The sequence below is a fragment of the Betta splendens genome, chromosome 21 (assembly GCF_900634795.4).
Source record: "Betta splendens chromosome 21, fBetSpl5.4, whole genome shotgun sequence".
NCBI lineage: Eukaryota > Metazoa > Chordata > Actinopteri > Anabantiformes > Osphronemidae > Betta > Betta splendens.
The window spans coordinates 10,036,542-10,314,660 of NC_040899.1; the positions used below are offsets into that span (position 1 = coordinate 10,036,542).

General features: G+C 45.9%; 20 protein-coding genes and 1 long non-coding RNA gene across 45 annotated transcripts; 10 read left to right on the forward strand and 11 right to left on the reverse strand.

Moving 5' to 3' along the window:
• The first annotated feature begins 4,906 nt into the window (after window positions 1–4,906).
• Window positions 4,907–11,897, forward strand: nme9 (NME/NM23 family member 9). Of its 2 annotated transcripts, XM_029136721.3 has the most exons (17): window positions 4,907–5,099; window positions 5,177–5,234; window positions 5,449–5,552; window positions 5,638–5,709; window positions 6,368–6,484; window positions 7,386–7,467; window positions 7,604–7,686; window positions 7,785–7,877; window positions 7,973–8,127; window positions 8,439–8,635; window positions 8,870–9,014; window positions 9,095–9,202; window positions 9,324–9,475; window positions 9,557–9,701; window positions 10,534–10,796; window positions 10,949–11,035; window positions 11,691–11,897. In XM_029136721.3, the coding sequence occupies exons 1-17, from the start codon at window positions 5,067–5,069 to the stop codon at window positions 11,759–11,761; spliced, it is 1,965 nt and encodes a 654-aa protein (XP_028992554.1). In that variant the 5' UTR covers window positions 4,907–5,066; the 3' UTR covers window positions 11,762–11,897. The 2 variants fall into 2 exon arrangements, with proteins under 2 accessions (XP_028992554.1, XP_055360943.1); XM_055504968.1 differs by lacking the exon at window positions 4,907–5,099 and having other exon boundaries at window positions 5,185–5,234; window positions 5,449–5,526.
• Window positions 11,898–12,412: 515 nt separating this feature from the next.
• Window positions 12,413–19,241, reverse strand: smarcal1 (SWI/SNF related, matrix associated, actin dependent regulator of chromatin, subfamily a-like 1). 2 transcript variants are annotated; one of them, XM_029136720.3, is made up of 17 exons: window positions 18,366–19,241; window positions 17,925–18,249; window positions 17,584–17,634; window positions 17,216–17,476; window positions 17,054–17,104; window positions 16,782–16,965; window positions 16,467–16,617; window positions 15,651–15,812; window positions 15,460–15,525; window positions 14,833–14,973; window positions 14,501–14,719; window positions 14,077–14,147; window positions 13,868–13,970; window positions 13,498–13,680; window positions 13,121–13,221; window positions 12,861–12,957; window positions 12,413–12,778 (listed from the first exon to the last, which is right to left on the reverse strand). In XM_029136720.3, the coding sequence occupies exons 1-17, from the start codon at window positions 18,687–18,689 to the stop codon at window positions 12,599–12,601; spliced, it is 2,670 nt and encodes an 889-aa protein (XP_028992553.1). In that variant the 5' UTR covers window positions 18,690–19,241; the 3' UTR covers window positions 12,413–12,598. The 2 variants fall into 2 exon arrangements, with proteins under 2 accessions (XP_028992553.1, XP_028992552.1); XM_029136719.3 differs by having other exon boundaries at window positions 17,925–18,276; window positions 18,366–19,235.
• A 599-nt stretch (window positions 19,242–19,840) lies between these two features.
• On the forward strand, window positions 19,841–27,454 carry marchf4b (membrane associated ring-CH-type finger 4b). 2 transcript variants are annotated; one of them, XM_029136722.3, is made up of 5 exons: window positions 19,841–20,491; window positions 20,869–21,594; window positions 25,195–25,350; window positions 25,444–25,636; window positions 26,874–27,454. In XM_029136722.3, the coding sequence occupies exons 2-5, from the start codon at window positions 21,178–21,180 to the stop codon at window positions 27,281–27,283; spliced, it is 1,176 nt and encodes a 391-aa protein (XP_028992555.1). In that variant the 5' UTR covers window positions 19,841–20,491; window positions 20,869–21,177; the 3' UTR covers window positions 27,284–27,454. The 2 variants fall into 2 exon arrangements, with proteins under 2 accessions (XP_028992555.1, XP_028992556.1); XM_029136723.3 differs by having other exon boundaries at window positions 21,016–21,594.
• Window positions 27,455–32,495: 5,041 nt separating this feature from the next.
• LOC114847453 (collagen alpha-2(VI) chain-like) lies at window positions 32,496–41,301 on the forward strand. Of its 2 annotated transcripts, none has more exons than XM_029137220.3 (28): window positions 32,496–32,793; window positions 33,537–33,698; window positions 33,798–34,408; window positions 34,506–34,526; window positions 34,612–34,677; window positions 34,780–34,833; window positions 34,967–35,011; window positions 35,101–35,127; window positions 35,209–35,235; window positions 35,341–35,385; window positions 35,476–35,529; window positions 35,831–35,893; window positions 36,685–36,747; window positions 36,822–36,875; window positions 36,971–37,006; window positions 37,091–37,153; window positions 37,531–37,593; window positions 37,885–37,947; window positions 38,047–38,109; window positions 38,195–38,245; window positions 38,322–38,420; window positions 38,878–38,940; window positions 39,132–39,167; window positions 39,242–39,287; window positions 39,378–39,530; window positions 39,864–40,319; window positions 40,403–40,441; window positions 40,530–41,301. In XM_029137220.3, the coding sequence occupies exons 2-28, from the start codon at window positions 33,548–33,550 to the stop codon at window positions 41,129–41,131; spliced, it is 3,114 nt and encodes a 1,037-aa protein (XP_028993053.1). In that variant the 5' UTR covers window positions 32,496–32,793; window positions 33,537–33,547; the 3' UTR covers window positions 41,132–41,301. The 2 variants fall into 2 exon arrangements, with proteins under 2 accessions (XP_028993053.1, XP_028993052.1); XM_029137219.3 differs by having other exon boundaries at window positions 32,497–32,793; window positions 33,537–33,707.
• On the reverse strand, window positions 41,232–47,358 carry xrcc5 (X-ray repair complementing defective repair in Chinese hamster cells 5). Its single transcript, XM_029137221.3, has 21 exons — window positions 47,205–47,358; window positions 46,774–46,887; window positions 46,477–46,660; window positions 46,199–46,247; window positions 45,962–46,084; window positions 45,567–45,746; window positions 45,367–45,481; window positions 44,833–44,971; window positions 44,613–44,725; window positions 44,469–44,531; window positions 44,242–44,379; window positions 44,069–44,156; window positions 43,679–43,809; window positions 43,335–43,531; window positions 42,987–43,077; window positions 42,750–42,819; window positions 42,510–42,619; window positions 42,165–42,261; window positions 41,924–41,991; window positions 41,771–41,845; window positions 41,232–41,642 (listed from the first exon to the last, which is right to left on the reverse strand). The coding sequence occupies exons 1-21, from the start codon at window positions 47,217–47,219 to the stop codon at window positions 41,628–41,630; spliced, it is 2,175 nt and encodes a 724-aa protein (XP_028993054.1). The 5' UTR covers window positions 47,220–47,358; the 3' UTR covers window positions 41,232–41,627.
• A 337-nt stretch (window positions 47,359–47,695) lies between these two features.
• tmem169b (transmembrane protein 169b) lies at window positions 47,696–51,564 on the reverse strand. 2 transcript variants are annotated; one of them, XM_029137022.3, is made up of 4 exons: window positions 51,443–51,564; window positions 50,898–51,113; window positions 49,977–50,363; window positions 47,696–49,847 (listed from the first exon to the last, which is right to left on the reverse strand). In XM_029137022.3, exons 3-4 carry the CDS (start codon window positions 50,242–50,244, stop codon window positions 49,210–49,212), a joined length of 906 nt encoding a protein of 301 aa, XP_028992855.1. In that variant the 5' UTR covers window positions 50,245–50,363; window positions 50,898–51,113; window positions 51,443–51,564; the 3' UTR covers window positions 47,696–49,209. The 2 variants fall into 2 exon arrangements, with proteins under 2 accessions (XP_028992855.1, XP_028992857.1); XM_029137024.3 differs by lacking the exon at window positions 51,443–51,564 and having other exon boundaries at window positions 47,696–49,844; window positions 50,898–51,040.
• LOC114847377 (uncharacterized) lies at window positions 51,479–54,876 on the forward strand. 3 transcript variants are annotated; one of them, XM_029137018.3, is made up of 14 exons: window positions 51,479–51,576; window positions 51,780–51,836; window positions 51,989–52,115; window positions 52,217–52,306; window positions 52,390–52,577; window positions 52,659–52,695; window positions 52,783–52,894; window positions 53,063–53,177; window positions 53,265–53,326; window positions 53,601–53,806; window positions 53,908–54,031; window positions 54,133–54,174; window positions 54,256–54,283; window positions 54,355–54,876. In XM_029137018.3, the coding sequence occupies exons 1-14, from the start codon at window positions 51,483–51,485 to the stop codon at window positions 54,483–54,485; spliced, it is 1,413 nt and encodes a 470-aa protein (XP_028992851.1). In that variant the 5' UTR covers window positions 51,479–51,482; the 3' UTR covers window positions 54,486–54,876. The 3 variants fall into 3 exon arrangements, with proteins under 3 accessions (XP_028992851.1, XP_028992854.1, XP_028992853.1); XM_029137021.3 differs by having other exon boundaries at window positions 53,265–53,320; XM_029137020.3 differs by having other exon boundaries at window positions 52,662–52,695.
• A 229-nt stretch (window positions 54,877–55,105) lies between these two features.
• pfkla (phosphofructokinase, liver a) lies at window positions 55,106–61,166 on the reverse strand. Its single transcript, XM_029137016.3, has 22 exons — window positions 60,887–61,166; window positions 60,138–60,211; window positions 59,939–60,016; window positions 59,668–59,857; window positions 59,414–59,579; window positions 59,116–59,160; window positions 58,927–59,035; window positions 58,692–58,787; window positions 58,469–58,561; window positions 57,946–58,071; window positions 57,684–57,748; window positions 57,481–57,544; window positions 57,261–57,407; window positions 57,100–57,170; window positions 56,899–56,986; window positions 56,670–56,822; window positions 56,088–56,252; window positions 55,944–56,005; window positions 55,709–55,820; window positions 55,530–55,629; window positions 55,336–55,441; window positions 55,106–55,253 (listed from the first exon to the last, which is right to left on the reverse strand). Exons 1-22 carry the CDS (start codon window positions 60,969–60,971, stop codon window positions 55,106–55,108), a joined length of 2,343 nt encoding a protein of 780 aa, XP_028992849.1. The 5' UTR covers window positions 60,972–61,166.
• Window positions 61,167–62,174: 1,008 nt separating this feature from the next.
• On the reverse strand, window positions 62,175–82,702 carry si:ch211-45c16.2 (mitogen-activated protein kinase kinase kinase 13). 5 transcript variants are annotated; one of them, XM_029136661.3, is made up of 15 exons: window positions 82,560–82,702; window positions 76,974–77,052; window positions 69,619–70,328; window positions 68,940–69,123; window positions 68,660–68,851; window positions 67,835–67,993; window positions 67,560–67,718; window positions 67,367–67,475; window positions 67,166–67,275; window positions 66,889–67,005; window positions 66,371–66,514; window positions 65,543–66,278; window positions 65,392–65,462; window positions 64,956–65,247; window positions 62,175–64,868 (listed from the first exon to the last, which is right to left on the reverse strand). In XM_029136661.3, exons 3-15 carry the CDS (start codon window positions 70,253–70,255, stop codon window positions 64,767–64,769), a joined length of 3,012 nt encoding a protein of 1,003 aa, XP_028992494.1. In that variant the 5' UTR covers window positions 70,256–70,328; window positions 76,974–77,052; window positions 82,560–82,702; the 3' UTR covers window positions 62,175–64,766. The 5 variants fall into 5 exon arrangements, with proteins under 5 accessions (XP_028992494.1, XP_055360936.1, XP_028992496.1 ...); XM_055504961.1 differs by lacking the exon at window positions 82,560–82,702 and adding an exon at window positions 82,296–82,479; XM_029136663.3 differs by lacking the exons at window positions 76,974–77,052; window positions 82,560–82,702 and adding an exon at window positions 76,319–76,465.
• Window positions 82,703–83,984: 1,282 nt separating this feature from the next.
• On the reverse strand, window positions 83,985–96,474 carry trpm2 (transient receptor potential cation channel, subfamily M, member 2). 3 transcript variants are annotated; one of them, XM_029137634.3, is made up of 34 exons: window positions 95,953–96,474; window positions 94,830–94,930; window positions 94,234–94,307; window positions 93,867–94,047; window positions 92,309–92,489; window positions 92,060–92,226; window positions 91,794–91,974; window positions 91,611–91,672; window positions 91,337–91,537; window positions 91,078–91,180; window positions 90,415–90,536; window positions 89,864–90,235; window positions 89,671–89,781; window positions 89,459–89,588; window positions 89,241–89,386; window positions 89,049–89,161; window positions 88,791–88,889; window positions 88,466–88,691; window positions 88,267–88,385; window positions 88,045–88,177; window positions 87,525–87,696; window positions 87,266–87,446; window positions 86,998–87,179; window positions 86,764–86,896; window positions 86,351–86,438; window positions 86,099–86,183; window positions 85,861–86,015; window positions 85,714–85,778; window positions 85,539–85,568; window positions 85,365–85,451; window positions 85,213–85,291; window positions 85,025–85,126; window positions 84,778–84,894; window positions 83,985–84,702 (listed from the first exon to the last, which is right to left on the reverse strand). In XM_029137634.3, exons 2-34 carry the CDS (start codon window positions 94,926–94,928, stop codon window positions 84,586–84,588), a joined length of 4,413 nt encoding a protein of 1,470 aa, XP_028993467.1. In that variant the 5' UTR covers window positions 94,929–94,930; window positions 95,953–96,474; the 3' UTR covers window positions 83,985–84,585. The 3 variants fall into 3 exon arrangements, with proteins under 3 accessions (XP_028993467.1, XP_040924746.1, XP_055360978.1); XM_041068812.2 differs by having other exon boundaries at window positions 94,830–96,474; XM_055505003.1 differs by lacking the exons at window positions 83,985–84,702; window positions 84,778–84,894; window positions 85,025–85,126; ... (4 more) ...; window positions 85,861–86,015; window positions 86,099–86,183 and having other exon boundaries at window positions 86,735–86,896; window positions 94,830–96,474.
• A 134-nt stretch (window positions 96,475–96,608) lies between these two features.
• LOC114847048 (hyccin 2-like) lies at window positions 96,609–125,667 on the reverse strand. 4 transcript variants are annotated; one of them, XM_029136339.3, is made up of 13 exons: window positions 125,529–125,667; window positions 115,109–115,193; window positions 112,731–112,804; window positions 111,566–111,667; window positions 110,212–110,391; window positions 108,764–108,844; window positions 107,060–107,175; window positions 105,643–105,738; window positions 104,865–104,981; window positions 103,327–103,414; window positions 103,067–103,223; window positions 102,304–102,477; window positions 96,609–100,419 (listed from the first exon to the last, which is right to left on the reverse strand). In XM_029136339.3, the coding sequence occupies exons 3-13, from the start codon at window positions 112,779–112,781 to the stop codon at window positions 99,761–99,763; spliced, it is 1,821 nt and encodes a 606-aa protein (XP_028992172.1). In that variant the 5' UTR covers window positions 112,782–112,804; window positions 115,109–115,193; window positions 125,529–125,667; the 3' UTR covers window positions 96,609–99,760. The 4 variants fall into 4 exon arrangements, with proteins under 4 accessions (XP_028992172.1, XP_028992174.1, XP_028992173.1 ...); XM_029136341.3 differs by lacking the exon at window positions 102,304–102,477 and adding an exon at window positions 102,835–102,861; XM_029136340.3 differs by having other exon boundaries at window positions 115,096–115,193.
• Window positions 125,668–125,739: 72 nt separating this feature from the next.
• Window positions 125,740–130,740, forward strand: LOC114847049 (CASP8 and FADD-like apoptosis regulator). Of its 2 annotated transcripts, none has more exons than XM_055505004.1 (10): window positions 125,740–125,872; window positions 126,806–127,150; window positions 127,230–127,335; window positions 127,466–127,601; window positions 127,886–127,917; window positions 128,006–128,075; window positions 128,267–128,307; window positions 128,384–128,462; window positions 128,814–129,318; window positions 129,418–130,740. In XM_055505004.1, the coding sequence occupies exons 2-10, from the start codon at window positions 126,855–126,857 to the stop codon at window positions 129,542–129,544; spliced, it is 1,392 nt and encodes a 463-aa protein (XP_055360979.1). In that variant the 5' UTR covers window positions 125,740–125,872; window positions 126,806–126,854; the 3' UTR covers window positions 129,545–130,740. The 2 variants fall into 2 exon arrangements, with proteins under 2 accessions (XP_055360979.1, XP_028992177.1); XM_029136344.3 differs by lacking the exon at window positions 125,740–125,872 and adding an exon at window positions 126,315–126,507.
• Window positions 130,741–131,358: 618 nt separating this feature from the next.
• Window positions 131,359–180,257, forward strand: dip2a (disco-interacting protein 2 homolog A). 5 transcript variants are annotated; one of them, XM_029136331.3, is made up of 39 exons: window positions 131,359–131,943; window positions 159,282–159,353; window positions 161,433–161,552; window positions 161,641–161,760; window positions 163,450–163,725; window positions 165,018–165,155; window positions 166,045–166,086; window positions 167,710–167,829; window positions 168,497–168,694; window positions 168,796–168,887; window positions 169,088–169,198; window positions 170,078–170,201; window positions 170,284–170,393; window positions 170,485–170,587; window positions 170,989–171,053; window positions 171,353–171,446; window positions 171,537–171,656; window positions 171,821–171,935; window positions 172,427–172,566; window positions 172,707–172,843; window positions 172,951–173,031; window positions 173,300–173,427; window positions 173,520–173,634; window positions 173,739–174,041; window positions 174,171–174,251; window positions 174,330–174,447; window positions 174,539–174,660; window positions 174,765–174,876; window positions 174,976–175,085; window positions 175,221–175,351; window positions 175,446–175,614; window positions 175,762–175,932; window positions 176,298–176,327; window positions 177,215–177,276; window positions 177,376–177,433; window positions 177,570–177,644; window positions 177,731–177,905; window positions 178,130–178,253; window positions 178,333–180,257. In XM_029136331.3, the coding sequence occupies exons 1-39, from the start codon at window positions 131,820–131,822 to the stop codon at window positions 178,583–178,585; spliced, it is 4,839 nt and encodes a 1,612-aa protein (XP_028992164.1). In that variant the 5' UTR covers window positions 131,359–131,819; the 3' UTR covers window positions 178,586–180,257. The 5 variants fall into 5 exon arrangements, with proteins under 5 accessions (XP_028992164.1, XP_028992165.1, XP_028992167.1 ...); XM_029136332.3 differs by lacking the exon at window positions 176,298–176,327 and having other exon boundaries at window positions 131,360–131,943; XM_029136334.3 differs by lacking the exon at window positions 166,045–166,086 and having other exon boundaries at window positions 131,360–131,943.
• Window positions 180,258–180,343: 86 nt separating this feature from the next.
• Window positions 180,344–197,057, reverse strand: si:dkeyp-118h9.7 (sacsin). The gene is given in 9 exon segments (XM_029136330.3): window positions 180,344–191,781; window positions 192,089–192,177; window positions 192,423–193,245; window positions 193,248–193,850; window positions 193,942–194,088; window positions 195,375–195,486; window positions 195,864–195,951; window positions 196,666–196,709; window positions 196,959–197,057. Coding segments are annotated over 8 exon segments (12,795 nt in total). The 5' UTR covers window positions 196,695–196,709; window positions 196,959–197,057; the 3' UTR covers window positions 180,344–180,877.
• Window positions 197,058–197,242: 185 nt separating this feature from the next.
• Window positions 197,243–198,965, forward strand: LOC114847052 (zinc finger protein 774). Of its 3 annotated transcripts, none has more exons than XM_029136347.3 (2): window positions 197,243–197,379; window positions 197,537–198,965. In XM_029136347.3, the coding sequence occupies exon 2, from the start codon at window positions 197,583–197,585 to the stop codon at window positions 198,648–198,650; it is 1,068 nt and encodes a 355-aa protein (XP_028992180.1). In that variant the 5' UTR covers window positions 197,243–197,379; window positions 197,537–197,582; the 3' UTR covers window positions 198,651–198,965. The 3 variants fall into 3 exon arrangements, with proteins under 3 accessions (XP_028992180.1, XP_028992182.1, XP_028992181.1); XM_029136349.3 differs by having other exon boundaries at window positions 197,252–197,342; XM_029136348.3 differs by having other exon boundaries at window positions 197,274–197,422.
• On the reverse strand, window positions 198,790–201,938 carry prmt2 (protein arginine methyltransferase 2). Its single transcript, XM_029136345.3, has 9 exons — window positions 201,699–201,938; window positions 201,446–201,619; window positions 200,945–201,106; window positions 200,403–200,567; window positions 200,136–200,311; window positions 199,827–199,956; window positions 199,611–199,747; window positions 199,351–199,525; window positions 198,790–199,220 (listed from the first exon to the last, which is right to left on the reverse strand). Exons 1-9 carry the CDS (start codon window positions 201,783–201,785, stop codon window positions 199,188–199,190), a joined length of 1,239 nt encoding a protein of 412 aa, XP_028992178.1. The 5' UTR covers window positions 201,786–201,938; the 3' UTR covers window positions 198,790–199,187.
• Window positions 201,939–202,001: 63 nt separating this feature from the next.
• On the reverse strand, window positions 202,002–205,225 carry ercc1 (excision repair cross-complementation group 1). Its single transcript, XM_029136346.3, has 9 exons — window positions 205,026–205,225; window positions 204,392–204,829; window positions 204,179–204,282; window positions 203,927–204,026; window positions 203,572–203,648; window positions 202,888–202,987; window positions 202,704–202,775; window positions 202,483–202,551; window positions 202,002–202,407 (listed from the first exon to the last, which is right to left on the reverse strand). The coding sequence occupies exons 1-9, from the start codon at window positions 205,083–205,085 to the stop codon at window positions 202,345–202,347; spliced, it is 1,083 nt and encodes a 360-aa protein (XP_028992179.1). The 5' UTR covers window positions 205,086–205,225; the 3' UTR covers window positions 202,002–202,344.
• A 443-nt stretch (window positions 205,226–205,668) lies between these two features.
• sona (SON DNA and RNA binding protein a) lies at window positions 205,669–214,342 on the forward strand. Of its 2 annotated transcripts, none has more exons than XM_029136801.2 (10): window positions 205,669–205,827; window positions 207,280–207,375; window positions 207,730–207,937; window positions 208,133–208,209; window positions 208,302–210,125; window positions 210,231–210,747; window positions 210,924–211,453; window positions 211,565–212,043; window positions 212,143–212,234; window positions 212,347–214,342. In XM_029136801.2, the coding sequence occupies exons 2-9, from the start codon at window positions 207,348–207,350 to the stop codon at window positions 212,215–212,217; spliced, it is 3,738 nt and encodes a 1,245-aa protein (XP_028992634.1). In that variant the 5' UTR covers window positions 205,669–205,827; window positions 207,280–207,347; the 3' UTR covers window positions 212,218–212,234; window positions 212,347–214,342. The 2 variants fall into 2 exon arrangements, with proteins under 2 accessions (XP_028992634.1, XP_028992636.1); XM_029136803.1 differs by having other exon boundaries at window positions 205,672–205,827; window positions 207,287–207,375.
• A 9,948-nt stretch (window positions 214,343–224,290) lies between these two features.
• On the forward strand, window positions 224,291–238,942 carry LOC114847168 (neuroligin-4, X-linked-like). Its single transcript, XM_029136633.2, has 9 exons — window positions 224,291–224,744; window positions 226,105–227,167; window positions 227,668–227,820; window positions 230,288–230,473; window positions 230,934–231,384; window positions 231,474–231,687; window positions 231,994–232,118; window positions 234,836–235,445; window positions 236,040–238,942. Exons 2-9 carry the CDS (start codon window positions 226,684–226,686, stop codon window positions 236,445–236,447), a joined length of 2,631 nt encoding a protein of 876 aa, XP_028992466.1. The 5' UTR covers window positions 224,291–224,744; window positions 226,105–226,683; the 3' UTR covers window positions 236,448–238,942.
• An 18,634-nt stretch (window positions 238,943–257,576) lies between these two features.
• Window positions 257,577–260,466, reverse strand: LOC114847585 (uncharacterized). Its single transcript, XR_003784231.3, has 3 exons — window positions 260,305–260,466; window positions 259,764–259,859; window positions 257,577–259,617 (listed from the first exon to the last, which is right to left on the reverse strand). It is a non-coding gene; the product is annotated as an uncharacterized LOC114847585 (long non-coding RNA).
• A 286-nt stretch (window positions 260,467–260,752) lies between these two features.
• LOC114847584 (matrix-remodeling-associated protein 5-like) lies at window positions 260,753–275,186 on the forward strand. Its single transcript, XM_029137497.3, has 12 exons — window positions 260,753–260,890; window positions 261,500–261,728; window positions 261,827–261,956; window positions 263,158–263,399; window positions 263,938–264,089; window positions 264,750–267,964; window positions 268,697–268,838; window positions 269,420–269,555; window positions 269,771–270,913; window positions 271,022–271,229; window positions 271,811–272,032; window positions 272,151–275,186. The coding sequence occupies exons 2-12, from the start codon at window positions 261,541–261,543 to the stop codon at window positions 274,260–274,262; spliced, it is 7,890 nt and encodes a 2,629-aa protein (XP_028993330.1). The 5' UTR covers window positions 260,753–260,890; window positions 261,500–261,540; the 3' UTR covers window positions 274,263–275,186.
• Window positions 275,187–278,119: the final 2,933 nt, after the last annotated feature.

Consider the following 278,119-nt stretch of genomic DNA (forward strand, 5'->3'; position numbering starts at 1 on the left):
AGCGGTGGCGGCCTATCCTCCAGTGTGAGTCGGGCACATCCTCCTTACTGCATTCAGCCCCTGAATAATGCATGCTCGCTCGCTCGCTCACTCGCTCGCCCGCCGCGTGCATCAGCAGTGGATGCAGGAGTCTCGCTGGTGTTTCTTCTCCTCACAGCCAGATTGCGGGCACCCCATCTGTACCCATCAACGCTAGGAAAGCAGCCGGAGGAGCAGTAGCGGCGCTAAAAACCAAAAAAAAAAAAAAAAAAAAAAAGCTGCGGCCCCACACGGAGAGCGAACGCTGCCTTCCGTGCCGTTCTGCTGTTTGGATGCATTTTCTTAGCACTGCATGTCAAGGCAGGATAGAGATATTCCCCTGTACAACGCTGCCTCACTCTCCTCCTGGCATGAGCATCCGGCAGATGCCGAAGTTCACAGCTCCACCGCCACCGTTAGGGGTCACGTGAGGCACCGTCCTGGAGGAAAGCCCCGCGTGCGTCTCCAGCTGCTCCAGCAAATCACCGCGAAGCGAACGAGGAGCGGCGCTGAGACGATGTGGAGGGGCTGTCGTGTTTGTACTGGTCCATGACTCATAGTGGCTTCAGTAGATTACCTCTGTAGAGCACCACTTCAGTGAGAGGCCTAAAGCGTGTGATGATACAACAAATACAATCTTAACTTCAGAATAAACATTATTGCCATACACTGAGTTCTCGCAGGCAAAGGGGAATGAAATCAGCAGGAAACTGGCAAGAGAATTGCTTCTGAGAGAACGGCAAGCTTCACTGGAAGCAGTCTATTATCTTAAATCATTTGGGAGACTATATGAAACAAGACCTTTAAACCACAACACAACCCTCTGAAGACTGTCTACACGCTAATCATCTGGCTTTTCAATTAGCACCTATCTGACGCTACAACGATAACACAGAACCAATTATACGCTGCGCTGCAGATAACTGGTAATCCACTTAATGGGCCTGATTTGACTTCCTCCTTCCTACCTTCCTTCCACCACCGGTGCCCAGGAGCATTTCGCTCGCCGTCCAGAACAAGGTGTCACTTTGAATTATCAGCATTGGAGGCACGTGTGAGATAGCGGACCCGGCCAATCTTCTGGAGGTCCTGATAACGTGCACGGGGGGTGACAATGAACGCTCCGGAGGTGAGATGAGAAAAGCTAAGTTGGCTTGAACACAGTTTAGTTTTCTTACATAATTTTAATTGGACTTAGCCTCAATAACAAATTAGTCCGACTATTTAAAACTGTAAATTATTCAATTTGCTGTTAAACCGAGAAAAGCAGTAAAACGTTGTCCGTCAATCACGCAGATTTAATTGTTCAACTGTAAAACACTTTGCATTTTAAAATGTACTCCAAAATTATAAGTTTGAAACATTGGTGACATTGATGAGAAAAAAATACCCTTTCGGATTCCTTAGTGAGCTGCAAAGGCAGGAAATTAGGCTTTTTAGAAGCACCTGAGCTGAATAAGTGCACGGTGTGACTGCAGCTATTAACATGGAGCTGTTTTAGCTCTGACAGATCACAGAGCTCCACAGTAAATGTGCCACGAAGTCAAGGTCCAGTCCAGCAGCATGACTGAGAGCGAAAAGAACAGGAAAATTAGCCACCCCATTAAAAACAGGAACAAGGTTCAAGCCACAGTCCGGACCAGTCATTCACAAGTTTTTTCCTTGAGCAAACTATGAATGCAATTATCGTTATCTGCATCCAGGTAGAAGTATTAAAAACACGGCCACTGTGATTTTCTTACATTGTGCACCTGATATGAAGCCCCACATCCCATGCATCATCATACATTGCACAAATCAATCAGGATTTGCATCAAAATGATATTTCAGTGGCCTCCATTCAGTCGCATGGCACAGCATGTCCTCGCTGTTTAAGAAAGCAAACAAAAGCCATTTTCGCTTTGGGCTGATTTTTACAAATGGGTGGAAAAAAGAGACGGTAGATGCATTTATCAAATATGGCAATTTGCTTAATGGACTCTGACAAAGCCATTGGCGGTCTTTATTTAGATGCAGATGACTTCCTCCATACTGGCTTCCTCTGTCACTCTTACAGCTGCCTGTCAGGGGAAGGAGACGAAAGCTCCCTCCACTTTCTACCCACTGACAGTCAATCAGCGCTGCTGTCTGTCTGTGTGTGAGACTCTGACTGCCTGTCGACCAGCCCTCTCAACCCTCCTTGACTCATGCTATTTCCCCTTCACTCCGTATAAACTCACCGTTAATGCAGCAAAGAAGGGAGCAAACTGTCTACGGCTCTCATCGCACGTACAGTAAGAACGACGGGGCAAGAAAAATACAAACCGCTTGAAACCGTGTCCATGTTTCATCGCATCCAGCATCCATCGCTCAAAAGCATAGCTGCTACTGCTAAACACAGCCTGGTGGAATGGCGTCTCTAATTCCTTCAGTTTGACACTACTTCACACTACGCACTGTGACTTTTGAGAAAAATACCAGCCAAAATTGAGCCATTTTGTATTCAACTGCTGCGATGCTCAAAGGAAGCGTTTCAGGGCAGGAAGAGCTGATAAGCATTCAACCAGCAAGCTGAGAGCACAGGGCTTCCCTCCCATTAAATAAACCCATGGAGCCGAGTGTGTGAAGGGTGATTCAATGTTGAGGCAACAGTGCCCTCTGGACTAAAACAAGCATCAGTCATAATTGTGTCTTCATACACAGCTTTGTTGTTGGACACACATAAATATGCTATAAATGTGAAAATAAATGTTTATTTATTCAAATGGGAATGTTAGCATTTTAGCAAAAAAACAAAAACGAAATCGCTACGACGTAATCTACATCATATCAGACATATCAGAAACATTTCACGTGATGATGTCATCATGTGGGTGAAGTAAATGAGTAAGTCAGACAGTCAACAAGGAAATTATTTATCAGCGGCGTCGTGTCATGCTGGTTAGTCAGCTGTTTATATGACAAACAATGAGCGGTGAATGCAATTACATCTAACTCTATAGAGGCACAACGTTACAGAGCAAGTGGGATTTGTCCAACATTTGTTTCTGAATAATTACACCACCGTCCTTTGAGCCTCAGATTTGAGGCAGAGGCAGCAGGATGGGATGTTTTCTAACAAATGGAGTCCTCCATATGATGCGTGTGCTTTAGATACGATAATGGATAATGATGTTCCTCACTGTCTAGTCTGTTCTTCCTGTGGAGAGATTAGCAGCAGCCCACCAGGGAAGATGATAAGTGGTTTTCCTCAAATCCACGTAGAGACTGATGAGAGACCAGGAAATGACCAGTACTGTACCATGGAAACCTCTAATATTAGTATGCTAGCTAATTTAAAGCAAAGACCCTCAGACCCTGAAATAAACGCCCTGTGGCAGAGGTCCTCGTTCCCCTTTCTCTGGCTTCCGTCAAGGGTCAGTAGCGAAGTACTCTTTGATTTGCACAGCTTTCATGTTAGCGAAACCTTTTGTTTAGATGCAAAGCTGAAGTGGACAAGTGTACAATAGCAGTAATGACACGGGCAAAGGAAATGAATCAGTCCTTTTAAATTCAATTTGTTTCTCAGTTCTGTTAACGCATTTAGACTCAGTATTCACAATTTAATATTCAAACCATAAATAAAAGCACCAAGGACGCAATTTCTTACCGTCTGCCGAGTCGCAGACGTTCTGTAGTCTAGACAGAGAACGCACTGAGGTTTGAACATCCTTTAAACACCACTCGCTACTGACTTCACTGTTTGACTCAGCTTAACGCTTTGAACCGGCGCGAGGGACAAATACTCCCTCCGAGCATCCCCGCGGGACGGGAAAATAAGATTTCGCTGAACAGTCAACTGCGAGCAGGCGTCCGCGCTCGTTAACCAATCACATTTGACGACACAAAGGCCAGTGTCGGAATTGGACACAGGGGACGAGAACATCAAATCAGTGTTTCTCATTGACTTGATAGCGCGAAAGCAATCACGTTGCTGCGCCTCGCTGATGGAAAGTTGCACACAAACACAGTGCATGAACCTTATTTCTGTGGGGAACGGCTCTGTCAGGGCCCAGTCACGGCGGCCTTGATGGAGGAGAGGTGACTGTGGTTCCCATCTGGTTGCATGAGGAGCTCGGAGCGAGACACATGGTTACTAATATAAACATGTCATGCGGTGCGTGCGGCGTGATGGAAGGAGCAGCTGCAGGGACCTTGAAGGACCCTGACGTTTCTTTATGGGTCTCTCATTTCAAGAAATCCTCGCCGACTGTCACACTGCACTGTGATTTGTCCTTTTACAAAATTGCTCTAATTGCGGCATGTTTTTCAAGGCCCACTTTGTGCGGGAGAGGGCTGCGAAGCTGAACCACTTAAGCGCAGCAGTTCATTGATATTCATGCGCGAAGAACACGCCGAAGTGTCCTGATCTCTTCAGAGGACCTATTTCACCATTAAAGTAAAGGGTACAGTTGAAGTGAAGCCTCTTTGAGGCGTCAGCAATAAGATTAATACAGTGGTGAGTTTCCAACACCAAAGGCAAGACTAGAAATAGCGTTGCATAGAGTATAATAACGTTTTCATGCAACTAAGGCAAAGGTGAATGATGGTGCATGGCAGCTTTTCAAACTCAATTCATACATCATCATCTGTGGTATCAGTCAAATAGATGTGACTAAATAAAAATCTACTAAATCAGTCGACTTTACTGTTATACAGGAAACTGACAGGACACTTCTGCAAGTGAGGCTCCCATTCATTACACACAGTAACAATATGAGGTTAATGGTACAGTAACATACTGTGCTGTACCATTAACCTCATATTAAACACGGGAGACGCGACCTGGCTTCAATTAACAGCGCAGTTAGCGCAGTGAGGTACGGTGTCTTATTGTGCTCTCGCGCCATCCCCGCTGCGACGGCTCCGGAAGGCGGAAGATGACGTTGCTTAGCAACCAAGGTCCTAAACAAGCGCGAGCTCCGGAGCGATATTAGCCACTAGCAAATTAGCATCTAAACCACTAATAATTACGCTTACCATAGCGTTTGATAATTTTTATTTTATTTTTCCGTTCACACACTAATGCAATGGCAGGCAAGAAGAAAGAAGCGAGTCTGCAGGTCAGAGCAATGGTTCTGTAACGTTCCTTACCTTTGTACAGTTAAACGCGTTCATTAACTTGGTTCTAATCGCTCAGGCGTCTGTCACAAATCAAGAGCAGTGGGAGGAGATGCTTGCAACCAAAGGTTTAGCAGGTACAAAATCGCACGCAGAATCAGTTCCTTTGTGTTTTACTAACAGTGAAGTATTAATATTGTCTGTGCGTCAGTCACTCGCTGTGTGTTGCTGCCCTCTGGTGTTCACTGGTGTAACTGCAGCTTGCCTACACGTCCACATCTGCCATTCTTATAATTCTCTCTCTGCTCCTCACGGGTTTAACATTGGCGTCCGTGGCGTCTCTTCTCCTAGTTGTGGATGTCTACCAGCAGTGGTGCGGACCCTGTCGAGCTGTGGTCAGTCTGCTGAGGAAAATAAAGAACGAACTGGGTGATGACCTGCTCCATTTTGCCACCGTGAGCCACAAGCATATAGGTCCCAACTACATTAGTGAGGAAGCAGGTGAAGGCGCTCGGCCTAATGGTTGTGTGTGTGGTGCAGGCTGAGGCAGACAGCATTGATGCCCTGGAGAGGTACAGAGGCAAATGCGAACCCACCTTCCTGTTCTATGGGGTGAGTGTTGTGTTTGTGGTCATGACTTATATCAGTATATACACTATGAACCATAAAGCCTTTTCTACCCTTTACTTCTCCCTTCTAGTGACTTCAGTATGATTACAGATACAGTAGATTAAGACTCAGGTACCGATTAAAAAAGTTACTGGTACTTAAAAGAAGGTTAGGTGGATCAAATGAATTCAAGAATAAAAAGGAGCCAACAGCCACATATTATTAGTATTATTACAGGCTTTAACATATTTTACTATTTGAAATATATAGAGCTGTGTCTCTTAAAGTATTATTATGATTGATGTTTGGTCACTTTTGCCACTGTACTTGCTTTTCAGTACCAGTAGGAGGCAGTAAATATATAATTACCTGACTCATAATATAGCAAGTTGTAAAGGGATAGTCTAATTTGCATTTGCATCTGTTTTTATTGTTTGTTTGTGTTTTTCATCCTGACCTTATATTGCTCACCAGCACTAATGATGATGCAAGCAGGAAAGAGCTGTGACCCCATTGCATATTTGTGTTGTTATGGGAACTACAGTACGCGCGGTCATATGCCTGTACTCATATATTATTGTTGTGGTTGACTCTTAAAGCCATTGCATCTTTGAGGACAGTTGACATGTGCCTCTGTGTGCTTCATACTCTTTTTTAACAGGGCGGTGAACTGGTGGCTGTTCTGAGAGGTGCCAACGCGCCTCTGCTTCAGAGGATGATTGTAGAAGAACTGGCCAAGGAAAAGTTGGTTCTGGAGCAAGGTGGTGAGCGCAGAGCGGTGAGACGTGCAGTTATCACTTTGTCCTTTAACACGCGTTGTAAATCAATTTTAGATAGTGCAGCTCCCCTAACATAGAGGCTTGATCCAGAGTCTAGGAAACAACCCTGGATAAATGATAGCATTCGTAACTGCAAACAGGAATGTAGAAGGGCAGAACGCAAATGGAAGAAACTTGAACTTAGTATTTGTCTGAGCTTATCTGCACCAACCGTCTGAATCCCAGTTTCCTACTTGAAACCACTGATAGGCTATGTCACACTTTGTTGATAAAGTGGAGCAAATTAGATCCAGTGATAATCAACTTCCTACATTCTTGAAGGTTGTCTGTCCATATCTTAATTGCCTGAGCCATTTCACCTTGACAAAAGTATCTGATATCATTTCCCCTACTAAAGTATCATCAAACCCCCTTGACATTATTTCAACTAGGTTGTTTGTGTTTGTCCAATAGAAGGTCTTGGGTCTCTATTAATAACTTCTTGTTGTTTCTTTCCCTTATTGAATATGGTGTGCCCCAAGGGTCAGTCCTTGGTCCAATTCTATTCTCTTTATACATGCTACATTGGAACAGGTTATCCACAGACATAATGTTTCATTTCACTGTTACTGTATGCTGATGACACACAGTTGTATATCCCTGTTACACCCACAGTTCTCTTCAAGATTGTATATTAGATATAAAACACTGAATGTCCCCGAACTTTTTGCAGTTAAACTTAAAGACTCAAAGAGAGATTTTTCATGTAATTTGAATTCTACTGTTGTGGTACCAAATGTTTCCTCCTGATTCATACCTCACCTTATGTTACCATGAAGACAAATATGTATAAGTATGTGTATGTTTAAGTATCAACTTTCTACAGCCATGGTTAGAGATCGAGTGTTTTTGTTTTGACAGATTAAAGACGATGGTCTAATAGATGATGAGAAGAAAGAGGACGAGACGCCACGGCAGTCAGAGAATGATATACGCATAATTGGTACTGTGTAAACAAGATGTCCATTTTATTGTTATTGGCCTTAATTTTCTTATTGTCATTAACATTGTTTCCCAGCAGTTCTTTCTCATTTTGCATTACTCCGATCACGGCGCTCACACATCTGTCTCCCCTGTAGTTCCTGCTAGTAAATCGTACACGGTTGCCGTTATCAAACCAGATGCTGTTGCTCACGGCAAGGCAAATGAGATCATTATGAAGGTACACGGAGGCTAATGCCGCACGGATTCTGTGAAAAACCTGATTGTCCCGAGCCTTACAGCTCACATTAATTCACTGCGTGTTCTCCCCCTGGCTAGATCCAAGACGCCGGGTTTGAGATCCTGGCCCACGAGGAACGAACACTGACGGAGGTTGAGGCTCGAGATTTTTACCAGCACAAAGCAACAGAGGTGGGTTTTTGTAAGAACAATGATTATAAATTGAATGCAATGATACAATGCTGTATCCTCCCTTGGTTCCTCATACTCTTGGTGGTTGTTTGCAGACTGGCTTCGAGGACTTAGTGCAGTTCATGTCCAGCGGTCCCTCCCATATTCTGATACTTTCCCAAATCGAGGGCTCGTCCAACGTTGTGCCTGCATGGCGTGAGTTCATTGGCCCAGCAGACGTAGAGGAAGCCAAGAGTCAGAAGCCCGAAAGGTGAGTTACTAAAAGTTATACTCGCTTGGAAATAAGCATTGAAATAAAAACATCAACACCAATCGCACACACAGAACTGTTCACTGATCATTATTAGATGTAAGAATAAAGATTTCTTTATAGTACAGATATTCAGTCCTGTATCTGCCTTTGATTGCAACAATGTGAAACAATCTAAGCCCAACGTCTAAAAAAGAAAATGAGCAGCACATTCTCGCCCGCTCCATCAGACACACCCAAACATTTTGCTTCAGCACCAGCAGAGCAACCATCTGCTCTCCTCTCCTTCCTCCCCCCCCGGCTTCCTGCAGCTTGCGGGCACAATACGGCACACAGACACCGTTCAATGCAGTGCACGGTAGCGAGGACAGCAACCGCGCCAGCAGGGAGCTCGCCTTCTTCTTCCCCAACTTTACCACGGCCTCGGCAACCGAGCAGGATGGGGAGGAAGAGCGTGTGGAGAGGACACTGGCTCTCATCCGGCCCGACGTTGCCAGGGAGAACAGAGGTGTGTTTGTGCCAAATGCGCAAGCATGTGCACACGTTCTGCGAGCCCATATGCAGAAAAGGTGGCTAACGTTAACACACAGGGGCATGAAAGGTGCTCAATAAGATGAACCCAGCTGAACTGCTGATGAGGCTATTGCAGAATATTTTATTAATCCCCCTAATTGAAATTAATAGTATCAACCGTTATGTTGTTAGCAGTAATACAACACGTGTCATTTCTGTGGTTTCGCAGAGGAGATATTGGCGGAAATCCACAAGTCAGGCTTCACAGTGGCCATGCAAAGAGAGGTGATGTTGACAGAGGAGCAGGTCACACAGTTTTACTCCCAACATCTTGACAAGGACTACTTCCCTGCTCTGCTCCGCAGCATGACCAGGTTATACTCTAGAAACGTCTGAGGCATAGTGTGGTATTGCATAAGCGTGTATATATTAATACTACTGCTACTATGTACAGTGGGCCAGTGCTTGCGTTGGCTCTAGCCCGCACAGGAGCTGTCCATCACTGGAGGAGCCTCCTTGGTCCTCCTGACATTAAAACAGCCAAAGAGGAGAGTCCTGACTGGTGAGTGATGCACTGACGCCAGCAATCACCCACAGTAATCAAAAGGCACATGCCAATTAGGTGATCGTACTCCACCTGTTAGATATTCATATTCTAACAATGTGTGCAATGCTGACTTCAGTCTAAGAGCCCAGTTTGCTGTGGAGAACGAGCCCATCAACCAGCTACACGGCAGCGCGAGCCCCGAGGAGGCCGAGCGAGAGATCAGCTTCTTCTTCCCTCCGCAGCGGACGCTGGCGGTGATCAAACCCGATGCCATGGAGGCGCACAGAGGTCCGCCGAGGAACAGCGCCGAAATGTCCACCTTTGTTTCTGCAGATGTTTACATGTGTGCGCATCTGTTCCCTCGAGCAGAAAGCATTTTGGAGGAGATCCACGCCAGGGGTTTCTCTGTGGCGCAGCTGAAGGAGACGGCGCTGTCCAGAGAGATGGCGGAGGAGTTTTACAAGGAGCACCGGGAGAAGCCTTTCTTCAGCCAGCTGGTGGAATTCATGAGCAGGTCAGTGTGAACATCTGAACAGGATGAAGTGATGACTGCAGACCTGCCCTGATTCCAGTCGCTGCTGCAAGTTTAAACAGCGGTTTAGCAGTTATCTTAGCAGGTTAGACTCAAGACAGCCTCGGGCAAATTGCTAGGAAGTCCATTTCAATTTAATTCTTTGTTCCGCTAGAACAAAGAATCAAATCTAGGTTTTAGAGTTGTCTTCCGCTCCGATTAGCCACTCGCTCGGTTCTTACATAACCGCTCGGACAACGAAAGTTCTCCAACCAAAGCAAACCAGTGATTCTCCAAATCCCAATCTGACCATACATTTTATCAAGTTTGTTTTTTAACACTTTATTTTATGCAGTAAAATCTATTTTATTGGCAACTCTCCAAATTAATGTTTAAAGCTTATTACTACCCCCCCCCCCCCCCCCCCCCCCCCCCCGTAGAGCTGCAAAACGCTAAGAAAGGTCTACAGTAGGTCTTAGGCTGCGTTTGACGGCACTGACAATGAAAAGGGAAAGTTAATCTACCGTGTGTCAGCAGCATTGTTCATGCTAGGCAAATACAATACAGCTGCTTCTATAGTATATGCATGTCAAGCCTGGTAATGGAAATATGCTACCATTCAGTGGTTTTGCTAATATAATTGGAGGATTTTCAAAAATGTAAAACTTGAACGTGCATCACTGAGCACAAGAATAATATTCGCTGCTAAAGGGCTTCTTCATGCCAACATATATATCCCATAGTTGTATTCCTGATGTGATCAGCGTGACAATATAAAATCTACCTTTCTACAAAACAACACATTTTTGACTTGTGAAACATGTGAACATTTCAGGGGGCCGTGTCTGATGCTCATCCTGACTAAGGACAATGCAGTGGAGGAGTGGAGGGCCCTCATGGGCCCCACAGACCCTGACCAGGCTAAAGCCGCATCGCCAAACTCTCTCAGGGCCCGCTTTGCCTCCGACATCCTCCACAACTCAGTCCACGGCTCCTCCAATGAGCAGCACGCAGAAGCAAAGATCCGTTTTATTTTCGGTGATATCAGCTCAGACGCTGAGATCCCCGATGATGGAGGCAGTGACAGAACCGCTTCAGGTGATAAATCAATGCGCATGAAAATCATTTCCATCTGTCACTTCATCTGCTTTTACTAATGTTTATGTTTTGCTGTAGAAATGGTAATTAATAATAATTATGCGCATACTCTACGTTTGAGCTAGAAATAAAATCTTCATTTTCACCCACAGAGCGAGTCAGTTCTGGAGATGAAAACACAGATTTGTCCAAATCTCCAGTTGAAGAAATGTCTGACAACCATCACCAGCAACATGAAGGTATGAAATGAGTCATACAGAGTATGAGTGTATACTGTGCAAATACTGTTCCCCTACAATCCACTGAACCATAGGACGTACATAATCTTTTACCTTAGCATTATAATCTTATCTAATGACCTTTCTATTGTTTACATTCAGTATCAACCTGTAGGTTGATATCACACCTGAAGTGTTGCTATTGCTTTTTTATGTGAAATGCCTGAAAGCCCACTGCTTTCATTATCGTGAGGCTACATTTCGTTTGGAGAGAACATGCACGTTGAGGCAGATCATTGCTTCGCAGGCGTCGCCTTTCAGGGGATCTGTCTTCTGAAATGGGACAGAGCAATCGCTGCATTACGTCGGGGGGATTGGGAGTAACTAATGAGAACATAGGTCTTGTAATAGTGACAGATCTGACGGCTTACCATGAGCAAGAGCAGGCATGAGGCGGAACAGATGCCACTTATCTTCATAATGTCACAAACAACAACTGGAAGTGGAAGATGTAATCTGCTCCTATAATCTTTGACTAGAGTGCAGTGAATCTTCACCAGCTGCACTGACGCAGCGCAATGCAAACACAGGACACTAGATAATAAATGTTTAGCACCTATTTTTTCTCATCAAACATTTACATCAACTTGATAGAATCATTATGCTTATTTTGCAGATGCTTCACATGATTCTAACTGTGGCAGCCCACAGACAGGAGAGAGTGATGACCCAGATCCCTGCAGCTGAATCAGTAGATCAGTGTTTTCTAAAAATATTTGCTTATTTAGCAACATTATGGAATCATTTTTGCTGTATCCTTCAGCTGAGCCAAAATTGTTCAACTGATTTCATCCAAGCAGTTTACATAAATGTAAAGACTTTTCACTATGAGAAAGTGGTTTCTTTTTGCTCCCTTTGTTCCACAGACTTTACACAACCACTATATAAATTTGCACTTAAAGGTGGTAGTTTGACACCACCTATCACTCAGCTATGCTAAAAGAGTAATTATAGATGAGCACTGACAGTATTTAATAGTCTAAAGGTTGCCTTGGCTCACAGCAGCAGCTGGAGGGTACATGACTAAGAGCAGGATCATACAATCACACAAAGCAGCAGTTCACAGTAAGCGATGCTGAGTTCAGAGAACAGCGCGTCACTGTGCCTACAGGAAACTGTCAATATCAGTGGAACTGCTACTGTGCAGTGACAGTGATTGAGCTTAAGCATTTGTGGATGCGTTCCTTGTAGTATACCAAAGACATGTTAACAAATGGAGATGATCTAAATTAGAAGCAGCTCTTGCATGAGAAGGATTTGTTTAATTAAAATAAACTAAACTAAAACTGGTCTAGTCACCACAGTAACTAAAGATTAAGGACACTCAATACCCAATAGAACCTTTTAATATATTTATTTATTCTCGCCTGTAAAATAAGGTATATTTTACATGTTTGCATTTAACATTTTCTAAATAAATGTTTAGTCATGATGGTTGACTAAGAACAGAGATTTGTTGCAATAAGCAAGACAAAATAAATGTTGAATACAATAATTTGTGCAGTAAAAGTACAGAACTGCAAGTTATCGGCCAAAATAGTCATTTCTGCTGGGGCACTCCTTATTGGAGTGCTGAGCAGAAATGTCTTGAGGTGGCGTGTCCTCCCACTCGTTGGCAGCCTCCAGTAAAACGGCTTCATCAATGTCATCGTCTGCATTGAAAGATCTCTGGAACATCTCCATGATGCTTTTCTGCTGAGGATCCTGAACAAATCCAAATAATCAGACTGGATCTACATGCTATGGGCAACACTACACATTATTCATTTACTGTATGTACATGTACCTTAGAGTGGAAACTTGCGTTCTGTGCATTGTCTGAGAGGTTTGACTCAGACAGACCCACTTGTTCCAAAACATTCATTTTTTCCTGGATCATTGGCCTGGATCAGTACATGAATATGTAAATACAGTATACTAGATATGATAAGAGATATTCTACATCAACCAAACCCTGTACAACAAGATAAATATGGGAAGATGTGCTTTTAATAGCTATGATGAGCTCTTATTGTTTCATACAGTACTTCTCTTTGATTGGCATACCACAGGTGATCATCAGCGGTTCCCTTGGCAACCAGGTAGTGAATGTTCACATTGCGGGTTTGTCCAATACGGTGAACTCGATCCTCTGCCTGAATAAGAACCTGTAGAACAAAAAGAAATTATTCTCGTTTAACAAAATGCAGAAAAGGGTTAGGTTTAGATCTACATCTGTAGTTTCTCACTAAATGTTTCCTGTATTCATTCTATTGAGATCCTGCTGCATTCAGGTGCAGGCGGTTCAAATAACACTGGGTAGTCCAGGGTTTATCTCCTTTACGTCTATCATAAACCTACAATCAAAACTATAATAAACTGGGCTACTAATAAATATTGAACTAAAACGTGGAATTCTGTCATGGCATCATCTCATGACTCACCCCAGGGTTCCAGAAAAGCTCAGCAAAGATCACCAGATCCGCAGAGTGCAGGGTCAGACCCATGTTAGCAGCAGTGATGGACAGTACCGCCACACAGGCCTTGGTTGAGAACTGAAACCTCTCACAAAGCTGCTGTCGCTCAGCTGAGGGAGTGGCCCCATCGATACGAATGAAACTGACACTCTGTAGAGAAATAAAAAGCACAGATGATAACTCATTTCAGTGCTCAGATCTGCCCCACACTTGTTCCCTGCAGCTACCAGTGGAATAGAATTGAACTCCTGCAAGTTTCCTTTTACAGTATGTCACTGTCGTACTCTTTTGCATTTGCAGCCTTTTGTACAGCGCAGCACCTGCATATCTTACTCACCTTCTTCCTCAGTTCAGAGGTGATATGATCTAGGACTAACTTATGGTGAGCAAACACTAGAAACTTCTCCCTCCCTGCCTCCAGCATGTCTGTGATGTATTCCCTGTAAGAAAGAATCAGATCTATTTTTTATATTTGAATCTCAGTCATCATCATATTTATGCTACTTCATCTCACTGATAACCAGCATTATAAATGTCCGTACTTACATAATGGCTTGTAGTTTGGCTTCAGCAGTGTAGTTATAAAACACGAGGAGGGCTTCCTTCTCTTCTACTTTCTGAAAGAGAGATGAGGAACAATACATGATACGAAGTGACATCAGATTCTGTAGATTTTATAGGAGTGGCATTACTCTAAGGAGCAATGGGTGCAATTAGCCACAGTGAAGATCAGCAGCTGACTCCTACCAGAAGGCTCACTGAAATAATATACTGTGGGTTGCTTTTAAAGCACTTGAGTAAAAGAAAAACCAAAAAAACAGCGGACTTCTTTAAACTTAACTAGGGTTCAAGCTTTGACTCAAATATTACTGCAACTATCAATCATTTGTAATACCTTTTTAATTAAATCTATTTTGATCAATTATTTAACATTTCTCGTTTCGTGACTGTGGGGTAATTTCTGGCTTACGTTGCGGTGTCCTTTGGCCAAATCCTTGGCAGCAGCCGACAGAGCAGCTTTGGTTCGAGTGTTGATTCCATCTATGGTGATGGTGACAACCTTGCGCTGTTTATCAGGAAGCTGGGAGAGGACATCTGACTTGAGGCGGCGCAGCATTAGACACTCCTCCAGTAACAGCTTCAACTCCCCAAGATTAGAAGAGCCCGAGTAGTCCCAGCCCCAGACATTCTGTGAGTGGATTACAATGAGAACAACGCGAGCATTAGATAACAAAAAAGCAAAGTGAGGGAGCCACTTGAACGTCACAGCTGAACAGACAAGGATCTTCAGACACAAGTCACCTGTTTGGCATCGCAGTAGCGCATCGCAAAGTCGTGGAGGCGAGGGAAGAGTGTAGGTCTCACAGCCAAAATCTGGGTGTAGAGCTCAGCGGGTCGGGACATGGCAGGGGTACCAGATAGAAGAATCACTCTCTTTGCTGCCTGGGGGTGAACAAAGGGTTTCTTTCATGTGTATAAAAAATGTTTAATTCAATGTTTTATAATTTCTGTTTAATTACTCGCATAACTGCACATCTATGCACGTATTAGTTAGCATTAGATTAAAAAAAAAAAAACATTATTGTCTAATGGAATAGATCCCAGCTCCCCATCTGGCTTGAGGTCTACCTGACTGCTAAGTTTATGTAAATCTGTTCCTAAGGTTTTTATGATTTATGAGTCATTTTGCCTGAAAACTCTGAAACATCATAAAATCCAATTTCTGAAGTAGATTTTCACAAAACACATTTTTTCTTCCAGTGAAAACAGCTTTGAACAGCTTCTTGTAGGTATTGTTTGAATATTTTGTGACTTCCTGCTGAGAGCCAAGCAACAACACACAACATGTAAACATTATTACTTTTGGCATAGACAAGAAAAATGAGTAGTCTAATAAGTATTTAGATAAGTGAGGGAGAAGAAAAGCACCTTCAACAGAGGCAGCGCTGCTTTACAACGAGCAGTCTTGATGTTCTTCAGAAAGTGAGACTCATCCTGCATAGAAGAAGACGCTTTACAACATCTCTGCCTTTAAAAGGGCTAAAAGGATTGCTCAATTTTACGTTTCATAAATAAAACAATGATTCATAAATAAAACAATGATTAACCACGAAACTGACCATGATGAGGACCCCGAAGGTGTTTCCTTGCTGCTGCTTGTCCATCCTACTCAGCAGGTCATAGCTGATGATGTTGACCGAACCAGAACACAGATTGTCTTTAGCCTTAACGACCACGTTGATGCTGTCAGGCCTGAGGGAAGGGAGCCAGCGTCTAAAGGCCTGTAGGCACAGAGACTTAATCACTTAATGACACTGTATTTAACACACTTGTCAAAAACATCTTGTTAATCACTGCCATTAATAATTCATTTAACGTGTACTAATGTTTCCATTTGTGGTGTAAACATGTCCACGGTCAAAGCCCTCACATGCTCTCCGGTCATCTGTCAACCTGGCTTAAACCCTCTTTGTTGGAACTTCCATGGTCTGAATGTGATTTGGTCAAATGCACAGTGATGAACAGCCCAGTCAGACAGAATAAGCGTCCTTTAATGGGACAACATGCTGTGACTAAACTGTGCTCTGTGATTACATCTCCTGATTACAGCTGTATTTGATCCATGGTGTCTATTTAGAGAGCCTCTCATGCCTTTTCAATACACAGAAGGCCCAGTCAGGCTCGTCTAAAAAGGTTCTGCCTGTTAATGCTGCCGCGTAGAATAAATGGCATGAAGCTCAACACACACACACAAACTTTGTGGGTAATGTGTACCTCTGTACCGTCTGCTATACAAAACTAACAAAAAACTATATGCTATTGCTATATTCTAACATGTAGGGCAGATCTTCTGTCAAGAGTTCTCTTAAGCTCTTATGAGGCTGCTGGCTGACTTAGTGCACATGATATAATGCTATTAAAAAGAATGTTTTTACCTCAGCCCAGGTGAAGCGCACAGAGGAAGGAGCCACCACCAGTAAAGGCCACTCATTCCTGTAGTATGCTGCTATGCAGATGGCCTGTACGGTTTTCCCCAGGCCCATGTCATCAGCCAGGAGGAGGCGGCCTTGTTTAGACAATGCAAAACTACAGAGACAGAAAAAAGTGGCAGTCTATATGTTTGACTTTTTATAATAATCTATTAATTTGGCTAAGAGTAAGCAAATTTTAGATGATTAGCAATTTTAATATAGCGAATGATTGTTTAAGTTTTCCACAAAGGGCACTAATGGCTGTCAAGAGGCACCTACTTGACCCCCTCCTTCTGAAAGGGCATGAGGCTGCGGGTGAGAGAGGGGTCGATGCTGGAAAGGTCTGCCTCAGGGACCTCTAAAGACCTGGCTTCAGTCCCATCAAACCTGGCAGAGAAAGCCTGGATTACTGCCCTGGGCAGAGGCTCCACCTCTACTGCTGCTATCCCACCGAGTAGATCCACTGGGTATGGAACACAACACGGTCAGACAAGATGGCAAGTGTAACAGAGACAAACTCAAAAATCAACCAGCTAAATGAAATAACTGACTGAGACTCTTGTAGTCCTCAAGGGAAAAGCTCCACTTTCTTGTTCTAATATCTGAAAGACAAACAAAATATGACACATATATATTACTGCATCGGATGCCATACCACACAAATACAACATAATTGCACAAAGGTGATATGAATCAGAAGAAGTCACTGTTACCATAGTTTTTTGTTGGCATTTGCTTGAATGCGGCGATGACATCGACATGATAACCAATGTCCACCTCAAACCTATTTGGAGACACCAGGATGCACTGGCCCTGCAGGTTGGCCCCAGGATTCTGCCAGCCGTTACACAGCTTCAGCAGAGCTGCAAGAGCCACACCGTCCTGAGCTCGACTGGAGGCCGATGCATTGTCTACTGCTTCCATGCCCTCCAGAGGCCTCAAAGACACAGACGCGATGGAGGCGGCCTGCACCACTGCAGCACAGGGTCAAGACAACAGGTGATGCCGAAGCATCCCAGGTGACCAACACTGTTATGCCTCCATATTTAGGAGGACATAAGAGAATTTGGTGTTTACATACTTAGCTCCTGATAGTCCATCAAGCTAAAGTTCCACATCTTTGTAGCAGGGTCTATAATGGAGTACAAAAATGATAATTAACCCCACAGTAGATAAACTGAGATGAAAAAAAACAGGAACTTACTAACTACTGACAATTTTTGGTGCATTTGGTGTGACTCTGAAAATGCTTAAAATCACGTTGAGGTTGAATTTATAATTATAAACATTTTAATAAAAGGTCTCCCATTTTAATTTATTTCTTCTTGTATTTCAATGCGTCTACTGGTGTTACTTGAAAATATGTTGTGGATGAAAGGGGGTCAGCTGCAACACACTGAAGCTAAACTGAGAAACGCTCACCATAGTTTTTGGAGGGAATCGATTTGAAAACAGCAATAAGCTCTGCATGGTAGCCCACTTCCACTCTGAAGCGGTCGTCCGTGTGGGGGACGCATCTTCCTCTGACTGAGACAGCAGGCTTTTTTGCAGGTGCTGCATTTGAATCAGAGGCGCTGGGGAGCCGCTGTGATGCTACAGAACTATGGGTGTGTTTATTCGTCGTTGGCTTGTAAAATGATCCGACGCCAGAGCTGCTGGGGACTGGGCTTGTCTTGGGCAGGGATGGGTTCCCACCAAAGCTTCCTCCACCTGAGGGGACAGGGCTGTGTGTGTGCTGGCCTTTACCCTGAGGGAGTGGTTGGATTACTTGTATCTAGAAAAATTATAATACAAAATATTGCAAACGCTTCAAGTAACGTTCGCCCCAACAGTACTATTTAAAAAGATATCCATCAATCTCACCTGTCTGGAAGCAGAACTACACTGTTTGCTCTGACCGACTTGGTTGCAGGAGAGCTGCTGATGCTTTATTCCATGGTTTTGCTTCAGGAAACTCTGTGTGTTTTTGATGAAGGGTGGAGCAGACTGCTGCGGTGCAAACACGGAGATGGAGGTGCCTCCAGCATGTGCAACTGTAGCAACGCCCCGTTTATGTGGCTGTAGCTCCGCAGAGGTAGCGTTGCTGTTGCTGGCAGTCTGTCCTAGTCTTTGAGCTCTCCTCTCTAAAGCTTTCCGACGATTCTCCTCGATCTTCCGCTGTTGCTCCTCAGTCAGCTGATTAGGCATGGCCCACTTTGCTGGACGTTACCAGCTAAAGCTAACTAGCACGAGCCAACACTACCATCAGTCAGACTTTGAGCTAGCCAGTATTCGCGGTTTCCTGTAAACACGTGAGGTACGAAGACCCATTAGAAGGTTTAAAACGAGCACGACGTCGAACCTTTGAGGACTAACTAACGTATTGCACTGTGGCTTTCACTGTAATTGGGACCAGCTAACGTTAGCCTGTGCGTCCACAGTAAAACTTAACAGCATCATTTTTTTGCAGCTTAAGCGCAGTGGTGAACAAGAGCGTGCATCAAGTTAAAGAAGACGGTAAAAGTGTGAAAAAAAATACGAACAACGAAAGAAAAAACGTCAAATTAACTTCAACTTGCTGGCGTTGGACATATCTGCCGCACAGGAAGTGACGTAGGAAAACAAGCTGGCACGTGGAGGTGGCGCATACGGGTCTTCGTCTTTGTCTTTTATATCTTCTTCATTCTGTCAAGTGCTTTTAAAGTCTCAAGCTTATATTAAACTTAAACAATACTTTTTATTAGTTACATGTGCGTCATATACATACATCAGTAAAATAAGTTTTTTTAAAGCTTCTTCTCTTCCTCTCCTATTTCTTCTTCTTCTGCTTTTTCTTCTTCCTCTTCGGTTTTAATGGTGAATGACAATAAGTCAAAAACGCAGCATCGCCCCTTATTGGATCGTCGAGCAGTAGTAGAAAAACATCTTTTTTCTGGTGTTAAGATTCTTTCTGATTCATTTATACTTTGAATACATTATGCACATTTTTGAATAAAACAATCCGTTTATTGCTCCAATTACCAGTTAGCAGGATTTAAGGTAATTTTCATTTACCTATAGTATAGCATTTGAAGTACTTGTTAATTCATTCTGAACAATTAATAAAATAAATTTGAATGATTTATTACTAGATTCCTTTATGTACAGAATCTCTTTACACTGTGATATTGCTTCGTTCCCTTTAGGAGATTGTGGACATGTTTCTTTCATTTGGAGACCAGACAATTAATCAAGTCATCTGCCGAGTTAGTTCCAGGCTGGTTGCTTTGAGTTAATGAGGTTCTGTGGTGGCTTCCTAATTTGAGTCTGGTCTGCGATCTCTCCTTCTCCTTCCGTCGGCTGATCATTTTAAACCTATTTATATTTGTGTTGCGCAAAATGACCCTGTTTAGCTGAGTAGCTGCAAATTATTTGTTTGCCTCGTGTAGCCTGATAATTAAATGGTTTAATTATCGATAATTGGCGTACAGCCTCCAACTTAATTTCCTGTCAGCTCGTCCAATGAGGAGCAGGGAAGAGCTCCTCCTTTGTAAAAAAAAATACTAGAAAGAAAGAAAACCCACGCGATCACTTTTAACTTAATGCCTCTTCGTACGTTGATGGATGTCGGACTTAAAACGAGCAATTAACCATTTTGCTTTGCATTCGTCTCAGTCTACACTTGTAGTAAACTGGTTGGCTGCTTGCATCACTGTGCGGTGGTGACGTGTGGCGTCTGGGAGCTGTCCCAGGAATCATGGAGCTGAAGCTGCAGCACCAGTTCAGCAGCCAATGATCACAGGAGAATCTGGGGCTTCGGATCCTTTCACCCAGAGCAGGACGGTCCGATAATCGTGTTGGATTTTACCGGAATGATGTAAACCCCTCAGTTTGTTCCTCGGATATGGAAATGCGATCATTTGGGATGTAGGATTGAAGCAGACTTGGCAGCGACCTGCAGTCTGGTTGTATATCTGTGAGGTAAAAAAAAAGAAACTGTGAATCGGATGGAAATCGGTGAAGCTGCCCAGGTAAGACAGATTTCGCCGTCGTTTGACTAATTTGACTTGATTTGCTTTACAATTTTCAATAAACCTGTACAACAACCGGAGCGCGGCTGATTTTAAACGCGGGTTTCCTTGTTGCTGGAATATTTTAATGTTAAGATTTAGCGCCGGCGATTTGTTTTGTAGTGCATTTCAGTCCATTGGCCAAAGGCGGACTTGGTGTTTGGTTTGTGCCCTCATCGTGAATCTGGAAAGAGAAGCCTGTCTGGATAGTTTATGTTGCACGGAGCAGACAGTCTATTAGGACCACGAAGCGACACTGGGCACTGAGTGCAGGGGCCATCGCCTTATTACTTGAATGCATGTTCATATCAATCTAACATTTGACTTTCCTCTTTTAGATGTTCAATTTATTGAACTTGATGGCTTTAGACACTTGTTTGCGTCCATGGGATTTATTTGCCTTTTGGATTTACATCCTCGTGGGAACCCAATAAAGACGTCCAGTTTGAATAGAAGGAAACTATAAGGGTGCTTTAAACCAACAGACGCTGTAGAGGACACCACTGCATCCAGCATCCCGCCTCACGACATATGAAGAACCGTTGCTGATGACGGGGACACGCACAGTACACGCTGTTTTCCTCCAGCGCCTCAACGCGGTGCTGTGAGTTCGTGGCCGGAGCGCGCCCGATGCTGCGCCGCCAGAAATGCTGAAGAGCCGCTGCTGCGTCCTGCTCGGCGACCTGAGGGTGCTCCTGCTCGGGCCACCGGCACCGGCCACCCCGCTGCCCCAGCTGACCCCCATGAGCGGCCCGGCCAGCGAAAGCCACGAGGCAGGCGCGACTGTCCACGACAACAACAACACGCTGACGCGGAGCCACCAGCGCGCCGGGGACCGGAGCGGCCCGCCGGCGGCGGGGGCCGCGGGGACGCCGGGGCCCGGGACGGGGACGGGGACCGGCTGGGTGGACGCCGCGGAGCTGTCGGCGGCGCTGCGCGGCTGCAGCAGCTCCTCCGATGACTGCTCCAAGAGCAAGCTGGAGGAGAGGTTCTCCCTCACCAGCTACACGGAGAGCGGCTTCAGGACGCCGGTGTGCAGGATCTGCTTCCAAGGACCAGAGCATGTGAGTCAATGAAAGATACATATGTTTGGATATTAAGAGTGAAACAGAAGAGAAATCCTGGTATTGATTAGAATCAATAATCCCACCAGCTTGTCCCCACAGAGAGCACAGGGTTAATTGAGGACCTGGCCATTGTTGCCCACTAGTGTCTAGAGCCCAGAGCTGGAGCTGAACCATCCTCCATCCCTGCAGCTCCAGAACACAGCTATGACTGGTAGGGAGGCAATGAAAGCAGCTTCCCCCACGGTTGACAACTGCGATGCAGTAACAAGTCATTAAAGAAAAACACCCAGAATTCATCCCGAGACGCTAGATGCTTGAAAAAGAATCAAATAATGCATTTCACCCCACTGGAAACAGGGTAAAAATAACAGGTGGGAAGCCTTGAAGTTAATCACTGTGCGCCTCTGCCTGTGGGGCCACATTGATGATAATGTCACGCTACATCAATCAGACCAAGAAAAATGTGGCAGAAAACGGCCGAAGTGTGCCGCAATAAATAATATTAAATTATAACAGAGAGGGAGACACTTAGCCATTTGCCGACACATTAGTTGCACTGTTTGACAGAGCCACTGAGACCACGCTGACGAATATGTCACACCTCGCTTGTAATGGAGGTGGGGAAGGTATGAAAAAAACGCTGGGGCAACATAAGTGATGTGTGAAGCATAACTTTCTGTCCCACAGGCCTCGCGCGCGTTCTGATCCCGCTACACAAAAGCAGCAGCTTTACTGTATCACTTCCTGGCCATCGCACCGCGTGCGGCCTCTAATCTTCGCGTAACGCGCAGCCACTAATTACTCCAACGGCGATTTGGTGATTTGGACTTTCCACGCTATCGTCCAGCTCATCTCATTTCCCGGAGACTCTGCGCTTGATCCCACGCCGCCCTGTCGTCATGCGACGTCTTGTCCATCGCTTCCTTCCCCGTCCCGTCACCTCCACCGTCGGTCGGGGCCAAGTCCAGATACGGATCTGCCCAGGTGTAAATGGGTCCGAGGAGAATGCGGCTGGCTTTGAACAGAGGCGAGCGGGCGGCCCGTGTGTCACTGCGTGATGCGCGCGGCGGCCGCATCACTTATCCTCTGTTCTCCCGTAGCCTCGAGGACGTCACATACACCAGTGCATGCAGGATCTGATTTGACAATCCACCTCCGAAACACTTCCGTCCCCAAGGCTGAGATGCTCAAGACAGAGTAAAGAAGGAGCGGGAGATATAGCTTTTCCTCAAGTGTCCCACTAGGAAGCGGCCTTGAGTGTCTGACAAAGGCAACATTTTGAAAAATGGCTGCAGTCTGACTTCATATGACACGGAACAATGTAATAGGTCTGTGCAGCCTAATTCATGTTGAGGTCCCTTAGTGATTTATAACCAGAGGGCTGCTGTTCACTTGGACTTTTATACCTCCGGTTCCTTTTGTGCAGCTCAATTAATGTATTTTAATCAGGCAATATGTTCCGATAAGGTACAGGTTAGAGGGAGGCATTAATCCAGCCTGCTGGTGCTTAGCGCTCGATTTTGACCTTGACACTTGAAAGTCATGTAGAGTAGTAATATTAAAAGGGACGGCTAATTAGAAAGACACCAAGAAGCCTCATTAAATATTTGTGGGTGTGGAGAATCCAAGGTGCCACAGTGTGAGCGTGTGCTTCATGGCCACTGCTTGTTGTGGATGTGACCACACAGGCCCTGTCGCGTTCGGAGGCTTTGCTGAAGCCTATAGACGGGAGCATAAAGCTAAAATATGAACCTCCTCCTGCTTTTATGCAGTCGCTTCATAAGGCTCATTAACTGTCACCGGAGGCCTGATGGCTTCTGTAAACTAAGCGTAAGTGAGACGTCGCCCAGCATATGCTTTACGAGCCGCCGTTCCAGGTAAATAGATTTGAAATCATACGACGTTCGATTTCATTTCTCACAGATTTCGCTTGTTTTCCCTTTCACTTGTTGAATATTTGGAAGCGCGTTTCCTCTTAAAGAAATGCCTGTGGCCTGGATGTAATTGGCTATTGTAAAACTGCTTTCATTTGGTCTGTGGGAGTTATTATGTGTTATTCTGTGGGAGCCCATTATACCAAAATGTCCCTTTTGTCTGGAGTTAATGGAGTTCCCTCGCATTGATTCCATACCCTTAAGAAACACAAAAACTCGTCACTAATTGGGTTTCATGTCGTTATGTATGTTGGGAGAAGATGCAGTTTTGGGAGGAGCACATACGGTTCGCAGCCAAAGCTAGATTTTGTATTTTTAACACATTGTTTTACTAGTAATCAATAAACAAAAGGACATTTAGTATCACTTCATGTTTGCGTGGGCTTTAATGCCACATTTGTTACTGGTGCTTCTTGCTCGCTCTCCAGCCTCAGTTGTACTGGAGTGATCCAGGCCCCGGTTCTTGGCTGCAATCGGGCCAGTCACAGTGAGCGGTCCGAGTCCCACTGGACACGGCAGAAGTGTTCTGGTGCCGCTGCCAACACACTCCCACCCCGGCCATCTGTGGACGGGCCTTTTCTTCTCCATCCATCTCCCTCCTCCCCGGCCGTCAGCGCCGTCGATGACGCGGCGGCGGCGAGTCGTTTGAAAACCCACCGAGTTCTGCGTCTCACCAGTCCCCGTTCCGCGTTCACGGGAGACGAGGACGGCGAGCGCTGAATACCAACTACGCTGTATCTGGGCTTCGGATCGGGGCGCCTCCGCTTAGAGAGGCGGGGAACTTTCTTACCACTCAAACACTTGGCTAATTTATTTTTGTTCAGTCCCACTGGGGGGTGTGAGCTTCTTAAGGTGCAGGTCAGAGCCTGAAAAGGATCGCAGGATTACATCTTTTGGGTCGTCATCTATATCCACTATGACAAGACTACTGATATATTTTCAGGAGCTCAGGGCCCAGGGTGAATTTGGTCCTAAGGCTGAATGCAGCTCAAGAATAATAGTTATCATTGTGGCCGAGCTGCTAAGTGAAATCTTTACCTCATCATACCTGGTGAATTTGCATTTTAGCTTATGAATTTCATAGCCTTCAGTAGAAATGAAATCAGGTGAAAACAGAGGGGAGAATGCTTAATAAGCAGCATACGTTCCAGTAATGTGTGTGTGTGTGTGTGTGTGTGTGTGTGTGTGTGTGTGTGTGTGTGTGTGTGTGTGTGTGTGTGTGTGTCTGCGGGAACTGTTTACCTCCAGTGCAGGATTGCTGGGCTTTGACTAATCCTCCACTTCTCAGTAGTACAAGTAATCAAGCATGTTTTCTTTCTAAATGTGCAAGGCGGCGCTTTGGTTCCACACCTGAACTCAAAGCTCAAAGATAATCAATAAGCCTGGACAAAGAAATGTGAATGTACAGACTATATACGTGGGATAATGTGCAGTATGTGAAAGGGCTGCGTGCAGGGAGAGAGGTGCCAGCGGGGGAAAGGATCCTCCTCCAAGGCTCTCGTCTTGTATTTTTTAAGCGTTTTAGCAATTTTCTGTTTTTGTACTTTGCATTTCATAAAACTCTGAAAATGTGCCTCGGGTCACACCCGTACAGCTCTTTATTTCGCTGCATTCTTTCAGTAAACTGCACAGATCCACTGGAAGCCTGTTGTCCTTCCTGCAGGGGGAGCTCCTGAGCCCGTGCCGGTGCAGTGGCTCGGTCCGCTGCACCCACCAGCCCTGCCTAATCAAGTGGATCAGCGAGAGAGGCTGCTGGGCGTGCGAGCTCTGCTACTACAAATATCAGGTCATCGCCATCAGCACCAAGAACCCGCTACAGGTGAGACGCAGGTATCGCTGCAGCGTCAGCGTCAGCGCCGGCTCATTTGACTGACTTCTGGATAGTGAGTGTTTGGAATCACTTCTTTTGCAGTGGCAGGCCATCTCCCTGACCGTGATAGAGAAGGTGCAGATCGCGGCGGCCATCTTGGGCTCCCTCTTCCTGATGGCCAGCATCTCCTGGCTGGTGTGGTCGTCGTTCAGCCCGTCGGCCCGCTGGCAGCGCCAGGATCTGCTCTTCCAGATCTGCTACGGCATGTACGGCTTCATGGACGTCGTCTGCATCGGTGAGCTGCTGCAGGACACCTAGTGCCGACTTTTTAATTGTGCTCCCTCCTTCCAGGGGAGGAAGGTTCTTATTACGGTGTGTGGCCTGCTCCTATTATTCCAGGTGCATTATGCATTCAGCAGGCAGCAGCAAACATAATGTCACAGCCGTGTAAATACCCACCGGCGGTGAGGATGCTACAGTCGACGCTATTGACATTCAGTGCAGTTCATCTAAAGTACAGTATATAGTCAACAACTTTAAATCAATGGATGTATGTATCATATACACAGCTTTACTAATATCTTTGTAATGCTACTACATTAAACCTACCCAGATGTTCAATCAAGACATAGTTTAAAGTCTATTAAAGGCTCGTAACTGCCACCTGAATTAGCTGTGTGTGTCCAAATTGAAATGTGAAGCATCCACTCACTCCTCCCCCACCCCCCCCCCCCCACCCCGACGGCCCTCGTGCTTCGGGCGGCCGGGTGACGGCATCGACGCGTTGGGAAACAGGGAACTGCCTCGGCAGCAAACAGCGATATAAGAGGAAGGGGAGATTGATTGTCTCCGGTTTGGTGGCGAGGATTGACTGCGGAGGGAGTCATTAACTCTGCACTTCTCAGAGATTATCCTGTCACCTGGCCGACTTTAAAAGAGCAGAGAGCCCTCGTCCACCGAGTGGGAAAAGACACAGCGCTGAGAGGAGGGACGGGGGGGTTGTTAGTGAACGCGTCCAGGCCACACAAAGGGCGACATCACTGTGGTTATTGCATTATGCTTCAGTGATTATAAATAAAGTGCTAATATAAATATGTTACCAATCACGCTACTGTATTTCATGAGCCAGTGAAGCAAATTAATATCTCTTGTTTCAGATTAAAATTCTAGACGTACTCCGTTCACGGAACTGGGATCAATAAGAAATTTTCAACTGTGATAAGATGTTATCGAACCCCCGAGACCAGATGCACAGAACAGATTGCTTTTACTAACTTACATCTGAAAAGCGGGCGAGCGGTGCTGTGTCACAAGTTGTGCCGCGTCCACGGTTCTTCTAAGAAATAAAGATCTTATCTCAGGGTTATGGAGCAATACTTTAAAGACGAGTTGTTTTGTTCTCCTGCTCCCACGTCTAATACTTTGCTTCAGCGCCGTGGATCTGCCCCCGCAGACATCTATATCGCGACGTGGTGCCATTAAACCCGCGGCCGGACGGTGACACTGTCTAATTGACGCTCTGATCTCCACAGCGCTAATTGTCCACGAGGGACCCTCCGTGTTCCGCATCTTCCACCGCTGGCAGGCCGTGAACCAGCAGTGGAAGGTCCTGAACTATGACAAGTCCATGGACAGCGAGGACCTGAAGGACGCCGCCGCGGACAGGACTCAGGCTCAGCCCGGCCAGGGCTTCCAGACTGGGCTGGGCGCGTCCGCGTCCACGTCCTCGCTGATGGCGGTGGCCTCCACGGCCGCCGGCTCCGCCTCCGTCGCCGCGGCGACGCCCGCCGGCGGGCCGGAGCCCAACGGGGCCGCGGCGGCGCCCGACCAGCACTGTCCCTACAGCATCCTCCACCTCCTCAGCCACCTGAGGCAGCCGGAGCCCCGCGGGCCGGCCGGCAGCGGCACGCGGGAGCTGGTCATGAGAGTCACCACGGTCTGAGGAGTGTGTTTGAGGCCTTATCCCGCGCGGAGCGACGAATGAACCCGCGGACCGTCGGGGGAAGAGACGGTCTGATGCAACTGCACTGGACTCAGACAATGTCCTTGTTTGTTTGGAAATACGTCCTTGATGTCCTTACATGGATTGAATAAAAGTCAAAGTTGTTTGTTTGTTCTGTTGTTTGTTTGGAGATTTGTTGCCTGCGTCCGCTCTTGATGCTCGCTGAGGTCATGTGATGTGATGTGATGTGATGTGGATGGGGAGTCTAGGACCTGATGCCAGGAACAATATGGAGCATTAACATTTTTATAAATCTCACTTTAATTTAAATAGGTTTAATGCACTCATACAAAAATTCAGGTCTTTTAAGGTGTCATTTTATGACATATCTGAATACATGAAGAGTAAAGCAGTTATTAAAAAGCATTTGCTCTTTCTGGAGCAACCTTTGTCTGAAGCCCCCCCCCCCCCAATATTTTTAACAATGCATCTGAACAAAGAGAACGCTGTAGTAAAACACTCATCTGCTGTAGTTTGCTTAAATGCGTCCGCTCGTGTCTCCACCCATGAAGACGCGTCTCTGCTCCAAAGCGTTGGGGAGCCGCTCACACTCAATTAGGCCCGTATCTATGTTCACAATTGGCTCCCAAAGCCAGTGATTTCCCATCTCCTGCCTCTCAGATGCAGACATGTGCTTTCATATTTCTTCACAGAGGTCTTGGACCAGGGAGGGGAGAGACCCGGGTTCAGAACAGGCTCGCGGTCGAGCTTGGGTTTGTTAATGCTCCCCATTTCCCCATAATTTGAACAGACTGTGACTGCGATGCTCCTCGATGGAGACGGCGCGTTATTATTTGGCTGCAGTCTCCTAAAACCATTCTGACGCTAACATTATCCATTACGAGCAAAAAAGCCAAAGTTGATCTTAGCGCGACACCGTTTCTAAAAGCTCTGCCTCCGAAGTCGTTGAGCTAATGAACTCCACAATAAAATGCATCATTAGTTTAAATGAACACTATGATTTGCTTCTTTCTATTTCCCCAGACTTTGCAGTGCGACGGTGCCTAGAAGTGACCTTGTTGTATCAATATGACACAGACAAACGTGTCATTGCTGAATGGGAGGATAAAGTAGAGCACACGTAATCACGCAGCTGCCAACAGGCATCATACGACACATCACCTTCTTTGTATCTGCTTAGAATTCATCTCCCTTCCCCCGAATGTGCTGTTTACTTCCCTGCTACACTGAGTTATAATCAAATGGCAGAAGTACAGTATCTGCGGAGGTATACTCTGATTTTCTGCTGAATTATTTAAGCCATGAACCGCTGATATCAATGGGTGGGAGCTGCTCTATAGCAGCTGCTCGCAAAGATCCGGGAGGTTGCGGAGAGTTCACCAGGAATCTGCCTTTTCGGTCCTGTTCGCGCCTTGTCTCGTCGGATTCTCACGCTCACGAGTGGAGCTCTGATGGAAGTCAACAAGAGAAAAAACAAACCAGATGTAAAAACAATGTATCACCCGAGAGTTTGTTTTTTCAAGAATAGTACTCTGTGAATGTCTTCATATGGAACTGTTGCCTTTCGCACATTATGAGACGCGCGTCTCCTAAACATCCTGCATCCTGTTCCCACACAGTCTAACAGCACCAGCAACGCCTGCATACGTGCAATAGTCACTCAAGATCAATTTTTAAAATGTGTTTTGGACCCATCTCAACTAACTGTTCACATTTAGTCCCTGAATAACCTCCACGCTAATCTCCCGCCTCAAATAATTGTGTTTTTAGCATAAAACGAGTCAAAATTGAATCCAAAGCAGGGCGGCTATGGGAGATTTTGGAATCATAACAGATGTAACATCTTTCACAAAAACCCATCAATCTGTCCAATTTTAAAGCTTTTAACATTCCTAACATTTCAGCTTAATCAAATAATTGAGGCACTTTGCGCGGAGCATGTGTGAAATTCACATGAGCGAGTGATTTCCGGCGCCTCGGCTTTCTCCTGCTCGGTATACAGCGTAATAAAGCCATTGTACGTATTGCTTTCATCTGCAGAAAATTGACCCAAAAAGGATTTCTGCCGACTGTATAGAACACTGAACCTTTGAAACGGAGTAAATTGCACACAGCTAATGTGCTATTCAAGCAGGTCATCCGAAGTCATCTGACTCACACTGTCAGAAGGCGATGCGCAATCACTCCCTGCAACTTCTGCTACCTCTGAAAATGAAAAGGAGCGTTTTGAAGAGCTGCTCTTTTTTTTGTGGAGGTGAGATGAAATGACAGGTTTTATACGGCACCGAGGGTCAGTGACAATGGCCGCAGCTATTACAGGACAGGCTTCAACACTTATGGTCGGATCCGGCCTCTTTTCAATGCAGAGATGCGCTGCTGTTCTGGTTCTGATCTGCCCACAGTGATTGCATGATGCTGCGTTCAAGGACTGGGTCGGTCAACGCAGACGGACGCGCCAGCTTCGCTCAGCTAATCAGCGCGTGCTTGTGCTGTGAGGAGACGTCTACAAACACAGGAGGCCCAGAAGCTGCAAATTCACACCCAGGGACGTGGTGTTAGATGACAAGGACGAACCACGGAGCCACCGCCAGCGCTTCATCTTCAGGGGCACTCGCTCCAATCATTGCTCTATGTGTAATCGTTCATTACGTTAGAATGGATTTTTAACAAGCGTCAAAAAATTGGAAAAGGCTGTGAAGACATTCTGTTCCTCAGCTGTCAGGAGTGATCATCAGCAATAGAAAGGATTCTCCCTGACGTGTTCATGCAGCTTGTGTTCTCCCCCTGGTGGCTCATACGCGTACTGGGAACTTGGTCGATTTCTGTGCATTACACGCAGTAGATGGAAACTATTCATAAGAGGACGCAGGATCACCGACAGTCATTGACATTATATAAAAACACAAAGCAACTTCAAATATGTGCAGAACCCTATAACGCAGAAAAATAATACTTGTTTTAACTCACCTTGACAGCTTTTAGCAAGTTTTATTAGTGTCAATAATGTGAAAGTGAAGTGCATTTATATTAAACCCCACTAAAGAAAACATCCATAATATCAGACCTTGGCAGAGATAAAAGAATAAACCACTGAATTTATTGCTATTATTTAAACCTGTATTAGTGGTTTTGTGGTTCTTTTACTTGCAAAACACTCAAGGGTCATAAATACTTAATGTAGCTGATATTTGATACTTGCTCCCATGATGCACAGCTTATCTACCTGTAAATGTTGCTCCGCATGCAGCAGGCATTTAAAAGTGAGAGGAGAAAGACTCTCAGGCTGCTGCTTCCCTCCTAATCGCTCACTTGCTCACTCAGCATCTCTTTAGAAAGCGCACCACACACACACACACACACACACACACACACACACACACACACACACACACACACACACACACACACACACACACACTTAGGTGCTCGATAATCAGCTGCAACACTCCGCGAGCAGGTCACTGGCAGTATCACTGCATTTCTCTAATTGAACCCCTGATGAGAGACTTACTGAGCTCAGAGCTTTGAAGGTCGATACGCACACAGCCGTGTATGCGCAAGATCATCACACAGTGTCTATTGCAGATGTCAGGGTGTGTGTGTGTGTGTGTGTGTGTGTGTGTGTGTGTGTGTGTGCCTGCGACCTGATTAAAAGCCATCCCTCAAACTAGGACACACGCCACTACGTGTCCAATCCCAAAAGTGCAGTTTTTCTATGTTTTCTGTTGAACATGACTTCCTTGTTTTGTCTTGGAGCCATTTTAAATATCATTTCTACAGCGTGTAGATTTTTTTTGCCTCTGTTAAATCAAAGTGCTGTACGGTTATTCCAGACTGCACTGCTTGTTTTTTTACACCCTTTTAATTAACATTCCAAATTTTTTTTTCCATTAGTGTTTCATTTTATTTGTTGAGATCTGTTTTTTCATGTAGGAGCAGCTGTATCATCACAGACATGTGTGTCATACGTTAAGAATTAGCAAAACAAACAGTTTCTGTTAGGTTCAGTTTTCTCATCGTTTATCTACTATCCTTAAACGCTCTCAGTGACTCAATGACTCACAACATGCAATAACCACTGTTGATTGTGACACAGCGAGCTGCAGTTTATATTCTTCATTTGTTTATTTTTTGGAAATAACTAATTAAAGGCTCCAGCCCCCCCGCGACCCCACATACGAGATTAGGTGGTAGAAGATGGATGGATGGATGGACTATATTTAAAATTGTATAGAATTTTTTTTATGTCACAAGGAAACAAAGACGAAGTCAGACCACATTTAATTCCTTGGTTGTCCTGAGCAAACTTGGCCATTAAAGCTGATGCTGATTCTAATTCTAATTTTCTCGTCTCCAAGCTTGTGGCTACCCAACACTTCATACTGTATTTTTAAAAAGCTTCACTGTTTCAGTCTTAACTTAAACAAAACTCGAGGAAACTGCAACTACACGATCATAGACGGTGGTCCCACCAATGACTGTGTTCCTCAAATGAATGAATAATTACAGCAGCAATCTGTGTCTGCACATCCCCGCTCTTAATGCCTCCCACTGGGAAAGCAGAGCTGATTCATCTCTATGGCGAGAGTCCTTGATCGGCTCCACAGCCAGGATGCACCTCTCATAAAGTTTTCACCAGAGCATATCTCACAGCGCTGCGAGCTTATAAATACTAAAGTTAAATGAAGCATGAAGTTCCATTCATCAGAGCCACTGAGTGACCTCGGCTCCGTTACTGCAGAGAGGACACATCTTCGTCCTTGGTTCATTAAAAAAATGAATAAAATCGCAGAGGCATGAAAAGACGGGCAGGTCTGTAATAATCCATCTGCATAGTCTGAAAAGAAGAAGTCCTTCGAAAGACGATGGGGAATGATTTTATGTCTTACGGCAGTTGGAACTGAGCTCATTCAGTGTCATCATACAAGCCACATACGGTATATAGGCTAATAAACAGTCAGACGAGCAAAGAAGTGCTAGAAAATCATTAAAGACGTAGTCATGTTTGACTTTAACAAATAAAATCATCCCATTGAATAATGGCTGTATGGAGTGCACTTTGTTGGACGGCCCGAGCGGTTAAATTCCAGCAGGTCATCTCTCATGGACTGGTGGGATAAACACAGCGGCCGTCTCTCCATGTAAGGCCGTGGGAGTGGAGTCTGAGAAGCTGTGACCCTCAGATTCATTCAGAATCAACACAACCAGCAAAAACACCTCGTGCGCCAAAATTGCTTCTTTGTCCTGGACTCGGTTCTGAAGCCAGCTGCTGCTCGACGCTCACATCAATAGCGTCTGACGACTGTACGAGTGCGCGCGCGCGCCTGCCCGAGCTCGCGCGTCAGCAGAGGCTGAGTGCGGGCGGCTCCTCCAGACCAGAACCGGACCCGAGTCCGCAGATATGGGAACCTTCCGGCTGAGATGAGTATCTGCTCCTCGCGGTCTCTGGAAGTTGCGTAACTTTTCCCGACAGTCTCCAGTTTCTCGCGGTGAGTTCACAGTTTTTCTAACTTTTACACAGGACTTACTGTCGCGTTTTTGTGGCGACACTGTTAGAATAAACGTCAAACCATTTATCACCTGTTTGTGTTTTATTTTTTTTACTTCATAGCGTAGAACTAAGTAATTAAAACTTATTAATGGAGGATAATGGAGGACGCAGCACCATCGTGATATCAAGAATTACTTTATGTACTTGAACAATGGATTTCAGCAAGTTTAAATAACCTTATTTTGCGTCTTGGATTGAATTTTCATCCATATTTTTTATGTGCTGCTCTCTTAATGTCAAATCAATAATCAATCAAGCACTGCTTCTCAAAAGCTTGTTTCTAGTCTGTTACTGTAATGACCTGCTTTCACGAGGCGCCGTTCTCCCTCTGTTTTATCAGCTCAACTATTCCCCCATGTTATTTCACGAGATCTGAGCCAGCGTCTCTGAGTTTGGAGGTCTTGGCTTTAAATAGTTGGTAGATTCACTAAGCAGGTGGAATGCAACAAGCCCATCTGACTTTCCAGCAGCAGTTTAAATATTGTGCTTCCTCTACACAATATTTACTGACACTGTTTAGAACGACGATAAACACAAGCTCCGTGGAGACGCCTCCTGTGAAGTCTCAGCGTCTGACAGCTATTTCCTGCATTTGAAGGCGTTTGGAGTTTAAAAAAAAAAAACAGCGCAAACCTTCAACGACTGTCACGTTCGTCGCTCCCTGTCTGGTCTTTCTTGCAGGTTTCAGGAAAATGGTTACGTTTTCAGGGTTGGTCTTTTTGTGCTTGCTCCGAGCTGCGGTCCCTCAGGACCCTCGTGGACCCAGGCCCGTACCCCGGCCCGGCGACAGCCCGCAGCCGACCGTGCCTCCACTCGAACCCGAGCCCACGCCGAGACCTGAAGGTTGTGAGAGTGAGTTCCACAAATGCTCAGCCCAGTAAAATGTCAGCATTAAATATCATAATGTATAGTATTTGCTCAGAGCTACACGTCTGCCTGCAGCTGGGACCGTTGACTGTCCCATCAAGCTCTTCTTCACCATTGACACCTCCGAGACCATCGCCTTGCAGGAGTCCCCGCCCGGCGCCCTGGTGGAGGACGTGAAGGAGTTCACCAAGATGTTCGTGGAGAGGCTTGCTGATGAGGAGTACATGGGCCGCATCCAGATCGTCTGGTCCATAGGAGGCCTCCACTTCTCCCAGACTCAGGTGGTCTTTAGCCAGTTCACCACCAAGGAGAACTTCATCAGGAGCCTCCGTGGGATCCGATATCTGGGGAAAGGCACCTACATCGACTGCGCCCTCAAAAACATGACACACCAGCTGACCCGTCGCTTCACAGGGACGAAGGCCGTGCTCTTCTCTGTGGTCATAACTGACGGACATGTGACGGGGAATCCATGCGGGGGGATCAAGGCGACGGCGGAGAGGGCCCGGGAGCAAGGCATCCATGTTTTCTCCGTGGCAGCGTCCAGAAACATTGATGAGTTAGGAATGAGGGAGATCGCCAACTCTCCCTATGAGCTGTACCGCGACGACTACATGGCCGTGGAGATCGTCGATGGGCGACCGAAGATGAAGACTGAGTCGATCGATCGCATCATAAAAGCCATGGTGATCTGAAATTTAGCCAATGCTGGTCGTTGGATTAAGGTTAAATTATAAATTTACTTACTGTGAAATTTATACTGACATTGTGTTGTCCTTCCAGAAATATCAAGCCTATTTACAGGTAAGAAAGATTTGGTGTGTGCTATTAAAATGCATAAAACACTGCTCCTTTATAAATTGTAATGTGGTTTCATTCAACCGTTTAGTGTTACTCACACAAATGCCTTGAAATGCCTGGAATCCGAGGGCCGAAAGGATTTCGAGGCCCAAAAGTGAGTAATGAAATGCCACAATTGAGTGATCTGCGTTTTAGCTTGTACCAAAACCGATTTTGTTAAAATGTCCAAATGTAAGATGTCTTCTACATCTAACAGGGTATAAAAGGAGAAAGTGGGCCACTTGGACAAAAAGGTGAAAGGGGTGCACAGGTAGGTAAATATTCAGATTATAGGAAATGAGCAAAGCAGCTCCATAGTCAGTTCGGTGTCATTATTAAACACTGCTCCTGCATATTAACTTCACTGATTCACTTCACTGATACTTCACTGATTTATGTCTCAGGGAGATCCTGGCATCGAAGGTCCAATTGGACGACCTGGTTCAAAGGTTCGTTTAAGCTGCTTGACTGATGCATTCATGTAATTGCTCTTTAAAAGCAGGTCATCTCAATAACACGTGCTTGTGTTCCGATGCAGGGAGAAATCGGCCTAAAAGGTGAAAAGGTGAGAAATAAATCTTAATATTTCTGTCCTTCGGTTAATGCATCGTATTGAATGATTAATGGATGTGTTTTACCCCCACAGGGGGAAATCGGAGAAATTGGAGCAAAGGTTAATAAAGACCTCAAAGCTATGCTTACACACATTTAGATCCGACCTCATCCAACATTGTTAACATTTATACATTTGTGTGTTCACTGGCGTCTGGATGTTCAGGGAGGGGCAGGAGGAGCTGGCAGGAACGGAACCGACGGACAAAAGGTGAGTAATAACTAAACAAAGCCACATGTACAGTATAAGTGACCTCACATGTTCAGTTCATTGATACATACGTGTCTGTGTCACATTTAGGGTAAACTGGGCCGAATAGGAACTCCTGGTTGCAAAGGTGAAGCAGGTGACCAGGTCAGTATTTACTGAGCTGTAGTGAACTGCTCCTCGTACTGCTTTGTAATAGTGTAACCTTAGTGTCAGCACTTCATATTTTCACATGTGTAACATTTGAGTTAAGAATAGTTCAGAATAACCTTGGTTCCTACCTGCCCTGATTCACACAGGGGACGTATTGAGTGTAACGTCTGGTGAGTAGCACTGTATCAATGTACTGTAGGGTTGCAGGCGGAACACCAATAACATGTCTAATTATTGTGCAGTAGGTGAAAAATGTGGTGGGTTCAGCATGATTCATTTGGATTTTCCCTTAAAGGGACCACATGGCTACCAAGGAGAAGTCGGGGACTCGGGGCCACCAGGTGAAAAAGGCACAAAGGTCTGTACTAGCATCAAAACTAGCATCACTAAATGAGGAAATGAAAAAAAAACAAATGAATTAGGTGGATTTCTAAATTAAAACGAACTTTTCCAGCTCTGTGCACCTGTGGGAGTTGGGCTGTTATGGTAGCTTTTACTCAAGTTGCTCAATTTCTAAACAGGAAACCCCCCCTGTGTTCAAACGGAGGACTGTCCATGCGTTGTTCCTGAACGTTACACCCTGATTTCCATCTAAGTAAACTCATTTCATTTGGCTGCAAGGAAAACTCCTCTCAGGCCATTTGGCGGTTTATTTGTTGACCTTTCTTAATTCATCTTCAAGTGGGAGACACAGATGTCACGAATTCCCACATTTCTCCCCTGGAATTACAAATTGGCATGTAAACACATATGTTTTTCTCACTCAGCCGTCGGAGATTACAAGCAGAATGATGTGATATGAATGGGGTCCAAAGCAGCTGAGGCGGTAAAAAAAATGGCTTAGATGAATGTGGAGCTCAGCTTGACGTTTTCAAGCTGAGCTGACAAGCTGTCAGACGTTTTAAAGCAGCCACAGGAGATAAACCATGGATTTTTCATAAGGCTCCTCCGACTTTCTAGCTCTTGGCCTCACACCCACATGTGCATTACAGCCTGGGAGACTTCCCACATTGATTAACATATATATTGTGACAATGCTCATAGTTCAAAGTTAAACTTTTAAATATACTATAAAACTATGTATTTTAACAATAATGTGGACATTTCATGTGTTGTTTACTGTATTCAGTAACTTGGCTTGTTACTTAGGGTGACCCTGGCCTCCCTGGGAAACCAGGCCGACCAGGTTCTGGGGGTGATCCAGGATCAAAGGTAATTGAAAAAGAGCAGAATGGCAATTTTCTTTTATAAAAACAGAATCATTGACTAGAATCCCCAATCCATAGGGCGAAAGAGGACATCCTGGAAATCCAGGTCTCCCAGGAGTTAAAGGACTTGTGGTACAGAACCAAATGAATTTTTTATTATTATAAGTTTAACAAAAAAAACTAATAATATTTTTACAAAGATGACTGAATCAGAACTTTTCATTCAGGGGCCTAATGGTTTACCTGGACCCAAAGGCTGGGAGGTAATGTACTTATTTTCTGTAACATTTTAATTTGCAAGAATTACTACAGTTGGCTTTTAATTATGTTTAAATAACTGTTAACAGGGAAGGAGAGGGAACCCTGGAAGAAAGGGAACGCCAGGGCGTGATGGGGTAAAAGGAGATAAGGTATGTTTAAGTAATTGAAGTGCAGACATACATAACACAGCATCCCTTCATATTGTAGTGTAGCTTAGGGGGAAAGATCTATTACGAAAACATGGAAGCTGAGTAACAATCCTCTTCATTTACTCCTGTTGATCTTAGTCCCCTGAGTTTTAAATCTCTCAGCTGTTTTCTACTTTTACCAGTAAAAGTACACCTGCCTCCTATAAGTGGCCTCCATGCTGCTGTGGAAGATCCCCTAAGCAGATTATGTCAGGAAAATTGGACCCACATTTAAGTGAAATAAAGAATTCCGGTCTCTCAGTTACTGTTGTGTTTTGTACACATTGGTTGATGATTAATGGTCTGGTGCAAATCCTGACACATCCATTTATTTTAAGGGAGAACGAGGGCCACAGGGAGGTAGAGGTCGGCCCGGAGAAGACGGACTCAAGGGCGCCAAGGTGAGGAGATCATACCGTGGGTGGATTTTAGCAGCAGGATGACTCAGCAGCTTCTTAGGAACTCAGAAAGACTTCCTTAAGCCTCCAGTAGTTACTGTTCGCCTTCATGTACTGCGATCCTGCCAAAAAAAGCCAGAGAAGAGTGTTCTGTCACAAAAACACATTTCCAAGGAAGTGTTCTGTAAAAGAGTAACAATGTGTGTAGTAGTTCTGAGTACCAATGTGTGTAGTGATATGTGGGCTGTATAAAAAGTGGTATTCAGTGAAACCTTTCTATTAACCTCTCTCCAGGGAGACCAGGGGCTGCCAGGACCAAGGGGTCAGCCAGGACAGTCAGGGGACCCAGGAGTAAATGTGTGTGTTTTCTTTAAAAGATTTTTTTTGCCCTGTGATGGAGCATTAGCATAAAACTACAGCGTGAAATAAACTCTAGGCAACGTTGTCTAAATGCAGGGCACCAAGGGAAATCCTGGAGAACCTGGACCGAGGGGAAACTCTGGATCCGTCGGACCAAAGGTGGGCAAAAATATGAGCTTGTATTGTCTAGACATTGTGTTACTGTATGTAAAAAAGCAGAATTTGATCATCATTTACTCTGAAGGGAGACATTGGAAGACAAGGATTCAGCTATCCAGGACCGAGGGGGCCCACGGTACTGTCCTCAGTTTACTTTATGAAGCTTCTGCATTATTTAATGCACAGCTGAGTCTAAAGTAACTCTGCTCCAGGGAGACAGAGGTGATCCAGGCAGAAGAGGACCAAGGGGAGGCCGAGGGGAATGTGGGGCCAAAGGAGATCCTGGAGAAAAGGGTCAACCAGGAGGACCAGTAAGAATAATCTAACCAATTCCTGTTCCAACTGGGTGCGTCCAAGGTGCTCAGGATGACAACCACGTATCTTATTTTGACTAAGGTCGAGATCTTAAGATATTGAGTTAGACCAGGCTTCAGTGAAAAAAATGTTTTTGATTAATTTGGGATAAGTAACCTTTTATGAGCACATGACTTTATCTTAGGCTAGTTAGGTAATAACATATGTGGAAATGCGCCATAGAGATAAATATGACTTTAGTCTGTGAGGGTTCAGCTGATGAAGAAATGCTGTGAAGCCTCAAGTTATTTCTCCTGGCACATTTTTTGTATTCTATTCATTTAAGAGATTCCATCAGTTCTGAGATATCTGGTGACACCAGGTGGACTTAGCAGAAAGTCACTGCAACACAACCCACAAATAAATGCAGTATTATACAGTTATTATAGAATTTCTTCACACTGGATTCTTTAGGGGAAACCAGGCGAGCCAGGTCGACCAGGAGAGCGAGGACCTCAAGGAGAACCTGGAAGTGATGTGAGTAACAGCACAGCCACTCAATAATAAAAATTCAATAATGACATGACCATGCATAACATCTGAGATGCCTTTGTGTGTGTGTGTGTGTGTGTGTGTGTGTGTGTGTGTGTGTGTGTGTGTGTGTGTGTGTGTGTGTGTGTGTGTGTGTGTGTGTGTGTGTGTGTGTGTGTGTGTGTGTGTGTGTGCAGGGAAAGCAAGGACCCGTGGGCGATCCTGGACTCACTGTGAGTAAACATTACAGTTTCCATCTGTATTTTCTTGGCTGTATAGTTTCCAACATCTCTACCTGTCACTGCAGGACTGTGATGTCATGACTTATATCAGGGAGACCTGTGGTTGTTGTGGTAAGCAAATATCACCACCGTCCTACAGACGTACTGCAGCTTAATAGCCTGGTTCTTCTTGCTAACTGTGTTCTTGTCTTCGGTTCTCAGACTGCGAGAAGCTCTGTGGAGCTCTGGATATTGTATTTGTGATTGATAGCTCAGAGAGTGTCGGCCTGACAAACTTCACCCTCGAAAAGAATTTTGTTGTCAACACCATCAACAGACTGGGATCTATGGCCAGCGACCCTGCATCGACAACTGGTACAGCGACACAGACGCACCTGTAAATCCTCACAGAACAGTTTGACGTAATAAGACGACTTCACCATGAAAGATGGACCAAAGTTTGAATCACTGAACAAAGCTAGAGCAAAAAATATCTGAAGAACCACCATATTTGGGCCTGTGCTCTACATTAACACTGACTGTACAACAATGACTAAGTGTTGCTCATTGTGCTGAAGTGTAAACACTTTCAATTTAGTCAAACAGAACATTGGATGAGTGCATGGAATTTAGTTGGGAACTGAAAAATTGGTATGTCAGAAAACTGTGCTTATTCGTTTTGAAGCTTAATGACTCCCACTGTTCCAGGCACCAGAGTTGGAGTCGTGCAGTACAGTCACAACGGGACCTTTGAGGCCATACGTCTCGACGACCCCAACATCAATTCCATGTCCGCCTTTAAAACGGCGGTGAAGAACCTGCAGTGGATCGCCGGGGGCACCTACACGCCATCGGCCCTCAAGTTCGCCTACGACAACCTCATCAGGGACAGCAAGCGAGCCAGAGCGAGGGTGTCCGTGGTGGTGATCACCGACGGCCGCTTCGACCCCCGCGACAACGAGGATCTCCTCCAGTACATGTGTGAGGACGACAGCGTGGTGGTGAACGCCATCGGGGTCGGCGACATGTTTAAAAAGGAGCAGGATGACGAGATTCTGGGCTCGATAGCGTGCGGCAAGAAGGAACGTGTCACTGAGATGAGGCGATACGCTGACTTGGTTGCTGAGGATTTCATGGAGACATTGGAGACCGTGCTTTGTCCAGGTAAGACTGTGTGAACAGCAGGGGGCCATGACTGGTCCCTTTGAGCATCTGTCTAACATATGCCTCCTTGATGTCCCTTACAGAACCAGTGATTGTCTGCCCCGACCTTCCCTGTAAGAGTGGTAGGTGTTAATCCTGGCTACATTACCAGGGATGTTTTAATGATGTGCAGCTCAGAGTGTAATGATTCTAATTATTTTTTGACTACAGAGCCAGACGTAGCTCCGTGTGCCAACAGACCAGTGGAGTTGGTTTTTCTACTCGATGGCTCAGAGCGCATGGGAATGAAGAACTTCCAGCACGCCCTGGAACTTGTGCAGAAGGTGGCAGACCGACTGGTACTGGCTCAGAGCAGGACAGATTCAATGCGAGCCCGCGTGGCACTGCTAGAGTTCGGGAAGGAGAGCGAGAACCGCGTGGCCTTCCCTCTGACGCACGACCCCGCTGTTATTGCTGACGGTATCGAGCGCTTGACTTATCTGGATTCTTCCTCCAGCGTGGGGCCTGCCATCCTCCACGGCATAGACAACATCCTGAGTAAAGGAAACGTTCGGCAAACCAGGCGCAATGCAGAGATTTCGTTTGTCTTCATCACGGACGGCATCACTGACACTGAGAACCTGGACGAGGCGGTTAGCGCCATGCGTGGAGCACAGGCGGTCTCCACAGTCATCGCCCCAGGAAGTGATGTTGACCAAGAAGTGTTAATAATGCTGGCCATGGGTGACCAGGAAGCCATTTTTAAAGGAAAAGACCTCTCTGATCTGACCCGGTCCAGTTTATTTGAACGTTTCATCAAGTGGGTATGTTAGAGAAACCCTGTGTGAAGATGAATGTGTTCTGGTGCTAACATTAGCATTTTAATACAGGTTTATTATGACCTACTGCACTTTGCAAAACATGTCACTGCACTCCTTTACTATGAGGCTTTAATGACTTAAGATAATAAACATGCACTTTGAGAATTTACAGATAAAAGCAACGCCGTGTCCACGTTTTTCAGCACAGAATAATTCAGATATTTCAACAACATTACAGTGAATAACTACAGAATTCAAACATGGTAGTTGTACAATTCATTATTAATAACACACACATAAAGGCTTTACCATCATATGTGAAAATTAATGATTAGTACATTCCCATGGGTAAAAAGTTCAAATCTTGCTCTGTGTATAGTTTCTGTGTATGGTCAGTATAAGGCGTCTCCAAGTGGGAGTAAAAACAAAGGACAGTTGATTTGGTCTGGGTGGGATGAATGGTAGCATTCCTCTCGTGTCTCTGCACTTCCAGTTAGGACGCTCCCTTTCACATCATGTCCAGCTTCACAGGAAAAGAGAGGAAAAGTAGAAGGATAAGGCCGTCATTAGACACATCCTGTAAATTCACAAGAAATGGCTTCACGGACTCTGTGGACACAAGATATTTAGTTAACACACACGAACACATACCAAGTCGTCAACATCTCCTGTGTCTTCAGCTGGTGGTGCGGCCTCCTCTTCTTTCTTCTCCTCGCCAACCAGAAACTGAAAATTAAACAGCATTTAGTCATTAATAATCATCTTTTTGCCTCACACGACTTAAGAGCATTTTCTCTGACTCACCTCATTGGCTTCACTTTTGGATACGGTACTTCCTTCAACCTCATCCTTGCTGATCAAAGTAACAGCATCTGTTAATCAAAGGCAACACTTGAGCACTTAAACACTTTCAGGAATCAATCTTCTTGCACGTTTGTGTTATTTACTTGCACTCAAGAAAAGGTATATGAACATTTGAACTCATCTCAGGGGAGGAATGGTTTGAGAGAAATCCTGCAGCTCCAATTAAAGAAGCTTATCATACCTTGAACAAGCAGGTCCCAGAAGACCTCTAGGCCTCTGTTTGGGATGCTCCTTTTCAGGGATTGGAGGTAGCTATTGAAGAGTTCAGCGTTCCCCAGCTGAATTAAAAAAGATATGAAACACCTTCAAATCCATTTGTGTGTATCCTAAAAGCTAATGTCTACATGCAAAGACTTCAGCATGAGTCCAAAGGCATTGTGAAAAATGAAACAGACCTATCTTTGACTTCAGTTGACTCCATACCAAAACTATGCACTGATATCTTAAAATAATATCTCAGGCTGTTAAAACAGAAACCCCCACAGCAGGAGGCATGTTACAGCTGGGAAAGTGAACGTCTGTTTACCTTAACGGACTGCTCTCTAAATGCCTGGATACAGGTGATGCTTTTCATGTAGTAGTGTGTGTTCTTGTTGCTAAGCAACTGCTCTATCCTGTGAGTCAGTTGCTGGCAGACTGGGGAGGACACAGGGGTCACAACCAGAGATAAACACAATTACAAGCGCTGAACGTGAGGTATGAGATTTTATACAGAAAGCAGAAAATGTTGATCAGCCAGAAAAAAAAAAAACAGACAGAGCCTCACCCTCTCCAAATGAAAGATTCTTCTGCTTGATCAGAGCATGGAAGTCTCGGGCTGGATCCACGCTTCCCACCTGATGAAGTGTGGATAAGTTTATTATTAGTGACAGCCCAAGTGAAACAAATAAATATTACCGACTTAAGCATGTCTTTCTGAGCAGGCGGTAAAATTATTTATTTGGAATAGCTGCTTTCAATATAAAGTGGTTCTCTCTCCTCTGTGTCATCCAAGTCCTCTCACCGAAGTAACAGTGCCTTCAGCAATGTCAGCCAGGTTATAGTCCTCCTCCTCTTCGTCTCTTTTTGCCTTCTGGGCATCTGCTGCCTCAGAGCTATGAATCACAAAAGGATCAGTACAAACACTGAAAACTATTTCTACAAACTGTTATTTTTGTAACAAGTAAAACGTTAGTAAAGCACGGAAAATGAAAAGCTTAAAAATAAACTTTTTTGATGCGTACAATTCATTAAAGTACAAATACTCCTTTACAGATTTTGTAGGTGATACCAGAAAATCAGAAACAAATCAGTTCACACTATGAGCCACAGTCGTATCATCATAATCTTTAAAAACAACTGACTCACTTACTCTTTGCCAAAAATCTGAGCGCTGGTCTTGAGTTTCTTCTTCTTCTCCACTTCTGTGAGAGGAAACTTCCTTTTTATCTCTGCAAGTGGGACTTTGCATCTCTCATTGATGACCTCAGGACGCTCAAGAGCAGCCTTGAGCCATGGCTCCATAGGAGGAAGTGGCATGTCAGGGTTTAAAGCCCGATGATGCAGGCACTGAAAGAAAGTTTGGGTCAAGGACAAGAGACAGAAAGCAACTGTCTGGCAGAAAGGAAGAATTCTACCTGGTGGAGTTCTAAAGATACAGAGCAGTGTTTTTAATCTGAAGTTACTGATGCAACTGAAAAAACTGTATTGCAGTACCTGGAAGTGCCTTTGGAAGGCAGGGTTTGGAATGTGGTGGACCTTCAACATGTCCTTTTGTTCTCCATTCTCATCTTTCTCTACCAACATCATAGAGTCAATGAGAGAGTCTACAGCCGACAGCTGTGCATCTAAAGAAACCATAAGACACACAATCTATTCAATTCACAGCTTATTCAAGTTTTGGCACAAGTGTAAACAGGATCTTGGGGCAAACTGATGTCATGCCCAGTAAACATCACATTCTGTAGCAAGTACAAGTACTGTTATATTACTTTATAGATGTATTTGCACTTCATAATAATTCATTCTTCATTCAATTTCAGATTGAAAAGTACTTAAGTAGGGTAAGAAACAAGTGTTACAGAAAACTCAATATGCAGACAGTACCTGACGAAGTGAATTTTTTGTTGTCGAGAGAAGGAAACGTAAAATGTCTGAGGTCTTCTGTGAAGGGCAGTTGGACGTACATCAAACACTGTGGAGGGCAGACAGGCTCTTAGCCACATGCGCTTAAATGAATGAATAATAATAACAGTGTATTTCACAGTATGCACTCCCACCTCATAGTGCTGTTTGATGCAAGGGAACGCTGCTCCTACTTGAGGGTTGCTGCGCCGATCATAGGCATACCGTACAATGGCAACCATTTGGAGTTCATCTAGTGCCCGGATAAGGGCTGACAGTGCTACTCCTGCATGCTGCTCAGACAGAGCGTAGAAAAAGACAGGAGCGTGTCATGATCAAAGCATGCAATCACCAGCAATGAACTCATTTGCTTTTATTTCACCTCATCACCACTGGGAGCAAACATCTTGATAACCTGATTTCCCATGAACAGATGACGCTGTATCTACAAGCAGACGGTAAAAATAAGGTAAAAATGGTTTTACATTTACATATTTAGCTAAACACTTATTATATAGTACTGTACCATGTGTTGCTTAGTAAAGCCTAGTACAGCAAAGCACTTCCCATCATGCTTGTATTTCATCTGATCTTGATCAACTTTTGAGAAAGGAACAATGTCACTTCCATACCGAAAACCTGCGAACACAGTTCAAAGTCAAACTTAAAAGATGAATTAATTATGTGCTGTGTGCTTTCATTGCTTCAAGTCGAAAGAGATGCAATCAATACAAATGCATCCTCACCTTGAATCGTGTCATCTTTCGGCACTTCTGTCTCATTGTCATCATCCAGACAGTAGACAGTCTCTCTCTTAATGTCTTCTTTCTCATTTGTTTGAGCATCGACTGAAATCCATGTTTTTTTAAGCTTCTCTTCTGTCACCTGGTGGATATTGGAGGATAGTATAAACATGGTCAAGCTGAATGAGAACGCATCTAACCCAATCGAGAGCAAACCAGGCTTAGCTCAATTGTTTTGTCCAGTAGAACCTTGCTGCGTTTATCATTTGAACAGCACTGACACAAGACGAAAATTTACCCTATGTTTGGAACAGCACTACTATGCAGCTACCCACTAGTCCAAATGTTTAATATGGTATAACTTCTATACCATAATATTAAATGTCAGTATTAAAAGTTAGAGCAAAGCTATTATGAATAAATTATGAACCATCCAAAACAAAATAAATAAATAATCTATTTCAAATGAGAAATAGTTTAATAATACATATTAATCAAGTGGTATACATTACAATTGGTTCATATTAATCAACTTACTGCTTTAAACCCAACAATACGAATAGGCAGTGAGCTGCCAATGGTCAGCTGACAGGGCCATGCCATGGGTCTCCTTTCAATACGCTTGAACATATGCAGCTGTTCAAGTGCACACCTACAATAGTGGTGGAAAAAAGCATGTTTCAGACAAAAAACAGTGGGAAAGAGAAAAAAGTTCAGTGTTAATTAAGAGCACTGACATGAAGGAATAAACCTGGTCAAGGCCGTCCTCCTCGTCCAGACTTAGCATGATGTGTTTGACGATGTCCAGACCACTCTGCTGTTCACTGGACAGACCTTTGCCTGTGGAGGGGTGAGCAGGGCCTCTTCTGTCTACATCTCCTCCACTCACCACACCATCTTCAGTGTTAAAAGGTAAACTGGAAGCATGAATAAATCAATATATCAAGTGATGTTATGAAATGAGGTTGAAACTAATTTAGCTTAAAAAAAACCCAACAACATTAATTTCATTAACTGTACAAAGTATAAAATGAAGGGAGAATGAAGAATAAAATGAATGACATTTAATTATTTCAACTATTATATAAGCTATTAGCTTTAATAATACAACTTGTTAGTGTTTGAAACTTACAAAAACTGCAGTGTGATGCCAGCTTGTTTCAGATTTTCAATAATAACATCCAGGTCATCTGCACTGGCCTGGGTGTTGAGATCAGTCAACATGGCAATGTTGAGGCGATCATACTTTTTCCCTCTGATAATAAATACCCAAAAGAGTTTCAGTCACATCACTATGTAAACACCCAGTAACCCAATCACCATATTATACGGTCATATAAAGACATTAGAGATAAGGGAAACATTTTACTTGGTTTCTGTTTTAAGGATGTCCATGCAGACAACAAGAGCATCCAGCCCTGTTGAACAGTCGTTAAGGAGCAAAGCCTTTGTTGCACGTCACCTTGGAACGTGTGTGTGTGCATGCAAACAGAATCTGACAAATTCATTTACAAAAACAAAACCCTCATATTATACGTATCATGGATTTGAACATTGCACCTTCTAACTATAATTATAATGACAATAATGCTGAAATTCTATTCTAAAGTAAGAAGTCAGTTATTGATTAGTTAATAAAAAGGATACAATCAGCTTGTTGGTTCTCTGGCTGAACCTGGTGCTCAATCTCCTCTAGAAGCTCAAAATCGGGTACTGTAAGGTGACGATGGACAGTGATGTTCTGGTACTGGCCGTCTCGGTCCAGGGGGTTTTTGGTGGCATCTGTTCCGAACAGAACTAAAGCCAGTTCATCCTTTGTCTCAGCAAAAACCTGGAAAAAGCATAAATGACTAGACCAGTGAAAGCTGCAAATAACAGAGGATTTTTTTTCTCCATGCTTTAAGGAGTAGCTAAGAGCGTTCTCGATCAAAACTAGACTGGTACCTGGCGCTGGACAAACTTCTGAATGACCTTTTTGGCTAGTTCAAACGGAGGTTCTTCACCCGGAGCATTGTTGGACATGGAGAACCCCACGTCCATGCACAGCACCGACGCTGACTGTAGACAACAAACATATCAGGCGGCTTTTATTTGGTGTATTGTTACAGTTGACTCACAAAGAGGTGTTTATATTTCTATGACAAATAGCGATATTAAATTTGCAAAGAACTTTATTCAATGGGAGCGTGACAGCGTTTATTTCTGTCCGTACATGTCCCGACATGTCGCTTCCTTGTCTGAGATTTTCATTCAAATACAAAAAAACGGCTTCTGACGCCTGCAAACGGCGCAATATAAGAGAATTGTAAACAACTTCACCGTTTACGCATCAATTGTCTAAAATTTCAATGGGAAATGAAAGGAGGCAAACTTACTTTAGCCCAAGCCATCTCCCTCCCTTTTAGACTGTGTGCCGCTGTTATGACTCCGGAGAGAAACTGAACGGCTCCACCTTTGGTTCCTGTTTACAATGAGAACTGTTCCGCAGTAATTTTAACGTTTTTTACGATTTTACATTCATTTATATGTAAAGTTGCTCACTGATATACCGGTTTGTTAAAGGACGAGTTTAAGCAGTGAGTTGTAATAACGTTTTCTTTAGCGCCAACGTAGAATCCCTGCTGTGAATTGTCATAATAAAATGTAGGTCAAACGCCCTCCAGCGTTTCAAGTGGCACCGAGCAGAATGAATTTATATCTACCTTATTTCATTTTTCTGTATTCATGATTTGAGATAAAATATAATATCTACTAAATAACAAGAGTTACTTAGAATGCATTTGTATTAGAAAATATAACAATAAATATAGGAGGTAGTCAAAATTAATAAAAATGTCAAAATTGTAACACAACTACAATGCAATGATTTAACTATTTATGTATATTTATTTAGTTTTAATTTTGCATTTGCATAACATGTCATAATACTTCAATTCACCACCATCCATGTCTTCACATGTATGAAAATAATATGTAAGCACTAATCTCAGCCAAGGTTTTTCATAAGTAATTATATCAGTAATAATAATTTATATTTAAACCAAACCCAGTAGGTATTTATTTGATAGTCACATAAAAATAGTTGTTCAATAAATTCATTTCAAAGCACCAGAGTATAAAACACCTAGCTACAAAAACAATTGTGTACAAGAAAAAAAATATTTAAAATAAATAAAAATTAGGAACTGGCTGTATTGAAGATGCAGCGGATGATGTATTGTTGGATAGAAAATCACAGTGAACTTAAATGTTCTGTGGACTAATACACTACAGACAAACCATGTAGTTTATAATCACAAACATTTGATACCTTCAACAATGTGACAGTGAAAAGACGTGTTTGATTGGCCAGGTAGTCATCACTATGGCTTCTATTCACAGCTGACTTCTCCTTTCAGGTCCTTGATAGTAAAAACAGACTGGTCAGTTTGTGTTGCTCCTTCACACTGTCAAGTCAAAGTACAGAGCCCAAAGCGGACCTAACACTTTAGTTACACTTAGCCTAGAGGCCCAGAACAAGCAAGAACTCGCATGCAGGGATAATTCCTGTTCTCAAGCTGCTAAGAAATATGTTTATATTAGCAAAACCTCATGTGGGTAATGGATAATATAAAAGCATAGAGATGGAACCATTTTTCTCACAAATCCATTAAGAGATTAACAAAAAATGTTCTGCTGTAAAATACTAAAACAATTTGTAAATGTGTGATCAATTTAGAATGGTTTATATCAGATCTGAAGAAAAATGGGCAGAGTAGGTAATTAATCACATTTTGGAGCAGTTTCCAGCTTTTCTCACTTCAAATGCATCCTATTGATGAGACCTTCACATAAAAGACAGTGCCAGCCTTATGTTACACGTTGTTGAGCAATACTCATACATTTCTCACAGATATTTACAGATGAAGTGGTCAACTCACAGACTTCCAGTAATACAGTATGTGCATCAGTGTCTACAACCTGTAGGAAGGTGAAAGGTCAGAGCATTGTCGTGTAATTACAGGTGGCCATGGTGATCTGTGCCGACCATAACAATCAGTTAGAAAAGAATGGACAATTAGCCACAACCATGCACAGTGTGAAAATCACTTACACTTAGTAATAGTTCAGCACCAGCAGAGAGTTTAGGCAGTGTTTGATAGGTACCATAGGCAGAGAGGTATAACGAGGCTGCTTCCAAATACCTTTCTGTTAAATTCAACATGTGCTTTGTGTTATCTGGACTGTTCAAACCCGGTGTCCTTCATCACCTGTGATCCGAGAAATATTGTTGTAAAATCACTATTTTAAACCCAGGTAATTCTGCCCCATCTGCTGAAACTGAGCAAAGCACTTGTAAGTGTGATGCCATTGTCAGTATGGGCCTCAGCAGTCTCTGGTTCACACCGATGACGTCTGAGCGAATTCACTGGGGGCCTTGCTCTGCAGGGTGCCAGACACAGTGTCCGAGTCAAGCAGCTCTACTATACTGTAGGGTGAGCAGTCCTCCAGGCCCAGCTTCCCGCAGGCCCAGCCACAGAAGCCTTTCTCCAGGTCACGCACTGACTGCCACCACTCACCGAAGGCCCAGGACACCTGCACCACAGCGGAGTACAGCGCCAGAGACAGCGCCATGGGCATGATGAGCACGGGGTAGAAGATGATGAGGAAGGGGCATATGGTGATCTTGTGCCAGAAAGTCCGCTCCTCGTTGTACACCAGGAAGACGTTGTACCAGGTGAGCGTGCCGTAGTAGAAGGAGGTGATGAAGGAGAGGAGGAAGACCACGGGAGCACAGGAAATGCTCCAGAGGACAACATGGGGCCCCTGGCAGACCCCCAAGCTGCAGGTTCGTTTAGAGCCGTCGCCCGCCTCACACTCTGCATCAAGACGTTCTTTGGACTTGGCCAGTTCCCTGATCTCCTTCTCCGTCAGCGTGACGTGTATGTCCACCACCTGGCCTTTCTTCTTGCCCCGAGTGATGGTGCCTGTCAAGGTAACATAGCGGCTGTCTGGCGGAAGGTTCCAACCTCCTCCTGCTTAAAGATAACGTGACGTAAGCCAAGAGCCAATTCCGAAAGTATGCATGCGTTTTGTATTTGGTGAACATAAAAATACAAGGATAATAACTTTTATAGCGTGTTCTCAAAGTATCACAACCCTCTCACCTTCCCCTGTAGGTGTGCAGAGGAATTTGGCTCCCTCCTCGGAGCTCCTCTCGGTTCCCTCCTCTACGCTTTGGTCCTCTCCAGGCGCCCTGTCCGTGTCAGAGCGGTAGATGATAATGGACTCTGGGCGCTGGTCTCTCTTCCTCCTCCTCTTCCTCCTCATCGAGGGTCCAACGTCTCCGTCATCAACATGGTTCCCTGATGTGTCTGACCTTAGGGAAATCATCTGGGGGCTGCCTTCGCTTTGAGACTCTTCCACCTGTGCCATGGTCTCACCTGATCCAACAGACTCTATGTCACTAGGCAACTTTTGTGTCTATAGACGAGTATTACTTATGAAAACTATGTAATCTCATTTCCTCAGATGATGAAGATGTTGAAAAAAACCTAAATGATAAAATCACAAACACATAGAGATTGTCATTACAAAGCACATTTGTTTTTGCACACTCAGTAATTTAATTCTCTACATGTTCCTGTCCTATATTCTGCAGAGTTGGCTGTTGTGGACTATAAATACCAAATGTCAAACTTTTGATCAAATGGCACAGACGCATCTGAGCAGACAGGGAGCAAAGCGCTGCGCTGATGGCAAACAAAGCATATGACAGATTTCTTCAAAGAGGGGGGGTTGTCCCTCTTTTGCGTGACAGCGCACGCATGGAATATTCCACACTCAGTGGATCAGCTTTATCCTGTCCGTGATGATCCTGGCCAGATATATTCACGGAAAAAAAATCAAAGCCACCTTCTGCTGTTTGAAGAAAGGAAGCATAGTTTGATCGAGGGGGTGAAATCAACAAAGCAACCCATTCTTCACCCAGCTGATCCACTCCCATTTAAATCCCACCCATGTCCGCTCTTTTGTCCGCAGACGCCAGCCGGTCAGCGACACATGTCGGAATAAAAATGTGACCTTACCTTCAAGCAGCGCGGGCTGAAAAACAATTGCGTGTAAGGATATATTACAGAATGAGTCACATTGCAGGAGTCCACACATCTAGCCGCTGTGGTTTTGCTGATACAGATGCGCTGCGCAAGATGAGTTCCAGAATAGCACTAAACCCGCCCCTGTCAACGGTGGTACGCCAATCCTCATCCTCCGTCATCCCACGTCCGGAGAGGCGATCACACTGGCTGCAGAATAAAACGCGCGCCCAGTAGTGCAATCATTTTGCAATTGGTCACTAATAATTTAATAATTAACACAACTATAGTCACTGATAAGTGTCTAAATATGAAATGAGTGGTAGCCACCTACTAATCGCAAATGACGTAAAGCTAACGGTAATATTTTATACTTGAGCACTAACTGAAACTGCTAATGAAAACTGCTAACTATTACTAAGATATATATTTATATATAATACTTAATATTAGAATATTTAATAACAACTAGAGGTAAATTATTTTAATCACAATCAGAAAAGCTTTCCAAATGTTGTGTGTGTTTTTTTCATACTCACGTGCATCTGTTCGTCCTAACGTCTCAGCAGTGCAGCTAGCATGGCGAACAGTTTGAGCTACAGAACGAACTCTGGCATTAAAACTAATGAAACACTTTCACTCACTAATATCGACACGGCTCTCTTTCAGCTCGGTGAGTTCTGTTTTGAATTTATTGAAGTTTAACAGTCGTTATTGTGTTTATACTATGTTTGCTTGACTAGTCTAAGATTTCAATTAAGGTTTAGCATGAGGCTAATTCAGACAGGACTTTACATAATTTTTTATCTTAGTTTATATTTTGGATATAAGCTTAACTAATTAAAAATAATAAAACATGTTATTCATATATTGTAGCTTTTCAATTTCGGGAGCTTTCTCAGAAGAAGAATGAACTCAACCAACAAATTAAAGGTATAACGTTAGCTACATATAAATGAATCTTTTGTTGTTTGACAGTGTAGCCAGACAATGAACATGAAATGGTTCTTTATTTACATGATGGACACCTTACTGTATTATTTACAAGTGTAATGTTGTATCACAATAAATGTGCTTGCCGTCAGTTTGCAGAGCTGACGTTATTGAGAGGACGTCTTATATTAAATCAGTCAAAAGCAAAATATCACAACTGGAGGAGGAAACCAGGGTGAAACAGAGCACTGTGGCTCACAACAAAGCCAATGCAAAAAGGTGCGAGTGACCGGCCAAACCCTGACTTTACTGCTGTAAAGTCATGATATAGTGAATGTTAATATATCGCCCCTTCTTCTCATTGTGCATTTCCACTGTAGCATGAGGGCGACTAACAGCCTGCTCCTTCAGTATGAGCAGACGCTGAAAGCAGAGCTGGAGAGCAGGAAGGACAGCTACAGCAACGACACGTGGGTGCACATAGTTCTGCAGATTACCAAGTGCGGTGTAATTAAAACAAAGCTGAATTGTTTGTGATTTCTAATCTAACAAGGGAAGTCTATGAAGAAAAACTTACAAGCTACAGAAAGATATTCCAGTCACATCAGGAATATTACCACCGAAACCCTCTGGCTCAAGAGCTCCTCGTGCTGCAGGCTGAAAACGAGGCTATCGAGTGTAGGATCAAGAGCTATGATGAGCAAATAATTCATAAACAGAAGAAGCTGGACTATTCTACTGGTAATCATCTTTTTATATCACTACTTTGTCTATTGAAGCTAACCTCGTTACACATCTAAATTATGCTTTTGTTTCGCCCAGCAGCCAATTCTTCACCCGCTGAGGAACTACGAGACAAGTATCATGCAGTGATTCTGATGCTTTAAATAGAAAGACAAATGGCCACTTGCTCATGCTTTCTGGTTAATTAACATTTTCTTTGTAGTGTTTCTGATCAGCAGCCCATAGTCGAACCAGAGAAGGAATTCGATCATCAGACAGAGGAGGACAGTGATTCCTGCGTTGGTATATCCTGCCTTCATCTCAACCAGACTAAGGTGCTTGTATAAATACAAGCAAATTTTTAACATGCATCGAGTCTAGCAAGTGTGAAATACTTACTTTTCATGATGTAGCTGTGTTTCTCACAATGCTTGTGTAAAGTGAAATTAGAATTGAAGGTCCTTTTAAAATCTGCCAAACTGTTGCCTAACAATATGTTGCAGAATGATGAAGTGTCTGCAGAGATAAATGCTCAAGCCATTCATGAGGAAATCAAGGATTCCAGCCATTACACAGTAGGAGCAAGCAACGAGCTGTGTTCATATAAAGAGTTTGATGGTAAATAGAGAATACAAACACCTTTAAAAGGCAAAATGTCATGTTTGGTATCTCTTCTTTATGAACACAACATATTTTTTTTATCAGAACCCATACAGCCACATGAGACCCACACCAGCGAGCAGGACAAGGAAGGGGACCAGGTCATGGTAATATTTGGTATATTAGAAATAGGTCTATACCAGGTAGGGAGCTGTTGAAGATCTATAATGAGTATAAAGGTTGGCTGTAGTATAATTCTTACTACTAATATATACTATAAACTAGTACACATGTATAACACTTTTTAATACAGTACTATAAATGACATTGTATTGTCTCTACAAATGCCTACATCCTATGGATCCAATATCTGAACTGAATCACATGACCGTTTATTGTGTGTACAGAGTTTCTCATTATTTATGTGTTCCTGCTGCACAGGAACGGCAAACCACAGTGTCTGAGATTGATGATAAAGTGGATCACGATGTAGAGGGTAGTGTGTCTGTAGATGAAGATCCAGCACCAAGTAAAGGTTACTGTGATGGACTCACTGCTTTCCCTCATTCATCTCCTCAAGAAACTAGTCGGTCTTCCTCCCCAGCGAAAAAGACAGCTGTCTCTTCAACTAAGACATTAGGTTTTAAGTAAGGCTTTGTCAAGTTGTTCTACCTTTGGAGTCACTTTTAAGACCACAACTCATGGCTACAGTATATCTTTTTTGTTTTGTTGTGTGTATTTATTTCAGCTTTAGCTCCACCAGCTTGTCACAGCAAGGGCCAGCTTCTGCCTTCCCATTCACTCTGAACTCTGTCCCCAGCACCCCAGCATTCTCTGGATTTGGATTTGACATAGGTTCACCACAGGATGAGGTAAGGAACCAGAAAAACAAGCTGGTTATTGATAGAAATGCATTTTATATATTATATATATAATATAATATTATATGTATATTTGGTTCTCTTTTTTGTAGGACTCCTCGTTTGCCTTCACCAGTTCTTTCTTCAGTGAGAAGGTACTGTTCTGTGCTGTCATGTTACTCTATTTCATAAAGTGCTACTAGAACAAAGTAAACAAACCATGTTCACATTTGCAGAAAACCTCGGAATCAAAGTCGTTAAGCTGTAAGTATCCAGTCAGTATCTGTTTCTGTGACGTGCTTCCTACTCTGAACGTGTGTATTGTTCTTTGGCAGGCTCCCAGTTTCTCTTTGACCAGCCAGAACAAAATGATGACTTCCAATTTCCATTTACTTCCAAGAGCCATCTGGGAACCAAAAAAGATAAATCCAATGACGATGAGTTCCCATTTTCATTCAACTTCTGAGGGTTAAAAGAGAAGTTTGTTGTCATTTCTATTCTAAGGTCCTAGTTTATATTGTTATTGTAGTTCTGAAGCAGTAGACAGTGGAAAAAAATACTAAATTGTGGTTTTATGGTTTAGTTTAATTACAGAACTTTGTCAGTAGTGTAATATTTATTTGACTTATATTTTACTTTATTAAATATTCACAATACACAGAACATATTTTGAATATTAGAATAGTGGAATATTAAAATACTGCACAACATAAGATTGTTCTTTACAGGTTTCATGTTTATGTTTAATGTTTCTACAATGTAATATAATGCTGTTCAGTAATTGACTGTAGTTCAGTATATTTAATAATACATTCATACAGTTTGGCTTAATCATACACCTGGATATCTTTATGGCAGTGATGTAAGTAAGGACTGAGCTGTTTTGGCACAAGGAACAGGAACACGTCCTATATTCAAGACCTCTTTCAGTAAAAGAACACTCAAAAGTATGTTTTACATACTTAAATATACTGTAGATTCTGACACAGTTCAAGACTTTCTTTACATTGTATCAGATCTCTATACACATTGTTAAGTAGAAACACAGCTGGACCAATATGTGTTAAAAAAGCGGTGGAGTGGAGCTCAGTATCCACAGTCGATGCTGATGGAGCGCTTGGTCACATGTTCAATCTCCCCTGGGACATATTCACAGAAGCTTGTCTGGTAGCGGGCCAACATTTTTAGCATCGGGCGCATATTAAACCACCACTGAACTTTGGGCATCCGGTGCCTAAAACACAGAGGCAAACAGTAAGTCACATCGTTCATTCATCATTGTCACTGTCAGGCAACAAAACTGTGGCTTTGCTTACTCAAAATCGGTCACGCCCTTCAGTTCAGTGACAGGGGTGAAGGCGATGACCTTCCTGTTGAGGCCCAGCACGCATGCTGTTTCTGGAGAGTTGGCAAACACGCGGCCTGGTAGGAAACAAAGAGTGTCACCATCACTGTGGCTTAAATGTGGGCTTCAATCTTTTTATGTGAATATGCAGGACAGTAACTTCACCTTGTCTGAAGTTCTCACTGAGTTTCTCTGTAATCCACTGAACAGCTTTCACACCCAACTTGGTGGCAAAGTTTCTGTCAAAAGGAGAAGGCACTCCTCCCTAGAGAGCAAACACAAACTGAGTATAAATATGATGGAAGACTCACATTTTGCTGTGTGTATTGCTATTGGATCCATACCTGCTGAAGGTGCCCCAACACATTAACTCTACAGTCGAAGATGCCCTTCCCTTCGGATGAATACAGGTTATAAATGAAATCTGTGGTGTAGTTTTCATGGCACTTTTCATTCCTGTTAAACCAGAGAAACCATCAACAACGAAAAAAGATGCATTTAGTTTAATTTCATTTGTACTTCAGGACAGTTACTCACCAATGACAAGTTTCACATATGAACTTAATGAGTGTTACATACCTGAGTATTAGACCCCGCTGGATGTCTTTTTTCATTTTTTCAGATAAATGCTCCACATTGGTCTATTTTAGCATCAGACACAGAAATAAGTGACCAATGAAGACAGAATAAAAGGAAAAAATATCTTTTCTCTTTTGTGCTTACGGTCAAGTCATGGATATTGAAGGGGTCTTCGTAGATGTAGGCTGCGTCTGCACCCACAGCTATACCGGTGGAGGTTGCCAGATATCCACAGTATCCACCCATAGTCTCCACCACAAACACTCGTCTCTTGGTCCCAGTGGCAGACTGCTTGATCTTGTCGCAGCTCTGACCAGGAAATGGCAAATGTCAAGGTTAATGTTAGAATAAAGGTGGGCAGCTGAAGGCACAGACTTGGTGTAGATGTGTCTGTCTAAATTTTAAATCTCATTAAGCACCTAGAAAAAGAAATGAAAGAAGACATGAAAGGAGAAGCTTGAAAAGACTTGTGTGTTTCTCACAGAAATAATTCTTGGGACCTGTGCTTTTCTCTGTCCTGGCGCTGATTGTCGTAGTCGCCCACCTCCCAAACTAACTTGCCCTAAATAAATGGTCATGGCTGTCTGAAAACCTATGACGTGCTCCAAGTCTGGCTCAGTAAGACTGCAGCTCATTTTAGATATTTTGTACTTGGCCCAGTCCCTGCCCCACTTCAATTTAAAACATCAAACACACACTGTCAATGCGCCTCCTGCGTAGCATTACCTCCATGGCAGCATTGACAGCCGTGTCTGCTCCCAGGCTGAAATCAGTTCCAGGCACATTGTTGCTGATGGTGGCAGGAATCACAAGCATAGGAATACAGAGCTCATCGTAGCGACTCCGGGCTTCGAACAGTTGCAGCACACCTTCATAGCCCTGAAAGTCACCAACAGAGATGCACTGCAAATCACAGTATTACTGAGAATTATTACACACATGATCAATACTCTACCTCAAAACCTCCAATGACAAGCAGAGCTGAGATGCTGAACTTGGTGATGGTATCCACAATCTTCTCCATAAACTTCTCTGGAAGGGTTCTGAATTAGGATTAGGAAATGAGCGTCACTCTCTTATAATTATTATGGAAGTTCAATCATAAACAGAGCGGGTTAATTAATATCTAATGCGCTTATTTTATCCAGCTTCTCACCGCTTTGTGCCCAGCAGTGACCCTCCTTGACCCGTCCACCCGGCCACATCATGCCAGCTCATTTCCAAAACCTGTTAACCGCATGGAGTCCTTACACAACAGTTTTCCCCTCAGTTCCATAAAGGGGGAATAACACAGCAGGAAAGGTGAGAACTACTTACGTCTCCGTTGGCCAGGCCCTGAAACCCATCGTGGACAGCGTACACCTTGTGACCATGCGCGAGCGCTAATCTGACGGCTGACCTCACAGCTGCATTCATCCCTGCAGCTGGAGCGCCCACGTTCAGAACAGCCAGGGAGAAATTGCTCTGAGAGAGAGGGATATTTTTTATTAAAAGCATTTTTGCATAACTCATGTTTGCTCACATGTATGGGACCTACTTCAGACTGTGCAGGTTTCTGGAAGCCAAGAAGCTTGTAGATGTTCCAGTTGTTCTCAAAACTCCTGTAGGAAGTAATTTTTAACTTTGTGTTATTTCTTTTTTCCATAGCTATCCAAGTTAAGTTATGGGAATGATGATGATGGAGTAATTCTGAATCTACATCTACAACCTTCCTAAACACAAATAAATCTCAGCTCATACCCTCCACGCAGCTTCACAGCTTCATCAAACCTCTTCTCGTTCATGGCCGTCTGCACCAACTTAGTCTAGAACGATAGTAAACGTTAGTGAACACATAACCTCAGATTTCTGTCTCAAAACATCTGCACTGTTTAACAGCGGTAAAATGGCCTCTTAGCTGCCTGGCCCATCGACAAGGATGTTCACTAATATCCACTGTCCCCGTCAGTCATCGACTAATATAAAAATAGAACCAATTATGGCAGAGAGGGGGGAGACTCACCATTTCCACACACTCCATTAGCGGCAGACGAACAGGGTGATTACCCGACAGGCCGATGACGCACGCTGGGGTGTCGGGAGATGCCTCCAGCAGGGCGATCACTGCCTCCACACCTATCTTAGTGCTCTGAAACACAAAGAGTGTGCAATCAGAGCATGATAAAGATTTGAATCTGGTTAGTGTGACACATACAGTCTATCAATAGACTCACATCTGGATTGTGCAACATCCAGATGTGAACACCTGCTGAGCTTGTTACATTTGGGGATATTTTTTTCAGTATTACAACATAAGTAGAACTGCAGCTTACTGCAAGAGACGGAATTGCATAAAAACTGTAGTTAAGTGTGTGAAAGGACAGATTCACTAGTCTGAGGCTGACTACAGCACAAACATCCAGTAGATGGATTACTACCATGATCTACTATAAAGCTTAAACTGTTGACCGCATCATTTTAGAAAATATTTTGTTAATGTGTCATGAACAGTTACTAGAAAAGCTGTTACCATTGTAACCACTCACCAGTATCCTGTCGAACGCAGAAGGAGTTCCTCCGCGCTGTACGTGGCCAAGCACGGTCACTCTGGTGTCGTAACCCAAGCGCTTCACGACGAGCTACACGCACACATGGCAGCGCGTCAGTGCACAGCGTCATGGGATTAGCACTAAGCATATTTGTAATAACATGAAATAAACAGAAAAGAGAGTCATCAACCATCCGGTGCCTGTAAATCCCTGAACTCACGTCTTTAATGTAGGTCGAGGTGATGGGTTTGCCATTCATGTCGATGGCTCCTTCTGCAACGATTATTATGTTGAGTCTGGACCCTTTCACGCGGGTCTGGAGGTTAGATTTGCACAAGTTACTTCTCTAGCTCGGAAATGGATCAAAGTGCAGTGTCTTTATTTCTCCCACATTACCCTTAACTAGTGAATGTATCTTTACTTCACTACTTTATACAAAGCTTTTAATGTCTTACGGCCTCAAGACGACTACACATGAGGTCCTCCCACCCTTCCTGTGGAGGAGCCTCTGGAATAAAGAGCCAGTCTGCCCCAGACGCCAGAGCGGACACCAGGGCCAAATATCTGGGATAATAACACCGAATTTTATCGTTTTAAAACGGAGTGGCAGCTTTTTCATTTTAATAGGTTAAAGCGTTACTCACCCACAGTGGCGACCCATGACCTCTAAAACAAACGTGCGCTGGTGGCTGTAGGATGGACATAACATAACATAAGCTATTATAGAAACAATCATGAAGAGTCTGACGGTAGCACACAGCAGTATATTACTGCTATAAATAATGTGTATCTGTTTTCTCCATCACAGAACCAGGCCGCCCCTTATATCATTATATCTCCCACTCATCACTGAACAAATGAATGTTCCTTTCATCCGTGACGTGTGCTAATCACTTTGATGAAGCAACAGCTGCCACTGTTTCACATCACACAGGATCTGACCTCTGCGCAGTGGTCATGATGGCATCAATTATCTCCATGATGCGGTGCAGAGCGGAGTCGGCCCCGATGGTCATGTCGGTGCCACAGAAGTCATTGTCTATGGAGCCCACCAGACCCACGATGTTGAGGTGATCGTGCTGCTTGGCCAGAGTGTCCGTGATCCTCCCTGAAGTGGCACCAACGGACGCAGAGGCCTGATGTTGCATTCTATCTTATTCCACAAATCAAAAGCAGGCAGGATATTCCGGTTTTACCTTTCTGCACCAGCTCCGCCAGCAGGCCGCTCCACTCGCTGCGGAAGATGTTGGCTCCGGTGAGGCTGCCGTCGCCGCCGCACACGCACAGGTTGGTGATGCCTTTCTTCACCAGGTTGAAGGCGGCGGCGAGCCTGCCGTCGCGGGATCGGAAGGTTTTGCACCGGGCGCTTCCAATCACGGTCCCACCCTGCAACACAGACATGATACGACATTCCCCCATCGCAGGCAGGGCTCTGTAGGTCCATTAATAAGCCTCATCTTGACCTACCAGTTGGATGATGTTGGTCACACTGTGCCAGTGAGCTAGTTTGATGTTGTCTCCTCCGTCCACCAGGCCCTGATATCCCTAAAAATCATCATCATACATCAAATGATTCAAGCACACTGTGGGCTGACCCCGGTCCTGCAGTAATAACAGCATCATTTGATGAAATTTCATTACAGATATTATGAAACAGACTGTTTACCTCGTAAATAAGGTAGACCTTGGCGCCCACATAAATGCCCATTCGGGTGACGGCTCGGACAGCGGCGTTCATGCCTGGGTCAGAAAGGGATGAACGAATAACTCGAACTATCTGCTCACATGTTTATTTAGTGTTTAGTAAAATACAGAAGAATTAACATCAAAATACACAAATACAGCTGAAGTACTCAATGTGGCACATCTCTGCATCAGGTGTATTGGTTTAAACATTACTCAAACTGACCAAGATGCACCGATGGATCTAGCTTTCCCAATAAAACTCAATATTAATTATAATGTGTATTTTTGCCTAATATGTGCATTTAAAATAGATCATTAATTAATTGTATTGTGGTTTTATTATTATTACATTATCGCCAGCATCAGCACGGCAGCAGCTTGTCATTAGGTTTTATAATCACAGTAAGCAGTTAATTACAATGTCCTTGATACATGTAGTGAAGACTTTGTTTAAGTACATACAGTACAAGTCCTACCTAAAGGTGTCCACTCATTACTACGTTGTCAGTAACCAGTAGTGCAGGTACTGATTGAGAGCACCCCAAACATGACCTTTGCCCCATTTATAGATTAAGGTTCAGTCTCTGTTACTGTCCAGCCATGCTTCTGATTCAATGCACTAAACTTTCTATAAACAAGGAGATGTTACTTGCTTGTTCCGTGCAAGTCTCTACGTGCAGCTAAAGGGAAGCAGCTGTTTTAATAGCATTCCGCCAGGTTTCTGATCACCTTGTGCATCGCCACCGCTGGTCAGCACCGCTATGGCCCGACCCGCTCCCGTCATCTTCAGCTTCTCCAGGTCCATCGAGGACATGTTGAACTTCTCGGGTCGAAACTGTCGCGAAAAACAGAAACGGGCCAAACAAATGTGGATCCTGCAGCGAGTCCCTGCAAACGCCCCTCAAGACGTCGCTTCCTTGTTTGGACGAGGTTAACCGTGAAGGAGAAACCTTTCACCGCCGTTGGACTCCGCCCTGTACAGAGGAGCGCTCCGTGGCCGCGTGCGTTCAATTCAAGCACCCGCGCGCTCCGGTGACGGCGTCAACCGCCCGTGGTCGGTTCGTGTGGCATAAACACCGCCCACTCGCCGAATCCCATGTCTTGAAACGGACACAAAGAGCAACAACACGTACTGCACGAACTCTTTTCCTCGGGTCGCGGAGAAATCTGTATCTGCAGGTATGATTGAGCTGACCATAGCCCCGCCCACCGCTTACAGGAGGACTGAACGACGTTCATTAATAATGAAGTTACAGTAACAACGCAGTACTAGTGCAAGGGCGTTCTAACATAACTTACAATTTGAATACGCGCTGTATACAGAAACATCGTATAAATGAATTTCGGTCAAGTATAATTTTTAATACTTGTAAAACAATGAAGTGAAAGGAATAGAGAAGGTTTCTGGCTTCGAATCATGAACGCTCTTTTCCGTGTCTATTCTTCTCACTTCCCGTCATTCCGGTGCAAGTTAATCTTGGTTTCCTGAATTCGAACATTCAAGGCTTTTTAGATGCAGGAAAAAGAATGTAGGAGTCCAATCAGGCTTTTCTGCATTTCAGTGTCATCACTGGTTTGTACCTCGCAGTGAATGGTTCGTTGGAGGAAAGTTACCTGGTCCTGTACGTTCTATGACTACACAAAAATATATGTTTATAATTCATAAAACTGTTTAACTCAATCCTAATCTACTGCATTATAATCCATTAATGCATTAAAATAAGACAACTAATGAAACAGCAACAACAAAGACCACAGTGATTTGGGTACAGTACATCAGCATTTATTCCATGCAGCTGTTTGCTCTGATTTTATTCTCCCAGACACCCATTGCACTGTACACTGGATAATACAGGAAACGGACAGGATTGGTTGATCATAATGGCGTCGAAGAAGAGAGAGAGAGTTGGAAACGGCAAAGAAAAAGATGCGCGACACACGGGATGAGGCAACATCATGTCCACGGTTAGAGACAGTTTTACAGAAATTCTGATGTAAGTACAAGTGCTTTATTTAAAAAAAAAAACGAGGGGAAGAGATCACTGCAGAAGAATTCGGCATCACACATTTACCCTGCTGTGACAGACTTTTGGTTCCAACAGAGGTGACTCCTCCTAAACTAATGTATGCTGAAATACAAAAAAATGGATTTAGGAACGAGTGAAGCTGCTAATTACTGATATAAATTCTTCTAAACAAATACTTCATCCACAATGATAATAAATGGTCCTCAGCACGGTCAATGATATGACAATGCCTTTGTTCTCACATACAAATACTGTCCCCTCCTCACGCACCAATTCATTGTGCTTCCTTTAAATAACACTTCTCAGGAAAACATATAGTAGGTGGTGACATTTCTAAAGCTGCCTGAAATTAAAAAGAAACCTTTCCAGTCATTCATAATAAATTAACTCAATAATCATGTAGGCCAGCTACAAAGAAAAAAAAAAAAGAATCAAGAATAAATCAAAACTTCAAAAGAATCACACTTCACAGGATTTATGCCAGAAAGACAACAACAGCTTTATGGGAGTACCAGTCGTTAGGTTACTCTAGGTTATGTCGCACACACGTAAACATAGTGAAGAAGGTTGAAGGACGCTCGAGGAGAGGCAGCACCCGACGTCAGCACCAGGCGTGAGCCTCTCTAAAGCTTTTCAAGCAAATAGTCACTTATCCATCAGTACAGTTTGTGTAACACTCTGTGCTACGCAGTTTGTGTGACTCACACCTTCCTGTAGTGGTTCAATACTGGTGTGATACGGATTAAAGAGCTCCCTGTTCCTATTCCTATAACAGGTCGTCTGTTCAGAGGGAGGAAAAAAATAAAAACTAAACCACGTTACATTTACAGATGTTCATATACACAAGAGAAACTAACACTGAGATGAGGTTGTTGAAGCGAGAGCTGTTCCAGTGCTCTGTGGCCTCGACTCTGGCTTATATTCCTCGCGTTAAATCACAGCCACCTTCATACAGTCGGTCTGACATCTTGACATCATTATCGTTAAATTCAACCCCGGCTGTCCGTAAAATCAACAGGTTGAACGACAAACACTCAACCGGGAGACAGCGCTAGAACTCCTGCAGATGCAGTATCCCTTTTCAAAAGCAACCAGACCCCCCCCCCCCCCAAAAAAAACGGCTTCCTGCCTCCTGCATTGTGGGATCTGGACGATATAATGAGGAATGTCAGAGCCAGGACCTTCACACAGCACGAGGGGAAAGTCCCTGTAACTGTCCCCATCTGTGCATATCGCTCCTGCTCCTGAATCAGCAAAAGTAAAACCTGAGCACCGAGCCCGAAAAAGGCGAGTTCACAGAAAACGGGACAGTTCAAAAATATCGCACCTACGATGAGCTGTTCAACACCGGCTCTCCTGCTGCCACCGGTCCCTGTGTGGCGTCTAGCCGGCTAGACGCCCCGCACCCTGAGGAAGCAACCTCCGCTTCAGGCCAAGCTGCGTTATTGCTGTGCGATGCCCTACAGCACGGAGAGCGATTCATTTGGGGGTTTTTATGACCCTGCTAGAAAATGGTTCATGGGGGAACGAGCTCACGTCAAGAAACGGGATACTGCACCTGCTACGAAAAAACGCTCGACACGTTATTGTCCGCTACAGCAATAAAGGGTTGAACATCAAGGCTATGCGTAAGACATTTAATGATCCTGCATGGGCCATAATATGTGCCACTCTAAGAACATTCCTACATATTATATAGAATTGGTTCAGTCCAGTTTCTCAAAGTCCTCAAACGATCCTGAGATGAGTCTGAAACTGTATTATCTAATGGAAAGGGGTTTCGCACTCACACACTCACACACTCAGCTTCTGGACACGATATCTGATTGACGATGACGAGAGGACGATTCTCTGCGGTTGCGTTTTTTTGTGTTTTCCTGTCTCCATCTCCGCTCGCTGGTCATGCAGCCTCCCGGCAGCTTCTGCATTCTGGGAGCTGCGCGGGCGTGAGTGGACGGTTCCGAGCGGCAGAGGCGCAGGAGCGAGGGGCCCGGGGAACCCGGCCAGGTGGTGCGGGGCGGTGCAGGCGAGGGCGTGGTTCATGCTGGTGCTCACACCGGTTCCGTGAGCTGGGGCTCCGCACCGTAAACTCATGATAGAGAAGCCGGGGCCGAGGATCTGCAAGAGCGCAACGCTGGGAGCAGCCGAAGCCAGGTCAAAAGACTGACGTGGCGCGACCTCCCACAGCTGCCGCTCAACCCCCTCCGACATGCTCCTCGTCACCATCATCTTCATCCAAACTCAGTCTGACTCACAGTTTGTTTTTTTTTGAATATTCTCCTCTGTTCAGATCAGCAAGCACAGAGGTCCTGAATTTTCCTTCAAAAGTCAGCAAAAAATAAATTATGAATGTTACACTATCTACTGTACATCATTCAAAAGGGGAATCCCTGCCATGGGTTGCCCAGATGCTGTGCTCAAGATGAGGGGCAATGGAGGTCGTGTAGTGAAGGTGCAGCTGGGAGGTTCTGGGAGGAATTGCATGGGGCTTTGCTATAAGGGAGCTTTGTTCACAACGTCGTCCGCTTATTGCTGTATTTTTCTGCAGGGCCTCCAGGCGACAACAGAACCGAGCCCCGGGCTCACCATGAGGAAGGAGCTCCGACTTTGTTGTTTCTAATTGTGGCATCGGAGCACTCCGCCTCCGACGAATCACAGTCAGAGTCTCCAAACTGTAACGGATTCTTAGAGGGGAATACGACAGGAATATTAGCGAAGATCTAGGATTTAAAAAAAAAAAAAAAAAAAAAATTCACATCCGCAGCACTCACCTCATAGCTGTGTTCGTCAGAGCACAGTTTTCCCAAAGAGATCTGGGTCTTGACCCGGCGCACGGCGCACTCCTTGTCGGAGAGGCCGTCCGACTGGGTGGAGATGTCGATGGGGATGTCCGGCGTGTGCGACAGCAGCTCGTCCAGGTGCTCCTCCTGGCTGGTGCTCAGCCTCTCCAGGGGGCCGCTGTGCGAGTGGTCGCTGGTGTTCCCCTCCTCGCCGTCCGACGCGGACAGGTTCTCCGAGCTGAAGGTGGAGTAGGACTGGAAGCTGCTCATGCAGCGGTGGGGCCTGTGGGGCGGGGGGCGGAGGTCATACCGTATTCAGCAGCTCATCTATCGGACTAGTTAAGTAATGCAAATAAAAACTGCTATGATAATGTGATGTAATAATAAGTTATAACATGATTAAAGTCAAGTTGGAACTGTATTTTACCTCTGTCTCCTTGGAAACTCCACTTCACTGTCCACCTCCCCCTCCTCCTCCTCAGATGACTCATCGGCACCCTGCAGGAGAAACAATCACAGTAGCAGTCGCGTTGCAAAGTTCGTGGACACAAAGGCGGCTCACAGATGGGCGTCCTTGCCTTTCTGAGCGGCCTGAGGGTACGGGGCAGGGCTGTGGGCAGGGCGGGGGGGTGCTCGGACGCCCCCTGGTCCTGCTTCCCGTCCTTCCTGGGGCTCTCTCCGTCGGAGGCCGCGTCTTTGCCGGGCGCCCGTCCCGACGCCGGGCTCCCGTGTTGGGAACCGAGCAGCGGGTACTTGGGGAGCTCCAGGTGGGCGGCGGCGGGCGGGGCCCCCTGGCACTGCAGGCACCCGGGGAAGGGGTGGGCCTGACAGCAGGGGCACAGGGAGCCGGCGCCGGCTGCCGGGGCGGGGGCCCGCTGCCGCGTGTCTGCGTCCACGGCGGCGGAGATGAGGTCGGGGCTGGAGCCCGAGACGCGGCGCTGCAGGTGGTCCGTCTGAGGGCTCCGCAGAGCAGCCGCGGGCCCGAAGTAGCGCAGGTTGTTGGCACAGTTCACCACAGCCTCCTCGCGGCCCTTCAGCGGGAGGAGGGGGCCCTCGGTCGGCAGCTGGTGGTGGCGGTGGAGGTGGAGGTGGGGCGAGTGGAGAGCGCGCGTGTCGTCTGGGGGCGCGGCGAGGGGCTTCAGCGCCCCTGGGAACTCGCTGTGGCTGCCTTTGCTGTTGGTGCGGCGGTGCCGGGGCTTGCTGCGGTAGCGCGCCTTGCCGGGAGGCGTGGACACCTTGGGGCTGGCGGACAGCGGGGAGGGGGAGGGGAGGGGGTCCACGCTGGGGATGCCGTCGGACCGAAGCAGGTCTGGCCTGTAAGAGATGACAGCAGCGTCAGCACGGAGCATTTAGCGGGACTGAAACCCGGCTGTCGCCCCTGGTTCTGGTGAACGTGCAGCTCGGACCTTTTGGTCGGGGGCGTCCCTGCTTTGTGGGAAATGCTGCCTTTCTTCTTGATGAGCTTCTCCACAGCGTTCGCCCTGACGATGGGTCGAACCAGATGCCGCTTGTAGGTTCCTGGATATTTCTTCTCCACTGCCTGCTCTCTCCTGAAGGAACGGCAAAATAAACGTGGACCTGTGAGACTCTTTTACGGTAATGTCTTTATTTTCTGTTTCTCCGGGGGAGCGCAAAAGATTCAACACAATTATCCAGAAAAGAATCCGAGCAAAAACATGAAACACAAAAGAAATGGCAACGAATAACAATAACTTTGCAGCTCTGAATCATGACTAAAGAAAACAAAACAGCTCAGGCTACAGCAGCAAAGTCTGAAAAAATACATTCCAAGGAACAGACCAGATTTTGTTTAGCATTTAGATTTGTTTGACAATCTAAAAATGTGTTACTGGAGTAAATGACTGAATGGAGACCAAATAATGAGGAAAGCAGGAAGCGCGTGATAAAAGCTTTGTTCACGTACTTCATTAGCTCCTTCTCGCGGACCTCTAACTGCAGCATGATGGCACTGAGCTCCATGTAGAGGTTGTTGGCTCGCTCCAGCTTCCTCTCATAGTGCTCCCGGATGTCTAATGCATGCCTGGAGACAGGAAGGGCAGATAAAAATAGAAAGCAGGGCGAACCGTGGATTATTGGTCTCCGCAGATGAGCTCAAGGATCGGATCCCATTTCCATAACGTGTTTAAACCCCCCGTGCTGGAATCGACGGCGTCTGCCTCCAGCGCTCACGTCATGCGCACCTGAGTTCATCCCGCCTGCGTCGAATGAGCTCCTCGTCCAGCCTGTGGATGCAGGTGCCCTCACTCTTGATCTTCTCAAAGTGCTTCTTCACCTCCTCCCTCCACTCTCCCTGCAGCGCGATTAAACACACCGCCGTCAACGCCGCGGCTGAGAAGACGCCTCCAGTACATGAATGCAAACGGCACAAAAGGCCGGAGCACCTGAGACTTGAAGTAGGTCTCCTGAGGCGTTCCTAGGACATCGGCCGACGCGATGTCGAGGTGCAGGAGGATCTGACGAAACGAGGGCCGATTCCTCGGCTTCCCCTGCCTGAAGTGGCACGTAGGCGAATCAGAGTGTGCACGTTTCCAGGCATCAGCATAGCAGTTGAATTATTAAAGCGTCCACACTCACCAAGTCTGCTTCATGAGGATTTTAAAGCCATCTGGGCAGGTGGAGGGGACAGGAAGGTGGAGACTGTTGCTGCCCACTCCCCAAATAATAGCTGAGGAGTCCACGTCTTTGTAGGGGATCTCTCCTGTCAGCAGTTCCCATAAGACAACTCCAAATGACCTGCGGCACACGAAGATGCACAACTCGAACTACAGACATCACTAGAGGCACTGAATCAGGCAAAATAACTTAATACATCTATGTCAAATTATGCACAGCAGAATGGATTCACTCACCAGATGTCCACCTTCTCAGACACAGGCTCGTTTCTTATCACCTCCGGGGCCATCCAGGCCACCGTACCTGCAAATGACATCTTGGTACTTTTGTCGCTGAGCTCTTTGGATGTTCCAAAGTCAGAGATTTTCACAGTGTCGTTATGGGTGACCAGAACACTGAAACACAAACAAGCAGAAAACGCTGTTAATATTAACAATAATACATTTTATCAATGCAGTAAAAAGCAGGGGAGAAGATACAGTACACTCCTGTTTATTCTATTTCTGTTCTATGTGTGGAGGCCATGCAGTATCATACTTGAATGCAGATCATGTGGGTCACATGTGTGACATTTCGCTGGCTTTAATGGGCTGGGTCTGTGTTTTTTGCTGCGACTAAAATAAATTCCCAAACACTGATAGTCTACGCTGTAACAGCAGAGCACTCCCACATCTGAATCCTCTCATTAGCGGAACGAGACTGACCTTTGCAGCAAATCTGACCAACTATCATTCCGCTGATTAACACGGCGCTCGGCGAAGCTGCAGCACCGTGATATCGATCAGAGGAACAGAGCTGCAGCGTTCACGGGACGAGCAGGATGAGACCGAATGCTTGGTTTTGCTCTTCCTCGAAGTCGGCCGGCCGTGAACAACTCTGAAAATCGCAATTCGAGCAGCTATCGCATTATTCAAAGCTGAGAAAATGAGCCGTTGTTCCTGCTACAGGCAAAGATGTTTTCTTGAGCTTCACTAATCTGATTTAGGATTGCGGCCGCAGTCTATGCTTGTTGTGTGAAAGTGCATGAGGGTAAAAGCACCGGGCAGGTCGGGGAGACTCACTTAGGAGACTTGAGATCCCTGTGGATGATTTTGTGCAGGTGCAGGTAGTTCATGCCACTGGCGATGCCCGAGGCCCAGTCCACCAGCAGCCTGGGGGTCACCTTCCTCCCTGCCCGCAGCACCTCGTACAGCTGGCCCTGAGCACAGTACTCCATGATGATGCAGTAGCATGGGGCCTGCGTGCACACGCCCCTTAGGTCGGAAGAAGAGGCGGACGAGGTGAAAACAGGGCGAAAGCGGCATCGGCCGAGCGACATGGCCGAGTGTGCTGCCGACTCACTTGAAGCTGATGATGTTGGGATGCTTGAGCTTCCTCAGGTGCTTTATGTCCGTCTCCTTCTGCTCGCGCACCTTCTTGATCGCCACCTCCTCGGAGCGGAACTTGCCCAAGAACACGGCCCCCTGTGCGCCGCTGCCGAGCCACTGCAGCTCGGAAATCTCCTCGAACGGAACCTCCCACATGTCTGAGAACAAGTCAGGCACACGAAAACGTGTGTCATTATCACGGGAGCATTCTAAAATGTGTGTTGTTGAGCTAACGTTGGAGCTTCTGAAGGGCTTCCATCTGTCCCATCGCTCTTCACGCCACCGTCTGTAAATACGAAGCTGCAGCCTGAGGTCAGTTTATCTGAGCATGCGGCTTCAAACCTCACGCCACCTGTGGACATTAGCCAGCTCTGTCTGACCTTGAGTCAGATCCTGTAGCCTGCGTGTCCAGGCGGTGCATTCAGGCCTGCAGCAAGGTGAGTCTACCTTTACCATGACCCCAATAGAAACAGACAGCCGTGCAGCTTCACCACCACAGCGGAGAAGGAAGCCGAGGGCAACTATTGAGTTACGGACTTCATTAGGAGAAACTGGAGGAAATCTGAGGTTTGTTTCTCAGAAGTCTTAAAGAGACAAGGACATTTAGTTTCCTACATTGATACCGTGCGGTAAGACAAAACCCAGCAGCTCACCTTGCTGTTGTAGCTTGTATTCTGTAGAGTAGGTCTTCCCTATAATGTTCCAGACAGGTCGGAGACAGCCGAACAGCCCCTCTAGGAAGCCCCCCGAGCCCGGCCCGGCTCTCTGGAAGTGCAGTTTGATGTCGTCGGGGTGATGCGGGTGTCCGTGTGGCCCGTCCCCACCGTGGTCCGCGGGACAGTCCCCCTCTCCCATCTGTTCCTCCACCCCGCTGCCGCACCCGCCATGCTCGCAGGACGCCGGGTCGCCGGCGTCCTCGTGCTCCTGCTCCTGCAGCTGGAGCACGCTGTTGTCGAAGTTCCCGCCCTCGCTCCGCGTTGAGTCCACGCTCAGCGCCGCGTTCGGGGAGCTCACGCAGCCCAGCACGGACTCCTCGTCCTGGCCGGGCAGCTGCAGCGTCTGCAGGGGGACCGGCAGGTGCGTCGGCAGCGCCAGGTCCGTGATGATCTGAGGAGGCACATTAGCCGGAGGAGGAGGAGGGGGAGGAGGCTGGGCGTTCGGCGAGGTGGATTTCTTCATGGCGTCTCCGACCACGGTGAGCTTGAGCTCCTCCTTCAGCTTGCCCACCAGCAGACTGGGGCAGGAAGTCCACGAGAGCACCTCGGGGGAGCTGCCCATAGTGTCATGCATGTGCACGGGCGGCCGAGCGGTGATGAGCGGGACGCGTCCTAACAATCTGGTTGGTCTGAATGCTGAATATCACCTGCAAAAAGAGAGAGAGAGAGATGGATTAGCTTCATTACAGAAGTCAGGCCACACAGAGTAACATGCACATAAAAATAAAAAAAGTCATCGATAGATGGATCGATGCAGGAAACGCTGACAAACCACAGAGAATTACAGCCATGACCTCCACAAAAACATACAGTCCTTCCATTGATCCTGGACTGAAGAGCTTCCATTAAAAAAAAATTATTTAATGTACAGAATGCTACTGTAACACCACGGAGGGCAAGGTCCCACACCCACACACACAAACAGGGCTTTAACCCCAGACTCTGTATTGCAGGGATTAAAGTTTTTGTGTTATTAGGGCTGCTGAGAGGGAAACATCTGGCATGCACAAACCATTCTCACTGTTTAACCGCTGCCAACAAGGACACACACACACACACACACACACACACACACACACACACACACACACACACACACACACACACACACACACACACACACACACACACACACACACACACACACACACACACACACACACACACACACACACACACACACACAGAGCAAACAGAGGCCGTGTTCCTCAATCACCGGGACAGAAAATATTCCATCTCAATCCGCTCACTCTAGAAGGGATGACTCTAAAGGCAAAGGTCACGGAGGAACAGGAGCAGGTGGCACGGGTGCAAACTTATATCACAGCTTATGTAATTCAGTCATATCTGTATTGACATGTACAGTATATTGTGAAACCTACTGAAAAGTCTTAAGAATCTTTTCTGTACAACGCTGTTAAGAGTGTGTGTGCGTGTGTATATTTGTAAAATTGGTCCGGTTATTTATTCTTGCCTCAGCAGATTTCACATTAACACAACAGTAGTTTTTTTGAAGTGTTTCCAATGTGGATGAGCTCACATTTGCTGCAGCTGGGACGGCGTACAGTATGTGGGGATATGTCCCAGTAAACTACAGTGGATGTTTGTCATATTAGGGACACATGCTGGCCTCCAGTTGTTAGCGCTGGGATGTCAGGGAGTCTTTTTCAGCTCTTCCACTAGGAGCTGCCAACGTCGGAAGTGCTCCAATCCTGCACATGGGAGGGGGTTTAATTTGTTGCAAGTGTGGCCCTCACTGTTTTCAGACAAACAGATGGCCATTTATCCACAGTCTGACGGTGCTCCCTTACCGCCGCTGGCAGCGAATCAATCGCAGTTTAAATGACACTTGAGTTTTTGCCCCTTTTCAAACCCAGGAGGACGCGACCCCAGCACTCCAGTCAAGGTCGAGCGGAGGCGAGAGAGAACACACGCGGCCCACGGGGAGCGGGAAGCGACGCGAGGGCGAGCGGCGCACACCGGGAACAGCGGATCAAAGTCCGGGAGGTGAGGGACAGAGCGGCCGGACTCTGGTTCACGTGGAGGTCCGATCGAAGCGACGCGTTTACGCTCAGGTCTCAGGTCAAAGTGCAACAAAGCCCGAATCCCTCTGACAAAGAGAACGCTGCTGCTGGATGTAAAACTACAACTCCTTCAGACCCAAAAATGCTCCGTTTCTTTTTTAAATCTTAATTAAATAACAGAAAACACAATCTTCAGACTAGAGTTCATCCATCCGTGTTGCATCCATGTTCCTGCGGATGCATCTACCGGGGGAAACCCGAGCGCTGTGAGAGCGCGGCGGCTGCCAGAGGCTCATCTATAATGCAGGCCTGTCTCTAAGCAGGTTGCTGAGAGTGCAGGGGAAGGAGAGAACGCTCTCTCGGGTGTCCAGTAAATCCGTCCCTTCCACAGCCGAGACAATCGAGCTGCGCGAGCAGAGGCCCGCGCTGTAATTCCACCCCGCGGACGCTTCTCGGAGCCGGGCTCCTGACGTGGGACCGCGGGTCGGCCGGACAGGAACATGCAGGACGCTGCCTGGTACCCTCTGAATCCAACCAACCAACCAAGATGCTCTAATTATATTATAGTGCGAGGCTTCTCCAGTTATATATATATTTTTTTATTTGATCATTCGATTGATCTTAGAAGCATCAATTCACCCCAATTTGCTTTCTGGATCTTTACAGCCATTATATGGAAAGAGTCTATACTTGACACCAAGAAGAGAAAACAAACTAATCAGACTCTGCCATTAATCTTAAATGCAAGATCACTATGGGCATAGAATCCCATGAATAATGCCTGTACCTAATCAAGAAGGGCTGGAGGTTTCATTTACATGGTCATTTATTTACAGGACTTTCCGAAAGTGACCGTGACTGAGCAAAAGCTGACCGCTCCTCTTACGTTCAAGAGCACGCGTTTGTGTCCTTTGTGAAGCTGTGTTTGCTTTATAGGAGACACAGCTTCACAAAAGGACACAATGTGCGTATATACGTGGGAGAATGGGTGAAATGAAGAAAGGAGGAGGAGAATGAGAGAGAAATGATCAGTGGCTGATCCTTTAATCCCTCTACAGCGCTCCAGAGACGGGCTCATGCAAACACACAGTTTATCCAGCCCTCCCCCCTCATACATGGATCTGTCACTTCTCCCCTTTAGAAGAAGTCCTGCAATCAGTGATCAGTAGTAGAAGGCTTCATGGTGCGAACCCCAGTTTTCACACTCAAAGCTGCAGAGATGTAGATGTTACTCTACCAGTCTGTACAGTGTGTGTGTGTGTAAATGTCAGCTGGTGATGCAGCGAGATCAGGTTCACACACACACACACACACACACACACACACACACACACACACACACACACACACACACACACACACACACACACACACACACACACACACACACACACACACACACACACACACACACACACACACACACACACACACACACACACACGTCCGGGGCGTGTCTGGCAGGATCCAATAATCCCACCAGTCCCAGCGATCTGAGTGGGGTGGGGGGTGGAGGCCGGGCAGCAGTGTTTGTTCTACGCCGATTGTGCTCCAACACTTTCACCGGTCGACAAACAGACCTTTAACACTTACAAGCGCGCATGACGCGTTCGCTCAGCCTCACAGCAGCGGCATCTGTGTCTCCATCATTCCGCTCCTCATTAAGGGGAGTCCTGCTGGGCCCCACCGGGGGATCCTCCCTTTAGGTGACAGCTGCAACGCCAACAAAGAGCCAATTTAGCCCCTGGCCCACCTCATCGTTCTCACGTTACCATGTCAACGCAGCATCCAGCCTGACCTTCTGCTACTAGTCACACTCGCTCTCCTTCAAGCCCGAGGCCCGGTGGACGGGGAAAGGAAAATGAACATGTAGTGAGAGTGGTGCTCCTCCACTGAGCAGGGAGGTTCAGTGTAAAATCTAAACAGGCTGGACAAACACAGCCTCTTATAATCAGGTGTGATGATAAGAGTGGTTATCATCTGTTATCAACTGTGGTCTGAACTAGACATGTGATCGTCCGGTACTCTGGGTCAAAGTTGAACACCTGCATATCTGTAGGTGTAGCCCGTTTCCCTTCGTCAATGCACACTACGTACGATCACAGCAGCTGGTCACCGTTCGAGTAAACAGACTGAAAACGTAACCGCACACCAGGTTTCGTTCCCCACTTTGCCACGTGGACCTGATTATTGACCAGCGCGTCCGTCAAAAGCAGAGACCTCGGGAATGTGACTTTGCCAGCTGAGCCACCCGGTCTTGATTTGATTGTCAGGATATACGGGCCGCGATGTCTAAATCAGCTTTCCCCTCGCTACCAGAGTCCTGCCAGAGGGGATTGGACAGCCTGGTGTAGGTGGTTCAAAGTACTAATCTGCCGGTGCAGCGGCGGAAGAGAAAATAAATGAATTCTGGCACGGCGTCCGGGCATCTGCTGTCACGCTGCTGGTGTTTTGATATAATCCATCGTCCCTCATGTTCCGGTTCACTCTGGTGACTCACCTGGGCTTATTTAGTGGACGCACGGGAAAGCAGGCCACAGAACATTAATTCCTGCGCTCCCAGCGCCGGGCCGGGTCGGGCCGCTAGGAACCAGGTCAAAGCTGCAGCTGAAGCCGCGGGGAAAGTGCCAGGTGGGATCAGGGGGAATGGGTGCAGTTTGTTGTAGTGGAGAGTTCACAGGAGGAGGAGGAGGAGGAGGCAGAGAATGAGGAGGATGAGACGTCTTCTCATCTTCTGATGTGCAAAAGCTGAATCTGTGAATGTGTGCTCCTAAGCTTTTCCAATGACGAATCAAATTCATACCCTCCACGCTCATGACAACCAGAAGTGGAGAAAACAACTAAGTGAGGAAAAGCTAGTGCGCCATCGACACGTCACACACCGGCCTCGTTCTCCAGCACTCTGTGAATGTGAATGTGCAGCCAGCCTCTAAAAGTCTGCAACAATCTCAGATTGTCTCCTTGAAAAGACTCATGAAGCTTTAAAAAAAAAAAAAAGTCTCTTCACTGAAGCTGTTTCTTTGTTCCCAATGATGTCGACCGATACAGCTTTGCAGAGCTCTATTTACGAGGACTAACCAGATCCATCCAGATAGATGATGAATGCAAACAGACACAGAGGGACGGTGGGGCCAGTGAGACAGAGCTAAATAGTAGCTCAGGAGAAAAGCACAGGAAGAAAAGGAGATTAGGGAGGCAGAGGACGGACACAGAGGGCTGTGAATAGAGAGATATGACGGCAAATTTGTCACACACAGAAAGGGGAGAGCGAGAGAGAGAGTGGTATTCTGCGGCTGCCGCTGGGCCCGCTTACAGCACGACACTGTACCCACCGACGCTCCAATGAGAGAGACTCCCAGAGCGACAACAAAGGACACAAGAGGCGCCGGCTCCATGTGAACTGGGCCTGTCTGCCCTGCACGGCCAGGAGACAGCAGCAGTACACACACACACACACACACACACACACACACACACACACACACACACACACACACACACACACACACACACACACACACACACACACACACACACACACGAGGAGCAGCTGCTGCCACAACAATCCCCCTTGTCCTCCTTTAACGGAGACAGCCTCCCAGGCCCGACAACAACGATGGCCAAGGAGAGACACCGATTTACAAACACGGACAACTGACACTGCAACAGCGTTTGTTTAATATCTGCAATATGAAGATGTAGGCGTGAGCAAAGAAAAAAAAAATAATGGAGCATGTGAGTCTAAAGAGGGTGTTGTTCCTGTGTGTGTTATTTCTCCTGTACCACAGCACAAAGCGGAATCAATACACATTAGTGCTTCTATTAGCAGCTGAGTTCATCTCATCCCCGCCTGCTCTTAAAATAACCGCAACACGCAGCTCATGGGCATCTGCATATTAAAGCAGCTGAAGTCAGCCGCTCCAAGGCCAATCTGAACGGCAGAGTCGGCTCGGACGCGAATTAGCAGCCATTATTGTGCACGCTGTGGAAAAAAGGACGGCTGGACACAGCTCCCTCCTCCTCCTCCTCCTCCTCCTCCTCCTCCTCCTCCAGCTACTCATCCTGCAGTTACATAAACGCGCTTAGCGGCGGACAGAGGTGGGCGCACGGGGCTTTGGTGCTGCCGCGTAAACAGAGAAAAGGATGATGATGCAAAGTGAGAGAGAGAGCGAAAACAGAACATGAGCCAAGCATCGGGAAGGAGTCGTTGCTACGAGGCTGCAGAGGCAAAGTGAATGTGACTCCGTGGCCCCTGCACAACGCACGCGCGCCCCAGAAAGCTCGTCATCGCCGGCCGCCAGGGTCACGACGCCTCGGCGGCCGTGCCCGTTTTATCTGTAAGACATTAAGTCGTGGAGGCTGGATTGACGCTGGTCGATGCCTTCACCCGCGTCTCCACCTGCCCTTCAGGGGGCACAGAGAGGCGCTGCATCAAAAAGCACCAGCAGCATCACAGCGCAGCTTAAAATAGACCGCGCACGCACCGGCGCTCCGTCACGGGGCGAACGCAGGCGGACGGGCCGCGTACGAGACCGGCGACACCAGCGGGTCCGAAACCACGCCGCTTCCAAACACACAGCACCAGCAGGTTACTCACGGCGCGCGGGGCTCACATTCATGGTCGTCTCTCGGCTCCGAGGCAAAGACGGGCAGCGGAACGAGCCAGCGGACGCGTGGACGGAAGGAGGCGGCGGCCAGAGACGGAGCCGACATTCCCCCCCGACTCCCGCTGCACCTCCGCTGTGAGTGGGTGGGCGACGGCGTCACCGTGCTGCTGCAAACCCGCTCGCGTCACGCTTTTCATGAATGGAGCTGTCTGACGCAGAGGCGACGCGGCCCGGAGAGCAGCGGACGGGAGGGGCGGAGCTCTGAGGGGAGGAGCCAGGGGAGATGAAGAGGAGGAGGAGGAGGAGGAGGGGTGGGGGTTGTATTTCAGAGCAGCACCAGCTGGGAACAGCAGGTTGGGCTGCGGCGCCGGCGCTGTAAGTAGGACAGAGCGCACGCCAGAAAATCCCTTTGTAACAAATCAGTTTTCCCCATAATCTAACATGAACCCAGTCGCCACAATGACTTCCACCCTGAGGAGGGGGAGGAAGGAGACGTCCTTCCCTCTGAAGCCCCAACGCGCGCAGCGGGAAGATGGATGGAGTGACGATCTGTCTGCATGCGTGAGCATCTGCTCGTTACATTACTTATAGATCCTGGAATAAAATTAAGTAAAATACAAACTCTCTGTCCTTTCAGCTGATTTCGCGTCCGTGTACTGACCTGTCAGGTGCCTTCTGAGCATCTCAGACGTCCTCAGACTCGGATCTGGACCCAGGTGTGCCTCTGTTTTGCTTTTTACCTGCACACACACACACACACACACACACACGTAAAATGACATCAATATACGAAGATGATTCATTACCAGGCAAGGCAGTGACAACGTGGAATAATCAAAATGCTGTGGAAGACAAGGGGAGGCAACACAGACTGGGGGAGGTGGTGGTGTGTATCTGATGGGGGGGGGGGGGGGGGGGGGGGGGGGGGGGGGGGGGGGGCTATAAAGGCTTAGGGGAACAGATGCTCCACCCCAGTCTCTCATTTCAGACCTCTAGGGAACATCATGGGTGGGGGTGTGAGTCCCAGCATGGTGGTGGTGGCCGTGGAGCGAGGGGGTGGGGATATTGGAGCGGCTTCATTCAATCCCCATCCCCAAGCCGCGCCCCAGCAGGCGGCGCCGGCAGAGGGCGGGGCCCGGCATCCGGGGGCGGGGCCGCGGCGTCCCAACACGCCGACTATAAATGGCGTGAAATGACAGCGAGATGAGTGGTGGTGCAGATGGCCGAGGGCGCCTCAGTGGGAGCGGCCGCTGCGTCAAACCTGCACCTTCGTGACGCGAAGCCCATCAACACCACAGCCCCGAGATGGAACAAGTGTGGAAGCACCAGACGGAGACGTCAGATACCCACGGAAGCTTGGGATTCACGTGTGTGACCCGTCAGCTCAGTGCTGCTACCTCCAATACCTCCAAACAAGTGTTCTTAAACTCCCTGAGGTGCATATTAACATATGCTAACTAATATATGAAAGGATAATAATATTAAAGTGGCCACTGAGTGCCTTCAAACTGCAGCACTTCTACTGTGTCTGTATATTTGCCTGTTTGTGAAATGCAGCGTTTGCACAGTTGGAGGTTTAATATTGATATTAATTTGATGGCGCAGATGTTGCATTGGTTTTGTACAGTCGTTACACAGAGATTGTGATAATCCCCGAATGATTAACTCTTTATCTGAGTGTCTAGTTTTAGGAAATCCGATCACGCTTTAAGTCATCTCCATGTAGAAACACACAGAACTCTAACGTCTAACTACTGTACAGCGTTTAATTTAAATGCCGCCGTCTCGTCTATTTCATTGGGATTCCTCCCTGCGCTGCTCCAAATCCTGCTGGGGAGAGTTAAATTCATTTAACTTTAATTAAAAGTGTCGGATATCCTGGAGGAGCAGCGAGCCAAGCGGCTGAAATCTGAGCATATTTGTTTGTACTTTAATCACTGCTTTCTCAGGTAGCGACTGCCTGCAGAATATCTGGCAACAAAAAAAAGGAGAAGAACTTCTTCTCTCCATGAAATACAAACAGTTATTTAGCGTTCATGAGAAAGCAAAACAGAGAGCACTCACATTCACAGATGATCAACTGCCACATGTATTTTATCCTTGGAAACGGCTTCCAGCGAAGATGGAACCAAACAAATAAATCTAACAAATCTTAATTCAGTGTCACGGAGATCGAGACGAATGCATCCCAATCTACAGTGCACTAGTGCAGTGCAGCAGAGCTTTAAATTGAACCACAGGTTAAAAAACTCAATCAACCCGAGATTAGAAACTGTAATTCTCTCTCGATCGCGCGAGTGGTCGATAAACCTCAGAACCTTTGTCTCAACACCTTCAAATCGGAGACATGAAAGGAGTCCGACCTCGTGAAGACTTGTTCCAGCTGTGGCCAGAGCCTCCTGCTGCGTCCCCATCGCCGGCTCACAGACCCGCAGCCTCGTCCGCGCCGTAAAGCACACGGCCTCCGCTCTGTTATACACACTCATTACTATTTCACCAGCAGCGGAACAGCAGCACTGACAGCTCCTGTGTCCCCGGCATTAATAAGAGAAGGCGCACACGCAGGCTTCACAGCGGTTTACCTTTCCAGTCTGCTATCGCACGCTCGGCTACGATGACTGACAAATACACAGGACCTCCACAGCGCTCAGGCCGCCTGTACGCGCACAAACTGCACACTGTCGAGTCAGCACAGGTCAAATTTAATTTTTATAATCCCATCCTGTGATTAAAGATGTTTTTTTCAATTTAAATTTAAGCTGAAAGCTTGTTGTAGGAAAGGTTATGCAATTATTTAGACACATTAAACACTATTGAAGTGTTTGATCAGCCATTTCAATGAAAACAAAGAAATAAATGAAAAAAATGAAGTATACCAATACACTTTCCTAAATGTTTAGTAGTAAACAAATAACCAAGCAGCCAGCAGCTTCCAACACAATCAATGGGGTGAGCTTGGAAACGGCAATCAAAGCAGTTAGAGTCAGTGAAAGCCTCTCTCAGCCGCTGTGATTGGCTCTTTGTTGACACGGCAACAAAATGTCTCGTTGAAATACTTCTAGAAAGATGTCACTGTGAAACACAGACAAATCAGGCGAGAGTGTGATCTTCACGTTTACTTTCATCCTATGATCCCATTATCTGTTGAGTTCAGTAAGCGTGCATTCTACAGGTATTTATCATTAACGGAACTGAAATCAATCAAAAATAGGAGAGTATGAATCAAAATCACATCAGAAGGTCAGCGCTGCTATCAGGCCCCCGAGTGCCAGCGAACCAGCCCGGGCGGCGGACGGCTGTGTCCTGCACACGGCGACAGCCGCTGACCCTCCGCGACACAGATGATGCCTGTGAGATTAACGCGCTGAGCCCACCAACGGGCCGCGGCCCGACCAATCAGCGCCGAGGGCCCGTTACGCAACAGCGAGTGTCCCGGCCCGGCCGGCGGAGGATCCCGGCCGCACCCACGCCCCCCCCCATAATAAGTAGCTCGACTGCAGGAGTAAACAGACGCAAAGCAGCAGCCAGCACCCCCCAACCCACCACCACCACCAACACCATGCACCTGGTAATCCGGAGCGCGATTTATGGGATTGCGTGCGGAGCTAGAACACCAAACACAGCAGCCCGGCTGAGATAACATTATGGAGGCTCTGCAGATTTCCTGCCTATAATTATTTGCTTTAAGAGACTTAGAGAAGTGGGAGCAAATAAGCACGTGCTTGGATGACATGATCCACAAAAAAACGGGCGTGTGGTCCTGCTGCTGCTGTGGGAGGTCACAGTCACACAGAGGCTGCAGAGGCTGATGTCCCAGCATGCTCTGCAACCCAAAGAACATCCCTCTGGGGACCATCGCACAAGCTCAGGTTTGCAAATTCGTTTCATCTCAAACGCACAGAGGAGGAGGTCGGTGTCCGTCCTCGCCACTGGGCCGCGCTTCCACGGACGCTCTCATCAGGGCTCCGCGCGCGCGCTGCAGCTTGTATGAGCCGCGCATGTGCTCCGGCTCCGGCTCCTCCACTCGTGTGTGCTAATACGCTCCCCATGAGATGCTGCGGGCCGCGGTAATTATAGAAACTCAGCTGGCAGACGCGTCACGAGCGAGAGGGGGGATACGTTCAGAGCCACGTGCGGCGGCGCGAACGCGAGCACTCTGCATTGTGATCCGTGTTTTTTTTTTTTTTTCCCGCGGCGTCCAAATGAGACGGACGTGGGCTTAAAGCCAGCAGCAAAATGCCTAGTAAAGCCTGTGTAATATTAGCAACAAATCCTTAGGGCTCGACAATGCGGAATTAATCTAACCCCCTCGCGGTCGGTGACGGCTGTAATGCCCCTGCCCAAACTAAAACGAGATGGGGGGGGGGGCTTAACCCACTTTTGGACAGAATCTCAATCCTCAAACCGGCGGAACAGCTGAGTGTCCAACGAGTCCCAGTCGAGCAGAGTTGTCATTTTAAGCTACAGATACAGAGATGTCAGTGAGACAGGAGGGGGGGAGGGGGGAGGAGGATCCACAGAGGGAGAAAGGTGTGCGGCTCCGTCCACTCAACCCGCCTTCAGCGGCGGAGGCCGCACGTGACGCGAGCACAGCACCAAAACCTACTTCTGTCAGCCGTCGGCGAGCACATTAACAGCACACGCTTCTGCCTCGCATGACGGGGTTAAAAAAAAAAACAAAACAAAACAAAACAAAAACAAGAACATGCAACCGGCCTGTTCTGTGAACATGCGAGTCTCCAGAGCCGGGATTAGTGAGAGCAGACCAGATGCAGGACCACTACACATGTCGCTTACATAAATAGAGTTTCCCGTCTCCAGGGCAGCATCAGGACCACCCCATCACCACCACCATCACCCTGCATCCGCTACAATAGCAGAAATATGCTGTTATTTATTCTAATATATTACGTATGGAACTCAGTATCAATAAACAGCGATGCTGCTGTTGAGCATATCAGTCAGTGAGATTCTAGGACTCGTAATGTACCAGGAAATGTCAAGAAGGCTGTAGCTCGTCACGCCTCCTCCAATGAGTCCTGTTGAACAGAAAAACAACCTGCTCGCAGCCTGGGTTCAGCGTCAGCGGCTCCTTTTTATTTGAAGTCTCCTCAGGACATTAAATATATGTTTTAAGAAACCCACATGCTGGTGTTTGCTGTAAACCTGCCGTGGTGCGTCTTTGTGCCACACGCCTGAGAGGTGGACCTGAACGCAGCATCCACAGTGTGTGTGTGTGTGTGTGGGGGGGGGGGGGGGGGTGCTCATCACCTCTGAACCTGAGCAACAGTCTAACACTAAAACGGTCCCAGCTGATTTATTGTCACTGTGGTGGATGTACTTTGGGACGGAGGTGTGGCCCAGCAGCTGAGCTCACGCTTTACCGACACGCCTCACTGGGTTTTGCCTTTATTCCCATTTTAGACCTCGGACTTCAGCTCGTCCCTAAAGCACGGACAACGTTTGTGCTCGAGACGCTGCGCGGCGAATCGGCGTTTTACTTTCGCCGCAGATGTCTTGTGCAAGCTGGAGGGCAAAGTTCATACGGTGATGCAAACCAGCAGACAGGCGAACAGCTGACGCTCAGATTATCACATGTGGAGGTAAAGCTGAAAACAACAACACGGAACGGGTTTAAAATACATGAATGAACCTATAACATGGATTCAAAGATCACAAACTAGAGCAGACTTCTGAATCGGTTTGAACCCAAGTTCTGTATCACATGACATCAAAATCACAGAATATTAAATATTATTCCTACTCAGGCGGCAAAAAGAAATATTTTTCCATCCGATCCGAAATAGTAAATTACTAAACAAGAAGTGGATTCTTACAGTGGGTGAAAAACAAACATTTCCTCGCCCAGCACTGTAATTAGCCTCCTCTCCTGGGAGCAGCCTGTAATTTCCTCCTCCTCCTGCCTCAAAACACTCCAGTCCGTCCCGAGCTCGGGATTCAACAACCCCGTCCGCTAACTTACGTAATGAACACCGGCCTTACGTTACGCCGGGCGCACTTCATCCAACAGCGGCTCCCGCTCGGTTCGCCTCGATTCACGCCTGGGAACTCACTGAGGAGCGGTGCGAACCCTCGGCATCCAGCGACCGTCGAGCTCGAGCTGACTCCGTGGACCGCGGCACACTGACAGCTTAGCGAGTCCCCGCGTGTCGCCCCGTGCGCGCGCGCACGGGCTTCGGTGTCGCCGCGATCGCTCCGTGATTTGGTCTAAATCTCGGGTTCTTACCGTGTTTGTCGGCGGAATTCCCCCTCTGGCTCCTGGCCGCCGTCTCCCCGTTCATCTATTTACCGTCCGATGTAGTGCCGTGGTCTTGTGAGCGTCGACGTCACTTCCGGACGCTCGGCTCCGTTCACCTGTAAACGCTTCAAAGATCGTCTAATGAACAGCTGCATCATCCAGAAGCATTGTGACCAGCAAAAACTTCGATCTTTTACACATATAATGGTGAATTATATACATGTGCCTGAAGTCAGTCAATTTAAATTTTTGGTATTTAGAAAAACTGGAAAAATACTTTTTATTTTACTATCAGTATTTTGGAATTTCTTTTTTTGATTGACGGAACTATGATAAAACAACATGACTAATAAAAGCTTATTTATTAAATCCAAAGCCTTTGTGGTTTTGGCTCCGGTAAATTGCTGGCTCACTTTTCCCGACCACATGCCAAGAAACAACTTGCAGTATACAACACATTACATCAATAGTACAGAATAGCTGTACTTTTACTGCACTAAACGGCAGCTTGTAGTGTAAATGCTTAAGTACCGTAATATTATTCTGAAAACAACTTTGAAAACACTATTATTGACGCTTGGATCTTTGCAGTGCTACCTTAATCTCAATAATGATGCTAACGCATTTACACAGTTATTTTTTGTATAATTACTAAAATGATAGATGTGTGTGTTCTTGTTACTAAAACTCATATAACTCATACCTCTTTCTTGAAAATGTATGTAAAGAATACGATGCTGGGGCTGTTTCCATTGAGTGCACAGTGCTACAGCCGCACTTTGCGTCATCGTGAAATTACATCAGAGTGGGAGCTCTTGCTTTTTCTCTTCTCTATGACGTTGTGGACAAAAATAGTTCCTAGGTCTTTTCTTTCGCGTAGCACGACCGGGGACGTAAAGATGACAAATAATGGAGTCAGGAGGTCAGAATAAAGTAAAAATAAATGCGAGTAGCACTGCGTAAAGTTTAATCCCTACAATTAAGACCTCCAGTCGAGGGACAAGTAGGAGCTTTGTCATCAGTTCATTAATTTATTAAGATAAATTGCATAAAGAGATACAGTCGATGCTCCGTGACGTATTTACATTTACAGGAAACAAACGTTTTTTGGCAGGGAAACAACTGATTTGTCTGAAGAAGCTAAAGCATCAGGGGAATGAGGAGGATGCGAAACCGATACTGCAGCGTCTGGCCACTTGTGCCGGAGCCAATGAGCGTCTCCTCGCAGGCTGCGCCGAAACTACGGCCAAGCTGCAGCTGCGCGCGGGGAACAGCGGCACCGTAGAGATGAACGGGCTGGAATCAGTCCTGAGTTTGACGGCTTCTGCAGAACAACACTTGAAACACGGGGACGCTGAGCAGGTAGAGTAGTGGAAAAGTATTTGTACAGAAAGGAGCAAAAATGCAAACAGACACCATTAACAGCCCTTTATTCGACAGTTCACTTAGGTAAAAATATATTAGCAGCAAAATATGTCACAAAGCGTCAGTTTGTTATGATATACTGAACCTTATTGCAGCTGCAGCTTGGGCATTTTCTTCTGTAACAATGTACGTTGAAAGATAATGACTTCTACCTTATTATACGGTATAATCAGTTTTGTACTGTATATCACTTATTCTGGCACACGTTCTATCTAAACACTATTTGTTCTGAAAAAAACCCATAATAATAATAATATATACCCGTACGTTTACTGTATTCAATATGATTAGTGTCTAGCTGGCAAGTATGTGGAGGTGAGTGTGTACATTTATAGACAGCACATACACACTGTTCTCCTGAAACTAAACTGTCGTGGTGCAGACGTATCACGAATGTGTGCGTGTACAACACAGTGATCAGGCTAAATAGTCAGTCAACAGCAAACATGGCATCTGGTCTTTGGGTTTAGTGCATGCTTTCAGTGCCGCGGAGCTGACCCGTGTCCACGTGTACCGAAGGCCTTGTAGAGCAGGCAGGACGGACCCTGAGGGGAGCAGGCCCATTGACGGGTCCAGCGCCATGTGAAGATCAGAACTTCCTGTTGTGCAGCTCGGCCACCTGCCGCAGAGACTCTGTTTGGTTCGGGCCGAGTCGTGTTCTGCTGCTCACCTCCAGCCACTGCAGACAGCCATGGCTGCTCAGCACCTATTACCAAGGAGACGATGGCGTCACACATTCTGATCCTTCTTGGAACGACGGCATATAATCAAGTAAACTCACTGTACTGTTGAGCTCCACCATCAGCTGGAGCTGCTTTTCCAGGTGAATGTTTAGGACAGTGGTTTCCACCCAGGCGTTGTCTGTGTTCCTGCAGTCATCCACATAACCCTCAAACACCTGCGGTGGAGACAAACTGTGCATCAGTGTGATAGCAAAGAAAAGCACGTTATTATCCACGCACTCATTTAAATCCCGGGCCTCGTTGTCAGATCCTTCTCCATCAGACCGACACGCTGAACCATCTTACCTTCGGACCCTCTGAAAGCTTAGCCTTTATTGTGTCGTACAGCGTCTTTCCCACGGTTGTCAGAAGCGTCACAGGCAGCTGATCCACAGATTGAACGGGTCCCTGGGGATTTTGAATGACAAGAGAACTGTGTTACAGTGAACAGCTCTACCTGTAAAAAAAACAGTGGAATGAACGTCTGGACTCACCCCAGGTAAAGCCAAGGTTCCCTCACTCTTGTCCCAAACCGCCAAGAACTCCAGAACCGACTTTACACTGTCTCTCCACCTAAAGGTCAAAGTCACCATCCATCTGGAGTCGAATAACTTTTGGAAAAGCTTTGTCAGAATCGGTGACCTACCGTGTTATCACTAGGTCTAAATTCAAGTTTGGGCCCAAGTTGCTGAGTGCACCTTGTCCCCTGATGCCGGTCCTCCCTCCTGGGTTCCTAATGAAATGAGATATCAGACATCCAACCATGCTTGTAGGTTACTGTTCTCGTCATCCGCCTTGTGCGTCCTATCTTGTATCGTACCTGTAATTATCCAAGGCCTCTGATTCTGACCTGCAGAGAGCAAGAAGATATGGAATATAAGGAGGTGTCCTGGAGATGGTGGATCCTGGGTTACGTAAGACCAGTGACAGTGTGCATCTGGATCAGTTGAATAAACGTTTAAGTACAAATTTATCCACTTAGAGTTTAAACCTACCCGTCCGCTTCATCCCCACACTCTTCGGAATTATAATATATGGGCATATATGAGCTAAACTGGACCTGAAAACCAAAACAGGAGAATTAATGTTTTATTGGAAACATGGGGAATGACTAAAGAAGAGCAGACAGTGATGTGGAATACCTCCCATGGCACCTTCTCCTCGGGCACAGGGAAGCGCTCCAGCTTGCTGTTTGGATAATACAGCTGACGGGCATTCACGTGGCACCCGTCCTCTTTCTCTGATGCGTTTCTCAAGGTGTCAGAGTCCTCTGTGGTGGTTGCAGCTGCAGGAGGGACTGCAAACGAACGACTGAGTCAGTAAAAGGTCTAAAAAGCCTATAAGTGGACCATAGGAAGCACAAGGGAGCGGGTTGCTGACTCAGTGATGGTGGTTCTTTGGTTGCACCACCCTTAGACTTCAGGCGGTCCATGATCCAGTGCAGGGCTTTGCTTGATTGAACGACCTGATGAGACGAGAGGAGAAAAGTGGCCGTTATGGGGAATTTGGATTTGACTGAGGAGACAAATGTCGGTTAAAAAACATCAGGAAGTGTGTGATCTCCTGTGCATCGAGCCCTGTGTTACAGACACAGGTGCAACATTAGTGATGACTACAGAAGCAGGTCACAACCTGTTCCTCCAGTCGGGCCAGTCTTTTCAGCAAGGCGGCAGAGACCGTCTCGTCTTCTCTCTCCAGACGATCGGTTATGGAGGCGACCCTGAGTTCAATCAAAAGCACAGCATGTGGTTCGTTTGGTCACAGATACCACATCCAAGTATATTGATAGTATAATAACACCCCTTTATGCAAATAGGATTTATTTAACACACACTGATATAGGCAAAATTCATGTTGTTATTCATGGCAATTTAAAAAATCATTTACTATTGAAAAAAGCCTTTAAACCTGATTTTTATCCTCAGCTGAGCCACTTGGGGGCAGTGCAGCCCCTTACTGGCCACTTAATTATTCGCCTGAACAGTGTATTTCAGTCCAACTCTGTCCTGTTCTGACCTTATAATAAGTAACTTGGGGGGTTTTACTTTTGAGCTGTGTCCAGTATATGACGCTCCATGTTCTGGTTCTGCTCCATCTGTAAGGACACCAGGTATCGGTCCTTCATCAAGGCCTCCCAGGACAACAGCTCCTCCTCCTCCACCTGAGGAAGCTCGTTTTCTGCAAAACAATGTCACATGCTTATCACCGCTAGCTTGATATTATAGTCTCAAACTGTATGCGATAAAGGATCTGCCTTCAGCCAGCCACACATTACTTACTGAACTCTTTGGAAACGATGGTCGACCCACAGAAGATTATCTTCTTGATGAAAAGATAAATATGGATGAAGATGCTGAAAGGAGGCGGGAGAGCAGGACGGCTGTAAAACTCCTTGATTAGCTCGTATCTTTGAAACTTCCATATCCTGTCGGTGTTGTCCTGCACTTCCTGGAAGGTGAAGCTGTGGAAGAACAGCAACGGACAACGTGAGGATAAAGACAACATCATATTTTCAAGTGGCTTATTTAACTTCTGAGGAGGACTCACTTGAAAATAGCTATGAGCAGGTTGAGCAGCAGTATGTTGGCAAAGAGCAGGTAAACACAAATCATGATGATGGTGAGCCATTCGGGGAAGACTGGGATCTGGTTTTCATCCAGCATTGGACACTTGGGCTTCAGAGGATCGGAGCCATTCAAGCTGCAGGTGCTTATGTCAAAGGCAGTTTCTGCAGAGGCCAGAAACGCAGTTTACTCGCCGGTGAATTATTCTGGCATTTAAACACTGTATACGTGACAACACTCACTGTCAATATCTGTGGGGAAGTTCCCAAATATGATGAGATACGGCTGGTAAACGGCTCCGCGGATGATCCACTCCAGCCGACTCTCGTTCTGGATGAGGATGCCCTGTTTGGCCACACCGTACGCCACCACCCAGATGCTCAGCAGGAACATGAAGAAGAACAGATCCATCACCTGCAGGATGCGCACACTGGTCATATGCGTGTGTGTGTGTGTGTGTGTGTGTACTTGTTTTTCCTGCAACGTGGGGACTACAAATCATATTTTTGCCATCAAGATGAGGACATTTGACCGGTCCCCACAAAGTTTGAAGGCTTTTTTTATGGTCAAGATGTGATTTTAGGGCTGAGGGTAGAATTGAGTTTTGGTTCGGATTAGAACAAAGGTCAGGGGCTAGGGATGCATTAATCTCAATGGCATGTGGATATAAAAAAACGCACTTGTGTGTGTGTGTGTGTGCAACCAACAGCAGGCTGAAGCCGTGTGTAGTCTGTCATCATGTCATTTCTTGGACTTTCTCACCATTCTCTTCACTATGATAATTTTGGGCCCCAGGGTTCGGCTGATGGTGAAGATGGCCATGAGACGGAGGCAGAAGACGACAAAGTCGACGCAGAGCAGGATTTTGCCCGCGTAGAACAGCTTAGGTATCAGCCTGTATAAATAGCAGAGCAAAGTGGCGGCGTATTGATGACCCAGCAGACATAGAGGCCCCAGCGCTTGTCTGGGAGGAAGGAAACTTACCTAAACACAAGGCCAATAATAAAGAGGATGATGGACAGAACATCCAATGTGTTCCACAGATCGTTGATGTACATCTTGGCCTTTTTTCTAAACCCAAAGCCATCAGGATCGTGAAAGAGCTGAGATGAAAAAGACAGATGATCATTGAAGCATCACATGTGATGTCAGACACCTGCGCCTCTGGGCCGTCGACTCCCACCTGTCGCACTTCCTCAAACACCAGCGACAGCAGCCAGATGTAGAGCAGAATCTCCCCCGGAGACGGCACGTCCTGGAAGTCGATCATCACCACCACGGCGAACAGCCCGAGGAAGGCGAAGTAGGACACTATGTTCAGGTAGAACTTGACCTGCGGAGAGCTGTACAGGTAGACCAGCTTCTTCCACCCGCTCAGAGGCTGCACAGGCTTCTTCTGGGGCACATAGCTATGGTCAGAGACGGCTAGAGGTGACGGAGCTGCGATCTCTTATACAAAGTAAGTGATCACACAGGAAGGCTGAGTGGTCAGCTCTGTGGGGACTTACAGGCTATGAAGATTTCTTCGAAATAGGCTTCCTGTCACAGTCTCTACCTTCTTTATCTCTTCCTTCCTCTCCTTTTCTTTCTGGATGACTTCATCTCGTCTGAGGTGAACAGTTACACACATCCAACAATGTAGGTTTCAAAGATAAAGATAGAAAAAGATAAAGATTGTTGGAATTCATATAATTATTGTGATTATAGTAACATCACTGAGACATCCACCCATGATTGATTGATCATGTTCTAGGAATAAGCCTGACCTGTATGCTAGAAAGGCAGTGTAGATGAGCGGGAAGAAGGCAATGCAGGTCAACACTCTCCACACTGGGTTGTCCACTGACAGCTCACCACACCATATCTGAGTCAGAAGAGCCTGGAGGACACATTCAACCCGGCTCAGACTGCATCGGGTCAAACTTACTGATGGAGCCTGAGGACACTCTTAGTTCTACCTGAACGCCCGACTGAGCCACAAAGGTCTCGTCGTCGGCCTCCAGCGCCAGCCTCAGGCAGGTGGTCCTCCCCCAGAAGGGCGACGCCCGGACCAGCAGCTTCCGGGTCCGCTCCTCGTCACTGTTGTGGCACTCGATGAACACGCCTCGGGGACACACAGACTTAAAGCGAAAAACCTGAGGAAAATCTCACTGTTCACCAATCAGGCCTCTCGTACCGATGGCACGCTGCTCGTAGTCACTGGCGAGCTTCCTCATCTCCTCCGCCTCGTCCGCATCACTTCCCTCGTCCGCCATCTTTTTTAGGATCTTGCTGGCGGCGAGGGCTGCAGTTGTGCCGTCTCGACACTGTGCAGACACAGACCGCAGCAAACAGGTGCTGGGACACATTCACGCCAACCATATACTGTAAACCACATGTATTCACCACCTGCTCCCAGAAGATGTGAGCCAGCTCCCTGCTGTTCTGAACCACAGCCCACAGGAAGAGGTCTCTGCCTGGGTCCATGGGTGCCTCTGCTTCGCCGCGCTGGGACGGACCCTGCAGGGTCCAAATGAAGGAGTGTGTAGCATTAAATGAATGATGATACATCCAGGTTTGACTGGTGGATGGACATACTCACAGACACAGAGGAGTCGTCCATAGTCATGTTGTAGTGGTAGGTGGTGGGTGAGGACGGGTACAGGGGCTGGGTGAAGTCGCCCAGCAGGTGGCGCACCTCCTCCGACACGTGGCTCATGGAGATCATGGCCTGCTCCAGTTGAGCTGCAGGTCTGATTAGGAACTTGTCCTTGGTGCTGCGGTGAGAACCGTGGACCCGCTTGGCCAGTTTGTGAAGGAATAAGCAGCTGGGCAGCTGTTTGTACAGTTCACACAGCATCTGCTCATCCTGCAGAAACTCCCTCAGACTCACACCGTTCTCCAGCAGCAGACTCACAAACTCAGGCTTGTCACCAACCAGGGCTGAGAACATGGCCCAGTGAAGGTCACTGGACTAGAGGACAATGAAACCAGACACCATCAGTGTTCCAGCATTTGAACTGAACCTATTCTTCCACAAAACGTGATTCTAATGCATCTGTTGGTTGTTTGATCATTTGGACAAACTTCTATTTGAATCTGAGTAAAATGCAATGTGAACGTTTTTTGCCTCCACACTCAATACAAACCCACCTTCCATTGACTCTCCTCAGTGAAGATCTCAGTCTCTGCTATGTCCACTCGGTTCCAGGCTATAGCCAGCTCCAGCTGCCTCTTCCAGTGCTCAGCTCCCAGACACTCGCTGGACCTTGAAGCTGATTGATCCATCCATCCATCCATCCATCCATCCATCCATCCATCCATCCATCCATCCATCCATCCATCCATCCATCCATCCATTCATCCATTCATCCATTCATCCATCCATGGTAACCATGTTACAAGCAATTATGTTAATTGCTAATATTCATAAATCAGCTGATATATTTTCTTTCTATTGGACCATAACACACTGTCTGCTGCAGTGTCTCTCAAACACAAAAGCCCTTCTACACATTTCCGGCCAATGGTTCTTTCCAGCTGAGTGGGCAAAACTACTGGACAGAAATGTGTTTGAATAATGAAAGTGGTGTACAGTGATGGAAACAAATGGAAAGGAGGATTAGCTGGAAACATAGATCATCATTATTGAAGTGTTACTGTAAATGAATAACAGCCATCAGACTAAGGATGTAAAAGCATCAGGGTTATCTACAGTAAATGGATCAACATTACAGGATAAGAGCTGGCTCACCACTTAGCCTGTCTGAGTGGAGGATATTTACCCTAAGTTCTTGCTGGGAGTCGACCTCGTACCTTTCAGAAGTGCCTGTAGGATCGCTACATCCACGTCCCCGCTACTGTCCTCACCTACATTGAATACTGTCAGCAGGTGTGGCATCCTGATGATGTCCTGAATCTGGATAAAAGAAACAGGGAAGGAAGGTTTCACATCACGCTTTGTATTTCACTGCCAAACCTAATTTATTCCCACTGTAATCAGCGCTTATTCTGTCATGAAAAATGCATTTGGGGAATTGGTCTGTAATTAATACGACTGTGTATATTTACATACCATCTTTGTCCATTTCAGGATGTTGATGTGGGAAAACATGTCATACTCTTGGCCAAAGAACTTTTTCATCACTTGCCGGACGAGGGAGATTGTGACCCGCGCCACTGGCAGATCGGCCACTTGGGCAATCACGTCTGCAATTCTCCCGGAACCGTCCAAGACCACGCACGGTGTGCCGTTCAGCATGGCATTATAGATGGTCTGAGAGTAGAGAGGGAGAACGCGGTCAAGGCAGACGCACAAAGAAACCAGAGGCTTTAGGATCATGACTCACACTCAGACTGCCTGGTCCACCATTCAATAGCACGCACACCACAGGGATGGTCACTCCGCTCCCTGAAGAGCAGACAGTAAAAAATCAATACTAAAAGCCTGTTGGGTTTGATAAACATTATATATACATTTTTCTGAAATGGCCCGATGCATTTTAAATTACTGCATCAGCTCATTTTGCCACCTGTGTTTCCAACACGCTCTTTGGAAATGTATTTCTCCAGGCGGCTTCTGAGTTCAATCTCCACACCGTAGCGGCCATTTGTCCCGTCGTCCACCAGCAGAAAATGAGTGTGGTTGTTGTCGAGGCAGGAGAGTCGGCCCTGGCTGCTCATGTCCGCTGAATAGTGGGCTGGGAAACAGCCCTGCAGAGGGGAAGGAGGAAGACAAATGCAGTCAAAAGGAGACTCTTTGATATGTAGAGTAGATGATGAATCTTTTTTGCTGTACCTCCTCAGACACTAAAGGCTTCCTGTTGTGAATTATTCCCCATGTGGCCATTCCGATAGCCACGATCTGACCCTGCACAGAGCTGCTGCTCAGGGCATAGTCCCTCACAGCCTTCCCCACGTGCTTCATCACACCTGTGTTGGTGCCACCTGTGATGATCCAGGCACCTGCAGATAACAGAACAGGATGTGTTTGGAAACTACCTAATCCTAAGCAGACCTTTCATGTTTTGACCAGGTGAGTGCTGACCGGTTGTCTGGGCTACTTTGATGAGTCCCCTGTGGAACATGTTCTTGAGACGAGTCCTAAGATAGAAGTTCTTGGCTCCTCCGGTTACAGAGATGAGCAGGTTGGGAGGAGAAAGATTCCACTGCTCTATCAGTAGTTGGTACAGGACTCCAGGATTGGTGTCTGCAGACACGCGAGCATACTGAGAATAGACAAACACAGGTGTCAAAGGTCAGCTGTGTATATTTTCACATTGACACACTGAACTACTGTAGATAAAGCATTTATGCAGGTATTTGCTTAGTTGAAAAGTTGTCGTATTATTTAGTCATCATTAACCAATCAGAAGCAGAAAAAAAATTGCTATTAAAGTCAATAACTTGGATTTGGTGCTTTTATTTTGAAATGATTTGGAGGATAGGCATACAATTAATTACTATACTCTAAAGAAGCCTTAATAACTAGTTGTAACCAACCAGTTAAAATCATAAATCTTGTTATGGAACCTAATACCTAAACCTAAATTGAATCGGTGCATTTATATTAATTAACAAGTCATATAAAATAACCAGAAGTCAGAAGTAGAAATACTTCTTTTAAAGCTTTAGGTTTTGATTGGTTCTTTTATTTTGAAAGGATCTGAAATAAATGTGTGGGTAACTGCTGAACTGTAAAATAGTCTCAATAACTATAGATAACCCTTTGAAAGTAGAAAAATGCTATACAGTATAATCTAAAGACTTGGATCTTGGAAGTGCTTTTAATTTGAAAGGATTGTGTAGGGCTAGGGTAATTTACGATTACTTTGATAATCGATTAATCATCTACTCTACACTGTCTTTTTGACTAAGACTTATTGACTCATTGGTGCTTTTATTTTAGGGATTTAGAGGATGTTTGTGCATATTACTAAACAATCAAACAGTGTATTGAATCAGTAATATGCATAGAGCTGCTGTAGAACATAGCAGTATTTTCTTCAAATAGGCAGGAAGAAATTTAAAATTAGAGTCTATGGGGGAAATTCTGGAACTCTCTGTGCTTTAAGGCAGACGCAGACTAAAGTGTAGGTCTGATGGCTTAGCCAAGGACATTATTAGAAAGAAGACACGTATGACTACAACTGAGTGAAAAATAGGTTCATAATATGAAATTTGTGGCTGTGGTGATGAGCTTTTCTCAGAATAGATAGACTTTCTGTCAAAACACTAATGTAATCAACCCAAAAACACCCAATACGTAAACTGTTATCAATCAGAAATCAGAACATATGAACTAAACAAAGGATTTACAGTTGAATGTCTGAAGATTGATTTGTAGTTTAAATAGTGTTTGTAGCTTAAAGTATGCTGAAGTTGTTAAAGCTGAAAGAAAAGAAAGCTGAAGAGAATTTGAAATTGTTTCTCCATCCATATATATATATTTATTTAGAAACTCTGGGTCTTTTATTTACTTTTACTTAGTTGTTTTAGGGGTTTTATTTGATTGCATTTGTCCTGCTGCTCCTTTGTCACCTCCTCATACACAGCTGTCACTCACACTGTACACAGCATCTTTTTAATGCAGTGAAGCATCTCACCTTGCCCGTCCTTTGTCCCAAACCACTGAAGTGGATGTCTCCAAAAGCATCAGTGGGCAGTTCACAGATGTGCCTGTGTTTGTCCCATGTCTCCCCGATGTAGTCCTCTGGTTTGATGGCTTCTTCCACATGGTCTTTTCTTAAATAACCGCACTTACACACGTCCCCGCCAGTGGAGACACTTGATACAATCAGAGAGACGGACACGAACACAAACAAGGCTTAGAAAAGTACAAAAGTTTAAGACAACTCATACATTGAATGCAACTGTCATTTATAGGCAGTGGATCAGCACCATAATATCTGTTTAACAACTGCAAAGTCACTGCAGAGACTGTAACAATCAACGCACAGCAGCTCGTCCTACCTGACATCTTTGTCATAGAAGCAGCATTGCTTTTTGCAGATGTTGTTCTTTATCCACTCAGAGAAGGCTCCGCGCTGAAAATTGGGGGAAAGAAAACAGTGCTTAGAGGGTCTAGTGAGGATGCTCGTCAGACTTTGGATTAGACTCGGCTCAATGTGAACCTCCTCCATGCTGAAGGCGCTGCGGGGCAGCTGGGATGCTCGGGGCGTCTGGCTCCGGCTGGAGACTGAGAGCAGGACGGGATAGAGCCGCCTCTGCAGTCTCTCACCGGTGACGCCCCGCAGAGCTGCATCGGTGACGTCACAGCACAGTTAACGCTGCGTGCTAATACGTTTAACTTTACATGCCTGTGTATGAAATTTAATTATGCTTCATTCAGACTAAAATAAGACTGGAAAATTTTGTTACTGATAAAAAAAACAAGTCCAATTTCATTTTGGGCTCTTTATTTGCCGGCTTTTATTTTGAAAGATTCAAATTATACTTGAATTAAGGGCCTTTTCACCTCTTCTTCTCCTCAATATACACATACATTATGACAGAATTTAAAAATTCATTTGAGCATTTGTTATTTAGGTCAAGCGTGACAGACTCACCTTTTTAAAGTGATTAAAAATGTGTGTGAGGTCCAGTTTGTTCTCCTCCAGCTGCCCCGTTATTTGGTTCGGGTGAACCATGTTAGACTTAGGGAGCATGTCTGAGAAACAAAGAGGAACATTCATATTCACTGTGAGCCAGCACTTTTATTTCTTGGGAAACCGTGGGCATAGTCCGTGGCTATGGACCTGCACATATCAGTATCAATCGATTTTCTGCCAGATGTATTTCTGCTAAAATGCAACCAGATCTGTGTTACAGCAGCTCTGCTGAGCAGCTCTTCAGTTGAAAAAGTACACATACAGTCCACACTAACCCACAGAATGAGTCACTTCCATCAGTGGAAACAAATCCTCCAGGACCTCTCTGGACAAAGTTAGATTGGCCCATTAATGTCTCCACTCTCTCTGAATCACATTAATCTTCTCCACTTAAAATATTAAACACCCACCAACGAAGTGGGTCGTGTAACCGTTAGGGCCCGAGTCACACACTGCATAAACCCCAGGAGGCGGAGAGGAGTTCTGTGTTTTCTGGAGACGGATCATGGGGAGATTAGCTGCAGGTCTGTCAGTGGGCGGAGTCTGAGGCACAGGTGGAACTACAGGAAAGAGGCAGAACTAAAGAAGTGGGAGGGGCCGTGCTGGAGCCACATGAACGGCAAGTGGAACAGGTGAAAATTCAGTTTTAGTAACCAAGGTTTTAGACAGTTAGTGTTGACAACTACTGTAATCGAGTCGGTTCCTCGTCAAAAAAGAGCCATTATCAAACTCACCTGAGCCCCACAATCGCTCGCCAAGCTGTGTACATCAACTACACAAAGCTGCACAAACACATGCTTCTACTCCAAACAAGCTTCTACATTTTTATCATCACACAAAGAAATTTAGGAAATATATAAAACTGTTTGAGGGAAGACAACAGCCTTCTGTTCCTGTCTATCACAATGCAGTGTGTGAGGAATACCTTCACATAATGCAAACACCAAAGAAAACGAAAATAATAAGAGAAATAATAACTGTACAACTACTACTACTACTACTACTACTACTACTACTAATAATAATAATAATAATAATAATAATAGTAGTAGTAGATGTGATTAATGATAGTCAACTTTACCCTTGTGCTGTCTTCAGCTCGGTCTTCGCTCTGAATTAATGGCAGCAACAAGTGCTGTGACAGACGTCTCAACCTGTTGCCAGGTGACACCTCAGAGCATTAAACTAAGGATCTTATTACCAAACTGAACTGGTCGACTCATGTTGTAACGCACATGATTAGTTTTAACTGCGTCCAATCATTCCATATTTGAGATACTGATTTTATTATTAACTCAGTAGAAAGAACCACAAGGAGTTTATTTATACTAATGAATGAAGTGGCAGTAGTAACTGAAATCTGTTGAAGTCAGTTTATGTTGTTCTCATTCAACCTTGACACGGAAAATAATACTTAATGAATATATTATTTAATCTGCTTTTTCAACTTTTAGTCCAATTGTTTTACCACAATAAAGGAAGAATCTTGCAATCTTTTAACAATTAATATAGAAGTATTGTGTAAAAGCTGTAAAAACAGCCTGTAAGTCTTTATAAAATTATTTATTAGTATATGTCAACATAAACTACTGTCATTTTGGAAATGAAGTGTACTGTGTTATACTGTATAAACAAAGCTACTTTGGCTTTAAATGACGTGAGCTCATTCATAAACTTGGAGCAGCATGAAGATGCTCACGCTGATCCACTTCCACACAAAGCAGAGCCACACCCCGATCCCTTACGGCACAATATTTATTCAACAATATACAGATTAATTTCTCTCTACACATCAGACTGCTCTTAGGTTTTTATATTCATCTTGCTCTCACCTTTGTACATCTATTTACAAGATTTAAAATAAGTCTCTCCGTTTATACAACATCAATAGTACAGTGTTATCACATCTTACAGCAGCTTCCCTTGAAGCACGTAGATTAGATTCACCACTGATCATCTGCTTTTATTTCACACACCGGCCGATGTCTCGGAGCCACAGAGCAGCGGACTGAGACGGGTCCCTCTGTGGCGACAGCACGGACGCTTCTCAGTTCACCCACAGGAGGGCGGTCCGTGGCTCTGCAGCACCACGGCCCGGTGTAGAAACAGATCCGCTGAATGGGGGACACCGGTGACGCCCTGCACCTCAGTCATCAGCCTAAATGCATGAACCCCGTCCCGTGAGACAATGTACACAAGAAAGAGGGGAAGAAATGTTGCATAGAATCAATTCTGACCTCGAGAACTGAAATTTTGGTGCTGCCATTTTTAAAATGTGGCTTTTTGATAAACTCCCGGGACCCATCTAGGCCCCATAACTACTTCTTTTGGTTTTAAACAGAAAAAAATAACAGCTGTACCCTTAGATTTAACAAAAATAGCATTGTGTTGTGTGACATCACATAGAAGTACTACTTTAAAGAGACTAAACCCTGCATTGAGTGTACACACATTTGCACATCTATAATATATGATCTCAATAACTATCTTGAGGAGGGAGGTGGGTGGATTAAAGTGCATTATACTGTATGAAAACGAAGCCCAGTTATCACACGCAGGGCGAGAAATGAACTGTGTCCAAGTACAAATCACAACCGGAGAGTTTCACCACATAAGAGGTTTGCCTTGAATGTATGTGGACTTTGAGGATGTCTGCGCTTATAAGTCGGCGATGGAAAACGCACGCGCTTATTTTCCACCCTCATCACATGCAAATAACAGCAGACAGTGAGCGATTACTCCGAGTCAACATACAGGACCAACATGGCCGCTGGTAATCTCAGTCAGGAGCACGCGCATTAATGACACGGACACGTCACTGGTTGTAAAACAGCAAAAAGGTGCGACTCAACTCACGGCATAATACAGCGAATGGGAACCCGGCTCAGTGAGAGCCACGAAACACAAGGACAGACAGGGTGAGGCCGCGCTCCGGCCCGGGCGGAGCCGAGACGCCCTCGTTTTGGCCCGAAATGGCTAAGGCTGAGTGACCCAGGACCCGGCCTGGACCGGGAGCAGCAGCGTGAGGGTTTCCAGCACAGCGGGAGCGTGGACGCTGCAGACCGAGCTGACTTTTTCCACACGCTGCATCGTTCAACCGCATTCTTGGACAAGCGAGCAGGACACGGGGGAACACAAAAGCTGACACCTACAGCACATCTACAGACCCACAATACACTGCTTTTACAGCAAACGGCAAAGCGGTGATGATTGAAAGTACAGTGAATCAGCAGGATGTTAAAAATAACACAAAAAGGTGATCTAAGGGCACGTTGAGCCACGTTTCATTGTCCCTCCACTTTAAATAAGACAAGTAAACATGAAAGAAGAGGCCTCTGACTTAAGACAACAACTTTTTTTAAGGAGAGGATGTGTATTGGCACATCTGGCAAAGACGAGGACAGACTTGGGTTTGGCTCGCTGGCCGACGGCACCGCGCATGCAGACAGGCGTCCCGTCCTCACACCGCTCAGCCTGCGGAGGAGCTCCAGGAGAAGGATGGTGGTTCAATGGCAGAGAAGGTCCCACTCCATGCATGAGGATTCAAAAAAATTGCACTTTAAAAATCAGGACGTAGAAAACGTAAGCAGGACATTTGTGGGGAGGAAAAATATGAAGGTAAATCTCAGCATGGTTGTTTGATACAGTATATGATGAAAACACGAAGACCGTTCTTGTTTTGAGACTGGATGTCGTGCGTGACGTGACTGAAGGGAAATGCAAGGCCCAGATATTCAGCCACAAATCCACACAGGAACACAGATGGGCTTTACAGTGTGGTCACGTGTTCATGGTCTCTACTCAACAAAACCCCCCAAACCAAAGTTCTCCTGCTTCAAACCTGTCGGGGAAAACTGGTGTCTGAGTGGCAGGTGAACACACAATGAGGTAGAACAAAATGTTTTGTGAGCACAAACCGAGACATCATATCATTGTGGCGACGGCGGCTGCAGTGACCACTAGGAGCCACCAGAGGGCAGTAATTCGCCAGCCACGTGCGCCCACACACGCCTCAGCACTAACTTGAAGATGGAAGGACCCGTGAAATGGTTTGAACCAGATTAAAAATCCAGCATAAAACACAGTCATTGACGTTCAGCAATTTGTGGACGTAGAACATTTCAATCCAGATCTTTCTGCTTCAGATTTTGAATGCACTAAGACACTGTTTTGCTCCTTTAGCTGCATAGCAGTGATTTGTCCAGTTAAAAGCTTGGGTCAACACAGACCAATCTTATACTACGGTTTGGTTTTTATAACTTTGATCCTACAGGACAAATTATATTATTATCATCATCATTATTAATTAAAATAAAAAGGTCAAAAGTTGAAAACTAAAATCTGTGATACCAACGTTGAAAACTACATTCTTTGGATTGTACATGAACATGTAAAAAAAAAAAATGTTCATAGAACATGCCCAATTAAAAGTCAACTAAAAAGGAAGATAATCAGCAAGAATGATTGCACAAGAGCCCGGGAATGAAAAGGGAAGGAAAGTCGAGAAGGAGCCACTCTCCTTCACATGAGCCATGGCGTTATTGCTGATTTATGTTAAACTCTGAATTGTCCCATCTTTGCAGCGGCGTGGTGTTTCCGCCTTCTGAGGAGAGGTTTTGCAGGTGCAGCAGAGGTCCGTCGGGGGCGCCCTGCTTCCTTGTGACGCTCTTAGTTAATCTACCCCAGAGGGATGATCTACTCAGGTGATTGTACGTTTAATGGATGTCAAAAGGATGAGGACACTATTCTTGAGATCTGTGGTCCTACACATACACGCACACACACCGACACAGACAGGTGGACTAAAGTCACCATAGTGGGGCTGCAGAGAGTTGCAGCACGAGGATGAGGAAAGCATCGTGTGTGTTTACGATGCCCTGCTTTGCATGTTAGACCTGTGATATGATTTGCATGTTGAAGCTGGGGGAGCGAGACTGCTTGGTGAGGGGAGCTCCGGGAGACAGGAGGTCCTGAGCATCCTCTGGCCTGTTCAGGTGCTCCTCCTGTAGGCTAATGGCTGAGTGGCGATGGGAGCCCCCAGCAGGAGGCCCTCCTTTGTCTGAGCATCCCACCGCCTCCTGTCGCTGGTTCCCACCTCCGTTCAGGCTGAAATTCATGCAGTCAAAGGACTTGCTGGAGGAGGTGCTGCCAGTCCTCACCAGTGTGGGCCCCACGGGGAAGCTCAGGTGCTTCTTTATGGGGCTCAGCTGGATGGCATCTAAGGTGATGCTGGCTGGAGGCGACGGCTGCCTCTGGTGATGCCTCCTCACGGCAGCCTGGTGATCTGCAGACAACTCCGCCTGCTTCTCCGCCTCCCTCTCTCGTTCTTTCTCCTTCTCCCGCTCTCGCTCCTTGTCCCGGGACAGGCGGGCCGCGATGGCTTTCTTGATGCTGCTGTTGCTGCTGTTGAGGCTGCTCTCCCTCGGCCTGACGCCGACACCGGCCTTGGTGCCGCTGGGCTGACTGCTGTTGGACGCCCCAGAAGAGAAGCCCTCGTCTGGGTCGTTGATGTTGAAGGAGTCCTCCCCTCCGCTCATACCGTCAGCATCTGTGCAGGAGCATTAACGGACATACACGAAAAGAAAACATGACAGACAAGCAGAAGAGTGAGAGAAGTCAGACAATGAATCAGCTGAAGTAACTCAAGAATTTGCTGATACTTCATGTTAACAGTGATGTCAAGAGTCCTGTGACAAAACTTGAGAAATATGAATAATATACATTGTAATATATGCAATGAATGTAAATAATGAATAACTTAATATCTTGTCCTCCACACACACACACACACACACACACACACACACACACACACACACACACACACACACACAGTTCCATTAGCTCAGCCATCAAACAGAACCGGTCAATACAGGTCACTGTGACCTTGACCTCTGACCATCTGATGTAACTCAGATCAACAAAAACGTGACTAGCTGTCTGTAAGTTCAATAACCTGCCTGATAAATGACCAGAGCTTGTTCAAAAGTCTAAATTATATCCTATACTATATGGTTAAACACAGTATGTATTAAAATGAACATGCTGATCATTGGTTCGACATGAAGACATCTGAGCGATGAAACGTTTTCAGTCCATTTATGATCTTAGTGATTGGAGGCTGAAAGAGAAAAAGGGCAATAAAGCATAATGAGGAGCAAAAAGCACGTTATTGACATACTGTGTGCAGGAAACAGCCTATTTAAAGAATAGACAGAGGATCAGTTGTCTGTCGCCGTCATGCATCGCTGGGACAAGCAAAACTGACAGCAGGGACCCACAGGCAGTACCAGAAAGGAAACGACGAGACCGAGAAGAAAAAGGTCTGGACTGACATGCACATAACACGGGGACAGACACATGCTCTCCCACCTCAACCCCCTTCTCTCCTACACACCAGCCCACCGGTCACGTATTTGACCGGTGGAGATGAGTCTGCCAATCAGTGAGGAGCACTGATGCAAGTCCACAGACCTCATCAGATCCATAGCAGGCTCGGTCCACACACCGACCCAGGTCCAAATGAAGATTAACTTATTACACTTAGACCGTGTACCGTTCTTTTACCTCAGACAGATGATCTTCAGTCTTTAAAAAGAGATGAAGACAAACATGGAAATGGACACACATTCAACGAAACAAAATGGGTCAGTGGGCACAGTAGGCGCTACGCAGCGGAACCGCTTGCTTTTCGGAACCGTTTCTAAATCCTGCCTGTTCACTTGGCATCATCATTCAAAATGTTGTTGAGTTTCATGTTTCCGAGTTTCGGCAGACGTTATTGAAGCTTGCTGCAGCATGCGCATGCACGATGGAGAGCTCGTTCCCACTCACTGAGCCCAGGACAAACGTGGCAGTGCACTAACCTACTGTACCACGCAGTAATGCTGGGGGACTGGCTCTTCCTGGGAATAGGCAGCAGATGATGCTGTTGGCCTGAGAGAGCCAAATTCAGGGTGTTAGCAAATCCGTGGCAGGTTTGTAAATTGCCATTTTGATTTTTCTTTAAAAAAAAGGAAAAAAATCACTGGAAAGAGCCAAGAAAGCCCAAGCTGCAGGCTGGGCACTGAACATGCTCAGTGAGTGACAAGGACAGCAGTCTAAAGCAGACTGGAGGCTTGATGAGGGGAAAGAGAGGCAACATGACTGGCCCATGCAAAATGGCCACTGGCTGCACTTCCTGTAAACCCATTGGTGACTCTTCTGCAGCTGGATCAGATGGGGAAATAGCAGAGGTCCGCTAGGGGTTGTCGGCCGAGGGGCTCAAACTGGATGAGTTAGTACACTACCGGGGAGGTGAAGAAGCCAAGCAGCAGTATTAACCCCCTCGAACTAAGATGGGGCAGGAGGAGGTAGGATGGGAGGATACAGCCTGAAGAGGTGCTTCCTCCCAGGACCCTTCCTGCCCTGGGTGTCCGCCCCTGTCCCCTACCCTCAAGTGTGATGGGGGGAATGATGCTGCTGCTGCTGCTGTGCTGGCTGTGAGCGTGCTCCCCTCTCTCCTCTGTGGCTGCCGTGTGGTGACGGTGGTGGCGGCGCTGCTGGGCGAGGCTAGGAGGACTGACGGCGACGCTCAACTCTGCGTCAGTTGAGTAGTCAAAACAATCTGGGAGTCAACAACACAGATGGGGAGACGTGGTTCTTTATCATGGGCACGGCAGGCCTGACAGCGGCGCGTCAGTTCATGTGTAGATGACAAAACAGAGTCAAGCGAAAAGAAAGAAAACAGCCCCTAGATTGACCATTTTGTCACGTGGTTCTCTGGAGCCGTAATTTTAAGTGGGGACACAAAGCACAACACGCACTTGAAAGACAACACGAGCAAAAGAGCAGTGAGTGGCACAAGCTCAGCACATACGATCACAGTCACAGACATGAAACACCATTGTGGATGATGCCAATGGTGTGACTGGGTTACACTTCTCACTGCTAAGAACAAACACCACAGAGATCATTTTCTCACCAAACAGTTCCCTCTTGTGGCTTTTCACTGATCAAAGAAAGTAACAGCTTGTGAGGCTAAGTGAACACTAGGAGACTCAACACTGTTCTTTCTTGCACAATCTACCCTGAGGTGCTTAAAAAACAAGAATGACATAAGAAACTGCGATGGATATACTGTGTTGTCACATTTACTGAAATCAAGAACGAGGCAAGAAGGCATTTTCCCTGCCGCTCCGCGGTCTCAGTCTCACCCTCTCTCTTCCAGCGGTGGCGCCGTATGGAGGCGGTGGTGATGGCCGAGATGGAGATGCGACTGATGGTGGGCGTCACCTCCACCTGGAGCACCTTGCGCCCCCGCGGTTCGTCGGGAGCGCTCTCTGGCAGCGAGTTCTTCATGGCGTTGCCCAGCTGGAAGAGGCCCAGACACGTCAGTGTGATCTTGGCGGACTAGACCTGTAGGATGTAATTAGAGCTGGTCCAGGTGACACCTCAGTGCTGCTGCCAGGCTTACCAGGAGAGGCTGGGAGTAGAGCTCCAGCTGCGCTCTGTACAAGATGTCCTCCAGAGCTTCCCGCCCCATCTCCCACTCGCCATTGTATCTAAAGACCCCAAAACCAAACACACACACGCATGTTAGTGACGCCTTATTTGAGTAGACAGGAGGGTCTGACAAGGTGCTTTGATGTCTGAATCACATCCCTCTGAACTATTATTAGATATTTAGTATGGCCTGTGGCTACAACAAGGAGGAGAAGAAGTTTGCCACATACTGTATCCACTCACTGGATTTAACTTCTGTCACCAGCCATTTTTGAACAGAAGAATGTGGAATGAATACATGAAATATGCGGCATCTAATGCAGGTGAAATATATGTTTATATTCCTAAAGAAAATCCACTTAATCGCTGCTGCATATTCAGAGCCTGTTTAATGAATCGTGATGTTATTTAATCCACAATTAAACAGAAACAACCGTTTTAATTTATGTATAAATCCAGGAAACTGTAATAAGCAAGAGAATATAAAAATGCTGATATGAATCTTAACCAAATACAAAAACAAAAATCATAATAATGGGCTAAGGCATCAGTGTCAGCACTGTGCATCAGTATCAATAGACAAATAAGAAAATTGAACATATATATGAACATGTTTTTTTCATTCCTTAGTTCAGAGATGATTTTTTCATAAAACAGTGATGCTTCATCCCCATTTTCAGTCAAGAGTGATGAGAGTAGCTCCACTGATGAAAAATGAATGCATCCCACCCCTGAACTCTCTTTGATCTGGCCCTGCAGATGCAGCAGCGGCTCGACCAGGGAATAATGTGAGGCTCCCTTTAGGCTTCGATGAATGGGCAGGTAAAACGGACCCTCTGATGTTGTAAATGCTTAAAACACATTCAAATCCTCATCTCAGCTCGCTGCAGCATTAGTGGACATATTAACCTAAATCCCAGACCGTCTGCGGCAAGTTCCAAGGTCCCTCTTTATGTGTGGATTCATGTTTATCTGCCCTTCACATGCGCCTGCTTGGGCCAAGGGTGAATATGAGAGCTCCAGCTGGCACTGAGGCGACCTATGGAAGGGATTACTAAAAAGACTATTATACTTTTTTTCCCCAAGCAGCACAGGCCGCTCCAATCTCCTGATTGCTGCTGTGTACCCACATGGGGTCGATAAGGCAGTGATTTCAGACACCGGCGTATCAGGGGAACCATCTCTGAGGACGAGCTGTCATCAGAGCTGTAATCTGCTTTGCAATGACTGTCCTCATAGAGGATGGAATCACCTGCCTCCACAATGTACCGCTGATGTAATTGCTTTATATCATGGAAAGCTTGTGTCCTGGCTAAAACACAGCTGGAATAGAATAGAGAACGACCTTACTCCTGAGGCACACGACAAAAATGAAAACAGTTTCCTATTTAGAAACGGGTCGCGTATTGTTAAAGTGAAGCACAAATGTGAGATCGCCTTCCTCCCGATGGCAATATGCCACTATGTCATCAGTAAAGGGTTTATATTTCTCTCAGTGAAGATACATACATAGCATGATAAACAGCCGTCAGCATCTGCACCATGAATTCGGGGTCTAGCAGCACACGGTTGCATGGCTCCCTCCAAAGCTTCTGCTGCTGCCGGGGGAAGCCGCATACACACAGCCTGAATTGGAAACACAAATGCACACACAGTGACATCAGAAGGATAAAGGCATTTTACTGTTTCCATGACCTGTGACCTCTGTAAGAAGTAGCAGAGGCCAGATGTGAGATGGACTAAACAAAGAGGAAACTCACATTTCAAACAAGGGGAGCCAAATAATTTAGCAACATCATAGAAGTCACAGAAGGTTGTTTGCATGACGCCAAACAAAGCTACTGTGCAGCTAAACCCCCCAAAATCAGAAATCTTCACGCCACAGTTTGCCGTCTGTCTAGACACAGCCTGCTTTAGGCATCGTCTGTGTGCTCGCTCTCAGTGGGGACGTCTTCATATCCTGAATCGTCTGCTCACTGCCATGAAACAATCTCTGGGCAGCGACTCTTTCAGACTCTCATATTGTGAATTTTACATTGATCTTTCTCTTAACTTGAGGGCATCTTGGAGTTTAAGGTATCCAGGAGTGATGCTGTTATTCGGCCAATCAGACATTTGAGCTTCAGCTAATTAGTACGTATCAAATCCTCCTGCTAAGAGGAAAGTCACTATCAAGGTCAGTGAATGTCTACAGGCTAAAGGAGGAAATTCATTTATATATCAAGAGAACAATGATATGAATAATGAAGGGAGAGGAGGACAAACTGGGAGAACAGCAGGTGCTCACCGCGAGCTCATTCTGCAGACGGACTGGTAGGAGGAAAGGGGCATGTAGACCACAGCCGAGTTGTAGCAGAGCATGAGGAAACACAGCACCTCAAACCTGCAGGAACAAAAGACAGAAAGCAGCACAATGACACAGATTCCTGCAGGCTCTAATTAACTGAGCCAGCTGCTTAAATCAATTTGACCTCAACTTACACATTTACATCCACACCCACATTTTCTTTGTCACACCTTAACTGGAGACAATGACACGGGGCTGTTCAGGCAATTCATCAAATGTGAGAGCTGGTAATACAGTAGTCAGTCTACCCTAAGCAGCTACAGCGCTGCATCAACTTTGGGTCTAAATTATGATTTAACTCTAACACTTAATGAAATGCAAGAAATACAGGAGGAGGTTTATTTGTGTTAGGCTACATTAAATATTACATCTGAGAAACTACAAGTAATTGAGAAAGCTCAAAGGTGCCTGCGGGAGAAAAAAAATATTGTGAACGTAATAATACAATAAGGGCACAAATTAAGTATATAATTACATAATTAAAAAAACTACAAACAAACAAAAAAGGACCTAGGAGATTGTTTAAGTTGTGCTTATTGGTGCACACAGAGCTATTCTTGCTGTGACTTGGTTGGAAGATTTAGTTTAGACTCCAAAGGGATGAGGCTAAAGGCTGCAGCCTGGCTTTTATTTGAGCTGCAAAGGTTAATGTGGGGAGTTAAACACTGATTGTCCTCATGTTGACCAACACACGTGTGTTGATGGAGGTTAACCACAGGGACCTCGAGGGTATGAGGCAGGCAGCAAACAAGTGGCCTGGCTGCGTATCATCAGTCAGTGTGAGCCAGCAGCTTTCTTCTCCTGAGCATTATTTGACTAAACACAACGCACATAACTGGGTCTGGCCTGTCTGATATTCACTCAATACATGTACGATGCTGATGGTGCATTGTGCTGTAACTGAGGGGACATTCTGCTGTGGACGACACAGGACGATCAGCTGTATCTTTGTTTTTATCAGCTGACTCAGTCCAGATGTGCGGCTGCTGCAAACAAAAACACACGCTCAACGTGCTCAGCAACCCAAAAAAAATAAAATAAAATAAACGCCTTGTGGCAGAAGTCCAGCACTCTTCATTACGATGCTAAGATTATCAATCACTCACAGTAGCAGAGAAAGTGCGGGAGCCAAAAAAGCTTTCAGGCCTGCTGAGTCTGGCCAGACGTTGAAGATATTTTTCATCTTGCAATGAAGTAGGGTCAAATGAAATCATTCTTAAAAATAAGAGAATAATGACATGATCGGGGCACAGTGTGATTTTCTGGTAAGCCTCTAAACGGCTGCAATCTCTGCTGTGACATTTACACGGTGTCTCACGTGACACGTGACTGACGGCGGCCTGAGTCACGGTCGTACCTGTTCTGGGCCGTGAAGGTCTCCCTCTGAGGGTGGAGGCCACTGTACACCACTCTGATCAGATCATGTTGACAGAGAGCCCCCTCGGTCAACGCCATGGAGCCCAGGCTGGAAGGCTGCACACAGGGAGAGGACACGCTTTACCAGCGGGCCAGCGCAGCGACAGCGGGGACGCCTGTCAACCTGTTGACTGACAAATGACGCTCGGAAAACTTTTAGTGTTCACATTTTATGACATTTAATTACTAGTTATGAAAGATGTCACCTTTGGCACTTGACATGTTCCTTTCATCTGATTCTAAATCTAAAAGATAAATTGCTGATATCATTTATCTACGTATTGCGCTTATCTCTACATAAATACACATTTCTAATTGAATCTACCTAAGGTTTTGTGTTTTTTGTGGAGGTGACACCTCATGACAACTCTGGCAACTCACTCACGACGTGTATGTCATGTGACGAGTCATTCGGACTCCGCTACACTAAACCCGTGACAATGCAATGACGTGTGTACAAGCATGAGTGGGTTTCCACTTCTGCTAAATAGCTATGATGAGAAAACCCGCATCCTGTCAGTGTGTCTGTCACCTGGCCCTCAGAGTGGTTAACATGAGAGCTTTCAGTAGCAGGACCTCTGCTACAAATAGCTGTCACGAGGTTTCCTCAGCAGTGCTTCACTTGACTTCTGGAAACCTACTGACTGATTTCTTCCACGTGAATTTCATTTAGTCTGACTTTCAGGCTTAATGGGGAGATTCCTGGAAGATCAGGTGGAAGATATTTAATCTTAAATCCTCTCTTTCCTTCATGAAGGACTGACACAAGGCCACTTTATCCTAAGCAGAGCAGAAGTGTCCTTGAACTGATATTCTGTTGGGAATATTGTAGGTGACTGAGCAGAGATAGCCGACGGATTCATTCAAGAAGAGATACTGGACAGTATGCTAATGCTGAAGGCCTGGGGATAAAGTCCACGTGATGTGCAGAGCAACACACACACATACAAAACGTCCTCTGCCCCTGCCTCCATGCTTGCTTCATTCTCTCCGCACCAAGTGAAGAGCCTCTGAAGCTTGTAATTACAGCGATAAATCGCCCCCAGCGCACGGCACACACTGTAGTCTCATCAACACATCGACTCACTCACTGAGAGCCACGTACAGTAGGAAACTATGCTGTGCTCAACGAGACACAGTGCTTCCTTCTGCCCTTAGCAAATACTGTAGTCCAAGGTCAGCATGTCTTGTTAAAGGCCTGGCTAATGAATTCCAACTCCACACAATTATCAATAGTGTGCTCTGTTTTAGCGGTCAGGTCAGGAGCTGAAGGGGGGGGGGGTGTTACACACACAGACGCACAGCATGTCAGCAAGCACAGCTAGAATGGAGTCAGTAGCAAAGTCAGGAATTACCTGTTCTCTTCAAACACAGAAGACACCAGTAAGCTGTTCATAGAAAAACCGATGTCGCAGTTAAGCTACACGTATTATGAAACCTCCACACAAACACATAAGCGCCAAGGGTAATGAAAATGGATCACAGCCTTGGACACCGAAGGGGATTCGTCTTCCTAACAGCAACTCAAATAAGTCTCGCCATGACTCCCCCACTCAGAGAATGAAGCAGAGGAACAGCCGAGGACAAGGACACAGCAAAAGAGGTAGAACACAACCAGATAGAAGAGTCATGCATCCTACTGTACCTCGTGGTATATTGATGGTTTGGACAGAGATGGGATTGTGAAGGAAAGGAGTTTGCTGTTGCCGTCTTTGTCCACGATCTCCTGCAAAACCAAGAGGAGGGAGGTCATTTTAACATTGTCTTACACAAAACATGTGTTTGTGTTAGTTAGTGAACGTCATATTTCAAATTCGGACGTCTACCCAGTTCTGCTGATCTCAGTGGTCTGAGTGGGAACATTTCGCGGCGGACAATTAAACAGCCGCTGTACGCTGCCGTCCCGCTCGCTGTCGGGCGCGTTATTGACCAACTGATTAAATGTCACTGCCACAGGCCTCGTCACTCAATTCCAATTTCACACTGCGATGCATGTAGCACAAAGGCGAACGCAGTCTGGAAAATGATGCCCCTTTAAAAAAAGAGATGCCTTAGAGATTATCTACACCAGTCACACTTAAGATTCGAAATGATAATCAGATGCGTTGCTGAGTAAAGCACCTGCTTCTCCTGCTTTGCGCCGTAAACCAATTATTTGCAGCGGAGCAGGATTCAAGTTATGTTAAGAGCCATCAAAGCAATTATATAAAGAGAAGTTAAGTGATGTGGGTTGTATAGATTATTGTATCTACTCCTCACTTTTACTTATATTTCACACATTGATCATTAGCATTTATGGCAGAAGTGAAAGAGCAAATCAAAGTGTTTTTTAATCAAAGTTGCCTCCATTTGCTGCTGTAGGATAGTACTGACAAACAACAAATGCAAATAACATCAGCTCATACATTTATTCATTTATCCAACAATCCACAATCTAGGTTTTGGATGCGGCACCAAAAAGGCTTTTTACCCCTTTTATCTCCCCTTCCTTTTCATTCAGGCCTTGCACTGCCTTTCACTGGTTAGAGTATCTCTGAATATCTGATGGGGCTGTTGAGAGCCATTTATCAGAGCTCCTTCAGCGGTGACCATAGGCAAGACATAGCGTGTATGTGCGTGTGTGTGTGTGTGTGTGTGTGTGTGAATTGGTAAAGACACTGGCATAAATTATGCACGGACCTACCTTTACACACGCCAGAGGACATGCAGCTCTTTCTATCAATACCTCCAGCTCTTAGAATATTTCCCTGAGGGTGTTTTCTGGTGATGTAATCTGTGCCAGGTCTACCCATTAGGCACGCAGAGAGTGAACAAGCAGTCTTACTGCTGTGATTTTTTTGATGTATTCGCTCGAAAACATAACCAGTGAGTCAGTCCATGCAAAGATTTAGTCATAACTACTGTAGAAATGCATGAGAGAGACTCAGACAGCGGGTTTGGTTTAATTTGCATTTGCTTTTCATCTCTCCGCTTACAGTAAAACATAGATGCATGAATAACTAGTAAATCTCTCAGCCAGGTCTGTATCTTATGTACATATAGCCATTTTGTCCCTCCCTCCATCCCTCACCACCTCCACCCCTCTACACCCACCAGGTTATAGATGCCCAGGAGGAGGGCCTCGATGCAGCCATTGCTCTGACGATCCCTGCTGGCCGTGATGCGCAGATATACCCACACCAGCTCGGGCAGGAACTGCAGGGTGAAGCGTCGCAGCAGGTCTTCGGAGCTCCGGTACAGCTCGAACAGCTGGTGGCACACAGGCTCCAGCAGCTGGATTTGCAGGAGAGGGGGGGGGGAATGCAAATTAGCACAGCGGTGACATCGTGCTACAAATGAACCGAGCGGTTCTAATGAGATTTTACAGTACTCAAAGCTTGATGTGGAAATGATGAGTCCGAAGCAGTTTATCTACATCATTAAATACCAGCGTCTATACTATTAATGAACATGTAAAAAGTGATCTGGCTTTTGTCAAACTCATTGAATTACAATAAATATATACCTGTAGTGAAGTGCACAATTAGGTAGAAGATGATATATAATATAATGTAATAATGCTAAATGCACAACTCTGAATCCACCAAACAAACAGCCTTTCCACTATTAGTAACAGTGTAACAGCCTGTTGTCAAAACGTGAATGGATGCCACCCTGCTATACCCAGGAAGGATGGACAGATGGAGGGAAGTGTTTGCTGCCCGTCAGGGGTGGGGAGGTGCGTGGGAGCAGAGGGGATAAATCACTACAATGAAAGTCTGGTCAGATGCAGTCCCAGGGGACCCGGCTGAGCCCATGCATTTACACAGGGGTCAGGCGCGAGTGCCCGTGCAACATTACCGCGTCACTTTGTGCTGTATTGGGACCGACCCTTGCATACGAGGCAGCTAATTAACAAACTTGGCAAGGCATCGGGTCTTCATGCAGCAGTCAAGTACGCTTATCGCCTCACACGCACGCACTCCCCTCATCCCTGGTTCGTCCAGTCATTAATGGGATTTCGCTTCCAGATTGACAACACTAATGGAATTTCTATCCCTGGCCTGGCACCCACATTCAACCATGAAATAGCAGAGAACAGAGAGCTGGAGACACCAGCTGCATCATTAGGATGAAATTAAGGTCCTGTGTCATTAGATCCTGTAAACAGAACTAAAGCTTCAGACCTGGTGGGAATTCCCTGCACGCCCCTGCCTCTTATATTAACATGGGTTTGAGACCTACGTTGCGCATACACAATCCTGCAGGGAGCTAGTCCGGTGTGGGCAGCAGATGTCCTAGTCTCTCAGGGTGTGTTTGTGTGTAGGGGGGCACTGTGTACCATCCTGCAGGCAGCGTCGCTGACACTGCTACATGTCAGAGCTGTGTGTCCCACATTAAGGACGTAAAACAAGTTACGCATTTCCTTGAGCAATGATCACGTATGCGCGTGGCCTCTGTGTTTCACCTCATTGTTGGGGTCTTGGATGACTCTGTAGAGTGCTGGCACCAGGGACTTCTTTAGATGAAGGCTGCTGGCGTAGCTGGAGATGTGGGTTTCTGGTAACGACTGGAACAAGCAAAACAAAGGTTTGCTGAGCAATAGCTTCCATTTGTTAATTTCTTCACCAAGCTAGAATCACTAGACCTATGTATTATTTTCATTCAAGATAGCAGCGAAGTGTAGGAAAATGCAGGGATTCTCATGTCCTCATGTAGGATATACAGTAATGCTTGTTTATCATTCTATTACATAACTAATGGAGAAAAGATGCTGTGGTCTTAAGTGAGAAGACAGCAACAGAGGTCAACTTCAGTAAAACCTGTTGTTCAGTGTTACAACTTCATAAACTGCTGCTACCCTGTCGGTGATGCAAACGTCGAGAGATTATTTTTACAACCCTGTTCTCTTCTGCATCGTAGCCACACCGCGCAGGCCGGATCTGGCACAGAACGCTGTGCAACCGCTGAATGGATAAGTACATACAGTAATATGCATGGAAGGGAGTCAACGTTGATACGCTGATAAAAACCTAAAATGACAGAGTAGCTGCTTGAAGTCGTTGGACATAACAAGTGATGACAGGATCCCAAAAGCTGTGTGTTGGTCTGCAGATAACAGAAGGCAGAGACAGCCTCGCAGCAGGCATCGGTATGGCCCATTTTGAGGACAGAACACAATGTGCCATGTCTGCACCACTCAAGCCATAAGTCAAACCAATCTACTTCTCTCACTATTCATCATACGCCCTCTTTTGTCTCTTTCAAACAGTGGTGCTCTGCCACACCCCCACCCGATGCACTAAGTGCTAATTCCTTCTCTTCGGCTTATCTTCTGCTTGCACTCCCTACATCTCACACAGATCATTTCAGGACAGAACAGATTCAACATACATTCATTTTACAGGCCTGCAGCTTTGTGTCTTCATACAAAGCTGAGACGCTAGAGGCTTTGAGGTCACCGATTTAACTTTCATTAATCTGTAGAGACTTTACTGCAGATTCACAATCAATGTTACTGTAATGGAAAAAGACTAACCAACACAGTTAGGATAGAATTACCATGTTTAAGTTTCAGTTATGAATAAGGAAAACTAATTCAGTTTTAGTTAAGCAGAGAACATTTCCTTTACCTTGAATTCTGAGAGCCATTCTTCGACAACACCGCGCTCTGAACCCAGCATCTTCCTCGGCGACCACCCCTCAGCTGCATGGTGGTCAGAGACAGAGACAGAGAGAGAGAGAGAGTCAGCGGCAGAGATGTAGAGCAGCGATTGTGAAAGAGAAGGAGGCATGAAACATGGGGGCAAAGGGGAGACGAGACAAGTGAGCGGTTAAGGAAAGGAGCAAGAACAGTCCGTGCTTATTCAACAATCTGTGCTTGTCAAGACATGGTGACGAGCAACTTCAGTGGTTTTTTAAGAGTGTCCTGAACTGGGAGACATGCAACGAGGTAAAAAAATAGTACAAAAGCTGTATATAAAGAGATATTAGATAAGCATTCACAAAAGCACATTCTGGTATGAGGCTGCGAGCACACTGGCGTCAATGGTGCTGTTCTGTTCTCTGGGCCCAGCTGCTAAAAATAACTACAGCTTAGTAACAAATAACGAGCCTTTACATCAAAACTCATGCAAAAAATGTTCTCAATTATTTATCCTTTGGAGGTTCGCCATACAGCAGGTCACCATGAGTGAGCGTGCGTGTGTGTGTGTGTGTGTGTGTGTGTGTGTGTGTGTGTGAGGGGTGACTGAATGAGAGGTGGAGCAGTCTGGATACAGACTGTGTGGTGTTGTAACGGACCCTGTGCACCGAGCTGCCAAAATGACAGACAAACAAAGCTCACGTAGCGACCGATGTAGCTTGCCACCCAACACCCGCCATCAACCATTGTCTGTGAGCGGCAATTAGTGACCCTCATGGAAAACCATAAGACCAGAATAAAGATGCGGTGATCTACACATCGTAGTGCTGAGCAAAGCACAAATGGAAATTATGAAAGTGAACATAAATATAAATGTCAAAATAAAAGCCCCTAAGCTTAAACTTACAGCCTCTCATAAATGCAGTCCCTCTGTGACAGTGTGGTGACTCACTCCTTGTAAGACTGGACTATTTCTGACAAGAGCCAACTATCACAGCAACCACTGTCAACATGTTTCAGGCCTCCTTGTGTCATTGCGTGCGACCTTGTCGTTTGAAAGACGCCATGTTATTGGTTTCTGGTGTGTCCTCGGAGTCGCACGTCACATCTGCAAAGCAGAAGCAGCAGGGAGCTTTTGGCCTTAGAAAACCAGTTTCTTTATGAGCTTGTTGTGGTTTGACTTGATAGGATTAGGAGTAACTCAATGTATTCAAAGTAATCCCACGTAACAACCACTGTGGGTTCTCCATCAGCGACGATATTCGTCTGCATCCTTAAATACTGACAAACACTTGGGTTTTTATTACACATGGTGGATGTGTCTAATGTTCAGTTGGTTTAAAGTGAGCAACTACAAGACAGATCCCACACTGTGATACAAGTAGGTCATAATAGTTACAGATGACAACACATTCATTCATTCATTCCAAGCATATCATGTTCTTGATGACTAATACACACCCTGGACACATGGTTTCACATTTTATCACATCTTATGCATTGCAGTACCTGCCTCGTGTTACTTTCCTTTATACAAAGATAAGATCCCACGAGACAGAACAGTGACTCAACACTCAACTAGTGATATGCATTTTGTCATACAGTACACACTGCTTTGATGATTTTAAGACAACTGTCCTTCTTAAAAAGCCCCAAATCAAACAAACTGCCTCCAATCCTACAGTAAAGCTCACTCCTACAGTTAGCTTTAATCGTGACATAAACCCGTTTAATTATATTTGGCATGACCATATGATTAAAACCCAGGATCAAACTCTAATGCTGCTCTGCATTTGCCGGTTTTCCGTGGTTTATAAAAAACAATGCCCCACACGAAGGAAAGAAATAACCTAACCTGCCATTTTGTTACTGAAATGAGAAATAGACTTTTAATTTTGCACAATTTGTTGGATATGACAGGACGTATGGTGACTGCAGATTACAATCTGAACTCCACATCTTTCTGTGTGTGCATGCTCCTCCGGTCTGTGTGAAGCGAGAGGCTCTTTTTAGTAAGCTTGTTTCAGCTCGCCGAGAAAGGCTGACTCATTCATTTCCACCAGCTTGTCAAACTGTCAAAGACTCACACTAAGGAGAAATTCTCCATCAGCAGAGCAGCAGTCCGTTACCATGGGAACAGCATTCAAGTGACTTTCAGGAGATGGTAAATATTCACTAACAAGACAATTTAAAAAAAAAAAAAAACAGTTTTGATAATATTTTTCATATCAAGCTGGAAGGTGCTAGAACATCACGACGCAACAGAAGTAATGTAATGTATGATAATGATAATGTAAGAGCTAAAATATGAATAGATTGGTTGTTTTCTATTCTTGAATGTTTTGGTTGCGGACCTTCTGTACCCACCTCCGTGTCCCAGAACTCAGATCTCCGCTGGGAGTGGCAAATGGTTTTCCACAGTGTCACACATCTGTCACTCACTGGGCTCCACCTGCAACAACAAGCAACGTTGGATCAACACTAGAGGAAAAGCTAGCTGCTCTCATTTAAAACGGCTCCACCGTAACCACTTCTGTCTCTTAGCACTGGACACCTGACATCACCATCTCCTTGGGCACAGTGAAGAAACTGAACAAAGCAACAGACAACAATAAAGACTTGTTGGTGCTACAACAGACACTTAATAAAAACGCCGCTCTGACGTAATGAGGCTTTACTGACAGATATACAGCAAATAAAACACCTGCTTTTTGTAGCAACTGTCCTTCTATTGTCTTGAAGGTTATTTTGAGTCATGGCACAGGGAGTCAGTTTTCAATTTGCTTGTTGTTGCATAGCAACAGTCAGCTGGCCGACGTGTTGTCCTTGTCTGCTAAAAATGCATCCTGCGGCTCCACGCCCATAGAATTCACTGTATTTGGCAAAAATAAATCACGGCTTTCGATGAAACACGGGGCGATGCTGTAGAGAAACTGTCTGCGCTGTGCCTCTCGGAGACGCACCGCTGAGCTCGCCGTCCCACGTTACGCATTTCCACCGCAGCTTTGTGTTTGTGAAAAGCGCTTACATGGGCAAGTCGTCACAAAGAGTCAAGGAAATTACCCTGCTCAAGTCCCATCTGTCTGGATGATGCATGTGTGCTCTAGATCTATTGAAAGCTGTAAAGAAGGTATTCATTTTCCTTTACCAGATACAGAGAGTGAACTTGTGGTATGACTCATCCAGGCTGAGGGGAGCAGAGTGTGCAGGCTGAGTAAAACTGCAAAGGCAGCATAGGAAATGAAAGAATTATAGAGTCAAACTATTTCAAATATTATCCGTGTGCCTGTGAGGAAGCTCTATTCCTAAAATCCATCTCATGGGTCATTATGAGCTACAGCCATAATCACTGGGTGGGGCTGGCTTTACTGGATGCTTATAAGATTACATGAATGTAAACCTAGTTTTGGTGTCTGGAAATTACCCAACATGAGATTTCTACAGTAGGTAAGACAGTATTTTGTTTCTTCCCCATGAGGGCAATAAAAGTAATTCTTATATTATAAAATAATATCTTTTTATATTAGAAAATAAAAGTATAGAGAAAGAACACATTGTAGTATACGTGTAATGATAGCTGAGTAAAAGGAATGTAATAACTAAATGTTCCTTATACAGTGTTGCATAAATGCCTGGAACTGTAACCCATCTCATTTCAGTATCTTCCTACAAAAGTGGTCTCCAGCCAGCAATCGCCGACTAAATATGTCATATACCTAATGAGGCCTGGCAAATTACAATAAGCAAACTTTCCCTCCCAGGGCTGCTCCACACAGAACCTGCTCATTGTCCTGTGGCAGGCTGCACCAGGGAATAGGAGGGCGCCGACCCATCCTGTTTACGGCACATAAACCCCCAAATCACAGTCACACTGCTGGACAGCCGGGGAAGTTGAAACAAAAGTCAACAAGTGCCGGGTTGCAGGACAATCAAAGCGGTGGTAGAACTGTCTGATCACTTTCTCTACACAATATGTATTTGTTAATGGAAGTGCTACATAATACATAACTGATTACACTGTTACACACTATACTAACTGCACTAAACACAAGAGAAAGAAGCTGCTCCCTGTCCTCAATGACTGTTTTCATATAGAAGCCTGGAACCTCAGTCGTCTCATGACTCAACAAGTGCTGTTTTTGTTAGCCAAGGTGGAACATGAAAAATCCCCCCCCCCCCCGAGTGAAAATCCAAAACAACAACATTAGCTTAACGTGTCACATGCTTGAGAAACACATCTGTGTGTGTGTGTGTGTGTGTGTGTGTGTGTGTGTGTGTGTGTGTGTGTGTGTGTGTGTGTGTGTGTCTGTGTGTGTTTCACACTTGACGTGCACTTCTCAGCTCCCCTGCCAACAGCTGCCAGGACGTGCAGGGCTGCAGAGACACAACAAACCTCTCTTTGGAAAAACACTCCAAGTATTCCACTCAGTTTAACGTGGACTTCCACAGCATATTACCGTTGGATGTGTGGCATGCATTTATGACCACATGACCCGAGTGAAAAAGTCTGTGTTGGTGATCTATTAGGAAAAGTTCTGACCCTAACAATAGTTGTCATTTATTACACACCGGTGACCAATTTGTGTATCCGTGAATAAGTGATTGATTAACCAGTGTACACAAAGGCATGGCTACAGCCAGTCATTGAAAAAGCTTGTTAAACCACGGCTGCACCCAGAGCAGGGGCCGGACGATAGGGCTGAAGGTCCCAACAGCAGATCTGTTACAATAGAAATCGCTCCTGCCTCTGTTTGCTCCAAGCTTATTTCCAACTGATAATCTCGCTTCCTAGGAACTAAAACTGTTTTTTTTTTTTTTTTTTTAAATGCCAGACGTTAGGCGTCTGCTACAGTTGTTACCTAACAGACGTTTAGGACCTGAACTATGACCTGGAAACTAAATTTAGACCCCTGTGGTGGAAACACAGGCAGTAACAAAGTCCTTTAAAAGGTTTGTGGTGGCCGGAAAAAGCTATGAGTGAAAAATAGGCCTTTAGACAAACCAGTTAACACTCAGCATGTATCTGTTCCTTTATGAAAGTAAACTTCACACCTTTACTGCAATTTGTTAGCAGTGTCTTTAGCCTAACTAAATCAAAAATGCCATAAAGACCACCGAAATGTTCAATGAAAACTGCTTTGTTTTGAAAAATGAGTATGTGATTTCCCTAATAAAGTTCATTGAAATGTCTTAACCCTTCCAAACATGACTTCGTTCTAGCGACAAACCTGCAAGCGAAGGCTCACAACATCCATCACCCCACAGCAAGATGTGGGAACATTTGCAAGAAAAATGAGGACAGGGAGAGCATTGGTACAACACATGCAAATGCTGCAGTATCATTAGTGAGGGGGGTGATAAATGGGTGCAGTTCTCAAACATAACATGCAAAGTCGTGTGATGCTCAAGCAAAATATTGTTGTTTTGAGGCTGTAAATTTCCAATCAAATAATGCCCCACAGTTGAAGAGTCACCTTTTTTATTTTTCAGTTTCATAATGAAAACTGATTTTCTCACACACACACACACACACACACACACACACACACACACACACACACACACACACACACACACACACACACACACACACACACACACACACACACACGGAGCTAAATTATGAGACAGTCAAGCTATGATGATGAGATTAGTGAAGGGTTTAGACAAAGAAAGGATGGTGGAGTCGAAACAAATGTGACTCTGTTACTTCAACCAAACACATGGACATTCTGAAATGATTTGGGGAAATTGACTTTGTGGTGTTCATACAACAAAAAGGACATTGGGTGATTTATACAGTACTGTAACCACCGGGTCGGACAAAGCAGCCATCAACAAAAAGACAGATGTGGAAATTGTTTTTGCTTGTTGCATCTTACATATTTCGTCATCCGGTTAAGATAAATTAGAGGAGTAGCAGCAGTTAAAACCACATTTGTAAATGCACGTGACCGCAAAAAGTCAGAAGGAAGCCAGTTCTGGAAGATGACTCTGCCAACCTTTATTAAAAGGACTGTAGGGAGAAAAAAAAAAGATATGGACCATGACCAGATATAGACTAAACACACACGGTGTATACGTATGTGTTTTCTATCCGTCTGTCTCGGCTTCTCCTCTCTGCCACAAATGAGCAGTGCCAGGTTTCAGCGGCCCAACACTGGGGATTTTTCAAGGTCAGCTCAGCTCAGTCAGCCATGAATTATTGAGCTTGAGCAGCTCTGTGCCTGTTCTGTTTGCGTTACTTCTTTGACTCTGCCCTTTTTCCCTTACGTTTGATCGCCGTGACCATGGCAGGCTAAATATGCCACAATGATCACAATTGTGTCACAATTTATTATCCATGAAGAGTTTGTCTTGTTAACCCTTTCAAGAGAAACAACATGCAGTTTTTAGTGCAATATTGTTAAATCAATATACAGTAGTACTGTTTTTAATCTTTTACATTCTAAATATATTTAAGGGGTCTACGCAGAAAATATGCAGATTTTATGATTTAAAGGACAATTTGAAGCAGACTAGCTTCAATCTGCTCAATTTGCTCGCACATGAATACAAACAAACACCCAAATCTAAGTAATTAAAAACCCACATGTGCCCTAATTTTATTCCCTTGCTGCCTACGTATCAGAGAATTGCAGTGTTTTGTTGCAGCTGGAAAACACCCAATTGCCTAGACGCTTCCCCCAGGTAGACGGATTAACTCTAATACCTGAGCACAGTGAACTATCCTGGTGTAATCTCCATCCCTGTGCCACTGTCAATAGTAACAAGAACCAGACACTCAGGAGCAGAGCAGGCTGCCTGGACGGGAATAGACAAGGGTTTATTAATAGACAATACAACACTGGAAAATGACCCCCCCCCCCAGTTGCCTGGTTTTCCGCACAAAGTGATGACCGTGTATTGTACACTGAGACACAGGAAGCCAGACAGGTTTGCACATGGCATCACAAACAAACAAACACACAAACAAACACAGATAAAGAATAATCATACAAATGTAGAAACTAACCTGATACAAATTGAGGATACGCTCAAATGTTTTCAGCCCTTCATCACAAAATAATACAAACAGCACAAACGTTACCAGATGCTGATGACATGATAGTTTCTATTAGTGTCCACTGTCACGCTTGTCTGGTGATTGGTCGTTAACAGGATTTTAAATTCAATTCAGTTAAAATGAATTTGCATCAAAACCCATCCTTACATGTTAGCATGAGTGGCCAAATCATTTGGTTATGCGTATTGCATACTATGAGTAATAATACAGAAATGAAGCAGAGATGCACAGAATAAAGAACAGAAAGGGAGAGTAAAAAAGCTGGTTACTATTTCTCTCTCATCCTCTCCTCATCTTTCATAGGCCGGGCTAAGGGAACTGAGGCGTACGCACATCCTGGGCTAAAATTAGCTCTGCTGCAGCTGCAGGGCCAGACGTGTAGGGATGGGTCCGTGTTGCAACCAAGCACACACACTCAATCACAGGGCCCCACCAATTAGGACGGACGAGCCCTGGTACGCAACGGAACAGGTGAGTGCCAGCAGCACCGTGTCGCCTTCCTGTTTGCTCCTCAGACTGAAGCATGCGAATGGTTTAATGCAAATGATGCGTGTCCCCCCCCCCCCCACACACACACACACACTGCTCTAATTTAACCTCACCTTGCATCGGGATCAAGAGGGCACATTGATTTTACAGATCATTAGCAAACTATCTAGTAGTATAGTTATTAGGCAAAGGATTTCCAGTAACTTCTTCTGTACAATTTCCAGTGTGTTGTCATTCATAAATACATCATGATGATGATAATAGTGATTTCTATTTTAGACAGTGCAGTATATTCTAACACAGTATAATGCTGCTGCAAAATATGGTGCATCATCCTCTTGGAGTTTGTACTAAACAGCTGCCCAATGTAAGATCACGAATTTGCCCAATAAATAAATAAATCAAGAGCCATGGGGTGAGAGGGCTGTTTAATGGAAGCTCGAGCGTGCAGACGTTCAATGACAGTTCAACCTACAGACGCATGACCACTAATTCCACGGTACTTAGAGAAATGGGAAAGGCAACGCTGCCATATAAGCTGATCAGCAGGCTTCCAACGATGGGCCACTTTCAGCTTCTGCGCCATGCCAAGACCACAGAGTGCAAAACCAGTGGATCAGCAAAGGGGGGAACAGATGACACGCAGCTCATAACCACCTCAGATGAGGGCTGCAAAAAAACGCTGAATACCAAGAAAACTAGACCCGGCCTCTCGACTTCCTCTCACCCCAGAGATACTGTACACAACAGTTATAAAATCAAACTGTTTCCGATCCAGTAAAAAAACAATGTTTGGCTTCTTCCACTGCTGCAGAGAAATTACACAAGTTGGACAGTGACAAAGCTCTGGTAGCTGCTGTAGCCAAGTTAATAACCATTAGCTACTGAGCAGTGGCCAAACTTCATCTTGCCAATGAAACACTCAGTTGCTCTGAGTATTTTTAGACCCAGACACCTAAAAGTTTGAATACAATATGCAGTGCAAGCAGTTTGTAAACTTCTGGCTGCATTTTTACTGGCTATATTTAAATGTTCAAAAAGCTTTTTATTGCCTTTCATTACCAAACAAAGGTGTGTCCAGATGTGTTAGAAACCAAGTCCAAGGTACTGTCACGTGTGCTAACTGGTGCCTCGCTGTCTCCACTGACCTTCGCTACCCATTCCACCACATCGGAACGACAAGCGACTGGCAATAACTCAAAGCCTGCTGGAATGGGCCAGGCTCAGGCATGTGATCCACTCCAGAGGGGCAGTCAGCTGTGACCAGACGAGGTAAAGTCCAGCAGAGAACTGCACGTCTGAGGGGATGATGACCACACTTACATGCACTCACACTCATGACACAATGCACCAAGGTCAAAGTTCGGGTACTTTTCAGTATTGTGGAAATTGTTGAGGACAACACCAGGATGTGTTGTTTCCTTCTCTTTTAAGCGCTGCAGCTGCAGGAAATACCAGAGTAACAGAATTGATGGCGTCACAACAAAGGTGACAGTGAAGCCAAAATCTATCTGGCTTGTGCAAAATGTGTAGTTTAACTATTCAAGCCATTTGTCCTCTAGATCATTGACTACTGACAATATGATACTGTAGGTTATCGTTTAACTGTCAAACCTTCACGGGCTCCAGCTACTGATTGCTGTTTGTTGACAAAGCATTATCTAGATGCAAGAGATAAACTCATTAACTTGCTGTTTGTCGTAAATAAATAACGGGCAAAGTTTAACCGCTGATAAAGAAACAAGATTAAACTGGTTTATGTACGGTACATTGAACTATTTATCTTTGAAGATTTATTAAGATTCATATGCCGTGTGTACAGTAAGACTTTGTTGCATCTGAACCAATCAATCGATTAGTTTGTTACTAAACCTTTCAACCGCTGCATCAGTTTAAAGAAAATGATGCTCTACCAGAAAGCAAACGCTTACCATTAGCGAAACCAGTGCCTGGCATCATACAGCATAAACACAAGTGACTGCAGCCACACGTGTCATGTGTCAGTAACCAGACGTGTTCAATTTGTGCTTTGTGTCAACATGTCTGTGACCAGTGGGATGCTAAATGGCACAGAACTGACAATCTAATACAGCAAACCCAGGGAGCTTCCAGCACATTACAGCTCCATGCAGTCACTTTTTGATAATCAGTGACTAACCCTGCCCCAGATTTAATCAAATGGATTCTTTTGCAAAGAGGAAAAGGACTAACAAATAACCTTGTGTCTAACAGAGCAACAAAATGCCTCTAAATAAAAAATCCTAAACAATATGTTTCACTCCTGCTCTTCTCTTTACAGGGCATACGTTTTATTAAATCTCATGAATCAGCCTAGTAAAACTGCCCTTTTTAGCCAGCCAGTGGAAAATAAAAAGACAAAGTATATATTTCAAACTGTCCATTATTAAAGGTTTATGGGACGGGGCTATAATACCTACTGTAAATTATACATTTATGGAAATCAACCACTCAAAGTGGACAGCAGCACAATGACAGAGCATCTGGGGCAACAACTCCTTTCCCTTATTAATAATACAGGTAAACTACGCTAATAAACATTCATATACATTTACAGTACCTCCAGCATAGCAATAGAGCACCAGCTCATATTTCATTTTATTATACATTCCCTTGTTTCGGCATTTTCAGCTAAGCTGTATATAGAGCAAGACAATATTCATCATTACATAAAGGAAATGCAAATTAAATAGGTTTACATACAAATATTAATGTTTGCAATGTGGTAATAAATCCAGGCAAATCAATGCCTTGGGCAACCAGGCCCGTGATTCCCCATGCCTGCGAGATGCAGTTCACAAAGTACTCCTTCATGTACCAACATGAGAGAACGCACATCATGCTGCTCCACCTCTTTGGTGTCCCCAGTGGATCATTATGGATTCTTGTTTGGAAGAGGCAGAGACAAGGTGATGGGCGGGCGGGGTGAGACAGAGTCTTGTGGAGACAGCAAACAGGCAGAGCCCATACCTGGCAGTGCAGTGAATCAGAAGCAGGTAAAGCGGTCCACAAGCCACATGGCTAGAAAAACTTTACTGGTGTTCAGTAATGGAAGACACCAGCCATATAATCATTCGCAATCAATTTCACAAACGCCTAAAGAGGATCAACACCACATTCTGACGTTGGTAGTTCGTGGAAAGGCACAGTGGTTATGAGGCACTGAGAGACAAAGCACACTGGTAAATAGTCCCCAGTGCTAATCCATAGCTGGTTAATTAGAGTTTTGATCCCCAGGCGTGTACATCACAATAGGTCGGAGGGAGGCGGCGCAGTCTCAATCCTGTTAAAGCTGTGTTACTACCGCATGTCACTTTGTAGATACACGTGTCAAACTCCATCTTATTGTGGCGAGGCGCCGTCAACGCCTGACATGAAGTCAGACTGACAGGACGGCACTGGCAGCATCTTTGCCTCCAACAGATCTGGAGCAAGGCTCAACCTTCCGACCAGTCAGTCATTGTTAGCAATGCGGGCGCTGCCACGCTAGTTTCATAATGACTAAAAAGTGACGTGATGTGTTGAGTGTGGAGGAGAGTGAAATGCCGGGTCCAGCAGAGCGGATTTATTCTGAATCTCCTATAATTTTGCATATAGGGAGGAAGATTGATGCAGCAGATGTTGGGGAGCTGCACAGTATTAGCTCAAACACTGGCACAATGTTTAGCAGGCTTTACTTCAGCTTCTCACAAAGGCGCTTTGAACCTTTAGGCGAGCTAAAGGGGTTTTACCGCACACGCGCGGCACCAAAAGCGAGTGCAGCGACTCCACAATGCGACCTGATCATCAAAGAGCTTAGGGCCGGATGCGGTACCATTTGTTAAACCGAGCACTAGAAGAAAACTCCTGGAGCGAGAGGCACAGATTAAGAGGGTAAATTGAGTTGCGGCCTAAAATAGACCACGGCTCGTGCGGTCCCCAAACACACCGCGGCAGAGATGGAGCACGGGAGGAGGCGAGAGGAGGATGACGATTGAGGATGAGCAGCAGATGGCGTGGAATTATCGGGATCTTCAGCTCGACATCTTTGCCCATGACACCGTTATTTGAAGGTTGGCGCGCGTGCCATGACCAACGTGGCTCTGAGCAGCAGTCATTTCATTCACCGATATGGGGGTTATAAACAGCAGGGGGGCAGTTGGAGAGCAACTTGGCAGGAGCCAACTGATTTTTGGCAGAGCTGCCGTTTCCTGATCACTTCAGCCGCTGGAGGACCGATTTAACTCATCAACCAGTCAAATAACTTGTTTTTTCTAAAAGTAGTTACTTTTCCCCCAAAAGGCTCTCCTTTGAGTTTCAGCTTCTCTAATAATTAATGATAGGTTACAGCCCCGGTTTAGAGTAACTCACTCTTCTGCGTTAACTTGTTTCAGATTCATGTTTGTGAATAAATAACTTGAGCAACACGCGGTGAGTAGAAGGCGGGTTATTTGTTCATACCGAACATAACTTGGCCCCTGAATCGTGCACATACACGCTGGTATGATGACTAATTGCTGCCCCGCGGGCCACAAATAAGAAAACAACGCACTAGTGCCTCGAATCTAGACAACGCTGTCGACGGTATTCGGTCGCACGTGCTCGACAGCTTTTACGTGACAGTGATTTGCTCCGCGAGCTTTTCACAGAATTACGTTTGTGCATCCTTCGGGGCTACAAAAAAAAAACAGGCTTCCGCTTTGTTTTCAAAATAAAGCTATTTTTAACGAAACAAAATGCGGCGTTTCGTGGAGCCGACGTAAGTAAAAGGTGCCACAGCACAACACCGTGTCCGTGTCCAGGTGACGTTACATGGCGACACAGGTGATGTTTTACCCTAAACACTGGGAGCGGGCTGTCTGGACGCCTCTGCGCAGCCCTGTTAGCCACTCAGTGCCTGCTAGCTAGCGCTCGGTACAAACCTGCCACGAAGGCTGAACCTGCGCGTCAACGTTAGCCACCTTTAGCCGGGGCTCCGCGCGCGCCACTATGCCCGCCCGCCCCCCCGGCAGCTGCTCCACATCCTCATCCCCGTTCTCCACCAGTCGTGACCAGGCCGAGCACGGCTGAGTGTGGCTGCCTGACTCCACCGAAGCACCCGCCGCTCGGTGCCGCTGCCGGCCAGCCCGCGAACGTCTGTTTACCGGTGGCGTTGCAACTCACCAGCAGCCCACGGCTGCGTGCCGCTACCTGCGGGGACCGCGGCTAACCGCCACCAGGTGATGAAGTACTCACCCGAACCGGAGCTGGGTACGGCAATGTCACCTGGTGACTGGGTCGGGGAAGGCGGGAGTGGCGTTTGCCCCGAGCAGGCACCCTGTCCGGGATTGTTTCCTCCAGATGCCCCCCCCTGTGTGTGCGACCGGCACCGCCGTACGACCTCCGCAATGGTGCTGCTGAACCTCGGAGACACACGAACTCCAGTGCGCCAGTGGAGAGGAGCGAGCAGTAGACCTGCAGGGGGAGCCTCACGGACGCATTCACGACCGTCGGACATCTCAGCATCCAGCCACATTTCTGGACCCGTGACCAGAACACCCGATAGAAATGCTCATTTACTGATAAATGAAAGCAGAAGGGTAAATATATGAAACGTAAGCTTAAATAACTGCAGTTTTCAAGTATTTTTAAATGGCATTGCTGTTTTAATTGGTATTAAAGCATTTATTAAAAACGGCACGTTTGTTGTAACAATATCTTATTTGCATAACGTATTGCATATTTTCTATAAACTACTATAAAGTTATTATAAAGTATTAAAACCTGTTTGACTCAAAGTTTTAAAATTAATTAATCTAGATACGGTACGTTCCTGGGCCTGGAGTCTAACATGTGTTTTGTCAGAGAGTCTAAATGACAAAGTTGTCCGTCAGTCCTCCATAAAGTGCAGCTTTAACAATGAATCCGAAGCTTTAAGGCTCAACTTTCTCACGCGTTTCGGCCATTGCGTCATCAGAGGGTGGCGTTATAAAAGTGTGGGAGATAAGTCACACCAATCAGCTGTGGCCACGAACTACGCATTTGCTTTCACTTTCTTTTATGGGGAAGAAATGAGGTTAAGTAGCGAATGCTGCGACTTAATTACGCATTTCTTTCGTGATTTGGTATTTTAGAGGGGATTTTCGGTGACGATTAGATGTCGTCATCGTTTGTGACCTACACTTTCCATTATGCTTCTTTTCACAACTATCGCATTCTTCAGAGACCCTCTAAGGTATTTAGTCCTCCTTACATATTTATTCTTTACTTCTTCAATACTTCTGTATTACATTTTCATAATGATTAGCGAAATGCAGATTGTACCGATCCTTTGAGCGGCGGCTGCGCTACACGTATGCAGTGTACAGGCTTATGTACTGTAGACACTCCCTCCCTGGTTGACTTTTAAATTTCATTTTGACTTGCGTGGTCGTTTTAGCTTGGATGTTTTACGTATCATAGGTTTATACTTTTGATGTATTTGTTATTCATCATTGTTGTTGACCTTACCATCTATACATCTGTTTTGACAGGTATTTTATAGCTATCTGACGTTATCAGCTGTCACACCTTCCAAAGCACATGGCCCAATCACACCAGCAGCAGCTTCTGGCGATTAATCAGATCATAGAGGGTCTCAGTACCAGCGAATGCAGGATACTCTTCTACCTGTGTTGTGGTTTGGACTTGGATTATGATATAACCGTTTTGAAGAAAACACTAGAAAGTAGAGTGGTGTGTGATGAGAATGGAAATATGTACTTGGAACAGCTCATGTTGCCCCTCAAGCGCTTTGACCTTCTGAGAAAGGTTCTGAAAACCAGTAGAGAACAGGTAGAGAGGGATGTGCAAAACAGACATCTTCTGCCGGAATACAGGTAAGCTGCATTTTACTGTACCCTAAGTCACACATTTAGGAAATTCATCCTCATGTAACCTTGGTTTCTCTCACTGCAGAGTGTTGATGGTCAATATAAGTGACGATATGACAAAAGAAGATTTAAGCAGCTTTAAATTCTTGTTTGGCAGCTCTTTACCCCGTGAAAGAATAGAAAAAGCTAAGGTAAGAAATATATGCAATGAACTGTGGTTTTGCTTGGATTTGAATAGAGCCGAGGTTTATTCTCTAAGTTTTGACCCTCTGCTTTTAATAGGTTATAAAAAAATAATTTCCCATATTTCTGTTCTGACAGAATTTCCTGGATTTTACCATCGAACTAGAGAAGCAAGATCTAGTTTCAGCTGAAAGTGTTGACCTAGTGGAGCAATGTTTAAGAAACATTAACAGGGTTGACTTAGCCAAAAAAGTGGTCAAATACAAAACATCAGGTAAGGCTGCTTTTTAAAAGACTCTTACTTTCATCATATGTATCTACACAAAAAGAATGGGGAACAATGCATGCTGGGTTTCGTGTGGGCGTTGGGGTGTGTTAAATTCAATTCATAGTTCTGCAAAGGAAAAGTACCTAGAATAATGCTATTGTTTGGAGCCTTTATATGTCAAGCTTTAAAGCTTGGATATATGAGTATACAGTACATGTGTTTATTAGGTAGTTCAAATGATCATTATTTATTCATATTCATAATTATCCATATTTCTCCTTTTACTGTAGTTGCAACAACTGAACAACATTCCTATGCTTCTGTGAGTATGACATTGCAATAATACATTTTGTGTCATATAAAACTGCCTTAAGTTGCTAATTATTATATTGGTAATATATCCTCTATAGTGTCTTTCCTCTGCTTCAAATGTCTGCCATTCAGTAACGCAATCAAGACAAAGACAGTCTCCTCATGTTGGTAAGACATTCATAAATTACAGAAATATCACAGATGCCAAAAATACTTTATCATTGAGAGCACTGGTAAATGTTACTACAAATATAGATTTGTGCTGTAGTTACTCAATAAACACTGGGAAATCCCCTAAGTAGCTCATTGTATTTCAGTTAATTTCTAAAGTTATTATCACGTTCTTTGCTTAAACACAGAAAACAGAACAGCTCCTGTATACATGCAGCAAACCTGCAGGGTAAGTCTTGTACTATACTACTACTAAATACTATGTTTTTCAGTCTTCAATGTACTGATTGTTTGCTTTTCTTCAGATTCCAGCTGATGGATACAAATTCAATACCAATCCCAGAGGGGTTTGTGTCATCATAGACTGTGTGGGTAATGATGGAGGTGAGACCCGGCATTCAGACGCCTGTACTTAAATGCTTGTGTTTCAGTTTAAGTAAAGTAAGAAAATACCTTCAAAAAGAAACTTGGGGATTTTCCACCATGAGGATTATGATACATTGTTTACTGTCTACACTTTACATCTGAATCCAGTTCCAGTTGGAACTAACTACTGTGAAAGGTCACAAGCCTATGACAAAAACGAGTTTAACATTAATGTTCTCAGTAACTGTATAAGGTTCAATCTAAAACTACAAGTCTACTACTAAAATAATTAACAATAATAACCTGCAGCAATATTGAAGGTTAAACATTTGCTTTAAAATCAGCTTTTATCTTTACTTTCTTCCTCAGTTATGCTGGAACAGACATTTATGGCTCTTAATTTCCACGTCTCCCTCCACAAATGGCTGAGTGTTCATGACACAGTTGCCGTATTGAGAGGGATATCCAAGCACAGAGCAAACCACAATGCCGATGGGTTTGTCTGTTGCATTATAAGCCGTGGCACAAGAAATGGTCTCCTGTGCACAGACCCTCACGGCCCAGGCCTTGAGCTGGACAAGGTCAGGTGTGCTTTCAATGCAGACGCGTGTCCCATGCTGGCTGGCAAGCCCAAACTGTTCTTCATCCAGACGTATGGGATCACAGAGCCCCATGGTAGGATGCAACACCAGGACGGTGGTCTGGAGACAGACGGCTATGATAGGATGCATACACATACAGATCGCAACATTCCTAGAGATGCCGACGTGTTCTGGAGTCACTGCTCGACGGATGAACGTCAACTGCAACAAGGACACCATCGTTCTGTTTACCTGAAGGCTCTGTCAGATGCTTTGCACAAAGGCCAACAAAGGTAGAGACACAAAGCAGCAACATAAACTTCTCCTCATTATCATATGTTTCCATGTAATCTGTGGAGGCTATGGACTAAACTCTCGTTTTGTTCCAACAGGAAAACCAAGCTGGTTGATATACATGTTGAAGTGAATGGGGTACTGTTTGAACACAACAGATGGAATCCTGGAGGAGTTTATGACATTGATTTGAGACACACTCTAATTAAAGATCTTTACTTATAACACAGAAAGTACCGGTTACTAATACTCATACTAATACTAAGATACATAGTAAAAACATCACTGCTGTAGAAGAACATTTTTGCTGAGTAAACAGAGACACCTACTGGTTGTATGTATTCAAAACCTTTTGGAAACATATAACTGGTTGATACGCATACAGTTATTTTACTTGTTATTCATGATGTTCATTCAATAATTTCAATTTCAAATCTTTTAAAACATGTCCATACGCCACCCACAATAACAGGTCTTTTATACTTTTCTCGAGTGCAGCTAAAACCGATAACCACTAGAAATGTGAAGATATGTTTTCCTGTTTTAAAGGCTATGTTTTTGTGCATACCAGAACATTTTTACATCTTTTTATTTAGTCCATTGCATTTGTACCTTTTTATTATTTTACCCTACTTATACCATTTTAAGATTATTTGCACTTTTATACTGTGTACTTATATAAATAATATACATATTAATATATTACCTTTATTGAACTATATACATTTTTAACTGATCACCCATAACAATAATCCCACTATGTGATTTTATTGTTTTAGGGGTCAGCATGGGGGAAGTGAATGCTACGTATGACTGACCGGTATAGGAACTTAGTAGACAAGTTCCCATAATCATCCCATAATGACAGATACTTAGTTTCTTGGTTCTAGTGCACTGTGTGCCTTAAATTGCCCCCTTGAGACAAATAAAATATAATTGAATGGATACTTAGCTTAGTTAGCCCATGCTGACCCCTTCTTCCGGTAATCTTTTGACTGTTGTTTGTATTTAAGTCGAATTATAAGCTATCACTGTTGTAAAGGTGCTTCAACATTTAGTTCATACTTACAGAGCCTACATATTGTGCATTCGTGGTTTAGCCATTTGTCTTTTGCTAATAATTCTAATGTATCTTTTCTACATAACAATATATAAATATGATTTTAAAAAGGACTTTGGTATTTAGTCATGCCATCTTGTATGTGATATAAATAGCCTAAATAAAACATGTAATGTAACAGAAGCTACTGATGCTGATGGAAACACGAAGATATGATAAATTCTCTGCAGTGATTTAGTCCTTGATGTTTGATGTAACACTGTGGAGCTTTTGATAGTTAAATTGAGCTGGGGTGAAGTGAAACTAATCATCCATATTAAAGCTGATTAGATATGGGGTTTGACCCAAAGGTGTAACCCTATTTTTGCCAACTTTGAATAAATGTCAACTCATCAAACCCGTTAAACTAACTGCTACAGGGCCCACTAATAGGAAAAACATGTTTTCAGAAGTGTCCACCAAACCTAGTCTATATCTGTCCAGTTTCCCCTTCCTGCTCTCCACATGTCACATCCTGTCATATCAGACAGACCCTCGATAACAGTATCTCATTGTGCCTTCTGCTGTTTATCTTACAGACTCTGCTGTCGTTTTAACTTTATTCAGTACTTGCATTCACACTGAGCTATATAGCTGTATAGTATAGCCCATAGTTTTTACAGTTTGTTGGATACATGACTTATAATAATCACATTAATTCAAAATAAAATATTTATTGATTTATAAATACTTTTTTATTGCCCCGCACACAAACTATTACTACTACACTGTTAAAATCTTCAGTTCAGGTGATAATGCTTAGTTTTCTAGTCACATCGGGTTTAGCTCCGTTTTTATTATAAAAACAAATCAACAGCATAAAGACCGATGTCACGCTACTCGCGCAGCAGCAGCTCTCTAATCGCGACAGCAGGAGGCAGACTCCCCGCGTGCGCGGAGTCAGGAGGCGGCGCGCGTGCGCTCCCAGTCTCCCACAGCCTGCGTCGGGAGCGCGCACGGTGGGGGCTGCTGTTGCTATGATGCAATGGCGACTGCGCCGTGGGAAGCGAGCGAGGAGTTGAATGAGTTGTCTCCACAGTTGAAGTGAAGCAGCCGCCCGCAGCAGCAGCAGCAGCAGCAGCAGCAGCTGGAGCCGCAGCTCGGGGACGGACAGCCCGCAGACACGGGCAGCGCCCCGTCCGTCCTGCCACACCGAACCTGAGCGCGCAGCCAGGTGTGCGCGCTAGCCTCGCAGCTAGCCGTGCCATGACGCTGGGCGAGACTCCTCACACATCTGTGCGACGCTGCGGCGCGAAGACAGACGCACCAACACCCCGTTCGCCCTCGCGAGCCGAAGCCAAGTGACGACGGGCTTGTTGCGCCTGCAATTCCCCCCTCCGGTGCCACTGTCCTCCTCCGCGGATACCGAGTGGACCTATTCGTGCGTGGGGTTGGACCACCATGGCAGAGCGGACCTCGGCCGGGCTTTTGACCATGATGCTGGAGCCCACGCCGGCTGTCGCGATGACCCTGCCGGCGGAGGTCCGGGAGAAGCTGGCGGAGCTGGAGCTGGAGCTCTCCGAAGGTAAGATGGCAGCGTGTTGTCCCGCAGCGTGGATGAAGCGCGCCGCTCGCCGTCCACGCAGACACACACGCGTGTGACAGCTCCAGAACCACCGCCCTTTATGTGTGGCTCATGCGTGTAAACATGCCGGCATCACCGGGGACAGTCTGCTGCCGGCAGCCGGGCCACAACTTGTGCCGTGGTTCTCTCCTCGTGGCTTTGGGCTGCAGCACAGGGACCCGGTGTGCGCACGAGCCACTGGTTAATAGGTCGGCGTGGTTCGTTTCCACGCAAAGCGAACTGTCCGTGGAACATAGTCCTGGATGTTTAGGGAGCCTAACTCTAAGAGCACTGTATCAGACGGCCGTCTGCCCCAGTGTTAACAGCTGAGCGACACACCCAAGCTGCTGCTATGTGACTCCCGTTCCCGCATAACTAACCACAATAAGTGTATGGGAAAAAGAAAAGTGAAGTGCGATCCAGCTGTTCTGGATGCGGACATACAGTATGTGTGTTCTTCTCAGTCTCGCCTCGAGGTTGTAAACGTCAATAGGACGGAGCACAGAGGAATCCCTGAGCGGGAGGTTCTAAGACCTATAGAACCTACTCACAGTTAATTCACTAGATTGTGTTCTGAACCGTTTGGGGAAGATTTAATTAGATTTCCCAAATGTTTCCTTTTATTCTGAAAAGACAGTTTCTTAGCTTAGCAGTCTATCTGTCTAAGGGAAACACGTATGTATCTGTCCAAAATGATTTCTTACACACATTCATTTAAAATTATTCCATTTATGTACTGATATATGTTTATATTTGCCTTTATTTTCCCTTTTGTTGTGGAAAATGCCTTGTATGACTCTAAGTAAGTCTTAAATGTGCCGTGAAGACTGTTAACTGCTCTTACCCAGCAGCTTGCTGTGTAAATAAAGCCGGGCCCATCCTTCTGTTGAGCCGATACTGTAAATAAAGACGACTGCGCTTCGTTTGTTTTTTTTCGGGAGTTCCGTGCGACTCATTGTTCAGCTGCGCTGCCTCGTTTGGGCCGTCGTCACACGGTGAACCGAGCTGAGCTGTGGCGACGTGCGCTAATTAATGACCCACATTAGCCCTGATTGGATTTGGGATTTGACCCCAGGGCGTGACCCTGTTTCAACAAAACGCCGGCTCGGCTCAACAGGCCTGTAAACGCAGACGTAGGCTGTGAATCAGTGGAATAGTAAAGTTTGCGATAAGTCTTTTGTTCGTAGCTTCGTGTTGGACATTGAACAGAACAATGGTGATGCTTTGAACAGCTCAACTGTTACTGAGGCCACTAAGACTCTATATCTATATCTGTCCGGTTTCCCCTTCCTGTTCTCCACATGTCACATCCTGCCATGTTGGGCCCCTCGTAGCTCTCCTTCTCTCCTTGTCTCCTTGTCTCTTTTCCCTCCTTCCCTGAGGTTCGCTGCCGTCTCGCTCCCACTCCCTCCTTTTATTCCTTCTCGATCTCTATATGACCTCAGTTTTCTCTGCGATCAAAGACGAGTTGTCTCTCTCACGCAGGTAAAAATAAACCCGCCTTGTTTTTCATCGCTCTCAAATCGTCTTCTCGAATGCCAACTGTGAACTTTTCACCTCCTGACGATCATGCCCTTCGGATGCATCCTGTGTCAGGATAGAATAGGAGATTTGTTTTATTGGAAGGAGATGAGAGCATTGGAATCCTGCAGGTTTCCTATCTTTCTCAATGACTGTTTCTCACAGGGATTTACTGTCAGGCCTATCTTATCCTGCAGAGAGACACGTCCCGCTTTTAAATATGTGAGTGTGCCAGTAGGTGTGCGTGTGAAAACTGTTTTATTCATGAAGCAGAATAGATGTGTCAGGCGTGTTTTCCTAAGCAGTGCGGCAGCAGCCGCTGAGTTGGCCACATAATGTGAAGACCCTGAGACAGACCAGCAGCTCTGCTGCAATGATATTCCAGTATCAGCAGCTTAGGCCTGCTGATGTGTGAAATAAACAATCCGCGCTCTTATTGTGGTGATAACAAATAGCATTTTCTCTAGAGATGGACTTTCTTGCATTAGTTTGGCAGTGTTGTTATATGAGCCCTGAGTCTCTACAGTCTGTTCCTCAGGTGAGTTTTTGTGATAATGACTTGCTGAGCCAAGTTACTCTTTCTTTGTCACTTTGTCTGTGCTTTGATTTTTGTCTCCATCTTATTTAATGGGTCTCCTGTTATATTGTTTGAAACCGCTTAACTGTGTAGACTTGTGAAGCCAGATTACTAAATACGTAATCTGGATTCCTTTCAATAAGTAAAACCTGCGTCTGCATTTATTGTGGGAAAATCAACTTAAAGTAAGTAAAGAGCTGTTCCAAATGGTCCCTTTGTTAGAGGAATACTTGATGGGATCGTGCATATTCACTTTTTTGGTTTACATGTTTTGTTTAGAATAAATGAAATATAATAGTTTATTACATTTAAATGCACAGTCTGGTTTTCGTCATTTCTGAATAACGCCTGTCCTCTTCCTCCTTTCCAATCTTTTTTTAGGCTAAACTCCTGTTAAAATAGAGACATGAGAATAGCATCGCTCAGCTCCTCAACATTAGCCATTTTTCTGCTACAGAACCAGGGTTTATGAAGAAAAATCGTTGCTATGCCAGAATATGTGAGCAGGAACAACACAGGCCACCAACTGTCATCAGGTTCTGATTCAATTTTATGATAAATCTAAGTGAGGCTGACTGTTGCGTGGAAATATGTGACAAGTCAAGTTTTAAATAATGTGGAGTAACCAAAAGTGTTCAAACTTAGGCCAACAGCGTTCATACGGCATCTCATGTTTTGTAGCTCGAGGCTGAGTGAAAACATATGTAACAGCCTTCAGTTATCCAGTAGGTGGTCACTCTGTTTGTGAGGCCGACCCCTCCTCCCATATCATACACATCATGGTTATTGGAAAGGACTTGTGCTATTCCTCAGCTGACCCAGATGCAGATGAGCGGTCAAAAGACGGGGCGTAAACGGGGGCAAGAAGATGGATGATCCCCATTATCTCCTGCAGGGAGGAAGGCGAGGGAGAGACGTGCCTGCTGAGTAATTCATGGTCTCACTCAGTCGTTCCCTGGTTTTTCACCCCTCCTCTCCTGTTTGCACTCTAAACCCTCTGATTACAAAGTCATTTTTAGTCCGGTGCGGGTGTTTGCAGCGAAACTGCCAGACCCCTGGCTGGTCATTGTGGTTGTTTTGAGTGCTCCCATTCAGCAAACATTTACAGAGGAGCACCAGTGGGGGGGTTGGTGGTGTCTGACTGGTTTGGATTGGTGGAAAACCATTGTGCCAGGCTTGAGGTGTGAATATAATCCACTACGACGCAGCTTGTCCAGTCAGTTTAAGGAGACTCGTATGCTCGTGTTCTTATCTGTATCCACACTCAGCTGCTGCCAATGACCCTATTTCCCTGTGGAGATCATTAAAGTTTCACCTTATCTAATTACTCAGATAAGATGAGACTTTGCTCAGTGTAAGCCTGTAAAAAGAAGGGGCCAGGCAGCAGCTGGTGGGGCGATAAGTGTGGTAATAAAACGTACACGCATGCTCGTCAACCTTTGGCACCAACCAGGCGCTGTGGTGTAATAGTCAGTGGTGTATCTGTTATTAGTGTTAATGGCTATTATCCAACGGTTACTCAACATACTATATACCGTTTCTTAAGCCATTAGGAGTTTCTGTAAATGTTGAGTTTTGGCATCTTGTCTTTACAACCATGGCCCAGTTTGCTGCGTCAGCAGCTGCACAACTCATATCGCATCCATAGCTGTTGGAGAAATGTGAGCCTTCAGGTTTATGACATATTCCCAAAATGTTTGGGCACTAAAGACATGCTGCTGTCAGGCACCGCTTTACACCCAACAGTAGCACCTTGCAATAATGTATTTTATAGACCTATTATACCATTAAAGTCGGGGTCTGGATGCTAACGTTGGCGAGTAGCATCAGCAGCCAACAGTTTTATTGGAACTGTCTTATGGAAAGTATGAGTGTACAGGAAGCCGTGGTGAGTTGGCCTGGAGAATAGGAGGAAAGACCACTCGGTGGAGGGAAGCGCTGCTTTCAGGGATCCTGGCTCCCTCCTTTCTGTGTGCACATACTCGCCCCACCCACTCGGGAAGAAAGGCTCAGCCTATTGTCGCGCTAAACCAAAAAAAATCTGATAGGTGTGGAATCGCATTGTGCATTAGGAGCTTTGAGAACTTGCAGGATTTAAGGTGATTATGCAGAAGACTTTGTACCTGGCTGCTGGATAGCTCTGTAATATAATCCCGGACAAAGGAATGCTGAGCCTTGGAGTGAGTTATGGCCAGACCTTTAAGTTATAGAGGAGTCTAGAATGTGGAGGATCATAAGTAAACGCCACCTATGTTCACAGATTTTAAAAGACAGCTCAGGGAGGAATTGGATTAAATGAAATTTGATTGACATGTTGTTCATTTCATCATCTTACTTCCATCTGTGCCCTTTTATGTGTGCAAGGCAGCTATAAAATGAATATTACAGTATGTTATGACAAGACAATGTCGGATAATCTGCATTTTTTAAGTGTTGGAGTAATAGAAGGAGCAGTTTGATTCATTCATGTGCTAAATAAAACTAGATCCAGTTTCTATTACGTTTAAACATTTAGGACTCTGTCCTAGTGTACACAAGCAGAAGGTCCACCAGTGACCTGGCCATCTGCTAAAGCCACAGTGGAGCAATGGTGCCAGCCTCCCTGCAGGTCACCATCCTGCCACAGATGCCCCCAACCCGACCAGGAGATAAGACGACGGTGGGAGCACTTAGCAGAATTTGACAGAATTTTGTGTCTTGTGCGTTTTGTGCATTTTGTGCCAGTGTCCTTGCTCTGAGAACAATGCCACGTACAGTGCAGTGCAGCGGGTCCTGGTGCCAGAGAGATCTGCTGACCAAACAAGCCACATGCCCCTGCTCAAGGGCAGAACTCACTCTGCATTCTTGTGCCCAGCCAGGCTTTTGTCGCGCCTCCACCAGCTTTCTTGTGCAAATTCACGTGCGCCTGCCCCGCCTATATGTGTGTGTCTTTGATCCTCGCCCCGACTGAGGCTTAGCGTTAGAGCATTAGCAGGTAAAGACCCCACTTGGGCCAACACCACAGTCCAGTCTGGACCCGGTGGACTGAACACAGCAGGACCGTGCCTTCTCATATTCATATTTCCTGCATAGTTACAGCCTACTCGCAGCATTAGCACTGCAGTGTTTTCAAGGTCCCCTGCCTACCGCTCATAGGGAGGTGTCGCAGGACTGAGGTCACTGAGCTGTGCAGCTTGCGTCTGTGCACTTCAGAGCTCAAGGTAAAAGTTGATCACAGCCTGTTCCTTCCATGTGATTCGTAGCTGGAACATAACATTCTATACACGCGCTCACACTCATTCTGTAGAAACCGTGGATGAAATGACCTTAACTGTTGCAAAGGCTGCAGCCTTTTCATCAACATGACTCATCTCCTGAGCACTTGTGCTGTATTGGGGGGGGTTAAAGGCTGTCAAAGCGACGACAAAGGCCTGCAGACGTGAAAGCATGAGGTGCATCACAAGAGCTAAACAACCTGATGATTGTTTATCTGATCATCTGCCAGATCTGGTCAGAGATTCGATGATGCTGCTAGTCAGAATCGTCAGAGACAGAGGTTGTGGCATTTAATTAACAATGCAATTCTCGCCGTAATGATGTACCGGTCAGCACGCTCAACACCTATTAGCGTGTCTTGACCTTTTGCCAGGAGCGGGTGGAGGTCGGTGGCTGCAGCGTGACAGGACCATGTGGAGCCCAATGAGGCCCGCTGCATCAGCAGCTGGCCCACGAGCAGCCGTCAGAAAGTGTGGAGGCTGAGAACGAGTGTGATAATCTATTTACTGTAATAGGATTACAATATATTTGTAATTGACTTCACTTTGAAGATACAGAACTGCCAGCTAACGTATGTGTGATACGACCATTCATTAGTCTGCTCAGGTGTGATGAGCATATTAAATGCAGTCAGATCCCTTTTAAAAGGCTGCGTTCTGAACCTTTTTGCTGGAAAACAAACACAGGGGAAAATGTGTGGAATGTGCTTTGACCTCTCCGCTTAACCGTGAGGAGAGGGCTTCACAACACCCGCCACTGCTGAGGGGGAGAGGGGGCAGACAGACAGTTCACCGGGTTGTCCCTACCTTCAAACAGAACAAGGCCACGTTTCCGCTTTCCCTTCGCCTCGTTCCCTGAGGTGTCCCAGTAAAATACGAGCGGGAAGAAAAACAAGAAAAACCAAGTGATATTTTTTTTCTGCAGGACTAAAGCCAGGCTTTTTATAGATTCAGAACTTAACTTTGCAGACTCTGTTCACGCAGCAGAAAACGCTTTTTTTGCAGCCTGTGTGATCTCAGCTGGAGACAGTTTTAGGTGAGCTCCGAGGGTGCTGCTCCCCACAGACGTCTGTTTAACGTGCACCCGCAGCCAGGAAGAAAGAGGCGACGGAGGCGAAGCCGGGGCATGTCGAGGCTGCACGTGAAGCTCCTAAGGCACAACCGACAAACTCGCTCGGCGTTAAGACTTTCAGAGCCCATTGATCACCCAGTACACAAACACTTGTGCCAAGAAGTACTATAAAAAAAAAAGTATTTTTGCAACGGAGGCGACTAGTAGGTGTAACCACGTGATATTTTGCCGTATTTGGGGGTTCGGAATAAACAAATACACAGTAGAAATGTAAATCAGCAAACCGTATTTAAACGCATGACAAACAGTAGCGTGTTCTCAGCATCATCGCCTCATTCTGAAGCGTTGGTCCGTTTTTATGAGTAGCATAGTGTTTATTCAGCAGGGGCACTGCTGTGGGCGCAGAATGCAAATCGGACGGCTCAGAACGCACAACAAGTCATATTGTGTTAAACGGACGCCGGCCGACTCTCGTCCACACCTCCGGGGCGGCTACTGGAATCTCTGACGTAACGGTTTGCCTGTTTACAAGCGGCCCTTTCATGAGACAATGCGTGAAATCCTCCCCGCTCCTACTGTACGAGGAGAATTCATGAGCACTCAATATCGGGGCCGTAAAAACACGCGCTCCACAGCAGCCTCGCATCTCGTCCTCCGAGTCGTCATTCCGCGAGGCAGCGATAACTAACAGCACATGTGCGTTGCTCTCATTGTCTTTTTATAGTCAGGTGGGAATTACTATCTGAGGAGATTGCGTCTAATTTTCATTCCCGAGTAATGATGTATGAAAGTCGCTCCTCGTACTATGAGTTCAAAGTCTGGAGTAATCACAGCCATGTTTCTTCTGGCACTGGGACGAGCGCAGATGTTTTCCACTGATAAGAAGCGCAGAGTTTTACTGTGTGGAGAACTCATCGGACAGATGAGCACCACCAGGTCTCCCCGAGTGAACCCGGCGCGGCGCAACGCAACGCAAACGCTGCCAGATGCTGACGACGAGCTGATCCGTCAGCCCGTCAACACACCCCGGAGACACTGAGCGACCTTTTCACTCGGCGATGCTTGTGGAATCCCAGATGCCCGGCGCGGAGGAACAATGACACAGATACAACTTTAGGCTGAGCCGTAATCTAATATGCGACAGGCCGCGTCACGTCTCTGCGCCCTCACTCGCAACATTGTTGGTGCGGAGGTCACAGGCCTTTGTGGTCTGTGTCAGCTCACCCCGTGATGACAGTTGTAGAATCTCAGGGAACGCTTGCTCCTTTGTCTTTAACCAAGAAATTTTAAAACTCTTATTTTAATTTTTTCTGTTAGTTTTTCTGTTTTCTGCATAGCATAAACAAAGTTCTTTGAGCCATCGACGAAGACACAAAGCTACCGTACGATGTAAGCTTGTGATTTAGCCTTGTTAATTGTCAATGAGCCCAAATGTACTGAACGTTTGCACATTTGAATTATTCCCGGACTCCACCCCTGCTGCCATTAGCAGAGAGGAGCAGTCAAGTCTGAAATGCCAGCTAGTGGCAGATAACTGCTGGCAGGCTCCCCTGGTGTCATGCTCTCTGTCACACACACACACACACACACACACACACACACACACACACACACACACACACACACACACACACACACACACGTTCTCCGGAGGCGTACTACTCCAGCCGTCTCCCTAATTGCCAATTGTGTGGCATGTGCACGGGAGTGAGTGAGCCTTGTGACCTGAAACTCCAAACGCCAGCTCGCCACAGAGTTTCTGCCTCCCAGTCCCATCGTTGTTATTTATTTTGCGGAGCCAAGCTGAATTAAATTTTACTGTTGTTGTGTTCGGCCGGGGACTATTTTTGGCCGTCGGGCATTAAATCACAGTACTCTGAGGACCAGGTGACTCTATTTAACATTGAGTGATAGTCGCAGGAGGAAGAGTTTCTGCACAGCTGTCGCGTCCCATGAAGTTCAATAGGACTGAAATGGAAAGAGAGACAGACCTTCAATGGAGAAAACAAGTCAGCTGTATCGTAGCAGAACCGAATGTTCTGAGCTGGTTTCCCTCTTGTTGTGTTACTCTTGATGTCTAAATTGGGCACCTAGTGCATTCTCTCCTCAAATGGAGTGCTTAAACTCGTACTTTCAGAAAATATGTGACGCTGTCACGTTGTCCAAGCTGAGCAGCTTCTTTTTACGGATGGCATGCCTTTCAAGTCCACCCCAGCTTGCCATTTTCCTGCTTTTCTGAGGCTGAAGTCAGTCCTTCCAAGTCAAATCCATGAAGAGGGTTGTATTTACATGTCCGTGTCCAAAGGGTCAACTGAAGGGGACGCAAAAGGGAGGAGGACAGGAGGAGTAGGAGTAAAGCTGGATTTAAATGTTCCCTCACGCAGACACAGCTGGCGAATATCAGACCGTGGGGAAATCAGCGTTCTGTGTAGCGCGATCATGGCCGAGTGCAGTGAGTTCTGTGGTGTTGAGCATTTTTTTTTTTTTTTTTTTTTTAATGAAGCCTGCGTTCACAAACACCGCATCCTCACAGGGCTCTTTTGAAACGGTCGCACTGTCGTAATCGCTGTTGTTTTGCAGCTTTAAAATAGTTCAGTAGTTGAAGTAATGAATCACCGCGAAGCAAAGTGGAGCTGACGCGGCTGATTCCCTCAGACTATTGGAAATATTGTGCCCAACCAGGAGCACTCGCTCTTTAAAAGCTTTGTCTGGCAGTGCACTGGAAATACACTTTCTCCACATTCTATGTTTTCATTCACTCAGAGAGCGGTGCTGATAAAATTCCTTCCGCTTCCATAAATGCTCCAACATCTGAACGTTCCCCTCGCATTTTGTCCTCTTGAAGAGGATGAGCCATTTACAGGCCTCGGCAGGGTCGTCCCCAGGGCCTTTGACCCCTGACCTGCTGCCTCTGAAGCTGTATCAAGATGAGAGCTGAATCCCCTGAAGGTCACAGAGTACGAACGACGGCTAATGTGGAAATTCAGCCGGGCCATCAGTCTGGATGAAGACCAAGTGCCCCCTTTGTCTGCCTATAGATGATCATCTATGGGTCTGAACCTTACATGTATGTCAGACCCCTGTACTGTCCATTTATTATTCCCTCTGATGTTATGTTGAGTGCAGTAGGTTGTAAAAGACGGAGATCTGTAAGTTTGTTTTTCACATATCTGCTCCCAGGCTGGACCCGCCCCTGAGAATTCAACACAGCTTCCATAAATAAGGGCTATTATGTCTGGTGTAATGCGCCTGGTATTTATTAATTGCGTTTTTGGAGATGTTTATTTTAAAATGTGTTACAAAAGTTCATGCATTCCTGTGGTTGAGTTCATGACAAACCTTTTGGCTGAATCCTCAAGAATGACCCGCGATTCCTGAGGTTTGGATTCATTCTCTCCGCTCCACCGCTCGCGCGTTGTTTACGGCCGGGGAACACCTCACGCAGTGTCGGCACCGCTGCACCGTAACTGTGGCGCTCGTTAAGTCACTTACACATAATAAGCGTCAACCACCGCTCGCCCCGAGCGGAGAGCTCGAACTTGCTCTAGAAGAATTTAGCAAATATTTGACTGTTTCTACGCAGCTTCAAACAACGAACTCCCAAAAGAGACGGCGAAACTTTAATTTCCCCAGAGAGGCAGAGGCTTCACCACGTTAGCTGACGGAGGCCGATCAGCCTCCAGCGTTGTTGGCGGACAGTTTCAACTCGCTACTGTTACAGAGGAAAAGCCCCGTGAGCGCCGGGCCGGGCCACGGCTCCGTGACTTTGGATCGCGGGCGCATTTGGAATGTGGGTCTGGAAAGATGACAGCAAGCGTGTTATTCCGTTGTTTTTCCCCGCGTACGGGGAAGTGAACTCCGGAAGCTGTTGGAATGAACCTGAGGCATCCACTTGTTATGATAGATTTACACGGATTGCCTTGTGAGTTAGTTGTCTGCAGGTGAAGCCCGAGGCTGTAAGGTGGCAAGTGTGTCAGATTAAATGGTTTACATACAATTAAACTCCATGACATTATGGGATTATCAGAGTTACTACATATTTTTGCGAGTACACAGACTAACAGGAGGGTGAAGACGGCCTGACATTGCTTTAGGCTGTAATGGTCTGTAGCTTTTCTGGGTTTGGAACCTTCTGTCTGCTTGTCAGATTCCTCTCTGACAGGCTCACTCAGGGGTTCGACCACTGACAGTAAGGCTTGAGGTTCCAGCGGGGAGGACATGGATTGAGCAGCTTTGTGCGTGGAGACGCAAAGCAGGATACGGACGATGGCGGAAAGTGTGAAGCATGTTGGAGGGAGAAGCACGCGTAGATATACTGAGTGGTGATAAGATAAGGCATTTACACAACAAAGGAATGGAGTGTGAGCTGTTTGCTATGAATAAAAATGGTTGAGTGCAGGTAAATAATAAAAAAATTTCCAAAGCGATAACCTTTTAATGGAGGAAACAAATCAAACCAAAACATTTGGATGATATGAAACAAAGTTACTACGGAAGAAGCACTAGTACTAGTAGAACAGTATCTCTCTTTGGATCTCTGGTGATTTTCATACTCACTGAACGTGTGGCCGGAAAACTGAAAGACTGCGTTGTCTCCGATTTCAGTGATCGAGTTTAGGCCCTCCTATTTTTCATACCGTGACTGGGGAAAACAACAGGCTGTGTTTAAGTTGCTGGCCGTGTGTGCGTTTCAGCAGGAGCAGTTGAATGGGGTTCATGTAATCACATGCCCACAGCCATAAAAAAAGGCAAATTAAACTGGAAAAAACAAGTTGTGACGCAAGAGAGAAAATGGTTGGGTTCATTATAGAAGTGCTTGTAACTGACACTGTACATTGTGTGTCAGTGTAAAGTATTTTTACTGTAGGCTTTACAAGAGAGGTCGGCTCACAAAGCGTAAAAGAATATTCGTTGGTGTAAAAGTTTTCAGCTGTTATAAAAAAGTGTAACCGTCGCCATTCATTGCTGCTTTAGAGATGTCGGGACTTGTTGCCTACCAGCAGGTAACATGGGACTGCTGTCGACTTTCACTCGGTCATTCCAGCGCCGCTGTTTGCTTCCTGTCTCTTCAGGAGTGAGCTCAGTGCTGTGGGGTGTGTGGCTGAGCAGCCAAGCATCCCCACAAAAAAAAAAAAAAAAAAAAAAAAAGGCATTGCTCCTGTAAGAACCAGTTTCTCACCTGCCTGTCACTGTCTTACCAATGACATATTTCACATGCGTGCAGCAGTGTGTGTGTGTGTGTGTGTGTATTACATGTGTCTACTCCAACAAATGTGAAAGTGGTGGATGTGCGTGCTGTGATTGTGGGCTGGAATGTGTGTTGCGTTAGTGTCTGGAAGCCAAGCATAGTCACGGGTCTGCACACGGTCCCCCCCCCCCCGTCCGTCTGCCTCTTTCTCTCCAGGAACTGGGCCGCTCGCCTTCAGAGGGAAGTCGGTGCGACACCACCCTCTTCAGAACCATCGCCCTCCTGTCCCTGTTGTTCTGATCAGCTAACGAGCTGCTGCCCCTCGTTTGCGGCGGCGCTGCTTCGTCGCGGTGAAGGATGTTTCTCACTTCCTCGCAGAGGAAGCGAGGTTTTGTGCGGATTCCCACCGCGCAACATAGCTGATCTACAGAACCTGCAATTTAGAGTGTCAACGCCGCCCCGAGTACTTGCCTCGATTGGTTCGAAAAGAGTGGGATCAGCACTGACCCAGATCCTAAAATATGTCACACTGTTGAGGTTTGTATAGAGGCGCTGCAGCAGTGATAGAATACAGAAAACTGCTCCTGAGGCCTAAAGAGCACAGCATTCAGTCCGGACTTAAAGTCTGTGTGTGTAAAACCTTTTGAAGTCTGAAATTCATTGCCGCTCTCCTTTTGTGTTGAAGTGAACACGGGCTTTGCTGCGACTGAACCTTTCTTTGGGGCGAGTTGCCTGCTCGAATGCTTGGAAGTGCAGGAAAGGGGTGTTTTTTCGCGGATGACGACTCTGCTGTGAGGGAACCGGCGTAAACAGTGTTATCATGCAGGCCTCAGGAGGAAGTGTCCGTCATCAGCTGAGCATTCGAAGCTCATTGTCATGCTGGCATTTCCAGCTGCTGGAAGTTGGATATTAAAGAGGTCACACTTGCTGAATTTAGTGCAGTGGATTTGTGAATCAGTCCACACCGTGCTTAGCTGGCCTTTTACCTCCATGAGGTTGAATCATAGATTCACTCTGTATCTGATGTTCACACGCTAAGGTCACATGTGACAGAGGCAGAGCTGCGGGGACCCTGAGCTCCGCTGAGCCGCCCACGGCTTCAAAAGAGCCTGTGGTCTGAGCGGTGACCTTTCGTGCTCCGTGTGCACTCCTGACTCATAGCCGGTGGACTAAGACTAAAGGTGCAGATGAGTGGAGGCAGCTTCACAGCGCCGTCAAATTAAGCGAAGGTCGTGGAGGTCACACCTGGCAGGCACATTGGCTTCATGACATCAGCCTGTGCACGGGGCCGGAGCCGAGAGCTGCTCTGTATTAAACCTATTGTATTGCTCCACTGAAGACAGTGGTAGTTGTGTTATCGTTTCGTCTCTCATTTTTCCTGTAGTTTATCATGAGTCATAGAGCCCATGCTAAACAAAAGACAGTTTCCATTTCCTCACTTGTAGCTCGAGGAGGTTGAGGCGGAGGTTGGCGTCCTGAAAGATGAGACGAAGCCACGAAACTCCCTCCAGGACACCGTGAGCGCTGCCCCTGTGAAAGACGTGAAGGACAGACGGATGGAGAAACTCAAGAACCGAGAGCGGGAGACGCGGAACGCGGCTCGCAGATCCCGGGCCTCCGCGCTGACGCCGTCTAACACACGTGCGACCTCCGCTAGCGTCGGGCCTCGCAGCGTTGCACCATTCACCATGGCAACCGGATGACGGATCTGCAAAGCTATCCGGTGATGTAGTGCGTTTCGGCGTGAACCCGTTCTCACCATACATGGTCACAGTGGATTGACTATGACCTGCAGATAATGGAGAGGGGGAAGAACGGAACATTTTTGTGCGCGGGCGCTTTCCGTTTCAGTTTCGAGGTCAGAACACGCGGTTTGGTATTTCATTCTGGGCTAAATTGAATTTTCAAGAAGCGACTTACTGTATGTCCACTATGTAGAGCACTGAGTTCAGTAGCTTCCAGCAATCCATGCAAAATGCTGTCACTGATCAAACAAAGGTGTCAGTGTGTTGACTCTGACTCTGTGTCAGCCACACCAAACTACAGTACGCGCACAGTCTGTTCTTTCATTCCAAGGACTGTTCATTAATGTCGGTTCAAAGCATCATTTCCAGTTCGCCCGCCGCCCTGGAGACGGCAACAAACACCAGCAGCTCATGAGCACGTGCGGTCGAGTGTCCTCTCATCCGTTCTTTTGTCTTTGTGCCTGTGTGTTTTAAACAGGGGGGGTTGTTCTAAGCTGATAGTGGTAGACTGGCCGTGACTTGTGTCGCTCGCCTGCTGCGTGAGGCCCCACAAACATTCACGTTTGCCTTGTCTTTATCTGGTCAAGCTGTGCCCCCGTCCTTTGTGTCCTTCTCCCCTCGCTCGGTCTCCTCTTTCAAAGCTCTGTGTTCCGTCTGCACACGTGCTCCTCTTCTGTCCTTCCTACTTCCGCGCTCTCACGCACCCCCTCGGTCTTCCTGCCTCCTGTGTTCTGTGTTCTGTGCTCCGTGTCCAGTCCTATTCAAGTCAAGCTTCCTGTTGTACTCCATGAAACACGAGCTGCTCCCACACCAGACTCACTGTATAACTTCACCGCTCCTCTTATAAAGTCTTATAAGGAAATAACCCCGAGCTCAGGCTGTTCAGAGATGTTTAACTGGTGATTTATTGTAATGCCTCCTCCTCTGTCTCATCCCTGGAGGTTCATTTGGCCAGCACACAGCACACCTTTATGGTCTGAGTCAGCATCTGTATTTAGAAAGGGCTGTGGGGTTGTGCTGAAGAGCTGGTCCTGGGTTTATTAATATGTAGTATTATACAGTAGACTTCGTGTGGTTGAACTGATCATATATACAGAATGTTTTAGGTTTTTCCCTCAGCTCTGCATTAAACAATGCTTCTGGGGAGTGAGACCAGACCATTGATCACACAGCTCATGACTGTAAACTGACTGGGCTGGTTTCGCTCTTTTTATAGAAGGACTCCAGGACAAACGCGCTGCTGGGCTCACTGGTTCACAAAAACAAACACAACCCACCCACACCGGCATCTGGAGCCGCTGCGTCGTGCGCACGCTTCTGCCCGAGCGATTAAACTACCAACCGTGTGCGGGCTTGTGTGCGTCTGCGTGAGACGCAGCCAGGAGGCAGGTGTCGGCTGGAGTGACAGGTGGCAGCTGGGAAACTGGAGGATTTCCTCTTTTTAGCAACGGCTGGTTAATCCCACTCGCCGCACCGGGCGTACACACACAATTCCAGCGATAGCTTCACGCTTAACCCTGATATGCAGTTAATTCAGTTGCTGCACTTCATAATGAGTAAATGGATCTTGTCAGAATTAGAAAGCTTATGTTTTAAATTGGTACAGGTTGCTGATTATAATAAGATGACTGAGTAATAATGATACCAGATTTGTAAGAAATTATTGTCTTAGGGTTATTGGTCAATTCTTATTCTTGTTTCAATATTTAGAAACAGGAAAGAGAGACAGTGACGGATGAGGAAATGAAGTAGTGGAGGGTTAAAAATAAGCTTAGACAGGGAAGTAGTGAGGAAAGGCCATAGAGTAGTTGGTTTCATTGTCTCAGTCTGGTTGGAGGGAATTAGATCAAAGAGCAGACTGATACTGTAGAATTGCTCTACACTGTATCTCAGCCTCCTAGTTCTGTCTAATTTGGTTTCATCTGCCATTGTCAATAATATTCCACCGCTGTCGTCAGCTCAGCTGTCGCTTCGATCAGGTTCCGTTGCAGATCAATTTCATGTCCCGCTGTGCACAAAGCTTATGTTGATTCTGTTTATCTTTCCTTTCATGTGTGTTATTTTAAAGGCTACTCACACACACACACACACACACACACACACACACACACACACACACACACACACACACACACACACACACACACACACTGCCTTTCTTCTCCTCCTGCGTTGACCCCGGGTCAATCAGGGTCACCTGACCTCCCATCACCCCCACAGATTAGTTGCTACTATTGTCACACTGCATTAATCTGCCATGAACATTTGAAATGGGCAAAAACATCTGAGGCCCAGCTGCATCCTTTACAGCCCGATCCACATATCCTCATTGTCCCATCTAAACGTTTGAAGTAACACACATACACTGAGGCATGCAGCGACCTAGACACAAAGATACTGTAGGTTTGAGCTTCCCACACATGTATTTTGCATGCGATACATGTTTGAATCTCTTTTAAATTATTCTTTATTCTAAAATGAAAATTAAAATAGAAGGGTCAGAATTGTAGGTTTTATCAGATGCTTGAGTAAACACTACGCTGCAGGTTCTCTCCTGCCGTGCAGACAGATTCACTGCTGCCCTGCTCTGCTGGCCTTGTGACAAATGGCTCTGATTGGAAGATGCTATCCTGTCTTTACTCAGCTCGATCTTTCCGACAGTTGCGCCCGCCTCCCTTCTCTTTCCCTGCACTTCCATCTCCTCTGACCCGCCTGTCCGGTGGAACCGGTTCCCCTGGCTGTTTGTAGCCGCATGTTCATCTTTTCTTTCTCCCCCTGTGCTCCGCTTTCCTCTCACAAAGGAATGTGGAGATTATACCATGAAAAACTTAAATATAGTCCTCGCAAAGCCGTCTGTGGAGCCCCCCGTGCAGCAGAGCATGTCACTAGGAATACAAATGAAAGTAGGTCATTGCGGTAGTAGGGAACAGCAGGTAGAACAACACTGCACAGCTAGAGTGAATGTGGCAGCAGAACAGAAGCAGTACAGCAAATAAAGCATACTTTAACATATCCCTACTTTTCTAAATATTGACAGAATGACGATATCAGATCTAAAAAAAGCATTTCTCGCTGATTTCTTGCTCATTTGTTTTGATACGTTCATCGGACGTGTAGGGTAGATTAGCTGACGGATGGATGTTCCGTTTCCAGCCAGATGAAGCTTTACATTTCCAGAGGCTATTGTGTAGGTGTGAATCAATAAAGGCTGCTACAAAGCGCTGGCTGACGTGACATATGTTGCGGCCGAGTCTGTGCCATTGATGATTTAGTCCGCTCCCTGATGACTCATCAAAGCGATCGATTAATCACCAAGGATCAGGTGTCTAATGAGATCGGACTTGATGTTTAGCACGTGGCTGTGTGTGTGTGTGTGTGTGTGTGTGTGTGTGTGTGTGTGTGTGTGTGTGTGTGTGTGTGTGTGTGTGTGTGTGTGTGTGTGTGTGTGTGTGTGTGTGTGTGTGTGTGTGCGTCTTTTACATGAAGGAGGCTATTTAACCTACAGCTGTGAGCGTTTTCACGTCTCCGCTGGGAGCTGCTTCCTGGTTATGTGTTGTCCCTCGCTACGCACTTTCCACGCGTCGCTGTGCTCCACACCAACAGGATGGAGAACGGAAACAAAGGGCCCACTTCCTGCATGTACACCCAGAGTTCCACACAATGGATCAGGAAGTGTCTGGCAACTATAACAGAGGCCCTGGAGTGTGAAGGGAAGATAAAGCGATCTCCCGGTCCTATAAAGCGCCCTTTCCCTCAGCTTCTCCTTTTCATGCCTGTCATTTTCCACCAACCTATCCATCACGGCTTGACCTGCGTCTGTTTATTTTCTCCTCATGTCATCCACTGAGACGAAGCACATCCCTTTGCTCCTGTAGGCTGATGTTTGTTATAGCAGGGAGCCGAGCGCTTTCAGTGATGAAGAACGTGTAAGTAAATTCACAGGCTTCATTTGTTCTTATTCTGTCAGTGAGAGTTGAAGGATCAGGTTTTGTCCCGTACATTCACTCCCCTGGCGTGTGCTGCTGCTGCTGCTGTCACCACGGTGACCTCTGCTTGGACCAGACAACGTGGGGCAGCATGGGACTCGGGTGCAGATGCCGGCAGCCCTTATGAAACCACGGGCGCAGCGATGACTAAATCGGCCTGAGAGAAGCACCTGCTGCCAAAGACAGCAAAGAGTAGACTCCATACTCGCAGTCGCACAGCTGAATGACAATAAGATTATGTGCGTTCAGCGGTTTTCAGCCAAAAACAGGCGATCAGAGCGGTGGTGACAGCACCGTCCACTGGGGCTCCTGTCCAGCACATCACGATTCATCGCCTTTTCCCTTTCCTCCAACCGTCCCCTGGTGACTTTAAACCCCTGCAGCCTGGCTCAAGTGTAGGAAGGCAGGGCTTTGCTCCACTCATAGCGTACACGTGCATGACTGCTCAGTCCTCCTTTATTTGTATTCTATCTCTTTCTCCCCCTTCCATTGTTCAATCAATACCTTGCTCCCTTTCTGCTCCTTTTCTTTCACCTTCCCTCAGCACCTCTTCCCTTTCCTGCTCTCCGGCTCTTTTTTTTTCCCCTCTTCTCATCGCCCTCGTCTATCATCGAGTCAGTCTCGCCGGTCCAGAGACTTCAAAGGCCTGTCTCCCCCTCTTACAGCCGTTATTTACCCAGACGGGCTTGCGGGCAGGTTTTGGAGGCCGCGTACCCTCAGGGGAGAATCCAGCACAGCGTGGAAACTCACTCATCTTATCTGCTAAAGACACCGCCAACAAAAATAATGGCCCCTATAAGGACGTTTGTCATGAAATACAAGACATTGTTTGGCTATGGTCTCAGAGAAACAAGAGCGTGAAGGGGTGAACCAAAGCTCGGCCTGAGAGCCAAACACTAGGCTGTAATCTAACAAGACTAACCTACTACTTAGGTTTCTTAGTTTTTGACTTCACTGCTATTTTTAGAGGAGCTTCATAGTTTCCAAGAAACAACATAAGCACTGAGAGACACAGCTTGACATCTGTCCTGACTGGTCAACTTTACACCACTAATTAAGTTCATAATTGAAATTATATGGACCTAACCTCACATCTATACAGTGACATTCCTTTATTATCAAATGTCTACACATTATGCATTTTTACCCATGTTGGTTACTTCCTCTTGTGTTGTGAAGTGATGGAGCAGGGGCTGAAATATGCAGAGCACTTCTTACTCGTGCTTTTGCACACGCACTGCTGTCGTCTTGCTCCTGTCCAGTCATGGTAATGGTCCACTGTGTGAGGGGAGCTGTGCGGTGACATTAGCCTTTCAGGAGAGGAGTCACAGGTTGGCATCACTTTTTAATTTAAAAAACACATTGTGTTAATACTTTGTCATTCAATATCAAATGCAGAGGCTGCAACAGATGTAGTTAAACACTGCGAGCCACCCAGCTGTGACGACACATGTAAACATAAAACCCATATGGAGTAATGATGGCTGCCGGTTGCTTGGGCGGTTCAAGAGCCTGTTATTTTGTGCAAGTGTAATTCCCCGCTGGCGCTCCTGAAGTGAGGTGTCTTTGTTGAAGAGCCGCTCACAGAGCTCAGCCTGATTAAAGCGCGCTCATTAGGAAACACGCCGCCGCTGTGATAGATGAACACGGGCTAAATCCTCCCAGCTGCTCTGCATGCATGTACCTGAAGACAGGCCTCACCTCCGGAATGTAAATGTACAGTAGCTCAATCCATCAAACCATTTGTGACAGTATCAGCTTCTGTCTGCAGGCTGCTGGGCCTCAGTGTGTCACGCATGCATTACAGAACCTAGAGCTGCTTCAGGCCAAAGTGGGATTATGCTATTAATAGTCTGAAATAATGATAATGGAGAGTGCTCACATTACAACTCCACTTATTGTAAAGTTATATTTTGTCAGCGCAAGGGTCTGGGGAGATGCTTGGATGAAGCGTATATAGTCTCATTTGCATCTTACCCTGTAACATTGACTTAAAGTATGTCACAGTTTTGCCAAAATGTGAAGAGGAGGAAGGAAGAGAGAGCACGCTGGAAGGGGGGATGTAATCAGAGAAGCAAGGGTTCATGCTGCATCATTCTAGCACCCTCTGTTGGACAGATGAGACAAAGACCCACCACCATTAGTGTCAGAGCGCTGGTGGGGCTGAGCGAGATGCTATCATGTAACACGATAAGCCTGTTTGACAGGAGCGTTAGTCCCTCTGTTACCCAGCTGTGAGAAACGGAGAGCCGCACAAATGTGAGTCTGACTGTGGCTCAAGGGCAGAGGACGCGCCATTATGTGAATATGTAAATAATGAATATGTTCAAAATAGTTTTTCTTTCCGTTTTTGTGTGTGCATGGCGTGTGTGCGTGTGTGCGTGTGTGTGTGTGTGTGTGTGTGTGTGTGTGGCAGCAGCTGTGGCTGGCATTTTACTGACTAACGAACTCATTACACCAGGAGCCGTGCACATGTGCTCCAGCTGGACTGTCTGCGCTCAGTAAAGTGCTACTCATCGCACGTGTGTGTTTCCAAGTTCATTTTTATGGTTTAGTTTGTTCTAGTAGCTATAGACTGGTTTAGATCAAAATATTGAACACAAATCGTAGGCGATGTCGGCGCGACGTCACAACTCATCTGCAGGCTGTCACTTTGCCTCCATTCCTCCAGATGTCCAAGCCCCTCCTGGAGTGGTTAACATTGAGCAGGGCCGTGCTGAGCTGTGGCGTTAGCATCTATAAAGCTTAAGTCCAGCCTTGAGCGCTATCACTGCTCCACTTAATTGCTTGGGTGCCGTCAGGGGAGCGCATCGCAGTTCAGACGGAGAAAGTGAAAGTGTCTCACTGTAATCAAGCAAGAAAATGAAAGTGCTGTACATTCAATGTGTCTGCTTACACACCTACACTTATAAAATTCTATTCATAAGTGGGTATAAGATCAACTCAGACACCGTCTTTTCTTTTATCACCCTCACGTTGCCTAACGCAGCGGCAGGTCTCACAGCAGATTGTTAGTTTTGCCTCGCTGTCTGTATTTTTAGGTGTTGACACTGTCTGGTTTTGCGATTTAGAGAGGCCGAGGATGGAGGGAGAGGAACAGATGGTGTGTGAAGAGAGGTGAGGCCTGTGGTCGTCCTGCCCAGCGCCTAGTGAGATGCTCCTGTTGTACTCCTAATGCTTATGTTGGCACGACGGTGAGCCGTGGTGGGGTACAAGATGCTCAGACTCTCACATGAACGGGCACATACAGTAAACGCGTAAGCTACATAGTGTTGAGCATATTTGTTTGTTGCATTGCTTGTACCACAAAATCAGTTTAGTTCGTTATTTAGCCTCAATTAAGTAAAAACAACTAATAATAATAATAATAGTACTAATGATAATAATGGCTGTTTGTGCAGTCTAATAACATTGCTTTGTTTCAGCCGCTGTAGGGGGGAGGCCGGCTCCCTGCTCCCTCTAAGCTCTCTATATTTGGAAACATGCAATTTCACATCACCCGTGATGACAGGAAGTAGTGAGTTAGCGCTGTGTGTGCAGTATGTGGTGATAAAGGTAAACACACACAAGCGTCCATGTAATCACACGCTGATGCCAGGCTTCCCCTCAGGGCCCGGACGCCAAACGACTAACGTTTCTCGTCTGTCCCGGGGCGGCTGCGGACGCGCAAGCACAGGGTCGGGTGCAGGAGCATGTAACATGTGCGTAGGAGCCCTTTAATCGGATTTGCCACGGTGCCCGTGTGTAGACGTTTAGCGGCCTCTCCCACCCCTGCGTCCCTCTCGATGGCAAAGGTGTTCGTGTGTATGTGTAGGCGAGCAGCTTAACAGCTAAGCCTGTGTCAGGCCGGAGAAAACACGCTCATTCATATGGTAATAACCAGGCAGAGGAGAAGACAATAAATCTCTGCATATCCAGGGAGACAAGGATTCTCTACACAGCGGTCCATGTTGGAAGAGATGTCATGAGCTTCTGCCAAGAACGGGGGGGGCAGATCTGCCGCACTGCTTCTTCTTTAGGCAGTGGAATTAACTTATGTTTGGTTTGTGGAAAACAAGACGAGGCCTTTTTATAAAGACAAACCATTTGGATTAATAGCTGAGAATATTGAATAACGGCAGCAGATTGCTCAGCAGGGTCTGTCTGTGACCTGAACTGTGAACTGTGATGGCTCTTTAAGCTACAGTACCAGCTGTAGTGAGCAGGTTTCGGCTGTTTAACCCTTCTGTGTTTACAGTAACATTCATTTTTTTCTGCAGATCCAGAAAGTTGGATGAATTTGATCTGATCAATCAGTGAAAACAGTGTCATATGAGGTTCAGTCCAGTTGTAACTAGAAGGGGTCTCCCACACTCTTCACGCCTGTCGCACAGATGTCGCGCTTCACAAATCAGAAACGAACGCAGATACAACATAAAAACACTTCTAGACAATAAGTGAGTCCAGTCTGGAATTACTTTCACATCACAGTCCCTTTCTCCAGCAGCTAAAAGGAGGAAAACTTATTTGCAAACGAGACCAGAAAAGATCTGAAGCTCTCAGCAGAAAAGCACGTCGGGTTGTTGTCTCCCGTGCTGGCGCCTTATGTACTGTTTTAGTGGCTCTGCGTGAAGGCGGGCCGGACGGGTTCCACTGCTGCGCGTGCAGGTGAGCCGTGCTTCAGCCCAGTGAAACTCTGGCAGAGGTCCAGGGCGGCGGCGTGCGCATGGAGCGCACGGAGGCTGCAGCAGGCTCAGGCTTGCTCTCCCTGCGTTAATCTCACGCCAACACACACGTCGGTGGGTACAGAAGGCTCCGGCTTCAGGCAGACGCATTCCCAGGCCTGTCGTCCCGACTCCAACGTCGTAATTAATACGTGTGAGGCCAAACATTACCATAGACACTCTGGAAAGCTAAGAAACCATAACCCAACCAAGATGGTGCACCGGCCTCCACATAGAAAAGCAGTGAAGTGTGTGTGTATGTGTGTCTGTGTGTACAGTATCAGCGTTTATTTGTGACTGTTAATTATGCCCCCCCCCCAACTGCTCCCCAGATCATTGCACAGCTGCAGGGCCTCCTGTGCGATTTAGTGCTGCATCTAATGTCTTATTATTCACGCTGTCTGTCTGCTCACCAGCCACACTGAGCCTGGGGGATGGAGGAGGATTTTTTTCTGTGTGTGTGTGTGTGTGTGTGTGTGTGTGTGTGTGTGTGTGTGTGTGTGTGTGTGTGTGTGTGTGTGTGTGTGTGTGTGTGTGTGTGTGTGTGTGTGTGTGTGTGTGTGTGTGTGTGTGTGTGATGAGGTGGTTATGTATTAGCAAAGTGGTAATAGAGGGTTTGTTCGGTCCCCTAATTCGTTGGCACTACTTAATTAAAAGCGATGCCACAGTGTGATTGGAGCCGTTGATGGATGGAGACTGAGCGACGCCCGGGCACTTTGCCGTCAGGGGTGTCGGCGTGTGTGTGTCTAGTGAAAGGAAAGGAAGCCATTACCTTTTAATCATATCCTCCTTTTTCCTCTCCTCTCCTCATCCCCCTCTTTTCTGTTTCTGAATCCTCCCCAAAGCCTCCTCCAGTCGGCCCCGGCCCCCCTCCATCTCTCCAGCTGGCTCTCAGTGTCTCACTCCTTGTCATCTTCAATCAGCCCCTCTTTTCTGCAACGCTTCCCCTCTTCCACTCGTCCCTGACAGTCTTTAACCTTCCAGCAGGATGCGTGTCACACCAAGGATCCACTGTGCGTTTCACGTCATTCAATATGTCTCCAGCCTTAAACATGCTTGCTGAGGCTGTACAGCATCTCCCAGCTTTACTGAAAGCTCTTCTCCTGCTGTGTCCAGCTGGGAGCTGCTTTACTGTATGTGACCTGACTGGAACAAAGTGCAGAGGAAGCAGATCCAGAACAGCTGTGCCGTTGTCTTTACAAATATTAATAATTGTATTTGTGTGTGTGTGTGTGTGCGTGTGTGTGTGTGTGTGTGTGTGTGTGTGTGTGTGTGTGTGTGTGTGTGTGTGTGTGTGTGTGTGTGTGTGTGTGTGTGTGTGTGTGTGTTTGTGTGTGTGTGTGTGTTTGTGTGTTTGTGTGTGTGTGTGTGTGTGAGGTGTTTAGCTTTAAATAGTTGAACTAACACATTCACACTAGTCTGATGTGACATTGAATTGATATCAGTCCACAGAAATGGAGTGTGTGTGGGTGTTTTCCTGCTTCATTAGTGTGTGTTAGAGAATAATAGAGTTTAATTACATGAAGCTATTCATTGCAACTTACTGCCATAGGGTGAATAGGTCTCTAATTTCTACAGTAAAATGCTAATGCACACCACACTTGGGCAGTGAGCCTGCTGGGACTTCAGTAGTACTGCTTCTCCAACCAGTTCACACACAGGAACTGAGTTTCTCTCCACATCAAAGTCTAGTCTGTTCTTTAGTTTCTTACAGTTGCACGGAGAAGTGAGTTTTTTTAGGAGGTTTGGGGGGAGGGGGTCTGCTTTTAGACCCCTAATCATCAAGCCTGCTTTAGACCTTAGCTGGGAGGAAGAAAGGAGGGCTGTAAAGAGAGAGAGAGAGTAACGAGGGGGGTGTCGGGGTGTTCATCTGAAGGGGAGGGGAGAGCGGGGGAGCCTGGGGTTCCAGAGAGGGCGAGGGAGGGTAGTGATGGGAAGCAGAGATCGTTCCCTCTTCTCCACTCATTATGAAAGGAAACAAAGGACGCTGACGGCTCTGACTTATGACAGAGTTTGTCCCTTCGCCTGTTAGCGTGTTAGCGCGTTAGCCTCCGCTGACCCGACCGCCTGTGCTCCACCTCTGGCCTCCCCCCCTCTCCATCCCTCCGCGCTGGAGACATCTCATCGCTGCCGCGTCTGCATGTGAGTGCCTCCGCCTGCGTCCGATTCCGGCTGCTCCACGCATTTCACCGTACTTTATTCCACTTGCATTCCATTGTGGCTTGTGTGACATGGTTATTAGTCTAGATATGTGCTGCTTCTGTCCCTTTAGGTAAACTGTGGCATATTTGCCCATTGCACAGATCTGACCTACAGTCGACTTTTGGGGATGGGGAGGAGAGTGCATACGTGGATTAGGATGTCACCGTGCAGCACGACGCCTGATCAATTGTGTGAAGCCAGCGTTTCCTCGCTGGATGCTAATGCTGAGTGACATCTGGCCACATCTGCCCGTTCTGGAATAAATGCATAAACTTCGCGAGCTAAATACTTGATGGTGGTTTTCTGTGGCAGACGCTTGGTTGCCCGTTTGGCAGACAGGTTGACACATTGTGGGTCAGCCTGGTGCTGGAACTGTCATTAGGGGTGGGTCTGTCATCCAGGAGGCCCTGGTTTCAGTTCCAGGTGGAGAGAGGGAGATGTTTTTTATGGGTGTGTTACAAGGGGAATTGTTAGAAGGTGCCATATTACTAATTCATTTTCCTTGTTTTATTTAAGTCTCACACCCTGAGCAGAACCAAACTTGCCGTGTTGATTCAGGACTTGATTATTTCCCCTTAATGTGTTTGCGTTGGCTTGTGGAGGAATGTGCTGTGTTTCAGTACCCCCCCCCCCCCCCCGGCAGATGCAAGGTAATTCTCTAATGGGGCCACGCTGAACGACCGGCTTCAGTCAATAGCCATCAGTCCATTATAGTCAATAAGACAAAGCAGAGAGCAGCAGGCTTCCTCGCTGTCACTGTTGGAGGGTCACAAGATTGACTGCCTTTTTTTTTTTTCAAAATTGGATTTGTGGCAGGCTCCGAGGAATGTTTATGGTAACAACAGCAGCGATGCCGAGTCTCCTATAAATAACATTCTGACACTTCGGACTAATGGAGACCAATATCAAATAAGTGCCATCAACACCCTGAAATGTTTAGCAAGAGCTGTTCCTGGTGGTGTCTCCTGTGCAGGTAATGAGGAGCGAGAGTGTTGGGAGGTGAAGAGAGGACGGGAGTGCTGAGCGTGTGTGACCTGCCGGCCCTCGAGGGCTGACGTGAAGGTGAAGGGGTGAGAGTGGAGAGACGGCGAGAACAAAAGAGCCCGGCTCTTGATGAGGGCAGGTGCCGGCTGAGGAGAGAACAAACTGTATTCCAGCTGCGCCCCTGATGATGCTGTCCAAGCAGAGACCCCTCCCTCCCTTCATCTCTGTTTGACACGATCATTCTCAGCCTGTATTTACTCTCCTCCTTCTCCATGTTCCTTTTGCTTTAAAGCTCAATTACTTGCCAGAGCCTGTAGTCAGTGCAAGGAGGCGAAGAGGGTCGGACAGAGAAATCCTCATTCTGCTGTAAACGCACTTTAAACTGCAGTTTGCCCTGAGATGCTCAGCTTCCGTCCATCTCTTCATTTCCATCTAACCCTCCGTCCCTCCCTCTTATTCCCCAAGCTGCTGGCCACCTATTGACCTTCGACCCCTCCCATTTGTCTCTCATGGAGGCACTCACACCTCCAACATAGAGGGGAAAAAGGCAAAAGGCACGTGTGTCCAAACAGTCACACGGGGGGAAAAAGAAAAACCTTTTGGAATTTTCCCATTTTGCCGCTTATGATTCCAAAGGGCCGGCCTTTATTATTGAACACTGGAGTCTATTCCTCCATATTAAATGACTGAGCCGTTTGTTCTGAGATCAAAAGATTAGCTGCGCTGAGACATAACTTGATGGATCAGTGTGTGCTAGGGGCTGCTACGCCAGCGAGGCCGCTAGCCGCCGTGCATAATGGCCCTCCATTGTGTGGGCCTCAGGCTGCTCGGCCGCACAGACACACACTGACGCGCGCACACAAACAAAGGCACGCACGTAAACAGAGGCACTTATCACCAGAAAGAGTCAGTGTCAGGTCAGCCGGCTCAGCCCGTGGACAGCGCTGTATTGTTGCCGGCCCCTGGCCCTCCTGGACGTCTAACAGTGCAGCCATTCAGCCGCCACTGGTGACTCAGGACCAGCGGGCAGCGCGGCAACCAGTGTGACCAGCAACACCTGGCTTCACACATGCACAGTGTGGTGTTCAAGAACCTGGAGCGAACACAGCAGAGTGTTGGATGGTTGCTTTTAATGCACACAGTGCATGAATAGTGTTTAAGCTTCAGTCAGATGTAAATCAAAGGCTAAGATCTGGAACTTTAATCACGTTGGGAGCAATTGAATCTTCAAATGGACCTGCTGCTTTTATGATTTGAGGTCCAATAACAAGCCTGTAGAAATGATTATACATTATTAAGGACACACAACCAGGTCTGTTTAAATAAATACATGTCCTGTGTTTCCAAGCTTCCTCGAAGTGACAGAATGCACCTCATTCATGTAATCAGCAGTAGGATTTGAAGGGCGAGTTGGACCCGGGTTACTGTCCTCTCCTGCTCTCTTTCTCCATATGCATTCCTGTTGTTTTGCCTCCGTCCCATTTCATTTATTGTAGTGAGATTCCTGGCTCGGGAAAAGCTAGTTCATCGATATTCCATTCAATAGAGCTATTAAAATAACATGCAATCAGATCTGTTTAAACATGCTGCCTTTCAATTATGTGTGGTCAGACGGCTCAGCCAGAGTCGGTTCCTGCCGACATCAGCAATAGTTTTACTTCTGGTAGAAATGTTTAGAGGGAAAAATGCCGAACGTTCCCCTGATGTTCAGGGAAAAATCATAACTGTCAGTTGTATTGTGTTGTTGTTGATTAACAAATGCAATTTAACTTCCTGTGTGTAAGTGTTAGAAGTGTCAGTGGTAAATGCCGGTCATTTGCTGGCGCAGCCTTTCTGTGGTGACCATGGTGCCAGTATATCTAGCCCCACACACACACACACACACACACACACACACACACACACACACACACACACACACACACACACACACACACACACACACACACCATCACCACCACCAGGGCACGGCTGAGCTAATGACTCATCTCTCTGTCTCTGTCTCCCTCTCTTCTCTCTCTGTCTGTCTGTCTGTTCCTCTGTATTTCTCCCTCTCTGTCTGTGCAGGAGACATCACTCAGAAGGGCTATGAGAAGAAACGGGGCAAGCTGCTGGCACCCTACATCCCACAGATACAAGGTAAGGTTCACAGGCCTGCAGGTAATTCACTGTCTGGAAGAGTAGTATCATGAGCTGTACTGTATGTTTGTAAGGAAACAAACATGGAGAACCTCAGCCGTTAATTTAGTTCATTATTAATTTAGTTTAATTCATATGGCACATTTTACAACACAACTAATTCTGAGACAAAACTCATAATTTGAGGGAAGTATAATAAACAAAATGTAAAGAGAAAGAGCCAGAAGGTTAGAGATGTTATCGCTTATGTGATGTTCTGTGTCAGAGCATGAACTGAAGACCTGTCATGTACTACAGTATATCTTAGTGTATGTAGGGGTTACACAGTTGATACGAAATGTCTGGCTGTAATTGTCTTTGTGTGAAGTGATACCACCTTTGTTCTACTGCTTGTCAGTTGAGTGTATTTTTAGTCAGTGGGCTCTGCCTGAAGCAGACGATGAGGTCGACTTGGTTTGTGGTGTATGTGTCTGGATGCTTCATTCTCCTCCGTCCTCCGACCGGGGTCCGTGGCAGTTTTTGGTTTGGCCCGGCCTCAGTGGAAAGCCACTCGCTCAAGGCTTTTCCACTGAACTTAGCAGCAGGCCTGTGATTTCGATTGGGTGGATCGCCTCCATTGTTCAGTCTGTGTCCTATCGAGGATCAAACAAGACTCCATGCAGCGGGCTTCCTCGTGTGCAGTGTTTCTGCAGGACCACACTGGATTGATGATTCCGGGGCTTGTTGTTTAAAAAGCGGCCTTCACATTTACACTTGTTTTGTTTGTGAATCTTGGGAATAGGGCATTTCATTGAAGAGTCGATCCTGCTGGCAGTTCAAGCAAGTGAATGTTTGCACGTGACTGTAGATTCATCAGTTTTGGAAGGATTTTTTTATCTCCTGGGCAAACACATCGGTATGTGATCTTTATCTTAGTCTTGTGTAAAGTGAACTTTCATTTCATACATGCAAACGCAGTCTCAGCTCTTTAAGAAGGTTTTTTTATGCATTTGATTACATTAGGCAGGCCATGTTACTATGTGTTTTAACTGCGATGTGCTGCGAACCTGTTGCACGTCATTAGTCAGAGTTATTTGCTCTTCGTAAGTGAGAGGCGTCAGACGTGCAATCAGCGTTCACATCTGACAGCTTCTAAACATTCATCAAGGTTCAGTGTGAACCAACAATAACATGTGCTATTGCTGGATCAGGGCTGTGTGTTCTGCCTGACAGCTGGGTCTGAATTCAAGCGGAACGTTGCATCTTTTCCTGCTACTGTACGTTTACAGTAGCTGCGCTGCATGTGCATGTTGATCAGTGCGTGTGCTGCCGCTGCCTGAGACTTGCTGACAGTGTGGCCCGCAGTGATCCCCACTAATCTGCCGCTGAAAAGCCTGGCGGGCCGTCGGCCGGCCGGCTGGCTAGCGACGCGGGCGGGTCCACCGGGCTGAATGTGTGCTCAAAAAGTGCAGCCGCAAGGTCTGTTTATTGTAGAAATGTACTCGGTTAGATGACAGCAAAGGTCACAGGCCGCAAACAGACAAACTCTTGAAAATGCCCCACAATAAAGGCGTGAAAAGGCGGAATAGAGGAGAATTTTAGAAGACCACTGTGTCCACCGTCACCTGACCCCAGGCAGCAGTCTTGGGTTTCCCCTCCGATTCTAACCACTAGTTCCTTTGTGAATATCAAATGAGAATTGCATAAGCAAACGCATGAATCATCCAGCAGGACACGGGGAGGTCGATGAGTTTGAGAATTTGGTCGTTTTACAGCGCTGCAGCTCAGAGATGTTGTCTTTTTGACACGGCTAATCACCTTGTTTTTGTTTCGTCTGAGCCATTTGCATTTGCCTCCCTTTGGAAAGCTCAAAGGCAGCTGGGAAGCTGCGAGGGAAGCTGGATTAATTGAAGTGAATGCTTTCTCTGCTCCTGGTTGCCATGTTGGAAGAAAGCAGCCTAAGTAGGGATTATCATTAAGCTGGTGGATACTTGATATTCAGCAGATTTCATACGCTCACGTTGTGTGTGATAGTGATATTTGTGCTTGAGTAGAGGACTTTGTGGAGTTTATTTTGTGTGATGGACTGTCATTCTTCAGGTGTAGATCCGTCTCTGCAAATTGACAACAGGATACAGACCTCCTCCCAAGCTCTTCCTCAGGGTTCAAAACACAACAAGGCTCGAGCTGCCAACACACGGGATGAGCGCTTCAGATCTGGTAATCACACGTCCACCACCGGCGTTTTCAAAATGTCCGCTGCACCCTGTCTACGCCGAGAGTAAGCTTTATGCATGTGTCGTCGTAGATTTGCACACAGAGGCCGTCCAAGCAGCTCTGGCGAAGTACAAAGAGAGGAAGATGCCCATGCCCTCAAAGAGGCGATCTGTGCTAGTTCAGTCTTCTGTGGAGGCATGCACCCCGCCAGGTAAGACCCCCCACTGTGACAGAGTGTTTGTGCTCTCAGGGTCGGCCGTATGTTACCAGCGGATGCTGCGGCACGGCACCCCGACTCTCCGCTGTTGGCGGTAGAGCACCATGTGGCCGAGCTGCTTTCACTGACAACAAATGTGCTGTTTGATGAACGCGTCCGATCTTTAAGACAAAGCCATCGTGCAGCAGTTGAACTTGCATCTCGTAGACGCTTGAACAAATGAAGGTGGCTCCTCGTTGCTTTGAATCATCCCGACGTGTATAGGTTCACAGCATCGTACTGTATGTTTGCTATAAGGCTAATGACAACAAAGGTTCGGGTACTTTAAGTTTTCTTTATGCACCAACTATTGGTGCTGCTGAAGAGTGAGACTGTGGTGATTGTGCTGAATGTTGTCGTGACAACACCATAAAAACATTCATGCACAATTTTACTATTACAGTCGGTCTGTCTTGTTTTTAATGGCCACAGTATTTCAGTGATTTAGTACGAATGAACATTGTGAGACTGCATTGTGAGTCCTTTACTACCGCTCTGTTGCTACTTTGTTCACTTCTCCCCCTCTCCGTATCTGCCTCAAGGTTACTGAGAGATATTGGAGAGGCCGAGGAATAATAAACAAAGCCATAAATGCAAGGAACACCACATGAGACCTCTCTGGTTGTATCGAGCTTGCATAAGGCAACAGCGATTTCAGGTCCTGGACTGATGGACTTTAGTTGCTTCAAGTGATTAGTGAGCAGATTAATAACATAAAGGCTCTTTAGTCTAAAGAACGTCCACCAGGCATGTGCTGATCACATGCATAAGAATAATCTGAGTTTTCTCTCATCCTCTCAGTGGACCTCAGTTCAGTTCTCCAATTTATTAAAGCTGTGTTTTTTACAGGATACTTTACTAGTGACTGCAGAAACAACATTGCTGTTTACTTAATGTGACTGATAAATGGAGGGAGGGAGCGTGACCCCCTCTTGGTGATTTCTTGGTCATTTGGTTCTCTGAAGTAGGTGATTCCTGATCCTGTTGGCCTCCACTGGTTTAACCTCAGTGAGTCTAATGGAAGACCAGACTTGTGGGAGCTTGGCAGATGAACTGGAAACTGTTCACTCACACTAGACTTTGAACTTGTTCCTTTTTGGGCTATTTTTAATAAGACCAACTGGCCACGCATTTTTCGTCCGACAGGTCCAATTCACAATAATTTATATAATTTATATAAAAGGTTGTTCTTTCTTCCCTTTATTAACCCCGTAATATTTCTGTTTTGGGTGTTTTCCCATAACAGCAATTTTTAACACTCCTCATATTGTGTAAACCCTCTCCTCTCTCTATTGTCCAATCCTATTAGATATATATAGTATAGAGCAGCCACACAATTGTGTAATCTATTGTTGGTGTAAAAATATTTGCAGGCAGGTAAATGTTAGTTATGGTGAACCAGTAAAACTATAACACGCGAGCAAACATTCCTGATCTTCCACCTCCATTAATATCATCTGCCTTATATGTATTTTAATGTACTGTACATATTCTACTTGTATGAACAGTACATTTGGTGGAAATGTATCATCAGCATCTCATCTGATCTCCATCCATTCCCATTTTTTCCTGGAGACACTTAAAACAGGCCCGTGTTCTTGTCCACTCTTTTGACGCTGCCCTGTCCTGCCCTGTCAAACGCAGACACCTCCTCAGCGTCGGAGGACGAGGGCTCGCTACGCCGGCAGGGACGCCTGGCCACCTCCACGCCCTACCAGGGCCACGGCCACCCCGCCGTCGAGCACTGGTTTAATCGTGTCATCCAGGGTTCCTCCACCTCATCCTCCGCGTCATCCACCTCATCCCACCCGGGAGGGAGATCCGTCACCACTACCACCACCAACACCACCGCGCACGCTGCCCTCAACGCCAACGCCGCAGCTACAGCACTGGCCGACCTCATGGCTCACACCCAGCTAGGTCAGTGACGCACGCAGCCTCGCGTGGCATCATGTGTCGGTTGGCTCCTTTGAATGCTTGGCCCCATTTACTTCACAGTCTTATAGAAACTGTCAAGATGCATGTAGGGCGGTTGTTTAAATTTGATGGTACTAGACAATCAGACTTAATATATAATGTTAATCTTAATAATAATGTTCCTTTAGCTTGTTTGTTAAACTTTAGGCTTAATCACAGATACTGTAGTCAGCCGTGTCCTACGTACCTGCTGCAGTGGAGGTCTTATCTCCCTCCGATGTACAAAAGCACAGCAGAGGGAGCAGGCGACGGACTTTTAATTCATGCCTTTCTAATTAGTTGTCTCCGTCTGCTCTCTTACTGTCATTCAGTCATGTAAAAGCCTCGCAGCGTCGTCCTCATCAAAGCTCCCCGCTCCGTGTTGCTACGTTCGAGTCGCAGGCTGGTTAATGAGATTCACTAGATTTATCTCCCTCCGTCTCTCAGCAGCAGCAAAGTGAGATGTGGTCTCGGTTGTGTGTGTGTGTGTGTGTGTGTGTGCGTGTGTGTGTGTGTGTGTGTGTGTGTGTGTGTGTGTGTGTGTGTGTGTGTGTGTGTGTGTGTGTGTGTGTGTGTGTGTGTGCGTGTGTGTGCGTGTGTGTGCGTGTGTGTGTGCGTGTTTGTGTGCGCGTGTGTGCGTGCGTGTGTGCGTGTGTGCGTGCGTGCGTGCGTGTGCGTGCGTGCGTGTGCGTGTCTGTACATGCTGCTGGAGGAGCGATATCTTATTAGGATGGAGCCGTCTGATTTCTGTCCGGCTCATCTACCCTGAAGGCTGCTGTCCTGAAGTAGCAGCAGTGGCTGCTGCTGAACGCTGCTGTAAATAACTCGTGTTTGGCTGTCAGTCATTCCTGTTTGATCACTAGAAGGCCACCGTAACATGGACACTTTAAACTGCGCAAACATGACCTTTCCTTTTCAAGGCCCACAACACTTGTATTTTCAACTGTAGTAAACATGCAGCTTTCGAGCAGATCTCAGGTTCTCGCGGTGCAGTTTTGTACAACCTCTGTTTGTGATGTCAGATCTGAGAAAAATGACACAAGCCAACATGTAAGTCAATCAAACCTATGCAAAAGAATTTGCCAAATGATACCTCCAACAGCAACGTCCGCAACAAACATGCTGTTGATAGAGTCCCAATCCTATTTCTGAGGCATCAGAGTTTCTCTGCCGACATAAACATAAGAGAGTTGAATTTGTTGCAGCGGTCCAAATTCGGCCTGACCTGTTAACCCCCCACACCCCACTCGTCACAGATAACCACTCGGCGCCCCCCGACGTGACGGGGCTGCTGGAGCGCTCCTCGCTGCACACGGAACGGTCCCAGGTCGCCTCAGTGCGAGGCGTTTCCCGCGGCTACAACCACCACACCAGCGTCATGGAGACGGCAGACGGTGAGTGTCCCTGCACACACGCACACGCACACGGCCGCCTCTCCCTCCCATACTCCCCTGCCGGCTTTAAATCCGGCCGGCAGAAGCTGTTGACTGACCCCCTTGCGTTGCCGGGGTAACAGGGCACCTCTCCCCGATTGCCAACCTGTTTCTGCCCTAATGTTTTATGCATAAAAACATATCGGCTTTAGTGAAAGGAAAGAAAACTAATGGTGGCAAATAAGATTATTACAGATGAATCTTGTTGTGAAGTCGTTAGTGAGTCAGTGCATAAATGAATTTTATAATCATCACTCAGCATTCAGAATCTATCCACCAAACCCCCACAGTTAGAGGACGTGTGCATATGGGTGTCCACTGAGCCTTGAACCATGTGAATCACTTTAACTTGTACAGGGAATAAATCATAGTCCTTCAACAGTTTGCATGAAATGAATTTGTGACTTATTGGGGTGTGTGTGTGTGTGTGTGTGTGTGTGTGTGTGTGTGTGTGTGTGTGTGTGTGTGTGTGTGTGTGTGTGTGTGTCACTGGTAAATGGTTGCTCTTGGTCTACACACAGCTGTCAGTCTCTTTATTTCCGCTCTCAATGATGCAAACAAAGCCATTTCTATCCATGAGTGTGTTTCGCTGGGTGGGATTAAAGGTGTTTCAAACCAACACCCCCTGTGCAAGTTTTCCCACGTGGGTTATTAAAAAGTGCCAAAAATAACACAAACAGTCCTATTTCAGTCGTTACGGTGGAACAACAAAAGCAATCTGGGGGGCTTCACCAGCTCGCACTCAGCTTTATGTGGCTGCTGGCAGATAAAGTTGAGCCTCACACAAAGTCACACAACTAAGGTTTGCGGCACCATTTCATTAACATCCTGATGTGTGTCTCTCCTCCAGGCTGTGAGTGGAGAGGTGAAGGATCCTTCGGTTTAATGGATGGTATTTATTACTGTTCCTCCAACTCTATGGCAGTCTGCTGAATGTGTGTGCGTGCGTGCGTGTGTGCGTGCGCCTGTGTTTGCCTGTGTTCTGTGCCGTTTTTGTCAGGTTTAGCACTTGTTCCATTGTGTGTTCTCCAAACCTCGTGTGCCTGTGCGTGCACATGTGCTGTCCTGACAGAATGCTCCTCCAGTTGACCACGTTGAGGCAACTGTGTAAAGCTGTAACTAAACAAAGTCTCGTCAGCTTGTGATGCTACACAGAGGGTTTTCTGACGGCATCCGTTTAGCGCTGCTCTTGTTTGGTTCCATCTGGGCTCTGATGTGCTGGATCGGTTGTTTGCTGATGGAGCATGCGCCATGTAGTGCCTGGTGACTCACTATTACTCATTCAATGATTATATCAACCAATAACAGAAGCATTTAAAATCAACTCTTTTAGGACGGCTTTGTTTAGCCATTTTAAAGGAGAAAGTAAGGTGTATTTGTGGCCCGATAGTAAATAGCAGGTTCATTTAAACTAAAATGTTCTCAGTTGTTCAAAGTATTACCAAACCTCAAAGAGCTGCGTGCTCTCCAGTGGGTGGGGTTCGGGGCCCTCAGATGTTGTGCTGTGTGTCTGGGGTCCTCTAATTGGCCCATCAGGTGCTGCGCTGACCCCTACGCATCTACTCCCGGTACATCTGTCCCTGCACGAGGCGGCAGACTGTGCCTGAGCCAGGCTCGTTATAATAAGACGGATCAGGCAACCTGCATGCAGCTGTGGCCCCCGTCTCCTGTGGCTGAGCAGAACAGCTCCACACACACACACACACACACACACACACACACACACACACACACACACACACACACACACACACACACACACACACACACACACACACACACACCAACAGCAGTAGAAAATCATATTGAAGAAAAGTACTGTACACATGGTCATGCCTGAAGCATGAGGCAGCTCTAACTGTACATCTCATCTGTTATATCAGGTCTGCTGTTCATTGTCTTATGTCATTCATTATATTGTGGTGTTTAAATGTAAGCTGTCAGTGGTATTCTTCAACATATATACACCTAAATTGATACATATATACATATACAGTATATGTATAATATATATTGGCTTGCCTGTAGCGTAGCTGATAGCCTCCCACATTTATGAATTTTGCATAGCTCAAGTAATACAGAAGCCTTTTCAGACGCCTTGTGAGTCACAGTTCAATGAGGATATCTTTGTTGCTAGGCAGCAGATACGACTGCTCCCTGTTTTGTGATATATTATGCCTGAGTTTTGCCAGCGTTTCTAACTCAGCAGTTGAAACCTTTGACCTCTGCTGTACGTGACTGTTGAGGAGCTCGTGGCCCACTGTTCGATTGTCTTGCCACGGTGTGAATGACAGCAGGTTCTCCCCCGTGTCTCATCACGCCGCACTGACCTCTGCTTCTTCCTGTTTTATCTGTCGTCCTCTTCATGCATCCCTCCCGCTCGCCGTACTGTACCACCTCAAATCCTCCATCTACACGTCTGTTCCACCGCATCCCATGTCCTTATTGACATGTCTGTATGCGTCACCGCATCGGACCCGCTACTCTTTTCATGCCGTCCGATCTCATTGTGTAGGTGTTCCCGTCAACAGCCGCGTCTCCTCGAAAATCCAGCAGCTGCTCAACACCCTGAAGAGGCCGAAGCGGCCGCCGCTGCGAGAGTTCTTTGTCGACGACTTTGAGGAGCTCCTGGACGGTAAGCTGCCCCAAAAGCAATTACATCGCTTTTATTAAATCAATGCATTCCTGTGGCGTGACGCACATACTGATCAGACCCCGCAGCTGTTTAATGCAGAATCTGACCAAAAAGCCCCGCTGCTCTTTGGAGCGTGACTGCCCATCAGTTTACAAGATTTTTGTAGATATCTCTGGAGTTTTTCCAGGTTCAGTATTTTCTCCTCGTCAAATTGTTATTGCAGCTGGGATAACAGAGTCCCCCCCCCCCACGCCTCCCAAGTAAACAGCCGAGACACACTTTTAGATTAGCGCTTGTTATTCTGTCTCCGGTCGGAGCTGGCGCCACCAGGTGTGCAGTGGCAGCGGTTAGGGCGCAGCCCTGTCCGACTATTTCCTGCGTTCCTACCAGCCCGTGGTGGGTTTGTGGGTGGTACTCTGCCAGGCTGAATAAACACGGTGCAAACGAGGAAGCAGCGGGGTTAGTCGTACATCAGCAGGTAAAGCCTGCCTGACTCTGTGACTATGAGCACAAATAAACTCACAAAGCCCTAATAGGAGTCAGCTGATCGCTACCTGTTCCTGACGGAGGTGCTCACGTGCTTTTCTTGCTTCCTGGTGTTTTCACAATAGTTTCGTCTGCTACATAGTACAAAGTGTTCTGATTATTCTAATTCCTAATTATTTAGTCCAGCAGCCAGATCCCAACCAGCCGAAGGCAGAAGGGCAGCAGATGGGTCCGCTGGAGGGAGAGCCTCTCGGGGTGGTCACCAACTGGCCCCCTTCGCTACCAGCAGCCTTACAGAGGTGGGGTACCACTCAGCCGAAGAGTCCCTGCCTCACGGCACTCGACAACGCCGGCAAACCAGTCTACACGCTCACCTATGGTTAGTATCAGCCTGCGGGTACAAATGCTCAGGAAGCACTGCTTTACATTTCGGGGCGAGGGAATCAAAGTAAACATTTGACTGTGTGCTCTCCTCTGTAGGTAAACTGTGGACCCGCAGTCAGAAGCTGGCCTACACTCTGCTTAACAAGCTGAGCACCAGGAACGAGCCTCTGCTCATGCCTGGAGACAGAGTGAGTCACGACATGAAGCCGTGTCCAGTCACGGACAACCGCACATTCCTCGGATTTCAGACATTAGGATGTTGCTACTAAGAAGATTTTCAGGAAGTGCTGAAAAGACTGAGTTGTGTGCTTGAGTTTCCATGTGTCTACGTAAAACGGTCGGTCATGACATCACATTGTGACTTGTTCCGTCTGTGACACGCCTGTAGGTTGCACTCGTGTTCCCTAACAACGACCCGGTGATGTTCATGGTGGCCTTCTACGGCTGTCTCCTGGCAGAGCTAGTTCCCGTGCCTATCGAAGTGCCGCTGACCAGAAAGGTAATGTGCGTGTGAACTGTGAAGATCAGTAGTGACCCCTGCTGGATGTTTGACCAATTATCAAATGAATGTCCGTCGGTTAAGTTGTGATTCATTTCAATATTCCTGAAAATCCTGAAAGTCAATCACTAGAACATCTTGTGATTACTGCAGCAGCAGATGCACTTTCTTTCGGTGTTATGATGCATTTCCATCACACCCCTGATCTTAAACGGAACTAAATTTATCCATGTTAGTTTTGCAGGATGAATATTAATGCTGTTCTTCATTGGCCTTTGTAAACATGCTTTTGGCAGATGCTGCGCTGTAATTAATGAGATCTGAATGAGGCGAAATGATGTTTAATCCCAGACAAACCATTAGATCACAGGCCGACTGTTCTCGGGCGTCGCAAGCTCATTCACTCACTCCGGCAGCATCTCATTCTCATCCCCTTCCTCCTTCGTTAGTCTTCTATTGTGTCCTCCGTCTTCCTCCTTTACTCAGTATCTCCCACAGTCGCGGTGTGTCTGCTGTAGTGGGGTTTGCTCAGCGTGAGTCTAGCTGTAAGCTAATTTGCACAGCCAATCAAATATGAGTGAGTTTGTGTCAGATGTTGGCTTTCGCTCCTGCGATGATCGGGCTTTGATGCTCAGCAGTAGAGTTTTTAATAGTGATTGGCTGTCACTCTGCTTTCATACCTGCTGCTGCTTTGATGTGTGATGCTCCCGTGTTTTAAGCTCCTATTTTTCCCCTTTCTCTGTTACAATTCCCACATCCCTTAGCACATGTTTCCTCACTGCTTTTATGTTGGTAATAGTACTTTTTTTTGCGGCGAGCACTGCTTGTCAGAGTTTGTCAGCATCACCCTGATTGCGTTCGTCCCTTTGGGTCCCTCAGGACGCAGGGAGTCAACAGATCGGCTTTCTGCTGGGCAGCTGTGGCGTCACGCTGGCCCTGACCACTGATGCTTGTCAGAAAGGCCTGCCTAAAGCACAAACAGGGGAGGTGGCAACTTTTAAAGGTACAGCCTGCTTCGTTTTCACGCCGCCTCTGGGTCTGTAAAGCGCTTTGGGGTTGGACTGATCTCAGGTCTGTTTCTGCAGGCTGGCCACGGTTGCTGTGGTTTGTGACCGATGGAAAGCACGTCGTAAAGCCTCCGAAGGACTGGCATCCTCCAGTACGCGAAGCAAGCAATGACATAGCCTACATAGAGGTCGGTGTACTTTTACTGATATTATCCATTAAACAAATATAGATGCTGCTGTTGATTGTAATAATTGTGGTCTATGTTTTTTTCTATCCAGTATAAAACCAGCAAGGAGGGAAGCACCATGGGGATCACAGTGTCCCATTCAGCCATGTTGGCCCACTGTCACGCACTCACACAGGCCTGTGGCTACACAGAGGGTGAGGACACTTCATTTCTGGATTAACCCTCACACTTTTTTGGCTTGTTTGTTATTTGAAGCCTTTCTCACGTTGCTGATTACAGTCTGATAAATGATATCTGCTCACTGGGTTGTGTTTCCTTTTGTAAGACCTGCGTTGGGTCTGTTTAAAAATAAACCTAATGTAAGAAACCTTCTTTCTACCAGTGTCCCAGTTTTATCCTAAATAGCGTGTAGCTGCGCTGAAGGCCCCTAAAGACAGTCCAGGTCTGACTGAAGCCTGGTTCACTCCTCTCAGTCTGGATTAGCTCTCCATCACGGAGCTTGTTATGCGTTATTTTACCAAAAATATGATTTATATTGCAATAAATATCCCAAACCCTTTTTTCCTCTAACCTCTCATCTGCAATCTCTTTGCAGCTGAGACCATAACAAACGTCCTGGACTTCAAGCGAGAGGCCGGCTTGTGGCATGGTGTTCTCACTGTAAGTGGTTCTCCACTAATAAGAGCGTTATATAATCACCAAGCCAAGAGATCCGTGCTCCGGTTGATGATTTATCTGACGTCCTCGCACTGAGGACTTAATCAGTATGTTAATGGGCTCAACTAATGAGGTCTTGATGGGCAGAAACCTTTTTATCTCAGAGTTTGAAACCCGTGTCATCAAACACAGAACAAGAGTTTGTGAACTGTGTGGATTCACACAAATTCAATGGATAGAGTGAAACAGCAGCATTGTGCTGCACACTGAGCTTGTCTGACGCTTGTTTGCTTCTGTGGCAGAGTGTCATGAATCGGATGCATGTGATAAGCATCCCTTACTCCTTGATGAAAGTCAACCCCTTGTCCTGGATACAGAAGGTCCACACGTTCAAAGGTAAAAGAAAATAATAATAAAGTAAAAGGACAGGATAGCAGCGGGCCTGAATACATGTCCCATATCCTTGTTTGTTTGTCCCCTGCACAGCACGGGTAGCAGTGGTGAAGTCGAGGGACATGCACTGGTCTCTGCTGGCCCAAAGAGACCAGAGAGACATCAGCCTGAGCTCGCTGCGCATGCTGATTGTGGCCGACGGAGCGAACCCATGTGAGTCCACCTGCACTTCTCAAACAGCCTGCAGTCACAAGAGATTATGGTGAAATGCTTGCTTGGATTTGCTTGTATAGCTGACCGTGTGTGTGTGTGTGCGTGTGTGCGTGTGTGCGTGTGTGTGTGTGTGTGTGTGTGTGTGTGTGTGTGTGTCACCACAGGGTCGATATCCTCCTGCGACGCCTTCCTCAATGTCTTCCAGGCACGTGGGCTACGACCTGAGGTGATCTGTCCATGTGCCAGCTCTTCAGAAGCCATGACCGTCGCCATCCGCAGGTGACCTGCTGTTACTGCAACAGAACAAAGCAACCTGTCACCACTCTGCATTACGTGCCTTACGTTGTGTCACAGCGTGTTTGTAAATCCTGCAGGAAGAGGTTGATGAGGCATGCTTCTATACCAGGAACGCAGGCTTTGGAGTGTTTTGAAGTTCTCCCTGATCGTGGAGCTCAGTCATGCAGGAAAATCACGATGACAGACAGAATGAAAACATGTGCTCTACACAGTGTATTTATAAAATAAATACAGTCTAGAAATTTAGAAATGGAGCCTATGCATCGTAGATTCCAAGGGTTGTCATGTGCCACCAGAAGGTTATTTGTTTCCGTTTCAGATGTTAGTTCTTCTATAAAAAGGCTGATATTCAGAAGCAGTTGGCTGACTTTTTTAAAATGATCACCCTAAAACCAGCTTGCACGTTTAGCTCCGCATGACAGTGTTGCTTTCTGACAACCGTGGATGTGATTGTGTTGACACCTGTCCTGCAGACCTCCGGAGATGGGCGTTCCTCCTCCGGGGAAGGCGGTGTTGTCTATGGGCGGGCTGAGCCACAGTGTGATCCGCGTGGACACGGAGGAGAAGCTCTCCGTGCTCACGGTGCAGGACGTGGGGCAGGTCATGCCTGGAGGTACAGCTTTGCTGTGTTTGTTAATGCTCTGTTAAAGGTCTTTTTAGACAGTAATAGCGTGATTTAAATCAATATGCAAACAGTGCCGTGAATATTATTTCATCCTTTTGATGCCGGATCTGGTCCTTGTGTGTCTCCAGCGGTGGTTTGTGTGGTGCGGGTGGAGGGGACGCCGTACCTCTGTCAGACAGACGAGGTGGGAGAGATCTGCGTGAGCTCAGGCAGCATCGGCGTGGCTTACTACGGCCTCCCCGGCATGACCAAGAACGTCTTTGAGGTCCGTGTGTGTTTCATCCAGTCTCCAGGTTCACGTGTACCTCTAATAAAGTATGGGGCAGTGATAGTTTTTCTGTCCATTCATCCCTGTGTCTCCTCCTGTTGCAGACCATCCCTGTGACATCGTCTGGTGTTCCCATCAGCGACAGACCCTTCACCAGGACCTCACTGCTGGGTTTTGTGGGACCAGTAAGCATATTGCATATTGACTTAAATGTCTTTTTTACCTCTGAGGTTCAGTTTGTTGGATTTTTGTCAGCACAGTTTTTTAGTTTTTTTCAAATCTTATAAAGTCTTAGCATTATACTAACATTTTACCAACAATAAGCAGTACATCGGTACTTCACAGGCTGAACTGTACAGTGTCTGTGAAGTGAGCAGTGTATTACATTTACACTGGGTGAAATAAGTCAACCTGTCTGTGTGTGTGTGTGTGTGTGCTCGCTGTGACCCCCAGGACAGCCTTGTGTTTGTAGTGGGGAAGATGGATGGGCTGATGGTGGTCAGTGGGCGGAGACACAACGCTGACGACGTTGTTGCCACGGCGCTGGCCGTGGAGCCCATGAAGTTTGTGTACAGGGGGAGGTAAAGGAAGCCAAACGACGACTTCGTATGCCGTATGCTTTTAATAGAATGTGTGCAATAAGCTGAGACTTGTTTCGCACCGTGTGTTCCAGGATAGCAGTGTTCTCCGTCTCGGTGCTGCATGACGAGAGGATCGTTGTCGTAGCAGAGCAGAGGCCGGACGCCTCTGAAGAAGACAGCTTCCAGTGGATGAGCCGTGTGCTTCAGGTGCTTTTTGTTAACATGCAAATCATCTGCCCTTATGTAATGGTGCTAATTGCATCATGCACTGTTTCTCAAGGCAAACGTTTAAGTTGACATATTGTTTGCAGGCTATCGACAGCATCCACCAGGTGGGGGTGTACTGCCTGGCTCTGGTGCCTGCCAACACGCTTCCTAAAGCGCCGCTGGGCGGCATCCACATATCCGAGACCAAACAGCGCTTCCTGGAGGGCGCCCTGCACCCATGCAATGTCCTCATGTGCCCCCACACGTGCGTCACCAACCTCCCGAAGCCGAGACAAAAGCAGCCGGAGGTCGGCCCTGCTTCTATGATAGTGGGGAACCTGGTGGCAGGCAAGAGGATAGCACAGGCCTGTGGGCGAGACGTGGCACAGCTGGAGGACAATGAGCAGGCACGTGTCCATGCAGCCATTAACAGAGGACTTTATTCATCATTCAATCATTGACATCTGTCACAGTGCATGCAGCCAGTTAGCTTTGAGTTCTCTGTACTTACAGCAGTTTGTGTTTTTCTCCAATAGTTCCTGTACATACAGGATGTGCTACAGTGGAGAGCTCAGGCCACTCCAGACCATTCGCTGTTCCTTGTCCTCAATGCTAAGGTATCCAAGTCAAGTGTAACTCATGACTCATAGTATTTGTTTAATAACATTAATGGTGTTCCTGTCTTTTGCTCTCAGGGAACAGTGGCTAGCACAGCCTCCTGCCTTCAGTTGCACAAGCGGGCCGAGCGAGTGGCCGCAGCATTGATGGGACGCCTGAACACTGGAGACCACGTAGCGCTCGTCTACCCGCCCGGTAAGACATTGTGTCCTCTCTGTCCCTAAAATAGTTGATCTGGTATTAGGTGGAAGATGAAAAAGAAAAAAAATGCAACATTTCTGTGCAGGAATCGACCTGATTGCCACCTTCTACGGCTGCCTGTACGCCGGCTGTGTGCCGGTCACCGTCAGACCCCCGCACCCTCAGAACCTGGCCACCACTCTGCCTACTGTCAAGATGATCGTTGAGGTGACACACAGTTCTCTGGCTCGCCTCAGAAAACTGATTCAATCCTCCTCAACACAGTCGTTGCCTGAACCCTGAGAGTCGTGTCCTGTATTTGTTTCTTAAAGGTCAGCAAGTCCGTGTGTATCCTCACTACCCAAGCAATAATGAAGCTGCTGAGATCCAAAGAGGCTGCCGCCGCTGTGGACGTCAAGAGCTGGCCCATGGTGGTGGACACAGGTGGAACACGCATTCACACACGCCAGCGTCTGTCTTTATGGAGCAGTGTTTGAGTAGAACACAGCTTTACAGCTCCAGCTTTCCTTTCTTGTCCTTCAGATGACCTCCCCAGGAAAAAGAGCCCCCAGATGTACAAGCCTCCCACACCAGAGATGTTAGCCTACCTGGACTTCAGTGTGTCTACGACCGGCATCCTGGCTGGAGTTAAAGTAAGTTGGAGAAGTATTTAGCATATGTCATTATACTGTCGTGCTGTGTACCATGTAGATGACTCAAGGAGGTTTTGTTTATGGAGTTGCCTCTAAAAGCCAGTTAATTCTTGTGTCTCATTTCTTATGCTCTAGATGTCCCACGCTGCCACAAGTGCCTTGTGTCGCTCCATCAAGCTGCAGTGTGAGCTCTACCCCTCCCGGCAGATCGCCATCTGTCTGGACCCCTACTGCGGCCTCGGCTTTGCCCTGTGGTGCCTGTGCAGGTGAACGGCAGTAAAATGAGCAGAGTTAGTAAAAGATCGAAACCCGCCGTTTTTGTGTGTTCTCATTTTGGCTGCTGTCGCGTGTTTGCTGCAGCGTGTACTCGGGCCACCAGTCGATCCTGGTTCCTCCTCTAGAGCTAGAGAGCAACGCGTCGCTGTGGCTCGCTGCAGTCAGCCAGTACAAAGTGCGCGTCACCTTCTGCTCGTACTCGGTCATGGAGATGTGCACCAAGGGCCTGGGAGCACAGACGGAGGCGCTTCGGGTCCGTTTGTCTTTCATTCATGTCCTTTGTGATTATCGAGACAAAGTGAAGATGCTAATGCTAATGCTAATACAGAACCTTCATAACATTACAACCATTAAACACATTACCGAGTTGTCAGTTATGATTCCTGTTTTTCTCCTGCAGTTACGGAATGTGAACCTGTCCTGTGTGCGTACATGCATGGTGGTCGCGGAGGAGAGGCCCAGAATAACCTTGACGCAGTCCTTCTCAAAGATCTTCAAAGACCTGGGGCTCTCGCCGCGGGCCGTCAGCACCACCTTCGGCTGCCGGGTGAACGTGGCCATCTGTTTGCAGGTGAGCGACCGCTGACGGGTTAAGGAGGAGAGGGGTCAAAGGGCACGGTCACTTCTTGTGACCACAGTAATGTCACAGCCTTGAGGGAATTTGAGCTAATAAATGACTTGATTAGATTTTGCTGCGCAAAGTTCGAGGCCACGCAAGAGTTTTTTAACATTATATCTCTACACTAAACTTTACAACCTGTTTGCATTGTTTTACAATTATAAATGTGATGTGATGAGCTTGTCTCAGACCTGTCACTCTGACCTCATCACCTTCCTTTTTTCGGTTTTAATGGTTACGTGTGCAGCGTGTGCATGTGTGTGTCCCTGTACATGAATATAAATACCCATATCTACCATATTTATCTGTCCTGTCAGCCCAACAGGTTAGGAAAGCTGGCTGAGCAGGTACTGTGGGATAAGAGTAGCTGTTTGTTCATCTGGCTGCTGCTGGGTCTGTGTGTGTGTGTGTGTGTGTGTGTGTGTGTGTGTGTGTGTGTGTGTGTGTGTGTGTGTGTGTGTGTGTGTGTGTGTGTGTGTGTGTGTGTGTGTGTGTTGTGTACCTTGCATGAAGTCTAGTTATGTTTCCTTTTCCTTTAGCTTCATGCTGTTACCGTATATATATTGAGCTAGCAGCGCTAACTGATCCGTTTATAGCATACTTTACTGTCATGAACTCTCTCAGTTGTGTCAGCTAATATTGTTATATTTAGGATATATTTAATTATTGCTGTATAAATATTCAGTTTCCCATGAATCCTACATCTACAGCTTTTTGTGAAAATCTATTTTATTACTTTTTTCCTCTCAATATTAAAAATTGAGTTTCAGTTTTTTTTTAATAACAAATCTTTCACCCATTGCCTGGTTGAATGAACGTACAGACCTGCTTTCATCAGTGATGGATTCAGTCTAAATTTGTCTCTGGGTCAAATACTAATCTCTGGGTTGAGTTGCTGCTTGGCTTGGCTCATTGCTAGCTTATGCTATGGCTACACAGAGATGGAAAAACGATGTTTTCCAACAACAATAGTCTGAGAGCAGGAACGATGACATCCCCTACGTTATTTGATAATACTCTATACATCTTTGCTGTCTAGTGCTGTAGCTTCTTATTATCTAACTATCGTAGTCTGGCTGGTTGGCTTCTGGCTGCCTCCTGCTTTGTCAACAGTTGTGTCATAAGCAGCTCCCCCCCCCCCCCCCCCCCCACTCACGAGCCACGAGCAGCATTCCTTAATGTCAGGCCAGCGTGAGTGGCATCATCGACTCATGCCGGGCTCGTTGTTCTGCAGGGTACAGCTGGGCCGGACCCCACCACTGTGTATGTGGACATGAGAGCTCTACGACACGACCGGTAACGAGTTCCACTACACTGACGCAATGATGTGCAGTTATGATGCTACCCAACCTAATATAGTTCAAGCAAATAAAAGTTGTCCTGCTTTTTTCTTAGGGTTCGCCTGGTTGAGAGAGGGTCACCACATAGTTTACCACTGATGGAGTCTGGGAAGGTTCGTCATCACTTACTGTGAACATGCACAAGTGTTAACGCCTGTGTTTGTGCATTGTTGGGCTGATAATTGTATGATGCTGTATAATGGTGGCTCCATCCTTTAACATCTTCATCTTCTGCGTTCGCTGTTGTAGATCCTTCCCGGAGTGAAAGTCATCATTGCCAACACAGAGACTAAAGGGCCACTGGGAGACTCCCACCTCGGAGAAGTGAGTCACAGCGTAAAATCCTAAAGGTGTTAATGATAAACACAGAAGCCATAATCAGTAGATGTGTATATCTGTGTGTGTAATAGGTGTGGGTGAGCAGTCCACACAATGCCACAGGCTACTACACCGTCTATGGGGAGGAGGCGCTGCATGCTGACCACTTCAATACCAAACTCAGCTTTGGTGACACCCAGACTGTGTGGGCGAGGACGGGCTACCTGGGCTTCCTGCGGCGCACTGAGCTCACTGATGCTAGTGGAGGTGAGAGGCGCTCACATGTCTTCTAAATTCTTGTTTCTCTAAACTATTATCTTAAAATGTTATTATGGTAAAGTAGCATCCTAAGCAACTAAAAGATTTTTCTGTGTGTGTGTGTGTGTGTGTGTGTGTGTGTGTGTGTGTGTGTGTGTGTGTGTGTGTGTGTGTGTGTGTGTGTGTGTGTGTGTGTGTGTGTGTGTGTGTGTGTGTGTGTGTGTGTGTGGCAGAGCGCCATGATGCCCTGTATGTGGTGGGTTCTCTTGATGAGACTCTGGAACTGAGGGGAATGAGGTATCATCCGATTGACATCGAGACCTCTGTTATCCGTTCCCACAAGAGCATCGCTGAATGGTGAGAAACCCACATCCGTGTAACTCCAGTAGTTCTTATTTCCTTTGTATTTGAAGTAACCTCCTCTTCCTCCTTTCAGTGCGGTGTTTACTTGGACCAACCTCCTCGTAGTGGTTGTGGAGCTGGAGGGATCTGAGCAGGAGGCTCTGGACCTGGTGGCGCTGGTCACGAACGTGGTGCTGGAGGAGCACTACCTCATCGTAGGGGTGGTGGTCGTGGTCGACCCCGGCGTCATCCCCATCAACTCCCGCGGTGAGAAGCAGCGCATGCACCTCAGAGACGGCTTCCTGGCAGACCAGCTGGATCCCATCTACGTGGCTTACAACATGTGAGGGCTCTGCTGCATCAGAGCGAGACAATAAAAGCGAAGCTCGTCTTAAGCCTGGTGTCAGCGTGGCTTCTGCACAAAGAGCCGAGACGCCCTCTGTATGAGCTCACGGAGGGGAGCTACAGTGTAATATGACGGATGGATGCAAAACGGAGAAAACGTTTCTAAGATGAACACAAACCTCATCTCTGTTTCTCCCTGAGAATTGTTGCCTCAACAAATAATGACTTTTAGAGGAGTTTTGTACGTAGGACATCAACTGACTCTTCAAACCCAGAACTCCTGATTAAAATATAAAACTGCACTGTGCCATTCACATCCTTTGTTGATATTCAGAGTATGAATGCTTGTTGTGGTTGCCACACCCTTGTGCCATTTGGTTGGATCGATGCTAGCACCAAAACCCTGCTCAGACATGTGTCTTGTTCACAAAGCCTCCTGTGCTGTTGGAGGTTTTGTGCTGTGGAGAGAAAACATCGGTCCCGTTGTCATTTCAGATCATGCCTGTACTGTTTGATTGTTCCTGCTACAGGGCGCTTCGGATCATCAACAGATAAGCACAGCTGGTGGAGGGCCGGTTAGTGGTGTTTGCTCATTCCAGCAGTAGGACTTTAGTTTGTATTGTGAGTAACAAAACAAATAATGTTGTCGTTTGACTAAATTGAGTTTTTCTTTATCTGCAGTTATTTTATCTGAACAAAATGCAATAGAAGTGATGTGAAAGATGCTTTGAACGATTTCATACTTTAAGTACGGATCATTTAAAGGCATAAGATGAGGATTCATTATTTCTTACCATTAGCGATGTGCCAAATAATATGAATTAAGCCTTAAGTGTTTGGTAATGGCTGTTTCTATCCCAGCTCCTGTTTAACCTGATTTTGTGGAGCTTGTCAGCTGTTGGGTACAGAAGGAATATGCAGAAGGAGTCTATTTATGGTGAATGACCCGTTTGGCTGAGGTGGATATACTTGATGCAAACATCAGCCATTACAAACACACGCAAACACTCCATGAATATTTGGGCGTTCGTCCTTATTGTCAGATGTGTCGAATGTGTGTTTTATAGCAAATGACTGTAAGGAGTTTGTGATCGGTTTGGGTTTGACACAGAATGTCATAGTCTTATTTCAGGTGAGTGAGGATGAAGACGAGAGGGTTGCATGTATTAGACGAGACAAGTGTGTGCTTGTGTAACACCTTAAGCTCCCGTCTCATCGTCATGACTCTGTAAGGACGAACTTCTCTGTGGGTTCTTTCTTTTTCTATTTGTACATCCCTTCAGAAACAGGCACCCAGCCTGCTGTAAGTATGTACAGGTTTGTGTAAATTATTACCAGACAGGAAGAATAACTGCAAGACTGAATCTAGGATATACGTGAGCTTCTTTCTTAACCAAACGGACCATTTGTGGACGCTGGGAGGAGACGTCTAAGGCCTTGAAAACATTTTCTAGAGCGACAGGACAGTGGGAACTGGCCACTTCAGGATGAGAAGCACATTGAGCTCAGTGAGAAGACAGTTATTCTCTGGTGACTGCCCCGTCCTCCACAGCAGTCCTTTGTTGTGAACAAGGAAAATGACATTTGTCTGATACATGGTTAGTAGTCATTATTTTCATAACATGATTTCTTAATAAATAAAAATGATTTTAACTTAAATTATGACAACCAAGATGTCCTGTCCATGTGTCTACTTTGTCAGGAGGTTTTTTTTTTAATATTAATGTGAATCAATGAAGTTTATACCAGTGATGCAGGTGTTTAGTGCCCAAAGGTTTAAGTGATAACTTTATTATAATGTTTAAAACAGAAAAACAAACATTAATTCTTTAGTGCAGATTTTATATGTTTCATTGTTTACTTAGCAAATTGAATCAAAAGGTAACAGTTAAACATTTTGTACTACAGGAAACAAAATTACAGATTCTTATATACTGTAGAGTCATAGTGATTATACTGTATTGATTAATTATAAATGATAATTAATCCTGTAACTCAATGATAATGATAACTAATAATAAAAAAAATACTGAACAGTCAAAACTGATTATTCTGATTCTCAGTGATTACTTAGAAAAAGAAGTCATAAACTAAACAATCAAAATAGGCAATATATAACAACACAGTTACAATTTTGGTTTAGTAATGTTTACTACAGCTTGCAATCATATTATTTAAGTTAGATGATGTAGTTCTACATATGTTTAAGTACTGTAATACTACTTTAGTAACTACACTTGAGTTAAATACAATAATCGTAAGCTGATTTTGCCAACGTGACGTTTGTCTTGCCTCTAACAGATATATGCTTGGACAATGCTGAGCAGCTCAGACGCTTCCCTCACTGCTTGCGTTTCAGCCTCTGGTTTGAACCGTTCGTTAGGAATGTGTGGTTTTGGGTGGCAGTTGGGATACTGAGTCTTCTGGGGATCTACCCCCAGCAGCTGCAGACCTGCCACGAGGTGGGGCAGAACTCTGAGCTGACTGCTGTACAGGGCAACCTTTCTAGCCATGGCTGAAATGGAGTCGCTGCTCGACTGCTGCCCACATTTTTTATACTGGGCAGCTATGAGAGCCTTCTTAACTGCCTGGTGGACTTTAAACAGACACCATTCGGTGCTCCTCCCACGGTCACTGTCAGCTGCTTGGAGATCACAGCGAGCCTGTCTGAACCACCGCTGGGCCTCCTCACTGTCTGGCCTCGGGGCATCTTCATAGAAATCCCAGAAGTTGTAGGAGGAGCTCCTGAAGCGCTCCCTACTGGTCCTGTGATGCCTGGCCTCCTGATTCCATTGCTGGTAGAAGTCTCTAAAATGGGAGTTTTCCGGAGCTCTTGGGCCGGGTGAACCTGAAGTTTTGGCTTTGCCTTTGCTGAGTGCCTCAATTTGATTCTTCAAATATTTAAATGCCTCTGTGGCGATAAATTCGCAGTCGGGATTTTTGTCAGGATGCCATCGCAGGTACAGTCGTCTGATGGCTTTGACCCTTTCGTCCTCAGGAAGACTCCAGATTTCTGCCAAGCATTTGTCAATTTCCTTCTTAGCTTCATCGAGCGAAGCTGGTGAAGACCTCGGTGCAGATGATGGTTGGGAAAAATGTGGCACACCACCTGCTAGTGGCTCCAGTTCCATGCAAGTCGCTTCTGCAGACGGGTCAGGGTCAGTCCTGCCTTCAGGCCTTTGCTTCTTCTCCCGTTTAAACTGAAACAGGTCAAGACAGCTGACTTCCACTGGCTCATCTCCTCCAATGTCTATTAGGTACCTGCGTGAATACTGACCGGACTGCCCGGGCAGTTCTCTAACAATAATTGCATAAATGTACTTGTCGTCAGTGTTGTAGCCAACATACTCTCCCTCCTCTAAGTTATTGAGGATGTCCATGTCTAAAGCATCGTGCCACTCCTCTGGAATGTCCGTCCCAGGCGCCGGTGGAGTGAAGAGGCCACTTTTAGCTTCAATGCTTTCACGGATATCATGTTCAGCCAGAATTTCCTGAACCTCTTCCAGACTGTCACACATGAGAAGCTGTCCAAGGGCTAAGAGGTGATGTGATTCAATTCTGTTATTTAGAAGAGCATTAATCTCCTTTGTCAGTGTGATACAGATATTATTTATCACCTTATGAGGCAAGCGGTCATTGTGTTTTAAGTAAAAGATGCAACCTTGTTGCTCTTGTTTAACATAGACAGCTGTTTCTCTGGCAGTTTTGTGAAGTGGTGAGTTGTTCAGCCAAAGCTGTGTTTTCAGGCTTTTGCAGCAAAGGATCCTAATGGAGCCAAAGGTCTGCTTACACATATCAGCAGCCTCGTCGTGGCTCGTCTTCCCCTTAGAATGGTGTCTAATCAGACAAATTAGGCCATGTCTGAATGCCCTTGACGACAGATGTTTGTCAAACCAGCCACGAAATTCACAGCCAGTGTCAAACTCACAAAGCTGAATGTTGGACTCGTCTACTCGCTCCTCTGTGAGCTGGGAAAGCATTCTGGGCCGGAGCCTCTGCGGCAGCATTTGCAGGAACTCAGGGTGCTTATACGCGTCATTGCCCAAATGGCATTCACTGAGTTTCTCAAGCAGCGTGAACCTTTGCTCCAGCGCCTCCTCTAACCTTTTAGCATTGAACACTGTGTCGTTGTAGTACAGTTCGCATGATGACTGCAGTTTGCCATCAGCTGCGGGAAGATATAAAGTGTGTACGTCATCAATGTTGGACTTGGATTCTTTGATTAAGCAAAACAGCTGTTGAACAGCGCGCCCGACAGTTTGCATTTGGTTTGCTTGTAGTTGGCTTTTAGCACGTGTTTCAGCATAAACAGCCGCCAGAACATTACAATACTGCACGGCAGTGGGATTCTCATTCACACCAATTGTCTTAAAGAACTCTGTAAGTAAGACATCCTGTGGAGAAATCTGGAACAAATATGGTCTGAAGTCTTCGTTACATTTAAGGGTAAGACACACAGCATCCGTCCTGACGAGCTCTTTGTCTTTTTCGACGAGAACCACAGGGAGGCCAGCCAGCTGGTCCGATTTAAACCTGTTGGCTTGCAGGTAGGCATAAGATGATCGGAACACCTTAGCTCGGGTTTGGATCAATGCATCGGTTTTACAGGGAGACTGACAGATGTTGACCATGTTCCTCGTTACACATTCCAGAGGTGGTTGATCATGAGCCCCAGCATCCTTCATCATTTGCATGATCCTCTGTGTCCGATAAACTGGTAAATGTATAATGGGCATTGAAGACCAAATCAGTTCCTGATGGTTTCCATCTGTTTCTATCAAAGACCCTCTGATTTTCACTGCAGTTCCCTTAGTGGCAAATGGTTGGTGATAGTCACGCAACGCTTTTTCAATCACCACCGGGAAAATGAACTTTATGTCTGCGATGCTCTTCAGCAGATTGTCCTTCTTGTTGATGGCACTCAAGGTTTCATGCAAAACCAATCTTGATTTAACCTTCAAGTCGTCAAGTTGACCGTTTCCTTCTATTTCAGATTCCAGCTGCTTTGCAAAATTGACTAAATCATCTTCTGACACAACATGCTTCATCCCCAGTTTTTTGAGAAGTGTTGTTAGTTGTCCTTGTTGTTGTACATTTCCATTACACATCATGGTCCAAAAACCTTTAGGCACAAATCTCTCCTGGGGCAACATTTTCTTGAACAGCTCAACGCTCTCATCAAAGTAATATGATGCCATCTCCAAGCTGCCTTTAGAACTGCGGATTAATTTCACTGTCTTCATTGAGGAGATGATTTGGTCATTGTGAGTAGTATAACTGTAATCATGTTGTAGAAAAAGTAACAGCTTGAGGCAGCAAAGAGTCTGACTCTCTGAGAGACTGTGTACAACAGGCAGGATGAATTTCATGAAATAGGTTAAGTCAGTCAGAACTGAGATGTCCAGTGTTTCAGACAGACTGTGGTTTTCTGTGGTGTCTTTAAGGAAAATGCTGTCGTTAGAAGACAGAGAGAAGACATCTGCAAAGGTGGTCAAAAGGCTGCTCCTCAGGAGATACACAGGCTTAAGGCCATCAATCCGTAGTCGTTTACCATGTATCGTTTCAAATATGGGTAAGGATTTCAGCTGTCTCTGATACATCTGAGTGTCTTTGGCTTTACATATTCCAGACTGCAGGAAGGTCTGAAGCTCTTTCATCTCTTCATTGGAAAGTTGGGAAAACTCTGAATGCTGAACTTTGTAGACCTGGTCCAAAACGGAGCTTTGATCTTTCACATCCATAAGCTCATCGTGTAGAAGTGAGTGGAACTGTCGATCTACCAATATCTCACGCAAGAATACACCGTTGAATTTCAAGAAGCCAAGTTTAAAGAGGATGCCTGATACGTCACGGTCTGAGGAGAAGTGAATGACACTCGGCATGTCTTTCATCGTCGTCAGGAAGCTCTTGTTGTTCAACCTGGGACAGACAACAGGTAAAATGCAGCAGTCGCTGAACAGCTGCCTCACATCACTTATTGTTACTGGTTTCTCATCAGTGGTAGATGTTGAGTACAGAGTTACTTCATCTATTAAATATTCCCAAAGTGATTTCAGCCATTTAAGCATTGTCTCATCTGGGGCACGAAGACCACTGTGTGGATCACGCTCACAGTTTTGAAGAAGACGTTGACTTAACGGCTTCAGATCAGTCACTGCAGAGCGAAGGGTCAGTTTGTTGACAACTTTGCAGGATTCTAAAACCGCTATGTGGTCTTTATTGGTCAAAGAATCTGCAAACTTTTCCTCATAACCAACAAACAGATTGTCATATCTGGAAATCAACTTTGGTGAGTCTGAGTTAAAGACTCTCAAAACTTTATCTTTTGTAAGCAGTAGTGGAAGCCCATTGAGGAAGCTGGGGTTTTTCTTGAGGGTGGTTTTTAAGGAGGGATCCTTTAGGCAGAAACTGAGGAGCTTTGCGCATGTTGCTTCATTTCTGATTAGGGTAGCGTTTATGGGCAGGGGTAACCCCTTAGGTGTTTGGTTTGGGTCACCAAGAGGTTTTTCTCTCAGAAAAGCCTGAACGGATGAAGGATTTACCTCTTTTAAATCAATACCAGCAGATTTGAAGCATTTCCAGACCTTGTGCATTTGATCGGAGAAAGGGACAAGTTTCATTTCAAGATCTTCCAAAATGTCATTCAACGACTCATCGTGTGGTTCTGCCAGATGAGGGGCCTTTGTTGGTTCAGTGTCTATGACGTTACACCGGCCAAATGAATACTCTTTAATGTTTCTGCCTGCAGCCACACGTGATGAGCTCTTCATCACTGGGATCACATCAAGGCCTCTTCCTTTGACAGATCTGTACACTTCATGTATCATTTCATGCCAGTCCTGACCCACATGTTCGGTCACCGATGGCCAAAAGCACAAGTATGTCCTGTTGAAAAAATCACCAATCACTCTGGTGACTTTCTTTTCTGTAATGCTACAGCTGATGTAATGAAGAAGATCTGCGTATAGTGGAGCAATGATATTGATTTTCAGGGCTTCATTCCACTTAGCTTTTATGCTTTGTCCATCTTCTTTCCAGAGGCCTCTTCTAGCAGCATCCACCTCAAAGTTGGCATTAACATGCACTGGCAGTCCAGTTTTCCCCGGCAGAGGCAGCGAACAGAAGGCTGCTCCACTAAAATCTGTGGCACTGAAATAAGACATTGGAAATTCACTTTTTCGGCTCACACGCGCTGCTATCGCTGCTTGGGGAAGCTTTTTTACTGAGGACATTTTTTTTCCGTCAAGGTTTCTGTCTGAACCAAACTGTTCTGCAATGATCCAGTTGGTTTTCCTTTTATCGGACGTGGAAATTGTGGTTCCGTAGATGCCCTTGTTTGGCACTGGTCTGTCAGATTGTAGTGCGTTTTGTAGACATTTTTCAAACTCATCTTTTTTGTCTCTAGACGTCTGTGGGATGCTTTTTTCAACACTGTAGATGTTTTTAAGCTTCCCTAAAGTGCCATCGATTTCATGGACATTTATCTTGCAGATATTTTTGAGAAACAGAATCAGCCCTTCAGGATCTTCGGAAAGGGCAGACATTAGCTCCTTCATGTCTCGGTCAGTGACTCCCTCCTGTGTTATTTCAGAGCTGTTCGCCATGGCGCCTATCCTTAGGGGTAGTCTGAACATGGTGCCCACTTCAAGTTCAAACTGGTTTGGAAGAAAGGAGTTGTACACATCTATGTACATTTTCTTGAAAGTGTCATCTAGTTTGTATCCGATGCCACTTGGTTTTTCTGAATGACTTTCAATGTACTTTTGATTGGGATCAGAAATGCAAAGTAATTTATCTCCTGTAAGGATTGAGGGGCAGTCAGTCAGGTGGTAAACAGAGTTGAATCCAACTCCGTATTTTCCCGTCTTCCCTGGAGAGCTGTGTTTTCCTCCCTCTCCCAGTTGCTGAATACCATGTAGGTCCATGTCAGAGAATACCTTGTTGTTGAACACACACAGCGCTGGACCCTGCAGTGGGTTCCATCTCTTCCCAAATGTTTTGTCTTTAGCGTGGTGACGTTTGTCCCAGACAAAATGGATTTCTGTTGCTCCTGCATCATCGGCGTTTTGGAGCAACTCTTTAAGGATATCCTTCTTTGATGGATAGGCTGAAATGATGTTCTTGATTCGAACCGTGAGCTTCTCCTTCTGCTCAAACTCAAAAGCAAATGGTGAAATGTTCTCAGCAATGTGGTTTTGTAGAGTATGGTGCCTGGTTGTTTTGATTTTGAAGTGGCGAGCCATCGGACGGGAGATGTGTTCATGGCACAGAGTAATACCTTCGGCCACTGGCATCCAGGGGCTGTCATTGTAGAACAGCTCATTTGCAGGTTGTAGAACACCGCGCGTGTTGGGGATCAGGAAGTCATCTGCTGTTTTTTCTTTTGCCTGAAATATTCCAGTGTTTAACATGGTGAGGCACATTGACAGATCACTGTTTGGCAGTGGATTTCTTCCATATTTGGTGCGCAGGTGCAGGAACACAGATCGAAACTGGTTGATTGTAAACTTCCTTTCAACACCAAGACTGTTCCAAAGGCTCCTAAAACCAATGAAGGCCGATGGGAGCATATGGAGGTATGGCTTTGCTTCAAACTGCTCGTCCTCAGCAACACTGGCAACATTTACAAACTTATTACCAACAAGGATGAATGGGAATGAATTTGCCCTCTGTGACATTGAAGTGGAAATCCCATTGTTACTGATCCACTGATCTAGAAACTTATAGCACTCGTATGCTATTTTATTGAGCATGGTTATGTCAGTGGTATGAGCCTGCTTACATGCTTCTTGTAGCTGATCAAGCACATTCTCCGGACTTGGGCTGTTACGAACTCCCAGAATCTGCAGGATCGGGTCATCATTGTGTATGTTTAGACTGGAGTGATCCAGCACTGGTTGGATCATGTTAACAAGTAGGGAGCATTTATCCTTAAAAACATCAGAAGGCCTTCTAAGTGCCACATTTCTTGTGCCTGCTGTAAATGCTGGGAGAAAATGAGTCACTCTCAACGTTTCCCAGTGTGAAGACTCTACATACATGTGAGACCTCAAAAGGTCAAGAAGACATTTCAGCTTCTCGGTTGCTTTGCTCCTGCTGGTTCCCCATGTTTGGCTAATTGCTCTTGCTTTCTCTGCCAGGTCCTTCATGGGGAGATTATCATTGGTCATTCCCAGGTCCAACAAGCGCTGAATCCTCCGGGGACAGCAAAAGTCCTTTGCAGTCCCGCCAAGCAGACGCCCCTCTTCTGGTTCAAACAGACAAGCTGCTCTTCCTGACGGATTAACCAGTTTACTGATATACTGGAGCTGCCCACCTCTTGTGGGGATGCACGGGTAACTGACCAGTAGATCGTCAACATCTTTGATTTGAAGGTCAATAGCATGAAGCACAAAAGTGTCTCTAGTCACTGAGTCCATGGTACCAAGGTTGTTGAACACAATCTCTTGGTAAAACCTCTTCCAGTCCCATGTTCTCTTCTGTAAAACGTTTTCTAGCCCGGCCTTTTTGAAGTTATTTCTCAGCCACGTGGGAAGAGGTACAACCTGGTTGGGTGGTTTGATGTATGTCCTGCACACCTGCACTACCAGCGCATTGACGACTTTATCCTTCTCAACAGCCTCATGTAGAAATATGGCGTTGTCTATTGAGCACCAGCGTTCCCCGTCACTGAAGAGTTCTCGGTTGTCCTGTGCAACAGTGGCATAAAATGCATCAACCAGTGGTTTGAATGTTTCATGCACCTTTGCTCGGTCAGGCCAGAATGTGTGGTAGCAGTAGTCTTCCAGTTGCTTGTCTTCAGACATTTTCTGTAGTGCAGAGAGAACAGTGACGTACGCTGTCACAACAGGATCCTGGAGAAGAGCTTTGTTCCATTCATATTTCACTCCACTCTCCCAAAGGCCTTTTCGGTTGCTAGTCACAGCAAATGTTCCATTAACATTGACTGGAAGTCCTGTGTGAATGGAAAGAGGAAGGAAGCAAAACGCTTGTCCAACAAGGTCAGACTGCGATGCGGCCAATGTGCCAGATTGTAAAGGGACAGCAACTCCTCCAATGGGCAAAGAGAACAATGCTTGCTTGTTTCCATTAAGAGCCATTTTGAAGGACTGATTGGTCCCAAAGCAGTTGTAGATGAGCCAAGACTGGACTTCAGTTACGCCTGATTGCTGACTGGTTATCTGAACAATTTGGACCTTGCAGCAGTCAATCACCTCTTTACATTTACCATCAAGTTTGATTAGTGCTTTTTTAGCCTCGCACTGCTTTAAGACACAACTCTGATCAGGAACCATCATTGTTCTCACAGAGGTTTTGGAAACAGTGAGAATGGTTGTTATTTCATGGTCTCTTGGTGGAGTTGATGAATCGTTTGACATACTCTGTAGGGATAATGCATTGATGTTTTTCAGAAAGAGCAGGTGAGCTTGAGCATTCTTAGTAAAAGGCTGCTGAACATTGTTGATGTTTTGTTGGTGAAACACCTTTTTGCTTATTTCCGATTTGACGGCCTCTTCTTCGGTTCGGAAAGGCAGTTTAATCAAGGTGCCTGGGTAGGGCTCGGGGGGGCTTTGCCTACTGAAACTGCAATCAAAAATGTGTTCATACGGACCGAACTGGCCAGGAAAGCAACGGAAAAGATGCTGCTTAGAGAGATCAAGCTTGAGTCCAGGATTTGTTTTGTGTTTAATGTGCTTCCTCAGGTGAGTCACATTTGGATCAAGGATGAGCAGAGTGTTGCCGCTAAGAATGGAGGGGATATCTGTCACGTGATACACAGTGTTAAAGCCAAGTCCAAACTTGCCGATCTTCTCCGCTTTGTTTTCCTTTGAGGCAGCGCCGACTCTGACAATATTTTTCCAATCCAAATCTGTAAACCGCTCATTATTATAAGCCCAAAGACAAGGCCCTTGACAAAGAGCCATGTCTGGGTCAATGAGACTCTCAGGGGCGTCATGGTGGACTCTGAAATCCACCAAGAATCTACAGATCTCTGCTCCAGCGTCTTCTGCATTTTGGATGAGTTCTTTGAAGATGTCGCTTTCTTCATCATACTCTTTGAGAATGTTCTTAATCCTTGTTGTTATTGGTTCAGATTGGCCCCACTGTTCTATGCCCACCAACTCTGGATCCAGGATGTAGGTGCTGAGAAAGCGTACACTCAACCATTCAGCTGTCGCTTTAGGGATTTCCTCGTGGAGGACATGAATTTCGTCCTGACTGTTCTTAAGCTCATTTAACCCATTTTTGCTTACATCACAGAAAACTGCACTTGAGCTTTGTTTCATGGTGTAGTTTTTGCCCCCTGCGAGGACTGGCACAGGGACGTCATCCCTGACCAGCTTCTTCTCTCTCCACAGCCAGTTGAGAATTTCGATTGACACTTTTATCTCAGAGGAACTTGCAAATGGCTGTGGCCTTGCTTCAACAGCTTGTTGGATAGAATACAGACTGTGAATCACTTCTTCATCTGAAAGGGACAATCGCAGACCAAACCTCTGAAGTAGCGTCTTGTAAGGTAAGAACTCTTGTGGCAACTTCCCAATGTAAGCGCTTAGATCTAAATTACTTGGATAATTCAGAACCAGATCCCGTGGTGATACGAACTGTTTGTGGCTCCACAGCCAGTTTGTGTCCATTTCAGACACTCCCGCAAATTCAGACATGTTGTCTTGCATGTATTTATAAATACTATGCAGCTTCCTTTTGAAATCCACATTTGTGTTGGGGTCAAATATTTTCTGTGCTTTTAATCTCAAAACCGACAAATTCTCTCTTACTTTTTCAGGTGCAGGTCGGTCTTTGAGGCCAAGTTTGTTGCTAACGCTGTCGCTGACCTTGTCCACCAGAGGCATCACATGCCCGACAATGTCCTTGTACATGAAATGTTTAATTTCTTTTGGGCAGAACAAACAACTTCTCTGTAATTTGTCATTATCTGGCTGCTCACACTGGACCCATCTTATCATTTTCAGATGCAGAAGTTGCTCATGAGAAAACTTTGACAGTAGATCATTGGCATCCAACATTTTTAACAGAACCTGGGCTCTCTGGATTGCCTGAGTCTGAGTTTGAGGGTCAGCATCTAGTTTTTCAATCACTGTAGCAGCATGTAACAGATGCTGAGGTGACACATCCTTTTCTTTACTGAGCAAACCTAATTCTTTCAGGCTTGCAAGCTTCTGTGGTGTGTTGGCGTATGACTGTGGGGGGAAGAAATCAGACTTAAAAACTACTGTAAACGTTTGAACCCTAGGATCAAAAAAGTCAGAGGCCTTTTTCATCTCTCCATTCGTTTCAATGAAGCTCAACTCCCCACATCTGTGCTTCAAGATTTGGTTTTGGGAGAAAAGGATATTTCCATGCTGTAAAATCCAAGTCATGGTTTTCTCAATGTCTTCTTTGCAACAAGCCCCTCTTTCAATACAGTCAATGAGAACCTCAGCTGCCTCAGCGGTGTTCAACAGCTGGACTTCGAGCATCTTTAAGAGTCTACGATCGGCCTCAGTAGCACACTGCACGACTGTGTCGGGCATGGGGAGCTCTGATGGCAACGCTAGACCAGGGGTTTGAAGCACAGCCTGAGAGTGAGATGCAACACACTTTCCCTTCATGGTGAGAAACAAAGGTAGATGTGAGAGAAAATCTTTCACCTGCCCTGAGCGGGAATCCGAACGAGAGAGATAATCTTTGAGTTGTTCTCGTGTGCCGTGAGGGGCCATCTTGAGTTTGTCGATGAGAGGCTCAATGTCTACTCTAAGCAATATCCGGATGACGTTGTTCGGAGAAGGGGACAGAACATAAGACTCCAGGTCTTCATGCCTAAGCCATGTGTTTTCTCTCACCACAGTTCCACCCACTTTGTTCACCACCTGAGCTACTTCATCTGGTAAAGTGCTCTCTCTGCTTTTCTGAAAAATCAGTGTTGTGTCCCGCTGTAGCTTTGCTAGTAATACAGGCAGACTGCCAGATAAGGGATTGATGGGTATTAATGGCAACCCACAGAAATGACTTAACTCACTAAAGTGATTGTTGAGATACTTCCAGAAGTGCTGGATCCAGTCTAAAGGTGGATGCTGATCGTTGCTGGTGTTCCAGGTAACCAACCCTGTTTCCGTCTGCGTCCAGTCCTGTGGTAAAAACCTCCTCGTATACTCAGCCACCTGGTCTGCATCGAGTTTGATGACCTTGAAGAACTCTAAAACATAGATTTGGAAAGATTTATTTATTTTTTTAGTAAGTAAGGTGTATATATAGAAATATTATGTTTATATGTAACTATTACATATATGTATATATGTATATATATATATATATATATATATATATATATATATATATATATATATATATATATATATATATGTATATATATATGTGATATGATATATATATATATATATATATATATATATCTATATATCTATATATATCATATATATCTATATTTAATAATCATATTTTAATAATCGTAACTGGATGCACAAGAAAGGTGGCATTCCTACTTTGTTCAGCTAGTTCTTTCAGAGGGGTTCTGCAGGCTGGACGTAGATCTTCTGGGATGAAGAGGTGTTTGCAGCACGGCAGCAAAACTCTGCACAAATGATATATTGACAAAAACATTGTCACAGCCTTAGTAGACTACTAAATCCTTCAAATGTAGTTTAAAATACATTCTATTCAACTTAACATATTTCTGAAATATGAGAGAAAGAAGAAACTGTCAAGTAACGCTCACAAAATGATTTTGCATTAGTACTATTTTGTAACATAATGAAAAAATTTTAATGATTTATCTTTGCATATAACAGCATTTGCACATAAAACTTAAAGCCCTACCTTGTAAAATGTTCAGTGTCGATTAAAGCAGCGTCCTCCTCCCTGTCTGTGAAAGCCCTGAAGGAGCCATCACTGCGTGGCAGCAGCTGGAGGCCCCTAAGCTCGCTGTAGCGTCCATCGCTCAGGACGTACTCCAAGAGGCAGAGTTTGTCGTCTTTGGAGAGCTTGTCCACATCCGTCCTGCGGAGAATCTGCCTCAGGAAAGCGGGGGTCACGTGTTTCAGGGCGTGAAGATTTGGGTAGGCTCTATTAACAGCTGTGGTGACGTTAGCGGGTAACGTGACCAGATTCTCCCCGCAGGAAACCAGAGTTCTTCTAATGGCGGCTAATACGTCGCCGCTTGTCGGGCCGTTACAGGGGAACACGGCGTCTGATGGCGTGATGAACGTCTGCTCGTCTTTGGCCAGAGACAGGACGGCCACGTTCAGTCTGAACAACTGCCGGAGGACGTCCAGAGCGATGGCAAGCCATTTGTCCTTGTGCTGCACCTGGGCAATGTCGGGCCACAGGTCATAAACGGAGGAGACGGGGAGAACGGACCGCCGGGCGAGGCTGATGGCGTCCTGGATGATGGCGAGGTAAGCCTGCGGGAACACCTCCTTCATCAGCAGCTCGTTCCACACGGCGTGCTCGTCGCGCTTCTGGTCTTCCTCCTGCCACTTGATGTGTCTTCTGTTGTCTGTGAGGCCGAAGCACGCGTTGACGTACACCGGGAGCATGGTCCGGTTGGACTCGTTGTTGGGCAGGGGGAGGAAGCAGCTGAGTCGGCTCTCGCTGCAGGCTCTCTTCTCGCCGCAGGGGAACGCCAGGTCGACCCGAGGGAAAAGCTCAGCTTCTGGGCGAGCGAGTCCAGGTTGTCCACGTTGCCTTCCTTCATGGTGCACGTCGTGACGAGCCACTTTGTCTCTCGGCGAGATTCGGACTCGATGGCGATGAGCTTGAACCTCGTCGAGCTCTCTGTGACCGACCCAGCTGAGTCCTGAAGCACGTCCGGGCAGACGGAGGATGTGACTCTGAGCCTGGTGTTCACTGCACCGTGGGCGTTAATGTGTATCAGTGACACGGACGTCACGTTTTTGAGGAACAACAGGCTCAACTCTGCATCGGTAATGAAGCTATCGAACAGGTCAACCACCTTCTCAGAGACGTAGATGTTATCTGAAATGTCTGAGGCCTCATTACGCAGTGGGAATCTGAAGATCGTCCCGTCAAACTGCTGATCCTTCATGACGACCTCTGACCATTTTCTTTTGCTTACAAGTGAAACTATATCGCGAAAGGGTTGGAACTGGTCAGTCATGGTCATCAGAGCTTCTTGGTGTTCAGGATCATCCAAAGACCACAGAAACCCTCCGTTTCTTTCTCCAAATATATTTTCCTGGGGGTCCATCAGGCCAAGGTGACCTGAACTGAATATACTTGGCACATCTGTAAATGAAGTAAAGCAGAGTGTCATTCATCTACTACATTTCCCCTGTAAATCAGACTGCACGTCATCTGTCCGCTGCACGTGTTTCACCTGTTGTGTGATAAACAGAGTTGAAGCCGATTCCAAATCGGCCGACTTTGTTCGGGTCGTTGCGCTTGACGCTTCTTCCTGCCATCTGAATTCCTTCCCAGTCGTCGTCAGTGAACGCAGCGTTGTTGTAGGCGTAGAGAGCAGGACCTTTAGCAGAACAATGAAAAACACAATCTCATAAAATAAGAGCTCTTAATTCATCAGGGTAACTGGAATTTATATTTCCAACCAGAAATGTTAATTCACTAGTATATAAAAAAATTTAAAAAGTCAAGAATTCAAATCCAGTGTATGCCCAGATTTTTAATGCATTAAATTTACAGAAAGTCAGTATAAATTCAATATAAGCACTTCATAATCAAACAGTTGCACTAAAGCAGAAGAATGGCTTCTTGCCACATTCAAACACTGTTAAAGGTGGATGTTAAATGTTTTGTCTGGGATGGACGCAAACAGCACCACTTAAAGTTCTGTTACCTGTACAGTGATAAGTCTTGTAACAACATGAAAATGAATTAATGCAATGAATGATAATGGAACTAGTTATGTAAATATTTAAATAAAGTGTTGTTATGGGAATAATTGTTTCTTCCTTATTCTATGCAGTTATTATATGATTTATGACTTATTTTCTTTCTTATGTTTTGTCTTACTTCTGTTTTATGTGTTTGACATTTCACCTAGATTGTTCAATGGTTGTCTCTGCCTGAGACTCTGGACTCTAGACTCTAGTTGTCTTTTGTGAGAAAGAAATCTCACAAAAGACAACTCTCTCATCTGCTTTTTTATGGGAAATTTTCGACACACCAGAAATGTTACTTTGTTAGTATATAAAAAAGACAGTTAGTGTCAAGAATTCAAATTCAGTGTATGCCCAGATTTTTAATGCATTAAATTCACAGAAAGTCAGTATAAATTGAATATAAGCGCCTTATAATCAAACAGTTGTTCTAAGGCAGAAAAATGGCTCCTGGTTCAACAAGTTTGTTTTTCCAACCGGGAGCCAACATACAATAGGTTCTGTCAGAGTGTGACACCATAAATGCATGAAATAGGCCTCAGGCAGATAAAAACTACAGAACATAGTTAAGATAAGGCATTTTCTGAATCCTTGCACACAGCAATCTTTCGATTCTTCATGAACAGATGAGAGATAAAATTAGCCAGAAAATACCAGATGCAGCACCACTTAAAGTTCTGTACCTGCACAGTGATAAGTCCTGGAGCAACATGAAAATAAATGAATGCAATGAATGATAATGAAACTAGTTCTGTAAATACTAAATAAAGTGTCTGTGATCATTTTGCTCCACTGGAATATAGTAAAAAAGATTGTGTAACCTTGTTTTGCTAAAATAGACGTGCTATTATCCAGATAAAAAAAAGAAAACAAGCAGAAACTTGTGTGTACTAGAGATCTGAACAGTGCCTACCTTGGTATTTTGCCAGTTCTTCGGTCCAAAGGCTTTTTGTCCCGTAGCTTCTCTCATCATGAATGAAAACTACTTCTGTGGCTTGAGCATCATCTGCGTTTTGTATAAGTTCCTGTTTACAAATAAAAACAATATTAACCGAGCTTGAAAGCAATATGATAATATGTAAATTGTGTTTAGTGCCAATATTATATCAGAGCAACTTGTCTGATGGTCTCATCAGTCAGAAGTATGTGGACTTCAAAGTCACTATAACAGATATATTTAATAGAAATCCATTTAATCACCGGCCTTTTAATCTTATCTTCCAATATTTTCTTTAAGCCAGAGTTTAGTTTTGGTTGTAGAGTCCATGAAATCCTTTTCAGAAACTACAAGCAAGTTGTGGTTTCCATCCAACCACTCTGCTGTAAAGGTCTGACTGATGCAATATTACTGAGTGGGTTCCTTTTGCTTTTACGTTCAATCTTTGACATGTGGTCAATTTACCTTCAGGATCTGTCCACCATCCGGATATCGCCGCAGAATATCTTTTAGGTAGTCGAGGAAGGGCGGTGCCGTTGCCCCGAAGGACGTCCTACACAAAGCAGGATGATTAACACAGCAGATACAGAACCAAGATAAGGGTTAACACACACTGTTTTTAATTAGACCTTGACATGTTTAACTGTAGTTCAGAGCCAGTGAACTGGTCACAAATACTCACAGAGGGACTGTGATACTGTTGGAAGTAGGTGTTTCATACACAAACCCCTCTACCTGGTTACGAGTTGCTAGTGAACATAATGAAGCTAATGTTTCTAACGCATGGATTCACCTCTTTATGCAACTACTTCATAAACAAGGAAAAGATTACCAACAAAACAAAAATTTCTGCAATGCTTTACAGGAAACCTGTGAATGATCTGGGTTGGCTGCAATGTAGACAATTTCCTGCTTCACCAGAACCGATCCATCAGGCAAAACATGTTTCTATTAGAGGACGAGGTTTTAATGTTAAATGCTCAATTGATTCAAACACACAGGCTGCACTGCACTGTTTCAGGTAAATAATAATAAAAAGTATTTAAAAACAGTTATGTGATATTGCCGTATTCCATTCCTGTCCCATGCATTAAATCCCCTCTTTTTTAACCGATAGGCACCAGTGGAGGGCGCAGCATCCCACCTGAGTGAATCAGGCACGTTTGAATGCAATTAAGCAATCAGGCAGCTCTGTGCGTTGCAGCGGTTTCCTGCTGCAACGCAGCGGTTTTCCACATTAACACAGCCGTCGTGACATGATACTTACCGCGTCCTTTTCTTTGGCTTCACACTCATGCTTCCTGGGTGGGGCTGTCCAAAAGATGATATGATGATGAATTATTCAATTGATACAAGATTATTTTCGCTTTGTCATAATGGCTGGCAGCTGCACGGACAGGAGGTCTCACAGTTATTTTAATTCTACATTTTCATATTTGTTTTCGCTTATTTAAAAGTTCTTTGATAGTCCAGTTCCAAAAGTAAAATAATAGTAATAACATAAGAAATAAAAATAATACTGGGATGCTGACAACGCAGTAATAAAATCACGGTAGATACCTCACACGCGTTGGATGAACGATCCCATCAGTTCGCTGGTGAAGAATGAGGAAAAGTGACGTCCGCTTCTTATAAAGGCGGATGAGTCCACCCCAACAACACGTCACGCCCCGTCTATTGTCCCGTTTCCAGCATCTCCTCTTGTCTCAAAGTGTCAGTTTGCGTGAATCGAAACTTTTGGGTTGCAGCATCATCGAGGCCAGCCTCCGTTTCTTCTCGCTGTTCGTTTAAAACGAAACCGGGCAGTTGCGTCCGCCGGTCGCTAGATGCCGCTGCAGCCCGCCTCCGCCAGAAGCCGCGCTGCGTCTGGCAGGAAAGCGCAACCTCCCTCCTCCCGTTGTTTTCTGCCTCGTATTGTGATGCTCAACTGCGCTCCCGGTTTCCGTACGTGCACATTTCGTTAGGAACTGTTTTTAACACGGTATGTATTATTTATGTGCAGCTCACGGCTAATGAACCCAGACGTAAGTTTATTTACGATCGTAACCAGTTCAGGCACGTTACTGGTGCAGACTCTATCCAGTATGGACTCAGTGGAGCTCAGCCACTCTTACAATAATCATATTTATCACTTCCAGACGCCCCCGTGATGTGTTACGCCCTGAACAGCCGCGCTTCCCCGCTATGGTCGTAGACGCCGCCAAGCTGGAGAACAGCGGCGATAACGACCAACAGTTTGGGCGCTGCTCAGACTGTGGATGCGGTTTCAGCCCAGCGGACTCGGACCCTGACTCCGACGCCGCACACAGCTCAGCCCCTCCCAAACAGCAGCGCGCGCACAGGGAGGACGGCGCGTCACGGTGCGCGTCCTGCCGGGCGGCGGCGGCGGCGGCGGCGGCGTCGGGCCTCGCCGAGGGACGACGGCCGCACCGGCGCATCCGCCTGGACCCTCACACCTGCAGCCTGTGCGCCAAGACGTTCATCTCCTCCGCCCACCTGACCCTGCACCTCGCCTCCCACAACAAGGAGAGGAAGTACAGGTGCAGCACCTGTGGCAAGTACTTCCACCAGTCCTCCCACCTCATGGCGCACAAGATCATCCACAGCGGCGACCGGCCGTTCAAGTGCCCGGAGTGCGGCAAGACCTTCGGCCGCGCCTCGCACCTGAAGACGCACCGTCGGCTCCACACGGGCGAGAAGCCCTTCAAGTGCACCTACTGCGACAAGTCGTTCACGCAGAAGGCGGGGCTGCTGGCGCACGTGCGCCTGCACACGGGCGAGCGCCCGTACAAGTGTGAGCGCTGCGGCGACGGCTTCCGCTCTCTGCCGCTGCTGCTCTCACACAAGGCTCAAGAGAACCCGGGCCAGGCCAGGGCGGCGCCCGAGTCCCACCACCAGCCCCAGAGCTCCCAGTGCAGCCAGGATGACCTCAAGTGCGGCGTCTGCTGCCGCACCTTCGTGCGCTCGTCCTACATCCGGCTGCACATCCGGCTGAAGAAGGGCCAGCTGCCCTACCACTGCAAAGTGTGCAACAAGACCTTTGTCAAGCTGGACACCTTCGTGAACCACTGTGATAAACACCTGAGGCAGAAGAAGGAGAAGAGCAAGGAAGTCGAGGTCAGAGTGGTGAAGCCCCCTCTGTTTGTGCCGCTCTCCAGACCTCCTGCCCTCGAGTCCTTCCCCAGCCAGCCTTCATCCTCAGAGGTCAACACGCGCTCCAGGTCCAAGGCCAAGGTCAAAACGGAGCAGTGACTGAGGCCACGAGGCGTGTTGACGTCCCTTAGTTACAGATGAAAGTGAAACTTAAGCACCGTTTTAATCAAAAAGTTTACAGACTAATTTGATTTAGTTGAAACATTTATTTTATGACTTTTCTTTATAAGTAATGACATTATTGGTGTTAATGAATATTTATGTTTGCCAGCAACATTTCTCTTAATCCTGAACTAGTGTACTGTTATTTTTAGGTCCGTGACATGTACAGCATTTATACATAGTGTAATTAAACAAAGTAATTATTGTAGAACCGTATGCATGAATGAGAATAAAATGCAAACATTGTCACAGTTTGCAGTAATACTGATGTGTTTGAAACTTTAACGGCGTCGTCTATGAGCTGAACTCCGCAGTGAGCTCCGTTAGCGTCGGTTCAGTTAGAATACGTCCCACTGTGTTCGTCGGGCTGCGTCAGCAGCGTCCGTCAGTGTCGCACCTAGTGTCATTTTAAGCTCGCAGGTCGGAGGATGTGTGACTGCTTCCCTGTGGATTTATGGACAGGGTCAGATTCTGTCACCTCCACATGGGGAAAGTCTTTGTCCCAACCTGTGGACAGAAAACAAAGTCTAGGGACCAAATGCAACATAAATGTCACGTATCTGAGGGCTTGGGAACTAAAGTGCTGTTACACTGAGACCACACTGAGATTGTTATGAAGGGAGGAGTAGATATTTGCCTGGGAGTCGTCCGTTTCCTCTGTGCTGCTGTTAATGCTCCAGTTCAAGGTGATGGACATGTGGCGTCTCCAGACTGGGTTCCTGCGCAGAACAACGGCTCCACCGATCGAGTCTCCGGCACAAACGCAGACTGGCTTGTCGAGCATGAACAGAGTCTGCTTCCAGTGTGTCGGCCTGAGGAGAATGCGTTTTGCTTTACACTGCCATGTGCATGATTTTATTTTATAACAGGAAATGGATTGTGGCTAATGTTTTGTACTCAGAGTCGGGTCCAGTGTTCAGCTCCACTGCTGTGCCCCCTTTCTCGAGGCTCTCGAAGTGAACGGTGAACCAGGCGGTGAATCCATGGAAAACACCCGGCCTTTCCACACAAAACTGAAACTGAGCACTCATTTCCTGAGAAATGAAACCACCTCCCATTAGCTGTAATATCCAATAGGATGGACAAGTTTCAACCAGTGAATCAAACACGTACCTCCAGGTCTTTGATCTGCAGTTTGTACATGTTAAAGCACAAGACGTCACTGGGAGCAGAGAGGCAGTCAGCGGGTTCAATGAGGTAACTGAACTTGGGTTTGGTGAAGAACTCCTGCTGTGCCAAAGGCCTGGGGAGAGGAAATGGAAGGAAGGTGGCTCACAGTCTAATGGTTAGGATTCTGAAGCGGTTGCCTATATACTCAGATTCCTTATCTCCCATGTGAATTTCATGATTAAAAAAAACAGGATGTCAAGCTAACACTGAGGAAATCGCTGGATGTGCAGAACCTGGAGTCATCGTCCTTACTGGAGAGGGGTGAAATCCAGGCCATAGGGCTGCTCCCAAAAGGCCATTTTCTCTGAGAAATAACGATCGGCCTGACACGGCACCATGGTGAGGGCGGCAGATGAGGGCCACATGATGCCCCCCTCCCTTAGCCAGCGGTCCCGGGCCAGCAGAACAGACTCCACCATGAACTCGAACTAGATGCCAGTGAAGAAATGCACAAACACAACGTGGCATGATGGAATCGGGTAAAACCAACACGATCATTGCTGGCAGTGATGCACTTACCAGCAGGCAGTTCCCCATCCACTCGGACACCAAGACGTCCACCCGCTCCGGCAGCTCGATCTCCTCGGCTCGCCCCTGGAGCACCGTGACCACCTCCTCGCAGCCGTTCTGCTTCACCAGCTGTCTGGTGTAGTCGGCCATGGAGCTGGCCTCCACAGCGTACACCTGCAGCACCACAAGTTCACCTGTAGTTAATGTAGTAGCACCGGCCGTCTAGCAGATGGCAGTAGAGCTACACAGAGATTCTGTTTCTGATTTACTCCATCTAAGGCTCATTGATCACACCTTGTACTAGATTAGGTTGTTTGCAAGTCAAACGGTTATCTTATATATGTCAGATGAGTCAAATTTAAAGAGTAGACTTGTTGGCAGTAATAATACAATTATGCAAATATTATTCACCTCAAGTCCATAATATCTACAGTCCAACATGTTTCCAGTTGTTCACATGGCCAAAAACCACATACTGACTAACCAGCCTCAGTGTGTATGTAATAGTTTATAAGGAGTTTGGGACTTCGCATATACATTGTTTACATTACCACCGAGGGTTGGGCCAGCTGGGCACAGAACAGGCTGATGATGCCAGTCCCACAGCCGAGGTCCATCACCACCTTATCCCTGAGAGACGCACTGTTGCTGAGAACAACCTGCCGATACGCCTCGGTGCGACTCCTGTCGGAGAGCATCTCCAAGTGAAGCGTCTGTGTCGACAATGAGAGAAATGAATTTAGGTAAATAAATAAATAAAGAACAAGTCACTACACACTTTGTTGATACTAATAGTTTTATGACAGCTGGAATTCCATCAATCCATCTTCCACTGCCTATTCCTATAGGGGTTGCAGGAGGTGCTGTATAGCTGTTTCTAATGTAACAATTAATTCTACTTTTACATGATTTTGTTTTCCTGTTTACTTATTTTAAAGTCACTAATTGAACTGATCTATTCAGGGTTGGATTTGCCACATAAATGTAAACACTCCTTAAACACACCACTACAGTTAGCCATATGGCAACCAGTAGCGCTTCTGGTTTCTAACCAGTGTCCCATAGCTGCCGAAGTATTCTTCATCCTGCCACGGATCCTCCTCTGCGCCCTCTGGGCGCAGATAGCTGGCGGGCACGTAACCTTTGACCCCCCGTAGCTCCGCCCACCACCAGTCTGACGAAGACTTGGAGAGCACATGCAGCTTGTCGCCGCTGCAGAAACTGAGCTGTGAAAGGAAGGAGGCAGTTATTGCTGACGCCGCTGCTCCAACTACCAGCTGCTAGACGTCTGTGTCGCTCTCTAACCTCGTCTTCGCCACTTGCAGTGAAGTCGGACAGACCGACGTACTCTTCGGGAGGCGCGTCGTCCTCCGCTTCTTTCTCTGTCTGCATGTCCGTTGGTTTAGTTTCCTGTGCAAGACTAGTTAAACTGATCACGAGGTACCAGAGGAAGTGAAAATAATCTGCGAGTAGGACGATGAAACGAGCATGAAACGCGCCAGCAGATGTGTATCGAACACTTCCTGTTTTACGTCAAATAGACTTTGTGACTTCAGGGGCTGCCGGAAAAACGAAACCTTTTCCTTTGGATAAAGACAGTTAGACGTCTTGTGCAATATGTAACTGTTTATTTAAATAGCACCATTCAACATTTGCCAGTAACTTTCCACGATATATATACACAATATTAGAAAGTGTATTTTGTTGTATAAAAATATTTTTTTCATACAAAAGTGAACAAAATCCTCACAAATTTAATCACAAAAACACAGCATCTGTCTGCAGCTCCAAAATTAGAGGAGCTCACATCATGGGTCACATGTCACACTGCTTTTATTTAAATTGGTAAACAAACACCCTCTATAGGTTTTTATGGTGATCTTCCTGTTTAACAGAATGTCAGACCGTTCCCAGTTTGCAGAAGCACGTCTTACTTCATCGATCAGTAGTTTCAGCTGTCTTTAGTTTTTGACTTGAGGAACGGCTTGTGCAGTACATCATGGAGTCGTCTCGCCTGCAAGATGCAAATGTCATCAACATTCTATCTAGCATCTGTGAATTCAGATCATGCCTGTGTATTGTTACTCACTTTTTGTGGCCCAAGGCCTGGACAGAGAGCCAACTCTTCTTTAGAGGCACTGATGATCCCTTCTACAGACTGTAAATAAAGGCCAGCTATGAGAACATCATTCAACAACATCAATAAATGGAGCAAACAAAAAAAAAAGAATAATTCCTCATTTACTGTTGAAAAACATGGCTTCAATCTAAAGTTAATGGAGTGAAAACTTTTTGCTCCATTGTACTCACTGAGAAAGCAGACAGCAGTGTGATAGAATCTGTCTTGTTTATAGACTTAACAGTGGTCAGACAGTCTGTAACCTTAAACACAAACACCAGAATTCAATGAGCATTGCACTGTACAAAGATGGACGACTGCAAGATCTAGTACATTTTCTTTAAACGGCAAATGGTGAATTGTGAATCCACAGACCTTTGACAGATAATCTTTTTCAGCTTGTTCCTTCAGCAGGTCTGCTGGTTTCTTTTCATATGATTTATACGTTTCCAGGTAACGCGCTGCCTCCTCTGGACTGACCAAAAGAAAAAAAAGTAAAAATCTATACATAAATGTAATGAAAAAATGTTTTCCTTTGTGAAGCAAAACCTTAGTGAGGATTAGTTTGAGCAGCGGTCTTGGCAATAGGCACATACAGTGTCAATAAAACCTCAGTGAAGCTGTTTAGCTATGGGTTTAAAATTAAGGTTGAGGTCTGGACTTAGATTAGGCGATTCCAAAATCTAGATTTTATTCATTTTTCAGCATCCTATAAATTTACTATTGTGCTTCAGTTCACCATGCTGTTCCGTGACATGTTGACTTAAGTGTTTTATAACCTTGTGTTCAAAACATTTCTGGCTAGAGAGAAAAAGAACAATTCATTAATGAATGATTCCTTTAGACAGTAACTACCCATTACAAACCCGAAGTTGTATTACTGAACACCTTTATTTTATCTATTTTTATTTTTCGTGTATACTGTTTTTTGCTGGAAGGGTCAATATGATTTGCAAATTTGCAAGGAGATAGAAAACGATGTTTCGTAGTACACTTTGTAAATGTAAATGCCTTACAACAAATTATTAATTATTTTTGGCATTCTATTGCACGGCTTACCTCCAAGCCAAGATGAGAGTGCAGTCAGCCATGATGCAGATGCGAGCCAGCTCCTTTAATGCATGATGAGGATCTTTCTAGGATTGAAAAAAAATAATGTCACCAAAAAAGTTAAGGTTGTAGCGGCATTGTCACTTTTTACTTAAATTTTTCTACAATCCATTTCATAGCCTATAAAAAGTGATGCTAGACATGATTGTTTAAAACAATTGGCTCCAATAGCAAAAAAAAAAAATATTGCAAACAACAATAATATGACCTGTAGGAAGGTGAAACTGTAGTGTTCATAAGACGAAATTCTTGCAGCTGTGTCAGAGAATACTTGTTAAATTTGATAGGAAAACATTTTACTTACCACATCCACCTGAACCAGTAAGACTCTGAGGTTGAACGACTGTCCAAGCTGCTTTAGACGGTCGTGAATATAGTTTGGGTTCAGGTTGTGATACCTCAGACTTCATGCCAGGCCCAAATCCAACATAAAAAAAGGAAATAATTATTAAATATTTCTACAAATGTTATGCGAACACAATTTGCACTTCTAATTACAAACTCAAATGCTGCTGCTTGATGTAACACACATCATTCCTTAAGCATTAAAACCCACCTAAGGAATAGAGCACACGCTGTCTGGCCCAAGACGTAGTCTGGTACCACTTCTCCAAACTCCCACGGGACATTTCTCACAAACTTTAGAATAGGATTTCCTCTCTACACGAGTGAAAAATGATTTTAAAAATTAAAGCTGTAGTATTATCTGTTATACAAACCAGCCAACAGAAACAGAGTGAGATCCTGACCCTACACCCCCAATGCTTACCTGTCGAGGACTGACGATGATGCTGCTTCCGGACCCAACTGGTTTGGGACCCAGACTGAGGTTGACATCCGACCTTTGACAGTTACTGTCTTTTTGTTCTGTGCCAGTCCCTTGTGCCTCCTCTGTCCTCTGGGCCCCTTCAGAACCACCTTCATTTCTTTTACCACTCTCCACAACTGTTTCAGGTCTTTCTGTAGCAAGGGATGAGGAGCCAGAGTCAATATGACTCAGACTGCCAACTCCAGCACCTTCACACGTGGGTGCTTTGGATGTAGTCGGTCTCTGAGGGGGATCCACCACATGCTTTTTGCTTTGCACAATATATTCTGCATAGGACAAGGGTTGATCCTTAGTGCCAAGAGCATGCTTTGGTGAAGATGCAGTTGGAGCTGATGCGTTGTGTCCTCCTTTGGATGAAGGCTGAAAGTGCGACTTTGGCTAAAATATAATTAAAAACATGGTCATTGTAAGAGTCAACAATCAAAAAGAAATAACATAATGAAAACAGGCCAAGATATCCTGAACACATGTTTGTCATTCTACCTTGATGACTTAAAAATATTCCTACTAGCTAACTGGAAGGCACATTAGCTAAGTAAAGCTAAGTTACGCTAGCTGATTGCAAAACACCGACCGGTGTTCTTTCTTTGGTGAAAGCAGAATCATCCAGGTTGATGTTAAACCTCTGCTTCATTTCTCTTGTCCTGAACTGGCAGAGACGTTTCAAATACGTAACCAAATAACGATAAAACACTCCGGTGAAGCTCAATATCGTCTCGAACTGAAAACAACTGACACGCAGAACACTGGCAATACTTCCGGTATAAATCCTACAGAATAAAAGTTCTATCTAAATACATATTTACTAAAAAGAAATCTCCTATATATTTAATTCTGACATGATGTAAGACAATTTTAAATACATAATATAGATAAACTTATAAATTGAATAATTTTAAACAAGAACCCATATAACATTTTTTTATCATAAACCTTATGTATATTATTCTGTGGTGCATATATACATAGTAAAAAAAATGGTAAAACCACATTCATGATATAATGAGACTACGTCCAGCCCACTTATCACACGTTGAAAAAAATCTGAGGCGAACTGTATAGTTTTTACATCTCATGTGCACCAAAAATAATTGTATCTTTTTTCTAAATTCACTAATACCCTTTAAAGACGTGAATTTGCAAATCGAGACAGAAAAGAGTTTGGATGATTTTAAACAAAGTTGCCTAGGAGACAGTGACGCCGCCATTCAAACCGCGCAGCATGGCATCTTGGGATACCTTTTTTCCCCCCCATCATGGCCGAAGAGTTGGTTGGTAACGTTAACGAGTAGCATCAGAGGCTGTGTACGATTGTTTGGTGCATCACATTTTAGGACAACGGCAGTCTGGCATTAGAGTCACCGAATATACGCTAGGTAATTATATAATAAAAATTTAACAGTTAAAATACCGGATGATAGGCGTACCAACTTGTTTTCTTGAAACAAGTAGCTAACAGCTACTTGCGAACAAGCTAGCTGAGCTAGCTGTACCAACCGAACGTAACGTTAGCTGGAAAATGAGTTGGCTCATCCAGGCAGGCCGCGGCATGTTTGTCTTCTATTCTATATGATCGTTAAACGCGCGGTACATGTTGTGCTTTATATTCTAGTATTGTAGACACGACGAAGCCATTGCTTAACCATTTATATAACGCTAGCTAGCTTCTAGAGGTAAAAGTGCGTGCACCTTAGCTAGCTGCGGCGATGTGTGAATGAATGCTCACACTGGCTATGGCAGCGAAGGCCCGACAATGGTTTGTGTTATCTAACGATAACGTGTTAATGAAATCGCTGTTGTTGCCTTACATTTTCTATCTCATTGCAGCTGTAGTTTTTGCCAATATATAAAATAATGTTTGTGTAATAAAAAAACTGCGACATATTATGTTTTGGACCGAATTATTTACTTTTAACGTTACTTTCAACATGTTGCCAACCGTACCATTATAGGCTAGCTTTAGCATTACCTGAATGGACAATGATGCCGGGATGGTCTAGATGCAAAACACTGATCGTATCAAAGTCTTTCTGTAGCTAGTAAAGGCTTATGGATTTTCCGTAAATAAAGGCTGTAGGTGTTTTAGTCATGAGAATGCGAGACTGGATCGTCATTGCCTAGGTTCATGAATATCAAGCGTTCTCACGTGTTAAACTATTTGCGGCAACTGCTTTGATTTATAGTAGAATAGATAGCCGATCTATTATTGGATATGTTCCTCCGTTACTTATTTTAGCCTTTTAATTCTGCCTTTGGCACAAAGTGTTTTTTTTACAGATTATAAAATCATTACAAAGGGCTATTGCTTAGTCAATAGTCTGACACTACCTGTTTATAAATGGAGAGGGCAAGTGCGGCCCGCAAATTTGTTGGTCTAATGAAATATATATATATATGTATATGGAAATGTTATTTTTTTGCGCTTCATTTCAAACAAATTTCACCTTTGAGTACAATATGATTGTATTTAACCTTTCAGTATAATATGAGAAAAGGATATTTCTAATCTTGCTCCTGTAGAAATGCATGGTGTACTAGTTGTGTTGTGCAATTGGTTTGGAAACCATCCTACTTATTTGAAGATTGCATTGTTCAGCTTAGGTTGAACTAGAAAGGATGTTTAGTCCTTACAGAAATAGGTGGTATATTGTCATTATCATGCAAAGTGATCGATGGCTCAATTATTTAAACCACCGAAAGCAATACTTTTGGAAACATGAGTTGTTATTATGTTGCCATATAGATAATGTTGTGTAATTTTTATATTGTTGTAATAGGGCTATGAAATTTACGTATACATATATTGAGTTATGGTGTGTTTGTTTCAATCTGTAGTGTGAAGTTGAGGAAGCAGGACAGTAACATAGAGAGAGACGTTATCTGGGACATCGGCACAATGGAGTGTGCAGTGGACATACCATCAGGTGAGTGATAAGGATTTTGTGTGTTTTTTTTGTTTTACATTTAGTCATCGAAATTAGAAAGGTATAAATGCTCAGAAAATCTTTATGAAGAAAAGTTACCTTTATGTACCAGTTTGCTTGTGTCATAGCTTGTTCTGCATTGTAAATGTTAGGTAAGCTTTGACTGCAAGGAGTCTTAGCCACCCATCACTTTGGTCTTTGTCTACCTTGAAAAACTGGAATAGAATTTCTGGAACCACTTCACGCTTAATAAGATAATGATTACAAGGCTTTAGAAATGCAGGAGTTGACTTACTTGTTTAAAGTACAACATCAATCAATTTGATGTCATTTAAAATTCTGGGTATTATGCAGGTGAGGATGAGGCACCTGAGAAAGATGACTTGAATGCCAAGGCAGCAAATGAGCTGCCCCACAAGAAAAACAAAAAGCACAGAAAACACAAGAGCAAGAAGAAGAAGAGGAGAAGAAAGGGGGAAAAGGAGAGTAGTTCGGAATCTGGTGCAGACTCTGACATTGAACCACCACCTCCACCAAGACCTGTCAGGACCACCAGAGCCAGGTCAGAAAAATTCATTAATTTATTGCTAACAAAGTCAGAATTCAATTAGACCTGTATATCTATTGTTTAACATTAACATTTTGTATAACAACCTTTGACAATATTTTATTAAAACAACGCATCTCATTATGTTTTTAGGGCATTCACACACACCAACACACGGTTTATTTTTTTATTTGTTTTTTGTGTTTTTAGTGCCAGACTAGCAGCAGCTGCAGGCGCAGTAGACCATGCTGGGCTAAAGGAGGAGAGTAAAAGGGATGTGAGTACAGGTATGAGATCTTCACATGCAAACCTAGCCTAAGAAAATAAAGTAGGAATCTCCCTCTTATTTGATTTTCACTTTAATCATTTATTTTCCTAGACCATGTGGATCATGGGGATGTAGATGCAAAATCCAAAAAACACAAAAGACATGCTGCCAAGAAGAAGAAAAAGAAGAAGAAGAAAGATGAAAAACCAGAAAGAAAATCTCCATCTCACTCCCCATCTGAGAGCAGCTCAGCCTCAGGTTCAGAGTCTGAAGGTCAAGGAGGGAAAGGGTCTGGTGATGGGAAATACTCTCCAGCCACTGCATCTGTCCCTCAGGAACCAGTACACAAACTTGGTTCAAAAAGTAAACGAGGGGAAGACAAGGAGGTTCCCATCAATACACAAAAACCTGAATTGCCTGGAGTCAAGAAAGAAGAGATGTTAGATATGGATGTGTCCCTGAATGATGTGAAAAGCAATAATACCAATGGTTCAGAAAAGGACATCGGGTTGCTTCCTGCAGGGAATCCAGATGAGATAACACAGCCATTAAGTGCAAGGGTTAAGACAGAAGGCAATCATGGAGATGGTGCATTCAGTCATGCCCAGGAGCTGCCTGATATCATCCCAAAACAGGAAGGCGCTACCTCAAGAGATGACCAAGGCTTGAAAGATCAAGTTAATTTAGCTGAGAAGGCAAAGGTCAGGGAACATGATGCACCCAGATCTCCTTCCCCTCCCAGAGAGTTTCACATTAAGAGATCTGGCTCAAGTCATAGTCCGTCACCAACACCTACTCCCGGTACACAGCAGTCAGCTCAGACAGCAACATCTGTTAACGAATTCACAAATTCCATGTCATCACAGAAGTCCGCACCTACACCTGTATTGGGTCAAGAGCTTTCCTGTTCTCAGTCTCCTAAATCTCCAGGAAAGTCATTTTCTCCTCCCCCTAAGTCTTTTGAGAAAGTCAGCAGTCAGTCCCTTTCCACATCTCCTCTTACCGCCAAGAAGAAAGCTCCAGTGTCTCCAAGAAAGTCCAGATCTCCTAAACGGCGGAGCAAGTCTTTGTCTGTTTCCCCAAAAAGACAGCATGGGTCTATTTCTTCTAGGAGAAAGGTGTCACGATCTCCTAAACGCAGTGGTCACAAGTCTCCCTCTCTGTCTCGGTCTCCAAAAAGAAGTCGAAGGTCAAAATCACGTTCTCATGGAGGCACAAAGCGCTCCAGGACCCGTTCCCCAAAACGAGGTGCAGCTGGCAGGCGCTCACGATCACGTTCGGCCAATAGAACTCGCCGCTCTCATTCTAGGACCAGACGCCCCGCTCGCCGTTCTAGGTCACGATCAGCAGCAAGACGTGCACGTGGAAGGCGCTCCAAAAGTCGATCCCCGTCTCGACGGAGGAGGACTCCGCCCCCTAGATCTCGTCGCTCACGTTCTCGGTCAATCCGCAGGAGTAGGAGGACCCGATCAAGGTCCCCAGTTGTACTTAAGCGCAGCCGACGGTCTAGATCGAGAAGTACTCGCAAACGGACCAAGTCCAGGACCCCTCCCATGCGGCGGAGGACTAAATCCAGATCCCCAGTCAGAAGGCGTTCTCGGTCCACTGCTAGGAGAAATCGTTCTCCACCAAGGTCTAGAAAACACTCCAAATCCCGTTCTTTGTCTCGTCGACGTCGTTCAAAATCACACTCGCCTCTACCCAGCAAGAAGAGATCTAAATCTCCCAAGAAAAGTGGAAGAAGATCAAAATCTAAATCTTTCTCTGAGGGAATGAACAGATCAAAGTCCAGGTCCAAATCCGTGTCAAGTGATGGACATTCAGACGCATCTTCCCCACTTGGATCCCCATCATCGTCGCCTGTGAAAACAGACCAACCTAAGGTGGAAGAGACACCTCAAGACAGTGAAGTTATAGCTACCACAGCTACCACAGGTTAGAACATTTTCATCACTACATTTTAAAGAAAGATTTCCATTTTTTTTCCTAGAAATATCCAAACATGTTTTAATTGCAACCCATTTTATGTGTGCCATGCAGGCTGTTGGAAACCTGTGTTCATGGCCCCGGCATCAAGCCCTCAAGTTGAAGCTTCTTCAGAGCAATTGCAGGAAGAGCTTCCTCCCACTGACGAGGAGCAGGCGGAGCAGGCGGAGCAGGCGGAGCAAGCGGAGCAGGCGGAGCAAGCGGAGCAGGCGGAGCAGGCGGAGCAGGCGGAGCAGGCGGAGCAGGCGGAGCAAGCGGAGCAGGCGGAGCAGGCGGAGCAGGCGGAGCAGACCGTCTTACCTAATGAACAAGAAGAGGTTTTCAGGTCGAGGTCTGCTTCCCAAGAGCCTAACCCAAATGGGTCAGAATGCTCAGAAGGTTCAGACAAAGAGAAGGATTGTTCCTCACCAGTTAAAACAACTACATGTCAGAGAAGCTCAGTTTCAGCATCTCCAGAAGTGCAGAAGAAACAGCTGTCCAAGTCAAGGTCTCCAGATCGCAAGAAACCTTCACGCTCACCGTCTCCTCACCGATCAGCATCCAAGTCTAAATCCAGGAAGAAGCTGTCCAGGTTTGCATTTTTAAATGATATATTTTTTTTACAGGTATTTGTTACCGAAGCCTAGTTATGAAAACACAGATCACAAATCATTTTGGCAAATATTGTATTTCTGCTGTAATAAATCTATGTTGCAGTGTAAGGTTTGTAGGGTTAAATATTACTCTTATAATTTTGTCTTTGCTCAGGTCTAAATCTCCTGCAAGGAAACGAGAATCTGTCTCTCCATCTGAAAGGAAAAAGCGGCGATCAAAATCTCGGAGTCCTGCCCGGCGGAGGCGGTCACGTTCACGTTCCACCACACGTCGCAAACGTTCAAGTTCCAAAGCACGAGGCAAAATTCGCCGCTCGAAGTCTCGCTCTCCAGCCCGTAAGAGGCGATCCCGGAGCCGCTCACCCAATGCTCGAGGGAGGAGGAGGTCCAAATCTGTGGATAGGAGTAAAAGATCCAAGAGTCGCTCAGCAGGCCGGAGGAAAAGATCCAGGTCAGGAGATAAAAGCAGACGATCCAGATCTCGTTCTTCCGATCGAAGACGCAGGTCTAGGTCGAGGGGGCGAGGGAGGCGCCCAGTCTTTCGCAGTCGATCCTTCGATAGACGGGACAGGTGGAAGAGGGAACCCAGTCATTCTCCGGTTCTTATCCTGCGCAAGCAGCGTCGCTCAGGGTCCCGTGCTCGACGCAGCACCAGCAAGACTCCCCCACGGCTCACTGAACTGGGTAAACCCTTTTATCCATTATAACATTATGTATGACTGTTGACTGTAATATTCATTTACAATAAATAATTATGATGTTAAATATTTACATTTTTAAATATTTTCTCCTCAGATAAAGACCAGTTGCTGGAAATAGCAAAGGCTAATGCTGCTGCCATGTGTGCTAAAGCGGGGGTTCCTATTCCTGAGAGTCTTCGCCCTAAAGCCATCCTCCAGCTCCCTCTGCCTACTCCATCTCCTGCTCCCCTTTCTTTACCCCTACCTTTACCTCTTCCCATGGGTATGGGGATGCCCACTATGTCTAACATGGGTCCAATGGGATTACCCAATATTCCAGGAATGCCCAGCATGTCAAATATCACAATGAGTGCTGCTATGGCAAGCATGACAGCAGCTACTATGACAGCTGCCTTGACCAACATGGGTGCCCTGGCAGCAATGCCTCCCCTTGCCCCACTTCCCACTATCACCAACAAGCCTCCCCCGTGCCTCGCTCCTCCAGCCCCATCGCTTAACCTGGACCACATTGAAGAAGCAAAAAGGAAGGTGACTCAGCAAGCAAACATACACACCATCAAGGAGCTCACTGAGGTAAGTGCAGTGGAGATCATCAGATGTCAATATAAACCCATAGGTGTGTAGCTATGCATACAGTACTAAATAAATGATGTGTGTCTTGTTCTTTTGTAGAAGTGTAAGATGATTGCAAATAGCAAAGAGGAGATGGCCATTGCGAAACCCCATGTCTCAGATGATGAAAGTTAAAACGCCAAGCCCTCATGGTAAACTCAAAAAGCTTGATTCTTCTATTCCTCCAGTCACTCTTTAAATTAGTGTCACTATATGCTTAATGCTCCAGCTTTTATCAATCTTGATTCCCTTTCTCTTTCAAAGGACTGAAGGAAAGTTTTGCAGGAGGTCCTCCTTGCCAGTTTCCTTTGGCAGCCAGAAAACCTGGTGGTTCGTGAGGCTCAGCCAAGAACAAGAGAGCACCCTAGTTGTCACAACAATTAAATTGGATCACTGGCACCAGCCACTGCCCCACTCTCTCTGTTTTTAATTGTGAGAGAGCCAGCAACTAGCAGACTGTCACCTGTGATGCCACTGAAATAACTGGACTCAGATTTGTGCGCCATTGAATTACTGAACAGCGAGTACAATAAGGGTGAGTTTGTGTATATAATGACTTTGAACACCAACTTGTCAGCGCTGATTGTTCAGCAGTCATCGTTGTAAAGACTGAGAGAAAACAAACCAAACTAACTAGGGGCGCAGGTGTTTTTGTAAAAGATTAGTTTCTCTAAGATTGTTTTAATTTTATGTTTTCTTAAAGATTGTGTTAAGTTCAGACTGTGTCCATGTTCTGCTGTATTCCCTCAGTTAATTGTAGTCCCTGATTTTATAAACAAATTATATAGACAAAGGTTATGGTAGATCCTTGCATGTGATGTTTTCACAGGCCTGGTTCTCCAGGACAAGAAATGGTAGCTGTTGTAAATCCTGAACCTGGTCACCACATCTGATTACTTTGAAGCAACAGAATGATACTGGCCACAAAAAGTGGTTTGTATTTTAACAGAGGTTACTGTCTCCACTCACATAACCTAGATAATTTGGTTAGTACAGCCCTGGGTGTGAGTTCTTTCTATTTCAAATGGCACCAAGAAAATCTTTGACTCCGACTCAGCCTTTCATTTGGGATTTGTAGGGAGATATTTTTTTTTTTCTGAACTAGTAAACGCGTTTGCTGAATTTTTAAATTTAATATAGTTATAACAGCAGTGTCATAACATGCATCAACATGTGTTTTGCAAATGACTGTAAAGTATCATTTAAGATGCAGGGAAAGCATTAGTAAGTCCTTTGAATAGTTAATAACATTTTAAAAGTACAAGACTTCACTTCAGTCCAAACAACCAGCACTGAAAGCTGTTGGTCATCTTGAATGTTTAAACAACGATGGAGTAGTTATGATACTTAAGAGAATGAAAGAACTCTGGAATGGTAATAACAGCTATGATTAAGTTAATGGGACTTTAAACCCTCATGTTTATTTGATAGGAATCAATAATATAACAAATCAAATATATTATAGTTTGCCCTTAAGGAATGACCAATGCTAACTGGGTTAGACCTGTACTGTAAAGAGAGGCAATTCTTTGTTTCACATTTTTTCTTTCTTAGATTCATTAGTGAGAATGTAGAACAACACGTATTTCACAGGAAGTGACTTGTCTTCATGGCTGAATATAGAAAGTAAAGTATTCCCCACAGTGACATGTTTTTGTGTGTTAGACAATCAGATACTTTTCTCAATTTTTTTCCCAAAGTAATTATGGCCAGATAAACTAATGTATGTTTGTACCCAGGTGCCAACTAAAAAAAGTGTTACTGGAACCATATTATGTACTAATGTGCACACATGAAACCCTCTACAAGTCCTTATGTGATCTGCCAATCCAGTCTATATCTTATTTACCTTTAAGTACTCTGACCTGCATTTGACTCCTTTTTTAAATCATTTTCCTGTTGGATGACTGAAGAACAAAGACAAACTTTGTGTTTTTGACAAAACTGGCAGCGGCAAGATCTTTTGTGGGGAGTTTTGCATTTACATTAAATTTGTGTTCTTTGTACAGAGAAACGATTATGGTTCCATCCTTCCATGTCACTCACTCATACCCAGGGCTGTTTATTTGATGGGGGTAATCTGAAGGTTATCTTAAACTGTAACTTTACTGTGTTGGATTGATTTTGAGGTATCTTTAGCTATTTTAATGACGGAAAAAAGGAAAACATACATTTTAGGATTCATTTTTTGGTCATTTGAATAGGACATTGCTTGCTTTGTACATAAATGTGTTGATGATTATTAAAACCCTCAACAATCTGTATGTGTCTATTGCCGTGTTCCATTCTGTTTTTACTTGGGATCACAATTTACAAGTATAAGATGGATAAATGGAAATAATCAGTCTTGTTTTAAGGTAATCTACAAAGTAATCTGTATCAATTTACAAACACGTTACAACAAACATTTATTAAAGTGCTTAAAATGTTTAAAAAGCACATAGAACAGTGTTCTGTATTTATTACTAATATATGCCAAATGTAAATAGACTGCCTTATTTAGCCAATTTGAAAATGTTTAGATTATCAGGCTGACTTCATCTGTAGCTTCATGCTCATTCACGTGTGCTCTGGTTCCCTCTAGTGGAATTCTGGACTTAGAACATGGGGAAATTTCGGTTGATTCTTGTTAAGAATACTTTCACAATTAAAAGTAATTATTGAGACTTGTGAACTGTGATTGGTTTGATAAAATAACTTCCTCTTTTTATGTCGGTTTATCTAAATGTTTCTAAATGTGAGTATGCTTAGGAGACTTTAGAGAAGAAGCACAAAGCTATCGCCTCTTATTTTCATTGTAACTTTTTCGTCCTTAAATGTAAATTCACCAAGAGAAAATGTCAAAAGACCTTCGCCTGCTCTCTAAGAAGTCTCAATAGACATAAATCAGTTCCTGACAACAGAAGTAATGTTCCCGCTGTTTTTTAAATCTTTTTTGCTTTGCAATATTGTTTACTTAACCTGCACGTGTGTGTGTTGGGAATCTGGAGCAGTAATGAGGGAGTAACTCAGTTGAAATATTCTGTAGCAGTTATGTTCATTTAATAATGGAGGTCCTCCTGTCAGTGACTGCATGCAGGCTTGTTTACACACAGCGGTCACGTTCCCATGTAAATGCATGCCGCCTGCATACTGAGCAGCTCGTGACTCATTGGACTTTGCAGATCAATGGCTGCAGGTCGATGGATGGCTTAGTGCTTTGCAACGACCCCTCAGTTCAAGCTCTCTACTCATTCTGTCAAGCAGCCAGGACAGGAGCCCACATACATACATTTTCCCTCACTCTTCACTGCCTTCCATTTCCACAACACACATTTTTCTTTGACGTTACTTCACATTCGGGGATTAGAGCGAGACTCATTTCACTCCGGCGTGAGACAGACTAACGAAGGCGGCAAAGAAAAAGAGGAGAGAAAAGGACTTTGAGAATATGAGAGGCACAATGAGATCAAAGCTGACAGGAGAGAAGAGAGAGACAACAGGACAAGAGAGAAAATAGGAGCCCTAATTTGTGCTGAGGAGGATCTGGATTACTGCCTACAGAACCAAGCGAGCTGTGTCTGTCTCTATAAGAGTCCATGGACCGGTCAGAAGAGTAAAATAGAGGTTGTGACTTTGACTGTACTTGTCAGTTCGCTGCACTGTCAAAACTGTGTGTGTGTCGATGCCCTTGACGGGACTTTTACACGGGCTGTGAAAAAGCAGCAGATTCTCCCTCAACAATCGTATGTGGATATGTACCTATACATGATTGAAGACGCGGATGCATTCACGCATGAATATTTTATGAAGGCACCAGGAAGGAGCAACTATAGATCTTAATTTATGGATGAGGGAAGTTAGGAGAATTAAAATTTTAATGTGAACAGAAGTAGTCTGTATTATGGATCCTTTCTTTTTTTTAGTTTCAAATCTGAAGGTTAAATGTTACAAAACCCTAAACCAACGTATAGTCTGTGTCTGTGATGGACTGGTGACCTCACTCAGCCCTGGCTGGGACGGCCTCCATCACCCCGTGACCCTTCACCGGATAAAGTATAGCTGGTGAACTCAGAATGTGGCTGCAGTCGTCCTAACCACGCTCCAGACGCTGCAGTGCGATCTCAGCCACAGAGACCAGTGCTTCCTCACTGGTGCTGGTGAAATCACAGAGGTTATCCAGTGTGCGTGTTTGCGACCACAGCCGCGGGAACGCGGGCGTTACTTCCAGTCCGTCGCGCGAGAAGGAGAGCGGAGCGGCTGTAGCACATGATGCCAACGTGTGTTGGTCAGCAGCAGCTAATACACAACCTCTGTAGCTGTTACGTAAAGCTGGTGCCCTGAAAGTTGTGCGAAAGCTCCCTCTGGTTCAACTGTGTGAGCAATGTAATTACAAGTGCGTTTTTCATTTTATCCAAAGAAAAATAAATAAAATATCATCAATGCACGAATGCACAAAGTTTCCCGCACCCTCCTGTCCTGTTATACTCACATTGTGATGTATCACATGCTATTTGTACAGTATTATATTGTCTTTTTGTGTCGTATCCTGATATAAATGATTTTGTCCTACTCCATCCTTTCAAATCACATCGTGGTGCTCTGTGCTGCGTCTTATCTCCAGTTCCGCCGTAACAGAGCGAACCAACGCAAAGATGACAAATCTCTCCCTCCATCACGGCTCCCGTGCTTCTCCCCGTGGACGCCATTGCTCTTTGTACGTTGCATTCATCCAAGGTGTTAAATGACTCACTTACAGCAGCAACAACAGACTTTATCACTCTGCGGCGTCCCCAGACTTTTACCTCTGACTGCACTCGTACCCGTTTTCATGCACGGCGACTCTTTTAAAGTTAACTCGCTGTTCCCTGACAGCCAAGAAATGTATTTCCTTCCCCTTTGCTCCATGCATTAATTATGGCTTTCATGCAAAATAGATTCGACCTGCAGCTTCATTGAGTGGCTGAAGCGCTTGTGGACTTCATGGCCCTGGTCCAACTGCATGGAGCCGCCTGCCAGCGGGTTCATGATATCATACCCCTCGATTCAATTGTTCCAATATGTGTGGGTGAGACCTTTCTACAGCGCTGGACCCGTGAGGTGAAATACACAGCTTTTATCATCTTACTTTCCCTGTACACATTAAACTATGTGCTGCCTCAGCTATCAAACATGTAGTATATGACCCGTTCATCACTGTTTATAGAGTATTTACCTCCCACATACAGAACAGCTTCCCATCCCTGAGCTGTTGCCAACAATATTTCAGACGGGAGCCGAAAACCAAGGCGTGACGCGTCATTGTGGTGGTTTCTCTGCAGGACATGCTTGACTTTGAGGCCGTCTCTCAGCGCTCGTGTGACAGCGTTTGTTTTCCTAGATGGAGACGTCTCGTCTCTGCTTATTTAATAGTCATGTGCATTAATATGCATCGTGAATAAAGAACCTTCTGAAGACACATTATTTAACTGCAGCAAGATTTGATATATTGGATGCTGTCATGTTCACTCGGTGAAAACCTGGACTGTGGACACAAAATTATTGCTGTGGGGAAGCTGTTCATATTTCATCATATTCATATATTATACAGCAGAATAGACCCAACTCTTCTCCGTGTCCAAAGGATTTTTCCAACCAAGCTCAGTTAGAAGAGAAGCGTTTAAAAATGTTAGTTCCTCTGATATGGGTATATGTTTTTTTTGTCTGGGGGTTTTCCAAGTAAATACATTTAGCCCTGCAGACACTTGTGTCTGTGGAAAATGTGCTTTACTTCAGAGGCTGTTATCGACCTTCTTTGCCCCTGAAGTGATGTGATTATTAGTCAACGGGCAAACTTTCCACAGCAAAGAGACATTTTAGGCCTCAGTGTACGCGGCTCATACAGAGCTGTCAGATGACACGTCCTCTGTTTCTACCTTGCAACTCGTTTTGATTTGAGGGTCTCTCATCGTGCAATGCTGATTTTCTCACTCTCTTACTTTGCCTCGTATTGCAATAAAAAGCCGTCCCCCCTCTGCCTGTTCCGCAAGATTCCACTCACACTTGCTTCCGTGAGATTTTAAATTGATACCTATCGTCCTCCCCGCATGCACAAACAAATTACATTCCTCAGTGCTCCAAAAAAGACAGAAGTGTTCTCTGGCCTGTCTCCCCTTCGGAAACCCTTTTACTTTAGTGCCAAATCCACTTTGTGCCCCAGTGAAGGCACTCATTATTTGCATGGTCCTCCGTCTGAAGAAGTGAGCCGCAGTAATTTCTCCAGTAATGATATTCTTCTAGGGCAGCAAACAGTCACATTGAACATTTCTTTGATCCACACAGCAAGGCCAAAAATAATAATGACAAATGAAATCACTAGGTTTGGATGAATGATCGGATTCTGGTGTGTGTCTCAGTGCAATCATTTGTCAAACTGCTCCGGATTTTGAGGGTGATTGCTTGTGACCCAGAGGATCTCAGCTGCAGTCTTAGACATTATAATTTATATGTCTTTAATCAAATGTCCCCAATTTTCATCCATGTTTTTAAAAGTTATTCTATTTTAATTCTTACTTGATGCATGTGGAACACGAGTTTATATATTGTATTATAAAATATCCGCAGGCCTCTAGCATGTTTGCATTGGTTTAGGGTTTTGGAGCATCCAGGGCCTCTTGGCACTTTTCACATGGGGGAATTAAAATATTAATTCATGATCACAGCACAGAGGTGGCCGAGAGATGACAAGACGAGCACATCTTCGTGTTACACAACCGGATTTCCGCGTCACTCCAACCGGCTTTGTCACCTAACCGTGAGAATCTTGTATGAACAGCTGCTGTATCAATTCGGAGGCCAATTCCAAGGCGATTATACAGTAGCCCGGTGGGTTCAGCAATAAATCTGGCGCAGATTCAGAGGAAGTCACGTGACCGCGCTCGCAGCGCACGCCTCCGTTTTACCTCGACCCCGCGCGCGCGCTCGTTGCACGGGCGGCGGTTTTACCTCCAGTTAGAATGTGCTCCTCCACATGTGATCCACACAGGAGAAGCTCCAGTCCCTGAGCGACCGGAGCCTATTTCTCCATGTGATGTGAGATGACAGCAGGGAGCTCCTTTAGGGCTGCGTTATGTGGACATCAATTTCGAGCAGCCTGGGTTTTCTTTTTATGGGCAGCGTTTCCTGCAAAGTCCTGAGACGAACGCCGGTTTATGGGGTGTGAGTGTGACACGCAATAAAAAAAGCAAAGCAGTCAGAATTTTTAGGAAATGGATTAAATCAACAGTTTACGCTTGGAGCCGAGCGGTCACGTGCTGCTCCGGGTAAAAGGCGCATTTCAGACCACTAGACAACTCCATCGACCCGTCCTGTCAGTCATTCAATTAATCAATCAATAACCTGATTATGGAGTGGGACCTTTGATGGCGGCCTGATTTCACGACGCTGACTTCCGCTCGCATTCGTTCCGCAACCCGTTAAATAAACTGCACCGACCTACAGTAGGCGCGCGTGTTCGGCTCGCGCAGACAGGAATAAAACGAATTTGTGCGTGTGCGCTGCTCCTTTATTGGCTCCTTTCCCACCACTGGTCCACAGGGAACGGCCAATTACACGGCTTTTATTTTCCCACCGCACAGGTACGACCCACACGTGTCACTTTCCACATGGCCCCTGGACGCATGTACGGGCTGGCGTTGCGAGCCGATCGATCCTCCTCCTCACCGGCGTACCCCCCCCCCCCCTCAGCTGCAACCACAGTAGCTTTGCACAACTATTCATTTAAACGACTGTTAAAACACTGTAACATCTTTTCATTTTCTATCTTGGCATCGCTCTCACTTCCCCTAATTGCTTCTCATATATTCCTTTCACACCCGATACCCCCGCTGCTTCTCCTTCCCCGCCCCCCCCCCCCCTCTCTCTCCCATTATTCTTATTCTCTTGTCTGCACCATTTTCCCCCTTTCTCCTTGTTTCCTAATATTGTTTTCTCTCATGTGTTTGCTTCATCTCTCTTCCCCTGCTCATTTCCACTCGCCCCCCCCCCCCCATTTCCCGCCCTGTCTTGATGTGACATCTGTCTTTTATTTTCCAATCTCTGGCCTCCCCCCTGTGATGTTGACAGAAATACCAATAAGGGGCTGCGTCTGCATGCAGGAGCGTGTGCTCCCCGAACTGCACAGGTGTGTGCAGCCACTTCATGTGCTCCTGCAACCTGCAGGAACCGAGCCCGGCTGCACGGCGACTTGATGATTGACCCAGGTCTATGCATCCACTCCCAACGGTGGGTGTGTGCGGCTGACATTTTGAAAATGAACGGAACTGAAACACAAAATAAATCAAATGTTGACATATAAATTCTTGCCAGTGGGACGCGGAAACAAAGGCTTTTGTTACGGGGCACTTAGATAGTGAGTAATAGAGTGTCTGCTGCGTATGAAATATGTGGTAAAATAAACAAAATTAGGCTGATATACTTCGTAACCACCTCGGCGCACCGGTTTTGCTGGGCAGCAATCTAACACAGCTGACGCATTATAGCTGATGAGGCAGAATCTGCAGCCAATCTAAATAGATGCTTAAGAGCCCATAACTCAGGAGCCAGGAGCGAAGTTCTGACCCGTTTGTTTTAACTTTCATTACAGACTTTTCAGTAACAATTACAACTGATTTAACGTTATCGTAACGCAGAGCAGCTTTAGCGTTAACACATCAAATGAGTCGACTCGCAGGAGTAAAGATGCTAAAAAATGTGATGGTTGGCTCGGTGCGCAGCCATCTGTTGATATCCAAGCTTCACCGGTGAGCCTCAGTCTGGGAGACGTGCAGGAGGGGAAAGGCTCCCAGACGCCATTATGCAGGGTGACTCCCATTTAATTGAACACTCATGACTTAAATGAGATCCCGTGTCAAGAGGGTGCAGGGAGCCCGGCGGAGCCGCGCTTCCATTTCAACCGCATTGTCTAAATGAGCCAAAGTGACTCTGATGGCTTAATGTGAAAATTGTGTTCATCTTTGCATCTATTTGCATTTTTGTGCCCAGACAGAATAAGAAAATGTTTTCCCTGTCACTGTGAGCTGTGTGTAATACTAATGCACCACACACAATGAGCCCAAGCCTAAATATGGCTTAAAAGCATCAATTTGATAAGATATGCAAAGGCCGTAGTAACCAAGCAACAGGGCCAATGCACTTTGGTAACTCACTTTCGAGCTTAGTCAGTTTTTTAGTTTTCATTATTTTCAAGACACAGTGGAACAAAATTCCCCACATTTTCTGTTACACTGATGCTCAAGAATAACAAAATAAATCTAAATGCAACTAAATTTCCCCATTTTGTCTTTATTAAGTATTTGTGCTTATGTTACGTATGAGAAGGGACAGAGAGATCAAATATGTTGAAGAAGGGTTTGAAGGAGACAGAAAAAGTGTTTATGCCATCAATGAATATTTTAAGAGGGAGCGGGAAGTGTAGGCGGGACGGGCGAACTCAAAAGAGAGTTGGACTGCTGAGAGACGGAGAGATAATTTAATAGACAGGCAGAGCAAATGTGTTGGAGGAGAGATAGAAAAGCTGGAGGGACGGGAGATGAATGAACGCTGGACTAATCTGGACTAAGCGATGGAGAGAAGAACCGACGTTAATTTAATAAGATGGATGAATGGACAAAAAGATGGTTAAGAAACTCTCCAAACCTGGATTGTCTTTCATCAAGAAGTGTGTGTGTGTGTGTGTCTGTGTGTGTGCGCATACAGATGATGCTGCTTTGAATTTTTTAAGACACTGAATCTAAGCTGAATCTAAACGCACACCTATGTGTGTGTGTGTGTGTGTGTGTGTGTGTGTGTGTGTGTGTGTGTGTGTGTGTGTGTGTGTGTGTGTGTGTGAAGTGAGCAACATTTCAGCTCAACAGGCCAAACTGGAGGCCACTTGCAAATACCAGCGATGGAGCATCTGGGAGGCAGTTCCAGTGAAAAGGACTGGTCCTAGGAGCCTTTACCAGCATTGGTCCACCGCAGACACAGTTGGATTGTGCTCACGCCCCGCTGCTAATGCACCACCGTGGGGTTATTAGGACAGAGGCAGTTAGTGGGAGATTTAATTCAGGTTTAGACTCAAGTTCATGCGCTGTGAGGTGAAAAGAATACAAACAGCAGAGAAGCACTGAGCAGGTTGAGCTGAGCCGTTCACTCGTACAGCAGGCGTCACATTAATAAATAATTCATCTACATATGAATGTGGCCTATTAGGGCCTGGGGCCATGATGACACTGTTTCTCTACTGTAGAATAATGTCTTAAAAACAAAAAGTTTCTTTCGTAATTATTATCTGTATTTATATAAAAATGATTCATTTTTTTTACCACTTCTTGCTTATTGTTGATCAGAAGCTAAAAGAAGACAACCTGAGCAGCTTCTGGTCACAGCGACATAACGACTCAGGGAGGAATTGTGTGTTTAAACGGCGCAACAACCGCCGTGCGCTCCACAGGAGCTCAGTGTTAAACACATCCTCCGCGAGTACGTTTGGAGGAAGCATGTGGTGTTTCTGTCTGCTATGAAGACGTACACATGGAACCACCTGTTTACTCCGGAGAACAGCTGGTCGTATCCAAACGATTGACTAATTTAGACAATCTGTATACGTCGAGCATTAACAAGTGGTTTTACCTGGCCATTCAAATCTCCCACGGAGGTATTTTTTGATGTGAAATCAAACACTTTGGGCGAAAGCGGGCGTTATTTTTAGCCATTTCGAGCATCCTGCCTGAGTCAGTACACAGTAGGGTACAGCCTGTCACACTGCCACTGGCTTGTTTTCTTCTGGTGCATTTCAGCTTTTCGCCACTTTCCTCTCCTGCATCGAATAATAATAATGTTCACACGTTGGATTGGAGTGGCACTAGGCTGGAAATATGAAAAAAATCTACGAAAAAAACCACGGACGACCAGAGAAGTGGACATGGCTGCTCCTCGTCCTCCTATTCAACGTTTCCTAATCTTCTGCCACACAATTGGTCTGTACCTTTGAAGAACTCTAAACCTTTTTGCAAACATCATATCATGAAGACTGGTGCTTAATTCCTAACGCAGTGTGCGATCATTACAGAATCATTTTATACGACTAGAGTCAAAGCCTGTTTGCAGAGTTATTCCTGGGATTTCATTGATAACTTCTGGCTTGTCTGCACCTCCAAGCTACAACTCTAACCTTTTAATCCCACATGAGCCTGAGCACAGCTTTAGATACTAATGCTGTGTTTTTTTTTTTGGCAGTCTCGGTTTAAAGAATGAGTGACAGGGCTTTTGCTGTTAGGGGGCCCGTGGCTTTGTTAAGCTTACACTTTAAGTCAGTGCCATCCTTCTAAATAACCTGAAAATCCTTCCTTAGAAATAAGAAGGAATTTTAAGGAGCCGACAGAAGCGCAAATGACTTGTTTTATTTATGGCTTGAAAATGTATTTAAAAATGCAACCCTGGCTTTAAAGAGGGGGCATTGGAGGCAGGACGTGGGCAAGGGGCAACGAGGAAGAAGGAGCAAGTGCATGGGCAGACAGCGAGGCAGACACAGAGAGGGATGGGTGGATGGAGGATTGTTGAGGGGAGGAATAGAAAGTCCTGAATGCTGCTGCGGCAGCCTGTGCTGACGTGAGGAGTGTTCCCAAACACGGTTAGTTTCGACTGCAGACCCGCTGCATTACCATACTCGCACACGCCACAGACACACACACGCACACGGACACGCACACGCCACAGACACACAGCGCCTGAGGGAGAGAGCTGCGAGCAGGCAGAGCTGAGTAGAATGGGGACAGAATCTCCTGTTCTGGTCCTGAAGAGGTCACTGTGTGCTCCAGTACTGTTTGTAAATGTGTTAAGGTGTGTGTGTGTGTGTGTGTGTGTGTGTGTGTGTGTGTGTGTGTGTGTGTGTGTGTGTGTGTGTGTGGTCATGTCTTTGCTACAGGTGGGAATATTTGAGTGAGTCGTTTGTGCGTATGTTTTCCACAGGTGCGTTTAGGTGCGTGGAGCCACGCGTGTTCATGCATGTGCTCTGGGTAATGCCTGTGTGTGTGTGTGTGTGTGTGTGTGTGTGTGCGTTTCCCTGCACACCTCCGTCCTCTCCTCTCTTCCCATCCCCTGCCTTCCCTCTCCTCTCCTTCGTTCTTCCCTCTCCTTCTCCAGTCCGCGCTTCCTCACGGAGCAAGGTGCATATCATTGGATCAGTAGCTGCTGCCCGCCACACTGTCCAATCGCATCTAGTGGGAGAGAGAGAGGGAGAGAGAGAGAGAGAGAGAGAGATGGGGGAGGAGAAAGACAGGAAGAGAGAGGGAGATTGATCATTTGAACGTCCTGGGCCTTTATTCCTCTGAGAAGCACTTAAATTTCCACTAGAACCAAACCCGCATTTTTTATATCTACTTTTCTAGGATTAAAGGCTTGAAGGCTGTGCTTGTGTTTTTTTTTTTCTTTTTTGGGAGTTATTCCCACCAAGGAGACGTGCCACCACCACCACCACCATCAGCAGCAGCAGCAGCAGCAGCAGCAGCAGTAGCGGCAGCGGCAGCAGTGGAGGAATATCTCCCAATATCCCATCCCGGGCACGTCGGAGAAGCTGCAGCAGCGACGAAGCGAGAGAGGAATATTTGCTGCGAGCGGAAACGGGAACATGCTCCGTGGGATTTCTGCCCTCTCACCCAGCCTGGGTACGCTATATCTCCGTGTAACATACTGTCATTTGGGCTTTTTTTTTACTGCGGCGGGTATGCAGGTCGAGCCTTTGCATTTGAGCGCGCTTGTGTGTGTGTGTGTGTGTGTTTTGCCGTAGTCAGACGTAGAGATTTAGACAGAATTTTCCACCTGACCGCGGAGCGTTTCGCGTTGCACTTACTGTGATGTTGAATTTCTCCCCCTTCTTGTTTCCTGCTCGCGCCGGTGTGAATGACATTAATGCGTTCTTTCTGTATAGAAATATCCAAGGGGAGGGTGGCGGGCGGGTTTGCCTTGATAAATGGAGCGTTATTCATCAGCGCGTGTGATCACCACTGGAATGTTAACTAGCACCTTGGACGGCCGACACCACTACAGTCCGACATGGGAGGAGCGACAGCGCTGATCATTTTACACTCTGATATCTTAGCGTGGTTGTGTGGAGAGGCGCGCGCGTGCGGCTATACGGAAACCGATGTTGCGCCGTCCGCGCGCGTGCCCGTGTACGTGTTAATATTCTGCCCTAAGGCCCTTCGGAAAGGGGGAGAAAGCCAGCGAGGGAGGGAGATAGCCGCGTCGGCTGGGGAGCAGATGCGTGTGTGTGTGTGTGTGTGTGTGTGTGTGTGCGAGATACAAAGAGGGAGCGCATGCGCGCGCGCGTGTGTGTGTGTGTGTGTGTGTGTGAGAGAGAAGAGAGAGAGGGAGAGAGATGAGAGAGAGAAGGGGCATGTAGAGATCAAGAAAGTGTGTGTGCGCATCTTCGGATGAGAGAAAAACCTCGACAAGGAGGCGTAAAGTCGGAGCCGTGGAGGACAGAAAGCAAACGGCGCGTGTTCGTGTGTGTTTGTGTGTGTGTGTGTGTGTGTGAGTCACAGGCTTTTCCACTTTCTGCTATATGCAGGTCAGGAGCCCCGCGTTTATTGCGGGTTTAATTAAGCGTGTGACTTGATTCTCCACCACAACCCGCCCCCCCCTCAACCTGATCCACAGGACCTGGTGTAGTGGGAGTGTGACATAATCTACTCCCACACACACACACACACACACACACACACACACACACACACACACACACACACACACACACACACACACGCCACTCCTGTGTGACACAGCAGTTAGTCTGACACCGAGTCAAGCTGGGCGTTTGCCCTATCTATAGCACTCATATCTATTTTTACCATCAACAACCAGTGAGGTGGCACAGCCTGCCCTTCTGATGTCATGTGTGTCTCCTGTGTGTGTTTGTGACGCTGTCATCTATTTTACACCGGGGGTTGTCCTAATGGAGAGTAACTCAACCTTCCTCCCCCTCTTTTCTCTCCGTCTCTGTGCATCTCTTTCTCTCTTTTCCAGGAGGCAGTGTGAGCTTGTTATGGGGGTGACCGGACGGAGAGAGTGACAGAGGAACAGTGATGCTACTGTTTACATAACGAAAGACTCTCTCACCCACGCACCCACACCCACACCCACACCCACACACACACACAGACACACACAGACACACACACACACACACACACACACACACACACACACACACACACACACACACACACACACACACACACACACACACACACACACACACGCTCCAATACCTCACGCACGGCAATGCACCGTTTCTTAAACTCTTCTTCACATACATACATCTACAGACACTTATTCAAGGGACTCACTGACTGAGTCACCAGACACTCAAAGGCACAGCATCACTGACTCACACACGCACACAGACAGATACACAAGGGGAAAAGGTTGTTTTGCTAGAGCCAGGACAGTGTGTTGTATGTGCTGTGGGCCAAACTTAGTAGCAGCTGTGTGTGAGTGTTGGATACATTTGAAGGGTCAGCAGAGCCATAACTCTCCCCCTCCCCCAGTCCCTTCCTCCTCCGCTCCTATCTCTCATATCCCAGCTACCCTGAACACATCACCATGTCTGAGCTGAGGACCAGGAGGAGTCCCTCTCCCTCGCCTCCTCGCCCGTCCCCCTCCTCCCCCCTTGGACTCCTGTGTCTCCCCCTGTCCCTCTGCCTGTCCGTCTGCCTCTACTCGGCCTCCTCGCTGGCGCAGCAGACCGTGCCCGTCATCTCCACGGCGCAGGGCCGCATCCGCGGAATCCTGACCCCGCTGCCCTCGGACCTCCTGGGGCCGGTGGTCCAGTACCTGGGAGTGCCGTACGCCCGGCCGCCGACGGGGGACCGGCGGTTCCAGCCGCCCGAGCCTCCGCTGCCCTGGCCCGGGATACGGAACGTGACGCAGTTCGCCCCGGTGTGCCCGCAGTCGCTGGACGAGAGGAGCATGCTGGGAGATATGATGCCGTCCTGGCTCACGGCGAACCTGGATATAGCGGCGACGTACCTTACTCACCAGAGCGAGGACTGTCTCTACCTCAACATCTACGTGCCCACTGAGGACGGTAAGTGGAGCCAATAATCAGGAATAGGTGCATTTGTGACCTATGGGACGAGAAAAAAAAAACGGTACCTGGAGCTGTGTTCAGTGGCAACAAATGACTAAAACATGAAAGTGTCCCGTCAGGACGCAGACGTACCCGTGTTAGATAAATAAATAAAGGTTAGATAAATAAATAAAACTGTGCAGCCGCCGAACCATCCTTCCACCCTCCGTTCATGCCGCCGGTTGAAGCGACACTTAATATGCAGACACCTGCGTCGGCCGCCGAGGGGTTTCTGCCTTTACTTGTGGAGCGGAGTGGGAAGGACAAGGGCGCGCTCATGCATACATATTGGCTCGCACGCACGCGTTTGACCCCGCAGACGCGCGCGCACGCGGCGCCGAGCGCTAACATCCCCACCTGCCGAGGAAGACGAGGAAGGTTGCGGGAAACATATGGAAGCAGAGGGGGGCGCAGATTGTTCTGACGTCGGGGGGTCTTTGTCTCTTTTCTCCCCCCAGACATCCACGAGGAGGGGGGCCAGCGGCCGGTGATGGTCTACGTCCACGGCGGCTCCTACACCGAGGGCACTGGCAACATGATGGACGGCAGCGTCCTGGCGAGCTACGGCAACGTCATCGTCATAACCCTCAACTACCGCCTGGGAGTGCTGGGTAAAAACACATTCCACTGCTGAGGCGTCGCCAGATAGAGGTTAAAGGTCGGCGCTGATTTCAAAATAAAAGTCCAGTCCTCGTCACGTCAACTGCGCCGCCGCTGCTAGAGCGTCGGCTTCATTCTCGTGGTGTTGTGGCTGGTTTGAGCGCGAGGCATCTGTAGTAAACGAACCCATGTTTAAAATGTGCTGTAATTGTGCTGTAGCAGCACGCTCCATCCTAAGAGCAAGAACAATAGCAGTGCAATTACTGCCAAGGTGCTCTGGGTGTGCTGATAATATCACTGCAGTATCATAAGCTTACTGTATAGTAATTTACTTAATGAAGGGAGCCAGAAACGATGATGACTGGGTAATAGGTCCAAATGCAATTTACATATTTTTCCTGGATTTAAGGAGCTGTTTCGAACACAAGGGAATTTGTTTACGTAAAACGAGACGCTGCTTTTCTTCCTCAACACAACCTCTGTTGTTTTTGCCTTCAAATTGATTCCATATTCACCGTGTGGATTGTTAAATCCTCCAACAAGCTATAAAATGTGAAAACCATTAGTGAGTTTTTATCCAGAGAGCCTTTATGGGCTTTTTTTTTGTGGAAACATTTTCGATATGGGCGTCCCTAGTGGAAATAACCCCCCTGGAGCCAATTCTTTCCACTACTAGCATCGACTCAGATCTGATCCTTTTTACCTCCGCGACTCTCTGACTCATGGCTCTCTGAGCAGGGAAAATCTTATTCCCTGTGGTTTTTCTAATTTTAGACAGCTATGCAAAACTCACGGGCTGAATAAATAGGATTTCTTTGACTCCTGGCATTTATGCTCATTGTGGTAGTAATTATTCCAATTACAAAGCCTGGACTGGGGCCATAGTGGGGTTAAAACATACGTTTATGGCATCATTTGCTGAGGACAGGACCACTGGTGAGTTTATGTGAGGCCAGTGTGCCTTCACGTTGACTACAGAAAGTAGAGAGCAGATCATTCCGCTGGCTTGGTTACATCATCTCCTCAGTCTAATTGATTAGTGCCCGCATTAATTATTCATGTTAAGAATCATTAAAATGTGTCAGCAAGTTAGCAAAATTTGTGCAGACAGTAATTAGTTATTTGATTTAGGTCATAAAGCAATATTAAAAATGATTTGACCCACATGCCACTTCAACCTACTGGATATCAGCAAACAAATACAACAACATTAGACTGATGTATAAAGTATTAGAGCAATAATCAAATTAGAGAACACACTATATGAGTGACTTTGTTTTCCAGTGGCCACTTCTTGATTCTTTATCTACAGTAGATGGAGAATCTTTTTGAAAATGGATCACAGTTGAATTTAAATTAGCCTTCATGAGATCCACCGGCTTTGTTTTGCGTTTTCAGAAGCTTGTATTTATTTCGTAAAACTCTATGACTCTGCATCGCTCGGGAATTGGAACAAAGATCTATTTAATCCCGACCTTGGGGAGAAACTGGATGCCAGGGCTGTAATCACTGTACTGAACCAAACAATGCCAGTTGCACATGCTTCACTTTGTTTTCATCTCCATCCTGTGTGTTTACACCAACGCCTACGCGACCATCGTCATCTTTATCACCACCACCATCATCCTCCATCACAAGCAGCAGTTGTCTTCCTCCTCCGCCACCTCCCGTCATCATCGTCCGTCATGAGGTGAATGCACGCCGTTGTTTTTCCTCATTAATTATGAGTTGATGTAATTGGAGTCGGTTGCTATGGAAATGTAAACAACATAAAGATAATGAATGGCTGATCCACGGTTCTCACACGTTGTGTAAGGTGTTACAGATGATGACATGAATAAAAAAAATCCTCATAATGAACACTGTATCTGGCACAGTGATGTAATATATTAACAACGCTGCCTTTCTCGCTCATTATACTCTCATGTTCTCTGAGCCAGTTTGAGGTTGAGAGGAACCAGCCTCTGCAGCGATGTGCTCCACTGCAGTGAGCGAGCCATTAGGGTTCTTTGTGTTTATTTAATAACGTACGCATCAAAGAGAGTAAAGCATAGTAATATTTGATCTGTGCCTGCGTGTGTGTGTGCGTAGACCGGTGTGTGTAAATTCATTTAGATGAATATTGAAGTACAGCGTCTCGTCGAGTTGCTGTAATTGCTGTGCGGTGAAGGAGTGGCACGTCGTTTTCATTAATATTCCTCTAAATGCAGCGTAAACACACGTTGTGCATAATTCATGCTGCCGTTGAAGTTGCGTCGGCCTCGTGTGCAGCCGTGGGCTGCCCCGCGTGTTACTGTGCATCCCAACATATTCCAGCGCTCAAACCTAGATGCGCTCGCCTTTAAAAGCTCGCCGGCTTTTCATTCTTACACTCAGCTGTCCACTAAGGTTATTAGCTTTGATTCCGAGTCTCTGAAGCTCCGTGCTATATTTTCCACTGAATGTAATAACAGCATCACTCTCGTCTCCTGCCCGTAGGGTTCCTCAGCACTGGTGACCAGGCAGCGAAGGGGAACTACGGCTTGCTGGACCAGATCCAGGCTCTGCGCTGGGTCAAGGAGAACATCGCTGCCTTCGGCGGAGACCCCAGCAGGGTCACCGTGTTCGGCTCGGGGGCCGGGGCCTCGTGCGTCAGCCTCCTCACGCTGTCTCATTACTCCGAAGGTGAGGAGATAATTATTTTACACCTGTAAATTATCGCTGGAGAACAGATCCTGCTGCTGCGACGCTTGGTCGGTGGCTGCTGTGAAGGCTTCAGGCTTCTGGAGGTTTTTAAGGTCTCCAGTGGGCTGATAGGCCTTTCATTTAACGGTATAAATGCCTGAATAAGCCTCTGAATAATACAGCCTGCCCGCGACTCAAAATAGCTAAGAGCTGTATTATGACTTTAACCCTTCCCTACTTGAACTAAGCACTCGTTCATGACATGTGCTGTCGTTCTTTTGAATAAATTCCCTTTCGTGGTGCATGCGCTGCATATGTTTATGAGTGCAAACGACTCGCGGAGCCGCCCGAGTGTGCCGTGATATAATCGTCAGCCCATGCGTGCCTGCGTGGGCGATGCGCATCCGCGAACATGTACGCGGGCCACTCAGGCCATGTGCTGCCTCTCTCTCTCTCTCAGACCTGTTCCACAGGGCCATCATCCAGAGTGGCAGCGCTCTGGCCAGTTGGGCCGTCAACTACCAGCCCAGCAAGTACGCCCGACAGCTCGGGGAGCGAGTGGGCTGCGGCATCGACGACAGCACCCAACTGGTCGCCTGCCTCCAGGGCCGCAGCTACCGGGAGCTCGTGGAGCAGAACGTGACGCCGGCCAAATATCACACGGCGTTCGCGCCGGTGATCGATGGCGACGTCATACCCGACGACCCCCAGATCCTGATGGAGCAGGGGGAGTTCCTGAACTACGACGTGATGCTGGGGGTTAACCAGGGGGAGGGCGTGAAGTTCGTGGAGGGCATCGTGGACTCGGAGGACGGCGTCACCGCCGAGGACTTCGACTTCGCCGTGTCGGACTTCGTGGACAGTCTGTACGGCTACCCGGAAGGCCGCGACACGTTGCGGGAGAGCATCAGGTGAGCGGTGGCTACGCCTGGGATAAACGTCGCACATCATCTGGCTGAAAGTAATGAAGGAAGATGAAATGATCTTTTAACTGGAACAGGTTCATGTACACGGACTGGGCGGACCGCGACAATGCGGAAACCCGACGCAAGACCCTGGTAGCCCTGTTCACGGACCACCAGTGGGTGGCTCCAGCCATCGCCACCGCCGACCTTCATGCCCAGTACGGCTCCCCCACCTACTTCTACTCCTTCTACCACCACTGCCAGAGCGACGCCACGCCTCCCTGGGCTGACTCCGCCCACGGCGACGAGGTAACGTCACAGCGTTGACACTGGACTGGTTTGGTGATGTGATGTGCGGGTCTGTGTGCATTTGTGGTTTGTATTTGTGGGGATCCATTCCAACCCAGGGACAAGATGGAGATTTTGCTGCAGGTCAGAGGCCTAAGTTAAAGTTCACTGCAGTTGCACAAGGAGCAGTTTCTGTCTTGTTAAAATTAGGTTAGAGTTGGGCAAGATTCAGTTATGGTTAGAGGTAGTGTCCAGAGGATGAATGTAATCTGTTCAAGGCCATTCTAAGATGTGTGTGTGTGTGTGTGTGTATGTGTGTGTGTGTAGGTGCCCTATGTGTTTGGTGTACCAATGGTGGGACCCACTGATCTGTTCAACTGTAACTTCTCCAAGAATGACGTGATGCTGAGCGCAGTGGTCATGACTTACTGGACCAACTTTGCCAAGACTGGGTGAGTGAGACGAACAGTTGACTGCTGTGAGGTATTGATTGTGATTGGACGACACCACAGAGAAGAATGTTTAGACTTTGTGAGTATAAATGAGAAAGACAATGACACAATGAAACAGCCACAGCACAACTCACTTGTTTTTATTCATGAGAAGGAGAAATCTGTTGCTAATATCTAATCGCCTCCCACACGTGGCAAGTGTGACACAAAGCTCGATCACGTTCGAAAATGTCAAAGGAAATGCACAGCTGCCAACGGGAGCGTCGTTTGTTTCCTCATCTTTTGGTCTTTGACGCTCAGAGATGAGCTTTTTGGCGACGGGAGGTGTTGCCGTCACTGCGGACGGCTCACTCTCCATTTGTGCAGGAACAAATCTCCTCCGAGCTCGAAAATGAGACAGCCGGGCTTCAAGTCCACCGTGTCATCAAGAAAAATAGCGGAGTGCCGTTTCACTCTGCAGCGCTGGAGGTTTCATTCGTCGGCCTGATTAACGGGAGGGGGAAACATCAACAGACGCAGAGTGGAGGTATCTGACGCGCAGAGAGCGACAGATTCCTGTTACTGCGTCATTAAGCGAGCGGAGGACGTCGATACGCGCCTATTTTGCATTAGTTCAATACAACGTGGAGACATTTTTGGCGCCCGTCGGTTCGAGAAACTCTCAGATTTAAAAGCCGAGAAAAACAACTGAAGCTGAGTACAGAGGAAATAATGCAGCCGAAATAATGAGCCCACAGACAAAGAATATGTTCTTTTAACGACTTCTCTGCTCAAAAGATATTTGATGTCTGACAAGAAGGAAGTGCTTTAGATACAATTAGGAAACCGGCGCCGCAGACTAATTCCGGCGAAGGGCGCGCGTGCGCAGGTTCTTTGTCATGTCACAGTCTTGACAGGGCTTTTCTTCGGAGGAGGTTAAAGAACCTCCGCTCGTAAAAGAGCGAGAAAAGCCAAGGTGGTGTCCTGAAGAAGAAGAATGAGCGGCTCGATGAATCTCCCCCCTTCTCTTCTTCAGTGGTGCGTTAAGATAGACATCTTATTCAAAATGTTAAATTACAATTCAAACAATGTGCCGGTAGCGAAAAAAAAAGAAGCTTCCACGGATTCAATTTGTTTAATTGAAAGTGAAATGATCCATCAGTGACTGAAAACTTTTACACGAGCAGCGTTTATGTCTCTGTTTTGACATGATGTACAAAATATAAAAGTAATTGTTGAGGCCGGACCCTCTTTGTGCAGCATTCAAAGTGAATTATTACTAATAATGAATCCAGTCGGGGCTCCCCCCAGCGAGACCTCTTCAGATTCACATCTGTAGCCTTGATCTAAATGACCACAGAGACTTACACAACATAACGCAGTCGAGTCCGTCCTCGCGAAGCTGCTCCGGCTCCGTTTTCTGTGCGAAATGCTTTAAAAAGATGTCGATGAGTGTTTAGTACTTTGACTGTGACATGAAAACAACTGTCTTTAATGTGGGTTCATTACAAAAAAAATCTGATCAGGTTAATGGGTTCTAGCCCCCGGTTTGTGTAGTAATTACCACGGCAGGCAAGAAGCTGCGGAGCCAAATCACCGAGGAGGGCTGTGAAGATTCCAGCGTGCGCTTCAATTATCAAAGGGGGGGGGACTTTTGTGGGGAAAGATTTCACTCGGCTCAGAGTGCCTCAGATGGTGCGACAGCTCAATTTAATGGTGTGGATGTGATGCTCCCTGATGTATATTCTGTAAGGCTGTTCGCAGAAATCCTCAGACTGTGTGTGTGTGTGTGTGTGTGTGTGTGTGTGTGTGTGTGTGTGTGTGTGTGTGTGTGTGTGTGTGTGTGTTCAGTGCCGGTAGGTCTTCACGCTCGCTGCCTCTTTGCTCCGTTCATAAGGTGCTGATTGACAAGCGAGCACATAGTGTGTAACTGGCAAGTCTGTGAAGATTTGCCTCAGTTTTTTTTTTTTTCTTTTTCATGTAGAACATTTTAGCTGCTGAGTGGAATCAACAAAATCCATAAATGCCTGTCGACACGTGTTTGAGGAGCGATTTTTCAGGATGCGTTCACTGTAACACGCTCACATTCATCTCAAACGTAGACATGTAAAATTACATCGTTTACTACAGGGACAAACACCTACCTCCATACGATCTGTATTGACTTAGAGCCACATTAAGTGGATCCGTCTTAAGTTTGGCTTTTGTACTGTACCTTTTTTCATCTTATAACTTGATATTGATTTAATAGTTGTGCTCCGGTGGAGCTGCTGGCCAGCATGAGGAACTCCGCTTCCTCGGAGGTCGCGTCCAGTCGATGTGTGGAGTGCTCGGCCGCTCCCTTACAAGCCTCTGACACGCGAAACGCTATCGACGCTTGATTATTTTCACATCTATGTATTTCTGGCGGGCGGTTTATTTACCGTTCTGTGCTGCCGAGAGCGGCTGTAGTTACCGGCAGCGCCTTCGTTATCTCTGGTGATTTGATTTCGATCTCCACAAGCTGCTCGGGACCGACGCGTGTTTCACTTTAGCTGTAGTAAACTTGTTTCTCGTTCCTCTTGTGTGTGATTACAGGTGCTTGGCGAGAGCAGATGGCTCAGGGAGCAGCCTCGCACAAACTATGAATTTATCTCCTTTGCGGTGTCTGAATTATAAAAAAAAAAAACAGTTGTTCGATGTTACATAAGTGTCAGCCCACCCACATGAATAAATAACGGTGTTTCTGCTTCTCGCAGTGATCCAAATCAGCCGGTTCCTCAGGATACCAAGTTTATCCACACCAAACCCAACCGCTTCGAGGAGGTGGCCTGGTCCAAGTACACCCCCAAAGAGCAGCTGTACCTGCACATCGGGCTCAAGCCCCGCGTCCGGGACCACTACCGGGCCACCAAGATCTCCTTCTGGCTCCAGCTGGTGCCCCACCTGCATCACGTCAACGAGCTGCTCCAGTCGGTGTCCTCCTTCACGCACAGCCCCTCCCCTCAGGACGACACCCCCTACTCCTACACCAAGCGTCTCTCCAAGGGCTGGCCCCCCAGCAGCACGCGGCACCCGGGTCCACAGGGCGGGACCCCGCAGCCGCCGGAGTCGGCGCTGGGCCAGGGCGGCGCCGAGAGCGGGGCGCGGGTCCCCAGCGAGGACTACTCCACCGAGCTGTCCGTCACCATCGCCGTGGGGGCGTCGCTGTTGTTCCTCAACATCCTGGCGTTCGCGGCGCTGCTCTACAAGAAGGACAAGAGGCGGCTGGAGCACCGGCGGCCCCGGCCTCTGCCTCCGCCGAGGCGGGACATCACGCCCGCGGACGTGGCGGCCCACCTGCAGGGAGAGGGCCTGATGTCGTTACAGGTGAGCGGGGGAAAACGTGTGTTTTCATACACACTCTAAATCTAATTAAATATTGATACACCTAGTCCCAGTAATGGCTTATATGTTGTACATTTTGCAGTGTTGAGCCACATGAAGTCATTTGTGCCTCTCTCTGAGCTCACTGTCACCAGTGGAGCAGCTGCCAGTAGACCACAGCCTGTCATCAGCACACATTATTAGTGTGACACTGTGTGTGAGCTCTTTCCAGTTGCCTGGATTGCCTTCAGTTCAGCCAATTTATTTTTTTATTTGGCTTCTCCCGAGCGCCGCTATTTGCTTTGAAACCTCACGCGCTGAATCCTAAATGTCACCTCTCCTCCACGACTGTTAATCAGCTATTGAGTTACATTAGCGGAGCCCTTAAATGGCATTTCGTTTTACGCACGCCGCCTCTTTTCCACCGGCGCCGCCGGTTCCGGGCCCCTCGGCCGAGACAATGTGCTAATTATTTCTCTCCAATCGTTTTAAATTGAATATCTCCGGGGTTTAGTTAACGGTCGGCCAGAGCACGATGCGGGTGTGGGGTGTTTTGGTGGACGCTGGGAATGATTTCTTCCACCGTTCGATTGTCAGGTGAAGCAGCTGGAGTGCGACGCAGCCTCAGCCGACGAGAGGAACAACACCCACCACCATCACACGCTGGACACGCTGGACGCTCTGGACGGTTTGGACACCCAGGACATCTACAGCACCCTGGACACGGTGCGCCTCACGTGCCCGCCTGACTACACCCTCACCCTGCGCCGCTCGCCCGACGACGTCCCCCTCATGACCTCTTTGACCCCGGGATCGCTGCCCGTGACCCCCGGGTCGCACCCCGTTACCCCGGCGACGCCGATGACCCCCATGACGCCTGGCTCGGTGGTGGGGATGAGGATGGGTCATCCTCACCAGGGATACACACACCACAGCCCGTATAGTAATACACACCTGCCGCATACACACATCTCCACACACACACATTCTACCACGCGTGTATAACCGCAGCAAGACACTCGCACATACAGGGACATGAATACTGCTCACACACGCATGCACACCCACACACACACACACACACATGAAACAAAAGACTTAAATACCTCTACTAATTACCCTGCAGGATTGTTTCAGATGGATGACAGAAAGACATTTTCAGAAACAGGATGAAAGGACAGACAGCTGTGTGTTGCATGTCGGGGGGAAACTGACAAAAGACCAGAGACCACGCAGGTTCCCAGGAGACCCAGTTCTATGCATCGTTTGCTCACAAGGTGGAACGAGAGGAGACGAGACAAAAAAATAAAAAGAGCCTCTCGAAACCCGCTTCGGATATTAAATCCTCTGCTTTTTCGGAACCTGCGGAGGAAGATGAGCACCGTGGAGAACGGGTCACATAGATCAGTTTACACCTCCTCCTGTGCCCATGTTGCCCAGTGAAGCGGTGCCAGGGCCGAGCGGAGCAGATGCAGATGCAGAACCGAGCTGCGAGGCACCACACACAGACTGCTGATGTCAACTTGAACAACCTGTGAAATGTGAATGTAGCATTTTTTTTTTTCCATTACAAGATCAAAGGCCCTATCTGCCAAGGATCAAACAAAGCTGAGGAGAAAATAAGAAAAACCCAGAAAGAGGTGGATATATAAAAAAAACAAAACAAACAAAAAAACAGACAGAAGGGATTAAAAAAACAACCTTATCTGGAGGAAAAGTTAGTCAGATGGTGGGAAAGAGATTAAGATTTCAGTGAGAGGGATTTAGCAGCTGTGAGAGCGAGAAAGACTAAATGAGATAGAGCGATACGGAAAACACGGGAATGGAGCGTGTGCCAAAAGGAAGAAATGGGCTTGGGAAGAAGAGGGGGCCTCTGAAGGGTTGCCAGACCTGCTGAAGAATCACTCTAACCAGCTATGTGTTCAACTCCTGTAAATAGAATGGAAAGATACAGATGATATATTATGATTTATAGCATTTACCTGCTCTTGCATTAAAACATGGATTATTTAACCACATTACTGCTTTCATTTCAGATATTACTATATTATTGTATAGATGTCCTGAAGCAAGGCTGGCTGTCTTTCTATCTCACCCATTGTAGTATGTACACAGTACCTTTATTTAAAGGCTATATTTGCTATGCAGTCATTCTTTACTATGTAAGCGTTTAGGTACTCGTTTAGTAGTTAGTGTAGGAACTTTTACGCGCCGCCCTGTCTCTTTGTTTGACCATCGGATGAGGAGCTACAGTCGTACTGTGTAGATAATGCAAAACCGGTTTGATGATTGAGCACCAGCCAAAAACAACGACCCCTGACCCTTTGTCCCATCCTGTGCTCCTCGTCCCCGTGTTCCTTGAATCCTTCTTACTAGTTTTTCTTTTTTTTTAAATATTCGCAACCTTCAGTGACGTTTCCACAGGCAGACCATTGTTGACAGCGAGCCCCTAAAAAAGACAAGACTTTTTATACTGATTGGCCCTTTACGCCCACAGAGAAGAACCTGTAATTGCTCTTTCTACAACATCATCTTCACGGTGTCACCCGTAATCTGCAGAGACGCGCGGCTCCGTCGCCTCCGTTTGAAGGTTGCCGTTTGCTTTTGTACTTGCAGCACAGTCAGGTGTTAGGAGCCAAATTGGATGAGCGAGATGGAGCCTGTGTGGAGCAGGGGAGAAACAAAAACATGCCCAAACATGCTGCTTTTTAAGCCTTAATATATTTTTAATGGAGCAATACTTATTGGAGCAATACAAATTTCCACCAAGACATGCTTTAAAAGAGGCAAATTAATTATTTAACCACCAAAAAACACAGTAAGTGAAAAAAATGCCGACTCAGCGGCGGTGGTTCTTCTGTGTTGCTGTAACAGAACATCCAGAATTTGTAAAACTCTGCTCCAGGAAACTGTTCGGTTTTCTATTTTACAGTGAATATATTCAGTACTGTTATGGAAACCACCCACCCCATCGATCTCGCAGCCACGTTTGTGTTACAAATCCTGCCTTTGTGCCAACGGAGCAACTGACCCCAAACTCAAGCTTGGATGCCGATCGGTAAAGCGACCAAAGGCCTTAACCCTGATGTTGTAACCTCTTGTGAATTCCGTTCTCTTTGCTCCTTTCCTCAACCAGACCTGCGTCCGTCCCACCCAAACTCGTACCGACCCCCCCCCCCGCTGTTTCTGTGCGACTACATGCAGCATTGTCCCAGTGAGGCCTAATGTATTTAACCTCCTGTCATCCTAAGTAACATCCTCATGAAAGAATTTAATCAAATATCCGCAGAGTACATGAAATATGGAAGGTGGTCATTTTTAGGACGGCAAGCAAAGGAATTTTACAAAATGATCTAAAAGTAACATTTAATGGATGTTTGATTGACTGAATATTTTTTTTCAAATGGGTTTATGGACTCAGCAGGTGGCTGGATTGTGTTAAGCATAAAACATTTCTGCTGCATTTTTGAAAAATAAAAATATCAGTATTTTACAATTTATGAGCTTTTTAAATGTCTTGTATGTCTTAATTCTGACCATATACTGTACTGCAGGGTTCAGAACACAAGTAGCAAGAACGCTCTGTACAATATCAATTTGGTCTGGTAATTTCTTCCCAAACCTCTCGATAAAGAGCAAATGAATATAAATAATAATTCTCAAAACTCATGTAAAATAGATTTTATAGGCATTACCTTTTAGCTGCGCTTCATACCGCATATGTTGTACAATTAGTGAAGTCACAGCTGCAGCAAAATTGGGAGACATTACTGTAAATCATGGTAGAGCAGCAGCCCCTGCCAGCTGGCCTGGGAGACCCTGTGAGATATGAGAACCAAACCCATGGCTGACGTCCAAACCAGATTGATGTCTCCTACATTGTGTCCCCTCTGTCCCCCCTCCTCTAATCCCATTAACTAGATATAACTGCAGTTAATTTGATTTATGGAAAGCAACACATTAGGAAGCTCGACTTCATGTCACGACCAGGTGTTTTCCGTTGACGTCAACAGACGCTAGAATGTCCAGTAAAAATCTGAAAACCACTTTAACAACACATTTACTGCTGTTTCAAACGAGAACATGGTGGTCAGCACAGCGTTTAACTGGATGACTCCTGACTATATCCCCCCACAGAAACTGAACACTTTGCATTTCGACTTTATCTTGAATGAGATAAAGTTGAGGGAGGTCAATTTTAAAAACCTGCAGACCAGGATTGATGGTTTTAAATATATATGGATGGTTAGAAATACTAAATCTCAAGCACCTGCAGCCCAGTTCAAGGTAATAATTGACTAATTGTAACTTTAAGAGGCAGTACTTTTGCAGTACAGACAGTAAACACTCAAGTATTTTGTACAGCTTGCTTAAACATGGTTTAATATGCAGTTGATAATTTAAATTGTGTGTTTACTTGCTAACATTAATAAGAGTGAGGTAGAATGTGTTTTGTTTTACCAGAGACAAAACCAAAACTGATTAATTCATAATCAGGACCTATTTTTATTCAGCTTCCTTTAGAATCCACTAATAAACACATAAACACTATTTAAACACTGTACTGTAACTGTATCACGCTAAATTCACCTCTTAGACTTTCCAAAGTAGTCTATTGAAAGACAGAGGTTGTATAAATAGATCACATGAAACATTTAGCTTTAACAGTTTTAATGCAATGAAATGTTGTTTCACTTTGCTCGTGTTCACAAGGTGCTTTCACAAATTAGGCCTCTGAGACAATTATCGCAGCTTGTGTTGCATGTCTCCGTCTGAAAGATCGTGACAATGTCATCTCCTCCAGCTTTTTTTTCCCTTTTCAGGGGAATCGAGGGAACAAGTAGGAAGGGGAGGGTGGGGGGGTGGAGATAAAGCTAAAAAAAGTAGTTGAGCAAGGAAATATTAAAAGGCGACTAGGAGCGGAGGATGCGGGAGGAATGATAACGGGGGAGGAGAGTGAACAAGATAATGTAAAGGAGCGTAAATAAAGGCTGCGTGGACGGAGGAGAGGACGGAGCAGATAAGGGGAGCTCATTAAGAAATGCCTGCTTGTTTATTGGCTGCCAGGCTCATTGTACTTAATCACTGCTGCCACGAAGCACGCACACACACACACACACACACACACACACACACACACACACACACACACACACACACACACACACACACACACACACCCTCCCATTCTGATACATAAACATCATGCACACGCTCCTGCATGCCTTCCCCTGCCCACTCAACACATGCAACGCACGAGCCCCTGCATCGCTCACTGAGCCAAGTCACCAAGTCACTGAATCATTTTCTCTGCAGCCTTCATCACGCTCGCGCTCACTATCCTCCGCTTATCTCTTCACGCTCCCTTTCACCTCCCTCTCCTGGTTTTTGCCTTTATATATCATGTTGTTTTCTTTTTCCAACTCTTCCTCCTGTCAGTGTGTGCTCTATTACCAAATTTTCCCTCGTCTCCCCCATCACCCCCCCCCCCCCCACACACACACACGACAAACACATGCACACACACGCACACACACGCACACACACACACACACACACACACACACACACACACACACACACACACACACACACACACACACACACACACACACCCAAACACCCCCTCCCCTCCCTGCGTTCCTTCTTATCTAACAACCTTGAGATGATCTTCAGAGCGTCATTGCAGCCAGGCTTGTGAGGTCACAGCGTCTTCCAGTTTCCTCCTTCCCCTCCTCTCCCTTCAATCGCTCTCTACTCTCCACTGCACTTTACTGTTCTTTCTTTTTTTTCTTGGCTCTCCTCCTCCAATCTTCGCTCCCTCTGCATCCCTCTCTTTCTCATCTCACACTCCATTTCTCTCCTCCTCTGCCACCATCTATCTGCACCTCATCTGGTCTCGTCTCTCCTCAACTGATCTCTGCTCCGAAGCACCCTTGCTCTCCTCCTCTGCGCCGCTCTCCACATCTTAGTTTCTCTCAGTTTCCATCCATCCGCCTTCCTCCTCCTGCCTCTATGCACACCCCCCCCCCCCCCCCCCCCCCCCCCCCCCCCCCCCCCCCCTCCTCGCTCGCAGCTCAGCCCAACTCATTTGCTTCCCCTGTTGGTCTCTTTATCTCTGTTTTCATTACTCTCTCCTCATCTAAAGAGACGTGAAAAGAGGTGATACAAGGTTGTTTTGCTGGGTGTGTGTGTGTGTGTGTGTGTGTGTGTGTGTGTGTGTGTGTGTGTGTGTGTGTGTGTGTGTGTGTTGTTCCAAGTCTATTACACACCTGTCTTTTATGCCGAGAGCCACGCTGCGTTTGTGCTGTCTACTTAATTAAGCGTGGGATGTTTCAGTGCGTCTACTGCATTTATCTGTTTCTACCTTTTTGTCTGTCGATCAGCTGTCTCTCTTTCTCTCTCTCTCTCCCTCTCTCTCGCCGCAGACATGAAAGCCTCCATACGTGAGTGGAGCTACACGTTTCTACCTCCTCTGTCTGTGGCCGCGTCCGCTGTCGCCCCGTTTCATCTCGGTCCGACTGCAAACTCTGTCAGACTTCTCTCTGTGGGAGAATGGGCGCCTCCATAACTCAGCCTCCTCTGATGCCTGCCGCCGTTCTAGAGGCGCGTAAACAACAGTAGTAACGCTGCTGGTCCAGCTGAGGTCAGCATTGTTCCTGATAAATTAAGAGCGAGACAGGAACAGGATGCCTTGAGGAGACAGTTCACAGCAAACTTTCCCCTAATGTGTTTCTGTTCACTTTAGTCTGAGGTACAACGGCGCGGCTGAAATATGTGAGCTTGTTTGCCCGTTAGTACATGCTGGACTGGACGTGCAGTTAGCGAGCCGTAACCCTGCGTTTCACGTGTCACCACCTCCGGTGTGGATATGTTTGTTCAGGACAGCACGGAAATGCTTTGTAAGGCATCTGGATGCAGAAACGTAAAGTGGAATTTAATGTCAGGTGCAGATAAGAAGAGATGTATGCGTGTGTGTGTGTGTGTGTCTGCGTGTGTGTGCGTGTGTGCGTGTGTGTGTGGCATCCCCTGAGCCTTCCCTGCTTGCTTTGTGTGTGTCTGTGTTAGTGTTGGCCTGTGATGTTGTTCAGACAGGAAGGAAGTTGAAGCTTTTCAACGTTGACTTTCCTCACTCCACAAACTCCCTCCTACTGTACCACACACACACACACACACACACACACACACACACACACACACACACACACACACACACACACACACACACACACACACACACACACACACACACACACACACACACACACATTGTTGTCTTTACACTATATTTACCATCACATTCCTCATGGGGCTGTTTTACACCATGATGTTGTCCAACAAACGGCTAGAAACCAGTCTAATTGGTGCAGTGTGACCTCCTGTGTCATTCTTGTGCCTGGCGGGCTGGAAGTGTTTGTGTTGATGCAAGAATGCAGCATATTCACACTGGGCCTGGTGCATTAACCGCCTTCAGATGGTCCCATCTCTTTCCCAGCCTGTGCATTGTCTGCTGTTTTAACCCTCGTGCCATCTGCTTTCTCTCCAGCTCCGTAGCTCGACCCTTTAAAGCGCCGTGTTTGTTTGTGAATCTACATTTGCTGATTAGCAGCGCTAACCGCCCCCCTCCCCCCTCCTGCTGCCACCTAGCATCGCTCGCTCACTGCCCATCCAGGCCGCCGCTCTGCTCGTATTAGCTCCAGTGACAGGACCCCTTTAGACAAATGGCCCTGCTCAGCCAGTCCGCTCGTGTAGAGGCAGATGAGGCAAACAGCATCACGAGCCAGGTACTGTCTGCGCGCTGATTCGCTCCACAGATGCACAGCCACACTCCGCCGAGACCCTGCAGACTGTGGCCGTGTTCCTAATTTTATCTCTGCCGCTCCAAACCTGCACACGCGCGCCCACGATGCCGCGCGGACGCGATCCTGTGGTTTCTGTGCATTTCTGTACAGACCCCAGGTGTCTCTCTGGCCTGTGATGTAACTGGGTTTAGTATGCGCAGCTGGGAGGGACAGATAACTACCTACATGCATATCTGTGTGCATGTGTATGTACGAGTTCTCTTTATATTCTCCGCACTCTGGATGTGCACATAGATAAGCTGATTATAAATGACCAGGAGTCCTGTTTGACCTTGTGCCGCTGCAAAGGAAAAGTGACCAAATAGCCTTTAGCTGCTTCTGCACATCAGATTCTTAGTCCGATCACATGTCTCGCTACAAAAAGTTAGCTGAGGCTTTGTCTGTGTGCAGCAAATGACATGTTCATTTAATGAAAAAAAATATTGTGGACAGACTAGAATCACAGATGAAGCAGGGGAATAAAAAAAAAGAGATGACATGTGACAAACTGCACAAATAAACAAGACAAGCACAGGTTTACAGTCGTCAGCCTGTTTAGTTCAAAGACTCTTGTGATGTTTTAATTAAAAAGTGATAAATGATAATATTTGCCGTGTTAATAATATCATTTGTCATTTAAATGCAGCGTTTCATGATGCATTTAAGATTCATGTGATCGATAGAGGTTTGAAGTTGGCGCACTTAATTATTCAGCCCGTGTGTCTGTTCCTCAGCACCTTAATATCTTCCTGGTGTCTGAATGAAATGAGAAACGTTTGCTCCACCAGCTGCCGCCACTGGTGGCGTGTGCGCAGCTTTGTTGACGACGTTAGGAGCAATTTCGTACTCCGCTGTTCAATTGTGATGCCTCCGCTGATACGACTCCCAGCCAGCGGACGCAGTCAGCGGCAGCATACTAATAATCTAAACAAACAGTTTCTGTATTAGAAGGAGAGTGCTGCTGGCGGCAGAGACGAGCGGAACGAGTGGAGGCTGGAAATGTAGCAGCTTTGCGAGCGCTTATTAAAGGTTTGGGTGCAACTGTATCTTTACGGAGGTCGGAGGTCAGAGCCCGTTGGCCTCCTCCGCAGAGGTCAAACTCATATTCCTCGCGCTCTCCTCTTTGATGTTGAGCTTCTCCCTCTCCTTCGCCCGCTGCCTCCCGTTACGTCTGACAGGGAACATGAGGAGAATGGCAATTTTTTTTTTATCCCCCATCCTGGCTCCTTCCTTTCTCCCTGTGACTGTTTTGCTAATTCTTCTCCTCTCTTTCCTGTCTGGCCGCTCTCTCCCTCTCACCAGTTCACCTCACTGCTCCGCCACCGTTCTGCACGTCTAAAATTCTCAGCATTCAACGTGCATCTTTCCAGGTTTGCTCGGAAGGACAGTCGAGTCGGCCCCGTTCCTTCTCTGCCTTGTTGCCTTTCTCCCTGTGTGTTCTGAATAGACCTAATAGCTCCTTTTGTCCGACTTGCAGAGAACTGGGATCTCTGTTGTATAAACAGTCTGCAGGAGTTCAATATCTGCTGAGCGTCCAACAACAAATCCACCGCTCTGTTTGCACAGCAGAGGCCATTTCCCCATGGCCAGTTGTTGCAGAAATTCACAAACTCAGACTCACTTCAAACTTCCTCCCAAGTCTGTTATCTTGCTCTCTCTCTCTCTCTCTCTCTCTCTCTCTCTCTCTCTCTCTCTCTCTCTCTCTCTCTGTCTCTCTTACACACACACACATTCTGCCAAGCCTGATGGATTCCCACTTAAAGGCGGACAAACACAGTGCGTCTGGGCCAAGGCTAGCAGAGACAAGGCTGTGGGTTCAAAACCAGGTGTGCGAAAGAGAGTGAGCAGTGGTGCGACTGTGTCGTGCATGTGTGAGTGTGAGCGCGCGCGTGTGTGTGAGACTGTCCGTGGGCGTATTCAAGCAGAGGCTGTGTTTTCGTTTTTAGCTCCAACATTAGCGACTCTCCAAGTGCCCGTCAAAGTACAAACTACTGCCTCCTCTCCCAATAAATCCCTGCATCTGTGTGTGTGTGTGTGCAGCGTCCATGTCCCTGCAGAAACCTTAGCTTTATTTCACACATTCCACATGTAATGAAGTCTGTAGAAAGCAGATTTTTTAGACGATGTCCTCTTCATTTAGGTGCGTATGGACTGAGGCTGAGCTGTACTGCAGCCTCTTGTTGTTAAGGAAGCTCTGCATTCAGACTCACGGGTGGTTTGATATCTGCTGCTTGGAGAAACACTTAGGCAAACAAAACCCTCTGCGGGGAAGCTTGTCTCTTACAGGAATCGGCGCTCGCTCCAGAACCACCATCTTTATTCTGACTTTCATCTGCAGCGCCGCAGAACTTAAGCCGGCGTTGCTCTGTCAGGAACAGATTTAACTGTAATACTTTAACTCGGAGACACAAGAATTGCCTTTGGATACGCGCGCGCGCGCCCCCACGCACGCTTTGAAATAGATCAAAATGATAACACTCTGTAGCTCAGCGTGCATTGCTTCAGACAGGCCTCCCTGAACTGTTCTCAGCAGCACAGGACTAAATTACAAATATGATCAATAACCTATTGTAACATCACAAGTCAAGCTGTTAAATTATGTTTGTAAACACTTAATTGCAGTTGGATCAAATTCTTATAAATCACACAACCAATTTCAATCCCACTAATTGGGTTTATGGATCCTGCAGATTAAATGTTTCTTCATATACTAACTTTCTGACTTTCACAAAAGCACATCACTGTAAAAACATGTATTAAAATACATCTAAAGCCATGTTTCCCCGCATATAATAGTTCTAACATACTGCATGTGCCGTCATTAATAAAGCCAAACTGCTGTTGGTGTGTGCTCATCGTGGTTAAACACTGCTTCAGCAGAATGATGGATACAGAATAAGTTCCGTCCCTGGGTTCTCAAGACTGTGTAATAACTGGTGACCTTGCATCAGCGCCAGATTGAGAAAATATATTCACTTGGAAAAATGCGCGCATGCAGATTTGGATGCCAGGTTTATCATAAATATAAATCTCTAAAGTATAGCAATATACTGCTCGTGTGAGAAGCACTGGACCTGGAGACATACTGTTAGGTACACACCCACTGGGAGTTGTGGAGTTGTGGAGCTGTGCAGCGCTAATGGTTTAGCACCTTTGTTGGGCTCTAATCTGAATACTGCTGACTGCGGCATCGTCTCTGTTTTTGCATGAGCGTGAATATGTATGTTCACCTGTTGACATGCATGTCCGTTCACGGTGGTTAGGAGCTTCTTGGGGAGGTGGGCGGGCCTGTAACTCACCCAGATTCTGTTAAGAGCGTTACTGCTGTTTAACTCGGCTGCAGGGCGGGTGCAGTGCGACAGGGAAGGCTGCGATCTCTCATTAGACATTTATTGTCGCCCTTGTTTCCACGCGGCTGTTGCGTCGGACTGAATTTGTGTGAAACGTTTCGCTGGTTTCGTCCAAATTAAAAAAGGCAGCAGAGAGGGAGCGCATGCGGGAGCAGAAAATTTGAATTTGGCACGTGTGCGGTTGTCGGTATTAATGGGAACTGGAATCTTGGCCCCGTCTGACGCTGCAGCTCAGGCGTCACTCCAGAAACAGCAGGAGTTGAGCACACGCACAGGTCTTAATGCGGTTTTATTCACCAACACATGGCACAGGGTGTGTCCACTGTCCACAGTGTGACAGGGAGGAAGACAATGTCTTTGCAGTCATGTGCAGATTTGGAGCCAACACATTTGGCATCAAATGATGTCATTATAATTTGCACATATCAGATATGTGTGACAGATCTCTGCATAAATACCTGCACTGCTGTGTGTGTGTGTGTGTGTGTGTGTGTGTGTGTGTGTGTGTGTGTGTGTGTGTGTGTGTGTGTGTGTGTGTGTGTGTGTGTGTTGGTGGGTGCACTTTGTCAAGGTCATGCATAATAGGGTTTGTGTTGTTCCTTTAAGTTTTTAGGGTCTTTTCTTGGGTATTACTTTTAAAATGTGGGCTCATGGGTGTGTTTGTTTCCTGGCTGGAGAATAAGCTGCTGCTACCTGGGGATCAGTGATCTGAGTTATTGGTACGAGCAGCCACGGAAAAAAAACAGCCCAACACTGGACTCATTCATGCACAACAAAAACTGTGAGGTGTGACTGCGCAGAGTAAAAGAAATTGTTCCTGATTATTTGAAAAACTCATTTGAAGTGCCCATTAATGAGACCCAGCACCACCCCATAATATAGAAAACGTAAAAGCTCTTCTATGGAACATTCTAGGTCTACAAGTGTTTTGTCTGGTTCTTTGCAATGGTTCATCTCAGTCCTTTCATTGGTAATTTTCTGCTGTTGAAGTCAAAGTTCAAATGAACACTCTGTATTCCCATTATGTTGTTGTTTTAATCAGTGCCAGTCTCCCTGACGTTATCAGCTGATAAGCTTGTCACACTTTAGACAGGTGGAGCGACTAACGTGAGCCACACCGGGGTTTTATACATCCTCCCCTTGGCGGTCGTCATGGAAACATGAATTTAGATGGAAAGAGGCTCTCGTGTTTTCAATGATTTTACCATCTTTTGACCTTGGTGCAAGTGTGTGTGTGTGTCTGTGTGTAGATTGATGATGCCTGGCTTCTCTTTCAGACAACAGGTGAAAAGCAGATGTACATGTAACACACACTCGGGCGGCACCGTTCGCTCACTGAATGTTTATCGAATCAACGCCCCGCTATAATACTTTATTTCATCCCCATCTCTCAAGTCTTGTTTGAAGACAGCACAGAGCATATTGTAGACGATGATGAAGGCTTATTCATATTTACTGAAAGCAACGCTGGCAGAGTGTCAAGCCAGTGATCTTGTTACACAGCTGTTAGCGTTCTAGCAAGCGTGAGTGCGAGTTTTCGCCCGGCGTCTGGAGTGACAAATAACACGGAGCGGGCTGGTGCCGCTTTGAAAACAATGCTGGCAGAAAACCAGCATGTTGATGGGTCACGTTTTCGGCTCCCTGCAAACAGCTTGCACGTGTGATAAAGTATAAGGTGGAGGTGAGCGCACGGGAGGATTTGTTGCAGACTTTGCATTTTGATCATGCCACAAATATTAAAGTCACTTTTGAGACTCTTGGGGGAGGAAGCAGCATGTTTGAAGTTGGAGGCCGTTTACAGCTGCTCTGAAATATGGCCCGTGTGGAAATTGCTGCCTGGGTCGTGGGGGATTTTCTGTCGCAATACTGCAAGTGGTCCTCCTTCCATGCATTCATGCAGGCTTTGTGCTCACCCTTTGGACAGAATTGAGAACATAAGTAATATTTAATAATCAATAATTCAGGAGGTGTGGCTGCAGCCTTTTTTAAATCTTCTCTAAATCCTGCTCAAAGTGATCACGGCTTCTGGTCTGCTCGTTTGTCACAGTGGTTGTTGGTACAGGAGGTTCTAAACATGTTCTCGCCGCGGGGAGTTTCCCCCTGCTCTCTCGCGCTCTCTCTCGAAGGTCAGGTTTTTGAGAGCAGATGGAAGGGTAGCGTGCTCTTTATCAGAGGAGCAGGAGGCTGTGAGTCAGTGAACGCGGCGCTTTGATGATCTCATAAAAACCAAGAGCAGAATCTGCTGAAGATTACCCACGTTCATACGGTTTAATTAATCTCTTTGGGTCACATCTAAGGCTTGGCGCAGACACTCTCAGCTTTGGCTGAGGGTCCAAATCCCACCGGCCTCCCGTAGTGAGTACATGCACATTTTTGATTCATCACAGCGTCTTATCACAGATGTGAGGTGTTTCTGTAGCTTTTTGATGGATTTAAACAGGTAATGGACAGGACATCAAAGAGCAAGGATCATTCTCAGCAGCTTTTCTTTAATAATTTCTCATGATCATAATTACTCTAAAAGCTTCTTTAGAATGTTTTGTGGGCGAGTGGCTGATCCTCTTTTCTTTCATTGAATGTACTCCGTATTTTTAATGACGCACGGACTTCATCCTATATATTGGTGTGTGAGTGGCTGTTTGTTTTTCCCCTCTTTGAGTTGTGAAGTGTTCATTCAGTCCTCGCTGCTGTTCCTGCTGAGACTTCTCTACTTCGCTGCTGAAGCCAGACACACGATGCGGATTCATTAAGTGTTTTGCAGGTTTTACAAACAAAGGGATTGAGTTCGGATGCTGGAGGATCAGACTAGATTTAGTCGTCAGTTGAACTGCCCTCATACAAATAAAACCTATGGCTTGTTTGTGTGACGCTTCTCAGCAGTCTCAGTGTTATTGTTTTCACAGTATCCCTCACAGCGGTTTGGAGTCTGCAGATCAGAGTTTAACAAGTGATTACTTGCATATTAAATAATCACATCTGAGCCAGATTCCCGTGTTCCTCCAGAAAATCAACTTCACTGCGTCTACTTACACGTTTGCAGCTCAGTCTGAGCTCCCAGCTTTCTGCCACATACAGAGGGAGAGGATCAGTGGGAAATCCCACAGAATTTACAGATCGTGGTGTTTCCTTGGCTCCACCAACTGATCGAATAGAGAGTCAGGCCTCATCACTTCATCTTCTACTACATGAATAAAACTGTCTAAAATTCAGTGCTCCCACACATTAGTAGGAGGAGGGTCACTGACCACTGTGAGCAGTCAGGAACTGGAACTGTATTTTTATTCCACTATATTTCATTATTTAGTACAGTTTAGTCGATTCAATGAACTGACTCTTGATGTAAAGTGTCATTCTGTTGATTCTGTTAGGTCCATATTTAATTGAACAATCAATTAGTTTTGTTTAGGAATGTCAACAAAACTCAGTTTAGGGGATGATACAGTATTTATAGAATATAATAATAATATAGTTAATCATACTTACAAATGTCAGGTTTAGGAGCTTTCCTTTGCAGTCAACGACTTCCTGTCAGTCTGGAGCCCACAGACATCACCAGATGCAGCGTTTCCTCCACGGTGACTCTCTGCCTGGCGATAACTGCAGCCGACTTCACCTCGTGCTTGTTTTGGCTTCGCTCATTAGGGTCACGCGTCTGATTTGACCTCTGCAGAACCGGAGCAGCTGCTCAGGAGGGGTCCCCACACAAAACAGACCCAGGAACGAGTTAGGTGCAGGTAGGCACCGCTGGCATGAGAGCACAGGTAGACATATAATGATGCTGAGGTTTGATTGTGACGAGCCAGTGAATGTGGAGCATGACTGAAGCAAACTGAGAGCATATGCTGGTAATGAGCCGCGCACGTCCAGCCTTTTACAGGAGACAACCGAGCAGCGACATTCTTTCCACGCGAAAGCTCTTTCTCTCCTTCATTCTTAATCTCTTCATCTCTTTTAGCCTTTATCTCTCCCCAGTCTTTCTACACATCCTCTCCTCCCTCTTAGTAGACTTGTGGAGCATTACATTATCCTTTAATGTTACAAAAAAGAAAAAGAAGAATGGTGCGAGGATGAAAGAGAGGAGATGGCTCATGAGATCAGGTTGTTTTATCTTACAGCAGGGTCATACTGTATATACTGCCACACACACACACACACACACACACACACACACACACACACACACACTGATCAGCCCTGATGTGACTATTGCTGGGTGAGGATAATCCAGGGGGTGTGTGCGCACGCTCGCAGGCATGTGGGTCCGCGTGTACGCGAGCTGAACCGTGTGTAAATGTCTAAAACTCTGCAGAAGATAGCGCAGCCTTAATCCCTGGGAAGAATTATACTGACCTTACATTTCATCTCTCTTTTAAGCTCCGCGTTTCTTTAAAGCACCCTCCTCTCGAGCTCCCTCTCCGTCCCTTTTGCCAGCTCTCCAAATCCACTTCCCTCTCAATGACTCGCCAGCATCAAATGAGCTCAGGATTTCTGTGAGCTCCGGCTTCAAACTCTCCCAGTCACGTATCATGGTTTAAAATCGCAGTTATTGGTCATATCTACAATATGCATTGATAACTTTTATTCCGGTTTCCCTTTTTGTCGGCCCTTTCTCTCCCCCTCTGTGGTTGGTCGTGCGAAACGCCCTGTGCGATTATTGTCTGGTTCCCAGCAGAGCATTATAATGTTTAAGTGAGGTCAAATTGAAGCCTTCACGGTTGGACTGCCTGTGTGTGCTCAGCTCTCCGTTGGGATGTTTGTCAAAATACATTTCCAATCAAACTTTCACTCGCTAAAACAGAATCGAACTTTTAAATACAACAAATGTTCTGGTTGAACTACGTAAACATTTTTTTTTGCCTCGTGTGCTGGAATTTTAATGTTTTGCCATCGGATGCACTGCTTTAGTTCTGCAGCACAGATTCTACATCGCCTCTATATTTACTGTGCGGCTCGGCTTCCTTCCTGTTTCGGGCGGTAGGTCACACAAAAACCGCGCGGCGTTGATTGTTTGTGTTTGTGGCACCGATCACTTGACACCACGACGCTGAAGCGTGTCTATTTTTCACTGCAGCTGGTCAAAGATTACAGTGCACGCCCTCCACCAACACACAAACACACACGTACACGCACTCTGTGCCCACTGTGACACACACTCACTTCACACTCTGCCTCCGAATGCAGCCTGCAGTGAGCTCACAAAAGGGCACCAACTGTAATGTTTAAAAAAAGACTAGGTTGGTCTCTAAAAGATTTTAAAAAAAATTGTTCAACTACAAGGCCAATGCGATCTACAGTATTCAGATATATTCTGTTACAGTTCTGTGAAATGTCTGACAAAAGTGGAGTGGTGGAGAGCAGGGGTTGGGAGCTTAAATGCCAGAAATAAGTAACAATAACTTATTTCAACTTTGCAGTTTCTGACTACTCCCTTGAAGTGGTACAATAGAAGCTGGATCCCTGATGGGAAACTCAGGCCAGATGCAAACAGCCTGAGTTCGTTGAGAAGCAGATGCTCTGATGTCACTCGGCAGCTTTCACAGGAAATTACTGCAAATGTGAAAAGCACCTTTCAAAATCAGGACGTTACTACAGTATGACTGCTGCAGGTCTGCATAATCTGAATATCGTCAATGCTAATATATACTGTATGTAGCAGCAGGTCACCTGCGAACCCCAGGGTTTGACTGTTTATTTGCATTCGTCATCATGTAAAGCTTTGAGCTCAAAACTCCCAAAACTAGTTGAGGACTGAAAGTACATGTCATTACAATAATACTCACTCACTTCTTCGCCCTTCGCAGAAGTCGCAGGCTTGCTGGAGCCTCTCCCAGCTGTCAATCAGGCGGGAGGCGGGGTTTACCCCGGCCAGGTCACCAGTCCATCACAGGGTGACGTCTATTGACAGGAGGACATAAGGAGAACTCACCAACACTTCACGCGTGTCTCAAGTGTGTTTTCAAAAGGGGAAAATACACTATTTTTACTCAATCATAACAAAACAAGTGTTGAGCCACCTTGAATGTCAGCCATTCTTTATTTATAGAGTTTTGGGAGTTGTAATTCCTACGAACACGACTGCTTTGCATGTCGTAGCGCCTGCTCACGGCTTGTTTACGGGCCTGTCCCCGTTTCACAGAAGCGCCTGTTTCCTTGTCGCTGCGTCGCGTGTATATTTAAGCGCGTTAATGAGGAAGCCCTGCCCTGTTAATATGCTAAGCTATAGGTTAACGGCTTTTACTGGGCTTTTCCAACTGCTGTTCAGGTATGTGTGTACGTCTGCATTTGGACGTATGTCTGGAGCCGAGCGACGCTCCCCCCGAGGCGCCAGACTCCTCATTAAGCGTCTCTTCATTTTTCCGTCGCTCTCTTTCCTCGCTTCGCCAAATCGAACGCTCCTCACATCCTCCGCCTACGCAGGCAGCCGTTCACACCAAAGATGGCAATTTACTCATCAATTAGCCTTTCATCTGCTATTCAGCTTTTCCTTTTTTTACACTTTATAATATTCATCTGTGCTCCAGGACATTTCTGTGATTAACACGTTTCATACAGTATGATTACGCAATATATTCATGCCTGAACATTACAACCACCTTATAATATAGTGGTTAATCATAAAATTATTTCTTCTCGTGCTCATTTTATTCCTTGATCCTCAGGTACAATTACATTTCCCAATATTATAAATTCTAGTTAAATGGTTACACTTATTTAGTTTTTCCTGTTAAAGCTTGTGCTTGACACTTTATTCACTTTGTTTGAGCGTGTGGCGGCCGTTAGAGGACGTGAAACCTTAATGCTGCAGCGTGTTTTCACAGGTGAGGCCCAGAGCAATATTTCTATTACTAGTTCTGTCATATGGGCTGATTAGAGTTAGAGCTGAATATCTAAAAGGCACATGATGCTCTGCTGTATATGGTGAAGGTATGTCCCAGTCACACAGACATCTGGCCTGCAGGAGAAGCAGGAGAGTGCAGGAAATGACCAGCCTGAGGTGGCTGGTGATGAGACTGCTACCAGCCCAACTACGAAAACAGCTTGGTTACATACATTTTAAAACTTGACCTTCTAAGTTTCATGTTTTTTCTTTAGCGTTTTCAGAACGGCAACATATTGTCCTGATTGTCTCTTCATCCAGCCTGTTTTAATAACCTTCATCCTATTAACAGTTGGGGTTGGTTCCAAATTTCAGTCAAATTCCATCTAATATTAAACACCAGGTTTAATATTTATACACAGTATTATATACAATATATCTGGATAATTTTAGTCTTTGTTTCCTTTGTAATCTTATCTTATTTCTCAGAAGCAGCTAAAGAACAAATCAATTTCACTCCCTCAGTCTGTCAGTACAGAATGTCCCCCCAACCTCAGGACTTAGGCCTTATCTGTATTTCCACTGTTGGACAAGGACAAGCCTTTTTCAGAGTCTTTTATTGCTTTCTCTTTCTTTCCCTCATCTGTTTCCTTCTGTCCCTCACAAGCTCCATTCCTTTTTTTCTCCTCTTCTCACTCTTTCTGTTTTCCTGTCACTGTCAGAGGGGAATGACGACCATCTGCAGCCCTCCTGCCCCCTGACATCTGGAGACAGGCTGAGACAGAGTGACAAGACACACACACACACACACACACACACACACACACACACACACACACACACACACTGGTGATGAGGTACAGGGTGCAGAAGAAGAAGAAAAGAAGAGAAGGCACAGAGAAGCTACCAGTGAAGTCTAATCATGCGAACACATCATGCTGCTGTTGGACTGCCATCATTAACAATGCATTTAATTCTCCTCAGGACTAATAATAATGTGAGTCACCAAGGCAAAGCAGGAGCTGTATTAATGAGGTCTCTGTGGTCCACTCCTCAGGCTCTTTCTTGCAGAATTACCTGCGCATCTGTCAGAGATTCTGCCTTATTCTTCATCTAATTACATGAATCTACTTATTGGTTTATTAAACAGGGCAGTCATCAATGTTGCATATGCATCTAAAGCTTTGGTCTGTCAGAAGTAGCACATTTAGTTTTGTAAATGCAAAGATGAATTTAGGCCTTGGAAAAACGCAAAAGAAAGTTTTAAAACTGTAGAATATTAGTTGACACTGTCATATGGTCCAACAGGGTGCTCATCCTCTATGGGACACATTAGCAGGCTCAAATTACGCTAGTAACGGTACAATAGTTACTTCCTAACTGGGTGAGTCACTTTCCCACCTTGAACTGAGCCCAAGTGCCACACCCGCCACAATGATAGATGGCCAACATGTCGCCTGTACTAATTAGAAACACAAGCTCTTGAAGTGTATGAAGGATAGTATTTCCACAAGAGTGGGTTTAATCAGCTTCTTTCATCTCAGTCACTTCCAGCTAATTCAAAGGACAAGCTCTTGTAGGAGATGAAGGATCATATTTCCACCGTCTCCACTGGCGGCGTCATCATTGTTTACAGACTCAGCGTGCGCTAGAAGAATAAGGTCAAAGCCACGGAGCATAATTGAATTTGGACCAAACGCGATATTTGCCGGCGTGACGCAGGCTGAACACGGGAGCAATTCTGCCAGTACAGTACAGGAATGCGTGGACGTGGAGGAAAACCCCGAGCGCCGTAACAAAGGAGCCGACGGAGCCACGAGGCAGGATAAACAGGCTGCGGCCGTATGGAATAGACCGCGCCGGTAGACCAACGTGTGTGCGACTTACAAATGAGTTTAATTAACGTTTCCGACGCGTTTCCGAGCAGAACTATGCATTACGAGGAAAAGCCGAGACTCTCGTGTGCAGGTTCAATGCAAAAGGCAGCGTTCCGCTGAGATAATTACAGATTGTGTCAGTTTGACCTGCAGGGCAGCGAACGTGTCTGCTCCGCTGCCTTTGTGCATGTCTCCAAGTGCTAATGTGCATCCGAGTCCATTTCTTGCTCTACTGTGCAGACGGAGGATAGGAAAAAAGAAACGGTGTCCCAAAAGGAGCCGTCTCCTGATGTTTGTCTGTGTGAGTTGATTTTAGCCACACAGTCTGGGTCCCCGTCTCCACAGCCTGCAGTCTGACGTGAACTCCCCCGATCAATCCTGGGTTTAATTGTAATGTTACTTGTTGTTTCCTTTCTTTTCCAGCTGTCTGTGTGGGAACTGAACCCATGCGGTGGAGAGACTGGCTGCACAGGAAACGCTGTCAATAATGCAGTCCTCGCTTTCCAACAATTAGAAAATGCGAAATGCAGCTTTTCGGCAGAACTAGACAGAAACGGGACGCCCGCTCTGTGTTGCAGGCAGAGCAACACTTCTGCATCATTGTTGTCCTGATGGTGTTTTTTCCCCCAACTAATGAATGTCATCTTTCAAACCAAATTACTTCAAAGAGCCTCGCAGTTCCCTTTAAGCCTCAGGCCAAACGCACTGTGGGAAACAAGGCCCGAGGGACCGGAGGGAGCTGAGAAAACCTTTTAAAAAGCCTCCAGTGTTGCGGTTAGTTAGCGCTCACTCATATGTCGGCGTGAACGCGTCCTATGGATTTGCACTATTTAGAGTAACCGAGTGGTAGTTTGTGTGTTTTTTATCAGACACCAGAGAGATTATTGAGGATTAGGTTCCTCATCTACAGTGATATCGTTTCATCATCGGCTCGAGAAGCAATGAGAAGTTTTTTTACAGTGGCCAATGAGGTGAGATAGAGCTGCTACAAGGCACGGGGTCGTTAACAAGACACACGTTAGCCTTTGTTTGCTCAGCCTGCAGATTCCTCAGCTGTTTAAAGCGAAACCGGGGGAAAGTTGTGGCTGTGCTTTTGTGCTTTTCTTTGAGAGGCCACTTTAGAAACAAGAGATAAAGACGATTTATCGGCTTTTATTTCGTGGCCTCAACACAACTAACACAGTGTTAAGGTTTATAAGTCGCCTGTGCTCGTAGTACGCAGTCCTGCTAATGAGCCGTCACCATGGATACGGTAGGGGAGTTTAAACAGAGGAGGAAGCCAGTGGGAGAGAGAGCAGATCCGGGCGTGAAGAAACGGCGTGACACAGAACAGGAATTTCCCACCGGAGCCTTTGTTATTGACGTTTTGAGTGTGACACCGCGTGCCGCTGGTCCATGCTGCTTTAAAAGCACGGCCGCGCTGCGCATATGTAAAGGACCGCAGGCCGCCGGGCTCCACGCCTCCAGGAGCAGCACACAGGAGCCCCCGCCTCCCGTGACCATGGTCTGAAGCTTAAGGACTTAACGACGCCCTCGACCCTTGTTGACCCCACTCACCCCCCAGAGGCTGTGCTCCCGTTGCTCCAACCGGGCCCGGTCCTGGTACTGTGCTCTATGCTGCATCTATTCTCCCTGAAGCTGGAGCAAAGGCTTCAAGGGCCACAACCGCACAGATATAAAGTCTCATTTCTACCATTTCAGAACAATCCTGCCTTTTCCACAATATTTAGCTGTGGTGCGATTGAGTTCTTCTGGATGGGTGGTCCCTTTGGGAATCCAGCTGAAACACTTTCATTAACCTAAATGCTGACTATGCATCTGAACAGGACAATTACAACCAAACCCTGAAACCAACTGGTTGCCAGATTGTTCCCTGTTTTTAAAATCTACCAAAGTCATTTAAAAAAAAAACTCAGTCCCCCTGGTGCCGTGGTGAGAGCAATCCACTTTTGCCTTCTGGTGATAATATAATGGCCACATGTGCAGATAATAGACCTCCAGCTCACTGATAGACTCCGCTTAACCTTCCCCCCTCCATCTTTTTTAAACTGCTCTTTCTGTTTCCTCCCCTCTCGCTCGCTCCTCTGGCCCGAGGGCTGAGAGCTTAGAGGCTCTGAGTTGTGGCCATTTCTCAGCTGTCTCCGTCTGAGATTTACTCAAACCAACTCTGTTCATCTTTCAGAAAACACAAAGCGCACTTGTCATCCATCCCCCTGCATCTGGTGGGTGAAACCTTTTTCCACCGAACTCCCACTTCAACCTACATATATCCCAGCCATCATATACACAAATTTCAAGTTACTGTACTATTTACAGTAAAAATACATATTAAATTTCCAATAACTTCCATTTATTTTGGAAATAACCCTCAGCTGTCAGTGGGTCGCTGCTACACGGCTGTTAAACCCCTTGCTCCCCCTTGAACAGACAAGCCCTGACCCCGTGAAGCGCTAGATCCTCAAATCAATAATAGACCATTAGGTCCCGGTCCTGGTGCCACGGCTCTGACTCAGGCTCATACGAGGACCCGCAGTTTCAAAGTCAAACTCCAGAACATTCAGTTCTCACTGCAGAAATACAAAAGTGAGAATCAGTTAAACAATGCAATCTGTTGTCATTATGGCTTATAGATAATGTTCACAGTCGAGTCATATTACTGGTGACTGTTTCACAGGGTTTTCTGACTTCAGCAACAGCGACTACTGCAGCGTAGACAGGAGCCAGTTATTTGAGCCCACAAATGAAATACAGCTCAGCTGTAATGGTATTAATGATATCATAACACATTAACAACTCAACATATAACACTGTCATTAAAACTTTCTGGTACCATGTATCACTAGGATAATAACCAACATTAATCACATTTTGCAAATATTTCAAATGTGCAATAGACGCCAATGGGTCATTTAAATGGAAGCGTGAATTATTGCTGGACGGTCTGTTCCTGTCTTTAAGCCACATTTTATGATCCCGCAGCCGCGAACTGCTTGAAGCCTAGAGGTCATGAAGAATGTAATTAAAGGGCTAGGTTCATCCTAGGATGGATCCTGGCCGCGTGCCCTCTCCGATTCCCCCCGTTCCTGTTTTCACTCTCTGGTTTGACCTTGACTGAGTGGGAGCCTCGTGTGGGGATATCTGTAAGGAAAAAGCTCCTTTTCTCTTGTTTTTCTGTTGTTTTTTATAAACAGTGAACCATTTAAACCCCAAGATACACAAACCATGTATTGTATGGAACCGCTGACAAAATGGTTGTTTTTGTGACGGTAGTGTAGTTGTAATGTACCTAGAGGTGATGTACAGTACAAATACTGTACATTTCAGCTAGTCTCTGCTCACTCTCAGCTGTACTGCTCTCCCACAATGAAAAATGAGCTGTAATTAAAGAAGAGCAGCTCAAAAAAGGGAATATTTTGCATTTCAAGTTCAGCAATGCAAAAACCAGAGCTTGGAGAAAAATGTAAGTAATGAAATTCAATACATTTTTTTTTTTACAAAATTCAAAGAGTTATTCACAGATCAAAGCCAGATCAAAAAGAATGCATAATGCACATGTTTTGAAATTATGTATCAGCAAGCCGGTCTCATCTCGGCACTGAGTTGTTTACTTCCTGAATTTATGATTCAGCAGAGTGAAGATATTTGACCTAGATAGAGCCAAATCACACAGACAGGAAAGACAGAGAGCACCGATGACCAGTGCAGTATAGGGAACCTCAGAGAAGGAGCCCGGTGGCACAGAGAGCCAGACAGTGGGTGCAACAGGAAGTCATAAATCACTAATTGACTGAATATTTCAATAATTCATTTAACTGGTCTCGGTCCATGAGATAAACTAACAGGCCAATTACCTTCCCCCTCACCCTTTTCATTTATCCTAGTATCCAACTCCCTCACAGCTCCATCGATATTATATTATGTCTTTGTTTCTCCCTCCAAGTCAGACACTGATTCATTCCTCGTGACCCGCACATTCCATAATAGTGAAGAATATTGTAATGAACTCCGTTGGGATCGGGCCTGATGTTCTTCACAGCTAACGCGAATCGGTGCAGTGGGAGAAACTGGAGAGTCTGGGTCAACTGTTGAAAATTCGACGGCAGGAGCATCCGATCCCGTCTTTGAAGATGTTTACGGCCGGCTGCTCGTCGGGTGTCAGGCCAGAGGGATAAACAGCCATTCATAATGAGTTTCATAATCCATTATTCAGGCGGCTGATGTGAGAAATCAGCTCGTCAATGGTGACCTTATTCTCGCATCTGCTGTCTCTCCTCAGCAGCGATATCCTCGCTGCAGAGCAAAAACAAAAACATTCAACTTAATTGAGGCGATTCTGTCGCATACAAAACCTCAATCTGGGATTTTTACAGTAAATGTGCGTGGAAAATTGTGAAAAGAACCTGTGTTACAGTGAATGACAGAGGCTAGTGACTCACTCACATCCAAAGACCTTCAAAGAGGGGCGAGTCGGGGGTTGCTTACAGAAGACAACAGCTGAGGAGCATGGGTCTATTTATGCTCTGCCCTCAAGTCTGTGAAGGAAGTGAGATTGTTATGGAGCGAGTGAGAATCTGAGATCACATGAAGACGGTTCCTAACTGATACTTCAGCATAGTTCTCTGAAACTGGGTCGAATGGGCTTCAGAACCATAGGCAGTAGGTCTGTTATTCCCTCCAATATGTGCAAGCTTGCCTGTAAAACTCAAGGTAAGAAAAGCGTAATTTAAATAAAAACCAATTGAGCTATTGTTACAGCGGTTATATCTTAGAGCATTTGGAGGTTTAGACGTTGGATAAAGGAATACATTTACAGAATAAATGGCCAAATAATTGAATAAAGCCATAAATGGTAAATTATTAAAAACTAAACGAATGAGGCGTGTTGCTGCTGGATTTCTTTGGAGCGATTGTGAGGACAGTTGCAAAATGACTCTCGCAGCAGGTGAGACAGATGGTGGCAAACGAGCTGCCGCTCACCAGGACCGCGTCCGTTTGGCCCACGCGTGGCGCGTCCGGGTACGACAGGACGGGAGCGGCCCGAGGCGCCGTGACTCGCTCCCGCTGTCTCCACGACGCCCCTGCGCCGGAGCGTCACTCGAAGTTCACCTCAGTCCAGTCCCTCTTTGCTATATGCGAATACACAGCAACACACATCCACGGGCACGCACGCACGCACGCACGCACGCACACGCAGACGCACTCGCTCAACCCCCAGACGCGTTTGCGAACAGTCCGCCCGCCGGTTCCAGCGCAACTTTTCCTTTCAGGAAACGCGCACGAAGACCTGTTGGATCTAAAAGCAGTTTGTTTGTTTTTTTCTTGCTGATCAATGCGTGACTCCTTTTATTTTTACTGCTGTACTGAGTTATACCTGAGGTGAAAACTTTTTTTTTTTTGAGGCAGGGGGGTTGTCGTTCAGCGGTTCACATGTGTCGGAGTTAATGCGGGGATTTGGCAAAGTGCAAATCCCATTTCTGAATCGCGCACTTTAAAACCAGCTATTAATGGGCAAAATGAATAATTCCGTGAAATAACTCACTGCTGCGGACCGAAGGATTCCAAGGTATGCGCTTAACAGGCATGACTACACGCTTTCTAATCAAACTGCTCGCATCCTGACACCGTGCGTAATTTACTCTGAATCAGTTTGAAGATGAAAAGTGTTTTACGGCTGACGCTCCACAGTCGCTTTGACGAATTTGAACACTTTAAGTGCGACTGTGCCCTTTGGTGATATTAAATAAGACGAGGAGAGAAAGAGAGGCGCGTGGGTGTGGGTCCCTGTGGTCCAGTACTGTAGTAAGTCTTATTACTGACTCCTGTATTTACATACAGACATACTGTAGGCCATTTGTCACTTAATTAGGCCACATGCCTGTGTGGATTGAGGAGGACCCAAGGTCTGTTTACTCGGAGACAGGTGCAGTGTGTCAGTATAAGTCTGTGGCTTCTGGGTGGGTCTCAGGATAGAGTGGGTCACATGTTGCACAGCTCGCCATCCACTTGAGTTACATTCGTGATTTTGGACCGACCAAATCAAACGGACTCGGACGTGTGCATCACACACACACACACACACACACACACACACACACACACACACACACACACACACACACACACACACACACACACACGTGCTGTTCGTGACTCTCCTTCTGCTCCCTGGCAGAGATAATCTCACTGTAGCCTCTGCTAGTGAGTGGAGTGAAGATGTGCGGGAGCGTGTGGGCGCCGCCGGCGCTGCTGGCTCTGCTGGTGCTGACGCTTGTGGTGCCCGGGGGCCGCTCTTGTCCCAGGAGCTGTAACTGCTACCAGGCCAGTGAGGTTCACTGCACCTTCCGCTCGCTGCTCACCGTCCCACCTGGGCTGCCTGCGCACACGCGACGAATAAACCTGGGGTACGGAACGAACAGTGTTTGCATCATCATCATCATCATCATTATCATCTTCATTGTGTCAGTGCCAGATTGATAATAACGCGCCTCGGGCCCTGCAGGTTCAACAGCATCAGCAGAATTCATGGCGGTTCACTGGTCGGGCTGAAGCAGGTGGAGCTTCTGATGCTCCACAGCAACGACATCCACCATCTTCCAGATGGAGGGTTCAGAGACATGAAGTCCCTGCAGGTAAACAGCACCAGCAGCAATAAGATGCAGCTATTTGTGGCTTTATTAACAAGACATTTGTCACCCACCTCCTCATAAATTCCCGTTTTTTAAAAGACACAGATGCACAAATCAAACGTGCAGAACGTCTCCACCAAATTGACTGTACTTCCTCCTCTCCAGCCGCGGCCGCGGGGGCTCCCGTGCTATTTCACCCGAGCTCCGCTGCAGACGGCTCAGCACTCAAACCTTTTACACGCGTCGTATTTCTAATTTACAGACGGCGTCGCTTCCTAACTATGAGAAATGAACACGCTAAAGCGGTCGGACAGGACAGATTTCTGTCTTAACAACATGAGTAATGCAAGCGTTGCCAGGACACATGGCATTCGTCAAAGAGTTCTGTGCAATTTAGGGACAACGTGACACTGATGAATGTGACTTAATCTAAAAGTCATACTGATAATAAGGAATAAATTATATAAATGCCCAACTTTACATTTCATCTGCTGAACCCGTGTGCAGAGCATTAGACTCCAACAGCTCTAATTTCTCCACAACCAAACACATAATTTATTCCCATCGTTCTCTCCACTTCTGTGTGACACACATTTTAGCAGCAACCTAAGGGCAGAGTTAGCTCTGTGTGGGGAAGTGATATTACTCAACGCGCAGTTGTCCCCTTCATCTCCTGGGCGCATGCTGATATATTTGCCATTGTGCGATAATAGGATTCATATTTTCCTGCGCTGACATCTTCACATGCTAGAACTGTCAGCAGCTGGAGATCTTCCAGCCAAGTAGCCTCCCCGGATTTATCTCGCACAAATACAATTTGACAACTTTGTGGTTCTTGTGGTGAGTCTTTTTTTTTAAGTTGTTAGTATGGTCTCCAGTAGTACAGCCCCTGCAGTCTTTTGCTGAGGATAAAGGGCAACAATTCCTATTAGGAGAGATCCAGACCCCCAGTGCTACAATATCCTTTTACTTTTTCCTGCCTTAACCCAATAAACTCACAAGATGAATTTATCTGTTCAAGTATTCATCCAATTTTTCATCCTCCAATCCAGAAATTGTCATAAATAAAACTCGCATTACATCCAGTGACAGACTTATGATCTCAGTATTGGCCTAGTTTCGTCATCAGCCTCTGTATCTATTGTTCGACTGCTCCTCTAAGTCTTCATTTCTTCTCCTGGCTCTATTTCCTCCACCCCCGCAGATACTAAAACTGAGTTACAACAAGCTTAAGGAGATTTCTTCATCGCTGACCTTCTCTGGCCTGACCTCGCTTCTGCGCCTCTACTTGGATCACAACCTCCTGGACCACCTCCACCCACGAGCCCTGCTGCAGCTGCCCAGCCTCAGGCTGCTCCGCCTGCAGGGGAACAGGCTGCATCAGCTGCACCCGCAGGCTTTGTGCACACTGTCCCTGCTGAACACATATTACTTCTCTACTCTCAGGTGAGTTCACAGTCGTGCAGTCATCGGCCCTGTGGAAGTTACTGTTTTTTAATTGTTAAAATAGGCAGAGCGCAAGGGACTCTGATAGTGGGAGGAATGTTAATGTTCTGTTTTGCGTAGAGTCTGGTGCTGCTAAATTGGAACACCCCCCCCCCCCCCCCCCCCCCCCCCCCCCCCCCCAAAAGAGAGAGAAGATGAGTTTTTCCAGCGTGACAGTCCAAACTAACTAAGATAAATTGATTTCTGACAAAATGATATGAATGAAGCCACTGACCAAAGTTGAAAAGCTGACTGACTTTCAGAACAAATGGCCTAATGGAAAGATGCTGGTGTTTAAAGCTACATCCACTCGTACTGATGGACATAAATCTTGAGTTTAAACATGATGATATAAAAGACGGATCGATAGATAAGCTTCAACTGCTCATGTCTTACTGCCCACTCCTTCATCCTTTTCTTTATTATTCTGACTTTGATACAACCTCTGTGTTTTCTGTGTCCCTCTTCTTCCCTCTGTTGTTTATTTTTTGTTGTGAAGACATCTGGACCTGTCCAACAACAGTCTAACCACTCTGCCTAAAGACACCTTAATGAAAACGCCAATGCTGGAGACCCTTGTGCTGCACACTAATCCATGGAGCTGTGACTGCAGGATGAACTGGCTTCTTAATTGGAGTCTGGCTCACCCAGGTGAATCTGGAATAAAGTTTATTTCTTTGTCACTAACAAAACAGATGTTTCTTGTTGTGGTTTTGAGGCTATTTAATTCAACCAGAGATGCAAAATGTTTTAGTGACAGCTTAGTACAATTATTCATAAACAGAATAATTTGTTGATCATTTCAGTCTAAAAGAAGATTAATGACTTCAATATAACATGTCTAATGCAGCCAGATGTTAGAGTGATGGAACATGTTACTGCATCTGGTTTTGTTATCTTGACACAGTACTTACTTTTGACATCTATCCAGTTGCTTTTCATCCCGGGCTGTTTTCTGTTTCCTACACTTTTCTGCATCTCCTCCAGTCTGGTTTGTGACTTTTTATTGAGATGTGAAAGAAGGCTGGGCCGTGAAATGTGGTTCATTGATATGCCAGAGTCAACCTGCCATGACTAATCCAAAATGACAGCACTGATGTGTGCAGGCACATGAAATATATAGGCTAATGACTGCTGTGTCATAATGAAGTGATGCATTTTTTTATTTATGATTTGATATAGCAACCATACCTAATTGGTAACTGAAATAAATGGTAATGGATTCTTAAAAAGCTGGCATGACCAAGATATGACACTAATATCTGCAGATACTGTAGTTGAAATATCTATTTTCTCTCTTTTTTTACTCAGGTTTAGTGAAATGTCCAGGTGGCCCTCAGTGCCCAACATGTGCCTCACCCATTTCTCTCCAAGGGCAAGGCTTGCTCGATCGGACGGACCTACCATGCACCTCGCCTGTCATCTCCTCAGCGGGAAGAGACACACCCCTGGAAACAGACCTTAGTGAAATCCAGTCTTGTGATGCCTTCAGAGACCCTTTAGGAGCTGCATCTCTGAGTCTGTCTGACCAACAAGGAAACAGTGTTGATTTGAGTTGCAACGTCACTCACTCCGACTCTCAGGATATCGCTCCTCTTCCGGATCTCTCCTTGTCCACGTCTTCACCTCTCCCTCTCGCTCTGTCGCTCTCCTTGGAGTGCCCTGTGGAGAGACAGAGCTATGAGAAGCTTTGGAGGATTCTAGCTTACTACAGTGAGACGGCGGTTCGCCTCGAGAGGGAGATCATGCTGAGTAAAGCCCCGGCATTAGCCTACCGCTACCAGCAGTCGGCGGAGACGGGCGGATATTATCATACTGGAGTCAAAGCTTCTGTTAAAGTCAGACCACATTGGTTACTACAGCCAGCCATCAGTATCCAGCTGAACAGAGCACAGTCAAATGCTCACAAAGTTCACCTCATATACTCCACTAGAGTTTCTGCTCATTACGGCCCAACTTCTACTCCCCCTGCGTCCAGCTCTGTAACTCATCCCTGGGTTCTTATTTCAGCTAATGATACCATCACAGCAATAGCAGCAGTAGCTGGCAACGCCGTGGAGCTTCCATGCCCTCACCTAAGTTCTGGTAAGCCCAAAGTACAGTGGATTCTCCCAGATAGATCCAAAGTCCTCTTGTCCTCTGGCGCTCTGGATGGTAGGCTCCAGGTCTCAGCCACTGGTTTAGCGATACAAAAAGCAGAGCTCTCAGATGCTGGAATTTACTACTGTGTAGTCCAGGCTGGCAGGGATGTAGATGTTCTCCCTGTGCGCCTTGCAGTGGAGGAGTCCTCTGTTCCATCTTTAGGAGTTCCAATGGGACCCTCTGTAACCGGTGCAATTGGGGAACCTGTCAGTCTGTCCTGCACGGCATCTGGGTCCCCAGCACCTGTTATACGTTGGGTGTTGCCAGACGGAAGTATAATAAAGAGGGGGTTAGCTGCATCAAGAGGACTCACTGTACAAGCAAATGGCACTCTCTTTTTGCAAAACCCTTCCCTAAGGGATGCTGGTTATTATCTCTGCCTTGCCATTAACCAGTATGGGAATGACTATCTGTCCATACAGCTGGAATTAAAGCCGCATCAACCCCCTCCACTTAGAACCTCCTTCCCCAGAGGACCACAGTCAGCCGCCGGCCGGTCAACCAAGATACGAGCCCCTTTACGACAGCAGATGGAGGAAGGATCAGGATATGAGGAGGAAGAAGAAGACATAACCCTGGTTGCCAGTAGGAATCATCCAAGACCTTTACAACCTCCTCCAAGTAAACAGTATCCAATGGGAAAAGCCAGAAGACGTGGGCCTGTGAGGGGTCGACCTATACCAGCCACTGACCAGAGAAGAAACCGGTTTGACAGTAGACATAGAGCCACACCCAACAAAAAAAGGATAGACCCTAAGAAATGGGCAGATCTCTTGGCTAAGATTCGTCAGAAGACTCACACTAATAGCAGTAGCCAGCCTAGCATCAGTGGAAATCCCACAGCGAAACCAGTGGGGAGAAGCAAAGACACAGAAAAACATGAAGCAGCAGATAATACAGAGAGAGATACAACAGAGGGAGCAATGGAGGAAACAGACAGTGAAGGTTCGTCTGTTGATGACACTGTTTTACAAGAGGAAGGCCTTCAGCCAATTCACGCTGTTCTCAAAGAAATCCAGACACAAAGAGAAACTAAAACAGAGACAGAAACACAGCCAGAGAAAAGCACACACATACAGACACAGGACCCACGTTCACAGACAGAATCCATGACAGTGACCCTTACACCCAAGCCCATGCCTGGAAAAAATGAAATTATCCCAGAGGATATAATCCAACCTGCCAATCGCCAGGAACTCCTTCCTAATTTAGTTCCAAACTCTCGACCTCAGAGACCTTGGAATTCTCGAAGAAGGATTGAACAACGAAGACGAATAAATCGGCCCAGAGTTAAACCTTTGACCCCACATCGACCTCTCCCTGACCCCACTAACCCAACCCACCACACTCAAAATGTGACACCTATCAGAATCACGGATCAAACATTGATTATGTTATCATTAACAACAAAAACCACATCTCCAGCTATTTTGTTGAGTACAAGTGAGTATATTATGCCTCCTCCAAGTAGTGTGGCACCTGATCCATTGTCTTCCCCTGGTTCTCACACGGTTGGTATTGTTAAACCCGCCTCCCCCTCGCTGGCTCCCCTCACCTCCTCCTTCCCATCATTATCCCCCTCTCACACAAAGACACATACAGACATGGTGACACGCTCATCCGACATCGCCGACACTGCAGAATCCACACTTTTCAACGCGCCGACACCGGCGCCCACTTACTCCGATGAGGTTATTTCCTCAACGCTTGTGCCAGACACACGTGCCAGTACATTCACACACGGGAGGCACGCACACACACAAACACACACAGCCTTGGGCAAACAGACTGCTAGATCCCCAGGCAAACACACTGAGGAGGTTGGTGTACTCCATGCACCTCCCTCCACTACAGTCTCTGATGCTCAGTCCTCTACTACAAAAGTCACAACTCGCTCTACTACTCTTACAAGCACTCGTCTTACTACATCTACTGGAAGTACAGCTACTATTAGTGCTAATCCAATCACTTCTACAATTATTGTTATACCTACCACAGTCTCTACTACTACTACTACTACCACAACTACTGCTACCCCCACTGTTTCTCCAAAGAACCGTTTTACTATCACCAGTTCTAAAACACCTACAAAAACTATTGCGTCTACTGATACAACTCCTACCACTAGAGTGACCACCTCATCCAAAACGTCTCCAGCCACTACTAGGACAACTGTTTCTATTCTACCTACTACTGTCACCACAAGTACAAAAGCATCTTCCAGACAGGGGTCAAACGTTAGCCAAACCAACCTGACCAAGCCTGGTTCTGCAGCTCCAAAGCAGAGTCGACCACCTACCGAATGGAAAAACCCTGGAGCCAATTCAATTCCTGATTCACACAACAGCAGGCCACAGACCCCTTCACACTCCGCTGTCCCCTGGGTGAGTTCAAATCAATTTAGATAACACTATATTGACATTGTGGATACACAAAATTAGTCTTAAACCAAGTGCATAGATTGGAATGGGAGCCAGGGAAAGATCTTCATATGTTTGCTGCCCAAATACGTTTGATTTGGTTATTGATATTTGTTATTCTGTTACTAAAACTCACTACACACTCACACATTACCCCCGACTGTGAAATCCCTCGGGCAAAGGCCTGACACAAAATACACAATAGATCTGAAAAGAGTTTAATCTGTATCCAGACAACCTGCTGTTAAACCTGAGGGATGTTTATGGCACTTCTTCAATTTCATGGATTTTCCAGAGCTCTACTAGAGTCACTGTCAGATCTCGAAGGATGATGAGAAACGCATGTTTTATAATCAGCATCGTTTTGTGTTCTCGGAGGCAAACCTGAAGGGATTTGAAACAATCAATTGTTAATTAATTGTTTGGGCTGTGTTGGTGCAGTGTGGCTCTGCAGACCAAACCACTAGATCCACAGACAATGAGGGGATTTTGCTGTTTTTGCAGTGCATGCACTTAAATTTACAGTATGTTCACTTTAAAGTAATCCATATGCTATTTAGACGAAAAAACAAAAATTAACACAGTTTTACTGGTTTGATTTTGAAGTTTTTATCGCTATTGAAATCATATCATACTAAGGATGTGTTGCTGTTAGTGTACTTTCAGGTATAATGTGTCTTCTTACATTTTTTATAGGCTCCGGTTGTGAGATCAAGACCAAGGATTGCAGACCCACACATCCGGGCGGCATCTTTCCCAGCAGAGAGCTCTGCCAGACTGGCCTGTGAGGCTCGAGGGGAACCGAAACCCTCTATCACATGGACCAAGGTTGCCACAGGTACTGTACAACTAATCTGATCAAAAACAAATAGCAGCAGTAGCAGCACTGCAAAGGCGATGAAGCACAAAAAGACAAGACATGTCATGCCTTCGTCGAACATGTGCAATAAATATACTACCTGATGGTGGAAAAACTAATGACAGTGTTCTAATAACTAGCTGAGCCACCTTTGGCAGCAATAACCTCAAGCTCCTCCTGTGTGCAATATCTAGTGTTTCATGATTTACAAATATTGTGTTGTATCAGTTGTTGTGAGTTTTAACAACCATTTTATGCATAAAACCAGGGATGCGCAAAGCTTCACACCTATTAACGCCCTGGATTACACACTAGCATGCACACAATAGACTTTTCTGAAGGCTGCCATGTGGCAAAGACATATTGCAGGAAAGTAATGGAATATTTTGTGCTCTGCATCACTTGCTTGACTTCATGCTGTGGCGTGTCCCTGTTTCTCCTTCCCTCTTACTCACTCTGTAAATTTCTTTCCCAATTTGTGTCTTTTTTTCCACTCTCTGTTCACTCCTGCTCTGCCTGACTGTCTTTGCTCCGTTCCTCTCTCTCTCTCGCTCTCTCAGGAGCAGTGATGTCAATCCACTCCAGGGCTCAGCGTTTTGAAGTCTTGCCAAACGGCACCCTTGTTATCCAGAATGTTCAGCTGCAGGACAGGGGCACATATATCTGCAGCGCACACAACTTTCTGGGTCGTGACAGGTGAGGCCACTGATACCGGTTATAAATATTAATTCACTACATTACATTTAATGAATTTGGAACATAATATTTTCACTTTCAAATTTGCCTAGGAGCTATTCATTTATTAATTATATATTTTTCTCTACCAAATTTACAAAACACATTTAACTTATGAGACTAACTGACTTATGTGTTTCTGTACTGAATATGTACATTTTCTGCTCTTTTATAAGGTTGCTAACAACCCTAGAAGTGTGGACCCGCCCCCCTCGGATGCAGCTGGTGAGCTACAGAGAAGTTACGATCCACCAGGGTGGAGAGCTGCTCCTGCAGTGCCGGGCGGACGGTGTTCCCACCCCCACGTTGTCCTGGGTCCTGCCTGATCGCTCTGTTGTGACCACTGCCTCCCGTCCCGACAGTCACGTCGCGATGGACACAAATGGAACCCTCCGTATCTCTGTAACTTTACCTAGTGACAGAGGGGTGTATCGCTGTGTGGCGTCCAACTCAGCCGGGGCCGCCAGCTCCTCTGTGCGGGTTCACGTATCCTCCTTACCCCCGGTGATACAGCAAGCCAAGGAGGAGCACGAGCGGTTGCCCCCAGGGAGGCCTTTTTATGCCCACTGCTCTGCCCGAGGTGCCCCACCGCCAACTCTGCGCTGGCAGATCCCAGACGGGACTCTGGTCCGTCCGTCCCAGTTTCTCCACGGCAACCTCTTCGTCTTGCCCAATGGGACGCTGCATATTCGAAGAGTCGGACCAAAAGACTCGGGGAGCTACGAGTGCATGGCGAGTAACGCTGTGGGAGCCGATAAGAGGACAGTGAAGGTGGAGGTTGAAGATGGAGCAAATGGAGCAATAAATGGGAAGGGTGAAGGAAAAGAAGAGACAAAAGCCAGTGTTACTGAAAAAACAATTTCTTCGCTCAATAAAAACAAATCACTGTCCATCCCTAACTACCTGTCAAACTCATTCAACTCAGCAGACCCCTCCCCTCCATTATCTTCCGATAGATCCAGGAACTGGCCACTCACACCGAGCTCCTCTTCTAACCGTCACCAACCCAATTCAGCAAACCCACTTCTGAAAATAAATAAAACTGTGCCTCTCACCTACCTGTACATAAACAATAACACTAAGAAGGTTTTGCCTAATATTGCAAACAACACAACCTCTGACAAAAGTACAGCTTCAGATGTGTTGCAACACTTACCTAACTCCCATTTCAGTAAAGCACGTATTGTCTCAACATCACCCTCCGTCACTATCGTCCAATATGGAGGAATTCTACAGCTTCATTGCTCCGTGACTGGAAACCCCTCACCCATAATCATTTGGAGAACCCCCAACAGGAAGCTGGTGGACAAGCACTTCAGGTAGGGGGGATATGGATTTATACCAGAAAAAAAAGTACATCATTAAAATGAAGGGTGTGTAACTGAATGTCTCTCTGTTTGTGCTTTTTATATACATGGAACTTAAAGCTTCGATCGCCGTCTGAAGGTTCACCCCAACGGCAGCCTGTCAGTGCAGGCAGTAACGGAGAAGGATGCGGGAGACTTCCTCTGCATCGCACGCAACAAGGTCGCAGACGATTATCGCCTCATGCGTGTGTCTGTGGTGACTAAGCCTGCAAGGATTGAACCAAAACAGCCAGTCACTCAGATGGTGCCACTCGGCAAAGCGTTGAAGGTATGCTGAATAGAAATTTAATGTTAAACATGCTAATAATGATGTTTAATTATTATTTAGATACAGTTGTTTTAATAGGGATGTTTATCAGGACATTTTGTTAAACACACACAATATAAACATAAATTCAATAATGTGCAGTCACATTTATATAGGGAGAAGAAAGACCTGCTAGGTCACAGGCTGTTATGAATCATCAACAGCAACCTTCAGGGGATGGTACTTCTCACATGAATATTTAACAGCTCAATGAAAAACAATGTCTCCCAGGGTAAAATACTAAAAGAGGACACTGTACTGTTGTGGGAATTTGCCGCCCTTCATTTTTAATTGCATTTAAACATTCATGAGCAGTAAATTGTATTTTTGAATGCTTCAATATTTCTGTTTACTCAGTTGTATTTTGTGTGATGAGTTTTCTTTTATTCAAGGACCTAAATATAACCGTCTTCAAAACCTTTAACACAGAGACGAATATATATTGCTTATTACAAATAACAGATGGCCACGTTTCGTCAAAATAAAAGGAATCAGCTTTTGTGGCGATAACACAATAAGATCATCAATCCTGTTCCCTCCAGGTTGACTGCCAGGCATCAGGTCTACCTGACCCAGATGTTCGCTGGAGTCTTCCAGATGGAACCATGGTGAACAGTGTGTTGCAGGGGGAAGACAAAGGAGGGCGAGCACGGAGGCTAACTGTGTTTGATAATGGGACGTTACTGGTTCCAGCAGTGGGCGTGGGAGAGGAAGGGGAGTACACGTGTTATGCTGAGAATCAAGGAGGTCAGGACACCATGAAGGTATATATGCCTAGCTAGCCTACTAATATTTATTAATTATATTTGTCAATATAAATAGATTTAATTAATTGGGAAAAGAAAACGTTAACGTATTCTTTAATTTATTCCATCCTTCAAGGTGAAAGTGAAGATCATGGCGACGTCTCCACCAGCCTTTAGTGATGACAGAGTCTACCGTGTCATCAAAGTTCGCCAGGGGTCAACAGCTGCAATTCGCTGTCAGGTCACAGCAGACGCTGCCACGTCAATAACGTGGTTTTCTCCAGCTCACCGCGTCATCCCACAAATTTCAGCCGCTGGATATTATTCCACGCGCGTCGCGGTGGTTCCAAGTGGAACTCTGGAAGTGCGTCTGGCCCAAAAGACTGATTCGGGAAACTATACCTGTCGAGCTAGCAACTCGGCCGGGGAGCGGGGCATGGTGGTGGGCCTGGAAGTGGAATCCCCTACCTACGAACTGGGTGGGCAGGTGGGAGGGAGAACCTGGACTATAAGCAATGGCTCCACTAATAGCAGATCAGGGGAAAACACGGTTAATAATGCAGGTACGATCAAGTATAATCAAGTAGTTTCCTCCAGTGGAGACAGACACAAGCAGGGCAGCAGCAGTGGATATGGTAATAATGGCTGGACAAGACACAATGTACCAAACAATGGCATTAACATAGAAAACAGAGGTTCTAATCCTGCTCTAAGGATTTACAGTCAGAATCAATTCAACAGGCCCGTTAGTGAGAGCACAGCGCCAAGCAGCAGCAGTGGCATCAGGGCTAGGCTGAGCAATATAGGCATTAGGGCTGGTGACACTGGAGAGAATAGAAATGGAGCCGGCATTGTGAGTAGTCGCAGTAATAGCGTGGCTAACAGTCACAGCCAAGTTAGGGGGGACGGTATTGAACAGAATCCTGGGAGTAAGGAGAGTGAAGTTATTGTGGGAAAGGCTAATGATAACGCCAGCAGAGACCAGACAAAGATAGGCGGTGTTTCTCCAAATGATGGACCTGGTAGCAGTGTGCAAAATAGTGGAGGTGGCACTGGCACACCGTCAAGAAACGGCTTCAGCATTAGAAGCAGTGCAGGATTGCCCAACAGAGTTGGGAAAAACTCTACTAACGCTGCCGAGGGTGTGGTGATGACGTCCAAGCAGCGAGCGGTGAAGGGCCACACTGTTCTCCTGCACTGTCCCTCTGAAGGCTCCCCTCCCCCCCGCCTGTCCTGGGTTCTGCCCGGTAACGGCGTGCTGCCCGCTCCGTACTACGGCAGCCGACTCACCGTGCACCGGAACGGGTCCCTGGAGCTGCGGGGGCTGCGCTCGACCGATGCCGGGCCTTTGGTATGCGTGGTGCGCGGTGAGATGGGGGAGCAGAGGACCAGGGTGGAGCTGGAGGTCTACGAGCCACGGGAGGAGGCCGGGTCATCTGACGGAGGAACAGGGGCGGAGAGGACTGTGCAGAAAAATCTTGGTTTAAGTGAGACACATCAATCAGGACATCTTTCAGCTCAGTCCCTAAGCCCACGAACAGCATTACCTGGGGTTCACCCAAGAGTCCCAATTACTCAACATCCTCTGCAGAAAGTCCTTAGTTTCCCTTCTGCGCCTCAGCCTGTTGAGCCTCCACCTCGCTCTGCACCTCAGCCATCAGTGAGCACCAGAAATGCCCCCTTGGTGAGCATTGTTAACGGTGAGACCCTACGTCTGCCTTGCCCCGCTCCTCAAACCTCCGCAGACGCCAGGGGTTCCCTCACATGGACCACGCCAGGTGGCAAAGTGCTGACGCCGAGTGAGAGAAGCGACAGACATCAGGTACAAGAGGATGGAACGCTGACAGTGCATCAGGCCTCCGTGTTCGACCGCGGCACCTACACCTGCACATCCACCAGCTGGGACTCCTCTTCGGTCTCACTGGTCACAGTTCCTGTGATCATCATCGCGTACCCTCCTCGTATCACAGCAGGACCCTCCCCTCTGACCTACACGCGACCCGGGATCGCTGTGGAGTTACCCTGCTTGACCATAGCAACACCCCAGGCAACCGTTACCTGGGAAACTCCAGACCTGACTCAACTAAAGGTGACGGGTCAGGCTCGTATCTATGGCAACTACTACCTTAAACCTCAGGGTTCCTTGATAATACAGAAGCCGACAAGTAGGGATATGGGATTTTACAGATGCACAGCTAAAAACCTAATCGGCGTTGACACCAAGGTGACCTACCTGCAAGTTATATAGCAGCAAAAAACACACAAACATGCAGCGGAAAGTAATGTGCTTAATGAACTGCTCTGATGTTCTCGTGCCCAAAGGAACTGCAAACCTCCATGCAACAGATACAGAGTCTCAGAGATAAAGCCATGACTGACACAATACATGTCTCATGCTTTCTAATGATTCTGAGTCATGACTCAAATCTTTGTCTTTACATCATAACATACTGTATGTTAAGGAATGGCTGGTGTGACATGATGCTCAGAATACACATCCACATTCAGATACTGTACATAAAAGAAACAGCACATTAGATGTTACAGCAAATACTGTTTAGTAAAAAAACATCAACACCGGCCAGCTGCATTATATTTGTGTGTGTAAATGCATTTTGGACCAGGAAAATACAGTATAAAATGCACAATGTCACTATGACAGTCTTGTGTGGTCTAATATAAAAATATGATTTTTATTTATAAACCTCTCATGTAACAGGTGGATACTTTTTATTTAGGTTCTTATTGTGTGTAGCCAATAACTCAAGTTGGAAGCCCTCAGGGCATTGTATAGACTGTAACACAAGGTTGGAATTAGGACCCACACTTTCCAAATCCTGTTCCACCTCCACTGACTGTACGAAGTGTGGTATTATTCATTTAACACACTATCTAATTATTAAGAGTGATCTTTGGACTTGATATACTGTAAACCCTGTGTAAATATGTTTGTGTGACTCATGACACTCTCGTAAAGCTTGTGCACAATGACAGTAGCTCCTAGTTCTTATGTTCCCATTATCTTTGCGTTTTGTCCTTAAATTATTGCTACTGTAAGACATATTTCACCACAAGTTGAGAAATTTTAAATATTATGTCTGGGCTTGAATGGCCCCAGTAAATGTCTGCTATATTTTTCACAGCTTTATTTTACAAATAAAATGAAAAACAATCAAAAGTGTTGACTATAATGAACTGCTGCAAACAAATGAGTTCGGAGAGTGTGAGTGTGTGAATGTGTGTAGAGAGAGAGAGTGCAAGAAAAGAAAACACCTAGAATGAGTGCAAAAGTGCAGCAGAAAACTTTTCCCTGGGTATATTATGAGAACTGAAACTCCTTATCCCCAGCTCAGCTGTCAAACCAGGAAACTGGGTCTTAACAGTAGATGAGACACATGTAGATGACATCATTACTCTCCCTGGGAAATGCAATAAAACTCCCAGGACCCCCCCTGTGCTCCCACCTGCCAAGCGCTGTTTACACTAGGGATCCACTAAACAGATACAATCTAAAGGCAGATGTAAGAGCAGTGATGGAGGGGTTCATCATTAGTGTGAAACATCAGCTGGAGCGGATGACGCGAGCAGAAGCCACAGCTAAAGCAGGCGACATAGATTCATTACTGGATATTTTGTGCATTTCCAGCAAGCTCTTTTCCATTTTTGGTTGCATTTTCCCTTTTCTATACTGTTTTTATTTAGTTATTTTGGGGTGTGAACAAATTGCACCATGCTCGTGCAGACACATTTAAAGAAACGGTACAAAAAAGCAACTAGGACACCGTCCAGGACGATGGCCGCGGCCCTTGAGGCCAGGACCAGTCACTTGGCTAATTTAGCGCTCCTCCACGCTCCAGCGCTCGGCCAAGGGCTCGCTTTTACTATCTTATTGTTCATGACACAAAGTTAATAAGTTGTGGTTTGCACTCGCCTGAAACCACGTCGGAGAGGAAGTGCGCAACCTTTAAAAAGCCCCAAATGTTGGAGCAAGTTCTCTGCGAGGGGAGAGATTTCATTTACACGGACACTCATGCCGTTGGAGCGTTCTCAACGTGTAAAGCAAGCAAACAATTAAAACGCTGCATAAGTCCTCATATTTCACAGATCAAAGCTGTGCTAACACCATTCTCACGAGCCACTCGGCACTTTGGGCGCTTTCACATGGTTTGATCGTTTAGAGGGAAACAGTGCAGAGGAGCAGCGTTTAACTGTGGGTGTTTTCTGTTTGGGATTCTCATGTTTTGAATTATCTCCTTTATAGTGTTGGAGCGCTTCCACCCACTAATTTTATGGTTCCATTTGTTGTCATCAAAATAAATTGTTTCTAATCCTGCTTTGTTGTGCTATTGCTAACATGCAGTACAAGCATTTAACAGACTACACGAGAATTTTATGCGTATGGTTTATTTTACGTTGACAGAGTTTGTCACAGATGCTGTAAAATGGGTCAGATGATGCTAGAGTGTCATATATGAACTCAAGAAGGACTATGTTGGTTCACATGGACTGAAGGACGATGAACTGTTCCAGCTTGTCCAAACCTCTTGAGCTCCTGCCACATGTTCTCAATAGGATTAAGCTGTGTCCTGAGACTCCAAGGCCTTGACTTTGGTGCCCTTGAAAAGGTTTTGGTCCAGTCTGGGCGTGTGCTTCACACGTTCAGTGCTGTACAGGCAGCAGCAGACAGATCCAGCAGACGGATACTGCAGGCTGAACCAAAGCTTCCCAGGTTAAACTAAACTATTAGACCCCACGACAGACCTGCTTTTGACCTTATCATTTATAGTTTCAGATCAGTAAAATATCTTTGCACACATTCCTCATGTCTTATGCTAATCTGATGCTTAAATCAACTACTACAGTTAAAGGAAAACTTCGGGTAGTATTTAAGAATGAAGGGAGTCTCACATTCCTCCATATATTCAATGCAGAGAAGTTATCATTTATTCCTCTGCAGAAGTCCTCTGAGACATCTCAGGGGATTGATTGCAATGGGCTCACGGACTACAACTACCTGTAGTGCTTCCTGTTTTTTTCTGTACCTGCTCCAGCAACAGTCAGGCTGAGAGGGGGCGGAGCTAAACAGCAGGTAGGTCCAGACACTGCAGCTCAGGTAAATCGCGCATTGCATTGTGGGTGTTGTAGGATATGTCCATTTTCAGCCACAACACATATTACTTCCGTTTTTCCCCGTTTTGTCTGGAAACAGACCATCAATGTTACATTTTGGTTAAGCAAAGGTTGTATCTTTAAAACACTAAATATAAATCACTTTATTTATAATGTATTTAAAAAAGCATGACATGCTGCCAAATCTACTCACATTTTACATATTCACATAAACTGTGTTAAAGCAAAATCTGGCTAATCAGCGCCACACGTCACGGTCCACTCAGCTTTCATCTTTGCATCACAAGGAGGGGACAGTGGAACGCCACTCATCTGTTTCTGTGGACTCCAGTTCTTTGTGTGTGTAAATGAAAAACAGACACTGTGAGCTTTGTGTTTCGTACTGAGCGAACCTCTGTGACGGACCACATACACACAGGTGGAAGATTTATACTCGGATTTGCTCTGATTGCCTACACAATCCGTAATCAGTAATGTAATCGCTGTATTACTCAAGTTTACTGATGTCATTTGGAGTCAAACTATTCCATCTCCCGCTGACGGCTTCATTGCTTTGGAAGAACAGGAAACACAGTAGTGAAATAAAAAAAAAAAAACATTTCTCTTTAACGCTTCATTAGACTTGTGCATCTTGAATGTGTTTCCCCAAAGTACTTTTTCAATTCAGCTTTACCAGTGGAAATATTAAGCACACAAAAATATAAACGATGTCTGAAGTCTTTCATTTCACAGCAATAATGATCATGCATCTGGAAATAAATGGAAACATATTCCTCCTCTAAGAGTACTTTGGAAGAACACGTATCGTTTTATACACATGAAAGGCTTATTTTACACCATTCAGCTCCAGTACATCAGATGTAAGTAATGAAATGTTAAAAGGGCAGGTAGTCCAATCAAATCCCACTATATATATCTACACTTATTATCTATTTTTTATCTTGAGTCAATCTGCACCTGTCTATCTATAATTTC

What these genes read in the sequence shown, in the direction of transcription:
- prmt2 (XM_029136345.3), bottom strand. Translation starts at nt 201,785, where the DNA reads ATGCAGACAGAGAAAGAAGCGGAGGACGACGCGCCTCCCGAAGAGTAC. An exon ending in TCGGCAGCTATGGGACACTG is followed by an intron (nt 201,107 to 201,445) that starts GTTAGAAACCAG and finishes TTGTCGACACAG; the next exon opens with ACGCTTCACTTGGAGATGCT. An exon ending in TGCAGATCAAAGACCTGGAG is followed by an intron (nt 199,748 to 199,826) that starts GTACGTGTTTGA and finishes TTCATTTCTCAG; the next exon opens with GAAATGAGTGCTCAGTTTCA.
- sona (XM_029136801.2), top strand. Translation starts at nt 207,348, where the DNA reads ATGGAGTGTGCAGTGGACATACCATCAG. An exon ending in TGCAGTGGACATACCATCAG is followed by an intron (nt 207,376 to 207,729) that starts GTGAGTGATAAG and finishes GGTATTATGCAG; the next exon opens with GTGAGGATGAGGCACCTGAG. An exon ending in GTCAGGACCACCAGAGCCAG is followed by an intron (nt 207,938 to 208,132) that starts GTCAGAAAAATT and finishes TTGTGTTTTTAG; the next exon opens with TGCCAGACTAGCAGCAGCTG.
- LOC114847168 (XM_029136633.2), top strand. Translation starts at nt 226,684, where the DNA reads ATGTCTGAGCTGAGGACCAGGAGGAGTCCCTCTCCCTCGCCTCCTCGC. An exon ending in GCTGTCTCATTACTCCGAAG is followed by an intron (nt 230,474 to 230,933) that starts GTGAGGAGATAA and finishes TCTCTCTCTCAG; the next exon opens with ACCTGTTCCACAGGGCCATC. An exon ending in AGGGCCTGATGTCGTTACAG is followed by an intron (nt 235,446 to 236,039) that starts GTGAGCGGGGGA and finishes TTCGATTGTCAG; the next exon opens with GTGAAGCAGCTGGAGTGCGA.
- dip2a (XM_029136331.3), top strand. Translation starts at nt 131,820, where the DNA reads ATGGCAGAGCGGACCTCGGCCGGGCTTTTGACCATGATGCTGGAGCCC. An exon ending in GGAGCTGGAGCTCTCCGAAG is followed by an intron (nt 131,944 to 159,281) that starts GTAAGATGGCAG and finishes CTGTCTGTGCAG; the next exon opens with GAGACATCACTCAGAAGGGC. An exon ending in TGCTGGGTTTTGTGGGACCA is followed by an intron (nt 173,032 to 173,299) that starts GTAAGCATATTG and finishes TGTGACCCCCAG; the next exon opens with GACAGCCTTGTGTTTGTAGT.
- si:ch211-45c16.2 (XM_029136661.3), bottom strand. Translation starts at nt 70,255, where the DNA reads ATGCATGACACTATGGGCAGCTCCCCCGAGGTGCTCTCGTGGACTTCC. An exon ending in GGGACGCCCCCGACCAAAAG is followed by an intron (nt 66,279 to 66,370) that starts GTCCGAGCTGCA and finishes CATCTCTTACAG; the next exon opens with GCCAGACCTGCTTCGGTCCG. An exon ending in GAGTTTCCAAGGAGACAGAG is followed by an intron (nt 65,248 to 65,391) that starts GTAAAATACAGT and finishes CCCGCCCCACAG; the next exon opens with GCCCCACCGCTGCATGAGCA.
- pfkla (XM_029137016.3), bottom strand. Translation starts at nt 60,971, where the DNA reads ATGTCCTCGATGGACCTGGAGAAGCTGAAGATGACGGGAGCGGGTCGG. An exon ending in CAGCGGTGGCGATGCACAAG is followed by an intron (nt 60,212 to 60,886) that starts GTGATCAGAAAC and finishes TTTCTGACCCAG; the next exon opens with GCATGAACGCCGCTGTCCGA. An exon ending in AAGGGCGTGACCGATTTTGA is followed by an intron (nt 55,254 to 55,335) that starts GTAAGCAAAGCC and finishes TCTGTGTTTTAG; the next exon opens with GCACCGGATGCCCAAAGTTC.
- LOC114847453 (XM_029137219.3), top strand. Translation starts at nt 33,548, where the DNA reads ATGGTTACGTTTTCAGGGTTGGTCTTTTTGTGCTTGCTCCGAGCTGCG. An exon ending in TCGGCCTAAAAGGTGAAAAG is followed by an intron (nt 35,128 to 35,208) that starts GTGAGAAATAAA and finishes TTACCCCCACAG; the next exon opens with GGGGAAATCGGAGAAATTGG. An exon ending in CTGGACCCAAAGGCTGGGAG is followed by an intron (nt 37,007 to 37,090) that starts GTAATGTACTTA and finishes AACTGTTAACAG; the next exon opens with GGAAGGAGAGGGAACCCTGG.
- xrcc5 (XM_029137221.3), bottom strand. An exon ending in GGCATCACACTGCAGTTTTT is followed by an intron (nt 45,747 to 45,961) that starts GTAAGTTTCAAA and finishes TCATGCTTCCAG; the next exon opens with TTTACCTTTTAACACTGAAG. An exon ending in GAAAGATGACACGATTCAAG is followed by an intron (nt 44,726 to 44,832) that starts GTGAGGATGCAT and finishes CTGTGTTCGCAG; the next exon opens with GTTTTCGGTATGGAAGTGAC.
- marchf4b (XM_029136722.3), top strand. Translation starts at nt 21,178, where the DNA reads ATGCTGAAGAGCCGCTGCTGCGTCCTGCTCGGCGACCTGAGGGTGCTC. An exon ending in GCTTCCAAGGACCAGAGCAT is followed by an intron (nt 21,595 to 25,194) that starts GTGAGTCAATGA and finishes TCCTTCCTGCAG; the next exon opens with GGGGAGCTCCTGAGCCCGTG. An exon ending in CATGGACGTCGTCTGCATCG is followed by an intron (nt 25,637 to 26,873) that starts GTGAGCTGCTGC and finishes TGATCTCCACAG; the next exon opens with CGCTAATTGTCCACGAGGGA.
- LOC114847052 (XM_029136347.3), top strand. Translation starts at nt 197,583, where the DNA reads ATGGTCGTAGACGCCGCCAAGCTGGAGAACAGCGGCGATAACGACCAA.
- LOC114847584 (XM_029137497.3), top strand. Translation starts at nt 261,541, where the DNA reads ATGTGCGGGAGCGTGTGGGCGCCGCCGGCGCTGCTGGCTCTGCTGGTG. An exon ending in ACGCGACGAATAAACCTGGG is followed by an intron (nt 261,729 to 261,826) that starts GTACGGAACGAA and finishes CGGGCCCTGCAG; the next exon opens with GTTCAACAGCATCAGCAGAA. An exon ending in TTGGAGTCTGGCTCACCCAG is followed by an intron (nt 264,090 to 264,749) that starts GTGAATCTGGAA and finishes TTTTTTACTCAG; the next exon opens with GTTTAGTGAAATGTCCAGGT.
- trpm2 (XM_041068812.2), bottom strand. Translation starts at nt 94,955, where the DNA reads ATGAATGTTCCTCTTTGTTTCTCAGACATGCTCCCTAAGTCTAACATG. An exon ending in TTCTATGACAAAGATGTCAG is followed by an intron (nt 94,048 to 94,233) that starts GTAGGACGAGCT and finishes GATTGTATCAAG; the next exon opens with TGTCTCCACTGGCGGGGACG. An exon ending in AGCCTTTAGTGTCTGAGGAG is followed by an intron (nt 91,975 to 92,059) that starts GTACAGCAAAAA and finishes TCCCCTCTGCAG; the next exon opens with GGCTGTTTCCCAGCCCACTA.
- tmem169b (XM_029137022.3), bottom strand. Translation starts at nt 50,244, where the DNA reads ATGGCACAGGTGGAAGAGTCTCAAAGCGAAGGCAGCCCCCAGATGATT. An exon ending in CTGCACACCTACAGGGGAAG is followed by an intron (nt 49,848 to 49,976) that starts GTGAGAGGGTTG and finishes GTTATCTTTAAG; the next exon opens with CAGGAGGAGGTTGGAACCTT.
- nme9 (XM_029136721.3), top strand. Translation starts at nt 5,067, where the DNA reads ATGGCAGGCAAGAAGAAAGAAGCGAGTCTGCAG. An exon ending in AGAAAGAAGCGAGTCTGCAG is followed by an intron (nt 5,100 to 5,176) that starts GTCAGAGCAATG and finishes CTAATCGCTCAG; the next exon opens with GCGTCTGTCACAAATCAAGA. An exon ending in AAGGTGGTGAGCGCAGAGCG is followed by an intron (nt 6,485 to 7,385) that starts GTGAGACGTGCA and finishes TTGTTTTGACAG; the next exon opens with ATTAAAGACGATGGTCTAAT.
- ercc1 (XM_029136346.3), bottom strand. Translation starts at nt 205,085, where the DNA reads ATGAAGCAGAGGTTTAACATCAACCTGGATGATTCTGCTTTCACCAAA. An exon ending in ACTCTCATCTTGGCTTGGAG is followed by an intron (nt 202,988 to 203,571) that starts GTAAGCCGTGCA and finishes TCTTTTGGTCAG; the next exon opens with TCCAGAGGAGGCAGCGCGTT. An exon ending in CACTGCTGTCTGCTTTCTCA is followed by an intron (nt 202,552 to 202,703) that starts GTGAGTACAATG and finishes CTTTATTTACAG; the next exon opens with TCTGTAGAAGGGATCATCAG.
- LOC114847377 (XM_029137018.3), top strand. Translation starts at nt 51,483, where the DNA reads ATGGCGAACAGTTTGAGCTACAGAACGAACTCTGGCATTAAAACTAAT. An exon ending in AACAAAGCCAATGCAAAAAG is followed by an intron (nt 52,116 to 52,216) that starts GTGCGAGTGACC and finishes TTTCCACTGTAG; the next exon opens with CATGAGGGCGACTAACAGCC. An exon ending in GAAGCTGGACTATTCTACTG is followed by an intron (nt 52,578 to 52,658) that starts GTAATCATCTTT and finishes TGTTTCGCCCAG; the next exon opens with CAGCCAATTCTTCACCCGCT.
- smarcal1 (XM_029136719.3), bottom strand. Translation starts at nt 18,689, where the DNA reads ATGCCTAATCAGCTGACTGAGGAGCAACAGCGGAAGATCGAGGAGAAT. An exon ending in CCTTCGGGGTCCTCATCATG is followed by an intron (nt 15,526 to 15,650) that starts GTCAGTTTCGTG and finishes TCTTCTATGCAG; the next exon opens with GATGAGTCTCACTTTCTGAA. An exon ending in TGGCCAAAGGACACCGCAAC is followed by an intron (nt 14,148 to 14,500) that starts GTAAGCCAGAAA and finishes TCTCTCTTTCAG; the next exon opens with AAAGTAGAAGAGAAGGAAGC.
- LOC114847048 (XM_029136339.3), bottom strand. Translation starts at nt 112,781, where the DNA reads ATGCTGGGTTCAGAGCGCGGTGTTGTCGAAGAATGGCTCTCAGAATTC. An exon ending in ACGGCTGTTTATCATGCTAT is followed by an intron (nt 103,415 to 104,864) that starts GTATGTATCTTC and finishes TGGGGTCTTTAG; the next exon opens with ATACAATGGCGAGTGGGAGA. An exon ending in TCTACTCCCAGCCTCTCCTG is followed by an intron (nt 103,224 to 103,326) that starts GTAAGCCTGGCA and finishes GGCCTCTTCCAG; the next exon opens with CTGGGCAACGCCATGAAGAA.
- LOC114847049 (XM_055505004.1), top strand. Translation starts at nt 126,855, where the DNA reads ATGGCCCAATCACACCAGCAGCAGCTTCTGGCGATTAATCAGATCATA. An exon ending in AACAACATTCCTATGCTTCT is followed by an intron (nt 127,918 to 128,005) that starts GTGAGTATGACA and finishes TATCCTCTATAG; the next exon opens with TGTCTTTCCTCTGCTTCAAA. An exon ending in TTGCACAAAGGCCAACAAAG is followed by an intron (nt 129,319 to 129,417) that starts GTAGAGACACAA and finishes TTGTTCCAACAG; the next exon opens with GAAAACCAAGCTGGTTGATA.